Source organism: Cyprinus carpio, chromosome B13 (assembly GCF_018340385.1).
Source record: "Cyprinus carpio isolate SPL01 chromosome B13, ASM1834038v1, whole genome shotgun sequence".
NCBI classification, from domain to species: domain Eukaryota; kingdom Metazoa; phylum Chordata; class Actinopteri; order Cypriniformes; family Cyprinidae; genus Cyprinus; species Cyprinus carpio.
This window is the reverse complement of record NC_056609.1, coordinates 7,969,278-8,257,635: the sequence shown is the minus strand read 5'-3', so window position 1 is coordinate 8,257,635 and position 288,358 is coordinate 7,969,278. Positions and strand designations below refer to the sequence as shown.

General features: G+C 37.6%; 3 protein-coding genes across 5 annotated transcripts; 2 read left to right on the top strand and 1 right to left on the bottom strand.

Moving 5' to 3' along the window:
* Positions 1-73,810: 73,810 nt before the first annotated feature.
* Positions 73,811-191,914, top strand: prkn (parkin RBR E3 ubiquitin protein ligase). 3 transcript variants are annotated; one of them, XM_042736335.1, is made up of 12 exons: positions 73,817-74,080; positions 102,321-102,484; positions 112,853-113,072; positions 115,737-115,855; positions 130,231-130,314; positions 131,005-131,120; positions 137,808-137,944; positions 173,992-174,053; positions 177,402-177,551; positions 189,146-189,232; positions 189,528-189,645; positions 191,590-191,914. In XM_042736335.1, the coding sequence occupies exons 1-12, from the start codon at positions 74,074-74,076 to the stop codon at positions 191,697-191,699; spliced, it is 1,374 nt and encodes a 457-aa protein (XP_042592269.1). In that variant the 5' UTR covers positions 73,817-74,073; the 3' UTR covers positions 191,700-191,914. The 3 variants fall into 3 exon arrangements, with proteins under 3 accessions (XP_042592271.1, XP_042592270.1, XP_042592269.1); XM_042736336.1 differs by lacking the exon at positions 102,321-102,484 and having other exon boundaries at positions 73,816-74,080; XM_042736337.1 differs by lacking the exons at positions 112,853-113,072; positions 115,737-115,855; positions 130,231-130,314 and having other exon boundaries at positions 73,811-74,080.
* A 13,909-nt stretch (positions 191,915-205,823) lies between these two features.
* On the top strand, positions 205,824-239,178 carry LOC109101261 (E3 ubiquitin-protein ligase UBR2-like). Its single transcript, XM_042736334.1, has 46 exons — positions 205,824-206,023; positions 208,402-208,661; positions 211,044-211,122; positions 212,472-212,582; positions 212,839-212,969; positions 214,200-214,338; positions 215,036-215,098; positions 215,523-215,643; positions 217,944-218,051; positions 218,599-218,687; positions 220,654-220,752; positions 223,855-224,018; positions 224,121-224,220; positions 224,311-224,439; positions 224,526-224,709; positions 224,882-224,943; positions 225,024-225,134; positions 225,249-225,314; positions 226,179-226,301; positions 226,415-226,478; positions 226,600-226,724; positions 226,829-226,881; positions 226,962-227,064; positions 227,155-227,203; positions 227,380-227,534; positions 229,369-229,471; positions 229,548-229,657; positions 230,102-230,182; positions 230,270-230,451; positions 230,530-230,735; positions 230,821-230,914; positions 231,402-231,494; positions 233,740-233,910; positions 233,997-234,145; positions 235,135-235,190; positions 235,345-235,441; positions 235,534-235,601; positions 235,785-235,920; positions 236,009-236,105; positions 236,268-236,398; positions 236,482-236,590; positions 236,686-236,742; positions 236,823-236,900; positions 237,022-237,192; positions 237,574-237,675; positions 237,765-239,178. The coding sequence occupies exons 1-46, from the start codon at positions 205,940-205,942 to the stop codon at positions 237,904-237,906; spliced, it is 5,205 nt and encodes a 1,734-aa protein (XP_042592268.1). The 5' UTR covers positions 205,824-205,939; the 3' UTR covers positions 237,907-239,178.
* Positions 239,179-242,171: 2,993 nt separating this feature from the next.
* LOC109101366 (peripherin-2-like) lies at positions 242,172-246,221 on the bottom strand. The gene is made up of 3 exons (XM_042736333.1): positions 245,249-246,221; positions 244,121-244,367; positions 242,172-243,392 (listed from the first exon to the last, which is right to left on the bottom strand). Exons 1-3 carry the CDS (start codon positions 245,827-245,829, stop codon positions 243,192-243,194), a joined length of 1,029 nt encoding a protein of 342 aa, XP_042592267.1. The 5' UTR covers positions 245,830-246,221; the 3' UTR covers positions 242,172-243,191.
* Between the last annotated feature and the right edge of the window lie 42,137 nt (positions 246,222-288,358).

Below are 288,358 nucleotides of genomic sequence, written 5' to 3'. Positions count from 1 at the left end.
GCTGCTTTGCTGTGGCTTAAATGCCGTTTCCAATTTTGGGACGCAGAATTTGTGCGCACGCGATTGCACTGAACGTCTTCGCTGTCGCCTGTATAACGTTCGCGTTGGATGCGCTGTAAGACCGTGGCCTTTGATTCTGGCGCCACCTGGTGTTCGCTGGTAACCCCATCGTGTTTGTTTGTTTTTGTGTATTTTGTTTAAGTGTGTGTGCAATGGAGTTTGATTGAAATTGACTTTGTTTCAGTTCAAGTTGCTTCATTGTATTTTATTTATTAGGTTTTGTTTATTAACCAATTTATTTCGTTTATATTATTTGGGTTGGTTGAATTTCTTTGTCTTGTTTCACATTGATGCTGCTCCATTACGTAGTTGAGATTGTGGTTTATTTATTTTTGTTTTTTCTGGTTTTGGTTTATTTGGGTGATGTGGAGTGGGTTTAAACTTATTGTACCTTTGGTTTTGATTGGTTTGAAGTGTTTTTTTTTTTGTATTTTGTTTTATCATGGAGCAGTGAAATGTGTTATGTCAAGACATAATTCCAAAGAAAGAAACCTCCTTGTTAAGTCTATCTGTTTTTGTGAACTGTTCTTTGTGTATTAGATTTCCTTTCTTCGTGTGTGTTTGCCCAGTGCAAGGGTGGTTGACCTATGTGAACTGACTAACGATGCCCATTGGGCTGATTCATTCACATTGATTAACGTGTTTTTTTATTGATGTTGAGCTCAAGTTGTTTTAATTGAGAAATAAAATTGTAGCTTGTGCTTTGGTCTCTGCTTGTCCTTTTCATTTAGTTGGAAGCCTGTTATCGGGGAGGCTTCAAAATTGGGGTCTTGAGTACGGGCCTTACTAGTGTAAGTTGATCGAGTCGTACGGTCACAAGTGGCGTAGTCGGCAGGGTGAAGTGACAAGCAGAGACTGCCACACACAGAGAAAAAAAAATATATATTCTGTATTTGTTGTGTTTGTGGTGTTTCTTTACAGCAAAGCAGCAGCTGGTAAGATGCAGACAGGAGTGTGGTAGTGGAGGAAATTTGGGTTAAGTGGTAAGGTTTACTGTTTCCTTTTCTTCGTTTTCTCTCTCTCTCTGTCTGTCTGGCGGGGAGAGCTTGTAGACATGGAGGTTGAACTGGAGGAGTTGCGAAGACAGGTGCAGTCATTGAGGGGAGAAAATGAGCGGTTGCATCAACAACAAGCAAGCCAGGCTATGGGAGCTGCGGGCCCTTCAACTGTGAATGTTCTACCTGCTCCCAGCCCCATAGTTGAACGAGTGGTTTATGTCCCTAGGGAACGGAGGGGCCGTATGTTTAGCGGTAGAGGGGAAGACAATGTGTTTGAGTGGGTGGAGGAGATACAAGCTTGCTTGCGGGTCCGACATCTGCCTCTGACTGAACAGACCTTGTTTATTTTTGATCATCTAGAGGGTCCTGCTAAGAATGAGATTAAGTATAGGCCAAGGGAAGAGAGGGAAACGCCAGAACAGGTCTTTTCCATCTTAAAGGAACTTTATGGGTGTCCACAGTCCTATATTGCCTTGCAGCAAAACTTCTTTTCCCGTAAACAGCTTGAGGGAGAGTCTTTGCAAGAGTATTCCCATGCCCTGTTTGCACTAATGGATAAGGTGGTACAGCGGGCTCCAGGAGGTATGACTAATTCAGTGATTTTACTGCGAGACCAGTTTGTAGAGCATGTGCTGGATGGTGGTTTGCGGCGGGAGCTCAAACGTTTTGTTCGATTGAATCCTGACTCCACCCTCTTGGATGTTCGTAAAGAAGCCATTAGATGGGTGGATGAGGGGTTTCATTATGAGATGAGGGAGAGGAGTCATTCGGTCCCAGCTTCCTCTGCTCTTCAGTATAGAGTACAGGGACGGATAGATTCCTCTGGCCCATCGGAAGTTAATGTTTCGGAGCTCACGGAACTGAAGAGAATGATGAGGGCTCAGCAGGAACAACTTACTGAACTGACTCAAAGTTTACGGCAACTACAGTCTCAGTGTAGGAAGCCATCCAAGGCGGCTTGGCCCTATCATTTGTAGACGATGCAATCAGCCTGGGCATATTGCTCGGAATTGTACATTAGGACAGACTCAGTTTAGGGATCAGCAGGCTCGTTTATCACATGTTAATGTCTTGCCTCCTAATGGGCAGGCGGAAAACTGCAACCCTCTGAACTGATGAGCCACAGTTCAGAAGGGATAGGGCCTGGCTCAGTGGCTCATGCCCCCATTAATAATGGACCTTCCACTTTGCTGGGTAAGTGCCCCTCCGTCATAGTTAATATGGGTGGGGTTAAGGTTCCATGCTTATTGGATACAGGCTCCATGGTAACCACTGTTACAGAGAGCTTCTTCCTGGCACATTTTGAACCCTGGGGTAAGGAAAGGTTGAATGACTGTGGATGGTTGCAGCTTCGGGCTGCTAACGGTCTGTCTATCCCTTTCATAGGATACCTGGAGTTGGATTTTGTTATTTTGGGTAGGCACATTCACAATAAGGGTGTCCTTATTGTAAAGGACCCTCCTCAGGTCCTTTCAACATCAGGGTTGCCAGGTCTACTGGGGATGAATGTTATAGGTGAGTGTTTTCAGGAGCAGTTTGATCAACATGGCCCAGAGCTGTTTGATCTCCCTTTAGTCAAAGAAGCTCCAGCGTGGACATTGGCAATGCAGTATTGCCAGACTGGTTGTTCTCGTAGGTCGGAATTTAGAGGGGGGTCTGTACGTGTTAGGGGTAGACATGTGGTCCGCATTCCGGCCAATTCTTTGCAATTTGTCCCAGTTACTTGTGCTGCACAGTGTGGGTTCTTGTCTATGGCTCTTTATGAGCCTTTGGATAATGGGAATCCACTTCCGTCTGGTTTGTTGGCGTCTGTAACCTTGGTTCCAGTGAGAGGTGGTCTCGCAAAAGTTCCTATGGTTAACATAGGTGACCATGATGTCTTTCTGCAACCACGGCTAGTGGTGGGAACGTTGTGCCAGGTCCAGCTTATGAGCTGGCCAGGGGAGATTATTGCTACTCGTCCCAGTGCTGCCAGTGACCAACAGGCCGTAGTTTCCTCACAAGTTGGAAGTGTTGATGGGGTAGAAGAGGTGATCCAGCAAATGGATCTCTCGCACCTCTCTGTAGAGGAGCAGAGGCAGGTGAAGGGTCTGTTGGGTAAATATAGATCTGTATTTTCAACAGATGATTCTGATTTGGGGTGTACCAACCTGATAACACATGAGATCCCACTATTGGATCCGGCTCCTATACGGCAGAGGTATCGTCGTATCCCTCCTTCTGACTATGTGGCGGTTAAAGAACATGTGCTACAACTGCTTGCAAGTCAGGTGATTAGGGAAAGTAGTAGTCCCTTTGCTTCTCCCATAGTTGTTGTTAAGAAAAAAAGATGGCAGAAAACGGTTGTGTGTCGATTACCGACAGTTAAATCAGAGCACTAGGAAAGATGCCTTCCCATTGCCCCGCATCGAGGAGACCTTGGATGCCCTTTCTGGGGCTCAGTGGTTTTCAACTGTTGACCTAGTAAGTGGCTATAACCAGGTTCCGGTGGCAGAGCAAGACAAGGGTAAGACCGCTTTTTCACACCCTTTGGGTTATTCGAATTTAATCGGATGCCCTTTGGGTTGTGCAATGCCCCAAGTACATTCCAGCGGTTGATGGAACGCATGTTTGGGGATCAACGATTCCAAACCTTGTTGTTGTACTTGGATGACATCATTGTCTTCTCGACCAGTGTAGCCCAACATCTTGTGCGATTGGAGTTGGTTTTCAGCCGTTTGCAGCAGGAGGGCTTAAAGGCCAAACTGGACAAATGCTGTTTTTTCCGTCAGGAGGTCCACTACTTGGGGCGTGTTGTTTCAAAAAGAGGAGTTTCTACCGACCCGAGTAAAGTTAGCACGGTGGCAGAATGGAGGCGGCCTAGCAATGCTGCAGAGTTACGATCTTTTTTGGGCTTTGTGAGTTACTATCGGCGTTTCGTTGAGGGGTTTGCCAAGTTGGCTGCTCCTCTGCATCGCCTAGTAGCAGAGTTGGTAGGCACAAAGAAAAAGAGGGGCTCAGGCAGACCCATAGAGAGCTGCTGGACCCTAGAGTGTGAGCAAGGGTTCCAGTCTCTCAAGGAGAAATTGGTGGCCGCCCCTGTGTTGGCCTATGCTGATTTTTCTAAGCCCTTTGTTCTTGACATTGATGCTAGCCACTTGGGACTGGGGGCGGTCCTTAGTCAGGAGCAAGGTGGGACGTTACGGCCAGTGGCCTATGCCAGTCGAGGGCTTAGGCCTACAGAGAAGAATATGGAGAATTACAGTTCCATGAAGTTGGAGCTCCTCGCCCTTAAATGGGCGATGGCAGAAAAATTTAAGGATTATCTCCTGGGCCACCAGTGTACTGTCTATACAGATAACAACCCACTGAGCTACCTGAATTCAGCTAAGCTGGGTGCAACTGAGCAGCGTTGGGTGTCCCAGTTGGCGATTTTTGATTTTGAAATCAAGTATCGCCCTGGTCGGGTTAATGGTAATGCCGACTCATTGTCAAGGCAGTATTCCTCTTGTGTTCCGACACAATCCTTTGGTACCTCATTGCCGAAGACACTCCGCACAGTTGACACCCGCCAGGAGGTGGAAGGTGAGTTGGTAGGGGCAGAGCAGCATGCTATTGCTGCCTTCCCATCCCGTTCTAAGGAAGAGCTCCGGCAGATGCAGTTGGATGATCCAACCTTGAGGGGATTCCTTGCATTTTTTTTTCCAGAAATAAGTATCCATCTAAGGTGGAGCGACAGTTAATGTCTAAGTCTGGGCTTGAGCTCTTGCGACAATGGGGGGCGATTGTTTGTTAAGGAGGGGTTGCTGTACCGCCGCCTCCAACTTCCTGATGGTGGGGAGGAGGTAGATCAATTGGTATTACCAGAGGTTTTATGGAATGAGGTATTTAGGCAGTTCCACAATGGGCATGGCCATCAAGGCAGGGAACGGACCTATGAGTTAATTCGTAGGAGATGCTATTGGCCAAGTATGAGTGCCTACGTTCAAGAGCATTGTCAGAACTGCAGGCAGTGTACTATTTCAAAGTCCAGTTATCCAGTGGCTCGTGCTCCCATGGGCCACTTGTTGGCATCTAAGCCCAACCAAATATTGGCCGTTGACTTCACCTCCTTGGAACCATCTAGTGATGGACGGGAAAGTGTCCTAATTATGACAGATGTATTTTCCAAATACACACTGGCTGTGCCAACTAGGGACCAGAGGGCTACCACAGTAGCCAATGTTCTGGTCCAGGAGTGGTTCTATAAGTTGGGTGTGCCCAGCCAGACTTCATTCCGATCAGGGTCGGAATTTTGAGAGTGCAGTAATTGCCCAGTTGTGTCATCTTTATGGGATTCAGAAAACTCACACGACCCCGTACCATCCTCAGGGTAACGGACAGTGTGAAAGGTTCAATCGAACACTGCACGATCTTCTTCGTTCCCTTCCACCTGAACAGAAACGTTCCTGGACTCAGCACTTGGCACACGTGGTCTTTACGTATAACACCACTTGCCATCATACCACCGGTGAATCTCCTCATTTTCTGATGTTCGGACAAACTCCGCGGTTGCCGGTGGATTTTCTGCTGGCAGGAGTGGAGGATCCAGGCGGGGGTAGTGTGGAAGATTGGGTGGCTAGGCATCAGAAGGGGCTAAGAGTAACCTATGGAAGGGTAAAGGCCCGTCTTGAAGCCACTGCAGAACATAGAAAGAACTTGTATGATCAGACAGTAAGGGGTCAACCACTAATCGAGGGCCAGTTAGTACACTTGCGTGAGTGTGGAGTTCGAGGCCGGAATAAGATTCAGAATCATTGGTCTACTGCTTTGTATAAAATAGTAAGAGCTCCTCGGGAAAGTGGTCAGGTGTATAGTATATCTTCATTGGATGAGCCTTTGAGGGTAAAACATGTGCATAGGTCTCTGTTGAAGCTGGCTCCTGAAACGGTACAACAGGCTTATCATATTGATCTGGGCTTACAGGGACAAGATTTTCAGGAAGGTTTGTGTGATGGGGACTCTGTGATTGTGCTTATTGAGCCTTCACCACCTATCCCTGTAAATGACACCTCTGTAGAAATTGGTCCAAATGTGACATCTGAATGTACCCTCCCTTTGGTTTCAGTTTTAAATTCACCGTCTAGTGAGGCCTCTATCGTGGGAGCGCAGGGTGTGCGGAGATCAACTAGGATAACGGCTGGCAAACATTCAAATCTTTATCATTTGCCCAGGACCCTAATTGGTGATGTATCTGCTAGTGTATCACTACCAGCTGAGAACTCCCTCCTGGAACCAGGAGGGGATTGTCATTTCCGCCCTTGGCTGTAGAAGGTTAAATCATTGGGACAATGATTGAAAATCTCGGGGTAGATTGTAGTGGGATTGCCCCTTTAATAAGTCTGCATGGCCCCTTTAAAAATGGCGCACTGATTGCATAAGGCGGGTGGGTACGTCAGGTAATCACGTAGCTATATAGACACAGGTGAGATGTAGCTTCCTCATGACTTTGTATCGATGTGACCTGTTTGCGTAGGTCTTGTATCTCCTTCACTCCTCGGTAAAGGTAGGTTTTGTTCAGCTGGAGAATTATACATGGAAGGGAATTATAGACTTCGAATATGGGTGTTTGTGGGAATTTAACTTAATTCACATGCTTGCTTTAATGTGCTTGTTTGGTGTAATTTTAGGTTAGTCGGTTACGTTCGGGCATTGCTAGTGAGCATGTGAGTGTTATGCACGTCAAAGGTAATTTTATTTTTCCCTTCCCCTATTTGTGATTTTTAAAATGGGAGGGGAGTGGGGAGGAAGTAAATGAAAACATCTTTTTTGTTTTACAGAAGTTGCTAGCTGCTGCTTTGCTGTGGCTTAAATGCCGTTTCCAATTTTGGGACGCAGAATTTGTGCGCACGCGATTGCACTGAACGTCTTCGCTGTCGCCTGTATAACGTTCGCGTTGGATGCGCTGTAAGACCGTGGCCTTTGATTCTGGTGCCGCCTGGTGTTCGCTGGTAACTCCATCGTGTTTGTTTGTTTGTTTGTTTTTGTGTATTTTGTTTAAGTGTGTGTGTAATGGAGTTTGATTGAAATTGACTTTGTTTCAGTTCAAGTTGCTTCATTGTATTTTATTTATTAGGTTTTGTTTATTAACCAATTTATTTCGTTTATATTATTTGGGTTGGTTGTATTTCTTTGTCTTGTTTCACATTGATGCTGCTCCATTACGTAGTTGAGATTGTGGTTTATTTATTTTTGTTCTTTCTGGTTTTGGTTTATTTGGGTGATGTGGAGTGGGTTTAAATTTATTGTACTTTTGGTTTTGATTGGTTTGAAGTGTTTTTTTTTGTATTTTGTTTTATTATGGAGCAGTGAAATGTGTTATGTCAAGACATAATTCCAAAGAAAGAAACCTCCTTGTTAAGTCTATCTGTTTTTGTGAACTGTTCTTTGTGTATTAGATTTCCTTTCGTGTGTGTTTGCCCAGTGCAAGGGTGGTTGACCTATGTGAACTGACTAACGATGCCCATTGGGCTGATTCATTCACATTGATTAACGTGTTTTTTTTTATTGATGTTGAGCTCAAGTTGTTTTAATTGAGAAATAAAATTGTAGCTTGTGCTTTGGTCTCTGCTTGTCTTTTTCATTTAGTTGGAAGCCTGTTATCGGGGAGGCTTCAAAATTGGGGTCTTGAGTACGGGCCTTACTAGTGTAAGTTGATCGAGTCGTACGGTCACAGTTACTTCATTTTTTTTTTCAAGGCAACGGGTGTCCTCAATTTAAGTAGACAGAACTCAGATTAACTTTAAACTCAGATTAAGTTTTAAATTAAGTGGATTCACACTTTTAAGTAATTGCAATTTAATAAAATTAAGTTAGTCCAATTTAAAATAAAAAGTGAACACAACACATTTTCAAACTGTTATTTGTCCATGTAACTCAGAATTGTCAAGTGTACTTGACTTATTTCTTTCAATATTCATGAAGATTATTTACTTAATAATTTTAAGGCAACAGGTTTCCTCAATTTTTTTTTTTAAGTCAAGTCAACTAATCGCTTTTTACAGTGTAGCTACAATATTAGAGCTCCTATTTCTCAGACATTTAAAAAAGTTTTTTTAAAGAGATTTAAAAAAATAAAAAAATAAAAGTTTTGTGAGAGATTTCAGCAATCTCTCAGACTTGCTTAGATTTGCCAGCCTTTTGAATTAAAGGTCAGAGATTTCATACTCAAAGATAACTCATCAAATCATCCTTAAAAAAAAAAAAAAAAAAAAAAAAAAAAAACCTAATATCCGAGACTAAGCTGATACCTCTGTTGATGGTACCGTTGGATGGACAGAATGGTATCAGCTTTTTCAGAAAATCCTACCTTTAAACATCACATCTAAACAACAACAAAACACTGTTTTGTTTGATTGACCACTTTCTGTCAGTCAGCCAATCTGTCAGACCTTTACTTACTAAGTAGGCAGTTCTTTGCCACAACAGGCAGCAAATTGGACCAGACTACATGCTGATAGTCAAAATTCGCCTACCGCATTCTTTGATACAATTTGAGCAAGTGTCCTCCCAGCAGGCACTTTGAGGGGTCAACATACTGTAGTCCTATCTATGTGAGGGGGACATGGCACTAATGCAATGATTTCACCCACTGCAGCGAGCGCATGACTTTCAAGCTGTGGGTCTCCATGGGAGGGGTGGGCATTGTTCTCTCATTCATCGAACAATAGCGAATTTTCAGATGCCCATACGATCCCAAAGGAAGAGATCAGAACAGAGCTCGGACTGTGCTGCTGAATAAGCTGAGCAAGCTCACAAGGCTAAACAATGTCATAACAAAGAGCAGGGTGCTTCCTACCTTTTCCTCTTTTGTCTCTTGCTTTGTATTCCGCCCTTTTACTTCAGCATTCCAAAATCTGGATCAAAATGTGGATTTCCACAAGCCAGTTCCATAATGAGAATGTTCTGTTTAATTTAAAGTGATCCTATTGCATCTCATGTGTCTCCTTCTCTCTCTCTCTAACATGATAGAACCCCCCCTTCCTCAATTTCCCACTTTTAGGAGTCTAATCCCTCAGACACACAGCATGTGTAGCATCCTGATCGTTACACAAACCTGTAAAACGGTTACTCTGTGTTTTGCACAGCCGGGGCTTCAGGCCCATTTAAAGAAAACAGGGAAATCAATATTTCTTATTAGGATTCCCTGCTGATGTGCCTGAGGCGCTCTGTTCTTTCAACTTTTCCTTTCTATTTTCTATTCTCTTGCTTTTTTTTCCCCCAATGCTATCTTTCTCTTGTGTCAGTGATAGAAATATTTAGGTATCTTTGCATAATTTCTATTTTAATGCTTCCCAAATATTGACATGGAACTAGTTGTTCATGGATTCCAGTGTTATATTCCAAGCTATGGATATTCTTCAGTCTGTATTTGAAGCAATGTCGTGTGGTTGAATACAAATCTTTAATTTAAATAAAAATCCGACTTGCTTCAGGTCTTCCCATCATGTTAAGTGTGCATAATTAAGTCCTGAAAGCCGTAAGTTGGCCTAGAAGGAATCTACAGCCTTCTCTTCTCTTCTCTTCTCTTCTCTTCTCTTCTCTTCTCTTCTCTTCTCTTCTCTTCTCTTCTCTTCTCTTCTCTTCTCTTCTCTTCTCTTCTCTTCTCTTCTCTTCTCTTCTCTTCATCTTCTCTTCTCTTTCTCTTCTCTTTCTCTTCTCTTCTCTTCTCTTCTCTTCTCTTCTCTTCTCTTCTCTTCTCTTCTCTTCTCTTCAATTCAATTCAATTCAATAAAAGGTCAAGCTAAATAAATATTTTAGAGTTGAGCAAAGTCAGATTTACAAACATTTTCATTTTTGTTTTACAACATTTTTCTAGGCATGAAAATAACATCTTAAAAATCATGTTGTTTTGCTTGAACACAACTACTTTATGAAAACGGGTCTGTTCACACCAAAGAATTCAAATTTAACAGTAACTATAATTTTTTTTATTATAATTGTAATTACATGACAATTAAAAGTTCACACCATGGCTACTTTAAAAGAGCTTTTAAAGTGGTAAAAGACAAAACTATATACCACATACTTTTAATAAACAGAACACTGTTGTCTTTTGGTGTGACACTAATAAAGTCATCTTCACAGTTATACTTCTTGGTGCAAATAGGCCTTTACTAGGCTTTAAAGTTTTCATAATTTTTATAATTCAATGAGAATAGTCCATGATACAGCTATAACGATAATGACACAGCAATGATATTGTTACATTCACTTTTTTCCCCCAGTTGATAAAAAGATGAACACATTGACAGCCAATCAGAAAAAAAAGTCAAAGAGTTCAGTATGTTATCAATATTGTTTGTCCTTGTTTTTCCATAATTTTATTGTATCTGTATTGTATTGCAACTGTCGAATTTGACCTCAGTGAGAAGCAAAAATGACAATACCACAGTGGAGACACAGTGGGAAATCAAAGGCACAGGCACTCCAGCAGAAAGAACGGCTGTATTCACACTAAGTACTTTTAAAGGGGAAGCAGTGGTGAGTTGTGACAGAGGCAGTGTCCGTGCCAAGGATAATTGGCCTGTTTCTTTTGTTTCCCCACAGGTCTCTCTCAATCCCTCCCTCTCAGTAAAAGAAAACTGTTTACTGGACACACTACAGTGGACGGGCCGAATACAATACGATTTGGGTTTCTTTCATTGTGATTGATTGAGAGGGCCATGGGAAAGGGCCATTGGAATAATATGCAAGTTTCACAGCCATCCGTTTCAGTGCCTGCTTTTGAGGCCAAACTGATATAGAGGCTGGCCAGGCAAAGGCACTCAGGCCTATTACTTTGACAGAAGATGAAGCAATCACACATGATGAAAAAACATCCATTGATCAGCACTGTTATTGTATTATTTCTATTGCATATTATTGCCAAGGATGCAACTGAAACATGCAAAAGCTTCAGATGTACTTTGTCTTCATAGGAATGTTTAATTAAAAATAAAATGTTTGAAACTCATTCTCTCATCCCACACCATATTACTTTATTTACTTCTCCATAAAAAGATCTTGAGCAAGAATGTCCAAGCATTGTTCCCCAAACGATAAGACCTACAGCAAAAGAGGAAGATTTTTCAATGAATAACACATTTGATTTCAGTCTGTTTTACTTCAAAGGACTTAGAATATTGAGCAGGAGCCATGTGGACAGAATACTGAAGTCGTCAGTATAACTTTTCACCTGCTTTCACTGTGTGAAAAAAAGAGCAGTGTTGACATTCTGCCTCATAGCTCCTTTTGTGTTAAAGAGAGGGAGGAAAATAATAGAAGAGTATGTGCAATGAGACAGTAAGTCATTTGATCCTTTAGTCATTATAAAATCATTCAAATGTTTTCATATTTTTGAGTCTCTTATGCTCATCAAGGCTGCATTTAATTGATCGAAATTACAGCAAAAACAATAATATTGTGAAATATTATTACAATTTAAAATAACTTTTTACTAATTAAAAAAAATATTAAAATGTAGTTTACTCCTGTGATTTTAAGCTGGATTTTCAGCAGTCTTCAGTTTCACTCCAGTCCTTCAGAAATCATTCTAATATGCTGATTTGCTGCTCAAGAAATATTTATTATTGTTATCAGTGTTGACAACAGATGTGCTGCTTAGTATTTTTATGACATTTTTGTTTAGGTTTCTTTGATGAATATAAGGTTCAAAAGAACAGCATTTATTTGAAATGGAAATTTCAAATTTCACTTTTATTACATTATAAATGTTATAAACTGTCACTTTTGATCAATTTAACTTATCCATGCTAAATAAAATGTAAAATATTTTTTTTAATAAAAATGACCCCAACCTTTCGAACGGTAGTAAGAACATCTCAAAATATGGACATTCTATGTTAACAATTAAACATTACCATAAATTTGTCTGTAGTTTTTAAACATTAAAGAAATATCTGCTAAAATGTGAAAACTGTTGTAATAGATTGGCATTAAAATCCCTGCCGCCCCTCTGTCTGTAGTTCTACACTGAGGGGCCGTTTACACGACAATGTTTTTCAGCCAAAATGGGAAACTTTTTATGCGTTTTGACCGTTACAACGGCTTTTGGGGGACTGAAAATGAATATTTTTGAAAACCGGTTTCAAAGTGCAAGTTTTTGAAAACGCCACCGTTGTCCATGTAAACACCCAATACGGGAACCTTTGAAAATGGTGACATCATGCGCGTGTGTAGTACGTGTTAGGTATGTAGACATGCGCAGTACATGTTGATTTTAAAGGCAAGCGCGAACAAACATACACCACAATGGCAGAGTACATGGTACTGTTGTTGCTGCTCAAGAGTTTGCTAATGCTTCTTTGGCAAAGTGTGGATTTACTTCACCAATATTACAACCAACAGTGGAGACGCATCATATAATCACTTCCCTACAGGTACTGTTTACTAACAAAGTGACAGCACCAACTACTGGCCTGGCATACGTAATAAAGCATTTTTGTATGTTTTTGCAGATATGTGTAAACGCGAATCATTTTGAAAACATTTGTGTATACGTGAAACTTTTTAAAAACGCAAGGGAAAAACTTTTCCATTTTTAACTACATCATTGTCGTGTAAACGTAGCCTGAGTGTTTTACAAGATTGTAATTACTGATAGGCTCCCAGACCCCTGAGACAGAAGACACCTCAAGTCTCATTAGATCACTCACCAGCCCATCTTATCCTTCAGCTTCATTTCTCCACCTAATCCTTTCTTTCCTATCTCTACTCACCTCTGCTAAAGCAATTCTTTTCAATCCTCTCTTCATCTTTTAATCAATACGCTCATTCGCTGTTTCAGATTTAACATGTTCAGAAGACTGAAGCATAACACATGAGTCATGAGGATAGTTTTATGATACTTTTTCTATTGTCCAGGGAATTCAAAAAAGACAGTCACGTTCATGAGTTTATATTTTAAATGTATTATCCCTTTTGATCAAATATTAGGATCTTTAAATGAGACGTTGTTCCTTCAGAATCAACAATCAAGTCCTTCACCCTATTGATGGTACAGTTCCACAGCATAAGAGACTGACAGGTCAAGGTTGATTGATTATTGATCAGCGGTCAGGATGATAGGCAGATCGATGAACCTATTGCTCTGAAGACAAGGTCATCAGGGATGAACAGACGAGGGGGTTTACGTGTGAATCAAAAGAATCTGATCTCTGTTATCATTCCCGCCGTTTGCACCTCAAGAGTGGCGTCTGATTGTTGTGAATCCCCAGGATTTGAGAGGCTTTGAATGAGCTTCGCCCACATCAAGCTGTTCCTGCTGCAGGAAAAGACCTGGACCTTCCACTGAATTCACAGCTCTGCCACTCAAGCTGAGAGGAAAGCTTGGCATTATCTGTTTGGTTTAAAGTTCAGTAGTTTGTTCCTCATTAAAATTTTTTACACATACAGAAATTAACAGAAGTTTTAACAGACTCCAGTCATTCAGTAGCCTAAAATAAACAGTTTTATTCTGACTTTAAGAATTTTTTTTTAATTCTTCAAAGTTACTACTTGGAAAAAGTGCAACTGAACAAAACTTCAAGACATAGGACCCATGGGGAAAGCTATAGAACTATTGTTGTGTTGCTATGCTAGCATTGTATTTACAGTATACCATGCAGTTAGATTGCTAAAAGTTTTCTTTGTTGACAACTGAATAATTGCACAGATTTGTTTCCGTATTATGAGCCCCGCACATGGCATGCAGGAAAAAAAAAATAGTAAGCTAAATTTTGTGCACGATTTACTATTTCGTTCCGTCGATTTATAAATTGTACGCAGATTTACTAATTCATTCCCTCGATTGGCTAAATAGTGCACCCGATTTATAAATTGAGAGAACAAATTTGTAAATTGTGTGCACGGTTTAGTACATCGAAGGAACGAATAAGTAAATCGTGCATTTATTTTTTCTTGCATGTCATGTCAAAGCCCCGCGCTTTGTAACTTTTATATAAAGATCTGAATTTTGGGCACTGGAAACCATATTCTGGTTTTAGTTGCCATGCGTCTGTATTCATCAGAATTTTGGCTTATCGAAACACTTCACTGAGATCCATCCGTAACAAAACATTCATTTATATCAGCACATATTCATGCTGAGGTAATTGTGGGAGATTTTACATAAATAATACTGCAAGAGTTTCATGAATCGGCTGCATTTAAAGCAGCTTGGGAAATTTTTAGAGAGCACTTTGTTTCAAAGGACAAACTGACCTTCACATAATAAAGACATACTGTACTAAAAGCTTCAAAAGCTAAACCCATCTGCTAAGGAAGAAAGATCTTTTTTTTTTGTTTGTTTTTTTCACAAGTCTTTAATGTAGTCAAATGCACCGTGATTGAATTGTTGGGGCATTCTGCAGCATAAATACCAAGAATGAAATATTACTGTCAGAACATTTTTTTCCGCTCTCGATAAGCCACTCTGGTGCAGGCAGCCAGAGGCAATGTGATTGTTCAAAGGCAGAAAAGACGACTCAGAGGCCTCAGTCTGTCTCTAGAGAAAAGCATTACACAGTCTGTTTAACCGATAGATAGACAAATCATAATACGAATCCATTTCAATTGCAGGTCACAGAAGATCAAAGTCAGGCCTGCTTCATTCAGCGTCTCTTTGAAAAATACAACAACAACACATACACATAGGGGTCGCTGAGTTTCGGCCCAATCAGAACGATGCTGGGCATGTGTGTGTGCATGCCTATTTCTCAGAAAAAACTGCGTTGCTGATGGAAAGGGCTATTAACTAGCCCTGGGGAAACATGTTTACCTGCTGTCAGTGCTGCGGTATACATAGATCATTGTCATTTAAATGAGAAGCAACAACAATCAAACAGAAAAGGTAATTACATTTTACCTTTCCGAGAGATAGAATTGATTCGGTTAGCCAGGGAACATCAGACGGAATCAGAGCGCTTGCTCAAGATTTGATGATGAAGATCGCTTTTAATGCGCTGTGACAGCCGAATGAATTGGGAGCCGTGCAATATGGCTGCAGCCTAAACAGAGAGGGAAAAACAAAAGTAAAAGGCCAAAACTCTTTTTAATCACAGTCGAGCTGGTGACCTATACGCAATGACAAAAATGGCTCTTCACGCTGACAGCAGCACTGGGGAAGAATACCCAATATGAGCCCTGGAGACAGCATGTACTGAAACAAATAGAGCAGTGATGGTTGCCAGATATTCTGTAGGTATTCTGCGCTCCTGCTGAAACTGTTCCAGGAAAATAGAGCAGGTGTGTGTAAAATCGTAATCAAAGCTCTGTGTTTGATAAATGTTGTCTAGTAGATCATTGGTTCTCATCTGGTTTTGCATTAAGAACCTTATTTAACAATGGACGTAAAGTGGCAACACATTGCAATACCAAAATTGTTAAAAAAGCAAAAAAAGCCCAACACAAACAGCTCCTATTTAAATGACATATGTTGAAGAGGAAAACTGACAATTTTGGCTCCTACTTACTGTGAAGGGCACTTGTATATAGCTCTCAAAAGTGCACAGTATAACAATACACATATATAAAAACACAAAAACCGTAATATTATTAAAAAATATTACAACAAAAAAAAATGACTGGTTTCTGTTTTAATATATTTTAAAATGTAATTAATTGCTGGGATGAAAGCTGGATTTTCAGCATCATTACTCCAGTTTTCAGTGTCTCATGATTCCTTAAAATCATTATAATATGCTGATTGGCTGCTTTCAATTATTATCAATGTTGAAAGTATAGGAAGTATATGGGTAGCATTGTCTTTTACCTTGTGTTTTATTTATGGTTTTTGTGGATGAGGGCATGTTACACAACCTGTCCATGCCAGCATCTTCCATTTGGCTTCTGCCAAGAGACTTTTGTAGTTTGATTGGATGCATGACCTTTGACAGCAACAACAAAATATGGGAAGCATTTCTTCTTTTCTCTTAAAAGTTGACATAACTGTCCAAATGTACAATTATGTGGTTTGCAGCACTGGTCTCAAAACAACCAATGTTTCACCAATTGGGAACCACTAATTTTTAATTGTGACCAATCCAAAATATTGATAATGTGTAAATAAATAGTGCAATATGAAGTGACATAAAAGGGATTTTTCTCCAGGAGTGGCTGACCATTTTACATATATTTCCATAAAAAACAAAAGACTATTATTATATAATTCTGGGGCATTACAGTCTAGAGCATTCATATTCACAGGGTTCTTATGAGCAGCCAATTGTGCAGTGGACTTCTAAATGAAGCCAGTACTAAACTCAGCAAGCGAACCGCACATTGGCATCCACCTCACGTAGAATGAAGCAACATTCAGGCTGGGCCAAACGACAGCGGCTCTGAGTTTGGATGTTGGCCTTTCTTTCTTTCTTTGGTCTTTCTTTTCATGCATCCATCCATCCATCCGTCCCCTTTTTTCAGACTGCCTCACACCCAGATGTGCTTTATGTTCAGGCCAAAGTCTTCGGGTTCATCCTGCCTGGGATAAACACACAGAGAGCACTAGGGTGTGATGGGTTCTTTTACAAGGGCTTAGTTCCTTATAACAAAATCAAAAGAAAATAACAGGGGCGTGAGAGAAGCTTTGAATGATTACAAGTTAAGCCCCGTTTAACATAATCTTCTGCAATGGTAACGTTTTAAAGAGAAAATACATTGTCAACAGAATACTTGGCTTTACCACGCAGAGATATATGAAGCAGTGCTAAAGCAGAAAAGACTTTAAAAAGTTACTTACTCAGTAATTTTTTCCTCATTAAAAAGTTTTACCCCTAAAGAAATGAATATTACTTTTTAAAAAGACTTCATTCATATCAGTAGCCCAATGAAAGCTATTTTATTTCACAAGGATTCGATTGTCTCAGGCCTTACAGGTTGAGATCACATGACCAGTTGAATAATATTTTGGTAGCTCAATCACTGCTGACTGTGAATAGGGCATTTCTACAATGGCATCAGTAAGTGAAATTTACTCTTACATGATGCTGCATTTATATAATAACAATGAGCCAATATGATGTTATTGACGTGTAAACAGGGTTCTTGATTAATATCTGCCAAACTTGCCAATGATGAGTGAATTAAGGAAATTAAATATGCCCCAAGATATAAAATAAGATTATATATTACATAAGATTTAATTTTTTTTTTTTGAAAGAGTCTCTTATTCTCACCAAGGCTGCATTTATTCCAGTTATTACTACCCTCCACTCAGCACTCACACATCTAGAGGAAAAAGACTCATACGTCAGAATGCTGTTCATAGACTTCAGTTCAGCATTCAACACAATCATCCCTCAACAGCTCATTCACAAACTGGTCGAGCTAGGGCTCAACACTTCGCTGTGCAACTGGCTGTTGGACTTTCTGACTGGAAGACCTCAGGCAGTACGTGTCGGCAGCAACACATCCAGCACCATCACACTGAACACTGGGGCCCCCCAAGGATGTGTGCTGAGCCCCCTCCTCTTCACTCTGCTGACCCACGACTGCACACCGTCACACAACTCCAACCTCTTCATTAAGTTTGCGGATGACACAACTGTGGTGGGTCTCATTAGCAACAGAGATGAGACAAACTACAGGAGCGAGGTGAGCCGCCTGGCCGGGTGGTGCAGTGACAACAATCTCTCTCTGAACGTGGAGAAGACGAAGGAGATTGTTGTTGACTTCAGGAGAGCGCACACTCAGCATGTTCCTCTGACCATCAACGGTGCGACTGTGGAGAGAGTGAGCAGCACCAAGTTCCTGGGTGTGCACATCACAGAGGACCTCTCCAGGACCGACAACACCGCAGCACTGGCCAAGAAATCACAGCAGCGTCTCTACTTCCTCCGCAAACTGAGGAGAGCCAGAGCCCCACCCCCCATCATGTACACCTTCTACAGAGGCACCATCGAGAGCATTCTGACCAGCTGCATCACTGTGTGGTATGGCGCCTGCAAACGCGTCCTGCCGGAAGACTCTGCAAACGCATAGTGAGAGCAGCTGAGAAGATCATTGGTGTCTCTCTCCCCTCCCTCCAGGACATTTATGGAACCCGTCTCACTCGAAAAGCCCTCTGCATTGCAGGTGATCCCACTCACCCGTCACACAGCTTCTTCAGTCTGCTGCCATCAGGGAGGAGACTGCGGAGTCTCCAGGCCAGGACCAGCAGACTGAAGGACAGCTTCATCCATCAGGCTGTCAGGAAGCTGAACTCGCTCCCGAACTTACCCCCCCGTCCCTCTTCTGCCTCAGGCACCACCTATGAACTATGAAAACCCCCCCCCCCCCCCCCCCCCAGGTCCCACATCCCCAGGTCCTTCCACCCCCCCTCCCTCTAACATACGAATGTCATGCACCAGTCACTTTGTGCAGCAGTGGTCTGCTCACTACCTCATTCACCATGGATCTGACATCATTCTACCTCCTCATCAGTCAGTTTAATAAAATAACTGCTCTGAGCCCTTTTACACTTTGTCACTTTTAATCAGACTGAATAAGCTATTTTTTTTTTATGCACTAAAAATCTTTTTATCTGCACTGTTTGTTCACTGGTTTGCACTCTATCTGCCATGTGCCTTGCGCTGCTTTTATTTAACCTTATTTTTATTTTATTTTTTTTCTATTATGTCTTTTTTACATTCCCTTATTGTATAGTTTTATCTTATATTTTATATTTGACCTAGATTTTTAGGCTCTACTGTTAGTGTTATCTGTATGCACCGGGGGGTCTGAGAGTAACGCAATTTCGATTCTCTGCATAGATACTAAACATGGTAAGATTACATATAGTTAATACCACATAAACAAAAGCTTAAATTATATTAAATAACATTTTTCTATTTCAATATATGTTTTAAAATGTAATGTATTCCTGTGATGGAAAAGCTGAATTTTCAGCTTCATTACTCCAGTCTTCAATGTCACATGATCTTTCAGAAATCATTCTAAAATTAAGTTTCAATAGATGCTCGTTTTGGATCAGGGAGGATGTTTGGAGTTCTGAAAGTAACAGTATGTTTTCCTAATTCAATTAACTCTTTTATCTCAAAAGATCAATGAGATTTTTCATAATATGACCCTTGTAAACATCACTGTTTCACACAAGCTTCATTCTGTCCTCTGTTAGGCCAACACTGAGAAGCCACAAGCCCACATATGAAGCCCACAAAAATGTGAATTCATAGAAATCACACACAAGCAGCCGTCTCTTGTAGGCTGGTCACATCACTCAATATTTCACTCTCTCTTGCCCAACACCATCTCACTATCTCTCTCTCTAGCCTCTGGGCTCAGCTGATTCCATACAGTCTGAGCCGATAGCATCTCCCATGCGTGTTTTGACTGGCTGCATGTGTTGTCTCTGTCTATTCTCTCCTTATCTCTGATGGCTTTCCGCGTGGGGTGGCGAGGCCTGCGGAGAGACAGAGAGCTGTCGCAGTGCTGTCATTTACAGATGCAGCACCCGCATCTCAGACCTATTGCAATTTCCCCACGTGCTGACGGCCTCCCAGTAGCAAAATCTACATTAGCTAATGGAAAAAGAGAAAAGGGTATGAGAGCATTGAAGGGAGAGGTGAAATGAAAGAAGACAAAAATAGGCAGGGCTTTAGGAAAGACACCCAGTATTTCTGGTGTAAAGGAAAAGTGGCGCATTTGGACCCAGATGGAAAGCTTCTTTAGGCATGTCAAGCTTTCTCTCTGAGTTTATCAGGTCATTGAGGCCTTGGATGAAAAGGCTTTAATCCGCTCAGTATCTTATGTACATTTTTTAAAGATTTGCTTCAGTGATGCTGTTCTGTGGTCAGCCACTAACTTTTCTTATTTGTTAAAACCTCACATGTTCCCACCGGGCCCTCTGGACCCAGTTTTTGCCAGTACTTCATTAGAAACTGCCATTTGGAGAATGCTTGCAGTATAATAAATAAATAAATTAAAATTAGTGATGTCAAACAATTAATCTTGATTAATCGCATCCAAAATAAACATTTTGTTCACATGATAAAAACGTGTGTACTATATATATATACAAATACACACACATACAATATATATTTAGAAAAAAATGTACATATATTTACATGTGTATATATTTATATTATATTAAAATATATTTAATATATAAAAATAGCATTTTTTCGTAAATATATAATGTACGTGCATGTATGTGTATTTATATATACATAATAAATATACTCAGCACACACACATATATTATTGTTATTAGCATATATTATTAAACAAAAACTTTTATTTTGGATGTGATTAATCACGATTAATCATTTGACTGCAATTATAAAAATAAAAATGTAAATTGTGGGTAATGCAAAGATTATTGCAGTTTTACAATAAAATTATATTTCTAGTCTTTCTGCTTCAATTTTTTTTTAAATTCAATGTCTTACTTTGCTTTTACGTTGCTCTGAACGTAATTCTTTAAATTTTAAATTTACTAGCTATTTCTGAGTAAAAATTAAGTGAAAACAATATGATTAATTCACAAAGAAAAAATAATACATTTTGTCCCAAACCTTCTTTTCTTTTTCATTTTTCTAAAAAACACACAAAAGTAGATGTTATGCAAATCAAAATTATTCACTGATAATTTTACCCTCTGCTTGAGCTCACAAATCTTATTCACACTTGTGTTCAGGTACGGCACCTTTTCAGTACCTCTGCACCATTTTTTTTTTCTATTGATGTCAAGTGCCATTGGTTTTCAAAATGTCATGGGTAGTTTAAAAACAGTGCAAATGACTGCTATTTTGATCAAATGCCTTCATATGACTTATAATATAGAGGCTTGATGTTTTTTTACAAATTTTTTTTTGTACAAGTTTTGCCTAATTTTCATCCATTTTCATTATATGTATATGTATATATGTATATATATATATATATATATATATATATATAACAAAAGCTCAGGCATTTTCCCCAAGATCTTCATATGTTTCACAAAGAAGAAAGAGTAAATGATGACAGAATTATCATTTTCATGTTTACTATTACTTTAAAGTTTGCACACATCTCCCTCTTTTTTCTTGCTTTGAAGCAGGGAGTATTTGTCATACCTCATCATCTGTACACATCACCATCGCTGCTGAAATACGTCATCCGTCTGCAAAATTGTGATCCCATCACCACCATCTCTCACGCTGAGACAGCTGGGTTTGAGCTGAGAGGTTTTGTGTGGAGAGGAATGCAGAATGGCACGGTTCACAGGATGTGATAACGCAAAAAGGCACAGGATGGAGAATGCAAACACTGAGTCCTGGGGCGACTTTGACCTGCCTTCCTCAAAAACAGCACTGCAAAAATCAAGAGAGCAACACGAATTTATTTGAATGTGACCTTATTTTAAATGGTTTCTAGTCAAGGACTGTTCCATACAGTGTCATCAACATTTTTTCATCAACTGTTTTTTTAATGTACATTTTCGGTTGTACTGTGAACAGTTCATCGTAAACAGTACTCCATAGAAAAAAAAAAAAAAAAAAACTACAGTAGCATAATCTTAAATCAAATAGAATATAGTGGATTTTACCGATACCGATAGCTTGGTTGGACCACACTGACGATACCGATAAATCAACCGATAGTTTTTAAAATGGATACTGAAGGAAAACTAGAATAGTGCTTTACTACTTAATAAAAACAGTACTGAACCATACTTTGTAAATGAATACAAATATTAATATAAATTACATTGATAATTAAATTTAGTGTAACGACGAGGCTGAGGCAGTATGAGAATCCATTTGCAGGAGTTTATTAAGGGAAGATCTTACAATCAGAGTCGTGAAACCAGGCAAAGAGTCAGTACCGTAATGGCAGTCTGATCTTTCAACATGCACAGGGGTAATCCAATAGGCAGAGACGAGTAGGCAGGCAAACAGGTCAAACACAAACATTAGTCCAATCAGGCAGTAAATCCAATGGGGTAATCCAAGAGACGTGAATGAGGAAACAGGCAGAATCGTAAACAAACAGGCAGTCTGAATAATCACAAGGAAAACGCTCTGTAAGGCAGGTAAACTGGCAATACTTCGCACTGAAGTAACATGCTGACTCATGTTAAATAGTCCCAAACAGGAAATGACCGTAGAAGCAGAGGGAGCGGTGAACAGTCAATACTCAGGTGAGAGCTCCCTCTGCTGGCGTGGCGTTACAGAATCCCCCTCCCTAGGAGTGCCTCCTGGCACTCGGCGTGGATGTCCCCGTGGTCGTGGCACTGGTCGATCGGGTCTGGCTCGATGGAAGTCCTCCGTGAGAGACGGATCCAGAATGTCGCTGGCGGCTACCCATGACCTCTCCTCAGGTCCATAGCCCTCCCAGTCCACCAAATATTGGAGCTGACCCCCTCTCTTTTCTAGAGTCCAGTAACTCCTTGACCTTGTAGGCCGGCGCTCCATCAATATCCAGTGGCGGTGGTGGCTCTTGAGCCTCTTGATTGGGGTCAGCATCCGGGTGGACCGGTTTCAGCAGTGAGACATGGAAGGAGGGAGAGACACAGTAATTAGCAGGAAGCTCTAATTGGTATGTGACCTCATTAATTCTTCGTAGAATTTTGAAAGGACCAACATACCTTGGGCTGAGCTTCCTGCTTGGTAGCTGCAACTTGAGGTCCCGTGTAGAGAGCCAGACCCATTGTCCTGGTTGGTAGGGTGGGTGTGGCTGACGTCGCTTGTTAGCCTGGAGTTCCTGTACTCTTACAGCTCGTTGGAGGCGGACATGAGCACCGTCCCACACCCTCTCGCTACGACGAATCCAGCCATCCACAGCAGGGACTGATGATGGTTCGCCAGACCACGGGAACATAGGGGGTTGATATCTGAGGACGCACTGGAAAGGGGTCAGACCTGTTGACGAATGAGTCAGTGAGTTCTGTGCATACTCTGCCCATGGGAGGAATTCTGACCATCGATGCTGCTCTCTGCTGCAATTGGACCGTAAGTATCTGCCTAGTTCCTGATTTAATCTTTCCACCTGACCATTGGCTTGTGGATGATAACCAGAGGTGAGACTGACGTTGATATCCAGCTGTTTGCAGAATGCTCTCCATACTTGGGATGTGAACTGGGTGCCTCTGTCACTGACAATATCCTCCAGGATTCCATAGTTCCTGGACACGTGGTGGAACATAGCCTGTGCAGTCTCCATGGCTGTGGGGAGTCCTTTCAAGGGGACCAACCGGCAGGACTTGGAGAACCAGTCTATGATAGCGAGGATTGTCGTGTAACCATGGGACAGCGGTAAGTCTGTAACAAAGTCTATTGAGAGGTGAGACCAGGGGCGTTGTGGAATGGGCAGAGGTTGCAGGAGTCCGGATGGTAACTCCTTGGGGTCTTGGATTGAGCACAGACTTGACAGGCTTTGACGTAATTAGTGACATCTTTGGACATTGAAGGCCACCAGAACGAGTTACGTAACAGGTGTAGAGTGCGGGAGATACCTGGGTGGCCAGAACTGACTGAGGTGTGGACCCACTGAATTACCCTGGGACGCAGACTTTGTGGAACGTAATGGATGTTAGGGGGGCAGTTGGTAGGAGCTGGGTCTTGGATCTGTTCCCATTGGATCTCCTCCATAATATCCCAGGTAATTGGGGCAATAATTACCGATGGAGGAAGAATGTATTCTGGGGTATGATTGTCGATGAGAAGATCATACTGCCTGGAAAGAGCATCTGTCTTACTGTTTTTACTTCCTAGGCGATAAGTCACGGTGAATTGGAAGCACGTGAAGAAGAGGGACCAGCGAGCTTGGCGTGGATTGAGCTGTTTCGAACCTTTAATGTACTCCAGGTTTTTGTGATCTATAATCACCTGGAAAGGGTGGACTGCTCCCTCGAGGCTGTGCCTCCATTGCTCTATCGCTGCTTTCATTGACAGGAATTCCTTATTCCCCACATAATAGTTTTGCTCAGCTGCCGTTAACTTCCTGGAAAAGAATGCACAAGGGTACAGTTTACCCGGTTGACCATGGCGCTGGGAGAGCACGGCTCCAATTCCTGAGTCCGAGGCATCTACTTCCACGATGAAGGGTAAGTTGGGGTCAGGGTGATTGAGGATGGGAGCCGTGGTAAACTTAACTTTTAATGTGTTGAACGCTTGAGTGGCCTCCTCACTCCACCTGAGTTTGGAAGGTTTTCCCTTGAGGAGTGATGTCAGCAGTGATGCAACCATGCTGTAATTTCTAATGAACCATCTGTAAAAGTTAGCAAATCCCAGGAATATCTGTATTTCCTTGACGGTGGAAGGTTGGGGCCATTCCGTTACAGCCTTGACCTTGGCTTCGTCCATCTTGACACCCTGATGACTAATGTGATAACCCAGGAAGGATGTCTGCTTGACATGAAACTCACATTTCTCTGCCTTGACGTACAGGTGATTCTTCAGGAGCCGAGTGAGGATGGTCTTGACATGGTTAACCCTCTGGAGTCTAAGGGTATTTTTGGGGCCTGGAGAAGTTTTGTCATGCCCTGACATTTGTGCTTTTTTCAGTTTCTTATAAATATCTAAATGGCTAAAGTCTAATCTCACTGTAATCAGCACAAACTGGGCTATAATAATATGTGAGCAGCATGTATGTACATGATTGTGTTTTTGATAAAAAAAAATATTATGCGTGGTTAGTGAAAAACTAAAAATGTTAAATCACTTAAAAAAGGCAATAAAACACACACAGAACATTGGTTCCCGGGACTTTTGAGAACTGGAGCTTGTAGCCTAGAATTTTTTTTTTTCTAAATGACGTGAAAATCATCTTGTTTACTCACTTACAGAAAAACAAATATATTGATTTAAATTTTCTGAGACACTTTTTGTTGGTAAAAGTCATATGCGAGTAGGCGTCAACTATCATGAATTCACACCTGAGAAGACAAAGACCTGCATAATGAGCTGCATAATGAGCCATTCAGTCAGCTGTGTCACTGAGAGGGATGAGTTACAAGAAAGAATGTGAGGACTAAATAAATGTATATAATTTTATGTTTTTAGTTTATTTAGAATATATTTAATTATCCCACAACATAATTTAAATATTCACTTGTGAGTGCAGTTAAAACAGTTTATTAGGAAAAATCAAAGCTGACTTTCAAACTGAATTTTTTGCATCATTACTCCAGTCACCACAATCCTTCAGAAATCCTTTTTAACAATCTTATTTTCTACAAAAAAAAACATTTATTGTTATTATTATCATCATCATCATCATCATTATTATTATTATTATTATTATTAATGTTGAAAAGAGCTGAGAATATTTTTTTTTAGTTTTTTTAGGGGGGATAAATTGAAAAGAACAGCAATGATTGTTACATTTGTTTACAGTTACATTTATTGTTACATTTATATTATTTACATCAAGCTTTTGAATGGTATAGTAGTGTATATTGTTATTGAAACTTCATAATATTTCACTTGATTATACATTCAGTCAGGCATTATAGTTTGGAAAAAAGTCTTTGGAAAAAGTCTAACTAGTAAAATGTTTACACGTTATGTGAAAACTAGTACAAGTATATAAATAAATAAAAAGAGACTTACTCATGAACTCTGCTGAATAAAAGTGCTTCATTCTTTTTTTCTGAGGAAATCCAAATCTCAAAATCTCAACCACACATCACATCTTTTGGGGGTGAATTATGTCTTATTCCTCTCATCGCGAAGCAAACAGTAAAAATAATAAAAACTTGAAGAACAGTCTCGCTGCGTTGTCTTCTGTTGTGTGGGCGTATTCAAAAGCCGCGCGCTTCAGTGAAACATTTGAATCTCAAAAGCGCGCTCGGCGCGGGGGGCGTGGTCGCATTAGAAGATAATGAAGGACGACGTGAAAAACGGACATCGCGTTGTTTTCATATGGATTACTTTATCACAGAATATTTGTTTTTCGGCAGCACTTGTTTAGTTTTAAAAGTAGACATGTCAGGCTTTCTATAGATATCTCTCTCATGTCTCTTCGTTGAGTATTCACTGAGTTACAGTTCATTTTAATGACGCATTTGTATCTGAAGATCAGCGCAGACAAAGGCTGCAGACAGCACTCCTTGTTTGTTATCTTTATTTTATAAGTGCACAAAGTTTTGTTGTTATTATGTCTGTATACAAAAAAAAGTAGACCCTTTACAGATTCGATTGATGTATTGCACTTATCTGTACGATCAAAACTGAAAGTGTAATTTAAGTTCTTTTCGGGGTTATCAGGAGAAAATACCCCAAAACGCGTATACGCGTTAATCGACTCCAGAGGGTTAACGTGTTCTGCTTCAGACTTGGAGTAGATGAGAATGTCATCAATGTAGGCAATTATGTACTGGTTCAATAAGTCACAGAAGATTTCATTTATGAAGGACTGGAAAACAGCGGGTGCGTTGGCAAGTCCATACGGCATGACCTGATACTCATAGTGCCCTCTAGTGGTGAAGAAGGCAGTCTTCCATTCGTCGCCCTCTTTGATTTGAATGAGGTTGTATGCACTTTGTAGGTCGAGTTTGGTGAAGTGGAAGCTTGGATGAATCCAGAACTCAGGGGTTCCTCAACATAATCCTTCATGGCTTGGGATTCGGTTCGAGACAATGGGTAAACACGACTTTTGGGAGGCATGGCATTGGGGAGTAAATCAATACCACAGTCCCAGGGACGATGAGGTGGTAGTTGTGTTGCCTTAGTTTTGCTAAAGACCTCTGCTAGGTCATCATAACAGGGGGGATTATTGACAGTCTTGGTACTCATGGGACTTTCAATACTAGTGGTATAGCAAGGCTGGGGAACTGATGAGAAACAGTGACTTTCACAAAAGGCTGACCATTTGGTCAACTCACCCTGATGCCAGGACAGGACAGGGTCGTGAACGGACAGCCATGGGAATCCTAGGATCACTTCATGCTAAGGGGAGTTAACGACGTAGAGGGATATGGACTCCTGGTGAAATAATCCTACTAGTAATGTAAGGGTCTTGGTTTGCTGAATTATTCCAGTTCCTATTGCGGTGTCGTTGATGGCTTTGATCTTAATGGGTGGGTTGCATGGTTGGACGGTTAAGTTATACTTCCTCATTGCTGTCAATGATATGGACAGTTCTTCAGTTTTCAAGGTAAGGGGAAGTTTGAAGGATTGATTATTAGGTAATGATAAGTATTCCATATTTACCATAATGGGGTTCTGGGCCTTGTGTGGGCATCTCTGGCAACGATGGCCTGGTTCACCGCAGCAGAAACAGAGATGGAGATGGCGTCACCTTGCTCGTTCACTTTCTGAGAGTTTGGTAAAGTTTACTTGCATGGGTTCTCCCCTGAACTTGGCGGTATCGGTAGGTATAGCTTGAATCACCGTTGGGGTAACAGGCGGTATCTCCCTCACATACCTTCCTCGTGGAGTCTCTCATTAAATTATCCATCTTGATTGCAAGCGTGACGAAGTCAGTAAATGAGGAATTTTCTCCTTTACATACCAGTTCTGCCTGAAGATCAGTGTTGAGGCTTCTCTGGAACACGGCTTTTAGAGAAACATCATTCCATCCACTCTGAGCAGCGAGGGTGCGAAACAAGATGGCGTACTCTGCAGCTGTTCTGATTCCTTGTGACATTTGCAGAGGTTGAGTTGATATATCCTTGCCCCCTGCGGAAAATTCAAACACTTCTTGAAGTTGTTGCAGGAAATAGTCAAAGGATCGTCTGAATCGCAGGTCAGTATTCCAAACAGCTGCAGCCCAGTCAATCGCCTTTCCAGACAACAAGGACATCATGATGGCACATTTCTTTTCGTCAGAGTTAAACTTGTCTTCCTGGTTGTCAAAATAAATCTTCACTTGTCGAACAAAGCCCCTACATTGATCAGCAGAACCATCAAACTTATCGGGTAGTGCAAAACTCACCGCTCTAGGCATGGTTGATGGAAGAGACTGGATGTAGTTCGTCAAGTGCTCGTTGACTGCTTGAAGTTTACCCAACTGATCTTGGTACCCCTTTAATACTTCACTTTGATAAGCGAACGCCTCTTGCATGTTAGTAACTTCTGCTGGATTCAGTTGGGGCGAAGTATTCTGTAACGACGAGGCTGAGGCAGTATGAGAATCCATTTGCAGGAGTTTATTAAGGGAAGATCTTACAATCAGAGTTGTGAAACCAGGCAAAGAGTCAGTACCGTAATTGGCAGTCCGATCTTTCAACATGCACAGGGGTAATCCAATAGGCAGAGACGAGTAGGCAGGCAAACAGGTCAAACACAAACATCAGTCCAATCAGGCAGTAAATCCAATGGGGCAATCCAAGAGACGTGAACGAGGAAACAGGCAGAATCGTAAACAAACAGGCAGTCAGAATAATCACAAGGAAACTGCTCGGTAAGGCAGATAAACTGGCAATACTTCGCACTGAAGTAACATGCTGACTCATGTTAAATAGTCCCAAACAGGAAATGACCGTAGAAGCAGAGGGAGTGGTGAACAGTCAATACTCAGGTGAGAGCTCCCTCTGCTGGCGTGGCATTACATTTAGTTTATAGTTTATTAACTAAAATTAACAGAAGAAACTTTAAAATTTAAAAATGTATTAGCAATAGTAAATGCTGAAACTAACACACTAACAAGGAACAATACTCTTATTATAAAGTGTATATATACACAAGTCGGCAGCACAACTTTCGAGCAAAATGAGAAAGAAGCGTTTTTTTTTTTTAATTGGTGATTTTCGTTTTTTTGCAGAATCTGTTAGTTGAGATCATGAAGAAGCCTCTCCGTGTTTGAGATAGCAGTATTGGTATATTTAAAAGCATACATTTTGAGGTTGAAATCGGCTTGTTTTTCGGAGATTCTAGCACGCAGTAGGGGCGTGTCATTGCCTGTGTGTATTTCCATACTGGATAAGCCGGCTTTTGTTTCTTTTGTTATTGCCCCCCCACCCTCCAAGGGAAGCGTGGCTAATTATTATGCAGCGCTCTGGCCGGCGAAAATGTTTTGAAGTACTTCTTCGACAAGCCGGATGCTTATGAACAAGCACTCACTGATTCTGAAGACGATCTGAGCGACGATGAAAGCGGCATAATAAGACTGAATAATATCCCTAATCTACAACTGAGCGAAGATAAAGACGAGGAAGAATGTATCGGACTGGCGTCAGACAAGTTGGACCGTAAGATATCAGAGGCTATATCGATAGTAACATTTGATGGGGATAAAGACAGAGAAAGGGGGAAAATCCATAACTTTGACTGTAAATGCTACACGAGGAGGAAAAGAGAACTCTCTGCATGGGAGACAGTCCTGTAGCCAGAAGCTTTCTCCAGACATTATGTACAACATGCGGCTGGATTCTTTAGCTGCGGAAAAAGAGTGGCAGGACATGCGAATTATTGGACATTTAGAGGCAAACAGACGCACAGTGCAAACTTCGGAGATGATAACATCCACAAAGAAGACCCCGACAAAGAGAAAGTGTGCCCGAACGACTTATTTCATTGGAGGCAACGAGATCTGCAAGAATACTTTTCTGTTTCTTATGGGGTGAGTTTCCATAAACATCAAAGTTTGTCGTTTTGTGTTAAAAATTAAAAATGATGGCCAGATTTTAAAGGAGTGTCTTGCAACGTTATCTACAATGCACAAGTTCAAATAGAGTTTTGACAAAAAAGGTTTTATAAAAAGATAAAACTCACATATTTCAGCCTCTAAATCATTTTTATAAAAGTCAAAAAAGATAAATTACTGACATTTTACAATGCACATTATCCTTTATTATTAATAGTATGCGGTCCGATTTTTCCTGTTGCGTCTGTCGTTGTTACGCAACCATGCAGCTTTACAGGGGGTATGGCTTATCTAAATGAGATGTAAATGAGCCCTATTGTCACTCCCAGCAGGTGAGAACAGGTGAGTACTGCACAATCTTAGAGGCCATTTTCTCCCTTTTGAGCTTTTTTGAGTGCCTCCCTTCAAATGGCCATAACTTCTCCAAATATGATCAGATTCCCATGTGTTATACATCGTTGAAAAGCTTGGAGACTACACTTTCAGAATATGTGAATAACTCAAAATGCCCCAGACCCGACTTATGTCCCTACTTTCCGTGATTGGTCACATTTCATTTCAACAATCATGCTTAAAGATGGCCATCTTTAAATATCTACACATAGCATTGAAATTACATATAAATAAATATATATATATATATATATATATATATTTATATATATATATATATATATATATATATATATATATATAATATATATATATATGGATATATATGGATGTTGTATGTATACGCTTACACTTTATTTGCTTCTATTTTAGAACACTTAATGATTATCTAATCAAATTAACAAAATATGGTAGTCCCACACTGAGCAAAATGGCAGCAACGCGTCTAGGAGAACTCACAGGTCTCACATACACCAGACGTGTCACGTTCAATTCGAGCGACGTTCTTAAACAGCTGATTTAATCACCAAACAAGTAAAAGGTTACTTCAAGAATGAACAAAGTGAATGAAGTATACTTTATTAGAGCCACAGAAAGACAAACGTTTTGCTGAAAAATGCATAATACACTATTTTACAGCCTAAGGTGAAGTCAGTATGTGATTTGGGAAAATATAATGTAATTTAATGGAAAACCTTGTTAATGGCGCTCTGTTGCGCGGCAGGATTTCTGTCGGCTCTGTGATTTCTGTGATTTCCGCCTCTAGAGGCTGCTCTCACACTGTATAATGACAGCAGACCCTTTTCAGCCACTCCAGCAGTGGACACAACCCGGAAAAACTATCAGCATGGATTTTTGCAGATAGCGATAGTTCCAGCAATAAACTATCAGTGCCGATTAATCGGCAAAATCGATCAGCTGCTCGACCTCTAGCACAGATTGCTATAGAAATTATTAGGGGTGTCCCCGACTAATGATTTTCATAGTCAAATCGGAATTTTCTAATCTTACTAATATTCAAATGATAGTCAAATCATATGTTTTGGGGGCGGGGTAAAATACATTACCAAGAGTCAAGACATTACACAGTCATAATTACATTAACACACAGGGAAAATGTGTAACGGATGCTTCGCAGATACTAACATGGTAAATAATGTTTTATGTTTTGATTAAAAGATAGTTAACATTAAACGTCAGCGAAACCCTTAGAATTCACAATCTTTTTTACAATAGTGCTGTCATTATAATGTTATGTATATGACACAAGTTATTAATGTTCTGCATTTCTGTTTTGAACAACACATGCTGAAGATGACCAGTAGAATGAAGAAGCAGGTTTTTAATCAATGGGATTTAACTAATCACTTATCTCATATAGAACACGCTTCGTTATTTATACAACATAACATTAATATTACAACTTACAGGCTATCTGCACAAAATGGCCCTAAAGCAAGAACGTGTCTGCGTGGCTCTGAATGAACTCCTTTTGTGGATGCGTACTTCATGCAACAACGTGCAGAATCACAGCAACTAAACTCTAAAAATTCATAGCGTTTTATTTATTATAGTGTTCTCATTATAATGTTATGCATATGACAGTCCCAGTCATAGTTATTAATATTCTGCATTGTTGTTTGTCCTGCTCGCGCTGCACGCTGAAGAGATAATCACTGTAGTAGCCTACTACAATGAAGCGCTTTACTGCAGTGTAACTCAACCAAATGCATCTTATACGAGATAAATAATATATACACAATATATAAAAACCGGCTTAAATGTTTTGAAATCACTTGTACCCTACCTGATCGAAAAAATCCAGTCTGTCACTGTCTGTGTCAGTTTAAGTCTTTTTCAAGTTTTAAATTCCTGCTGCCAAGATGCTCCTCTGTCAGTCATGGATTATAGAAAGTGAAACTTAATCTATAGGGGTGGCTGGATTTATTCACGCACGTTAAAATATTTATTTGAAGTTTATTTCTTTTTAGACTCTTATTTACAGCATTATTTTAATAGTCTGTATATTAACTTGTTGGGAGAAAACCAGTAGTTCTATGTGAAATCAGACATTTGAGCACCCCCATACAGCCAAAATGGCATGATTATAACACCCCGCGAATATTAAACTGTGAGATTGGTATTCGAATCAGGCTCCTCGAATCTAAACATCGAATTGTTAACAATTCGGGGTCACCCCTAGAAATTATTGGATTTTGCCCGAGCAACAGTAAATGTGGCAGCATCCTAATGCAGGGTTCATATACTGCACGATTTTAGTCTCGGTTTTCACTCGCCAACAGTTATCTGGAAATTGCTGACAAATGAGGTAAATCGTTCACATATGTGTCAATCACGTACTGTGTGTTATCAAATACGCAATCTGAGAGAAACGCCGACGTGTCATCGATGCCCATGAGCTACCTGGCATGCTAAATATCTGTACCAAGCGGCAACCTTCCGTTCTCTTAACACGGAAGTGACTTAAACTGCAATTCATTGACTGGCCACTAGAGACATGGTGTGTCCCAGTTCGCATACTATACGTCCTAAATAGTATTCGAAAATAGAATTAGTATGTCCCAAATCATAGTATGTTTAAAAAACTATGCTAAAGATTCCTGGATGTTCTACTACAGTACTTCCGGTTAGAATTCGAAGTGCAGATCGATGCACACTCTAACGGTTAATATTGCTCACAACACATTGCACGGTGGACGAGGATTCAATTAGAACTACAAACACACATAAAAAGTGTTAAAAACTACAAACATGGTGGATATACACAACCGACGGACAGTTAGAGAAAGGGATTTGAGTGATAAATAATCAGTGTCTAACATGATGAAAAAATATTAATTTAATGTTATCCACGATATATTTAATCTGCAACAACACTGTGAGCTTTTATAATGATACGTTTGGTTATTAACTTTTAAATGCATCCAGTGGTGGACGAAGTACACAAATCAAGTACTCGAGTAAAAGTACAGATACGTATAATCAAATATAACTCCAGTAAAAGTACTCCTTTTTCAATTTTACTCGAGTGAAAAAGTAACCGAAGTACAAAAGTAATCGATTTTTTTTATGTACTTAAGTAAAAAGTACTGATAGATACTGTAAATTTAATTTTGCCGTTTTATAAAGGCTACTCAATTTAATGTTATACTGTATTAGCACATATTTTTTATAATCCTACTGCTCGAAATACCTTGGATTTTCCCAAAATAACCACTATGTAGTAGCCATGTACTCCCAGTTCCACGCTCTGACGTCACATAGCCCGCGAAACAACAATGGCACGGGTGGGAAGTCTATCATGCCGAGAACTCTGCTCAAGTGTTTGCATAATGATGCATTCAGTGGTGGACAGTAACGGAGTAGCTTTACCTCATTACCTTTGTAGTTTATTTGATAGGGACAGTGTACAAGTGCACCAAATCCATATCTGATAAGAACCAGAAGATGCATTTCATCATATTATAATCAGATATATCTTTCCACCTGTAGTCCCTAGTCCTGGCCTGTTCTACATTGCAGAATAGATACCATGCCAAGAATCTTGTGACAAAATTGTTCATTAGTTTCCATCACATTTATTTCTTCATTTTGATTCAATTTTTTATTTTAATTTTACTCAATAAACCCTCTGTTTAGTATGTTTTTGGGAAGTTTACAACTTTGGTGTTAAACATAATGTTTCAGAAATGCAAACAATTAAAGATTGAAATTTTCATTTGGTTGGTTTTATGTTGTTTACATTAGCTTTAAGAAAAGAAATAAGACTGTTTGAAAAAGGAGATTTGATTATTAAATTAGTTTTTAAAAGAGGTAAATTATATTTCAAATTTAACATGGGTTTAAACCAGATTCAGTCAGATGGTCAGTTTACAACCAGATGGTTCATCTTACTCATTGACTCGGGTCAACTTACCCACACCCTGGGGCAAACTGAGCCACAGGAACACTTTTTTTATAAGAAACCATATTTTTAGAACCCTTTGTCATAGATACATTCTGATAATTTAAAATGATAGGAAACATCCCGAAGTTACTTTAGATACTTTGAATGTACTTCTGCGTCATTTTCCCTTATCTTGAGGACTACATAAGTAAAAAGTGGCTCATCTTACCCCACTCTCCCCCTATAACTAATTTTTGCCCTTCATGACAACTGTGAGGGAGGTTATTATTATTATTTTTTTTTATAACTCATCTGTTTAAATTATATTAAAGCCTTAAAGTTCTGCTAAATTAAGGGCTTGGCCACCTGAGAGACAGGCAGATTGCCTGCTTGTCAAGCTAGGCAGGCATGGTTTCAGCAACTAGGCACCTCAGCTCCAACCACATCATGCCTCTTTGCCCATTTTTGATTATCCAGGAGTGACATATGGTGACTCACTGCCAAGATGGCATCGGCTGGTTCTTCCCACTTTGGGCTTCAAAAATGCTCTTCAGAAACCTACAGGTGATGTCACGGACACTATGCCCATGTTTTATACAGTCTATGATCTGGACCTGTCGGCGATTCACAGTCCTGCAATGTGAAATGTGTTTTGACTGGAAATGACATCGGCACTGACCTATAGAGCCAATGAGCATGATACAGGGCAGGGGAAAGTTCAGTGGGAGGAGTCATAATAGATCTGCAACAGAGCATCAACAAGCAACCATTCTCTCCTTCATATTCTTCTTTGTGGTTTTTTTTGTTTGTTTGTTTGTTTGTTTGTTTTTTACTGTAAATCAGTGTACAGACATCTTGGGTTGCAAGCTTTTTGCAGGCTACTGTTTTTGACAGGAATTCAAAATTTATTCAGACACCTTCAACATTTCACGTATCACAGTTTATTTACTACAGTTTAGAAAATGGTAATAAAATATGACAAGAACTCAGAGTTAAACTGTGTCAGAACAAATTTGTCTTGATGATGTCAGATAACTTTGATAGAAAGGTATGTAATGAATTAGGCTGAATAGCTGTCAGCTGTTAAATTTAAGTACACAATTAGAAAATACCAATTTAGGTCAACCAATTCTGTGGTGTAAAAAGGTTGCATTAGCAATTAAAGAAAAACACTTAAGCAAAACATGGTCAGGTCAAAGTGTCTGAATCATTTTTGGTCCCAAATTTTTATCAATTTTACTGGTAAACTTTTTTGGGTACGTCACAGTTTACATTATTTTGCTATCCTCACTTACATAAATGAACTGTAGTGTCCTGCAAAGTGATTTATTGGCGACTCTTCCTAATGAAAAGTAGTGTAATGTGTAAAATGATAAAAATGCTGACAGTGGCTGGCAAAATAAAGTCAGCAGGGAAAGAGTTAACACTTGCTATGTCATAAAAACAATCCGATCTTACTTTTTTTTTTTTTTTTTTTCTAGTGGAATATCCTGTCACATTACAAAAGTAAAATAGCAAATTTATCTGTTGAAGTCAAATCGACAATTTGTTTGCAGAGATACAACTATAGATTGAAAAAGTGTCCTGTCAGGTCCCAAAGTCAGCCATCAATCCATAAAATGACTTCATATAATAGAGACACTTTTGTATCATCGCTGTGTTCCACTTCAGAGGATAGACAGAAAAGAAAAGGGGAAAAAAGAAATTGCTAGAGCTTCACTCAGGGCCAGAATGACTCTATGCTGGAGGAGGGACCTACTGTCCCTATTCCTGACCTTCTAGTTGGCACATATACTGTATGTCTGTCCTCATGTCCCCTTTCATAGTTATTTAATAGACATTAGAGTAGAGAAGTGTAACCAGGGATTATTTTTAGTGGCTGGTAGCCACCGACGCAGCACTGCCTTTTATAGCTTCACTCCTCTATTTTTAATGTAACAAAACAAATGATGTCTGCCGAACTACTGCTGCTACAGCCACATAATATTCTTACATTATAACACTCATTTCCAATGTGTGATGGCTGAAAAACTATAATGCAAGACCCACAATACCTTAGAGAAAAAGAGAAATAATACAAACGTGGTGCAGATAAATATTTCCCCTGTGCTTCGTTCTGCACTCTAAAGTCTCTTTTGGTCTTTTTTGAGTGAGTTATTTCATATATTCGATCAGGCTTGGCTCTATAGGGGGCACAAGATGGGTCTTGCCCACCTGATCATGAACTCAGCAACCCTGGGCCTACCTAGAAGATGAGGAAATGCAAAGCAACTTTGTTTTGTTCTAAACTGATATTTTTGTTTTGTAAAAACCAGTATAATAAACTAAGGAACAATATGATACACCAGTCTCTTTGTTCATCTTTCAGTCATCATTATAATGCATTGCTTGATATGTTTTGCCTCACAATAAAAAACAACAAAAGAGATTTGATCATAAAACTAAGCATTTAAATATCATCTTTCTAAAACATATTATTTAGAGATACAGAGTGAAAAGGGATATTTATATGGATTTTATGTAAGTAGTCTGCTATACAGTTATAAAGAGCTCATTGAATTACAAGCTATCAGAATTTCATCTTACTTTTTGGCACTATAAATATCAGCAACAGCAAATTTCAGATTTTATGCTCAGTTAAGGCCTCTGAATAAAACTGAGGTGTTTTCCTCGAGTATGAGCTCCATATTCTCCTACATTATACTATATAAAGCCATAAAAGCCTAATGTATCATACAGTATATGATACTCATCATAACCGCACATGCAATTTTTTATATGTAAAATTTGAATAAAGGTGCAATAAGCTGTTTCCAAATAAATAAATAGCAGACAATTATTATATATGCCAGGGTACAAGGTTAATTATTCCCTTTTATACTTATTAAAAAGCATCAGGTTATGAAACAATCCCTAAATTTCATTACTCATTACAGAGCCTAGCAAAGTTTATTTCTGATAAGGCAACAAAGCATATAGCACATTGGATAAACTCATAAATGCATAAATAAACTAAACACATACTTCATACCTAACATACTGAAATATGTGCACTAGACACATACTGGCCCTGGATATTTAAACAGCCAAAGTATGAAAGACATTAAAGAAAAACAAAAACCCAATCTAAGTACTAACAAATCAGAGACAGAAAATATTTGTAGGAACACACATTTCCTCCTCTGTACAGCAATGCCTAATTCATTACACCTGTAAATGACTTATAATCTCATTTTAATTACTGTTAAAAATCACATTACTTACATTTTACATCCAATGCCAAATATTGTATTAATCAAAATGATTGTGCTCAATATTTCCGTCGTGCTGTGTTTGATTGACAAGCATGTGCACACTTCGAATGTGTGAAATTCATCAACAATTAAATCCAGGAACAAGCTGTTTTGCCAAACGATACTGATCACATTATAAAGACAGGGTAGACTGAGTAAAGGTTTTGCTGTACTGCACAAATACTGACCAGAATGGGATTTTTTCACATGAGATGACTTTATCTGTCTACCAACAAAATAATTGTCAAAACCTTCATATATAATTCCCATTTTCCACAATCAGTGGTTACAGGAACATTTTGAGCATGTGCTAAATTAGATTTTAGGCAAACATTTGAAATATAGCACACTCTATAATACTATATATTGTGACGTGTGTCCCGAGCGCTCGTCAGCGTCGCCCTGGCAACACAGTGGAATCACCGGCACTAGCTCGTCACGGGCTGAGCGGCCGCACCTGCAGCTCGTAAAAAAACGCTAACACTTAACCCCTCTTTTCCAGAGAGCAGCGTGTGACCGTCAGCCCCACCAAGGACAAACTCTTTCCACCTCCGTTGTAGAGAGCAGCGTGTGACCGTCAGCCCCAACCAGGAGAGCACAGCACGGGATCCACCACTCAAGGCACAGAGAGCACGAGGGAGTTGGAGCACTACGGAGAGCACCGTCTTCACTCAGAGCACAAAGTTTTCAATAAATCCACCCTTCGGGGATTTTCTCTGTCTATCGGTTGTCGTGTAGTTCCTCACCTCGCCACACTGGAGGAGAATGCGGGCAATAGTGTGAGGTGGACACCGACAACCGACCCCCGAAGAGATCGTTAAAGTCACCCATTTTTTGTTTTTATTTATTGGTTTTCTTTTCCCTCTGCTCTGTTTCCACAGGCGGCCGCTCCTCCCCCGGCATGGAAGAGCTGCTTAAACACCTCACCGAGGTGAGCATCCGCCAGCAGCAAATAATGGAGCACATGGCCTCACGTCAAGGAGACGCCGAACGCGAGCTCGCCGCCCTCCGCACCGCCACCCACCGCACGCCGCTGCCTGACCCCCGTGTCCAAGCCGTACAGCTGATGCCGCGAATGACGGCGCACGACGATGTGGAGATGTATATTCAAATGTTTTGAGGCCACCGCGATCCGGGAGGCGTGGCCGGAGGACGAGTGGGCCAGACTTCTCGCGCCGCTGCTGACCGGGGAAGCGCAGCGGGCGCGTATTTCACCATGACGGCTGAGAGAAGCCGGGACTATGGAGAGGTGAAAAAGGAAATCCTGATCCGAGTAGGCCTCTCCCCAATCTGTGCGGCGCAGCAGTTCCAGGACTGGGAATATCGAGCTCGACAGCCCGCTCGCGCCCAAGCGGCAGAACTAACCCGGTTGGCCCAACATTGGCTATTGACAGGGGGTCCCTCCGCACACAAGGTAGCTGAGCGTGTGGTGATCGACCGACTCCTCCGCGCCCTCCCCCGCGCGTTGAGGCAGGCGGCTGGCATGAGGAATCCCACCGATCTCGACGAGCTCGTGGAGGCCATTGAGCTGGCGGAGGCCGCCCAACACCGGGAGGTAGGGGAGCGAGCGCCGCCTTTTCCCCGAAGGGTGGTCCAGGAGCGACGCTCGCCGGAGGGCACCCAGCGACCCGTGAGCAGGCCTGCGGTTCCCGGCCCCCAGGACGAACCGATGCCCACCGAGCCGCCGCGCTCCCCAGGACGGACGTGGCTAGCAGGCTGTTCAGTTCACAATCCGCCGCCGGAGGCACCGCGAGCCGAGGTGCACATCAATGGCCGGCCGTTCATCGCCCTCCTCGACTCGGGCAGCGGGGTAAGCCTGATACAACCAACTGTCCTTCCGCCCCGAACAGGTTCCAGAGCCCGGCTGGCGATAACGTGCATGCACGGGGATACCAGACATGTACCGGCACGGCGAGTGACCATTACCGCGAGACACCCTGGTTCCTGGCCCGTCGAAGTGGGAATCTTAAAGGACCTACCGGTACCCGTTATCCTCGGCCGGGATTGGCCGGGGTTCGATCAGCTCCTCACCTCCAGCACACAGCCTGCTAGCCTGGCCGGGGACCGCCGACGCCGGAGATCAGCAAGGCGCCCTCGACGACGCCCCCGCGCTGCTGACGTCGGACAGCCCACAAGGAGGTGAGTCCCCCTCCCAAAACTCTAACCTGTTCTTTGATGTCTTCCAGCAGATAGCGGGAGGGGGAACGCTCGCCAAAGAGCAGCGGGGGGACGAACGCCTCAAGCATTGCTGGTCTCAAGTGCGGGTGGCGGAAGGAGAGGATCTACAACCGGCTCCCCACCCCACCCCCCATTTCGTCATCCAAAATGGCCTGCTTTACTGTGTCGCGCAGCGAAGGGGGGAGGAAAAGACGTTGCTTGTGGTACCGCGAAGCAAAATCCAGACGGTGTTGGAACTCGCCCATGCCCACCCGATGGCTGGCCACCTCTGCGCTCAAAACACCGCGCAACGGATCCGGGATCGCTTCCACTGGCCAGGACTGGAGGGGGATGTCAAGCGGTACTGCCAAGCTTGCCCGACGTGCCAACGGACATCGCCACATACTCCTCCCCCCAGCCCGCTGATCCCGCTGCCTATCATAGATGTGCCCTTCGAGCGCATCGGGATGGACCTGGTGGGGCCCGCTGCCGAAGTCCGCCCGGGGGCATGAACACATCCTAGTTATCGTGGATTATGCCACCCGCTACCCAGAGGCCATTCCCCTCCGCAAGGCCACCGCAAAGAACATCGCACAGGAGCTCTTCCTACTGAGTAGTCGGGTTGGCCTACCAGCGGAGATCTTGACCGACCAGGGCACCCCTTTCATGTCCCGGATCATGGCTGACCTCTGCAAGCTCCTCAAAGTCCGGCAGATCCGGACCAGCGTGTACCATCCACAAACTGATGGGCTCGTGGAACGTTTTAACAAGACCCTTAAGCAGATGCTGCGACGAGTCGTGGCCGAGGACCAACGCGACTGGGACCAAATTATCCCGTATGTGCTGTTCGGGATCCGGGAGGTGCCCCAGGCTTCCACCGGCTTCACGCCCTTCGAGCTACTCTTCGGCCACCAACCCCGAGGGCTTCTAGATGTCGCCCGGGAAGCCTGGGAACAACAGCCTGCGGTATGTCGGACCACCCTCGAGCACATCAAGGCCATGAGAGAGCGGATCGACAGGGTCATGCCATTGGTCCGGGAGCAACTTTCCAAGGCCCAGCAAGACCAGCAGCGCCTCTTCAATCGGGCCGCCCAACCACGGGAGTTCCAGCCAGAGACTACGTCATGGTTCTGGTCCCCACCTCCGCCTGTAAATTCCTGGCACGTTGGCAGGGCCCATACACGGTCACCGAACGGGTAGGACCCGTCACCTATAAAGTGCGCCAACCAGGTCGCCGAAAAGAGGAGCAGCTCTATCATATAAATCTGTTGAAGCACTGGGTGGGGACCGGACCCCAGCTCTCGGCCCTCGCCACCACCTCTCCCGTGGTTGTAGACATGGATCCCAATCTCTCCGCGGCCCAGAAGACGGAACTGCAGCACCTGGTCGGTCAGTTCTTGGATGTGTTCTCCCCCCCTGCCAGGGCGGACGACCGTCATCCAGCACGAAGTCCGAACACCACCAGGAGTTATCGTCCGGCAGCGGCCCTATCGTGTCCCGGAGGCTCGGCGACACACAATCGAGACAGAGGTACAGGAGATGTTGAAGTTGGGGGTAATTGAGCCCTCGCGGAGTCCCTGGTCCAGCCCCATCGTAATGGTCCCGAAGCCCGACGGCACCCTCCGGTTCTGCAACGACTTCCGCCGCCTAAATGAGGTCTCTGAATTGGATGGCTACCCCATGCCCCGGGTCGATGAGCTCCTGGATCGACTGGGAAGGGCCCGGTTCATATCGACTCTCGACCTCACCAAAGGTTATTGGCAAGTCCCTCTGTCTAAGGATGCCAAGCCCAAGACAGCCTTCTCAACCCCCAGTGGCCACTGGCAATACCGGGTCCTTCCCTTCGGCCTGCACGGGGCACCCGCCACCTTCCAGAGGCTCATGGATGTCCTGCTGAGGCCCCATATGGCATACGCCGCGGCCTACATCGACGATGTGGTCATCCATTCCGAGACCTGGGGGGAGCATTTAGAGCGGCTCCGGAGGGTGCTGCTGGAACTCCGCCGGGCGGGGCTCACCGCCAACCCCCGGAAATGTCACCTGGCTCTCTCCGAAGCCAAGTACCTGGGCTTCTGCGTGGGTCGCAGCCTCATCCGCCCCCAGGAAAAGAAGGTGACAGCTATCCTCTCGGCACCGCGGCCCACTACCAAGACCCAGGTACGAGCCCTTTTTGGGGTTGGCGGGATACTACCGTTGTTTTATCCCTAACTTCTCCTCCTTAGCCTCTTCCCTGACAGATCTGACCAGGAAGGGGCAACCCGAGAAGGTAGCCTGGAGTCCAGAAGCGGAAGAGGCATTCCAGCAGGTGAAGTCAGCCCTCACCACGGAGCCAGTCCTGCGAGCCCCCGATTTCAACTGCCCCTTCCTGGTGCAAACCGACGCCTCAGACACCGGGTTGGGAGCCGTTCTCTCCCAGGTCCAGGACGGCGAGGAACACCCGGTGATCTATATTAGCCGGAAGCTGACCCCGACCGAACAACGGTATGCCGCCGTGGAGAAGGAAGCGTTGGCTGTCAAGTGGGCAGTCCTGGAGCTTCGCTATTACCTCCTCGGCTGCCGGTTCACCCTGCTGACAGATCATGCGCCACTGCAGTGGATGGCCCGCGCAAAGGACACCAATCCCATGGTGACCCGGTGGTTCCTTGCGCTCCAGGACTTCCACTTCACCGTACAACACCGGGCGGGGACAGCCAACGCCAACGCGGGACGGCCTCTCCAGGATAGGGCAGCTTTCGCAGGTCTGTCAGGCTCCACTCCCCACCCTCCCCATATCTCCCCATTGTTCCGCAGGCGCAGGTCGACGCTTAGGGGGGGGGGGGGTGACGTGTGTCCCGAGCGCTCGTCAGCGTCGCCCTGGCAACACAGTGGAATCACCGGCACTAGCTCGTCACGGGCTGAGCGGGCGCACCTGCAGCTCGTTAAGCGGTGGCTACTTAAGCCGGGAAGGAAAGCAGTATGGTGAGCAATGTCTCCCGACGCAGACACTAACTCTTTCCACCTCTGTTGTAGAGAGCAGCGTGTGACCATCAGCCCCAACCAGGAGAGCACAGCACGGGATCCACCACTCAAGGCACAGAGAGCACGAGGGAGTTGGAGCACTACGGAGAGCACCGTCTTCACTCAGAGCACAAAGTTTTCAATAAATCCACCCTTCGGGATTTTTCTCTGTCTATCGGTTGTCGTGTAGTTCCTCACCTCGCCACAATATATATATATATATATATAATATATATATATATATATATATATAGATATATATATATATATATATATATATATCACTGATGTAACCATACCTTTTCAGAAGATGAAAAACATACACCCCACAAAAGTTCTTCCTCGGTTATGTTTATAGCAATGTGGAAAAATGCAGTTCAAACTTGCATGAGAAGAGAAATATTCACCATATATACAGTATATAAAATTTTTAGATAATATTTTGGTCTAATTTTCTCCTCTGTATGCATTATCTCATCATCAGTGCAGTCAGCATGGGACTAAATATTATAACACCGTGTTACAACTGTCTCTTGCTAAACCACCGTGGATGTTTGCCTGATTTTCTCAGTGACCCAAGCATTCTAGCATGTCCCAAAAATGTTCAAATCAATAATTACATCCGGTACAGTTTATTTTCAAATCAATAATTGCAACCAGCACAATTGATTTTCGTGATCAGAGAGGAATAACAATCTATAGCCACAATAAAAGAAGAGTAAAACTGCACATATTTATTGTTGTTCTGTGAAGATTAAAATTGTTTTGTTTTTCTGTGAAATTTGGTCATTTCAATGCGAATCCACACTATCCAGAACTTTGTGTTAGGGCAAAAAAAATTCCATATAGAGAAGGATTACTAATGTAATTAGAGGAAAAATGAGAGGAAAAATATTCACACTGTTACAACTATACTTGATCTACCCTACTTTTATAGTCTACTGCCTAAATATAAAATATGAGGGTAGGGGTGTGTCTCCTGATCAACAGCTTAATTAACTAGCTGCTTTACTAGCATAGATGCATCATTGGAGAAATTAATTTCTCTTTACTGTTTTCTGAAAAATGTAACATGGTCACACATTTGTCAACTGAACCAGGATTGCTGTTGAGTGGCATACAGGTGGTGATGTAAGAACTTATACTAATTAATCAGTTCATGTTTGCAATTAATGCTAGAGAATTAAAGTTCATTTACAAGAAACACTAGAAAGCCATTTATTTTTAAATCACGTTAACATGCGGTATGTAAATGGTGTACAATTTTATCCCATAGTCGGCTATACATGTGGTTCATTCAGTCAGCAGCTTTCTTCAAAGCCTAGTTTTTCTGAGATGCTGCTGTAACAAACATCTGAGGACTACTTTACCTCACCTCACTTTACCTCAATCCCCTTCGACTCCCTCTTATCGTTGACCCCTAGAAGAGTTTCCAAGTTGGGCACCAAGTAAAATGACTTGCCATAAAGGGACCTTGACATGCCTTGCTGGATTCAAGTCACGTAACAACAATGAAACATACAATGTTTGTACCATTTGATTTTTACATACTGTGCAGCAGTGCCCTATACACAAAGTACCCAAACTGCATAGGGCCACCGAAACACCAGAGGCCCCACCTGCTATCAGAAATGTTTTAATGATTGGCGCCAATAGCCTCACGGTTACATATCACACAACTGCACGTGACAACCTGAGTTTGAATCCAGTTTTGTGGTCCTTTGCCTATCCCACCCCCCTCTCTCCACCCAGTGCATTTCTGTCTGCTCTATACTGTTCTGTCTGAATAAATGGATAAAAAGCCTGTAAATAAATATTTTAAAAGAATATTTAATGACTAGTGCTGTGCAATCAACATAACTTTAGTTTCGTTCATTTCTTTGACTTTCAGTGATTATTATCTTTCTTTGTGCTGTCACCCTTAACATCCAAATCAGTCAAATCGCTTAACATGACTTTTTCTTTTTTATTGCATTAATGACTGTTTTAACTCACTGTTTTAACTCACTGTTATTTGTTGAAAGAGAAGCTGCTCTGAAAGAACAAATGAAGAGGTTTCGGGGTCATTTTGGGGGTTTTTATGAACGCATGGACAGGGGACCTCTAATAAAGTGTATATTTTAAGAACCTATTCTGACTATTAACTAGTTGCTTATAAGCATATTACTAGCTTATTGGCTGTTATTTAGTACTTATAAAGCACATATTACTGCCTTATTCTGTATGACCATATTTTAGATCCCCTAATCCAACTAACTAAATTAGCAGTTTAATGCAATTTAATTAATAATGAATACGTGTTCCCTATTCTAAAGTGTAACCTAAAGTATTGCATAGGGCCCCCAGAAGTCTAGGACCAACATTGCCATGCAGTACTGTATATAGTCAGCACTCAGCAGTATGCCAGTATTTAATTCCAAAAGTGTAACTTAGCTTAATCGAAACACATTTCCCAGATTACGTAAATAGACTTTGTCTCCTCCTGTCTGTCACTTGTCTCACAAAAGCGAATACAACATTTTCCAACTGAATTCAGAGTGATCTCCTATTGTATGAAAATTGTACACCTCTTGAAAACATGAAATTGGACAGGATCTCGTTTGATGTCCTGTCTGTTATTGAAACGCTGACCCTGTGGAAGTGAAGGTGCCAACTTCCGAGGAATGTAGCAGGCTGCCGTGTTTATTCAGATGAGGAGGCAGCTGTAATGAAAACTCTCCGTCGAGGATTGAAATAATTTGCGAGTGCTGAAAAGGTTTGACCTTCAAGCTTTCCCCTCCCAGGCCAGGCGTGATTTATGAAGCGGACGGCTGCCCACCGCACCACAGTAACATGTCTTCTGCCAGGGATTCCCCGGTGTATCAGCAGGAAAGCCTGGCTCGGAGGAGACTTCTGAAGGATTCCAGGTAATCTGATCTCTGTCAGTGGAGACGTGACCCTGGGGAAGGTTGGGTCACTCAGACAGGAGGAATCGTTCAGGTTCGACGCGGGTAGAGACACCCGTATGCGTGTGAACGTTGGTACATGCACACTGACTATGTGAAACATAGAAAATACACACACTCACATCCTTTTGATAACACACACACACACATATTCACCTCAGGTGCTTGAGTGTCATCATCTGAAAGAAGATGTATTGAAAAATCAAAGTACGGCCATAGTTTCAGCATCAGACCCTTGACCTGCCATCATCATTGTTCTTTTGAAGCTTGCATCCATGCACTTGACATGTCATTTTTTCCTGTCCTTGAAGCATCTTCATATTATATCTTGGCTGCAACATCAAGTGCCCAGAAGAAAATGAAGTGCATGCCTGTACATTCCTGCCTTTGACATTGCACATGAAAGGTGTGTTATATAGTATTGATGCAATCGTGATTCCCATTCCATTGAGAAGGTCCATCTTACCTACACAAGACTGTTTGGTGTGGAAAGTTGCTGTTTCGTTGTTGTGGAGACTTAACTGAGAAGCTTGGAAAATACATAAATGGAATTTATGTGTATAATGTCAGACTCTGTTCCATGTCTCGTGTTGTGTTTTCCTCCCCCAGGTGTTCCAGTTTGATGATTATGCCCATTTTTGGTTTTCCTCTTCCTATCTTTATGTTCATTTGTTCCATGTGTTCCCTGTTTAGTTATTCAGATCCCAGGTGTGTCCCATTAGTTTCTGTGTATTTAAAGTGTGTTCTGGCCCTCATTTCCCGTCCGATGTTATATGTCATAATAAAGCCTGTTTATTGAAGAATTCCTTGTCTCCTCGTTCCTTTGCTCCTGCGGTGTCCTGACACATAATCATAAGGATATGTAAAAACATTATGCATGTTTATACACATGCTTATGATTATTATAATCATATTTCAAGAAACAGAACATTTAACATTTGTCGCATAATTAAAAAGCATAGTTTTAAAATAAACAAATCACTTATATACATTGTGATGTCCATTATTATCTGATCAAAAAATACAGTAAAATACTTTTGCAATATATGGTAAAATAACTGTTTTCTATTGTAATATATTTTAAAATGTAATTTTTTTCTTGTGTTTTCTACTATAGTTTTCATAAATATTCTGAATTAGTTTTTATTTTTATATTTCTTATTTTATAATTATACAATAATACATTTTTGTATAGGGACCAACTCTCACTATTAACTATCTTATTAGCACACCTATTATTAACACATTGGCTGTTTATTAGTACTTATGCATGTCCATATTCTACATTCCTAATCCTACTCAATAACTAAACTTAACACCTACCTTACTAACTATTAATAATCAGAAAATTAGGAGAGTTTATTAAGGCAAAAGTCTTAGTTAATAGTTTGTTAGTGCTGAGAATTGGACATTAGAATAAACTGTGATCATATTTTTATATAAAGTTTTAATATCTCTATATAGTTTTATTAAGTTTTTATTTCAGTTTTAGTTATTTTAGTATAAGTTCAACTAAATAAAAATGAGAAATGTTGCTAAAATAAAATAAGTTTACTTTATTTCAGTTATATATTTTATTTCAAGTAATTTAGTTTTATTTATTTTTATGGTTTTACTTTAAAACTATAACCATTACTCCAATCTTCAGTGTCATATGATTCTTCAGGAATCATTATAATATGCTGATTTGTATGATGTCTTTACTGTCACCTTTGATCAATTTTATGCATCCTAGCTGAATAAAAGTATTACTTTCCTTAAAAAAAAAAAAAAAACAATGCAAACAACAAAATTTTCTTATTTTTAACACTAATTCATTTGAAAGGATTAAAGCACAAAACACACAATTACTGTTTACTGGTTTCTATGTAAGTTGTTACTGGTTACTATCGTCTGTCCTGAAAATTAGATATTGGTCTTTTCGTATGTAATTTGCATTTTTTCCTTTGCAAAAGGCCGTGCCATTCTAGCCTCTGTTCTTTTAGCACTTAGATCACAGCATGCCGGAGGCAGCAAAAGGAGACTTCTTGCATGGACAACTACCGGATTGAGACGCTTTCTCACAGGAGTGCATTCGTCATTGTAATTAGCCATAATCATGGGGGGTGTGCTGCTTTCTGAAAGGGAGGGGAAAGGGGGCGTGTGGGACTCCCAATGTGTCAACAGTCGATTCACTGCCCACTTCCATTTGAATATGAATCTCCACAGTCACCAACCGAAAAAACAAAGACTTCAGCGTTAAGATTCTGCTCGCTTGATCGCTCCCCACCATGCCACTGGGAAGCTTGGGGGCTCCGTGTGGTACTGCCAAAAAGAAGGAGGCCTCAAATCTCTGCCTTTCTGGCTTACACACATGCACAGTCCCCTACACACAGAGGGGAACCTCTCACATTGAACATCCGCTCACAAAGAGTTTTGTCTTCAAATGACAAGTTGATGACACGTTCGGAAGGAAAGCCTGTCACATGTGTGAGGATTCATCCATGCGTGCAACTTAAAATGCTGTTCTTCATTGTCTGGAGAGTATTCAACAGGTCCGCTGGGCCCGTACAGGAAATCGCTGGCGCTACACTGATCTCCACTCTCACTGAGCGATTTGCCGGCGCGCATTCCGAATGCTAATTATTTACTGTTGAAATGATTAGAGTGTCTTGACAGACTCCAGTTCAAGCCAACAGTGATTAATGGGAGAACCCTGGGAGCCCTTATTTTAATAATTAATAGGATAATGTGATGATTGCAGCAAACTCCTTAATGTTATTACACTTGCAAATGAGATTTTTGACGTGAAAGAAACCAAAGCCGTCATCGGTGTTTCTGACCAAGTAAATCATGTTTTAAACGATTATTGCATAATTCATAAAATCTGCGGAGAGAACACCTATGAATAATGGAAATTCTGCATATTAAAATTAGCATTTTTAAAGTGGAATTTTCCATCCCTTGGATTTTAGTGGCCCAAAATGACTTTAATCACAAAATATCAAATCTAATTTGAAGCTTTTGTGTAAAATGTTACACATTAGTTAGATTTTCAGTGATAAACAATAGATATGCTGTCCAAGCTGAAGGCAAAATTACTAGGACACTTTCTGGAGGTCATACACTGGATAATGTTAATCTGTTAAGGAGATCTGACTTCATATATCCAACTGAAATAATCACCAGCCGATTAAAAGTCATTGATAAAAATGTCTTAGAAAAGTGTAGTTAGTAGAAAAGCAAGTAGAAAATATGTCAGATTGATATTTTGCATCCAATGCAGTAACTTCTATCTAGTCTATCTTAAGTGTCTAAATACAGTTTGGAGCCACTTCACATGATCACACATTCAGTTTATTTAATAGCAAAGATATGCATTTAAAGTATTTGACTATTTAAATGACCACCACAATTTAGGCCACATGTTAGTGACCCCTTGGCAGCACCAGACTTAGGTCGCCATCTACTGGAGGGAGTGCTTTGTACCCCAGTGGCCTGATTACCATCCTTGAGGCAAACCTCCTAAATGCTATGATTCCAAAAGTGGATACAAGACCTTCAAGATAACCTTGTGACAGGGCTGCTGGTATATGTGAGATTTTCTCTGAAATAAGATGCTCGGTTCTCACAAAGAGCACTTTTTTTTCTTTGTGAGAATCACTGTTGTTAGGTGGTTAAAATTACATATTACATACCGCAAGACTATAGAAAGAAAAGCATCTGCTCTTTGAATGTTTATCATAATTGTTGCATTTGGGGCATCAGGAGGAAAAGAAAGACCGAAATGTAAAACCCTCATTTAAAAATAAATGCCTCTACAAAGAAGCAATGACGATGGCAGATATACAGTATGTACTGTTTCAGACTAACACTATCAAAAGCCTTTGAAGAAAAATGAGTTTGTCACCTGAAAATACATGTACTTTGATCATAATATGATAAGATTTAAACAGTAAAATGTGTTAAACAAAGCTAAGAATAACACATGCTCTTTGGTAGCAGAAGGAATAATTGAATTAAAATTATTGGACCCAATTTATATTAAGTGTCTTTAATTACAATGCACTAACATGTAAATTAATAATTTGATATGTTGCATTTACTGTGTAAAAACATGTTTTTATATTATTATACTTATATCTAAAAAAAAAATGGTTACACTTTATTTTAAGGTGTCCTTGTTACAGTGTAATTATATATTTAAGTTATAATTAGGGTTTGGCTTACTTATCTGTAATAAATTTCTTATTTAAAACTACAGTATAACCCACGCTTAAACCTAACTATAACCATGATATCTGTCTCTAACTTTACCCATATTCCTACTCAAAAGCGGCAAAAATATTTAGCAATACATTGTATTTATTACTTGTGTGGGTACATAGTAGTTACACATATCTAATATTAAATAGGACAAAATTTTTAATAAATATTTATAAATGTATATGAATACAAATCTGATTAATATCAATAAATCAAGTACATCTTGTGTTTTATATGTTAATTATAATAGCATGTGGGTGAAATCCGCTTGAGGCCAAAAGATTAGAGGAAGAGAAATACATAGTGTCACATTATAAAAGCTCATGCATTAATTTTATCAATAAACACCTCACGCCTGTAAAATAAAATCTATGTTATCTTCCTCCAGAATGTGGGAATTATACCATATCCCATAGTGCCTTGCATGCTCTATCTGCCTGTCTCTCTTTCCCTGAGATTATTCCACTTTGGTATTATGATTTCACCTTTGCACTGCCATTCAGCGAATATTGATGATGTCTCTGGCTATGCTGCGCATCCGGCCTTTAAACAGAGGACACATCTTGATTCATGCAGACAAATAAAGCATCAGAGGCAACATATCGATTTCGTAGAGAGCGAGCAGAATGGACATGTTGGTAAGACCTTTATGCTTGTTTCCTTATGCTTTTTCATGAAAGAAATAACAAATAGATGACAGCGAAACCAAGAAGCACCTTGTTTTCATAAGAAAGAAGGCATGGCAAAGAAATAACTTATTAAATTATTAATTGGGCTGATGAGAGATGTGCTGGCCTGCCGGGCTGAATGAATCAATGTCTGGCTTTATGGTGACGTACGTGTGGCATTTAGGTTTCGTGCAAGAGTCAGAATGATGATTCTGTGAGTGAATGCTGCATGTCCTCTCACACGGTTAAAGATTAGTTAACATCGCCATGATTTCACTCAGCTATTGAGGGTTCATATTAAAGGAACAGATCACCCAAAATGAAAATTTGCTTTGAATTTACTCATCCTCAGACCATCCAAGATGTGGATGAGTTTGTTTCTTCATGAGAACAGATTTGGAGAAATTTAGCATTACATCACTTGCTCATCCTCTGCAGTGAATGGGTGCCGTCAGAATGAGAGTACAAACAGCTAATAAAAACATCACAATAATCTCCAGTCCATCAAGTAATGTCAAGCTGCATGTTTGTAAGAAACAAATCTATCATTAAGGAGTTTTGACTTTAAAGGGATAGTTCACTCAAAATTAAAATTGTGTCATCATTTACTCACCCTCATGTTGTTTCAAACCTGTATGAGTTTCATTCTTACGTTGAACATAACAGAAGATATTTAGAAGAATGCTGGCAATCAAACAGTTGATGGTCCCCATTGACTTCCATAGTATTTATTTTCCTACTGTGGAAGTCATTTGGTTCTTCAAAATATCCTATTTTGTGTGCAACATAAGAAAGAAATGTATACAGGTTTGGAACGACATGAGGGTGAGTAAATGATGACACAGTTTTCATTTCTGAGTGAATTATCCCTTAATTAATGAATTAATGAATTATCCCATATTCAAACATGGGTTCTGGCCAATATAAGCCTCAATTCCTCCAGTAAAACAGTCCATCCCCTGTTGTCCTTTCACATCAACATATTTGTTTAGAACGGTTTTGGACAGTTTTTGCTTGTAACTGGTGCTAGATCTGTGCATATTTCTCTCCTGATTCAGACTCGTCTTTTCAGATGACTTTTTTATTTTTTTTTACTCCATTGAAGTTAAAATGCCTAAAATATGTATATATTTATTACAAACATGCAACTTATTAATTATTTGGTGCTTTTATAAACCATTTGGGCTCTCGTTCCGACGGCACCCATTTATTGCAGTGGATCTGTTGAGCAAGTGGTATCTCCAAAATTTCTCCAAATCTGTTCCAAAGAAGAAGCAAGCTCATCTACATCTTGGACGGCCTCAAGATAAGTAAACTCTCTGCGAGTTTTCATTTTTAGGTGAACATTTTCTTTAGGGCAGTGTCTACAAGACAGCAAAGTCACATGGCATGTTTAGGTAAAGGAGTCATTTGACCCAAAAGTGGAATTCAAACCTAAAAGCAGTTTCTTTTTCCATGGAACACAAAATAAGTTATTTAGCTACTCCTTTCCATACAGCAAAAGTAAATAGTAACAGGGGGCTATCAAACTCCAAATAAAGTACAAAAAACAGTGCCACAAATATTGTTCATATGACTCAGACACTCTCTTCCAAGTCACTGAGGAGTCCTTCTTAATAAAAAAAAGAATGCATACTGCAGAAAAATGCACTCTATTTCAAATACCCTCTAGCATTATATTATCAACATAATTAATTTGATCTGTTGCAATGGTTCACTGAAGATGATCAATACATATTGATAGAGACTTCAGTTCAGTCTCATAGTTACAGTCAGTGGTGTGTCATACTTTATATTGGGCTTTTGGTTTACTGTGATAGGAAACGATCCCATTACATTTATTCAACTTATTTTACTTGTACCATCAAAAGTTTGGGTTGTTATACTCACCAAGGCTATATTTATTTGACCAAACTTACAGTAAAAACTGTAATAGTGTGAAACATTATTACAATATGCTCAATAAAATATTTATAATTATTATCAGTTGAAAACAGTAACTTAATATTGTATTTAAACCATGATGCTTTTTTCAGGATTATTTTATGAAGAACAGTATTTATTTGAAAAAGAAATATTTTATATCATTAGTGTTTTTAATGTCACTTTTAATGTATCCTTGCTGAATAAAAGTATTCATTTCTTTCAAACCCCCCCCCCCCCAAAAAAACGTATTCATTCCAAATCTGAAAGTCATTTCTTTTATTTTGTTGCCATATATTTAGATTGAATGTACTGTGGCATTTGTGGCATTTAATCATTTAAATTTTTGGATGAAGTATTCCTTTGAGTCTGTTTCAGAGAACAAATGAGAGGATCATCAGGTGAGATTTTGATTACCAGCAGGAATGAAGTGGGATAAAATGGTGCTTGTCTTTTAATTAAAATAGATAATAAACAATGAAGGACCTTAAGAGAGGAAAGCTGAATCTGGATACATGAGGCTCATGTGCTTCTGTGGATTAAGGTTGTGCTGATGGAGGAAGAGGAGGTAAATAGCGAGTAAGGAACCCCTGCGGACAGAACTGCACTACAGCTAGAGTCAATCTGAGTCTGTTCACCAGGAATAATTTGAGCTTGAGCGTAAGATCAACTCCCTCCAATACACCCAATTTGCCTCAGAGAGATGGAAAAGCTATTACACGCTATAAAGAACCATGAAACTTTATATTTTGAAACTCCAAAAAATAAAGTTCAGTTCATATTTACAAGTGATGCTGTGTGCAACATACTTGCCCTCTGAATATTTAAACGTTTGAATTTTAAATAAAGAACACCAACAATTCTCATTTTACATTCCATAGCAAAATTAACAGCCTACAGGTTTGGAACAACATGAGAGTGAGGAAATGATGACAGAACTTCCATTAGATAAAAGAGCACTGTTGTTTTAAACTGGTCAGCACATCATCCATTTAAACAGACATCAGTTGATTGCATCCTGGAGTGATTCTGAATTGCCAAATTACATTTTGCCCTCTGCTGCTGAACAGAGGAATGTTTCTTAATGTCAGCTTTAATCATCTGACATGTTACGACTCCTTAAAGATGCAATTCAACATCAAATGTTTTATTGCTGACCTTCAAGATCTTTAATGCATTAATGAGAGTTAAAATGAAAAGATATGAAAATTAAATGTATAGAGTTTGCACTGGGATGACATTTACATTACAGCTGCTCGGCACTGAATGCCAGGCTGCACTTTTCTCTTCCGTTGTTTTGCCTTATTCCCTTGAGACCAGGTGAAAACATAATCATCAAAATGCATCAAAAAGGCAATTTGACTTTGTGAGGTCACAATCATCCCAGGCTCAGCTGACAGGACATTACATGACGAATGTGCAGTCAAGCAGAAAGAGGCTTTAAAAAATGTGAATGTAAATACTCCTCAACTCTCAGATGGTAGAGATGATGGTTGGAAATTAGTTTTTCAGTTTCTTGTTGTTTGATGAATCATTATGCTGTTGAAACAGTTGAAACTGTTTGTGTCCAGTGCTCCAATACATGGCAAGACTGCTCTTCGGATGACCTGAGTTCTCCTCTCCTTGTCCCACACTGCTTCTGGTCTCCTGTCTCTATAGATAGATAGATAGACAGACAGACAGACAGACAGATAGATAGACAGACAGACAGACAGACAGACAGACAGACAGACAGATAGATAGCTAGACAGACAGACAGACAGACATACAGATAGATAGATAGATGGACACAGACAGACAGACAGACACAGACAGACAGACAGACAGACAGACAGACAGACAGACATACAGATAGATAGATAGATAGATAGATAGATAGACAGACATACAGACAGACAGACAGATAGACAGATAGATAGACAGACAGACAAATAGATAGACAGACAGACAGATAGACAGATAGATAGACAGACAGACAAATAGATAGATAGATGATAGATAGATAGATAGATAGACAGACAGACAGACAGACAGACAGACAGATAGATAAATGGACAGACAGACAGACAGAAGAGATAGACAGACAGACAGACAGACAGACAGACAGAAGAGATAGATATAGACAGACAGACAGACAGACAGACAGACAGACAGACAGACAGACAGAGGAACAGACAGGCAGACAGATAGATAGATAGATAGATAGATAGATAGATAGATAGATAGATAGATAGATAGATAGACAGACAGACAGACAGACAGACAGACAGACAGACAGACAGATAGAGATGGACGGACTGACAGACAGATAAATAGATAGACAGACAGAAGAGACAGACAGACAGACAGACAGATACAGACAGACAGACAGACAGTAGATAGATGATAGATAGATAGATAGATAGATAGATAGATAGATAGATAGATAGATAGATAGATAGATAGATAGATAGATAGATAGATAGATAGATAGATATAGACAGACAGACAGACAGACAGACAGATAGAGATGGACAGACAGATAGAGATGGACGGACTGACAGACAGACAAATAGATAGACAGACAGATGGACAGACAGACAGACAGACAGACAGATAGAGATGGACGGACTGACTGGCAGACAGATAAATAGATAGACAGACAGAAGAGACAGACAGACAGGCAGACAGTAGGTAGATAGATAGATAGATAGATAGATAGATAGATAGATAGATAGATAGATAGATAGATAGATAGATAGATAGATAGATAGATAGATAGATAGATAGACAGACAGACGGACAGATGGACAGACAGACAGACAGACAGAAGAGATAGATAGATAGATAGATAGATAGATAGATAGATAGATAGATAGATAGATAGATAGATAGATAGATAGATAGATAGATAGATAGATAGATAGATAGATAGACAGACAGACAGATGGACAGACAGACAGATGGACAGACAGACAGACAGAAGAGATAGATAGATAGATAGATAGACAGACAGACAGACAGACAGACAGACAGACAGATAGCGATAGATAGATAGATAGATAGATAGATAGATAGATAGATAGATAGATAGATAGATAGATAGATAGATAGATAGATAGATAGTACATGAGAAATGGTTTGACAACAAGGGTAAAAACCTTAGAAAATAAGTAAAAACTTTATCAAATCAGAAACACAGAGATGCTGACAATGTAAACAAGCCAACACTACCACGAGAAACTTAAACAATATAAGAACATACTAAGAACGAAAAAGAAACAACATATACAAAATCAGCTAAAAGTAACAGAAAAATCTCTAGAATCAAACTGTTTCTGGGAACATTGGAACACACTAAACCAATCTTACCATGAAGAGTTACGCATTCAGAATGGAGATATGGATAAACCACTTCTCTAACCTTTTCAGCAATATAGACAAAAACCATGAACAAAACTCACTATACAATAGACTATGTGTCTAGAGTCAACCATTAAAGAGTACCAAAACACCCTAGATTATCCCGTTACACTAGCTGAACTGTGCGATAATATACAAACACTTAAATCCCAAAAAGCATGGTATTGATGGCATTCTGAATGAAATGATTAAATGCACAGATCAAAAATTCAAACTGGCCATTCTTAAACTATTCAATATCACTATTAGTGCAGGTGTATTTCCCAGCACCTGGAACCAAGGCCTCATCACCCCAATTTATAAAAGCGGAGACAAATTCGACCCTAATAACTATCGCGGGATATTTGTAAACAGCAACTTATGTAAATTCTTCTGTAACATCCTAAACAGCAGACTCCTTCATTACCTTACTGATAGAAATGTCCTGAGTAAATGTCAAATTGGCTTCAAACCAAAATACCGCATATCAGACCATACAGTATATACACTCTACATACCCTGATTGACAAAGAAAAATCTTTTCATGCTTTGTTGACTTCAGAAAAGCTTTTGACTCCAGCTGGCATGAGGGGCTTTTACTTCAATTAATCCAATGCGGCATCAGAGGAAAAACATATGACATCATCAAATCCATGTACACTAATAACAAATTTGCAGTTAAAATTTGCAACAAACACACAGATTTCCTCCCCCAGAGTCGTGGCGTGAGACAGGGCTGTAGCTTAAGCCCTACACTATTCAGTATCTACATCAATGAACTAGCAAGAGCCGTAGAACAGGCCCCAGCACACACTCTTACCCTAATAGACACTGAAGTTAAATGTCTTCTGTTTGCGGATGATCTAGTGCTGCTGTTACCCGCAAAATAGGGACATTTTCTAATTAAACAGCATGCCCTTAGAACACACTAAAAATTACACATACCTCGGAATAAACATCAGTAACACAGGAAACTTTAACAAGGCTGTGAACGACCTGAGAGACAATGCACAAAGAGTTTTTTATGCAATCAAAAAAAATCTAAAACTTGAGATCCCAATTGGAATATGACTAAAAATAATCCAATCAGTTATAGAACCAATCACACTCTATTGATGTGAGGTCTGGGGTCCACTCACAAACCAAGACTTCACCAAATGGGACAAACACCCAATAGAGACACTGCAGGCAGAATTCTGCAAAAATATTCTTTGTGTACAACGAAAAACTCCACACAATGCCTGCAGAGCAGAATTAGGGCTGTACACTACCCAATAATAATAATAATAATAAAAAAAAAACATTAAAATCCATGCACACCTAAAAAAGCAGTCATACTGAGACCCTCCACCATAAAGCCTTAAACTACCAAGAACTGAACCCAGAAAAAAGCCCCCTCAGCCAGCTGCTCTCAGAACTGACTTCACAATCCAAAACCCCAGCTAGACTAAATCAAATCATTAAAACACAGAAAGAGGAATATCTGAAACATTGGACAGAAGCAACAGCTCAGCAGAGTAAATTAGAATTTATATCTGTCTCTAAACAGAGAATATAAATTGGCAGAATACCTAAACACAGTAGCAGACCCTAAACTAAGTAAAGTCCAGACCATGTTGTTACGACCTGAGTTTCTTGTAGTGGTGTGTGTGTGTGTGCGCGCGTGTGTGTGTACATTCTCCTCCCTCTTATTCTCTCTGGTATCTGATAGGATGGCCGCTGATGGGATGTACAATCGCCATTGGTGGTGGAGACGAGGCGTGGTCTTTAAAAGGACGCTGCCGGCATTCAACGAGGAGCTCATTGTTGGTTCAGACGCGGATGGGTTGAGAGCTCCTGGATCCCTTCTCCGGCCGATGATCAAATTTGTCACTTTCAAGTATAGTGTAAAAGCTAGTGATCACGTTCTTTCCCTTTTCAACCTTGTGTACTAAGAACGTGGAGCAAAGGGGTGTCCTGCCGATTTGTTTTGAGCTATCTTGTTTGGTTCTGTTTTGTGTTAGGAAGTTAGGGAAGTAAAATGTATTTTACTTTTGTTATTTGATTAGGTTAGTTATTACTCTTTTTCTTTCTAGATTGGTTTTGTTTGTTATTTTGGCCTTTGGGACACCCTGGAGAGATGCTCTTTGTTTCACTTGTTGGCTTTTAATAAATCTAATTACTTATTCTGATTAACATCGTGTAGCTGTTTGATTATCGACCGGAGTGATTCGTACTTGGGATTCCATTACCACAACCCAGTCTTATTATGCCCTGTTAAGAGTCTTTTCTACTACCCCTAGGCGCGGGGCGTAATAATTGGGGGCTCGTCCAATTCTATTTTTCAAAAAAAAAATGTAATTCGTTCGATGCGAATTAAGAGGTTCGCGGCTCTGCTGGTGAGTACAATCTATATTCTATATTTTGACTGGCAGTTTTTTCATGGGTGGTGGGGAAGTGTAAGGTTGTTTTAGATGGAGTTTAGCATAGAAGCATTTAAGCAGGATCCTTCGCGTGAGCTCTTGGAGTCTTGTCGAAAGACTGATTTGTATTTGGTCGCTAACTTAGAACAACTTCGTGAGTTAATGTTGATTGAGGATTTTAAAAACTCGTTGCCGGACAAAATTGTTGTTTATTTGAACGAAAAGAAAGTTTGTACCCTTGCTGAGGCTGCCGTTTGTGCAGACGAGTTTACTTTGACTCACAAAAATCTGTTTGCCGCACGTCGTGAAACATATTCTGCTATGCCTTTGGAGAGGAGCGTTAAAGTTTCGAAATCACCTAAGCCAGTCATACCTGTCGAAGCTCGTGAATGCTTTTACTGCCATGAGCTTGGCCATTTGATTGTGACGTGTCCTTCATTAAAAAAAAAAAACAAGGGGAAGTCAACTAAAAGTGTCGGTTTTGTCCATAAGATTGGTGGTCAACTTAATCCGGATATTGACGCAGCGTATGATCTTTTGTGTGTGAGGGAGTGATTTCTCTTAGTGGATCTGAAGAAGATTTGGTTCCTGTAACCATGTTGCGTGATACAGGGGCTAATCAATAGTTTGTGTTAGCTAGGGCGCTGCCATTCTCTGAGAAAAGTTATTGCGGTTCCGATGTTCTTATTCAAGGGATTGAATTGGGTGTGTTGAAGGTACCGTTGCATAACGTGTACATTCGATCCGGGTTAGTAACAGGCTTTGTAAAGTTGGCAGTACGTCATGAGTTACCTGTAAGTGGTGTTGCATTAATTGTAGGTAACGATTTAGCCGGGGAAAAGGTGCTTCCAATCCCCGAAGTTATTGAAAATCCTGTGTTTGATTCTGTTATTTCCGGTGAGTTAGCATCAGAATTTCCTTCGGTTTTTACGGCGTGTGTAGTTACACGCGCTCAAGCGCGTAAGTTTGGTGATTCGATTGGTCTTTCGGATACCTTCATGGCCACCGAGGGTAGAGCGAAAATTGAGCGTTCTGTGGTAACATCTGAGTTGCCCGACCTTGAGGCGCTGTCTATAAGTAATGGTGCTGAAATGGACTCGGCTGAGTTGTCGCTGTCCGCTGACAAGGTTCTGATCTCTGCTGAACAGCAGAAAGACCCTTCTTTATTGGGCTGCAGGAAAAGGGCGGTAACTCTTACGGACATTGAAGGTAAATCAGTGGGATATTTTTGGGACAGTGACGTGTTGAAGAGAAAGTGGACTCCAGCAAGGTCGGATGGTTTAAGTTGGGATACGGTTTACCAGCTCGTAGTACCGAAATGTTTACGCAACCAGGTTTTGAGCGTAGCTCATGATAATGTTGCTGGCCATTTGGGAATTACTAAAACATATTATCGAATCTTACGTTATTTTTCTGGCCTGGTATTAAATCTGATGTGGTGTGCAGTATTGTCGTTCGTGTCACGTTTGCCAGGTTGTAGGAAAGCCTAATCAAATCATCCGTCCGGCACCTCTTCAACCTATTCCTGTTTTGGGAGAACCTTTTGCTCGGATAATCTTGGACTGTGTTGGGCCGTTACCACGAACTAGAGCGGGGCATATCTATTTGCTTACGCTCATGTGCATGACTACTCGCTATCCAGAGGCGGTACCGTTACGCTCCTTAAAAGCGAAAGCTGTTGTGAGAGCGCTGGTTACGATTTTCTCTACTTTTGGTTTTCCTAAAGTGATCCAAACGGACCAGGGGACTAATTTCATGTCTCGACTATTTAAACAGGTATTGTCTCAACTGAAGATTACGCATGTCATGTCTAGTCCGTACCGACCTGAGACGCAGGGAGCGCTCGAAAGGTTTCATCAAACCTTAAAGTCCATGTTGAGTAAATACTGTGTCGAGTCAGGAAAGGATTGGGATGAAGGGCTGCCTTTACTTATGTTTGCTGTCCGTGAGACCGTTCAGGAGTCGCTGGGGTTTAGCCTGGCGGAATTGGTTTTTGGGCACACGGTGAGGGGCCCACTCAAGATGCTGAAAGAGAACTGGCTATCTGAACAGCGATCCGAGTGTAATCTGCTGAATTATGTCGGTTCTTTTCGGGAGCGACTGCACGTTGCTTGTAAACTGGCTCAGACTGCTTTGGAGAGTACGCAGACTAAAATGAAAAGACGTTTTGACAAGACTGCTGTGGTTCGTTCATTCTCTGAGGGGGATAAAGTTCTAGTTTTATTGCCGGTTCAGGGTGCTGCGCTGCAAGCTAAATTCTCTGGTCCGTACGTCGTTGACAAGAAGCTAAGTGACACGAATTATGTTATTCGAACTCCCGAGCGACGGAGGAAATCCCGTGTGTGTCACGTAAATATGCTGAAGTTGTATGTTGGTCGTGAGGAAGGTGAGGAGTCAAAAAGCTCCGTTATCATTCCTGTAGCTTTGGCTGTGTCTGTTTCTGACAGCGATGTTGACGAAGATGGGTTGAGCTTGCATAATACCCTAGTCTCGGGTGACAAACTGAATAACTATATGGTCCTGGAGAATTTGAATTCTCATCTGGTACATTTATCTGACCCTCAACGAAATGATATCAGTAAGATAATTAATTCTTCTTTGGGGCTGTTTTCAGATATCCCTACTCGTACTCAAGTTTTGGAACACGATATTGATGTAGGTGACCATTCACCCATTAAGCAAAGTGCTTACAGAGTGAACCCCGTTAAACGTAAAATCATGGAAGCTGAGGTAAAAGTATCTTGTTGAGAACGGTCTAGCAGTTCCGAGTTCCAGCGCCTGGAGTTCACCGTGTTTATTGGTTCCTAAATCTGACGGCACACAACGATTTTGTACGGATTACCGGAAAGTAAATGCCGTGACAAAACCAGATTCGTTCCCCCTCCCGCTCATGGAGGATTGCATTGATAAGGTAGGCTCTGCGCGCTTCGTCACAAAATTAGATCTTTTACTGGCAAGTTCGACGGAGCGTGCGGCCGAAATATCGACTGTTACGCTACCTGGGGAAACGGGTGATGGCGTTTGGATTGCAACGTTCGACCTGTTGCCCTTAAAGTGCAAGCTATTGGATGGATCGTGATTGGAGTGCCCCTGTTTGACGAAACGTGATCGCTGGCTAAAGTCATCTCTTAGACTTAATTTAGTTAAGTTTCGGTAAAGGACTGTTACATGAAACGGTTATTAAGTCGGGGCCCTTTTTGTAAAAAACTTCTCAGATGGGCATGACTGGTGTTTTTGTAAAAAAACTTCTTTTGACCAATATTCTTCGTGCTTCGCAAAATTTTGAATGGACTGCTAAGTGTCAAACTGCATTTGATTCTGTTAAAACGCTCCTGTGTAGCGCTCCCGTCTTGGCTGCTCCAAGATATGAATGTTCCTTCAAAATGGATGTTGATGCAAGTGCTAACGGTGCTGGCGCTGTCCTGTTGCAGGATGATGAGAATGGAGTTGAGCATCCTGTTGGGTACTTCTCAAAAAAGTTCTTGAAACACCAACTAAATTATAGCACTATTGAGAAGGATGCATTAGCCTTATTAATGGCGTTGCATCACTTTGAGGTGTACATTGGTTCTAGTTCCCTTCCGGTGATTGTATTTACTGATCATAACCCATTAGTCTTCCTGTCTCGTATGAAGAACTCAAATCAACGGATCATGCGCTGGTCACTTTTTGTCCAGGATTTTTACCTGGAAATTCGTTACAAAAAAGGCAAAGATAATGTACTTGCTGATGCCCTTTCACGGTCGTTCAGTTCTGAGTAAATCTACTAGAAGTAGATTCTTTGTGTCCGGGGGTGTTACGACCTGAGTTTCTTGTAGTGGTGTGTGTGTGTGTGCGCGCGTGTGTGTGTACAGTCTCCTCCCTCTTATTCTCTCTGGTATCTGATAGGATGGCCGCTGATGGGATGTACGATCGCCATTGGTGGTGGAGACGAGGCGTGGTCTTTAAAAGGACGCTGCCGGCATTCAACGAGGAGCTCATTGTTGGTTCGGACGCGGATGGGTTGAGAGCTCCTGGATCCCTTCTCCGGCCGATGATCAAATTTGTCACTTTCAAGCATAGTGTAAAAGCTAGTGATCACGTTCTTTCCCTTTTCAACCTTGTGTACTAAGAACGTGGAGCAAAGGGGTGTCCTGCCGATTTGTTTTGAGCTATCTTGTTTGGGTTCTGTTTTGTGTTAGGAAGTTAGGGAAGTAAAATGTATTTTACTTTTGTTATTTGATTAGGTTAGTTATTACTCTTTTTCTTTCTAGATTGGTTTTGTTTGTTATTTTGGCCTTTGGGACACCCTGGAGAGATGCTCTTTGTTTCACTTGTTGGCTTTTAATAAATCTAATTACTTATTCTGATTAACATCGTGTACCTGTTTGATTATCGACCGGAGTGATTCGTACTTGGGATTCCATTACCACAACCCAGTCTTATTATGCCCTGTTAAGAGTCTTTTCTACTACCCCTAGGCGCGGGGCGTAATACATGTACAGACTCAGTAACCATAACCTCACTATAGAGACAGGCAGACACAGACAGACCTGGCTACCAAAAGAAGACAGATTGTGTCCACACTGCACACAACATGAAGTGGAAACAGAACTGCACTTTTTAACAACATGCCCTAATTATATACAAATTAGGGAAACATTCTTCCCCTAATTCACAAAACAGCAAAAAGACTTCAACAAGATACAACAAAAGGACATACTGCCATATATTCTGTGAGAAACGTCAACCAGCTCTAACCTGGCTGCAAGGTACGTCCAGTCCTGTCATGATAAAAAGACAAGCAGCAGAACAGAAGCACAAGTCACAGCCGGAAGAAAACACTGTACAACACACATAAACTAACATGACAGGATCCAGTCCTTCTCCTGTCTCTTTATTCGATTTTTTATTAGTTCTTTCGTTTCAGATATATAGACTCTATATGCTATATACTTTTATTCTTATGTATATTTGTGTTAAATGTCTTTGGCAATGTAAAGATACTTTCTTACCATGCCAACAAAGCTACTTGAATCTTGAATCTAGATAGACAGACAGACAGACAGACAGACAGACAGATAGATAGATAGGGATGGACGAACAGATAGATAGATAGATAGATAGATAGATAGAGACGGACAAACAGACGGACGGACGGTCGGATAGATAGATAGAAAGATAGATATATAGATAGATAGATACATAGATAGATACATAGATAGATAGATAGATAGATAGAGACAGACACAGAAGATAAATAGACAGACAGACAGACAGACAGATAGATAGATAGATAGATAGATAGATAGATAGATAGATAGACAGAGACAGATAGATAGACAGACATACAGACAGACAGAGATAAAGTTAGATAGACAGACAGACAGACAGACAGATGATAGATAGATAGATAGATAGATAGATAGATAGATAGATAGATAGACAGAGACAAACAGATAGACAGATAGACAAACAGATAGATAGATAGATAGTTAGATAGATAGATAGATAGGTCTTTTTCAGTTCTGCTGAAAGCTTAGACTCAATTGATTCTCCATTCCTCTGTCACCTTGATTCAGATTGAGAGAATGTAACAGTCAAGTTCTCTGGTCAACAGAAAACTGAACAGTCAAAGGCAACCCGCAAAACCAGCAAAAACTAGATTTCTGTATGCTAGTCTGTGAAAATCTTACTGCCGCAATGATGCTAGTGTATTCTGCATGGTTGCTGGTGGTTGTTTACTGAACAAAGTCAACAGAGCCCACCTCCAAGATATTGGCTTCATCATGGTCAGCAAACCACTTGGAAGTGGTTTTGACACTGTGGGTAGGTGCTAAAGTCCTGCTGCAAAATGAAATCAGCATTTCCATAAAGCTTGTCAGCAGATGGAAGCATAGGCCTCATTTACACTGCCAGTTAAATGTGACCCAATTCCGATTTTTTGCTTATATGTGAAAGATCTGATGTGTTCTATGACCACGTAAACGGAAAAAACAGATGCATACAGATATTTCGAGATCGGTTTCAGGCCTCATTCATATGTGGAAATAAATCGGAAATAAATCAGATACCTGCCAATGTGACTGTCATATAAACAGGCAGATCAGATTTTCTGAGGCATTGCGTTCTGTACATCATTAAACCTGAGACAATTTGGTACTTCTCCGCGGTTTAATGACGTCATATGTGACCTGTGCTGGCAAAATGAGTTTAAATTCGCACAGGCTATTTTGTGCTACAGGCAAAAAAGAAGAAGAAGAAGAAAAAAGAAAAATGTATTTGTACATTTTCTCCACTCGCTTCTCGTGCTGACTGTCATCCGAAGTGCGTGCATATAACGACGCTTCTGATGGCGCGCAATCCCAATAAATACACATACACAGGATTATAGTATTTCAGAATTCACATAAACATAATCTGCTCTGTTTTAAGTGAACGTGTAAACGGACAGCCAAAAACATCGGATATAGGCAACAAATCAGAATTGGCCATCAAGACCTCTTTTTCTCCTTACCCCAAGTGAGATGCTTTTTACGTTTTTTTCTGGTTCAGGAGTGGCTTGGTTCTAGGAATGTGACAGCTGTAGCCCTTTTCCTGAAGACGTCTGAGCGTGGTGACTCTTGATGCACTGACTCTGGCTTCAGTCCACTCTTTGTGAAGCTCTCCCAAGTTCTTGAATAAGCTTTTCATGACAATCTTCCCAAGGCTGTGGTCATCCCTGTTGCTTGTGCACCTTTTCCTACCACACTTTTTCCTTCCAGTCAACTTTCTATGAATATATTTCGATACAGCACTCTGTGAACAGCCAGCACTTTCAGCAATGACCTTCAAAACAAAAAACTCGTGAAATATTTCAATATATGTGCAATGAATCTAAGAATATACAATATAAGAATATAAGAAAGTTTGCTTTTTTTGAATGAAATTACAAAAAATAAATAACTTTACCATGATATTCTAATTTTTTGAGATGTACCTGTATTTCATCAGCTTATTTAGGCTAATAATAGCTAATAACAAATGAAGATGTTTTCTTAATTTTCATTATTTTTCTTTTTTTTTCTTTTCATTTGAGCTCTCTAGGCCACCGTAGATAAAGCAGCAGGCAAGTCTAAGTGAGGCAACAACACTCCCTATGCATTCAGACACCATTATCTCCAATCTGTCTGGAAGTATAAAATAAATCCTAAAAACTTTCATTAGCTGATTCAAATGTGTTCAACTAGAGTTGGACAAAAACTCTACAGGAAGGTTCTTGATTTCTTTCATAAGAGTCAAGTGAAGTTACCACATATCCTATTATGATTTTGCCACAGTGTCAATTTGTGTAATATATTACTTAAGGATAATTGCTTTCATAGATGAACTTCACCTCTCTTATGACAAAAGACAACCACAGGGACATATATGCTTCAGGGAGAAAGGAAACTGTCTTGCTTGATTTTGTCATGAAGTGGATGTAATTGAATGGAGTCTCATTTTCCACTTACAATGTATTCCAGAGGGTACATTACACAGGGGGGCTGTAAGACCCTCAGGGAGTAAGGATTAATGTTCCACTTTAGAGAAAAGAAAAGGGGTACGTGCTGGGTAATGGGACCCCTACTAGAGACTCCCTGCAATCTCAGAGAAATCAGTGGAGAAATATCACATTTTTCTCTTCAGGTGTGTATACAAGCAGCAACAAGCCTAAGCACAACTACTGTTAGTGGGTTTAGTGCAGATTATATTCAACAGTATATGTGCCTTCAATGATGCTGCCTCAACCATTACACTTGATGATAGCGATGATTGTACCTTGGTGTTAGGATTTAGCTTTTGCTGAAAAGAGCACTTTGCTTTCAGGTCACAGAATGCACATTTAGTCTCATGTTTTTCAGGTTTTTCTACAAGGCTTCCAGAAAACACCAAATATGACTTAATGTTGGCCTTTCTCAGAAATGCTGTCCTTTTCCAAAGAGGCAGAATTTGAAAGTGCTTGAAAGATTGTTGATGTACTCTGGACAGCTTCCATTTTAGCCAAAGAGCTCTGCAAGTGGCAACTGCATCATTGTTATATACAAGGCAATGTTAATGTGTTTGGTCTTGGTGGAATAACAGAAGAAGTACAGAGACCTGATACTGCCAATACTTCCACAGACATGCTGCTGTTATCATGTAGGACATACTACTGCTACACATATATATGAAACAACCCTCATATATAACACACATGAAATCACAATTTAGCAGATCTATACAGGTGGAGCTGGGGAAGGTGGAGGCATGCTACATCTGCTACAGTAAACACTAACTAAATATTTAAATGTTGAGCAGAAAGCTCATTGGCTGCTGCTGTGAAAATCATCAGCTGTGCTATGTGAGTAATGATATGATTACTATTATCAGCCTGCACAATCTGGAGTTTCATGACAAAACTTTGAATTTATGAATATAATGTCATGATATTTGGGGGTGTGTAGCATGAACACGTTTGAAAACCCCAGATCTATTGGCTAGTTGCTCAGAATATTACATACGTAGCAATAATGGTTTTATGGGTTTATGGCTCTTACTCCATCTCAAGATTCCACCCAAGAGGACAAAAGTTGCTCTTTCATAGCTCAGGAGTTTCATTTAATTATAATCTTGGAGTTATTTTTTTCTCTTAAACTTCCTTAAGTAAAAATCAAACTTTGACAGGCATTTTCAAACCTGAACACAGTTTGTTAGGTGAGGAAACCTCTTGAGGAAACACTTGTGAGTGTACCTGTGTCAGTCTGTAAAGGTAGGCATTTTGTGGAAAAGTTTCAATTATCTCTACATAATCACAATGCTATATAAAAATCTTATATATATATATTTTTTTGGATTATACACAAGTGGATTCACGTTGAACATAGATCTTGTTAACAGTGACTGGATTTCTAAAAATAACTAGAGGAAGACAGCTAGCATTCATCTGGGAACTGCTGATTTCTTTAGTGCAGGGGTAGGCAAGTTCGGTCCTGGAGAGCCGCAGTCCTGCAGAGTTCAGCTCCAACCCTAAAACCTCACCTGCCTGTAGCCTTCGTAATCCTGAAGACATTGATGAGCTTGTTCAGATGTGTTTGATTAAGGTTGAAGCTGAACTCTGCAGGACTGCGGCTCTCTAGGACCGAACTTGCCAACCCCTGCTTTAGTGCATTTAGGTAGGAATGTTGTTTTATTATTTAACGCCATTCTGTACATTACAAATCTCCCACATACCCTCAGTGAACATTTTTGCCCTGACAATCACCAAGCAAGCAAAAAAAAAAAAAAAAAAAAAAAAAGCTCCACAGCACACACACATATGCAACAAAATAACTTTCCAATAGAACAAGTTCCTCTTCTCTGACGTGCCGAGTATATTTGTCAGTTGCAACCGCCCTGCTACAGTTTCTGGATCTGAGGCGGATCTCTGACAGCTTGGAGTTGATCCCGGTACCAGTCTGGCCCCTCCGTGCCAACGGGAAACAAGCCAGCATGGCATCTGCAGAGGGGGAGAGCGACATTGCGACAACAGTTGGAGGTTCATGAGTGAGATAGAGGGATGGATAGAGCGACACAGCAGTTCCTCAGCGTTGCCAGAGCTGTCAGACCATTAAAAAGCCAAATGATGATGAATGAGAGAGATCAGCCTGTCGGAAAAAGCCCCCCTGGCTGTCATCATCCAGCTACCCCACTCTCAATTCTCATTTCACTTTTGAAGGGTTTTTCCTCTCAAATCATTCACATCCCGATGCATTCCGATTCCTGACACACCTCTGAGATACACGCAGATTGTGTTGATGATTTGGTGTCAGAAATTGAATTATTGCATATGGTGATAACAGTCACAGAAAAGAGAATTTCCGTGCCTCTATCTATAGGGACGTAAAATAGCAGAAAAGATATTGAATGAATAGAGTGGGCTTATGAAAGTGGATGGGAACTGTAAATCAAAGACAGTAAATGGATAAGAGCATCCACCTACGAGTGGAACTTCACAACGGCAGGAGTCTAAGAGCAAGCTGAGAGTAAGTCATGATGAAAAGCTAAGAGATTTTGTTTAGCTGTTTTGAACCAGAGTGGTGCCAAATCTAGTAGAGATATTTACTGTACATAACTCTGAGTTTGAAGGCATTCAGGGGAGCAAACTGGAAATGTTCCAAAACTTAGCAGCCTGCCTCGCTGATTACACAGGCAGCTGTCTTCAGCAGTTACGAAACCTCAGGAGTGATTAATTTGAAGGTCTTTACTCAGGCACCAACTCCACAAGAGAGACCTGACTTGCAATGTTTTTAAGAGTATGACATTAGCGTGTTGCTAAGCTAAAAATGTGAAAAAAAAGCATACAACTATGATTTTATCTCATTTAAATTCATTGGATTGTGGAAACTGGAAAATTGTTTTGAAGTACAGGAAAAAAAATCATGACTTCACAATACAATGAATGGTATGTAATCTCTTATGTAAAGTAATATAGATATATACATTAAATCCCTGTTGAAAAAAAAAAAAACAGCATATGCTGGTTAAGTATGTTTTGAAGCATGGCTAGATGCTGGTTTGAGCTGGTTTAAGCTGGTCCTCAAATGTTCATTAAACTGGTCATGTGCTGGTCCTGAGCAGGAAATAGTTCCTAAGGACCAGCTTAGGACCCGCATATTACTAGCTGAGGACCAGCACAAACCAACTCAAACCAGCACCTATGCTTCAAAACATACCTTACCAGCATAAGCTGTTTTTTTTTCAACAGGGATAAACTATAGACAAAACCAGTTTTAAAGTGTTTGAAAAAGTACAAATACCCAGCATTCATCTATAAGCCAATTAGGTTTTTTTATTTGAAAGGTGGGGCATCCTTTCATACAGCCACAATGTCAAGCATTTCGTTGCAATTTCAACCTGAGGCCTGTCTCTTATACATCTCTGCTTTGATGCTCTGGCCTCCAGGCAAGAGTGCTCTGCACAGTAAACACCTGAGCCTAGATGTACCCCCACTTGATGAATTTAATAAATAATACAACACTACAAAACAGAATTGTTGAGTGACAAAGCATGGGAAAAGTACCCACAGAAAGGGAACCAATAAAGGAGGAAAAGAAAGAAACACATTGAGAAAACAAGACATTTGGAAAGCACAGGATCAGATAAGTGCAGTATAGAAGATACCAGCGATGGAAAGGCCGAATATGAGACAGATGCTGGAAACACACAGGCAGTCATGGTGAGGCAGCCCCAACTGTGAGTGAGAGCTGCTTCGCCTGTGGAGACATCGATCCACGTATTGACCGAATCCCCTCGCACCTGCCTTTATCTTACTACAGCTCAGCGAGGCTCCCAGAGGAAGAGTGACCAGCAAGAGGACAAAGAGCATACGGCGGGAAGAACAGGTCTCTAGTTATTCATCACCTATCACAGGAGAACACAGCCAATTCTGTTGACATTTAGTCTTTGACTCTACAAATAGATGACACCCGCTGCAAAAGATATATTCCTTCGTCATTTTCAGATAGGTAGGTGAACAAATATGACTTTTGTGGTAAGATTTTGAATAGCATTATGTAAGATCTTTGTGCAGGTTTTCAGTAGATTGAGCCAAACAGAGACAGCAATTCTAAAGGCTCTTTCACATGACTCACATCGGGGCTTTTGCTTTGTCTTCCACATGAAAAGCATTGCAGGTAGTATCATGAATGGGCAATTTTATAGTAGGTAGTAAGCAGGGAATGCACACCGTAGAAACAGAGGGAGAGAGAGAAAATCAGGACTCATTGAACGCAAGTTGATAAAATGTTACTGTCTCTGGATGCTCTTGGTGAATTTCAATTAGAACTGAGAAAGTACTCTAAAACAGTGATTGTCAACTGGACCCAGGAAAACCCAGATTTTACATTGAACATTATTGTGAAATTAAATTGTTGAGAACTGAGAACCTATGAAGTTCAAAGCACTGGTTAACGTTTACATGGGTCATGTGAAAAGGACTTATATATGCACAGTTCAGTTTCTATTCTCATGTAAGCTCATGTCCTGTAGTAGTTCTAATTGTCCTCTTTGGAATGCACAAAGAGCGCACCTAGATCAAACACATTTCCATCTCTTTCTCTATAAACCTTGTGATACTGCTTTTCCACTGGGGCTAGTTCCAGAGCCAATGCCCATCTAGTGCCGAGCTTTTCCACACAAAAACCCTGGACCAGTGCCCAAATCTTGGTTCCAAACTATTCCCCCAAACTTTGGTCTGAGCTGGTCTTGAACAAAGGAACCTGTGACGTTGGTGGGAACTCACATTACTTCTGGACTGAGTCCAGGCTGCATCCAAAATCCTCATACTTCCCTATTACAGAGTAGGTGAAAAACAGAATGTGAAAAAGTACTATGTCCACTGAAAAACAACATTTGAAAAATAGTTCTGTATGCCCATTGTCACAGTATTCATTAAACAGTAGGCAAAAAGACTTCCAATGAGATTCATAAATCCACATCTGATGCAATGCAACTGACCCTGGTAGGTCACATGACAGTGACAACATGGTGAATATAGTACACATGGATTATATTTATACTACACACATTCAAACTGTATGTGACCCTGGACCAGTCTGGACCAGTCTTAAGTTGCTGGGGTATATTTTTAGCAATAGACAAAAAACACTGCATGGGTCAAAAATCATTAGGATATTAAGTAAAGATCATGTTCCATGAAGATATTTTGAAAATTTCCTACCGTAAATATATCAAAACTTAATTTTTGATTTGTAATATGCATGGCTAAGAACTTCATTTGGACAACTTTAAAGGTGATTTTTAATGGTCACAAAGTAATTACTTATTCAAAAGAAGGACCTACTTAGAGAGTATAGAATTTTGGATGCAGCGCATATTGTTACCTGCTGCTAAAGTATGCCAAAGTTGAGAAGAAGTTTAGTGTTTTTAGGTTTGCTAACAATGGAAAATAACTGATAGGGAAATTACTCTTTGGGTACTTCACCAACTTAGGAAAGGAAAGGACATGACATGTGGCATCCCATACTTGGAATTTGTGCTCTGCATTTCACCCATCCAAATGCACACACACACAGCAGTGAATAGTGAACAAACACATCATGAACACACACCTGGAGCAGTGGGCAGCCAATGCTGCGGCGCCCAGGGAACAGTTGGGGGTTCAGTGCTTTGCTCAAAGGTCTCCCCTCAGTCATGGTATTGGAGGTAGAGAGAGCACTGGACATTCACTCCCACCACCTACAATCACTGTCGGACCTGAGATTTGAACCCACAACCTTCGGGTTATAAGTCAGACTCTCTACCCATTATAAACCTCCTGGGCACAAAGCATTAATAACAGACTTCACTCAGCAGATTCCCACTTATGTTTTAGTTAAGGTCACTCACATTACAATTCCTTTCTATAATTCATTACATTACTTATATGACATTGAGACACTGATTTTCTGCATCCTTCTCTCTTGTCACTACCTGAACCTGTAATATAAGGAACTGAAGATGGTAGTTGGAGCTGGTAGTGAAAAACCTACAAATCCCACCATGAATGCTTGGCTGCCACCCATCGGTGAGATCCAGTGAATGGAGATCTTTAAAATCTTTGGTCAGCCATCTTATGTGTTCCTCGAGTCAGGTGAGCGTAGAAGCTTCTCCTAGATCATCTCATGTGGTCTCATTAAAGGAGGGGCCAATGTGAAATTGCCATTACATTGTAAGTGAATCTTGATTAAAGGTCTTCCAGCACATGTTAGTGTGTATGTGGTGTGTAGAAGTGGTTCAATCCCTGCAACGAGTGAGCCATCACCATTGTGCCCTTGAGAAAGCCACTTAACCCCAGGTTGCTCCAGGGGAATTGTCCCTGTAATAAGCTCATGTGCTGTTCTGTAGTGACATTGCGTGAAAGTGACGGAAACAAATTCTGCAGGCTCTAGCCGTGAGGCAATAAATAAAGATTCTAATCTGTTTTATATAGTAGTGTCACAGTGAGAACAGGAGCTAACAAGCTGCTGGCACTTGTGTGAGAAAGGTACAAAAGAGAGCAATAAAGCAATAAAGCAAATAAATAAATACAATTATATATATATATATCTATATATATATATATATATATATATATATATATATATATATATATATATATATATATATATTCTCATTGCCACCTTTTCACTTATCAGCAAAGTAAGTTTTTTTTTTTTAACCACTAATTAAAATATTTAGGTGGGTAACTGATGCTATATCAGTGTATTTTATAATTTTCTGTGCCAAACTTTATGAGAAACGTAGTTTTGTTGAGCAAACTTCACAAATCTCAAAAATTCTTTGTATTTCCTTATAAGCTTTATTGCAAATAAAATTTGTATGCTAACATTTTTAAATAAAATTAATCCAACATGACTTCACATAGGATAGGCTACACGCTGAAAAGATGCATGATTGGTTACATAGTACCTCTGAAATGCAACTGTTATCTCACATGGGACTTAAATGTTTAACTGAAGAACACAAGATCAAATTAACTTCTATTGTTCTTAAAGTTATCTGTTTTTTTTCTTTAAAGCAATCAGCTATTCCTAGAAAAAGAAAACATCTAGAACGGATTCTGTCCCTTGAGGGAAAAGGCAAAATATTATAATCTGTCATCTAGCTCATTAATATGCAAATTGAATCCTGTTTAGTCAGTCGTTTTACCATGTGAGTTAGGTTGTTATATGCCACATCATATTTGTAGAGATGTAGAAAACATAACATTGATGCCTTTTCAATTTGAATATTAATGAGGTTTAAATCATTTGCTGCTCTTCCAGATTTAACAGGTTCTTGCATTTATTAAAGTGTACACAACAAACATCTCCGTGAGATAGATCTTCAAACAGGGCAAGCTATTCTGGGACAGACCAAATCCTATTTGGAAGAGTTAAATGGCGGTGTCTTTGAACGGAATAATGCATTGACAGTGCAAATCAAAATATGTGCTGACCTTTAGAGTTACAAGTCAAGTAAATGAAAACTCACTCTTAGAAGTTCAACCAATACACAACAGTGTCACAATATGAGAAGCTCAAAAGGGCAATATAGAAATTCCAAGTTTTTCTCGCGAAACCCACTATCAGTTCATATTTTGGGGGGTTTTGGTCCAAATAGGAGCTGTGATTTTGAAGTTTGTAGCAATAAAATATTCTCAACAACTTGTGATGGTGCAACAATTTTCTTCATGATTCAGTTTGTAGTCATTAAAGCTGTTATGACCTACAAGTTTTTTTTTTTATTACTGACTTTTAAGATTTAATTTATTTAAAAATCGAGTACAGGACAGGTTAAAGGAGAAAAAAGCTGGGGGTAAAAAAACGGGATTATTTCCAGGTCAGTCTTGCCTAGTGATAGAAGACAGGTCAAAGAACACACAGAAAAAGAACAGGAAGAAAAGAAAAGAAAAGCCTAGACCAGGAAGATTAGTTTTGAACATGAACAATCCATTACCATCTCAGCTGTAGCCAACAATTAAAATCCTACAACAGAGTCATTAATCTGGTGAAAGGATATTCAATTCAATACAGTTGTAATAATAATAATAATAATAATAATAATAATAATAATAATAATAAATCCATGCTTCTTCATTATTAGCTTATTTTCTCTCTTTCTGACATTCTGCCTGCAACTCTTGCATGTTTTCCCCCATTATTAACACAAATAAATAAATAAATAATTTGTGTACCTTTTTCTATGGGAGTGGCAGCTGCTCAGTGACTGACATTCGTAATTTACTGAACAGCATCGTTTAACCTGATTTTATATGCACCTGATCTGATCATCAACATCAAACTGTGGCCTCAGGAATAACCGGAATATCACCACTGACACTTCTGCAATAATCCACGTGCAAATTCCCCTCACCACAACAACTTCCTCTGACGTTAACCCAAACAGGAAATGTAGTTTTTCATACTTCACGTCTTCAGCACTGTTACCCATAAGTCTCATTTCAATTCTAGCCATTCATGTTGTAGCTAAATGATTAAATTCAGATAAATTCAGTAAGCCTGTTATTTACCATCTCCTACGCTAATTATTTTCTTACGCTGATGTAGAGTAGTTGCTGCTGAACTCTATTTCCCATGATCCCGTGCGGTTTTGGCTCTGTCCGCGCACGCGACATGTCAACAAACACCAAAGTCACACTGGAGTGAATCCGGGCCGCAGCAGATATCACAGTATGATCGGTAAGCAGCTATTTATTAGCAACTACCTAAATGTGTCCGTAAGCTGTACTACCAATGTCTTTATTTCCCGCTGGGACTGATTGCATGCGGGTAATGTAGAGTCACTTGACATTGTGCCTTGTTACACCTTCACATCACAGCTGACCGCGGCCAGTCTTAAAATCATAGCGTTATTGTGAGGTATAACCATAAAACAATACTGTAAAATACATCTCAGTAAACAAAAACGGAGCTCCAGGTTAAGATAAATTACGCGAATTCAAAGAAATGTGAAAGTGTGGGAGTGAGAGTGTGTTGACAAATAGCCTAGCATTTGAAACTTTTTCTCTTAGGTTTAATAATAATAATAATAATAATAATAATAATAATAATAACGAGTATCGTTGTAAGACTCCAGTCAGGTGCGTTTATATTTAAACGTCATTTTATTTACAGAGACACATACCTTAAAATAGAGATATGAAACAAACAGCAATTTATGAAACTGCAAAATTAGAAGGTAGTAGTAGTAATAATAATAATAATAATAATAATAATAATGGGGACTTGTTCAGAAATACTGTGAATAATTAATTGTATAAATGTATTTAAACACATAAAACAAATGCCCCAGAAAAAGTGACAACTTACCTGATATTTTTAGTCTTCACTTTCTCACCTAACTGCTACTAAAAATGATGATATAACATTTTTTATTTACAAAAAATCCATATTCAATATAAAATTAATTTAGAATTTAGAAGTCACATATTGATGAATTAAGATATGATATAAAGACATGCGATTGCTTATATGGATACAATAATACAAATTTTTAGGAAACCATATTTTTGCTGCATCTTAAGATAAAAGACCATCATTTACTTCTTCCAGATTCATGTGATTGTTTTTCATTATATGATTTTATGTTTTTCAGCATGCTTTATTATTTCACTTCGTTAGCATCATATTTTAGCAATACTCTTCAATGCTATATTAATCAAAATATTTTTTTGTAAAAAGCTATAATAAATAATTATATGGAGGGTTGTACCATAGTTTCTGGCAAAACTTTCTCCCATCTTTCAGCAGATGTTTCCCCAGAGCAAAACACTCTCATCCATTTTTTTTTTTTTTTTTTAGTTGTCTGGCATAGTTTTCTGACCCGTCATATTCCACTTCCTCACGCCTGCCTAGATTATCTTTGAAAAATGATATCAATGTTGAATCTGAAATAAATCATTAGAGCTTCTCAGCCTGAGTGTGCCTTTGGACTGCTGGGCTCTGAAGAAGACGTATTGATTGTGTCTTGTTGAGTGTCTCCAGCGCGTCAGAACGGGGCTCGCTGATCCCCGCGAGACAGGGATTTGGTTTGAGTGAACTGACTGGTGCTTGTCTGGCAGAATGAGTATGAATCGAGCAGCATGCCTCCACCCTCAGGCACAGCATCTCCTGCTATTGGAACAATATCTGTGCCAATAGTCATGTCACGTAAGCTTGTTTTTATATTGACTGAGCTGTGAGGAGAACTGACTCTTGTCTCACCAGGCTAGAGCATGTTCTGTCTCGCTTCCATGAATGAATCTGGATAGGTTTTCTTTTATTTTGAAAAGATATAAAACGGCTTGAATTGGATGCAACAAGGTTACACTGAGCATTAAATATCATGCCGTGTGAGTAAGATGTAATTTTTAATGCTCAAATTCCATACCCATTTCTTCAATTGAGAAAACAGAAAAGAACATCTACCTGTAAATGTTCTTCTGATCATCTGCAACATTATTAATTGCTAATTTGATGTTTTATCTGGTGCTTTTTTGCTCGAGCAGTTCCTTAAGTGGTAGGGTGTCTGTCTCAAAAGCACAGTGTTTATAGTTCATGTCTCCTCTAGATCATAATGTAACTAAAGTTCAACCAAAAAATGAAAACATTGTAATTAACTTAACTTCCTTTTTTTTTTCTGGCTTCTGTGAAATGCAAAGGGAGACATCTGGCAGAATGTCTGAGCTTCTTCTGTCCATACAAGTCAATGTTGGTTTATACTGTCAAGCTTAAAAAAAATGACAAAAAGCACAATAAAACTTGTACAAGTCCTCTGGAATCATTATGTAAAAATAAAGTGGCTGTTTTACTCCTGAGCTGTCAGACAGCTTTGTGTAAGAATACTGCCTAGGATTCAGAAAGTGAAGCAGTGACTTGTGTCAGAGCAGAGTCTTCTGTCAGGTCCTCTTCTGCTGTCCCTGAGAACAGAACAAGTGTTACAAGAAGTTAAAGAAGTCACATCGTCTGTGGTCTTATTCAAAATTCACCCATATTTGAGACATTTCCCCACTAGCTATCATTTTTTAAAGCATGCACATGTATAACACTTCCTTCTACGGATATAAAGTCATTTTTGTCCTATCTTGTCTTTCTGCTGTCCGCGTGACTTCACTGTTGGAAGCTGAGAGACACTTTCTGGCCTGATTTGTCATAGCATCCTATGCTGCGGTAGAATGTTGTATTGCTATTTTTCTCCACATAGATGAAAGAACAGCTTTCGTGTCTGAAATCTTTCATGTTTGTTTGTCATTCTTGACAAAAAAATAATAAATAAATAATAATAATTAAAAAAATAGGTTTTAACATTTTCTGAAGAAATGTGAGTGGTGCTTGACCATTCAGAACTGTGCAGCTGATCAAGTGTTGGACTGTAGGTGGTTACTTGGGTGTTGTTAGGTGATTTTGGGTGCTTCCTGGCTGAAATCTAAAGTCTTTGGATTGCCAATAACGATGATACCTATCACTTGTGAAGGATAAACAAAATTTTGTAGTACTCGCATTTGTTTTGCAGGTTAAAAATTATCTACTGAAAGCTTTTTCATACCTGGTGTGAAATGTGTAATGTAGGAAGATATGCATTTATTTATGTTACTTGATTAACTGGTTGCTATGTGTTGTCATGCTGCATAATCTCAGTTTGCTTTGATTTCAGGTGTGTTCTGTTGTACTTTTTCTTGTAGGAATTTGAAAATTCTGATTTTCCGAGTTGAATGGAATATGGTGATGCCAAACTCTGTTTTTTTTTTTCATTGTAGTTTTTTTATACTCTGCTTTGAAGGTTTTAATTAAAATTGGTAATCAAAAAACCTGACTAATTAATCGAAATCGAAATTTACACAATTTAACAGGAATTTATTAAAAGTTTAACAATTAAAATCAGTGTTATTCTTCATGTGGTTTTGTTGTTTTCCTTCACAATAAAAGCTCTTCTGCCATTTCCGTCAAAATAAAAGCTTAAAAGTGCAGTATGAATTGCTGACAGCTAGAGGTTTAAATGGGTAATGTTAGTCCAAATTCAAAATATCTATTTTAAGTATAGAACTTAGGAAAGAAGTATTGTAACTTCCCTTCTGTAGTGTAAAGCAAAAATAATATACAAATGAAATTTTACAAAATATACAAAAATACATTTTCATGTATTTTACGGTGCATTTTTTTCTTTACAGTAAATGGCTATTACTGACTAGCAATAATATAAAATTGTTATTTATCACTATATTTATATTCTAATTTATTTGGCTTCCTAAAACACCAGTGTGGATGGAATTTAGACTGAGAAAGTATACTACAAATAAAAAGAGGGTTAAGTCCCCTTTAAAATTCAGGTACAAGTAGGGCTGGGCAAATAATCAAATGCAATTATCATGCGCATCTTGTCAATAAAGCCGGTTCTGTGATTAGTAGTAAATCTCCATCACATGCTTTTAGATGGAGCAGCATTTACTACACAGAGCCGTAGTTCGCGTTCCAGTCCCCCTCGGTCGGCCCTGGTTACATCCCTAGCAGTAGTAGTACTATCATTACATTAAGTATTATATTTCTGTCACAGTTTCCAATTCATATTCCATCATATTCATATTCCAATTTATTTTATTACATATTGAATTTCTCAAATAAAAAAGGTAAAATGCTCCTGAAGTGACTCTCAGTGCAGTCCCAGAGATTATGTTTACATGCTCACTAGGGGTGTAACGGTCCACAAAATTCACGGTTCGGTTCGATACGACACAGTGGTGTAGGGGTGTACAATTAATCGCTTTCGATTGTCATACATATCTTCTCAGTAAAGCCGGTCCTGTGATTAGTATTAAATCATAGAGATGTAACGATTCACTCGACTCGCGATTCGATTCGAGTCACGATTTTGATTTCGCGATTTGATTCATGTTTTTTTTTTTTTAATAAATGATATTTAAGACAAATTATGAATTAAATGTGTCCTTTTATTATTGCTAAATGACAAAATTTAAATAGAATGTAAATTGCATTTTAATCATGATCCAAAAAAAGATCCAACATGAGCAGTTTTTAATTTAAATTAGAAATTTTGAAGTGGTTTGACTTCAGTTTTGTAAACCACAAATAATTATATCTGCATGAAAGTTCAGCAGACGAGCTGAATGAGACGCAGATTCTGCCAGCAGGTGGCACTTAAAGCTTTTCGTTGGTTTTCTGCTGTAAACGAAGCAGCACTTTGCTGAATTTTAATATGCATTATACAGAGGCAAGATGAAAAGAAATAATACCATCTAAACTTTTCTAAAGACCATAAGTTCCCCTCAGACATCCATTCGTATAAACTCCTACCCCTAACTGAATCGCGATTTGTTTAGCATCTCAACCGATTTGAAACGTCATATATTTAAATCAAATTTCAACCGGCTCACAGTTAATCATTACATCCCTACTAAATCACCATCCTCTGCTTTCAGATTGAGCGGCTATCACTACACAGAGATGTAGTTCACTGACAAGCTAGGCGATATCGCATTCTAAAATCGAATGCAATTCATCTGCGAAAATGAGGCCTTTTTTGTCAGTGAACTACGGCTCTGTGTAGTGAAAGCCACTCAATCTGAAAGAAGGTGATGGTGATTTACTACTAATCACGTGACTGGCTTTACTGACGAGATGTGCATGACAATTGAATGCGGTTTATTGCACAGCTCTACAGTGGTGTCACGGTTTGGTAAGTTTTCGATACAGCAAAAAGAAAGAAATGCCAGATAAATTTCCTTGATTTTTACAGAATGTTTTATTTATTAAAACTAACATCGTAAATTATTATCTTTTTTTTTTTCACTTTGAACAATGCAGTGTGCCGAACAACAGTCACATCTCTGATCAGTGGCATGAGTTGTTTTATTATGTGAGTGAGTCAAGCTGATGAGTGAGGTGAGAAAGACAAGAAGTTGTTTCGAAACGGAATACAAAAGCACCTGCTTTAAAAAATATTTTAGACTTTGGAGGGCTTTTTATCACTTTTGCCGTTTATCTTAGATGATTTTGGAAGCTTTTTTGACATTTGTTTCTTTTTTATTTGTTTCCACCATGTTAGCTGATTTTCAGTATTTCCAAGGGAAAGTACATGTTACATTCAAAGGGCATTAAAGTATGCGAGAAGTGAATTTATATTGTATTCATTTACAGAGGTATATTATGTCACACTTCACACTTCTCTTGTAAGTTTTGTCTGTGTGTAAAAGACAGTAGCGCAAATCCGTGAATGACTGTTCCAAAGTGAAATAAACTTAAACGGAATATAGTTGAATGGAATTGAATTGAAATAAAGTTGAATAAACTTGAACTTTGCTGTTCAATGCACTGATGTCAGACTCATTTTGGATGATAAAGTTTATTGTTAGGTTGTTAAATGCTCTGCCTCCTTTTGGTTACATATCTTTGCAAAAAAATAAAAAAAATAAAACATATATATATTTCAGTGATATCTGTGTAATATTCAAAAACATATTGCTTGCTGCATTTTTAAGATAGGATAATAATGGGATAGTACTTCTCATAACAATCATATTTCATTGTATGGTAAAAGCCATTTCAGGTTTTGTAGTACCTTTCCCACAGCAGATTTTATCAGGGAAAAATCAACACGACCCTGAGCAGAAAAAAATAGGTAAAGTAAATGTCGGATCAGGGTGGTCCATCAGATCCAAAACAAGGGGCTTTTATATTGGGCTCTGTGCTAATGTTTTAACTGTGCTGTCCTCTGGTGGAGATGGATAGAGCCAGATTGACAGTGGATATCTGCCCAAAGTGGAAGTGATCAGGGGTCAGGAAGGTCTGCTTATAAACTCAGTCTAAGAGAGAGAGAAATTTAGTGTCAAAGGGGAGAGGATGGAGAAAAAGAGAGAGAGAGAGCGAAAGCGCCGTATTGGTCCTCTCTCTCGGGATGGCAGTGCAAGGGGACAGGATTATTTACTCGCTGTGTTTGGAGTCCAAGGAGAGAATAAATTGCTATTGATTTTTGCAGTTAAGTGTCTTTCCTGACTCCAGACTGACTGTGGGCAAAGAATAATTTGCTTTAATATGTATCCACATTCGTCTTACCTCTTTTTCTCCATGTCCAAAGCGGAAAGTGTCTTTGACGCAGCGTTTTTGACATATTCTCCCTGTCAGCACTTGAACCCACTGTGTGTGTGTGGAGGATGAAAAGTGGTTTGTAAAGGATCCTGAATGCAGAACATGGGAATGGAATCCAATGGACGAATGCTGCGGGCGTGAAATCATATACATTACATTACACTCAGATCTGTTGAGGCTGACGCTCATAACTGAATTTGAATTTTAAATGTTAAAGTAGGCTTATATTAGGAGTGCTATTTTAGGAAGTGAGGGCCACAGAACAGCAGTGGACTCCAGCTGCATGCGTCTCTATTTGCATGCTTTTATGTTATGCAAACTTTCAGTGGTGAGAATATGTAGGAAGACATTACTGTGCCAGTAATAGAGTGGTGATACAGTTTGTTTTATTATACAGCACATGCTGTATATACAATGAATAGTTTATTCAAATATCAGTTTATCATTGGCTATTCTGCCATGTTTATGAGTGACATTATGATAATAAACAAAAATATGGGTCCAAAGTAACATTTAGCCTATGTTCATTACTTTTTTGGGGGGGTTGATAAGAAATTAATACTTACACTACCGTTCAATAAAATATAAATAAATATTGTGAAATATTATTACAATGTAAAATAATGGTTTTCTATTTTAATGTACAATAAAATATAATTTATTCCTGTGATGCAAAACTGAGTTTTCAGCATCATTACTCCAGTCTTCAGTGTCACATGATCCTTCAGAAATCATTCTAATATTCTGATTTATTATTAGAATTATTAATGTTGGCAATAGTTGTGCTGGCAAATATTTTTTTTGGAAACTGTGGTACTTTTTTTCTGGATTTTTTGATGAAAAAAATAAAATAAATAACAGCATTTATTCAAAATATAAATCTTTTCTAACAATATTTATACATTTTTGCTATCACTTATCAATTTAACACATCCTTGCTGAATAAAAGTTTAAATTGGAGGAGAGATGGAGTGTGCTCACTTGCTCTTAAAATACTTCCGTGAAAAATCTTTAGTCGAGGGCAGCCTTGGTTATTTTAAATTCTGATAGTATTTTACAGTATTATTTATTTTACTGTATTTTGATCAAATAAATGCAGACTTGTTGAGCATTAGAGATTTCTTTCATAAAAAAAAGAAAATACAGAAATATATAATATTGACAAACAGACACTTTTGCTGATAAACCTTTTTTTCCTGATACATTTCCTTTATACTAAAATACAGTATATTAATAATAAAATATTTCATAATAATGTGCATTTGTTTGAGCATTCACATTCAAGAACATTCAAGTATATATAAAATATTTAATTTTTTTTTTGTAATTGAATGTATACTATTAAGCATTTAATAATGTATTTCTAACTATCTATCAATCTAACAAAAAATACATCTAAAAACACAAACAAAAAAAAAAAAACAATCTATCTATCTATCTATCTATCTATCTATCTATTTATATACATATACATATACATATACATATATATATATATATATATATATATATATATATATATATATATATATATATATATGAAGATATCTGTATGCTGGAATTTACAATTCCTGCTAAGGTGTCTGCTTTTCTCATGAATATTAATGACATTACTTGACATTAAGTAACTTACTGGATGACAGGGAGACATTGTGTGCTAATCAGTTGTTGAATTAAGAAATCTGGTGAAATTGTGGCTCATGAATTCTTAATTATGTTTTTGACTGGACCTGTTTTGACTGACCCAAGTTAAATGAATAGAAAGTTCCAGCTATAAGGTTAGCTGAATTATAGAGTTTTTATTTTAATGCCGTTATCTGAGGTAATTATGATGTTATTTTTAACACAGTCTGTTGCGTTTATAATCACTAGTCCCACTGCTTTAATTAGAAGCCTCAAGTAATCAGGCTGGACTTTACACAAAATGATCACTGCGCTAATTAGCAACAGTTGCTAATGCAGAATCTAAGCATTTATATTAATGCCACAGACCTCCTAGCCACATTCTGTTTCAATTTGCATTTAATGTTAGCATCTAGCTTAATCCATTACCATACACATTATTTACTATTCATTTTTAAAAACTACTGTGGCAGCAGCTGAAAAAAGTCACATGTTGACGGTCACAAGCTCCAGTATTAACCGTGATTAGCCAGCGTGTGTGCTTTGAAAACCCATTGATATCATGGACACACTAATTCTAATCTCACACACTGTGTAGGACTGATAGTATGTGCATCAGGAGAGAGTGTAATTGTCATGCAAGGTTTTGGGTTAAAGGTTAAAATCCAAGTGTGATAGACAATCTTCATTTTCAAACATGAGCTATCTGTCTCTGGAGCCGAACTCTTAATATTCCTTTCATAGAAAGTCGGTTCATTTCCCGCCAAACATGGAAATGACTAATTTTCCATTTACATCTTTCAACGTTTCAGAGCTTTTTATAACCCGGTGACCTTTAAAGAGAACAAATTTGAAATTTAAGGCCAGACTATTTACTGCTTTTCAGGCTGCCAAGAGAGAATTCAAATAGCGTATTTTAATCACATATTAACATTCAGTAGCTCTTTTAGTGCTTTATCTGAAGCCTGATATGTCTTTTCAGTCATATTTCCGCTTATTGGTTCCACCCGAGGCTCAGAAAAAGAAGAGACTTTGAGAAATCGTAGCTTTGGCGTGTGCTGGCAGAAAGGAAATTGGTTGTGTCAATCACAGGTTTTCATATCTCCAAGCGAGCTGTCATGAGAATCAGAGAAATGGATGGAGACGCTGAAAGCAAAGAGTGGCAATAAATAGCATAGGTTGGAGAAAGTGAGTAAAGGGGTAGATACCACAACAGCAGAGTGTAAGTGCTGCTATCTAATTACCCCCGCACGATCTAGAGCCTTTGGTGAAATTGAACAGGATAATGACTGTACTGCTGTCAATCAATACTAGCGCAGGGTCAGTGGATTTGCACAGAAATGTTTGTCGCCCTAGCTCAAAGTCTATCATTAGGCCACTTTTAAGGGTCTACAAGGTCGTTTATGTCCCGACTGCTGTCATTCTGTGCAGCGGTTTTCAGATAATGGAATAAGTGCGTAATGACTGAATGTCTGCGGTAAATAACACCATAATCCCGAGAGGTTACAGCTTAAACTCTTAAACTTGAGCAATATTGTTTTCCAGAAATTAATAAGTGATGAAGATTTTTTATAAGAGAGAATTTCATTCTTTTAACGAGTATTTTTTCTTCCTCGTAATATCAGAATAGTATTACCCTGACCTTCATGCACCCAAAACATTTTTAAATAATTTTATCTCAGAAATTAAAAACATGTTTATAGAAGCATAGAAGGGGTGTCTTCATTTATTGTGTCATTCATACATATATATATATATATATATATTATATATATATATATAAGTATATAATTATATATATATATATATATATATATATAGTACAGGGTCAAAAGTTTGGAAACATACTAATTTTTAATGTTTTTGAAAGAAGTTTCTTCTGCTCATCAAGCTGGCATTTATTGATAAAAATACAGAGATTTATTTTTTTAATATTGTGATATATTATTACAATTTAAAATCATTCTTTTAAATGTATTATACTTTAAATTATCATTTATTTATGTGATGCAAAGCTGAATTTTAGGATCATTATCACATGATTCTTTAGAAATCATTCTAATATGATGATCCATTATCAAACTTGGAAACAGTTTGCTGCTTAATATTTTTTCAGAACATGTGATACTTTTTTTAGGATACTTTGATGAAAAAAAAAAAAAAGAAAAAAAGAAGCTATGTTTTTAAAATATAAATATTTTGTAATAACAATATACAGACTGGTCAGTAATTGGGGTCAGTAATTTTTTTTCTTTCTTTTTTTTTAAATAAAATCAATACTTTTATTCAGCAAGGATGTGTTAAATTGATAAAAAAGTAGTAAAGAAAGATATTATTAGAATATATATTATTAGATTTTTTTTTTTATTTTGAATAAATGCAGTTCTTTTTAACCTTTTATTCATCAAATATATTAGACAGCAGAACTGTTTCCAACACTCATAATAAATCAGAATATTAGAATGATTTCTAAATGATCATGTGATAGACTGGATGTTACTGTGACACTGAAGGCTGGAGTAATGATGCTGAAAATTCAGCTTTGCATCACAGGAATAAATTATTTTTTTCCAGTATATTCAAAAGAAAACTATTATTTTAAGTTGTAATAATATTTCACAACCTGTTTTTTCTGTATTTTTGATCAAATAAATGCAGGCTTGATGAGCAGAAGAGACTTCAAAAACATTAAAAATAGTAATGTTTCCAAACTTTTGACCTGTACTATATATATATATAGTACACACACACATACACACACACACATACACACACACACACACACACACACAAACACACACACACATATATATACTTATTTTGATATATTTACAATAAATTCTATATTATAAATGAATAAATAAATAATTAGCATCATGTTGAACTTTTACATTTTTTTGAAACCCAAAATGAAAGGTTTTAAGGTTTAAAGAAAGATCCTAAAAATGTATGTGAATGAAGACAATTATTATATGGAAAGAAGTGAAAGAGTAAGTTTCCATTAATTTAAATCCGCAATTGCATGGAAAAGAGCAACCAGGGTGAGAGTGAGTAAATGATGATCAGGTGACTGTCCTAACATTGATTTGCCAAAAAATAATTTTTTCCACCATAACATTTGAAAAAGTAATTAATATTGCAAAATATACAATCTATATTTTTCCACCAAGCATAAAACCTTTATTCTTCGGCAATGTCTCTAAAATATGCGCCCATCCCATTCTTGCTCTTAGAACCCCAATCCCATTCTTGAACACCTCACTTTGATCCATTTTCTCTGAATTAATGTTTTATTGTTTAGTCAATGATTAGACCTACGAATAATTTCATGGTTCAGTTATGCCGGTGAGTGAATAGCCACCTGAAACATGCTGGGCTCCTTCTCCGAACGCCTCACTTTATAATTAAAACTTGAGGATGAGGTCTGGAAAACAAATTCTGCCTGAAATTGGAATTGGTTACACGGGCTCTCATGCAAATGTGAGATGGTGGTGGCAGCAGCAGCCCCAGGCCTAACGTGAAGGACGCAGGTGAAAAATTTCTCACGTGAAAAATCACAAAAATAGGACAAACTACAGTGCATCGAAAAGGTGAGGGGAGAAATACACACACACACATATCTATCTATCTATCTATCTATCTATCTATCTATCTATCTATCTATCTATCTATCTATCTATCTATATACAAGTGCATCTCAATAAATTAGAATATCATGTAAAAGTTCATTTCAGTAATTCAACTCAAATTGTGAAACTCGTGTATTAAATAAATTCGATGCACACAGACTGAAGTAGTTTAAGTCTTTGGTTCTTTTAATTGTGATGATTTTGGCTCACATTTAACAAAAACTCACCAGTTAAGTCAACAAAACAAGACCAATAAAATAAAACATTTTTTGTGAGTTGTTGGCCTTTTGGAAAGTATGTACATTTACTGTACATGTACTCAATACTTGGTAGGGGCTCCTTTTGCTTTAATTACTGCCTCAATTTTCGGCGTGGCATGGGAGGTGATCAGTTTGTGGCACTGCTGAGGTGGTATGAAGCCCAGGTTTCTTTGACAAGCGCTGGCCTTCAGCTCATCTGCATTTTTTGGTCTCTTGTTTCTCATTTTCCTCTTGACAATACCCCATAGATTCTCTCTGGGGTTCAGGTCTGGTGAGTTTGCTGGCCAGTCAAGCACACCAACACCATGGTCATTTAACCAACTTTTGGTGCTTTTGGCTGTGTGGGCAGGTGCCAAATCCTGCTGGAAAATGAAATCAGCATCTTCAAAAAGCTGGTCAGCAGAAGGAAGCATGAAGTGCTCCAAAGTTTCTTGGTAAACGGGTGCAGTGACTTTTGGTTTTCAAAAAAACACAATGGACCAACCCCAGCAGATGACATTGCACCCCAAATCATCACAGACTGTGGAATATAACACTGGACTTCAAGCTACTTGGGCTACGAGCTTCTCCACCCTTCCTCCAGACTCTAGGACCTTGGATTCCAAATGAAATACAAAACTCATCTGAAAAGAGGACTTTGGACCACTGGGCAACAGTGCAGTTCTTCTCCTCCTTAGCCCAGGTAAGATGCCCCTGATGTTGTCTGTGGTTTAGGAGTGGCTTAACAAGAGGAATACGACAACTGTAGCCACATTCCTTGACACGTCTGTGTGTGGTGGCTCTTGATGCCTTGACCCCAGCCTCAGTCCATTTCTTGTGAAGTTCACTCAGATTCTTGAATCGATTTTGCTTGACAATCCTCATAAGGCTGTGGATCTCTCGGATGGTTGTGCATCTTTTTCTTCCACACTTTTTCCTTCCACTCAACTTTCTGTTAACATGCTTGGATACAGCACTCTGTGAACAGCCAGCTTCTTTGGCAATCAATGTTTGTGGCTTACCCTCCTTATTGTCTTCTGGACAACTGTCAGATCAGCAGTCTTCCCCATGATTGTGTAGCCTAGTGAACCAAACTGAGAGACCATTTTGAAGGCTCAGGAAACCTTTGCAGATGTTTTGAGTTGATTAGCTGATTGGCATGTCACCATATTCTAATTTGTTGAGATGGTGAATTGGTGGGTTTTTGTTAAATGTGAGCCAAAATCATCACAATTAAAAGAACCAAAGACTTAAACTTCTTCAGTCTGTGTGCACTGAACTTATTTAATACACGAGTTTCACAATTTGAGTTGAATTACTGAAATAAATTAACTTTTCCACGACAATCTAATTTATTGAGATGCACCTGTATAGAGAGAGAGATAGACAGATAGATACTGTGCCTAGATAGATGGATGTAAGAAACTGCCTTAGATTTTATTTGCCTTTTTTGGGGTGTTTTTATTGATTGTTTTATTGGAAGAGGTAGTCTGGTGGTGTAGACGAGGACTTTGCTTTTACAGTGCTTTTACCTCTTGGACCTCTTGGATTCAGGCAAACAGAACACTTGCTGTAAAAGAGACTACAGCTTAATGCTAAATAAACAATAAATAACTAAATCTAGTATTTTCAAAATTTCATCCTAGCTATACCTTTTTTTTAACGTTGTCTCATTCTTTCTGTTTTAAGTGCTTTATCGTTTTGCATCTATCAGCTGGTTTCTAAGTGGCTGGTGGGCTGAAGTCGTTTTTGTGTGCAAATGTCTCTTGGTGGCCCCTCAGGTACACTGGTCGCGGTGCCACAGGCACAGGCCAAGTCTCACTACTTAATTACCATTGTTAATGACGTGCCTTTCTGCTCAACCTGTGCCTCTGTGATGGGCCGTGACAAACAGACAGTCACGCTCTCGCGTCCAAAATCATCAGCACCATTTGGTCCAGCTGTCAGTTTATTGCCTCCAAGAGCAGTATATGAATTTATCTTCACAGAGATGATGTCAGTGGATGTCAAGACGAATCAGTGATGTTCATAATCTGATTTGAGGGACCAGCCAGGGACACAGATCTCAACCGAATGGCCCGTGACATAATTTTGGACATTTTCACACTCGCTCCTATGGCTTGGTCTAAACCAAAGTTTGATTTAACCCTTGTTTCGTCACAAAAGTCTCTCTCTACTTCTAAGTTTAAACCAACTTGGATCTGCGGAACTGCAAAGGATGCTATAAGTGTGTTTGTGGAAAAACTAGTATAAAAATGTCAAAATAAATAAGTTAGGGCTTCATGATATATTAAAATAAAATCAACATCACAATGTGGCTTAGTGGGATCATCACATTGTGCAGGCTGTAGTTTAGCAAAATAAATATATGATTTATAGACTGAAGCAGGCATGTAGTTCATGAATGATACAGTGATTCTGCATCAGTGCATCTAAGAACCGGCTCGACTCATTTACTGCGAATCAAGCTGTTCCGAGACTGATATCATGGCAAGACGTTCAGGACAGCTGACTGATCTAGTGCTGCTGTGTCACAAATGTTTATCACTTGTACATTTTTTTTAAGTCCTGTCAATTTAAACATTTAATTGATTTTAATGGTTAATTGCACAGTGTTTTCTGTGAGCACCCAAAGCTCGCATATAGGTGGGTCTCTGACAGCATGCAAACACTGAATTCTCTTTCGCATCTGCTTGCACTTGAACACTCAAAATCATGTCAAAATACCTGTCTTGGTAAGTATTCTTGTTTGGTTGTGTCTTAAGAGAATGTGAACGATTAAGAAAGAAATCTGATACATTGGATCTGTGCATTAAAGATACCGCAGCCTATACTGTAACTGTAACTGGACTTGATTTTGTTCATTTGCTTATTGTGGTAGCAGGGCTAAAAGTTTTCGCATGTACCACAATTAAATTTTTATTTTTTATTAAATAATATTAAATTATTTATAATTTTCTATTTAGATGCACTTCTCAACAAAATCACCCCACTAACTCTAAAATGATTTATTCTTTCCAAAAAAAAAAAAAAAAACACTGTTTAAGTCTTGAAATATTTCATATTGCAATATATCTCAATTTCAGATTTATGCAGTCCTAAAATAAGTAAAAATTCACCAAATTTAAAATTGTTACTTATTACTACATTATTACTGTTTAATGGTGCTATCTAAAGGCTGGTTGTATAGGGCAAGATTTTCTAAACAGGGCAAATTAGAATGAGAGTGGAATCCCATTAAAGCACTGATGGATTTGGGTAGTTCTGCGGGTGATCTACTGACAATGTGCAAATTAAAAACACAGACACAGCCAGATTATTTCCGTAATGACAAATGCAATCTACCAAGAACAGCGCAAATCATCTTAGGGTGGCAAACAAGCAGAGTGATCATAATCACAGGCTGGTGATCTACTAACAACATAGGTGCAAAATGGGTGTGATAAGTGTAAAGGCCCATTTACACCAAGAACAATATCTGTTTTAACATCCACACCAATAGATGATAACATTGTAATATTATAAACTCATATCTGATGCTTTTAATGTTTGAGTTCTTTTATCATCAGTTAAGTGATTCCAATGCTATTGTTCTTCTGTGTCATTATTGCTATAGCTGTGGTAATATGTAAAATCAGTTTTACATTTTCTGTTCTGCTGCAGATTTCTGTGCGCCTTTCCGAGGTGATTTACTGCATGTTTCCATTAGCACTTTCCAGAGAAAAAAAGAAATCCTTCTCTATGGTGTTAATGGGAGAGGACGGATGGAGGAGGGAATATTTCCTAGTGTTAGTGGGTGCCTGATGAATGGTGCTGGACGGAATCAATTTTGCCATTGGTCTGCGGATAACTCTCCTCTAGACAGAGCCATGGGCCTCTCGTCTTTTGCTCCTGTACTCTCTCCTTTTCCTTATTCCCCCTCCACTCTCCTCCACCCCCTCCTCTCTTCTGTTTGGATGGATAGATAGCACTATAGGTAGTTCTGGATCATGACCACTGAGTTGTGGCCCAAACAACGCTGTCTATTTTTGTTCTTCCAGTCATATCACTAAAAGCGAGAGGCGGGGAATGAAAACCCTTACAGTATTTGTTCTCTTAATTGCTCAAACGGAGTTCTGGAATGGAAGAATCAATCTTCTTTATTGTTATGGTAGAGGAAATTAAAGGCAATGGAGTTGGCAGTATTTTATGGTGCTTTTGTCAGTGCTGTAGCGGTGCTTTATTGCGAATCAATGGCAAGTAGACTGACCCGAGCCCAGGGAAAGTGGCCTGCAATGTCAGCTGCTGTTCCAAAGGTGTTCTTGCAGTAATCACCTTCTTATTTCCATGAGCGTAATAGGGATGTGTAAAATGAACATTTTCAAAATAGACTAAGGCAGTGGGTTAGTCAATCAAGTAGTCAATTAGTTGGTTTTAAGGAAATCTTTTTAATTAGGGTCCATTAGACCCCAATCAGATGTGTTTCTTACTAGACACAGGAAACATTATTATATTAAAGAAAATCTAAATGGAGCACAAAAAGCTACAAGAATATGTTAGTAACTATTTTCAGAACAGTTTTAGATATAATTTTTAAGATGCATACGGTTAATGATATATACAGTATGTATGATATTTGCATGATATTTACAATTCTCATGAAATATTAATTCATAACAAATATTAGAGTTTTGGAAAGTCTGTATATGTGCTGCATTTGTAATTTATTTCAGAATAAATTAATAGATCTGAACAATAATGGCTGCAGTGTTGAATATAGGCTAAATACAGTATTCCATTTTTAATGCACAATAATACAAAAAAAAAATTCTGAAGACCTTCAAGTGATGCATAATAACAGGAACATTGCTAATAGAAGGCGTTTTAAAGTCTAACAGTTAATATCTTGACATTTATTGTTGAAGATAGTGGATCGGTCACAAAACTGATACTTTTAACTGTAGCAGCTGTGCTTTAAAGTGAATGAATTTAAAGATGCAACTTTTAAGAGAGTTTTTACAGTTATGACAGCACTGGGAGACTGTTCACAAACTGAATGTTCAGTATGCTGTCAGTGCGCTAAAACCATGTCCAAAATGTTGTGCTTCTTAATTTATCCTCTTTAGTACACTGCTGCTGAAGTATTAGAAGGTAAATTGCAAACAAACAAAAAATGCTGTTTTGGTGCCTTCAATCCAATAAGCTTCGTCATGACATGATTTTGTCATGATTTTTTGATTGGCTAAAACCTAATGTTTGCGTTCCTGCACCAGCCAAGTGTTGTTAAGATGGAAATGCTAACGGATAGCTGTCCTAAAGAGTTAGTTCACCCGAAAATGAAAATTTTCTCATAATTGACTCACCCTTATGTTGTTTCACAGATAAGACTTTCATTCATCTTCAAAACACAAATTATATTTGAGAGATTTACCTCCCATTGAAAGTCAATGAGCTTTGTTCTTGTGCATCACAAGAACATGTACGTTTACCATATTTAATGTGCTTTTACATTGTCTTTACAAACTTAATGAAGTGTTGGTGGAATGGACAGAAATTTCTCAAACTTTCATTTAAATATCTTCATTTGTGTTTCGAAGAGAAACAAAAGTATATGTGTGAGTGAGTAATTCATGTAGAATTGAGATTTTGGGGCAAACTATCACTTTAAGATTGTAGACCTCCTTTTGATAAACCAATCAGATGTTGGTTGACTAATCAACAATCCTTAGAACATTAGAAGCCAACTGTGTCCAAACTTTCAAGTCTTTTTCATCCTCTTTGGTTTCTTGTGTACATCTTTCCCTTTGTAAAACACTCTTCTGACCCTGCCTCCTTTCTGTCTCCTTCCTCCTTCTCCTCCTTCGTTCTGTCTGGCTCCAGCGCTAAAGAGTCCCCAGAGTCTATTTCTCTCAGAAGCTGCAGTACAGAATTAAGCCAATCTGTCTTCATATTACTGCCTGTGTGCGGCCTAGATTGATCTGGCTGCCTGCCACTCCAGGCGGACACAAATCATTGGCTGGTCATGAAACCCTGGTCACCCCTCTTTTGATTGACAGCGCTCTGCCTCGTCTATCTTGCACTCTTTTATACTCTCTGCTTTCTCGGAATTACAGTCTTGGCATGTTATCTGTAAATAACACATTTTATTATAAGATGGCTGGCAGGTACATTTTCTTCTTCCTGATCTGCTTAGTAGAGTCGTTTTCTTTAGTCATTCAGGGAATGCATTCGTTGTTGGTTGTAGATTTGCTCATATATGTTGTGACCACATACACAAATAATAAAGAAAAGATGCCGTTTCATGCAAATGTAAGTTTGGTCCCATCAAGTAATGAGATCTTTCTGCTTTCATAACAATATTAATAGGTTGGCATGACATGTTTGGACACCATGCCTACACTACACACAAGAAGTGCAGCACAACAAAATAATATAAAAGCCATTATAATTAGTGACGCTGTCTACACTGGATGCGGCACGACAAATAACAAACAGTAACAGATTGTGCACCTGGCCAGAGACATGATAATACTGAGCAGATCATATGCGCAGGTCGGTTCAGACCACAAAACCCATCCAAACCTGTCCGCGGGATTCTTTGAGTTAAAGGCTGGGATAGGGCTGGACAATATATCGAACGATATGATCATGCGCATCTCGTCAGTAAAGCCGGTTCCGTGATTAGCGGTAAAACCCCATCACCTGCTTTCAAATGGAGCAGCAGTTAATACACAGAGCTGTAGTTCACTGACAAGCTACGCTATATCGAGTTCATTATCGAAGGAGATAAAAAAAAAAAGACTTGAGTAATGAGGGCACGTAATATCCAATTTTGGGTGAACTATTCTTTCAGATGAATCCAATCAGAGTTATATTGAAAAAAAATTCCTTGCTCTTCCAAGCTTTATAATGACAGTGGGTGGGTGTTTTTGTTCAACAATCCAAAAGTAGTCAAATAAAGTGCATCCATCCACATTAAAACATGCCTCACACAGCTCTGGGGGGCGAATAAAGGCCTCCTCTAACATTACTCAAGTCTATTTTTTTTTGGCTCACAAAAAGTATTCTCGTAGCTTCATAAAATGAACCACTGATGTCACATGGACTATTTTAAGAATGTACTTGCTACGTTTTTGGACCTTGAATGTGGTAGTTCCGTTGCTGTCTATGCAGGGTCAGAAAGCTCTCGGATGACTTCAAGGGTATCTTAATTTGTGTTCTGAAGATGAATGAAGGTTGTATGGGTTTGGATTAATGACAGAATTTTCATTTTTGGGTGAACTATCCCTTTAAACACACCTGAAGCAGCTAATCAGACTTAATAGAACCTTCCTGGCAAGTGTGTTGGAGCTGGACGTTGGCCCTCCAGGAGCAGGATTGGCCGGGATTAGCTGGTTTAAGCTGGTCTCCCAGCTTGGTCAAGATGGTTTTAGCTGGTTGTTCCAGCTTGTCTCCAAGCCTGACCAGCTAAGGAAGTGGTCAAAAACCCTATAAAACCAGCCTTCTGACCAGCTTTGACCAGGAAAGTCCGGGCTGGATGATCAACTAAAATCAATCACCCAGCTTAGGCTGGTTTTAGGGTTTTTTTTTTTTTTTTTTCCAGCAGGGAAACAAAAAAAAAAATAAAAAACCCATTAACCAACCTACACTGACTATACACTGACTTCATTTAACCAACTATGATAATACAAAACTCATGGTTTTGGTTAGTGTTTTGTCATCTGTATTCACATTACATTTTTTAAGTGACAATTTGTTCGCAAATGGGAAAAAGCCACTCAGATCGCACAGTAAATTAACCCCGAAAACTAACATTGCCATGCCATTTTCAACATGAAAACTGGTAAAAACTTTAGAAACTCTTAATATAAATTCCAACATTTCCAATTTATGTACATTTTTCCCCATTGTATTGTTACAGGTAGGAAAAGCACATTTATTCCTCAAACACAGTAGATCCATTACTGAAACTCAGTGAAAGTTTGATCATGGCACATTTAGTAACACAAACAGTAAAGATTGCTTGTGAAAAAACACACATTGCCTATATGACACTTTCGTGTAAGCAGAATATCGCTGTGGAGAGATAGCTAAACTCGTATGTTTTCATATCATCATCAGCGCTTGTTCCGCCATCAGTGAGCGCACACAAGGTTGCCAGATTGCACAAATTAAATAAAACACAGGGCAGAAAGTGTATCCTTAAAGGAGAAAAGCTCTGTTTTGGGGCTTAAAGCTCTTCACATCTGGCAACCACAAGCATGAACGCTAGTGAAGACTTGTTAGCAATGAAAGATAACGCAAATGCCAAATAAAAAAACAAGTTTCAGGATAAATAACGAGCCTGCCAATATCGCGACGATTATTTTTAATTAATCGAGAAAGGTGGATATCATTATTGAGTAGTGTTGCTTTCGTCAACGAAAATTATGACTAAATAATATGGTTTACAAAATAAAAACTATGCTAAAATGTCTCTTCATTTTCGTTGACCAAAACGAGATGAAACAAAAAGTTTTAACGTTATTTCGTCTCGTTTAGTCGTTATTATTACTATTTTGCACTATTTCTGTTTCCTGTGTCTCACTGCGCAGACGCGACCGACGTCACTTCCTCAAGTCCCACTCGCGGCATTATTTAGAAGATGACAACAAACAAAGTTAAGCGGGATTTATACTTTCGCCTGGCTTACGAGGCTTTTATACTTGTCACGTTCAACGTTGTACTATTCTTTGAAACGACAGGGGAGCGACGAGGAGTAATTGTCCTCTAAAATCATCGGGAATCACCGATGAAAGGAAGTCATTTGCCAGTACAAGTTTTGTGATGAATGAGTAATAATTTCTTTATGTACAAACTTAAAACAATCTTAAACTATTGGCTTTATTACGCATCAAACACAAGACAACTTCAAGCAAATAGTGTATAATTAATATCTAAATGAATTCTAATTCTATTTTATACAATAAAAATAAAACACTTCAAATAAGAAGCCTTGGACAAACTATGTAAAAATTTTTTCCAAAAAAAGCTTTTTCCGTCATAAAGCACCTGATGGAGTTTGAACTTCACATTAAACTGCTTCTGTTTCACACAAACGCCGGCACAGACGTGCATGTTCGGCTAGAATCGCCCTGAACTCATGCATGTTCGGATGCGGAGCTATGCGGAAAGTTACAAAAAATGCTGTGCACTCCGCCACGCGAATAGTTCGCGCGCATTCAAAGCGAACTTCCGGTAACACCGCGATGACGTCATATTTCCCGCGCTCACCCAAGTGAAATTGCGGACGCGTCGAGTATAAATCAGCCTTGACACAGAGAAAGGGACCGATGGCTGGCCAGCCGGGGTTCGTCTTTGGGAGAAAAATTAGCAGATTATTATTATTATTATTATTTTTATTGTTTTAATTTATTTTATTTAAATTTATGTGTGTGTACTTCTAACATGTTTGGTTGGTAAAATAAATGTTGTAAATTCAAATCAGAGAGTCTTCCGTGTCTGGAATGGATGTATTCTTCAGTCTATAAGGTAACGATAATATAATAAGATGACCTTGATGACCAGTTTTCATCGACTAAAACTAGACTAAAATGTCATCAGTTTTCGTCGACTAAAACTAGACTAAAATGTCATCAGTTTTCGTCGACTAAACCTAGACTAGACTAAAAAGAGTATGAACATGACTAAAACTAATAAAAACTAAAATGACAGCTTCACACAAAGACTAGACTAAGACTAAAATTAAAACAGGCCGCCAAAAACAACACTTTTATTGAGATTAAAATACGATTAATTGTGCAGCCCTACTGCAAACATGATAATATGGTCTAGAATTCGTACTCAAGTCCTGTCTGTAGTACAACAACACTGCTTGTAACCCAGGGGTGGGCAGCTGCTGCACTAAAGGCCACTTCACACCAAGATGGAAAACTAGCATCCACTACTGTCACCTTTCACTTCATGCATCTACATATTTGAGTTGTTTGCCTTGTTTGAGCATGCCACATTGGTCCTTTTCTTAAATATGAAAGGATGACATTTCACAGTAAGCCAGAATTAATTGAGGGTTTATATTCAGTAAATAAGTGTTTGATCAGTGCACTCAAGGAACTGAAGCCAAACATCTCATAGATTCAATTTCCAGTGAGATCCTTTTAAAACCACAGGAACACATTCTGTAAGATTCAATAAGACTCTCCATCACCTGCACATTTCGTTCAAGTAGACACATTCTATATGCATCTCTCTCAATCTCTCCACTTATTTATTTATTTTTTTTTCTTTTCATTTCACCCTGTGCTCGGTTTACTCTTAACACAAAATTATTTTAGATGGTTCAGGCAATTTCCACTGTCATGGTCCAATGAAACCTAGACATGAGGTTTCAGATAGCGGACGTAACGGAGCTGCAGAACTGGGGATTAATGATCTTGTTAGTTGTATTTAGCTTGTTGGGACCAACAGCTCCAAGGTTATGGCATGGGTTTGATTTCCAGCCAGCTCCAACCAGTTTTTTTCATCTTACAGTGTGAATATTTGGACGCTGTGCTCAGTAGATGTGAGTTATTTGAGCAGATTTGACAGTATACCCATGCAAACATAGCTATAATTTGCGTGTTCAAGCAGGCTGCCTTTGTCTTTTTTGTGACTTAGTTTAGATCAGGTTTAGTTTTATGACCAAAACCCCACATTTCCAGACAATTGTACACAGGCATAAAAAATTGTGTCAGCTTTCCAAATGAACGCATCTGCCCTGGAGGATGAAATTTTATTGCTGCAGTCTGACATTCAGATGAAAGCAAAGCTTCAGCTGGACATTTTTGGAACTTCGATGAGATTAAAATATCCCAGCATCAGAAGATGTGCACTGAACCTTGACAGCCTTGTTTGGCTTAACATACTTCTGTGAGACAGCATTTTCCCATATGAAGATAACTGAATCCAAATACCGCTCAACCTGAACTGATGATCACCTGGATGCCTGTTTAAAACTCGCCTCAGCAGCTACTCTGCTGATTGCATTTGGCCTGGCTGATTCATTTGAGTGCACGTCGTCTGAATTTTGATGTTTCTTTGAATGAAAAGTCCTGGCATCATTTTATTTGAATAAAGAAATCTGAATTTCTTAACTTAAATTTACAATGTCTCATGGAGGCCAAAAATCAGGGTCCACATTAAAAATCTGTGATTTCAAAAATGGAACTTAATCCTGAAAACAAGCAGAATTTAGTATTTTGAAAAATGTAAAATAAAGAACTTTATGACCTAAAATGAAGATAATGATTACTTATGGCACTAATCCAAAAAGCATAGTTTTGACATTGATCATGTGACTCTTTGTACAGATGGTCAGTTGTTCTTGCGGAAGTTGCAACTGACTCTACTTTAGTATTGTGACATTTCCAACAGAAATGGAATATTGAATAGAGGGCGGGGTTTTATTTTAGTGCTTCTCCTCTCTATCGCTTGCTCGTAGCAAACTAGTGGTTGGAGGGGCGTGATTTTGTATAATGTGCCCAAGCCGTCATACTGACATCAAGGAATGATATTCCAGATCGGAAGTAAATGTTCAGATTTTGATTAAAGATTATCAAGACAAACAATTGTTTTCAGAGGATTAACTTGCACAGATTAATTGCTCACCTCAAGACTAGCAGTGTGTGCTAACAAAGTAATAGTGTATATTTTGATTTCATGAGGACTTTAAGACACTCTTTGGATCATCTCAAATCATGCTGGAGAAGACCACCACCAGGTTTTAGACAAACTTGTGGACTCTCTCTGTGCATTTTTTTTTTTTAACTTCATTTTTTGCTTTTGTTTAACTTGGGTGTATGACACAATGAAAAAGCTGTTGCCATTTCCGATTCATTTCAACTTGCAACTTTCAATGCAAAACACTGAGATATAATGGAATTCACTTCAACTATTTAATTCAAATTATCATTCTTGTTATTATTCTAATTTGTATCAGGGAACAAAAAAAAAAAAAAACATTCATTTTGATAAATGCAATGCAGAAGGATTTTCATGTGGTCTCACACTATTAGACCCTGCTGTGCATACTTTGTATAGTAGATCTGTAAAATGCTTTGTGACCTCAGGTCCAGGTTTATTTGTTTATTTGGATCCCCATTACCCACTACTAAGTTGGTGGCTATTCTTCCTGGGGTCCAACAAGTAAAAAAACAAAATTACATTAATCCATAACAATAAAAACCAATACAATAAAACATACAGTACAAACCCAAAATTCATTCAGAACATCAAAATCAACAATTTACTGTATACTGTGCCATTAAATATTTCTAACAGTAACCTCATTTTACTTATTAAAAAACATGTAATGTCCGATGGCAAATCATTCCATATTTTCATTCTTCTATACATTACAGTCCATTGCTTTGCATTAGTTTTTGAAACGGGAAGCAAAAAATATCTTTTTGATGCATGCCTGGAGTTAAAATTATGACTAGCACTATTATACAAAAGCTGGCAGTACAGTACACTTGGAACTCTAGACAGTGAAATATTTCTTATAAAACAAAGCAGAGAAACAATTGTCTTATCCCTCACAGGTACCCAACCTAGAATTTTGTGCATTCTCATAATATTAACCATTCTGTTACAGATTAAGTCTTGCAGCTCTTTTCTGGACTAACTGTAATTTTTTATGTACACGACCACACTACTGGACAGTAGTCTAAATAAGTAAGAACCATTGTTTGCACAATTTGAGAGATTCAGTACTGTGGTAGAAATTTTGCACACCTCTTAATAAGTGATAGACCTCTTCCCATAACTATTACCTATATTTTCTATCAGTTTTGACCACTTCAGCCTACTGTCTAGCATAACTCCAAGAAGTCTGATTTCCTCTACCTGTTCAATAGGCACACTCTTTACAGACAAATTTAATTGTGGTTTGAGTTTAAGTTTAGAATTTGATCCAAACACATTACTGTTGGTTTTTGTATTACATTTAAAATTAAATTAAATTTAGAACCATATTATTATTCCATACCCACTTTACCACTAATTGTAACTCCTCATCTAAATCAGCAGATAATTTTTCAGTTGATGTTGCTGGTAGATATAATGTTGTATCATCTGCATACATACCTGTCCTTGCACACTTTAAATTCAAAGGAAGATCATTTGTAAAAACAGAAAATAGCAATGGTCCTAAACAACTTCCTTGAGGCACATCATATTGCAGCTCTTTCACTTCCCAATAACTTCCATTATAAAATACACATTTTCTTCTATTAGTCAGATAACTTTTAAGCTAATGTAAAGTCTGAGAAGTAAATTTATAACATTTAAAAAAAAAAAATCAGCAATCATTTATGATCCAATACATCAAAACCGGAGCTAAAATCTAACAATACTTCTCCTATTAAAATTATTATCATCAATTTGTACTAAACAATCATCTGTCATCTGTGTTAATGGTGCAATGGCTATCATTTCAAAATCTTTACTAAGAACTGGCAGTAAACATATTGGTTGACTATTAGCACCATTAAAATAGGAAAGGAATAACCTTTGCTTCTTTCCAAGTTAAAGGAAAGATCCCTTTTTTAATACTGAAATTAAAGATGTGGCAAACTGGTTCCGCCAAACAGCTGGCTGCAAATTTTACAAGGCGACCATCTAAGTTATCCATTCCTGATGGTTTATCTACGTATATTTATTGTTGATATTTTTTGTTCCACTTGTTGTACATTTACTTTGTTCAATTCAAAGCAATTTGACTTTCCCTTTATGGAATATTAGCAGTTAACATTTCTTCTCTTAGTTTATGTACTTTATTTTCAAGTACTTTATTTTCTTTAGAGTTCAAGCTGGTTTCAGTTGAGTTTACTCTAAGGTTTTTTTTTTTAACTCAATGTGTACACTACAGTTTTCAGGTGCACAGCATCCCGGACATCAATATTTTAATGTTTTATAAAAAACGAATCACTAAAATGAATCATTTCGCTATGGAGATACAGGTTAGGATCATGATTTTTTTGGTAGTACTACAAAATATTGTGAGTGTATATTAGCACAGTTTGTTGTTTGCTTTTAGGATCTGAACTGAATGTTTGAACCTAGAAAAAGTGGTACATGACTTTATATAACACTCCTGCTTCATAACACTGTAACCACAGTCAATTTGTAGTTTAAAAAAATGTAACGGAGTAGTACAGTTGAACTTACTAGGGTTTGAATGCAGTATTCTATAGTTGGGCCTCATTGCTCTGCAATCGGACCCAGAGCGTGGTAATGATTGCTTTCTGTCACTCTTGCTGACTGACGGAAAACTCTGACAGTCCAGGCACGTCGAGATGCGCTCGCAAAACTGACTCCTGCTGTGATGAAACATGACAAAGGGGGAATTTACTCATTTGTTATCCTCCTGGAAGGCAGATAAAACAATGAGAGACATTATGGAAATCAGCACGACAGCACACGTCACCCTCGACCTGCCCTGACTGCAGCTCTGTACTCAGTATGGGCTTATCTTTGTCTCAACTGTCAGCGCAGTCATTGCTATTCTTAGCGTAATCAGTAGAAATAGTCGACCAGTTGCCCTGACATTAAAGCCTGCTTGGTGATATAGCGTTAAGAAATATAGCAGTGATGTGTGCAATAAAGAAAGAAGAGGCATATTTTACAAATCCAATGAAATGTATTGTGACATTAAAGGGATAGTTTACCCAAAAATGTAAATTCTGACCTCTTTTACTCACCTTTGTGTTGTTCCAAGCATGTATGACTACCTCTTTAGAAATGAAACAAGATAATGGGTCCTAAACAGCATTGGATTCCAGAAATATAGTTGCAATTTCTATGCTTTCCAAAACTATAATTTATAGAAACCATAACCACCAAGTAGTGCAGTTTTGTTAAAAATGGTTCCATATTGTTAAAATAGCATAGTTCAAATGATGGATGTCACTACTACGGTTTCAGGAAACAGTTGTGACTAAATACAGTAGCTGGATGGGACATGCATCCCATGTTTTTGGCATGACATGAGAGTAAATGACACTTTTTCTTTTTTTTCTTACCATAATGAATCCAAAACTGCTTGTATTTGATCCTCTAAACCATCCAAGTGCAGGTTTTTTTCTGTCCTTCTCCAGTCTCTCTGATATGATTTGTTGTATTTTTAGCGTGCTGTTGGCTCAAGTGTCATTTGTCTTCAAATGTGGTCAACAGAATCCCTTTATTAGAGAATGTCACGCTTTAAAAACAAGCAATCACTCAAACCCCTCTTAAAGAGTGTTGCAAGACCCTCAGCTTTTGTCGTTTAGTAGCAATCAGTGCAAGCGTTGCCCCCTCTGTGCTTAAGTCAACAATATCACCAGATGCAATTTCCAGGAAGAGCTATGGCTGAGTGTTATTGAGTCTGCATGACCGAAATCCATCTCTCTCATGCTTTCTTTTTTGAGTATGTTTGTGTTTTTGTGTGAAAAAACAAAACAAAATGGCTGTTTATACAGAAGCATAATATGGTTGTCGGTCCTGTTTTAAAGCTAAATATGTTTCTGTTCAGATATAAACAGGATTCTATAACCAAACTGACTTTTAATTTCTAACTGCTTGATTTGTGATGATGTGCATCAACATGTTCCAATATACTCAAATCCAATTAGAACAAATATTTAATTGGAGCTAATTACATATGAGTGTGGAGAACAAACACCTCCACACCCTTCCTCTCACCCTTTCCATTTTTTTCCGTAATGTGCAATTTTAGTGTGGATTTTTTCTTTAATATCAGTCATTTTTCCATTTCTGAGTTTATCTCTACGCCTCTGGGGACTCTGAAAAGGTTGACTCATTTCAATTAAAATAACAAGCCTACATGATAACAAGAAAAAGTCCTTCCGCGCCATGAATTAATGAAGGGGGTTGTGTTTTTAGGGGGGTGGGGGTGGACGGCACAGACTGAATGTTAACATGTCTCTTTTGTGTCTCTGTTGGTCACCTGTTTTGTCCTATCTTTGACTGCTGTCTTTAGTCTTTTCTGTTTGTCCGTTACTTTAACGCATTGCTTTTATGCTGTCTACTGCTTTTTTGTGTTGTTCCACTGTTTTATCTCAATCGTATCGCTTTCTGTCTGGTGTTGTATAGCCTGTTCTGTACCTGTTTTATATCTATATAGCCTATTTTTTGTTCTGTTTTATATAGTGTCTTTTCTCTACCTTGTATCCTATTGATACCTAATACAGTATTCAAAAACAAAACTTTTCTTTACTCTATATACTGTTTATATATAGCCTATTGACTGTAATGGGAATAAACCTGTTGTCGGTCTTTGAAAATGATCAGGATTTGACAAGATCTCTCCCATGGTCTCTCCTGTTCTCTTAGTATATGTGCGGTTTAACTCCAGCCACGGGTTCCCGGTGGAACTGGAACAGGGTGCGAGTGTAGCTGAGCTGAAAGAGACGGTGGGACGTTTACAGGGAGTACAGCCTGATCGACTGCGGGTCATCTTTGCTGGACGAGAGCTCTGCAATGAATCCACACTTCAGGTGAAAAGAGTACTTATGGAAATATTATACTTTAAAAGAATATAAGTTTGAAATAAATGTTTTCATTCACTTGCATGATAGTTGTAATTAAATTAAAAGTATTATTGTTAAAATTTATATTAAAGTCAAGTGACCTTTATGTATATAGCACTTTTAACAATACAGTGATGTCATCATCCAGCTCAGTTCAGTTTAAATAGTATCCGTGCAATCAAGTCGATGATATCGCTGGAAATGAAATGCAAACTCACTTAAAGAGTTATTAGTGTAATTTTACCAGAAAACGTTTTAGAATTTTTATCATTTGTTAATGTAAAAAATCTTGTGTAATATAACTTGTGTTTGCTGGTTTTTATTGTATTTGTTATACTTGTATTTTCTGAATTGTTTTTGCCATGAAAATAGTCTAAGATGCTGACATGGCATTAAATAAAAATATACTACTACTATATTGAATGCAATAACTTGAACATCAGAGTGCTTTTTTTACACACTTAAGTAGGTCTTAATACATCTTTATGTAAATTACTGCTATCGCATCTGAAACATGGTTAAAGTTTACTGCCGAATGTAATGTCAAGCATTTATGGTAAATTAAAATATATGTCAGTGTCATTTCTATTCTATTTTCTATTAACTTTAAATGTAATATTGAATAACACTAGACTACAGTTAAAAGTATCATGTGCGTTAGTCAACACAACAAAAGCTTTTTTAATAATGAATAAAATGTACTTAAATCTAATTTGACATTATTACAAGCTGCACTTTACTGTACTTAAGTGCTTCAAAAAATATAGTCACTTACATTTAAGTGACCTTGTATTTTATTGTTATATTATCTGAAAGTACAGATTTTAAGCACTGAGGTAAACTACAAGTGCGTATTCAATATGATTAAGCTTGCTTCTTTTTCACAAGGGCTTGGTTCGACTTTCTCACTCTTTGAAATTGTGTTTGGATAATTATTTTGCTCTTTGCTAGTAAGAGAACATCTTGTTAAGTATGCGGGTCAAACCCTGTATTAGACAGAGCAGGCAACTTGTTATTATAAAGCTTTCCATATCTCAGTTTCCTGTATTTCTCATGCTTTCGCTTAGTCTGTCTCTCTTTCTCCATCATTCTTTTTCAGCACTGTAAATGCGGAGGTCTCTGTGGGTGCTCTGTCAGAGTAAACAGAGCAAAAGGATCTCCTGAACTTTAGTCCGCAGTGCTTCATTAACCCTGACCTTCTTAATTATGCATTAAACCAAACACAAGCTGCAGCATTTAGAGGCACTTTTTGTTGTCCACACAAATTCATGCTAAAGAGGACTACAATACCTGAAGAAAGCAGTCTGTTAGCATTACCATGCATCTCAATGGCAGTTGCCTGGCTGACACATATTCCTCCAATCCTAAATGTTTGAATGAAAGGTTTTGTAATGTATGTGAATATAAGCAGCTCATACTTTGAAATGGTTAGCAGGGAAATATTTAAGTTTTGAATCTCCCTGCAATACATATGGAAGCGGATTTCTGAAAGTCAGCCTTGTGCTCTTCTGTGCATATGTCAAAGTCACGGTTTGTCTCGTTTTTGCCTCTAGAGTCTGAACAAAGCACAGTACATTCTTGTGATTCACGGTACCTCATTTTCACTGATGAAACTCCTGCTGTGTGTGAGAGCTGTAGCAGATGCTATGTGGAGCTCAGCTTCCCACCTCGTAACTCCAGTGAAAATCATCCGCACATCATTTGTGCTACTTACAGTAATATTTCAATCACGCTAGAGCTCATAAATCAGCGGAGAAACATGGAAAAGTACACACTTGGATAGTTTACACATTTTCCTGCCTGTTTCTAATCTTACTTGAGGTTTTGATTGACAGAACTGACATTTAGAGCTGTGGTTGTCTCAACCGATGTTATCCTGCTTTATATGATTGCCAGGAACTTCCTACTTACGAGTTCTGAAGTCTAATTACAGTTTGATGACCATTCAAGTCATTTAGAATAAAATTCACATTTTCATGTTTCTTTCTCCCTCTTTCACTTCCTATGTAGTATCCCTGGAACAAAACAAACAGCAGTCAATTCATAAGAGTGAATTTGATGCCTTATCTGTGCTTGTGCTGCCACTGAGAATGATGGGAAATGTTGTTTTGTTAAAACAAAATGTTGTTTTGCTTTATTCTCAAGTGGCTCTTAAGTGTTGACACCAGCAGCAGGTTGTCACCTTGCCCTGTGGAATCAATATGCTGTATATTTACTCAATTTGTTTAATAAGCTCTCATCTTCTCTCAAAATTAACTTACATGTCTCTCATCCATATTTCCCACTGCTTCATTGTGCAGTGAATTTACTGGAGCACAGATAAAACCTGCACTAATTAAAAAGAGTTGGCCTTGTGTCTGTGTGTGTGTGTGTGTCTGTGTGTGTATTGTACTGAGTGTTTCTGGAGAATGTAACCGGGTAATAGGTTATTTGCACAGCTCATAGCTACTGGGTCTCACGTTATATATGTGATGCTGTTATCAACTCATCTTTAATCTCACCTGCTCTGTGCCAGTCATATGTTTAACACATATAAACAGACTGCTCAGCACAATTAAATATTACTGTTTTATTTTACTCAAGTATTTGCTCTTTTTAAAGTGCTGATAGTGTTTTTAGTGAGAGAACATTTTTAGCCTTAACAGTTTGTTTTGACATCTACGTTTTAATACTGATTAAAATAACACTACTCACTGAGCTTTGCTTGAGTAAAATGACTGTTTGTATCTATCTGATTTCATCACATAAGAATGAATTTCAAACATGCACTACTTGCCAAGTCCAGTTTGTACTCTCATTTTCTTAGTGTTAATTTGGGAGCTTTTGGTCACCTCATGCTGTCTTGTGATGATCTGTGAAGCTGGTGGCCTCTGCTCTTTATCTGCCTGTGAGGCTCAAGACTCAGACACAGTACTGTGTTTCCTATTAAGATTCGACCTTCAATATTTTGACACGCAGGTTGACACGCAGGTTGGGTCGCATCGGTGTAGTTATGCTGTACAGTCCAGTGCTGTTATTGTCGCTATTAAAAAATAAATAAAATAGTTTTCATTAATTGAAATGAAATAAAAATTTGATGGAAAACATAGTAATAAAATAAATATTAGATGAAACTTAAACTTAATGAAAACTAGACTGCTAATTTAAATGAAATTTGTTTTAGTTGAAGTCCTAAAATTATTAAAACTAAAAATTAAAATTAATAAGTAACAAAAAAAAAAGAAAAAGAACATTACTAAAACTTCAACTAAAATTAAAATAAACTGTAAATATAAAAAAATAAAAGCATAGTCAAAATATTAATAAATAATATAACTGTATACTGTATAAATAACATTCACAGTACAGTTTGTCAGATTCCTAAAAAAAATAAATGTAAGATGTGAAATTAAGAGATTTTTTTTTTTTTTATAAAGTTTTAGTTAAAGAAAAAGTAGGCCTACTAAAATGACAAAAACTAAAAATAAATAAATAAAAGCCAAATATAAATATTTTAAATAAAACTAATAAAAAAGGCAAAAGTGCATAACAACATAACTGATACTTAAATTAAAAAGAAAATAAAAAAAGCTAATTCAAACTATTACTAAATTCTGTAAAAATAACACAGTAAAGTATGCCAGATTGTGGTAGTCTGCTGCATCTGCCACAATTTAGCACTCAGAACCTGCAAGATAGGAGCTGTCTGAACTATGTATATTGTATTTGGCACAGATTTTATTGGCTTGTTTGTGTTGTCACCTTATTTGCATAATTCTTTTTACGAATCAAACAATGTAAACAGCATGTGCAAATAAACAACACTACCAATGTCTGCAGTTCGTTCTTAGTGAATTCCCTCAAGAGAGTTCATGTTGCTGTCAGGGTTTTGTCTGCACTCTTTCCTTGTCTGTCTAGTTGATTGTTATTTCGTTCTTTTGCTTTATGTGTGCATCCATTGCTCTATTCTGTTGTTTTTGTATGTCTTTTTGTCACTCTTTTGTATTCCTCTCTGACCCATTGGCTTGCTCACTGTTATTACCTCTAAGTGTTCATCTCCCCCATTTCTCTCTCTGTCTCGTTCCCCTCCCTTCACACGCTCCACACTCTCTGAAGGAGCAATACAGATAAACGCCAGTGCTCTGAAGGTTACAACATGCATTCAGCTTCAAGGACTCTTGCTGTCTGAGAGTCATCCTCGCCCTTGCCTACTACCTCACCAAGGAGCCAATCACCATCTTATTTCAGCTTTGCGCCACGTGTTTGCTCGGGCCAAAAATACTCAACGCAAGTATGCAAACGTGAATGCTTGGTAAATGCATCGCAAGGACGGAGTCCCCTTGTAAATACTTAATGTGGTTCTGTGGTGGTTTCAAAGAGGATGTTGGTTTCCGGCATGTGATGTTGCTGTGCTGATGTTGTCCTAGACTTCTTAAGTAGCTTAACCAGCAGGACGCCCTTGATTTACAGGTTTCACCACTGAAAACCAGCAAAAACTAGCTTGGAAATTCAGTCTTTTGTCGATCCTCCCCACTTTTGCAAAATGAAGTGCTGAGGTGGTTGAAACTCCTGGCTCATTTTAGTCACAGTGTCCTCTCAGGCCCTGTGTCTACAAGCCCAGCTCTCCACACCATCTGTCTACATAGGGAAGTGTCTCAGCAGAGCCAGACTCACATCGTCGGTGTTCTCCAAAGATGCTTAGTCATCTCTGATAGAACTAACAGAGTGGATTTTAACTGCTCCCTAGTGGTGCTTTAATAGGGGATTTTATAAAATGCTAATTTGAAAGTGGGCTTTATTATATTATATTAAATTCTGTTATATGGTATTACAATGTACATTTTTCATGGTCATATCCAGATTTGACAGACATGCCAGCAAATTCATTGCTTGAAGGAGTAAAAATGAGAACGTATTAATGTTACTCTAAACCTTTATTCTTTTCTTCTGTGGAACACAACATTGATCTGGGTGATGTATTATAAAAGTAGTGGTGTGTGCTATTTTCTTATAAGCTGTAAGTCTTATGAGGCTATCTTATCTGAATTTTATTTACTGAAAAACTTCATTTGGACTTTCACATATTCAGACTCAAAGATGCCTAGCACCAAAATTTGTAATCAAACCCAGCTTATTTGAGTATAGGTTGAAACCTCAGTAGGTTGAATCTGAGTACAAACAGAGACCAAGTCCAAATGCTTCTGAGTCCACTACAAGACCAAGACCCAGACTCAAGACTGTCTCAAATACCTCAACACTGCCATAGGTTGTTGCGTGATGCACCAGGTTTGAATGTGTGGAAGTACAAATGGCATATGAGAGCTACAAGTAGGTTTTTCAGTAAATAATGTTTTAACTTAATGTATTTTTTCCTCACACAAATCTTTTAGAAAAATATAGTGCAACAAATGTATGGACACTTTTTTGTGCACTTCTGTCCTTTTTGGAGCTTGAGAGCTCATTACACATTTTCATTGTGATTAGAGCTGCACGATTAATCGCATGCGATTGTCAAGCGTCTCTCATCAGTAAAGCTGGTTCTGTGATTAGAAGCAAATATCCATCATCCGCTTTTAAATGGAGCAGGACTTACTAAACCGATCTGTAGTTCACTGACAAGCTACGCAATATCGCATCATAATCGCATTCGGTCAGTGAACTGCGGCTCTGTGTATTAAATGCAGCTCCATTTGGAAGCAGGTGATGGACATTTACTGCTAATCATGATATGAGCCTGTCATAGATATATCAGTATCTGCGAATATACCACCGATATGAACATTTTTTTTTACAGAACATAAAATGCAGGTAAAATGCTTTCAAATGTAAATGGTTTAATTAGGTTGTTTGTCCAGCAGAGCGTGCTCCATTGTTTGCTACTGGCGACCTGGATGAAACGCTTTAAAGTTTAAGTGTATGGAATACCATTAAAACTTTGAATGGCCATATCTCTGTTATGGCATGGTGGATGGTTGTTCGAGAGGGCTCCTCGGGCTGAAGGGATCCCCCCAATTTGGTGGAGATCTGCCACCGCGTTTCTGAGATAGTGACACCAGCCAACACGTTCACTTCAGTCTCTTGCTTAGGCAGCAGCATTCAAGCTTTGTCTTATTCGACCATAAGTGCCCAAAAATAAGTGACCAAAAATGTGTTTATGAATATACTATATATTCTGTTTATGTACTGTATTCTGTATATAGTACCAGTCAAAAATTTGGACACACGAATGGGAAAGTGTCCAAACTTTTAACTGTTACTGTTCTATAATATACACAAAGAATATCTGCCTTTTTTATTCCCTAATATCGGTATTGGTATTGCCCCCCAAAAAACCCATATCGGTCGGCTCTATTAAGGACTCAAATACAGGACCGACAACCGTAGATCCAGACCGCATCAGTAAGAACTTGGTCCTTTGTTCACTTCAATTTACTGCAGATTCGTTTACAAAAAAGCACAATTCAATGCAGGGTTTTCAAAAAGATTGAAAACTAAAAGACAATGATGTCCCGGCTATTTTGGATCCGACAGTAATGTCACAACACAAGTGTGAGTAACTGTTTTCATTATTTGGTCACTATTGCTTTGTCTCTTATTACAGATTGTTTGACCTTAATCACAGCAGTGTCCATCTATGAGGAATGTACACTGTCAAACATACACAACTATTAGCCAATTATAGCAGTTGGCGTTTACTCCTGAGTCTACAATCCGCCGTGCCTATTCAAACAGATCGTTCTGATGAGGGGGGTAAAAAACAGGATAGAAAATAGCCTATTACTTCTAAATTATGATGTTTTTTGATGTACAAATCTTGATAACATTATAAGTGTACCTCAGAGAACATAATGATAAACAAAATAATAAACAAAGGCAGTTCATGACCCCTTTAATGGGTTGAGTCAGAATCAACACGGAGACCTGAAGAATGTCAAGTCCACGTCTAGACTGAGTCAGAATGCTCCAGAGTCCATTACAAGACTCTGACTCCAGATGGACTCAAATGCTAGAAGAGTGCAAATGGGATTTGAGAGCAACAAAGATCAGGCTTTTCATTAAATAATGGTTTAACTTAGTGCATTTGCTTCAGACAAAGTGTTTTAAAAAACCCAAGTACAAATGCTCCAGAGTCCATGACAAGACCAAGACCATGAAGCCATGGTCTCAGACTCGAGATGGACTTAAGTACTACTGTTGGTTCTTAAGTGGCGCACCAAGTTGGGATATGCAGAGTACAAATGGGATTTGAAAGCTACAAGACCAGATTTTTCAGTAAATAATAGTTTGTATGTAAACAATGCCAAGTAAAACATAAACAATAAAAACAACACTTGACACACACACCCATACAAAACTACTTACAAGTAAAATAGAATTCTTGAAAATAACATTGACATTGTCACTTTTACAATATGACCAAGTTTTGTGGCACACATCCATTTTCCAACTTTCAGTTTTAATTCTTAGACAAACTGTCTGCTAATCATGCAGAATTGGTATTCAGCTCACAGTCACAGCTAATCCAGTGTCACTTTAAGATGAAATATAGATGAATATGTTGTGTCCTGATGCCAGCTATACTGTATGACCATAAATGACCTTGAGAAAGTGTCCAGACTGTCTGGGACTGCTTATGATTCTGGATGAAAGACAAATTGATTGTCTCCGTGCTTTCAGCATTGAAATTCAGCCACTGAATATCTTTAAAGAGCCAAGTCATTGCTAATGCACAGTGTCCCACTCTTTAAAAGACTGACTTGTTGATCAGGCTCCCCTAAGAGAATGTCTCAATTGAAAAAGGTCACGTGTATAAAATGAAGGCACTTTCTGCTCATCAGGAATACAGCCCTACTCTGTCCCCAAAGTAACTGGATTTGAAACTGTGTAAAAAAAAAAAAAAATAAATAAATAAATAAAATGTCGGCGTCAAGGCAGCTGACAACATCAAATGCACTTGCCGGGGAGACTTTATTCTTAGGTTATGGCCGATTTTCCCGTCTCTTAGTTTTGTGCTCTGTTTTCATATTGTGTGTGTGTGTGTGTGTTTTGTTTGGATCAATGCTTTTTCTAAATGTCACAAGTTCACATCCTGGAAATTGCTTTTTATCTCAGAGTGCATTTGCAGCGTTATTTTTGACCAAAGCTTTACCCTTTCCTCTGAGAACAGGAGTTATCAGGAAAACTGCCAGCTCCATTAATGTGAATTAGAGGTTATCGCGTGTATAGACTGTAGACATACCGTTCGAATCAGAAGGGTCATCTCACTGTTGCGCTGTCATTTAATATTTTTGTCATGCAATACAAATGCAAAGTCAAAAACAAAAACACACTGCCGTGCAACTAAATTGATATTGACCAGCATATTTTATGTCACAGCAGTCTTTAAAGCATCCATCATGTAACAGTGCTAATTTCCATCCCTGCATTTCTTGATAAGGATCTTGCATTGTGTTGCTATGGCCACTTCGTTTCCCAGCATGCGGCCCATCTTTGTTAAAGCCTGTATTAGAAGTCTCCTTTATGGCAGGAAAGTGTGATAAAGCTTAGCTGGTGGTTCGCTCACGTGGAGCGAGTGGGTCTTTCTTTAATTTATGCTGTGCCATTGAAAAATCAACCCTCAGTGACTGCTGGGGAAAATGGACAAGATGAGATTCACATCTTTCATTTTGTCTGTCTATGCTGTTTTTGCTAACACCAAGAAATAAATACTTGTTTGAGGATGGTTTCGGACAAAAGAACCATTTTCCCTGTCAAAGGGTTTTTTTCTTAAAGGAATGTTTTTGCATACTTTGCATCAAATGTTCTGTTGTTTTCCATCTAGAAATGGGTCTCTACTCAACAAATGGGGAAAAATCCAAATGGTGTGAGCATTACAGTTTAACACTTGGTGTGCGAATCAACATGATCTTAAGAAAATTGGATACAATTGTATGAATTAAACATTACTGCAAACTAAAGGGTAAAAAAAAAATGCAGAATATGTCTCTGGATGTTCTTAAAAAGAAATATTAGTTATTGCATCTTGGCAGATGTGGTCACTATGAACTGTCATTGTATAAAAAAGGGTATATTGCATAAGGTTTTTCATTTTGGATGAACTAGATTACTTTAAATTCTACTAAAAGAGGAAAAAGCACTGCGATTTTTAATAATTGGTATGTGAATTAGCATGAATTATGAATTAAAAAGAATTGTAAAAAGTATAATAATAAGAATAACCAGTGTATGTTTTTAGATATTTTAAAGAAGCATGGAATATAGCATACAAGTCATATGGGCTATTTTTTTTATTTTAAATTTAATTTTAATTAATCTTTTTTCTTTTTAACCTTGGAAGATGTGGTCACTGTCATTGTATTAAAAAGACACCAAGAAAAAAAATTGTGTATCGGCAGCATACGATTTTTCATTTAATTGTTTCTTTAAATATCCACTTAAAAATAGCAAAAATGTAGCAAAAATAATCAAGTTATGAACATTTCCTCATCCCTTGGTATAGAGACCAAATCTTTAGTCATATCCAGAAGGGAAATTAAGAGACTATGTTTTTGAAACGAAGCAAATACTTAAGGGAATTGTACAGTATTAAACAATGTCTCATACTGTTTGATATATTCCTTTTTTTCTGCCTTCTCCAAACATTGCTGTTTTTACCTTTATCTTTCTTTCTTCCTCGGAGATACAAGCTCTTTGTCAGTGTCTTACAGTGATTGGCATGTTTATTCTCTCTACCTGTTTTTTTTTTTTTTTTTTTTTTTCTGTGCTACAATCCTGCTGGTCTGCGGCGTATGTGCCAGCTTGATTACTTGAATTTGTGAAGGTACTTAGAACGGCAAAGTTTGATCCTTTCTTTCCTCATGCTTGAGACAGAAATGAAAGACAACAGGATGAAAAGATCCTCTCATAATGCACTTTTGAGACTACAGCACCATAGAATTACTATCCATATCATTGTCGCTGTGGCTGGTCTCAGAAAAACAGGTTTTGATCACTTCTTGTTCTGATAAGAGGTTCTACATTTAGTTCTTACATTAATAATCACCATAAATTATTAATTGGTTATTATATGTGAACCAGTGAGAATTATTACAAACTTGATCATCAGAAAATCTAATTTACATGAGGACATCAACCACCTCTACATCTAAATTATAATTAATCTACTCAGAATGGAACCCAAACCTCAAAGTGTAGATGTTTCTAAAGAACATGAGAAGTGTATAGCAGATATAGTGGTGAATAATGGGTCACAAACCAAAAACGTTTGGGAATCCCTAAGGTATAGTGGTATTAAACATGGATGAGGCTGTCGTGAAGAGTGTTGGAGTACTATCTGCTTGTCCTCATCTGTGACAGGGCTGTGATCTCCCCGAGCAGAGCACGGTTCATGTGGTTCTGCCACCATCCACCTCGAGCCAGCACTCTGAGTTGGTCCAGCAGCACAGGCCGGGCGGGGGGATGGAAAGCTTGACCCGACTTGACCTCAGTGGCTCCCGTCTGACCAGTGTGTCTGAAGGCCTGGCTGTCATTCTGGAGACAGATGCGTCCAGACAAGGGAACTTCATTGGACACACAGGTACAGGGCGTAGGTCTTTGTTTGTGTTGTTATTGTTTTTTTTGTTTTTTTGCCATTGTAGATAAAATGTATTTTAAATCCAGTGGTAGCTGATGCTTTATAATAGTGAAAAAGCACCAATGTCGATTCTAAATGTAACAATGTGTACCTTTTTTTTTTTATCATTTGGTGTCTAAATGCATGTATGTATGTATGTGGTACACACACATATGTGACACTGGACCACAAAACCAGTCATAAGGGTCAATTTATTGAAACTGAGATTTATACATCATCTGAGGACTGAATAAATAAGCTTGCCATTGATGTTTGGTTTGTTATGATAGGACAATACTTGGCTGAGATACAACTATTTGAAAAACTGGAATCTGAGGGTGCAAAAAAATCTAAATATTGAGAAAATCACCTTTAAAGTTGTCCAAATTAAAGTTTCGACATATTTGCAGTAGGAAATGTACATTTTTTTTTTTTTTTTTTTCATGGAACAAGATCTATGCTTAATATCCTAATGATTTTTGGCATAAAAGAAAAATTGATAATTTTGACCCATACAATGTATTATTGGCTACTGCTACAGATATACCCGTGCCACTTATGACTGGTTTTGTGCTCCAGGGTCACATACAGTATATTTCATAAACAAAAACTTTTATTCTTTGGATGCGATTAATAGTTTGACAGCACTAATATATATATATATAATATTATATTATATTATATTATATTATATTATATTATATTATATTATATTATATTATATTTGTTATCTAATAAATCTAACTAGCTTTCTAATCTTTTTGTATTCTATCTGTTTTCTTTTCATTTATTATACAATTAACAAAAGCAAAAAAAAAGAGCTCTAACACTAGCTTGCACTACACTTATTCAAATATATATATACATATATATTTTATTTATGTATATATATATATATATATATATGGTGTGTGTGTATATATGTATGACTCTTTGTGTGTGTGTGTGTGTGTGTGTGTGTGTGTGTGTGTGTGTATGTGTATATATATTATGGATGCTTCCTGTGCCGTCTTAAAGCAATTGCTACAGACTCTTTCTAAATGATGCTTTCAGTCCCACCAAACTAGAATTCTTTTGTAGTGTATATCCTTTCATTTACATTAGTGTGTGCACCACTAAGGCTTTGGTGACCTCCTTTTCAGCAGTAATACACCGCTCTCAGAGAGAGTGTTTGAATGTTTTTGTAAGCACACAGGTTGGTGAAGTGGATGCTGTCATTTGCCACAATGGCAGCGCTTTTACAAGCTGTCCTCTGCCCGCCCTTCCCTTTTCAACCTCGCTCTGGCTAGCAGCCCACTCGGCTACTTAGTCCAATCAAGCCACCTCTTTTATTCATCCCTTCTTCCTGTAAAAGCATTAGCATAATGGAGGAATCCTGCAGAAATCATAAATAATAGGGTGCCTGTCGTATAAAACCCACTCCGCTCGATTTATTGTCAGCTGTGTCAAGGTATCCTGTACTGTACCTCCTCGTTGCCCCATGCTTTTAGCTCTAATGAGAATGCTGCTCCCGGGGGTGTGCATGTGTGTGCATGAGTGATTTAAACTGGGATGGGACAGACTGATAGGACAAGTCCTCTCTAAACTAAATCATATGCCAGGAAGATGTCTGGATCGTCTTTTCTGGCTAATTGGACCGTGGGCTCTTTGTCCTGGGACCGTGGTCGCTTGCTGAAGCACTGCTGCACCTGTTCTTATCCTCTACTCAGCGCTCTAATCAACCCACTAGCGTTCCATTAAAAAAACTCCACAGCTGTAAACTAAAAGTGGACAAGAAGCAAGGGAAACGAAACAAAAGCAAACAAATGCCAGCTGAAGTTCAGTTGCTTTAGTTGGTCCCATTCATGCATTCTTAAATAAAGGAATGCACTGGATATATAGAAGTGTCATTTTTGGCTCCAAACAGAATATTATTATTATTATTATTTTTTCTGAACTGGTTTCCCAAAAGGTCATAATGTCTACCATTGTTAGGACAAACAGGTAATGTCACAATCTTTTTTCGCAATGAATTTTTCAATGGTGAGGCAGTTAAGAAAATTTACCAGCCATAAATACTTCTTAACAAGAAACTGTTTTATGCATTATTTATATTAAAATGTATATTTTTGTCCCTGTGCATATTTTCTAGCATATTAGTGACAAATAGTGCAGGTCGTGTGTCACTCACAGATGAGACAGTCTCCATTTCCCAGTAAAACACCACCTGTTACAAAATATGAAGGCACATAGAGATTTTGACCCCTTATATTTTCATTTTAGGAAGCTTAATGTGAGGAATATTTCATATATGTTACCACACTTACCACTGAAGTAAAAAATAGAACATTTAGACAGTTCACGTCAGTAGACAGTATTTGATTTAAATATCTCACATTGCTTACTCTATTTCAAGGGTAGGTGATGTAAACCATGTGTTATGTTGCAGATCTTAATAAAGTTGCTGACTAGTTGATAATAATGTGAGTTTTTATATGCTTGATGCCAACCAACAAATGGCTTACTGTGTACTGGGATAGGAGTAACTGTGAAGGGACAGTGTTTGAACACTGAGAAAAATAAATAAATACATAAACCACACTTAGTGTTATTGCATGCTTTTTATGATGTTTATGGTTGTTTTTACAGAAGTTAAAGCCCACAGCAGTTTCTATGTGTTCTGTAAGACGGTCTGCAAGGCCATTCAGCCTGGAAAACTACGTGTTCGCTGCAGAGACTGCAAACAAGGCACTCTTACTCTCAGCAGGGTACGTACTGTATATGCACACACAGTATATGCTTCTGTGATTTCTCTAACACCTAGTCCTAACTACCTACTTTGCATAGAAGCTTACTTCTTAATTCAAAGATGCCAATTTACTAGTGTCTTTTTTTTTGTTTGGCATACAGAACACATTTAGATACAGTTAGTATACAGAAGTTGATATCACTTTTATTCTCACCTTTATTTAAACTCTTTTTGGCTTATGTGGTTCCATGAAGAACCTTTAACATCCATCAAACCTTTTTTTACTACACAAAAAAAAATATTTAGAGGAAAATGGTTCTTTAGATTATTAAAACAATCCTTACAGTGGGAAAAATATTCTTTTGAGGTTCTTTGGGGAACTTTGCTGTGAAAAACTCCTTTGTGTGTATAAAATTGGCCTTAAAGGGATAGTTACCCAATTATTTACTCACCCTCAAGCCATCCTAGGAGCCCTGCTGTCTTGTGAACACATGTATGACAGTAAGCGGAAGCTAGAGATTAAAGTTTTAAATATGAATATTTTTCTTACAAAAATGCTTCACTTCACTTCAAATGGCCTTTATTAACCTCCCAGAACCATATGGAGTATTTTTTATGATGGATGGATGCACTTTTTGGGGGTTCAAAATCTTGATCCCCATTCACTGCCATTGTAAAGCTTGGAATAGTCAGGCAATTTTTAATATAACTCCAATTGTATTCGTCCGAAAGTAGAAAGTCATATATACCTAGGATGGCTTGAGGGTAAAGGTGTAAATCATGGGGCAATTTTCATTTTTGGGTGAACTATCCCTTGAAGGTTATCAACAGTAAAGTATTTTCATATTGAAGAATTTGGATTATATATATATATATATATATATATATATATATATATATATATATGTATATATAATATATATGTATTATATATAATATATATTTTGTATCTGTATTAATCACAAAATTATTCGTATCTGTAGGGGTGTGCAGCGAAGCCAGTATTTGTATCTGTATTTGTATCTGTATCAATCACAAAATTATTCGTATCTGTATTCGGATAATACCGGAAGTAGGCGGAGCGTGAACCAGAACTGAACAAATATGCAGTATTTAACTAAAATAATATATATATATTTTTTTATGATTATACCATTTAGCCTATTTAAACATCTTCTAACAGTCGGAGCCGATTTCCTTGTATAGGCGGTACTTCGAGATACAGTGTGGTTGTGCTTCGAGCAACGTGAGTTTGAGTCCGTGCTTGGGGACCTTTCGTGATCCAATAAATAGATATTTAAGTATCTAAATTAAAACAGTAAGGGTTCCTACGCAATTTAGAAATATGGAAAATGATTTAAGTCATTTCCAGGAAATGCATGGAAAAAGGCAACTGCAACACTGCTATTTTATTAGCGCTTATTTCATTTATAAACTCATTTAGCTACTTCACACACTTGTTACTGTGTTGTAATTTTAGAGGATTATGTAAAACAACATGAATTCCTTTGGCTCACTGGTTCCTGCGTTTAAAAAAGTATTTCACTTAATTTGCAGGTCTGGAAAACCTATGGGGAAAAAAGAGAACAGAGTATGGAAAAATATTTCCCTTTTTTTTTCTTTTCTTTCCTATTCATTTTTCTTAAATATAAAATTTATAAATTCAAAAATACATTTATCATACATGTTGGAAGATTTCATGACAAACATTTAGTGAATGAATTAAAACAACTATAAAAACAAATCATTCAGAACTATTTAAACGAGTCTTTTTTTTAACTTCACTAAACAAATGTGCATTTGCCACGCAAACCAGCAAAAGTTAAGGATGCAAACATGTAGACCTAGTAGAAGATGTTTCTGTATTTAAGGTTGATTATTAGCCTATACTCTAGACAGAGAGCTGCTTTGGTTTTTGAGAGATGGAGATGCGCAGAGACGGCAATCGCGCTGTGCTTATTCATTCGCGTATCATATCGTAGCCTATAAGGTTTAAATTATTGCCTTTTATATATACACAAATAGTAGAACATGTATGATGTAATATTAGGCCTGCTCTTGCCAAGCTCTGATTTCTGAGAGATGCACGCGTGGCAACAGCAATGCGGTGTATGATTTGCGCTCTTTTAATTCACTTTCATTCACTTCACACACTCACTGAGTGAATTTAGAGGTCTGTGTAAAATATTGCACTGATCCCCTGGCCCACCTGAGAATCTAGCAAACACCAGACTGTGCTGCAGCCTCAGCCGAATACTCGGGCAGAACTATTCGTTATCTGTTATTCGTTTTTGAAACCATTATCCGTGCCTTTCCGAATAAGGTATTCAGCTTCGGTCACACCCCTAATATATATATATATATATTATATATATATATATATATATATATATATATATATATATATATATATATATATATATATATATATATATATATATATATTATTTAGGGTCATTGATGTGACACTCAATCCTAACTTTTAATTTATTAAAATTAATGTAAACATGGAATTTCACACATACAACAATTTGAATGCACCTTTTGTATGATAAGCATGTTTTTAATTTTTAATCATTATTATTATATTTTTAGAAAATATTATTTTATTTTATATTACTATATTAAAAAAAATATATACAGTATATTGTTATTATTATTATTATTATTATTATTGTTGTTGTTATTATTATTATTATATAAATGTATTACTTTCCTGAATCCAGTATACAGTATTACATGAATCCAACATGGATACAATGAGTACATTTCTAAGAATTTCCCTTTTGTTTATTATGGATAATTGTACCATAATAGTTAGATCCTTGCAACTGTGGTTAAATCACTCATTTTAAACAAGCTGTGGTGGGTTATTCTAATGCAGCCTCATGCTCCAGCCACAGAAACTGCATCACTGAATGATGACTGTAGGGGAAAAGCCTGCTTATTATTGCTGTTCTTTAGTCCACATTCATAAGCGCTTTGAGACAAAAATAAATAAATAAATAAAATAAAACCCAGAAACATTTGCTCTGTTGCCCCAAGTCTCATAACTAACTAACAGTGACACTTCTTAGCCTGAAGTATGAATACAGAACAGCACAAACCCACGTCTCGCTGCCCCCACATGGCTGTCATAAGCCCCATCCCTCTGTAGTTCCGCCCGTGGCCTGTTTTATCTTTCGGTCCGTATGGACTTTCTGTCCCAACGCGTGGGCAGCATTCCCACCTCTCCGCATTCTGCCGCTGTTTGGGAAGGCTGACTGACACGTCGCTAAGCTGCACCTGCCTTTTCTTTCCGCTCGCGGTGGTCTTCGGCGCTGAGAATCTGTTTGTCCACTGTCTCGGTGCCAGTGTCGCCCCATTCCTTTGCCAATCTTGTGATGTGTCTGGCTCTTAGCATCCTCGGGCCTGAAATGGTTTCCAGCTCTTCGCATCTAACTCTCTCCAGAGAACTTTCTCCAAATATGCTGAGAAGAAGACGGCAAAGTTTATGCACTCGCTGTCAGAGCACTTCATTTGGACCTTTGGAGATATTGGACTTAGCAGCACTTTCAATCAAATACATTCATCTCCATCAGCAACTCCTAGCTCAAACATCCAGCTTTGGCTTTTAATAGATTTGTGTGCATGATGTAGACACTTTTACACCAGGATCTTCAAAACCTACATCACTGAATTAGGCCTTTAGGGGGAAAACCTGCTTATTATTGCTGTTACGAGTTTCTTTGCACTTTGAACATTAATAGAAAATAACCTTGGCTTACATCTCTCCAGAACACAATTATTAGAAATACAGTGTTGACTACATTGCTGGCATTATAAATATCTCAATGTGCCCTAAGGCTTTAATTAGAAGTTTTAATTATAATGTTCAGGTTGTTTCCATTGTAATGAAACCCCCAGCCCCATAGATATTACATTACAGGCTTAGCATTTCAGATTTAATATTTGTCGTACATTGTGTATCAAGTTGAGCTCTTTGGTTGTGTTTTCCATAAAATTCACCTAAAAATGGGAAAAAAAATAACCATTTACTCACCTCATATTGTTATACATTTTTATTGTTCTGTGCACACAAAAGAGGACTTTTTGAAAAAAGACCTTTTTTTTTAAATGACATCAGTTGCTTGTCAAGCTCCAAAAAAGGACTATCAACACCAGTAAGGTTGTAAAAATAGTCCACATGATTAGTGACACAAGTGTGTTGAGCAGGCTGAAATATAAAAATGTATTCTGTGTAGGTAAAAATATATTCAAAACAATTACAGGAAAGGGTATGTTATTCAAAGTCCAAAACAATAGTGAAGGCAAAAGAATATATGGAGCCAATGGTGGACAGTAATGAAGTATTTTTACTTCATTAACTGCACTTAAGTACTTTTTTCAAGTATCTGAACTTTATCATAATATATATATATATATATATATATATAGTTCAGTCATGAAACTCTAGATGGCGCAGGCTGAAGGGATTTTAGAACAGTAAAGTGAATTGGGGTTTACCTTATTTTCCCAAAATCTCCAATGCTTTTAATATCTTCTGTGGGCATTCATTTCTACATTAACCGCAAACGGATCACTTTCAGATGCACATGTCACTAGTTGGGTTGGTTTGCACAATTGTTCACAGTTTTCAGCCAGGGTGAACCCGTCTAATTGTCTTTCATAAATGGCATACTGTCAACAGCCTTACTTATTTAACCACAACAACTTAATGAGCAACAGAAAATAATATACCGGCTTATACTTGTACTCCTGCCACATTGCAATGCAATTCAGAAGAGGGAGCGCTCATTCTTAAAGGGGCCACATCTCTATTTCACTCATTACCTTGGTTCAGTGATAGTGAAGAGTTTATTATGGAAGTCATGTTTAGTGATAGTTTAAAGATAATTAATCATGTTAATTATCATAATAAATAATTTCCAATCAGTAGCCCACAACTTGGATTTCCTATATTAATACACTCTTAAAATGGAATTTACTATTTGTGTATTCAGTTGGGCTTACAGCAATTTTAGTACTTTCATGGAGTGTAGCAGCAGTATCATAAAATTCATATTGCGTTATTAGTGAATTGTTAATAGCAGTATGTATAGCAAATCAATTCAAATTATTACTGTTGTTTATAGCAGCGGCAGCAGAAAGTATCATAGGTTAAGTAACTCTTTAGAATTGAAATATGCTTTTATTACATTGTTTAATTAACAGGCCGTACAGAGATTTTGTGATCTCTTCAAAGCAAAATAGGCATTATTTGTTTGCATTTCCTTGTTTAATAAAGACGCTTATAGTAATTCTAAGTACTTCCGTGCAGCAGTATGCATAGCTATTCAGATCGCAATTTTTAGCTAATTTAAAAGCAGCAGAATGGCATAGCAAATTCAGATGCAATGTCAGAAATTATATTAGCAGCAGTCTGCATAGCAACCAGTTATTATTGCTAATACAGCAGGGGCAGCAGAAAGTACTTTAGTTGCATATAATTTCAGTGATAATGCATGGATGGGCTACAGCAAATCTAGTACTTTCATGGAATGTAGCAGCAGTATCCATAGAATTTCAGATTGCGTTATTAGCGAATAATTAATAGCAGTATGCATAGCAAATCAAATAATGCTTTTAGTTGCAGCAGCAGTAGGCAGACCGTAGTTGCTGAAGTGTCAGTGACTAAAAATGGATGTTATATGAACTCTTCAAGTGAATAGGCATCATTTGCATTTTGTTTATTTAAAAGGGGCTTATAGCAATTCTAAGTACCTTAATGCAGCTGTAGCAGAGGTAAGCATAGTTATTCAGATAACATGTAGTGAATTTAATAGCACCATCATGCAAATTCATATGCAATGTTAGAAATTATATTAGTAGCAGGAAGTCAAATTATTGTTGCTAATATAGCAGCTGCAGCAGAAAGTACTTTAGTTGCTTGAAATTTCAGTGATAACGCATGGTGTAAGTAACTCTTTAAAGTGAAATAAGCATTTTATTTCTTTGCTTATTTAAGAGGACTTACAGTAGATTTTGTGAACTCTTCAAAGTGAATGGGCATTATTTGATTGCATTTGCTATTTAATAAAGAGGCTAATAGCAATTGTAAGTACTTTCATGCAGCTGTAGCAGTAGTATGCATTACTATTTAGATTTCAAGTTTAGTGAATTTTAATAGCAGCAGCATGCATAGAAAATTCAGATGCAATGTTAGAAATATTAGCCGCAGTCTGCATGGTTAGGGTTAGTTTATATGCTATTTGTGCAGAAGCAATATGTCTTAGATAGTCAGGGCACTGTATCGCCATATGTGTTGGCAGTAGCAAGTTCATGTACTTGCTTGCAGCAGCAGGAACAATCTACAACTACAGCAGCAGCAATTCAGCAGCAGCAGCATAGCAGATCTATTCCTCCAAGTTCAAATACATTAACATTGTCATATCCATTACCATGCTAAAATCTTCAGAGTTGTCATGATTGAAATATATCGTTCAGTCATGAAACTTTAGATGGCGCAGGCTGATGGGTTGTTAATGTACAGTAACTGATGATATTCAGAGTTAAACGACTTGGCACAAGCTGATTGGTTCTTGCTGCATATGCAGCCAATGAGCTTACTGCCTTGCATTTATTATAAAACTGGCTAGCATTGACTTGAGATTCTTGCAGTGCACTTTCAGAGTTTTTCTGAAACCCTCCACCTTCCCCATCTCCACCTGTATAGATCTGCTACGGGTTATTTTATATGCTATTTGTGCAGCAGCAGTATGTCTTAAATACTCACAGCACCGTATTGTCATAAGTAGCAAGTTCCTGTACCTGCTTGTAGCAGCAGCAATATTCTACAACTACAGCAATAACCAACAGCAACAGCAATTCAGCAGCAGCATAGCAGATCTGTTCTGCCAAGACCAAACACATTAACGTTGTTATATCCATCACCATGCTAAAATCTTCTGAGAGTTGTCATGATTAAAATATATTTCATTTTAGAAGCTTTTACTTTTGCTTCACTACATTTGAAAGCTTAATATATACTCTTTATATTATCTATATTACACTTTACTTAACCTCATTTCTTAAAGGTGTCATATGACATTGCTAAAAAGAACATTATTTTGTGTATTTGGTGTAATGCAATGTGTTTATGCAGTTGAAGGTTCAAAAAACACACTATTTTCCACATAATTTACATTATTTTTGCTCCTCTATGCCCCACCTTTCTGAAACGCATCGATTTTTACAAAGCTTTTTGAAAAGCGAGGTGTGCTCTGATTGGCCAGCTATCCACTGCATTGTGATTGGCCAAATTCCTCAAGCGCGTGACGGAAATGTAATGCCACTTAACATACTGTGATGCAGAGTCCCAGCACGACAAGATAAAACCAACAAAACCCATTACAAACAAGGCATTTGTAGCATCCAGTGGGCTCATAGTTGCTGATTTTAATGACTTATACTGTCTTTTTATGTGTTGCATTGCGTATCCTGCTGCGTAAACATAAAACCATGTCTGCATTTGTGATCGGAGAAAAAACAAGCGCTATTCTACTCTCTCTGCTCAAAACTCGCGGTTGAATCAGTGGCAAATTCTTTAAATATGTAAATTTACTTACAGACTGTGAGTCAGAAGCGCCAGACTCACAGTCTGTAATTGGAATTGCCCCACTTAGAAACAGCCTTTGTGCACAGCCTTCCCTGGATTAAGAAACAGTCCTCCATAAAATGCGCTGCAAACATCTGAATATTTGGGTTGAACTGTTCTGGAACAGTGTTGTTAATACAACTTAACCACTGATTTCTAGTTGTGTCCTCTTTTGGAAGGCCAAGCAAAGTAGTTTTGCTTTCACAACAAAACTTTAAAAAAACAAAAAATTTAAATCACATCATATGTCCCCTTTAAAAACATGTCATTTCTCATTATTTTGAACTGGAGAAATCATCATCCAATCATCATCACTTTTTACAGTAAAGTGTTTGTCAACATACATTTAGGTTTTCCTAATACTTTTGTTTCATTGCTCAATGTATTGTAACCTGAATTGATATTTTAATATTTCTTGTTTTGATAATCTATGACAAGCACCCCTCCCTCAAGTATTTTGAGAAAGTAGGATTACAAAATATATTTATACTTTATTATATAATATAAAATGATTAAATATAAAAGTATATATTACAAAACAAATGTTAATTGATCAGTACGTTTTACTCATAATACTTGAGCACATTAAAAATCTAATAAGTAAGGGATAATCAATGGTTTGCCACGCATTAAAGGATTTTAAATGCACGACGCGGAGGCAAAGAACCAGCCTCCGCAAAGTGCATTTAAAATCCTTTATAAAACGGTTAATTCTATTCTCCGATTCTGATTGGTCAGCAGCTGTGTTTTATTCAGGATACAGCACGGCTATGACCGCTTAACCCGTTTAACCCAAGGGTTCTGTGTATCACTGAGCAACACTCTTAGCAACAGAAAACAATCAATAATATAGCATTAAAACTGTTCTGTGTATTATGTTAGTTATTTCGGCACAAATAACTGTTTGTTATTTATTTAATGAAGGGACAGGGGCAAAAACAGGGTCTTATGAGAGGATTCTGTTTGTGGACTTTAGTTCGGCTTTCAACACCATCATCCCAACAGCCCTCCAGACCAAACTGACCCAGCTCTCTGTTCCTAGCTCTAACTGTCAGTGGATCACCTGCTTTCTGACAGACAGGCAACAGCTATTGAGACTGGGGAAATTCATGTCAAACAGCCGCTCCACCAACACTGGTGCCCCTCAGGGATGTGTTCTCTCCTCACTGCTCTTCTCCCTCTACACCAACGACTGCACCTCTAAAGACCCCTCTGTCAAGCTCCTGAAGTTTGCAGACGACACTACAGTCGTCGGACTCATCCAGGATTGTGACAAGTCTGCTTACAGACAAGAGGTTGAGCAGCTGGCTGTCTGGTGCAGTCTTAACAACCTGGAGCTGAACACTCTCAAAACAGTGGAGATGATAGTGGACTTTTCACTCTGGATCCCTCACATCCAAGTTACCCCCTTTTTGAACTTTTGCCATCTGGCCAGCGCTTCAGAGCTGCAAATACCAGGACAGCCAGGCACAAGAACAGTTTCTTCCCCCAGGCAATCTACCTCATGAACAGTTAAATGTTCCCCACCTATGCAATAAAAATGTGCAATATCCTTATATTTATTTATTACCCCTCCATCCTAGTACATCCCTGCATCTCACTCTATTCTATTCCATTATCATCTATAGCACAACTGTTCATACAATTTATTTATTTTCTGATTTATTTTGCAATATTTGTCCTTTTTTATCTCTGTGTTGATGTTGTCTCTGTGTACTGGAAGCTTATGTCACTAAAACAAATTCCTTGTATGTGCAAGCATACTTGGCAATAAAGCTATTTCTGATTCTGAGAATATGAAACTCTGTCTCTTTTCCATTTTGTTTTTTTCAGTGGCACAGACCACATAATGATACCTTATGTGAATTATCTGGTAATCATTGGCTGCGCTTCGAAAGGTCAGAGGCAAACAGGGTCAGCTTTGAGCATCCCATTACAATGCTTCACCTGCTTGCAACACGGTGGCAGGGATAATGCTGTGTTTTTATGCTTCTCTCCACACAGTTCAATACACTGCAAAACATTGACACAAATCACATTAAAAGGCCTTAAGAGTTGTGATTAATGGCTATTTATTACTTGGATGTTAGTAGTATTTTGTACTTTGAGAAGTAAACATTCCTGGAAATATGTCCTCAAATAAAGTACCAAATAAATAAATACTGTGGGGTTTTGGATTTTCCATAGTTTGGGACGTCTAAATACAACAGCTGTTTTATGGCAGTGAGCATTCAATTCACATGGAAATTAAATAGATAAATTAATGTATAAAATAAACTAAATTAGTTATTGCTAAACTTAGACTGTCATTCAAAAGTTTGGGAATGTTTTTGTAAGAAATGTCTTAAAGGGATAGTTCACCCAAAGAAATTAATATTCTGTCATTAATTACTTACCCTCGTGTTGTTCCAAACCCGTAAGTCCTTCAATCATCTTCGGAACACAAATTAAGATATTTTTGATGAATTCCGAGAGCTCTCTGACCCTCCCATAGACAGCAAGGATCCTTACACGATCAAGGTCCAGAAACATTAAGGAGATTGGTAAAATAATCCATGTGACATCAGGGGTTCAACCATAATTTTACGAAGCTACGAGAAGCTACTGAACATGGATACTCTCCGAAATGGCACCAGGATAATGCGGAGGAGACGAGTTGTTGAATAAAGTCTTTTTTTTCCCTTTGCGTACAAAAAGTGTTCTCGTAGCTTCGTAAAATTCAGGTTGAACCCCTGATGTCACATGGACTCCTTTTCCTTGCTACGTTTCTGGGCCTTGATCGTGTAAGGACACTTGTTGACTAAGGGAGGGTCAGAGAGCTCACGGGATGCATCAAAAATATCTTAATTTGTGTTCTGAAGACGAACGGAAGTCTTACGGGTTTGGAACGACATGAGGGAAAGTAATTTTTGGGTGAACTACCCCTTTAAGGCCTGTTCACACCAAGGACGATAACTATAAAGAGAACCATATTAGCGTCCACTCCACACCAATGAACAATATCATGGATTCTGATTGGGTGTCAATGTTTTTATTCATTCATCAGCTAGAAAAAAAAAAAATCTGAAAGTGATTCCAATGATATTTCTCTGTGGATTTATTGTTATAGCTGTGGCGTGGACTCTGCTATTCTTTAATATTGAGAACGATTTTTAGAACTATATCTTTATTGTTATCTTTATAGTTATTGTCTTTAGTGTGAACGGGCCTTTATGGTCACCAAGGCTGCATTCATTTGAACAAAAATACTGTAAAAATGGTCAAATATTATTTAAATTCAAAATAACTATTTTATATGTTAATATATTTGTAAAAAAAATATTTTCTGTCATGGAAAAGCTAAATTTTCAACGTCATTACTCCAGTCTTCAGTGTCACATGGTCCATATTATTATTTTTAGTAGTAGTTGTACTAGTACTAGTATTACTAAAGTGTGGAAGTATTTTTGATTACTCTTTGATGAATAGAAATTTAGTTCAAACAGAATTTAGAAATATGAATCTTTTGTAAAATGATTTATGTATATTAGTTTTAAAGTTTATATACATTTTTCAGACATATCTAATGGGTCTTGCAACAAAAGCATGGGGTGATTTCCATAGGATAAAAATGCTCCGAAATGTTGTGCCTATAGTGCAACTGCAGTTGATATTTTCACCAAAGATGGTTTCTTATCTAAGCAGAGATTGATGTCACTGTGATTACTACTCTGTTCCCTCCATGTGTTCAAACACAGAGTATTTGCTGTGTGTGCTTCAACCCTGTTTTCTCTGGATGTGTGCCATGTTTGTGTTTTCATTGGCTTCAAACGTCTATAATTGAGTGTGGTGAACGCAAGTGCAGTCGACCAATCAGGGCTTTAAGTTGGGTCGGTGTGTATCAGATAGGTCTCTGCTGGATACAGGAAGTAGAATCCTCACAGCAGGCTCACAGACACAGCCCTGTTTGTTAAACAATAATGTAATTAAGGCTTTGTGGGACTGCGATGTTGATTCTCTTCCATGGTGAAAAAAAAAAAAGAGAAATGTCCTGAGAGGGTGGGGAAGTGAGACTGATGTGAACAATGCGGGAGGTGTGTTGTTGAATAATGCATTGCCGTTTTTCTCATTAATCATTTACACTCGCAGTGGCGCGTGTGTGCGTTTGTGAACGTGCGTTTGTTTTGAGCCGACACGCCAGGGGTCTGTGTGACCTTTCCTTGCTGTCTCTAAGCAGGTGTCTTCGTGTAATCTCCGGGCTCCTCCACCACGGCGCGGCGGTTTCATCCCTCCGCCCTCCCTTCCCTTCACCCCCTCCTGCTCCCCCTGTGGGCGAGTAATGATTTTCTTAACCTTTTCTCTTGCTTATTAAGGGCCCTGTCAAAATGTTTAAATGCTTATGCTAATCAGGCACGGTCAGAGTCTGGCAGAGTGAGGGGGGGTGGCGGGGATGTTGTCCCAAAACAATTATGGATGGAGAGAGTGCCTTAATCTGGCAGAAGGACAAGGAAGAGTGTTTGATGAAGGTGGCATGTAGAGAAAGAGGACGGTGTGATGCTGGTGATTTTCAAAGGGATAGTCCACTCTGAAAGGAAAAACTATCATTATTTGGTCTTCTTCCATGTCATTTTAAACTTGCATTGCAGTTTTTTTTGTAGATTTTTTTACAAAAAGAAAAGTCCTGTGAAAAGGTTAAGTGCAGATTTTCTCTCTTTATTCTGGTCCAAACTGATAGAAAACAGCACAAAAAATTAAGTTTTAACATATTAAGTTAATTAAGCATTTTATTTTTGGACTTATAGGCTATATATATATATAAATAAATAAAAACCTGGTACATTTCAAAACTTACCTGGAGTGTTTTCTCAACCTTTCCTCTCCTCTCATCATCCTCACATTACAGCCATTCACATTGCGTCTTATGCACGCTCAAGTTCGTTATTTCAAATGTAGACAAGCGTCAAGCACACACACTGCAGTACAAATCATTACTATTAAATGTAAACAAAACCAAGGTTACAAAAAAAAAAAAAAAAAACTGTGTTTATTGTTAAAATATAATCTTTTCTTGTTACCTCAAACACTGTATCCGACTTGTTGACTGTTGTTGCATCATCTTTCTACTCGGATGAATCTAGTCTGTTGAGCTTACTGGTCCATCGATAGAATAACTTACGAGATATTTGGGTGTCACGGGTTACATGTTGCAGTCAAACTTATAGCAAAATTTGGTAGTTTTGTATGTTGTCTGTGGGTTTGCATCATCTGAGGTCTTCTAAGGGGTTGGCATCAACTCTTCTCAGGTGTTTGGTCATCTCAGGTTTTTTTAAGGGCTGGATCCAGATTCAAGCTTGTGTAATTCCTAGTAAGCAGAACCTAGTAACTTCCAGAAACAGAGAAGGAAATAGAGAAAAAATAGGGTAGCTGCTGTTCCACCTAAGCAAAAAAATGATGTGTTCAACCCAAGCACAAGAATGTTGATGTGCATTTGATCAGATGTAACTGAAGTACAAGGTTATGAGATACATTACGTGTGAATGCTTGGCTAAAGAGATGGAACATTGTCAGGAAGGCTATTCCAGAGTTTGGGAGCCAAATGTGAAAAAGCTCTACCTCCTTTAGTGGACTTTGCTATCCTAGGAACTACCAAGAGTCCAGAGATTTGTGACCTTAGGGAGCGGGAAGGATTGCAGCTTGATAGAAGACTAGTTAGGTTCGCAGGAGCTAAACCATTTAGGGCCTTAAAAGTAAGTAGTAATAATTTGTAACTGATACGAAACTTAATAGGTAGCCAGTACAGAGAATGTAAAATTGGGGTGGTAAGGACTCTAGCTGCTGCATTTTGGACCACCTGTAGTTTGTTCATTGAAGATGCAGGACAACCACCTAGCAGTGCATTACAATAGTCCAGTCTAGAGGTCATGAATGCATGAACTAGATTTTCTGCATCAGAAACAGGTAACATGTTTCGTAACTTGGCAATGTTTCTAAGATGGAAGAATGCTGTTTTTGTAACATGGGAAATATGATTTTCAAAAGACAAGTTGCTGTCTAATGTTTTAAAAATTTCCACCCTGTAGAGGAAGTAACAGTACATCCGTCTAGATGCCAATTGTAATCTACGAGATTGTGTACTGTTTTTTGTTCCAATAAGTAATATCTCAGGTACTATATCTATATCATTCACATCAATTACATGCAATATAATTAAATCTGGTGTATCATAAAAGTGATTAATGGGTCTGGTTATGTTTTGCTTGACTCCAAAATAGTTATCTGTAAACGCAAGTCCTAACATATCATTTATATTATCAACATGAATGAAGTCTCCAACAATTAGTGCTTTATCAGCATTAACCAATAGATCTGAGAGGAAATCTGCAAATTCTTTTAGGAATTATATTTGTTTAACAAATTGTGCACTATGTAAAAAGTGTTTTGAGGTCATAACATAATATTGTGCAAGGAACCATGAAAAATAAGTAATAAAAAATGATGAATAAAAGTTGTTAGTGTTTAACCACTAATTTTCATTTCAGCTGGAAACAGCAGTGAATTGTATGTATAGGTACGTTTTTCATGTGGAGTTAAAGGCATTTTTACCAGTGTTGTGTGGTTTTGATCTATTTCGCTTTAAACTTTCGAGTTAAACTGTCCTTCTTTCTTTTGACCCTTCTCTCATCACATTCCTGCTCTTTACTTGTCATCCAATTACCATAGTTCTCTTTATCTTCCTGTGACTGATGTCATCTCTGTGATGTTCTGTGTGTTGTCTTTAGGGGCCAAGCTGCTGGGATGACGTCCTACTCCCTAACAGGATTCATGGAGTATGTCAGTCACAAGACTGTGATGGCACAGTTGCAGTGAGTCTGCAACAATTTTATTGAATTATTATGTTAATTGTTATTGTTCCACTTTCCTGAATGAAAAAGCACCTTAAACCAACAAAAGATGGTTTGTTAAGACTAGACAAGCTTGTTAGGCTGGACTGTTTTGGTGGTTTTAAAGGACATTTGGGCACTTATAAGTTGTTCAGGCTGGGAGACTAGCTGACTGAACAGCTAACCCAGCTGAACATCAGGTTGGCCCCATCTAAAAATCAGTTTTTCAACAATAAAGAAACAATAATATGAAAAAAAAATATAGCAGAAAAATACAAAAAACTCCTGTGAAACATTGGAAATATGCCTGCAACACAATACTGGGTTCAAACCTAAATTTCAAGGTCACACTTTTTATCATTACATAGTCACTAACATTTTACCAAAGAAGTCGACCTACTACATTCAACCCCAATTTATTCATTTTTACAAAGCCACATTTTTAGTCCAGACACCATTTTTATTGTGCCTTTTTGTCCATCTAGCGCTGTATTGCTGGGCAGACAAAAAGGACCGTCCACTGGTTGGACTAAATTGGTAGCTTTATCCCAGCTGGGTCCAATATTACCACCCTCAAACTGCAAATCCATAAAAACCACTGCAGTTGGGTTGTTTGAGACTGTTCGTGGGGGGTTGCAGTGCATGATTACATCTCATTTGTGCTTCTTGCAGGAGTTCTACCTGAAATGTGCTGCCCACCCCACCTGTGATAATGACACTTCAGCAGCACTGGACTTGATAATGCCCAACACACGCAGAGTGCCCTGCATCGCCTGCACTGACATCATGTGAGTAGCTCTTGGTTTTTCCCATGTGTCTGTAGCTAAACCCATTATAGAGGTCGAAATGTGTCTACACAACAATGAACCAATCAGACAGTTCATTACAACATTAATCTCACCACGTCCTAAACAAGCCTGATGCAATAAATCAACAAACGATAAAAACTTTTGTCCTAACCAGCCACGATTACAAACAATTCTATTGGTTGCTTGGTTTCTATTAGGGCTGTGAATTGATTAAAACCTATAAATCAAAACCCGCAGCTACAAATATATATACACATTGAATCTTCAAATTAATGTGTACTGGAAAAATTTTAACATTGGAGGAAAAAATAAATAAATCAAGGATTATTAGAATATGTTTTACAAGAAAATTTATTTCAGTCTTCCTACGTTTGTGAAATTTACCATCAGTTTTACCAATTTTATATCAATTTGAAAATTGTTTCTACTTTTTTTCAGTGTAAGGATTTACTTTGAAACGGTTTTCACAAACAATTCACATAACGACAAGTATATATACGTAATTTATATATATATATATATATATATATATATATATATATATATATATATATATATATATTATATATATATATATATATATATATATATATATATATATATATATTACATTTTAAAATTATTTAAATTTGTTTATTGGGATAAAAAAAATATATATACTTAATTGCAAGCGGAATGTGATGTTTTTGGACACTTCAATGTTAATTCCAGTTAAATGAAATATATTATATTTAAAATGTATATTAAATGCTATTAGCTGAATTGTAAAGCGTCTTTTTGATTGACTTAACCCTTGTGCATTGTTCAAATTCACTACCCTTTCGTTATGTTCGGGATGAAAACAGCCGTAACTGTTTTCAAAAAAATCTGCTGTAAACTGCTGTAAAAAATGTATCAGATAAATATTTTTTTTCAATTTTTTTTGCATAAATCTATTAATCAACCTCAGTCCTAATCAAATCCAAGATTTTAACTCTTTAATTACCAAGTTCATAAATGATGTCACTGATTTGGGGGAAAAAAAAAAAAAAAATTACTTATTTTCAATATAAAAGTAATTGTGGCTGGATTTTTTTTTTTACTTTTTATAACAGTCTTGGGCATGTCAAAGATTAGTAGCAACATTGGCTTTGATGCATTTTTAGTTTTTGTGCAGCATTAGATTCAAATTTTTCTCCCTCATTTATTGTTGGTGGCTGTTTTTGCCCCATTGACTTCCATTATAACGAAATTTTTTGATTGCAAAGCCATGACACCATATAATCATGCATTCTTGATTGTTTGTGGTTTTCCCTGTTGGAAAGAGGTAAAATTTGTTATTTCTACAGTTGATCACTAGGTGGGACCATTAACCCTTTAGATAGGCCTGTGCAAAAAAAGCTTAGTTTCTGACTTGTATGTGAAGCTATATGGAGTATAACAGCATATTATATTGTGTGTGTGTGTGTGTGAGTGTGAGTGTGAGAGAGAGAGAGAGAGAGAGAGAGAGAGAGACATGAGAGAGACCTTTGCGCTCTTACCTTGATGTATTTGAGAAAATCAAAATGTACACCTCTCTCTCTCAGAACTACATGGAGTAAACAAAAGTGTAATTATGCACCTGCTGCCTTTTAATGGTGGTGATAAGTATAGACTAAACAAAAGAAAAGTACGTGGATTTAAACACTTGCATGCCATCCTGCTGGTCATTTGATGGTGAGAAGAGCAGCAAGCAACACGAGAAAGGGCTTGACTTGTACCAAAGTTTTAGAAATGATTATTTAGCTTGACCCCTCCAGCGAGCTGCAGCTTATTTGAAGGTGGTATTGCATTTTGGTTCATAATACATTATATTCATAAATCTGATGCAAAGTAGATTTTTTTACAGGATTTTAAGGTTTTAAACTGGCTTTACCATTAAGAAAAATACAAGCATTTCACACATAGGCCATCCGTACTTTTCACCATCAAAAGGCAGCAGGTGCATAAACACACTTTTTTTTTATTGTTTACTCCATGTAGTTCTGAGAGCTGAGGTACATATTTGGATTTTTTCAGATACATCAAGGTAAGTGCACAAAGGTCTCTCTCACACTCTCTCTTTCTCTCTCTCTCTCTCTCTCTCTCTCTCTCTCTCTCTCTCTCTCTCTCTCTCTCTCTCTCTCTCACTCACACACACACTATAATTTGTTGTTATACTCCATATAACTCCATATACAAGCCAGAAACTAAGCCTTTTTTTGCACAGGCCTATCTAAAGGGTTAATGGTCCCACCTAGTGATCAACTGTAAAAAAGAACAAATGTTACCTCTTCCCAAAAGGGAAAACCACCAACAATCAAGAATCTCTCACACACACAAACACTATAATTTGTTGTTATACTCCATATAACTCCATACACAAGCCAGAAACTAAGCCTTTTTTTGCACAGGCCTATCTAAAGGGTTAATGGTCCCACCGAGTGATCAACTGTAAAAATAACAAATTTTACCTCTTACCAACAGGGAAAACCACAAACAATCAAGAATGCATGATTATATGGTGTCATGGCTTTGCAATCAAAAAATGTCGTTATAATGGAAGTCAATGGGGCAAAAACAGCCACAAACAACAAATGAGGAAGAAAAAATTAAAATCTAATGCTGCACAAAAACTAACAATGCATCAAAGCCAAAGTTGTTACTAATCTTTGACATGCCCAAGACTGTGATAAAAGGTAAAAAAATATCCAGTCCACAATCACTTTTTATATTGAAAATATGTAATTTTGTGTGTTTTTTTTTTCCCAAATCAGTGACATCATTTATGAACTTGGTAAAATCTTGGATTTTTTTTAAACATTTGGTAGTTTTGTTCAGGACTGAGGTTGATTAATAGATTTATGCAAAAAAATTTGAAAAAAATATTTATCTGATACATTTTTACAGCAGTGATCCAGTCCACAATCACTTTTTATATTGAAAATATGTAATTTTGTGTGTTTTTTTTTTCCCAAATCAGTGACATCATTTATAATCTTGGAAAAAATGGATTTTTTTTAAACATTTGGTAGTTTTGTTCAGGACTGAGGTTGATTAATAGATTTATGCAAAAAAAATTGAAAAAAATATTTATCTGATACATTTTTACAGCAGTTTAATTTAGTGGATGTTTTCATCCACGAACATAACGAAAGGGTAGTGAATTTGCCCACAATGTATTGTTAAGTTTTTGAAAATTTTCAAAGCATTTTCCCAAAATATGGGTCAAAATAAGATTTGTCACCAAAAATCATTCCATTAGCTGAAACACAAAGAAAGTTGTGGCCAAAATAAGACTCAACTTTACCCCCTAGTGGACGAAAACGTCCCCAACAACACACAAGGGTTAAGTAAATTTTTATATGGTATGTAATTTAAAGTATTTCTATTATTTTGAGCTATAGTTCAAGTGTATGGTAAACTAAAGTATACTTTAATTTCATGGATACAGAAATTTACATGTTGCTCCTCTATGCCCCGCCTTTCTGAAACGTGTCGATTTTTACAAAGCTCATCATTCTGAAAAGCGAGGTGTACGCTGATTGGCCAGCCCTCCAGTGCGTTGTGATTGGTCGAATGCCTCATGCATGTGATGGAAATGTTACGCCCCTTGCCATACTGTGATGCCGTGTCCCGGCATGACAAGACAAAACCAATAAAACCCATTACAAACGAAGCATTTGGTGCATCCAGTGGGGACATAATTACTGATTATAATGACTTATACTATATTTTTACACGTTGCGTTGCATACCGCGATGCGTAAACATAAAACCCCGTCTGCATTTGTGATCGGAGAAATGACAAACAACAAGTGCTGCTCTACACTGCTCAAAATTTGCGTTTGAATCATCAGTGGCAAATTCTTAAAATATGTAAACGTATTTACAGGCTGTAAGTCAGAATCGCCAGGCTGTCCTAGAGAAGTTGGAATTGCCCAACTTTATAGAAACAACCTTTGTGCACAGAAGCATTGTAGGCTGCTGGTTCAGGAAACAGTCCTCGTCCTCCGTAAAATGTGCTGGCCACATCTGAATATTTGGGTTGAACTGTTCTGGAACAGTGTTGTAAATACAACTTAACCACTGATTTCTAGTTGTGTCCTCTTTTGGAAGGACAATCAAAGTAGTTTTGCTTTCACAACAAAACACACAGTCTCTCTGCAACATGGCGGTGGCGGCAACAGCCAGAATAAAAGTTACGCCTTCTTTCTTTGCGTGAACATTAGGGCGCCGTTAAGCAGATCTTCCCACATCATGACAGAGACATGTGGGGGCGTGTTAGAATGAGCCGTTTTAGGAGGGAGTGGACGAGTCTTAAATTTTGTAAAGACTATCTCTTTGGATTTGAGACTTTGCAACTTTACAGAACTTCTATATGCACCAAGAGCTTGTTACACTCCAAAGAAAAAGGAAAAATTAAAATCGCATCATATGACCCATTTAAATATAATAACTTTAAAAGCAATAATTTTTATGCACATTTTGGAATATTACATAAAAAAAGCTGGATGGAAACACCTAGGTGTGCATAAATTCTAAAAACATGCATAAAAAACTTGAGGATAAACTTTTTGAGTAAGATAAATCTTTTATTCGATAAGAAAAAATGCACATAAACTATGATGGAAACACATTTACGGAATAAATTCCACTATGCGCATTAAAAAAATCATGTGACTTTGCACGATGGGACAGGATAACTTGACTAACCAGCAGAACAATATCATTGCACAGCATCTGAAATGTTGTTTTGATTGTTCTGAAATGCCTGAGCAAAGTCTGTCACCAAAGTATTTCTGTAAATTTTTCTTACACGACAACTCACCAAAAAACAAAACAACCACATCCAAAAGCAACAACAACATTTATTATTTATACATCTGCTTGCTCTGAGGCAAATAATTCATCATATATGAAAATTATTATATTCAGTGGCTTCAACTACTTTTCTTAGTGATATTTAGTGCCAGTTTATCAGGAAGTGATGATTTTGTTCTTTTTGACTAGTTGGATGGAAACAGTGCTTTATTCACAAATGTTTTATGCGATATTCCAGTTTTGCGCATAAGTTAAATTCGCATATTTGGATGGAAACATAGCAGACAACAACTCAATGGGAAAAGTAACTTTCAAAACAAGTTTGACAGAGCAGTTTAGAGACTTTCTGATTGATCCATCAGTAAGAAAAGATGAAATACCTGCAACACATTGTACAAGTAAACTAAAGATTGATACAAACATTCTGAAAGACAGGCTGCTCGTACTCCTGAACCTACATGTGCTTCCAGCTGTGCGGCCCTTCAATCAGCAGTGGCCATTTTTCAGGAAAGAGCGTATGCTAAGTGTTTCTTGCCAATGAAGGTTAGCTATTACCGGGGCAGTCCTGCAGAAATGTTCCTACCTGCTGCTCTCGCACGGAAGGGCGGGCGGGTGGGCGTCAAGCGCCTAGAGAAACCAGATAATGGAGCCCAATCACCAACAACCACCATTCAAATCAAGGACTGATTGAAGTAGCGCTGCAATTACCTTCCTGAGTAGAGCTTTGTTTTTCCCCTGTCCTGCTCTCCACTCTTCTTCCTCCTCAGAGATCTCCTCCATTTGTTTAAAAGGGCACTGACAAGGACACAGCCAGTCTCTTACAATAGAAGCGGGAGAGAGGGTCAGAGAGGTGGAACACTGTGTTATCAAGTTGACTTCCAGTCAAGTGAGTCTGTGTTTGAGAGTCAAGGGGGACTTCTGGAGAAATGGAAAGAAAATTGTCATGAGATTTCAGACGGCTGTTTCTTTGCTTACTACACTAAAGTATCAAGGGTCTTTGAGATCATTTTAAGTTTTCTGAAGGTTTTGAACAAGCAACATATCTAAACAAGCTCTCCATCCGCCCTCGTTTTCCCTGAAGCCCTCTCCTCATCAAAATCTCATGAAAACCCTCTAGATCATATTTTCCCCCAAAATCAAAATCTGAAAGACTATAAAACTCTTATTTTGAACCATTACATTTTATTATATTGTGCCATTATTTTCATGACTGTTAAGTATGTTCCCTTCAAAATATTCTCCTTGTCATAATGCAAAAAAGAGAAATAAATCTTTAAATTGCCTGCTGTCAGAGAGTGAATCTGCATTTTCATTCCGCCTGTCTGCTGTTTTTATTCAGACCAGTGTGAAACTCATCCAGTATTTTTTTTATGCTTCAATGCAACATACTACGTTAACCAGGTTTGATTGCTTATATGGTGTGATATAAAGCTCATACTCAAGGAGGAAAAGAAACCTCAGTTTTATTCAGAGGCCCAAACTGTGCAAAAATGTGCAATTTGGTAGAAATGCTGATATTTATATGGCCAAAAACGTAAGATGAAGTAGCTTGTAATCATTTTGATATTTATAACAATATAACAGACTTGAATAAAATGCATATAAATATTAGTTGTCAATCATTTCCATTATTATGTCTTAGTAAGATGATATTTAAGTGTATGCGCAACAGATATGTTCTAATTGGCTGTGATTGTATAACATCACAGCATTGTTGCTTTCAGTGTGGACATACATTATTGCTGGAAACTAGTAGTACTTTTCCTGTAAACACTTTTTATAATATGATGAGGAGTTGTGTAACTGTAGTCTGTAAGTGTGACTCAGGCCTCACCATGTCTTCCAGGACTCCAGTGCTGGTGTTTCAGTGTGCCGAGCGTCACGTGATCTGCCTGGAGTGCTTCCACATGTACTGTGTGACCAGACTCAATGAGCGACAGTTTATCCAGGAGCCGCTGGTGGGCTACTCTCTGCCCTGTGCAGGTAAACATGCCTTAAGTGTTCACCAGTGTGAATGGCTATTAGTGTGTGTGTGTGTGCACAGGCTGCTGTGTTTGGCAGTGATTGATGGTGGTGTGTTGGTGGCTGCAGTGAAGAGGAGATGCTATCAAATTGTTCTCCTTCACTCTCTCACACACACACAGTTGCACACACACATACTCTCTCCGGGCCCTCGCCGTGCCCCCGTTGGCCCACCACATCCGTTAATGCCACCCAGTAATGGGGCTCCGGGGAGAAGCATTGACCCCCTATCAGCCAGAACACTCCACCAATCTCTCAAGCGCTGTATCTCTCTGTATCTACTGCTGTCTTGCCCTTGCACTCCTCCATTTGTTTCGCTGCCAATCTCCTCCTTAGATTTTCTGTTTCACTGATATTTTTTGTCTCATTTTGCGCTCTCAGTACAGTCTTGCTTTGGCTGCAGCCGGTAAAGACAGTCAAACAAAACCGAATGTGCACAGCTCACTCTGGGTAGAAATGGGAGTCTTGGAGAATTTAGTAATTCAGGTTCTGATTCCAAATCCACCCAAAAAATCACAGGTACTTGTGATTTAATTTTTGATTTTGTAATTAGAATAATTGATTCTGGAGATTTTTTTTCTTCTTCTTCTAACATTATAATAATCAAAAATAATACACATAGTTTTTGGTAACATTTTAGTGATTTACATTTTACATTTTTGGAGATGGAGAAATGTGTTGCATTCATACAAAGATCTGCTGGAGCTCAAACATACTCTATGCACTCGATTACAAAGCATTTAAAGCCATTGGTGGTGGTTTAAAATATCTGATGGGTGAACTCATGCCTCATCTCAAATCTTATCAAAGTTGGCTTAAGTAACTAGATAGTAAAGTTTGTGTTCAAACTTTAAGTTGGCTTGAAAAAGCCTGACCAGAAAGTTTGAAAAATTTAGAAAGTTTGAAAAGTTTAAAAAGTTTAAAAAGATTTAAAATTTTGAAAAGTTCAGAAGTTTAAAAAAGAAAGTGATTAACATATTGCTAGCATTAAAAGCAAGTGACTAACATGTCATTAGCATGATTAGCAAAGTTGCTAGCATGTTTGCTAGCATAATTAGCAAGTGACTAGCATGTACTTAACATGATTAGCAAGGTATCTAGCATGTCACTAGCATGTTTGTAGCATGATTAGCAAGTGACTAGCATGTTTTTAGCATGATTATCGATTGACTAGCATGTCGCTAGCATGTTTCTAGCATGATTAGCAAGTGACTAGCATGTCGCTAGCATGTTTCTAGCATGATTAGCAAGTGACTAGCATGTCACTAGCATGTTTTTAGCATGATTAGTGAGTGACTAGCATGTCACTAGCATGATTTTTAGCATGATTAGCGAGTGACTAGCATGACGCTAGCATGATAAGCATGTTACTAGCATGTCGCTAGCATGTTTTTAGCATGATTAGCAAGTGACTAGCATGTCGCTAGCATGTTTCTAGCATGATTAACAAGTGACTAGCATGTCACTAGCATGTTTTTAGCATGATTAGCTAGTGACTAGCATGTCGCTAGCATGTTTCTAGCATGATTAACAAGTGACTAGCATGTCACTAGCATGTCTTTAGCATGATTAGCTAGTGACTAGCATGTCGCTAGCATGTTTCTAGCATGATTAGTAAGTGACTAGCATGTCGCTAGCATGTTTTTAGCATGATTAGCAAATGACTAGCATGTTTTTAGCATGATTAACAAGTGACTAGCATGTCGCTAGCATGTTTCTAGCATGATTAGCAAGTGACTAGCATGTCGCTAGCATGTTTCTCGCATGATTAGCAAGTGAATAGCATGTCACTAGCATGTTTTTTTAGCATGATTAGTGAGTGACTAGCATGTCGCTAGCATGTTTCTAGCATGATTAGCAAGTGACAAGCATGTTTTTTAGCATGATTAGCAAGTTACTAGCATGTCGCTAGCATGTTTCTAGCATGATTAGCAAGTGACTAGCATGTCACTAGCATGATTAGCAAGTTACTAGCATGTCGCTAGCATGTTTCTAGCATGATTAGCGAGTGACTAGCATGTCACTAGCAAGTTTTTAGCATGATTAGCGATTGACTAGCATGTCGCTAGCATGTTTCTAGCATGATTAGCAAGTGACTAGCATGTTTTTAACATGATTACCGATTGACTAGCATGTCGCTAGCATGTTTCTAGCATGATTAGCAAGTTACTAGCATGTCGCTAGCATGTTTCTAGCATGATTAGCAAGTGATTAGCATGTCGCTAGCATGTTTCTAGCATGATTAGCAAGTGACTAGCATGTGACTAGCATGTTTTTATCATGATTAGCGAGTGACTAGCATGTCGCTAGCATGTTTCTAGCATGATTAGCAAGTGATTAGCATGTCACTAGCATGTTTCTAAGCATGATTAGCAAGTGACTAGCATGTCGCTAGCATGTTTTTAGCATGATTAGCAAGTGACTCGCATGTTTTTTAGCATCATTAGTGATCATGTCGCTAGCATGTTTCTAGCATGATAAGCAATTGACTAGCATGTCACTAGCATGTTTTTAGCATCAATGATAATCTAGCTAAAACCAGTTGATTCAGTAAAGAAAACCAGCCCACTAAAACCAGCTAAGACCAGCTAAGACCAGCGTGACAGTGGCCAAAACTACTTTAAAAAACCATGTTAAAAGCATGTTAAAAAGCATGTTTCTAACCTGATTATCAAGTTACTAACATGTTGTTAACATGTTTCTATGATAATCTAGCTAAAACCAGTTGATTCAGTAAAGAAAACCAGCTAAAACCAGCTAAGACCAGCTAAGGCCAGCGTGACAGTGGCCAAAACCACTTTAAACCATGTTAGAAGTATGTTTCTAGTCTGATAAGCAAGTTACTAGCATTTTGTTAACATTTTTCTATTCTAATCCAGCTAAAACCAGTTGATTCAGTAAAGAAAACCAGCTAAAACCAGCTAAGACCACCTAAGGCCAGCGTGACAGTGGCCAAAACCACTTTAAAACCATGTTAAAAGCATGTTTCTAGTCTGATTAGTGAGTAACTAGCATGTTGTTTTCATTTTTCTATACTAAACCAGCTAAAACCAGTTGATTCAGTAAAGAAAACCAGCTAAGACCACCTAAGGCCAGCGTGACAGTGGCCAAAACCACTTTAAAACCATGTTAGAAGTATGTTTCTAGTCTGATTAGTGAGTAACTTGCATGTTGTTAGCATTTTTCTATGCTAATCCGGCCAAAAACCAGCTTAAACCAGTGGATTCAGTAAAAACCAGCTAAAACCCAGCTAAGACCAGCGTGACAGTGGCCAAAACCACTTAAAAACCCAGCTTGGGAGACTAGCCAAAGCAACTGATCAGCTTAGGCTGGTTTTAGCTGTATTCTCAGTAGAGAGTTTTTAAGGTTTGCTATGGTAGTAGACAACTTAAATACATTATAAGTCCTTATTTTGTAAAAGTTTGCACCACCTCAATGAAAGTCTATGGATTTAAGGTGGTTTTGGTAGTCTGGTTTACGAAAACCATAAGCCGGATCAGTTAGAAAAGATATAGCAACCCGAGTCAGACAAGTCTGAAGGTCTGACCCGAGTTTGGTGGTTCTAGCTTGAAAGCTCTAGGAGGAGATAGTGTTTAAAATTTGGCTCAGAAGAATAATAATAATAACTAGATAAAAAAGTTCGTCAAGACAAACTTTAAGTTGGCTTGAGAAAGCCTGAACAGAAAATTTGAAAAGTTTAGAAAGTTTGAAAAGTTTAAGAAGTTTAATAAAGCAAGTGAGTAGCATGTCATTAGCATGATTAGCAAAGTTACTAGCATGTTTCTAGCATGATAAGCTAGTTACTAGCATGATTAGCATAGCATTGATTAGCATGTCACTAGCATGTTTTTAGCATGATTAGCAAGTGACTAGCATGTCACTAGCATTGTTTTTAGCATGATTAGCAAGTTACTAGCATGTCGCTAGCATGTTTTTAGCATGATTAGCGAGTGACTAGCATATCGCTATCATGTTTCTAGCATGATTAGCCAGTGATTAGCATGTCACTCGCATGATTAGCAAGTTACTAGCATGTTCACTAGCATGTTTCTAGCATGATTAGCAAGTGACTAGCATGTCACTAGCATGATTAGCGAGTGACTAGCATGTCGCTAGCATGTTTCTAGCATGATTAGCAAGTGACTAGCATGTTTTTAGCATGATTAGCGAGTGACTAGCATGTCGCTAGAATGTTTTTAACATGATTAGCGAATGGACTAGCATGTCGCTAGCATGTTTCTAGCATGATTAGCAAGTGACTAGCATGTCACTAGCATGATTAGCATGATTTAGTGACTAGCATGTCCACTAGCATGTTTTTTAGCATGATTAGCGAGTGACTAGCATGTCGCTAGCATGTTTTCTAGCATGATTAGCAAGTGACTAGCATGTCAGTAGCAGCATGATTAGCAAGTTACTAGCATGTCGCTAGCATGTTTTTAGCATGATTAGCAAGTGACTAGCATGTCGCTAGCATGTTTCTAGCATGATTAGCAAGTGACTAGCATGTCACTAGCATGTTTTTAGCATGATTAGCAAGTGACTAGCATGTCGCTAGCATGTTTTTAGCATGATTAGCAAGTGACTAGCATGTCGCTAGCATGTTTTTAGCATGATTAGCAAGTGACTAGCATGTTTTAGCATGATTTAGCATGATTAGCATGACTAGCATGTCATTAGCAGCATAGCATGATTAGCATGTTACTAGCATGTCATAGCATGTTTCTAGCATGATTAACAAGTGACTAGCATGTCTCTAGCATGTTTTTTTTATGATAAGCGAGTGACTAGCATGTTTCTAGCATGTTTTAGCAAATGACTAGCATGTCTCTAACATGTTTTTTAGCATGATTAGCATGTTACTAGCAGGTCGCTAGCATGTTTCTAGCATGATTAGCAAATTACTAGGATGTCACTAGCATAATTAGCAAGTTACTAGCATGATTAGCAAGTTACTAGCATGTCACTAGCATGTTTTCTAGCATGATTAGCATGTGACTAGCATGTCGCTAGCATGATTAACAAGTTACTAGCATGTTTTTCTAGCATTATTAGCATGTTGCTAGGGATAGATAGATAGATAGATAGATAGATAGATAGATAGATAGATAGATAGATAGATAGATAGATAGATAGATAGATAGATAGATAGATAGATAGATAGAAATAGCCAGACGATCGATAGATAGATAGATAGATAGAAATAGTCAGACGATAGATAGATAGATAGATAGATAGAAAGATAGATAGATAGATAGATAGATAGATAGATAGATAGATAGAAACAGTCAAATGATAGATAGATAGATAGATAGATAGATAGATAGATAGATAGATAGATAGATAGATAGATAGATAGATAGAAGCAGTCAGATGATAGATAGATAGATAGATAGATAGAAGCAGTCAGATGATAGATAGATAGATAGATAGATAGATAGATAGATAGATAGATAGATAGATAGATAGATAAATAAAAACAAAAAAAAAAAGAAAAAGATAGATAGATAGATAGATAGATAGATAGATAGATAGATAGATTAATAAATAAAAAAAATATATATATATATAAAAAAAAAATCAAAAAATAAAAAGATAGATAGATAGATAGATAGATAGATAGATAGATAGATAGATAGATAGATAGATAGAAGTCAGATGATAGATAGATAGATAGATAGATAGATAGATAGATAGATAGATAGATAGAAACATCAAATGATAGATAGATAGATAGATAGATAGATACGTCTGAATAAGTTTGAAAGGGTTAGTAATAGTACAAAGAAGGCATGTCTGATTGAGTGTAATGGGCTTCAGTGTGTTTAGATTTGAATTTTTGACAGTTGGAGTTTACGGAATGTTCAGATGAGCAGAGGCTTTTCAATGTAAGTCTATGGGATTTTTATGATTTTTAATCTTCATTTTTATGAAAACCGTAAGTCCAATCAGTCTAAAAAGATATAGCAACTCGAGTCAGATCAGTCTGAAGAGCTGGGCTGAGTTTGGAGTCTGTAGAGTTAAAGCTCTAGGAGGAGTAGCAGTCAGAAATTTAGTCTCAGAAGAATAATAATAATAACTAGATAAAAAAGTTCGTCAAGACAAACTTTAAGTTGGCTTGAGAAAGACTGAACAGAAAGTTTGAAAAGTTTAGAAAGTTTGAAAAGTTTAAAAAGGTTTAAGAAGTTTAATAAAGCAAGTGACTAGCATGTCATTAGCATGATTAGCAAAAGTTACTAGCATGTTTCTAGCATGATAAACTAGTTACTAGCATGTTTGCTAGCATAATTAGCAAGTTACTAGCATGTCGCTAGCATGTTTCTAGTATGATTAGCAATTGACTAGCATGTCCACTAGCATGTTTCTAGCATGATTAGCAAGTGACTAGCATGTCGCTAGCATGTTTTTAGCATGATTAGCAAGTGACTAGCATGTTTTTAGCATGATTAGCAAGTTACTAGCATTTCGCTAGCATGTTTCTAGCATGATTAGCGAGTGACTAGCATGTCGCTAGCATGTTTTTAACATGATTAGCGAGTGACGTGCATGTCACTAGCATGTTTTAGCATGATCAGTGAGTGACTAGCATGTTTTTAGCATGATTAGCGATTGACTAGCATGTCGCTAGCATGTTTTTAGCATGATTAGCGAGTGACTAGCATGTCGCTAGCATGTTTTTAGCATGATTAGCGACTGACTAGCATGTCGCTAGCATGTTTTAGCATGATTAGCGATTGACTAGCATGTCGCTAGCATGTTTTTAGCATGATTAGCAAGTTACTAGCATGTCGCTAGCATGATTAGCGAGTGACTAGCATGTCGCTAGCATGTTTCTAGCATTATTAGCATGTGACTAGCATGTCGCTAGCATGATTAGCAAGTTACTAGCATGTCTAGCTAAACATTATTAGCATGTTGCTAGCATAGATAGATAGATATATAGATATGATAGATAGATATGATAGATAGATAGATAGATAGATAGATAGATAGATAGATAGATAGATAGATAGATAGATAGATAGATAGATAGATAGATAGCATAGTAGATAGCATAGATAGATAGATAGATAGATAGATAGATAGATAGATAGATAGATAGATAGATAGATAGATAGAAATAGTCAGACGATAGATAGATAGATCGATAGATAGATAGATAGATAGATAGATAGATAGATAGATAGATATGATAGAAGATAGTCATAGATAGATAGATAGATAGATAGATAGATAGATAGATAGATGATAGATAGATAGATAGATAGATAGATAGATAGATAGATAGATATTAGAGATAGATAGCAGTCAGATGATAGATAGATATATAGATAGATAGTAGATAGATAGCAGTTTAGATAGATAGATAGATAGATAGATAGATAGATAGATAGATAGATAGCATAGATAGATTAGATAGATAGATAGATAGATAGATAGATAGATAGATAGAAACCAGTCAGATGATAGATAGATAGATAGAATGTTAGATAGCAGATGATAGATAGATATTAGATAGATAGATAGATAGATAGATAGATAGTCAGATTAGATAGATAGATAGATAGATAGATAGATAGATATGATAGATAGATAGATAGATAGATACTAGATAGAAAAAAAAAGTCAAGATAGATAGATAGATAGATAGATAGATAGATAGATAGATAGATAGATAGATAGATAGATAGATAGATAGATGAGTCTGAATGAGTTTGAAAGGGTTAGTAATAGTACATAGAAGGCATGTCTGATTGAGTGTAATGGGCTTCAGTGTGTTTAGATTTGAATTTTTGACAGTTGGAGTTTACGGAATGTTCAGATGAGCAGAGGCTTTCCAATGTAAGTCTATGGGATTTTTATGATTTTTAATCTTCATTTTTATGAAAACCGTAAGTCCAATCAATCTAAAAAGATATAGCAAACTCGAGTCAGATCAGTCTGAAGATCTGGGCTGAGTTTGGAGTCTGTAGAGTTTAAAGCTCTAGGAGGAGTAGCAGTCAGAAATTTAGTCTCAGAAGAATAATAATAAATAGATAAAAAAGTTCGTCAAGACAAACTTTTAGTTGGCTTGAGAAAGTGACTGAACTGAAAGTTTTGAAAAAGCCTTAGAAAGTTTTGAAAGTTTAAAAAGTTTGAAAAGTTTTAAGAAGTTTAATAAAGCAAGTGACTAGCATGTCATTAGCATTGATGATTAGCAAAGTTACTAGCATGTTTTCTAGCATGATAAGCTAGTTACTAGCATGTTGCTAGCATGATTAGCAGTGCTAGCACTACTAGCATGTCGCTAGCATGTTTTTAATATGATTAGCGAGTGACTACCATGTCACTAGCATGTTTCTAGCATGAATAGCAAGTGACTAGCATGTCGCTAGCATGTTTCTAGCATGGTTAGCATGTTACTAGCATGATTAGCAAGTTACTAGCATGATTAGCATGTTGCTAGCATGTTGCTAGCTTGTTTCTAGAGTGACTAGCATGTTGGCATGTTAGCATGATTAGCAAGTTACTAGCATGTCGCTAGCATGTTTCTAGCACGATTAGCATGTTTCTAGCATGTTTTTAGCATGATTCTAGCATTATTAGCATGTCATAGCATGATTAGCATGATTAGTGACTAGCATGTCGCTAGCATGTGTTTTTAGCATGATTAGCAAATGACTAGCATGTCACTAGCATGATTAGCAAGATCAGCAAGTGACTAGCATGTCACTAGCATGTTTAAGCAGCAAGTGACTAGCATGTTCCTTCTAGCATGATTAGCAAGTGACTAGCATGTCACTAGCATGTTTTTAGCATGGTACTAGCATGTTGTTACCATGATTAGCAAGTTAAAACTAGCATGTTGCTAGCAGCATGATTAGCAAGTTACCTAGCATGTTTCTAGCATGATTAGCATGTGACTAACATGTGACTAGCATGGTAGATAGATAGATAGATAGATAGATAGATAGATAGATAGATAGATAGATAGATATGATAGATAGAATAGATAGAGTGATAATAGATAGTTTTAGATAGATAGATAGATTGAGAAAGCATTAGATAGCATTTTTAGAAGATTAGATAGATGACTAGCATGATAGATAGCAGAGATAGATAGCATAGATAGATAGATATTAGATAGATAGATAGATAGATAGATAGATAGATAGATAGATAGATAGATAGATAGATAGAACAGATTGAGAAGCATCCCCTAGATAGAGTTAGCTAGCAGTTCTAGTAGATAGATTAGCAAGATAGATAGCCATTCTATAGATAGATAGATAGATAGATTTCGATAGATAGATAGATAGATAGATAGATAGATAGTCATAGAAATAGTCAGATGATTAGATAGATAGATAGATAGATAGCATAGATAGATAGCATGATTAATAGATATAGCATAGATAGATAGATAGATTGAGCATAGATAGAAAGCAGTCAGATGAGTTAGATAGCATGAGATAGATAGATGGATAGATAGTCGATAGATAGATAGATAGATAGAAATAGTCAATGATAGATAGATAGAAATAGTCTAGCATGATAGATAGATAGATAGATAGATAGATAGATAGATAGATAGATAGATAGATAGATAGATAGAAACAGTCAGATGATAGATAGATAGAGTTAGATGATAGATAGATAGATAGATAGATAGATAGATAGATAGATAGAGATAGATAGATAGATAGAGCAAGTAGTATAGATGATAGATAGATAGATAGATAGCATAGATTATAGATAGATAGCATAGATAGAATAGATAGTCAGATGATAGCGAGTGATAGATATATAGCATGATAGATAGATATGATATAGTCAGATAGATAGATAGATAGCATAGAGTTAGATGCATAGATAGCAAGATAGATAGATAGAAACAGTCAGATGATAGATAGCTAGATTAGATGACTAGCATAGAGCAGATTAGATAGATGATAGCATGTCACTAGATAGATAGATAGATACTAGATGTAGACTAGATAGATAGATAGATTAGATAGATAGATAGATAGATAGATAAGATAGTAGCATAGATAGAAACAGTCAGATGATAGATAGATAGATAGATAGATAGATAGATAGATAGATAGATAGATAGATAGATAGATTAGCATAAAACTAGCAGATCGATAGATAATAGATAGATAGATAGATAGATAGATAGATAGATAGATATGATAGATAGATAGATAGATAGATACATAGATAGATAGATAGATAGTAGATAGATAGATAGATAGATAGATAGATAGATAGATAGATAGATAGATAGATAGATAGATAGATAGATAGATAGATAGATAGATAGACAGAAGATGGCACATAGATAGATAGATAGATAGATAGATAGATAGATAGATAGATAGATAAAAAAAAAAAAAAATAGATAGATAGATAGATAGATAGATAGATAGAGATAGATAGATAGATAGATAGATAGATAGATAGATAGATAGATAGATAGATAGATAGATAGATAGAACAGTCAGAGATAGATAGATAGATAGATAGATAGATAGATAGATAGATAGATAGATAGATAGATAGATAGATAGATAGATAGATAGATAGATAGATAGATAGATAGATGAGTCTGAATGAGTTTGGATGGGTTAGTAATAGTACATAGAGGGTAAGTCTGACTGAGTCTAATGGGCTTCAGTGTGTTTAGATTTGAATTTTTGACAGTTGGAGTTTACGGAATGTTCAGGCGAGCAGAGGCTTTTCAATGTAAGTCTATGGGATTTTTATGATTTTTAATCTTCATTTTTATGAAAACCATAAGTCTGATCAGTTAGAAAAGATATAGCAACTCGAGTCAGATCAGTCTGAAGAGCTGGGCTGAGTTTGGAGTCTGTAGAGTTAAAGCTGTAGGAGGAGTAGCAGTCAGAAATTTAGTCTCAGAAAGATAATAATAAAAAACAATATAAATTAAAATACAATTAAATTAACTCTCCCAACCCAACCCAACAAAAAAATAAGATAGTAAAACAATAACATTAATTTTGCTTTCTCAAGCCAACTTAATAATAAGATTAAATAGTAGATCAGTAAGTTGGCTTTTTCAAGCCAACTTAACAAGCAATATTTGATACCACTGAGGAACATTTCGTCTTATACCAGATTTGGGACTATCACTTTGTATCAATTTAGCACATCCTTGCTGAATAAAAGTATTAATTTCTTTAAAAAAAAAAAAAAAATTACTGACCCCAAACTTTTGAACAGTAGTCTATATTGTTACAAAAGATTTATATTTTAAATTAATGCTGTTCTTTTTAACTTTTTATTCATCAAAAAATCCTGACAAAAGTGTCACAGGTTCCAAGACACTGAAGACAGACAGAGCTAGATAGATGGATAGATAGATAGATAGATAGATAGATAGATAGATAGATAGATAGATAGATAGATAGATAGATAGATAGATAGATAGAGACAAACAGATAGATAGATAGATAGATAGATAGATAGATAGATAGATAGATAGACTCAGACATATGTATGTGTGTGTTTGTCTGAGTTTGTGTGTGTGTGTGTGTGTGTGTGTGTGTGTGTGTGTGTGTGTGTATTTGTGTTATTGTTGTGACGGCGTGTTTTTGTGGCCATCTATCACTGCATGTGGCTGCAGACTGGAGATTGTGTAGAAAGGTCAGACATCAGCCTCAAATGCCATTTCCACTTTTAAACAACTTTCAACAGTCCAGCCAAAACACGCTTGTCCAGAAGGCGCAGATGAAAGAGGCCAGTCACATCCATGAAATGTGAAGGAATGATCGTCTGCCTCCGATAAACAGAACTTTGTGAGCTCAAGAAGCTTTTTCTCTGAAAATCCAGCAGAAGCCAGTGCACCCTTAACCTTCTTTTGAAATGAGCTTTAGCATAACACCATATTACAAGTTGACCTCAAAGGCACAAAATCTCCACTTAACATTTAGTCACACACCTTCGTTGGAGGAGAGCGCACGGCATCCTGTGCAGGGCGCGAGATCTCCTCCTCTTCTGTTGGTCTGTGTGAATCATTAGCATTAGGAAAAAGTTGAATTTTACTGATGCAAATGTACTGAAAATTACAGCAGTAATTTGGACCTTAATTTACCTGCACTTGATGCTATACTGGATCATGCCATTATTTAGAATGGGTCACACTGTAGCATGACAAATCAAATTTTCTGTGATCTTTTGAAACAGGAGTTAGTTGTATTATGTAAGCATGCTCTACTGAAATATACAGAACTTGAAAGTTGCTTATTTGGCTAATTGTACTCATTGACTTAAAATAAAGAATTGTCAGTGTCATTCTAGCTACCATTTCAAGAATCACTTGACTCTCAACAGGATGACATTGGAGAAGGTATGCTTTTTCCTGGCCATTACAAGTTGATTGAAAGTATATAAACAAGGCTTCCACCTCACTCTGCTGTCCGTTCTCCATTCCAGTGAAAACACTAAATAAAGTGCAACCAAACGCCCCCATTTCTATATACATCCACTGCTATCTTGCTCTGTTTATTGAAAGTTATATATGCCGGTAGGTTTTGAACCTGTTTACATCAAAAGCATGAATCACCATATATCTTTCTGTGATGTAACTCTTGAAATTAGTTTTGTTTGTACAGATTTATGTGTTTATGTTTTACACTTGGCTCTCAATCTCAAAAATGATAAAAACATCTATATAAAATGACAAAATAGTATCATAAATGTAGTCTACAAGTTGGCTTTCAAACTCAAACATGACAAAAATTGCTATAAAATGATATATATATTATAAAAGTAGTTCACAAATTGGCTCTCAAGCTCAAAAAATGACAAAAAGAAAACATCTGTATAAAATGACAAAATCTCAAGACTGAGATATAAGTTCCAATAAGTTCCTATTTGTGAACAATTCATTTACGTGAGTTGGTTGTTCTTTATGATTTGTTCACAAATCAGATGGATCTAGTTTTCAAGTTCACTTCATTTGTATGGCACATTTAAAATGTATCTATTTTCTAAATGCGATTCATCTGTGTATACTTACATGTTGCTAATTCCGTCTAACTTTAAACTGAAGATATGTGCCCGCTACACTGTATGAAAGTTTCTGTCATTTTAGATGAAATTACAGTTGTTATATCTTTTACATCTACATACATTATTATTCCTGTCATTATTTCAGGTATGGGTAGATGGCCGCCTCCCACGAAAAAATTTACAGGGATGCCCTCTACTACCTGCGGGTCCAGATTTGAGAGTTAAACAAAAATCTGATCATCCTACTTCTAAAGAAACTCTCTCTCTTTCTCTCTCACACACACACACACACACACACACACACACACACACACACACACACACACGCACACGCACACGCACACTTACCAATTCCCAATTTGAGTAAATGTGACTCAGTGAAGGGTTGGCTGCATGTCTCTGTGTGGGCACACTTATCAGACAGTGATATGAGCAGAGTTGCATGTTAACTGGGCTCAGCCACCGATGGCTGGTGCGACGCTAGATAAGGTGGAATTGCTGCAACACCTGTTGGAGGCAACCTTGACATTTTATCAGCTCAGAAAAATATCCTTAAATACCACAGACTGCCTGCAGCCACCCCTAACACCAGTTAGAGAGTCAACTCCAATGTGAAAAAATCCAACTGAAAAAACTTCTTTGCCACTCTGCTTGGATCTGGGGACGATTGATGGTCCTTTAGGGATATATATATATATATATATATATATATATATTATACACATAATATATATATACACACATATATACACATATATGTATATGTGTGTGTGTGTGTGTGTGTATTGTATAACTGATTAATGCTTTAGCAGTGCCATGCATTGAGTTCGGAGATTATCATGGAAATCCTGCTTCTGGCCTTTATTAGTATTCGTATAAGAATCAATGTCTTTGGCGTATAACTAATCCATGCTACACTGCTATCCGGTTTAGATGAATAATCCTAGAACTTTGTGCACGGTACATCAGTATTCCTGTACGGATGGCGTGATCTGGTGTAAATTTATAGGCCTGTTGAGATTTTTATCAGCTCTTTGCTGATCTGTAAGTCTGTATGTCTCTGTAAAGGCCTGTGCTGCTCCAGGTGTTCTGGAAGATTTTCTGCGAAGATTCATTTCCCTTCTTACAAAGGGAACAGTGTCGTGAAAATAAAATAAACAATAAAAGTGTCACTTCTTGGATGAAGGAGGGTGGCATTAGAAGGGAATCAGGAAGATAAGGCAAGGGAGAAACACAAGGGGGTCAAGGTTTAGCTGGTTAGCGTGGGCTACTTGGCTCCTTTCAGCATCATTCACAAGAATCTGTGTATTCTTTATACCGAGGAAATTTAATATTTCACAAATATTTCATTATAGTATGTTTATTATCATTGTACTCCTCATTATAAATATATATTCTTTTTTTAACATAAACATAAATAAATGAAAATCAATAATAATGAATAGAAACCTTCAGCTTGATTAGATGAATAGGAATACTAATGAATAGTTATCAACATAATCTAAACTCTGTAGGACAGTGGCATTCTAGGAGCAGGTTTGGACACCCCTGTTGTAGAGAGAAGTGCATTTTATTCTGGCCAAGGACTGTGTACAGTATGTAGACAAAAATAGAAGTGAAGATGTTGTTGGTTGTTGGTTATTTGTCTCAGTTTTATATGGAATGCTACTTCTGAAAGCTCATGTGGGTGCACCACATGCTGTCTTGCAAAGGAATTTGCATAGAACCACTGTAACACTGCCAAAGTGGATCCTCATTTTCACCCCACTATAATATTTACTTTATTGTGTTATGTTAGTACTGTAGTATTCAACTGCACAGACATTCTAAAAAAAACTAAAACATATATATATATATATATATATATATATATATATATATATATATATATATATATATATATATATATAATGATATATATATATATATGGTTAACATTTTCTGTGGATATGCAAAAATAACAAAATATTAAAATAATTATGTAAAAAATCAATGAAAAAATCAATTTCACAAGGATTGCATAATTTCAGCATCTTTCAACACTTTTGTTTCAGTTTTGTGTACAGTTTAGTATCCGGAAAGCTGAGTCGCACAAAACAGGAAAGAACCAATTTCATACTTGAAATATCATGAGAGGAGATTGAGTGGAAAATTGCTGACAAATTAGTCATATCTTTCTTCTACAAGGATTCTCTTTCTCAGTAAGGCTAGCTGTCAAAAGACTGATGTTCTTGATTCAAATATTCACATTTCCACAGTGCATGGTATGGGCTTTGATACAAACAAACCCTAGAATTGCAGCAGTGCTCAGGTACGCCCCTGTTGGCTGAAGGCAAAAGGTTACAGTTTGGCATTGAATAATAAACTTTCTCCCTTCAGACAAATGAGTTACAGTGCTCCGGCGAGGCTTTCAGCCGTCTTTCTCTCAGTTATACACACACCCACATGGCTCTGTAGGTCGACTGGCTTTGAACTTTTGAAACTCAAAGCCTGGCCTCTGTGGCAGTGGGTGCTTGTTCTTTGTGTTTTATGTATAATGTGATAAAGCGAGCAGGGTTTTGAGGGGCAAACCCAACCACTGAATAATAGAATACAAAAAATTCTTAGACTTCCCCAAAATCCATGCCAGTGAAAGATGAATGAAAGAAAAGCAGCACTTTTATATGATACCTTGGCTCACTGACTAGCAGCCAGTCATCCAGCTCATGCTGGGTTCACACAGATATCGAGGTGACAATGTGGCACACTAATGTAAGTGAAACACATGCTCATACAGGGCTGTGATATTATCATGATATTCTCAAATATGGCCTATTTGAAGAAATAAAAATGGTTGCAGATTTTTGAAGAGAATGTAGTGTTGTGCAAATTTGAGTGACAGTGAAAATATCCAACATAGGCTTCTATCGCCCCTGTGAATAAGAAAATACCCCTTATACCTGGTTGGACAACATTTACTGTAGCAGCAATAACTGAAACTAACAGTTTGATTTGATCGGCATATCACTTCTCATATCACTATTCACACTTGCTTTAAAAACAAGTCAATCAGGTCAGTGGCAGCAGGGCATCCTCATATACTCACCGACCACCTGTTTAACTGCTTGTTAATGCAAATATTTAAGCAGCCAATCATTTAGGTATGTAGACATGGTCAAGACAATATATCAAACCAAGTGGCTTTTATTCAAAATAAATGAAATTTATAACTTTTAAATTACAAAATAACTTATTTTTTCTGGTTGTTAAATAGACCAAAGATGAATCCAGGCTATTCCTGCTTAATCTTTTCGATTTCCAGGTATAACAATATTCCATTGACTGCCGCATAGTAGGTGTCTTATAATTAGAGTAAATCACTGTTAGCTTACCAGGTGTCAACAAACTCCAAACAAATTGCGTAAGATAGATGATGCTATGCGAAGCTAGCATTTAGTCTGCAGGTGTACGATTAGCAACAGAGATGATAATTTATCTTTTTACACACACCTGCTGCTTTAAATGTCTTTTAAATAGATGTATTATCAATCTAAAGTTGAAACTTTGAGTGATTTGATGGTTTTTATTTGCTTCTTAATTATCGTTATCTATCTACGTCTCCCTGGGTGCAAACATGTTTACTTCACGTCATACATCCACAATCTGACTTATTTACTTTTTACTATAACAGACATTATAAATTTCAACATTCCAGCATTAGCAGAACATATTTATAAAAACAACACCACCTTAACAGCTTGAAATGAGTTTTGAGACAAACTAGCTTCATTTGTTTGCAGATGCCCTTAGTTTGATATTTTGTTTAGAGCTCTGCACGGTCCTCAGATTTAGGCCCTAGCCCGGCCCTGGCTCGAAACACTCAGGCCCAGCCCATGTCCGACAGCTTATCAGAATTACCGACCCCAGCTCGTCTTTTTCCCCCCTTCTCCCAAAACAGCTTATACTACTGTTTCAGCTATTAAAATAGTTCAGTTTTGCCAAAGTGATTATATTTAGTTTCGTTTTATATATATATATATATCAAAAAAATTTATTAGGTTGATTTAGAAAAAAGTTTGGAGCATTTTCCATTCGTTAAATATAAGTTTTTGTTTTTTAAAGTAACGACCAAGCGGCCAGCGGCAGACAGTGAGCTGATCATAGACTATGTTTGATCAATTTAGCCTTCTCAAATCATCAGAACACTGACTGTTTCTATAGCAACCGGGACGCTTCTAACAGCAGCTGCAGTGACGCGATTGGCTACTTCATTCAGAAGGCGGGGCTTCCTGCGATTGAGTGGCCATATTCTTATAGTCATATATTCTATAGTCTTATGTAAAACAAATAGAAAACAAAAACTCTTTCATTATAATCATAATCCGTAAAGATGCATTTCTCTCTAAAGGGTCGTCCAATGAAGAGATCGCGAGTCAGGATCGGCAACTTCATCCTTGTAACATGGACTCAGAAAACACTAGTTTATTAGTAAATAATTTAAATATCCCCTTACTATTTCCCCCTGACACATTCATTGTAATCACTTTTGGCAGTACTTTGCGGGAAACTTTAGCCTATTGTGTGCATTTGAATTCAGAACTCTTCAGCTGTGCTGATGGCACGCATGCTTCTGCTGTGGGACACTAGACACCATCCCAGCCAATCTTGACAGTCAAGGCAGCACGGTCTTGTGTCGTTTCCACCAGCGCAGCAATTTTTTAAAAAATTTTTTAAATCAATAGTTGATGGATGCCTAATATATAAAAATAAAGGAGAAGCCTAAAACAGGCCCGAGGCCTGGCCCGGCCCGTGTCTGAACTATGAATTGGCCCGAAGCCCAGCCCTAGGGGCGTAAAAAAGAGTCGGGGCCCGTCGGACCCGGGCTGAAATGCAGGGCTTTAATTTTGTTTTCTATAATGCAATGACAATAGGACATTTGAAAGTGTTTCTTAAAGAAATAGTTCACACAAATATGAAAATTTGCTTAAAATGCATTCACCCTCAGGCCATTCAAGATGTAGATGAGCTTGTTTCTTTTGTCATGTCAGAACAGATTTGGAGAAATTTTGCATCGCATCACTTGTTCACTGATGAATCCTCTGCAGTGAATGGGTGCTGTCAGAATGAGAGTCCAAACAGCTGATAAAAACATCAAAATAATGCACAAGTAATCCACACCACTCCAGTCCACCAATTAAATCCTTATAAATCAAAAAGCTTGTAAGAAACTATTAAGATGTTTTAACTTTAAACCATTGTTTCCTGCCAAGTCCATAATAACACTTCCTCCAGTGTCAAAATCCACCAGCTCATTTGTTTAGAAATGTTTTGGACTGTTTTCGCTTGTAAATGGTGCTTGATATGTGAATATTTCTCACCTGACTAAGGAGAGAAAACTTTTTCACTGGAGAAGGCAATATAGATGACTTAGCCAGAAGCAACTGTTTGAAGTTAAAAACATCTTAATCATGAATTTGTTTCTTACAAACATGCAGCTTTTCACTTCACAAAACATTAATTGATGGAGTGGAGTCATGTGGATTATTATGATGTTTTTATCAGCTGTTTGGACCCATTCACTGCAGAGGATCCATTGGTGAGCAAGTGATGTATTTCAAATTAAACAAAAAACATCCAAATAAAGAACAAACTGATCTATATATTGAATAAACCTAAAGCAAATAAATATTAATCAAAATTAAATATTTCTATGAACTAAAACACAAACATATCAGGGAAGGAACCCATCCAGAACCCTTCCACCAGCATCCTGACAGCAGGGGAATATGAGATTAATGTTAAAGTGTACGCCGGGCTCCCAACAGTACAGTATGACATTTCAGTTATGCAAGGTTAAAAAAGAGACATCAGAAATATGATTTGTTTGGAAATAGTTTCATCCCAATCAGTTCTGTTGCTCTTTCTCTATAGAGGAGATGTTGCAATTGCTGAACTTCGAAGCACCTTATTAGGACACAATGGAAACTGTTTCAACATTAATATGAGCGAAGTGACAATAGGGTTTTCAGTACAGTCTCTTAAACACCAACTCAGGGCCCAATTACTGACAAAAATGAAGCTGACTCACTGACAGCAGGGCATTATGGGCCAGCTAATACTAGAGCTGTTGACGTGGAGCTTGCGGCTGACACTGAAAACCTGAAACTCTAATGTGTAGCACTTGCTGAAACCCACCACATTATACAGAAACGCTGCTGCTAATGTGCTTCTTTTGACACGAGGGATTTTGAAAGCCTAATTTCAAGAATAATGTTGAATAGTTTTGTTAAAAGACAGGACTGAACTGAAACAAAGCCTTTTTTTTTTTTATAAACCCTGATACCTTTGGAATATGTCCAGGAGCTTTGATTATTTGTATCCTGGGCAATAATCGGTTTTCAGCCTTTTGGTAATAGTCAGTGTATATCTTATGTATTGGGTCTGAAATGGTTTATTTATTATCACTTTTTAATTATGTATTTTTTCAGTCAGAGGAACATCTTTTCAACCAAGCAACCATTATTTATTCAAAATGTTTTTTTGCAGGAAGCAATATACAGCACAAATCTATTTTACATACTTGTTTTCATGCTGTTTTTCACTAAATGAAGACAAAAAATATGATTGATGTTTGCTTATATGCACCAATATAACAATCTAAGATACAAAAATGCCATATTTAGTTAAACATGGACTACAATTAAAAAGATTAGGATTTTTTATATTTTAAGTCTTATATGCTCACCAAAGCTGCATTTATTTGATCATAAATACAGTAAAAAAAAAAAAAAAAAATACAGTTTTGTGATATATTACTACAATTTAAAAATATCATTTATTTCTGTGATGGTAAAGCTGAATTCAGCATCATTACTCCATACGCCAGTGGCACATGATCCTTCAGAAATCATTCTAATATGCTGATTTGCTGCTCAAGAAGCATTTTACAATGTATATTTTAAAATGTAATTTATTCCTTTTTGGGCAGTCATTATTCCAGTCTTCAGTGTCACTCATGATCAATAACAAGCAGTTGTTATTGAAGTTTAAATCACAAATTATATTACAACAGTCACAATATTAAAATTAATCTTACTTGGCCAAATAAATTATTCAAAATATTGCTATATATTGCAATATAATTAATTTTGTAGTAAGATACAAGCAAAAATATACAAGCAAGATTATATGTTTCCCATATTAGCAAAGATAAATTTGTTTGATTCTGTAATTTTATGCTTTTAATCATCTTAAATCTGAATGTGTACAAACGTTATTCATAGTGGCATCATTGTTACATCAGTCAGTGGAACAACAGCTCCATTAATCCTCATCTCTCTCCTTAATCAAAGAGATAATTAGGAGATAATTAGTGGGTTGGAAATTTGGGCAAGGAATAGAAAAAAGACAAAACAGTTTTACTTCCTTCATCAGCGGCCAGATTGAGGCACAATCTGTCTGGGAGTCAGTCTCCACCCGTCAGGGGAATTGGGTAGGTGTGGAGGTATATGTGTGCGTTCACCTCCACAGGACTGGGAAAACAACCGGTCTTTTATCACAATGAAGGGATGAGAAAAAAAGAAAAGATCATAAACAATGTGTTAAAGTAGTGTCAGCTATTTAAAAACTAAACAAACTGTGATTGGTTGCTTTACATGCCAGTCAAACATGTTGCTCCTGTCTAAGCAGGTAGTTCTCGACTAGAAAAAGCAAGTTGATCAAAATCTGGGTATACTAAACTTCATGCTAACTATCACAAGTGAAGTAACAGCGAGATATAATTGTCAGTTACAGTGGAGGAGGATTCATAAACGCAGTCTATTGAATCATAATTTAGTCCATTAGAGCAAAATCTAGTATATTAAATCATAATTTAGTCCATTTGAAGCAGGAGTAGCTTACATTAGATTGTTGTTATCTCTAATGGAGGGTGTAAGGCTTGAATTTTAATTCAGACTCTTATGTTCTTTACATCCACACACTCTCTTGTATCGGACGACATTTCAGTTTCTCATTATTCTCATGCTGAATACAAACACTCGGCCCTTTTGTCTGGTCAGTTGCCCTTCATGCTGGAGAAGGACATTAAAAATGAGATTTGGAGGCCCCTTTATCACTGCTGGATGGCACGCCGGAGGCACGGCCAGCGAGGAGGCCTGGTGAAATATAGTGCGTCTATCTGCTGAGGAGACACTAACTATGCTTTTATATGGGTATTGATTCACTGGCCCCTCTCTTTATGAAAAAGTCAGTTTTTTGTTATCTGTTTCAGCAAGTTATTAAAGAGGAAATTGAGTTATAATTCTGATGGATTTTTGTAGCATGTTTGGGCCCATTTAGCACTTTTTTCTCATTTCTGTCTCTCTTTCTCTCTGTCTCACCTCATCCATTCCTTTGTATGTTTTTATTCACAGTTATTCTGCATGTGTCATGTGGTTAAAGGGATAGTACACCCAAAAATGAAAATTTTATGTTTATCTGCTTATCCCCAGGGCATCCAAGATGTAGGTGACTTAGTTTCTTCAGTAGAACACAAAAGATTTTTAACTCAAACCGTTGCAGTCTGTCAGTCGTATAATGTAAGTGGATGGGAATCATAGCTTTGAGAGTCATAAAATATACACAAACAAAACCAAATTAAACACTGCAGCTGTCAACACTACCAAAGGAATCTCATACTTGCATCCTATCTGCACTTTGTTGTTCATGCTGAGAGAATTTCAGATTGAGTGTGGAATTCAGTCAGTTCAGACTCGCAGTGGACAAAAGTCCGCTGTTTTCAGCTGTGAGCAAAACCCCCTTATCTTAAATTTGGGGGGTATTTTTGTTCATTTTGGTGGCATTTTTGCCCCATCCTCCACAGGTGAACAAGTATGTTCACCAGGACTGTGCATTTACAGTGTGTTGAGAAGTATTATTCTGGCCTTATGTTACCTCAAGCCATTTACCAGAGTTTTCATAAGACACAGTTCTTGTTACAGTTGTGGATAGTATCACGATGAGCAGAGTTTAACTCACCAACAAAGGTATCAGGGAGAGAGAGTGTATCCTGTCAGCACAAGGTAAAGTCTGCGCTGGCTTTGTGTTTGGCCTGATGAGCTGGGCGTTTTCTGCACAGGAAGCGGCCGTGAAAGTAATGCTTGGTAAAGGGTTTTGCCATCAGCAGAGGAGATAAGGTGCCATGGAAACGATTCGACTCCTCTCTCTCTCTCTCTCTCTCTCTCTCTCTCTCTCTCGGGCTGCAGCGCTTTTAAGTGGTTCAGCCTTTGAAGTGGAGGCAATTGGTTCTTGCTGCATGTATTGCCATGGAAACGATTTGACTCCGCCATCCACAAAGAGCCCCCTGTAATATGAGAGCATCTTTGGAAACCAGTCGGGGTCTGTCCTGTAGGTTTAAGTGGTGTGCGAGTCTCTTTACCTGTTATACAAGTCTTTGTGTTTTGTGAAAGACTGAAAGCCATCCGTCTCTATTTCTTTGCTGTCTGGTTTTTTGTCATAAACATATCCCTCAGAAATCTGAGAATGTTTTCCAACAAGCTCAAATCAACTCATAACGTCATATTCCCTCTCAAAGGTTTTGCTTTTGACGTTTGTTTCTGTGTATCTCTGGTCTTGAAAGCCGACAAGTAGATTTTCCACTCAGCCAGGCACGTGCGCCAAAGTGCTCGGGTTTGTTCTGCACCTATTTCCTCCAGAAATAATCTCATTTTGGAGCTGGCTGGTGTTTGGCAGTTTCTACTCTCTCATCCCAGGAGCCTCTCACTCTTTGCTGTCTTTCGGCAGCAGAAGGGTTTGATTTGATAAAACCACCGCAGAAACATCCTCTGTGCTCGCTTGTTTACCTCCACTGACTCGGTCGGCGTTTCAAATCCGGTGTAGACAACATTGGGAACTGGGGAACTAGTGCAAGCATGTGTGATCTCGTCCTGTCAGTGTTTCTGTTCGCCGCTGTTTGTGTGTGTTCGAGATTAACTGATGGGCTTTCTGAAGCTTCGCTAGTTTTAGTTTGAGACAGAAGGGAGATGTGGGTGTAATTGAGGTTGTTTGTCAAAGTCTTGACCTTGTCTAGACTGGCCGCTGTCTGTTGAACAAAACATAATATTGGTTTTTATATATAGAAAAGGTGGAATTGATGTTTACCAGGCCAGAATGTTTTTATTTAAACCTCTCACATAGAGTTCCTATAATGCAACTTTTGGAACATACAAACCCCCTTCTGAATTGTAATTATTGAAGTTAGACGCTTCACATAAAGGCTCTGATATACTCAAGGCAAGTTTATTTTTTCTTTCCTCACTTTCAATAGCAAAACAACCAGTGAGAAAACAGCAGTTAAGAAAGCATCTGATCATAGCAATATGGTTATGTTTGCACTAGCTTTGCAATTTCTTCTATTGTCCTCATTTGTAAGTCGCTTTGGATAAAAGTGTGTGCTAAATGACTACATGTAAATCAAATGTAAAGCAAGCAGCTTTACTGTAATAAACATGAAAAACAGTTGGAATTACAACTTCAGATTCTTCTATGAAGCATCTCGACAATTCATGTTTTTACTCTCATTTGTCTTTAATGGACTGAACAACAGAAATTAACCAGAGCACCTACCCTTTACATAATTGCATGGACCAATGGTAGTTTTACTGTGTTTACCAGCCAGAGAAAATATGTTTCAGAAAGTTTGCTTTGGCTAGGCATTTCGAACTCATGGAAAAAAAATAAAAAATTAAATAAATATTTTGTTTGTAATGACGTCACAACAGAAAATGCTCAAGACCACCTGAAATAGTTTTACAAGGAGTTTTATTTCCAATAAAAGTGCATTTCCTATTGAAACAGGAAGTTGGATCGGATATATTGAAGGGTTTTCAATTTTTAAGTGCCATATTTTAGTTGCCAGAAAAGAGGCACATCACACCCATGATTTACTATGATAGTCAATCTTATAATTAGAGGGTGAGGACATTTTCGTTTTTAGGTAGCATTTTATTGGTCAAAAAATCATGCTTGTGAACAAGATGAGTGGTTATGGTCAACTTATAGTAGTAATACACTAGAATAGATGGATCAAAGATAGTAAACATGGACTGAAAGCCACAAAGCTTACTGATTTTATGGGGTCCATAAAGGTAAAACCCCACATGGCACAATCTTTCAATTGATAGTGATCACAGTTGTGCCCTTGAGCAAGACACTTAAACTCAGGTTCCTCCAGGGGGAATGTCCTTGAGACTAAACATCCTCCAGTCTCTAGAGTCTTTTTTTTTTTTGACTTAATGTACAGGTATATAGATTTCAGTCCATTGTCTTCTTATATACAGTACATACAATATACACTGCACTTGTCATAAAAGTTCTAAGGTGCTGGATAAAACATGAAATATACACAACCATTCAAAAGGATGTCATCAGGATTTTCATATTCCCCATTTCTCCATTTATTTGCTTAAAAATACAGTAAATAAAATAAACCATAATATTGAGAAATATTATTGCAATTTAAATAACTGCTTTCTATTTGAATATATATGAACATTTCATTTATTTATTATTATTTACATTTCACTTTACATCATTTCATACTTTCTGACAATATCAAAAGTAAATAGTTAGGATTGTTATTTTTTATTCACATCTTGTCCATTTGCTTATCGTTGTGTAAATAATTAATAAAGTTGTTAAAATTACCAAAGCTTGACCAGAGCATATTTCTGAAAGTCTGCTGTAGCCTTTTTATAGAAAACCTACCTTAAGTACACACAGAATTATAAAAAATTTAAAAAAGTAACCCATCTCAAAAACATCAACAAAACAATTAATAAACCATGTAACATATCTCATAACTTTCTCATTGTTTCCGCTCATGCAGTCTGGTTTACACGAATCTTGTCTGCCTGAAAGCCTATTAACGGGTCTATTGGGTCATTACTGATCCACTGGAACATCGCTCTCTTCCTGTAATCTCATGCTTTCTCTTTATCTTACTCATATTCCCTTTTCATAATTCTGTCTCTTTAAGCCACTGGCAGAGCTCTGCAGTAGTGCAGCTGTATCATCAGGTTTACCTGAGTGTGAGTGTGAGAGACACTGTTAGCTTGAGGCGATTAAACCCATCCTCTTAAAGTTCTCTGTGCTGTCTTTCTTTGCTATCACAAAAGAACAGCATGCAGGGCAGCGTCCCAGTGATCAGATACACATCAAGTTTCGTTGTCGACCGGTAAACACCCGTCATGCTAATCAGACGTCTTATGCCTAAAGAAACCTTCAAGAGTCATTTGAAGGGTAACATCACCTCAGAGAAGCTTTATATCGCCGATATCTCTGAAAAAGAGAGATTTGTGACTTGACTAAAAACGTTAAGACATTCTCACTGGCAATAGTGATACTGACAGTTTATTTATTTATAAGTAACAGATTTATTTATTTTTGTTATATGAAATACACTTAATTGGAAACATTTAGAATCCTTCATCGTTTCTATTTGTTGCTTTTCAGATGCCTATTTTGGATAGAATGGATTATTTCACCCTGGTCCCATGGAGGCCCAAACTTTCAATCTAATCTTACAAATATGATAAATCAACCAAAGAGTATTAAGAAAAACTTATTTTGGTATTTGTCTCTGATACGCTATGCACTATATACACTATAACATAAATGCTTTTATTTGGGAAGGATGCATTTAATTGATCAAAAAAGTGACAGTAAAGACTGTTGTTACAAAAGATTTCTATTTCAAATAAGTGCCTTTTTTTTTGTCTTTTTTTTTTTACTTTCTATTCTTCAAAGAATCCTGCAGAAAAATATCACAGCTCCCACAAAAATATGAACTGTTTTCAACATTGATAATAAACAAATGTTTCTAGAGCAGCAAATCAGCATACTAGAATGATTTCTGAAGGATCATGTGACACTGAAGACTGAAAAATTAGCTTTGCATCACAGGAATAAATTATATTTGAAAATATATTCAAACAGAAAAGCGTGTAATAATATTTCACAATATTATTATTTTGCTGCATTTTTGATCAAATAAATGCAGCCTTTGTGAGCATTAAAAACATCTTTCAAAAACATGAAAATATCTATCAAACATATCTAAAAGATTAAAAGATCTTTATTTTAATATTATTTATTTATTTAATATTTAATATTTATATATGTATGTATGTATTTATTTATTTATTTATTTATTTATTTGTTTGTTTATTACTTATTTTTAATTTTATTTTATTTTATTTATTTATTTTTATTTATTACAGTCTCTGCCTTTTTGGAGTGACATTATATTTAGCTGCAGTGCTTACATGGACTGAGCGTTTTCAAATGAGCCAATAGCCCTGGGTACTAAAACCCGTCTCACTGAATTTGTTTACAGTCTGTGCCTAATTTATTTATTTATTTTTTTGGCCATCAATAAGCGGTGATTGTGCGGTAGTTTGATTGGAGAGCAGGAGAAGCTGGCAGCATGTCTGTCATTTCTTATGCATGCTCTTTATTGTAAATGTCATGGGTTCACAGGGTGGTGGGGGAGGTTTGGGGAGTATTGATTATCTACATAATTAAGCATTCTTTAAGTACTTGGCTTTTGATTGGTCTTTCAAATGCTAATTCTGACCGCTTGTCTCAGAGCACGGCACAATCGGAGCCTGATTTGTTGGGATAAGGTTGATGTTAAAGGAGTATGGCAGAATTGCAGGGGTGACCTCTTGCATTTTAGCCAGTTTCCAAAAATTAGAGAGAAAGGAGGGTAATGCAACAAAGGCCTGTCAGATGTGAGGTGTCAGACACGGACCCCGCTACATCAGTGACCTTGGCCCCTGTGCCAGGCTATCAAAGGTTATGAGGCTGTAGGCCAGAGATGATAGAGACTAGTTTATTAGCCTTTGTCAGGGGTCCCAGATTTCTCTCCTGAGTTAAAAATCTGAGAAAGAGCTCAACGGCCCACATTTTGATAGGTGAAGAAAAGGGTTGCAAATACCTGGGGAGGTATTCAAATATAGTTTATTGTCATTAAAAGTACATTCCTACTATAATTTGCTATAGTCGCTAATCTTTTTTTCTAATAAATTGATAATTAAAGCTGTTATAATTTTTGAAATGCAATTTTATTTGTGGAATTATTAAACAGCAAAGAAACCTTCCTTTGATAATAATTTGTGCTACCAAAATATAATTATTCCCTTAACAATAATTAAAAACTTCCCTAATCACTCATGCCAGTATAAGGAAATTAAGAATATATTTGTGCATAAAAATTATCCAGATAATGCCTTAATGTTCTAGTGTTAAATTGTAAATAATTTGCATAATTTCTAATCAAATTGATATTAATCTGTTTATGTAAAATTTTGACATTTCGAAGAAGAGAAAAGGCTTCAGATTAGTAGCAATGCACATTAAAGTTTGCTTACACATAATCATCCAACACAGTCTCATGGCAGTTCATAACTATTTTACATTTTGACAAATTATTCATATACATTTGTGCAATCTCATTCATATCATGCATCTTTGTATGATCTACATACAAAAATAGCTCAATTTTCCTGTGAGATTGTTATAATCATCATTATAGTAAAAAAGGTTGTATAAATAATAAAAATAAAATAGTGGTATAGCCACAACTTAAATTCCTTTACATTTGGAACAATGAATATAACATTATTTCTGAAAAAAAAAATCAAGAGTTCATAAATTTTCTAATTTTGATCTCCACTCTATGTCCACATCTGTTTGCTAGCATATCTGTAAATGTGTTTTTGCAAATCAGACATGAAAAACACTTCTAATAGCTCTGTTAAAAAACAAACAAACAAACAAAAAAACAGCTTTTGCCATTATTTGAACAATCAATACAAATAGAACAAAGCCAGTTTCAACATCTAAGGTAATATTATTTTTGACTGAATAATTCCCCAAGGCAAGCACAACCAAGAAAATCTTCTTACAGCTCAAAGAGAAACAGTAGATTGCATTTAAGATTGAGATCACACGGGGAATAATGCAACCCAGAATGTGTCCGTGTCTCTCTGCATCCCTGAAATGAAAATGTCTGTGTGCCTGTGAGCTCTGGTCATTTCTGCTCAGCTCTAGCAAATTTCACTCCTCGACAGACTCAAGGGGTCACGACCAAGAGATGGATCATTGCGTATCCAGACATGTGGGTCAAGACTTCTTCAGGGTCTTCAGTCCGTCTCACACATGACACATTAAGATGTCACCAACCTCTTTAGGGTTGAGTCAGATTATCATGCATTCTTAAAATCTCACATGATAAGGATTCATACAAGTGAATTCACTATTTATTTGACATATATACTGTATTACCTATATGTTTTTTCCATCCCAAATGACTTTCTCTCTTTTAACACAAAAGGAGACGTTTTGAATAATATTCATGCTGCTCTTTTACATACAGTAAAGGCATACAGTGACCAAGGGCTCCAAAAAAAGCTACTTGTGTGTTATATTACAACTCTTCTGAATCCATATGATAGCTTTTTGTGGTAGACTTGTTCCATCTGTCATTTGATTTTTAAGGAATGTTAAAAAATCAGATAATGTGTACTGTTATTTTAAATTACTAAATGAAGCATTCATATGAATTATTACAGTGTTCCCTAATCTCTCATACCAGTGTAAGGAAATTGAGCATATATTTATGTAAAAAGCTGTCGTATAATGTCGTAATGACAGTGTTGTAAATAATTTTCCAGAATTTCTAATCGTTTATTGATTAAAGAGTTAGACATACTCACAAGAATTTTGAATTCAATGTGAAATGTCATTCGCAACCCATTGACTTTTTTAATCTGATAAATTTCTGAGCGAAGCAGAATGTTCAGCAAGGAAAAGGTGAGACGAGACTTTATTTTTATCCATTATGAATAGAACGAATTATGAAAAGTGGGCTTTATATACCAGAATAGTACTAATAGTATAGTTCACCCAAAGAGTGAAACTAATGTCATAATTTATTCATCCTCGTGCCATTTCAAACCTGCAAGAATTTTTTTCTTCTGCAAAACACAAAGACATTTTGAGAGAAAAGTTAAATTTTTATTTATTCATTAAAAAAGTAGAAGTCAATGTTCAAAATAATTCAAAATATCTGTTCAAAATATTTTTTTTGCAAAAGAAAGGTCAGCCATATAGATTTGGAATCACAAGAAGGTGACTAAATAATTTTATTTTTGGTTGGACTTTCCCTTAAACTATCCCAGAGCATGTTTTTGATTTTAAACATTTTTACAGAAGACAAAATATTGTTTTTCAGATCAGAAAAATGCCTTAAAACCCATAAAATAAGCCCATAAATTACTCACCCTCAAGTCTTCCTAGGTGTATATGACTTTCTTCTTTCAGACGAATCCAGTTGGAGTCATATTAAAAATTTTCTTTAATCTTTCAAGCTGTTTAATGGTCCTGGTGTTGCATGCATCAGTCCAAAAGAAGTGAAATAAAAAGCGCCCATCCATAACAAAAGTGTCTCACACGGCTCCGGTGGGTGAACAAAGTCCTCCTGTAGCGAATCGATGCGTTTTTGTAAGAAAAATATCCATATTCAAAACATAATAATTTAATGTAGCTGGATGGGCACTTTTTATTTAACATCTTTTGGACTGTTGCACTGCAACACCCCAAGAGTGCCATTAAACTGCTTGAAAGATCAAAAAAAAAATTTAATATAACTCCTACTGGATTCGTCTGAAAGAAGAAGGTCATATACACCTTACTGGTGGCAAGTTTGACGTCAAAAACACAAAGCCAAATATGACGCAATTAGCAATTTGAAGATGCGGCCTGACCATTCTTCACAAATTCTTTTTGTGTGTGTGTGTTTCACAGAAGAAAAAAAGTCATACATGTTTAAAATGAGGGGATGAGTAAATAATAGTACTTATTTTTTATTCAAATGTTGCCGGAACTAACCTTTTAATATGAAAAGGCAAAAGAAGGTAAACCCATGGTCAAGTTTGAAACATTCATTAGCTCATTATCTCCTGTGGAGGGAACTGCTATTGTATTTGTAACACAAGCTTTTTATCTGGATTGCAGTGTGCTGGAACCATAAGATCCACATTAAGTAGCTAACTAACCCCTGCGGTTGGATTGAATTTAGAGTTGCAGTGGACCCGCTGGTTTCATTTCCTAAAACATTTCTCGAGCGTGACTCAAACAGCTGTGTCAGTCAGCGGGAGGCACTATATATTAAGCCGTCTCCCTGCCAGCAAACTGCGAATAGTAATTAAGCTATGGAAGTAGCTAAATGGGGCTTTAACAATCGTGCCAGGCTTATGATGAGGTCTTTGTAACTCTGTGTGAGCGAGTGTTTGGTACGCAGAGGTCTTTTGGTACAGATCAAAAAGAAAGGTGGGAGTTAAACTTTGATCGTCCTCTTTTTCTTTGCGTCTTTTGATCCCTCCCAAACGGCCCGTACACAGGAGAAACCGTTTGAGCTCTGAGGATTTGAAGTGCTCCATACTTTGACTTTGTCAATTGTCATGACACCACTTGTTTACACACCGAACAAAAGATGTCTGTTTTGAGGCAAAGGCAGTCATTAGCGGTTGTCTGTATTGATTTCATTATGTTGTAATACATTTTCTTTTGTAAGTAAAATTGAATTGTACAACACAGCACAACTGATCAATTTAATTGCACAGGAGGCTAAACAGATATTGACCAGCCAAGCATAAGATGTACAGGCTTTTTTGCTGTTTCTTTGACAGACGTTTTATCATAGTAGTGCCTGGCAGATGGTGGATCCTCTAGCATGACAAAATAAAATCAGTTTCTTTGTCTCCCTGTGTGACTTTTCTCCTCATTGCGATGTATCACTTCAACTTTCATTTGCCGTTCAGGTCTTACTGTGCTGCATGATTCTGAGCTGACCATGTCAAATGAATGATGCTGTATACCATTAACATAACTACTTTTGCCAGGTGCCTGCAGCATTAGATCAGTACTTCACTACATCCCAGAGCATCTCTTTTTGCTATACGCTAACCTTTCTTGCAGGACTATCAGAGCCCTTTTTTATGCAGTGGCAGTTCTGGCTCACTGGCAGACTTTTTGATGCCGTGTATCCTCAGATATAATAAGCCTCTTGCAAGGAACGCTCCCATTAAAATTTCAATCCAGCTAATTTTAATTTATAAAGATGAAAAAAAAAAAAAACTGGAAAGTATTGACTTGCTATTAAGTTGAGGCTGTATGTTTTTTGGTATCTTATCTGTCGATAACACTAAATATTTGTTGATGTTTTGCAAACAATGCTAGAAAAATATGATAATGATTTTTAACCTCAAAGGGTAGTGATTAATTTCTTGGTTTCCAACTAGTGATTATTTATGCATGCATGCATGTATTTATTAACTTACTTTACTCAGTGTTGCTGTTGTTATTTATATATTTTTTTTAATAAACCAAGCAAAATTGCTATTAAAAAAAAAAAAAAAAACAAACAAAAAAAACTTAACATCTGGTGATTATCATGCTTTTTCATTACCAAAAAGTTTAAAAGTTTGGGGTCATCAAGGTTTGGTTTGTTTGCTTTAGAAAGGAGTCTTTTATGCTCACCAAGGAAGCATTTATTTGATAAAAAATATGTATAAAATACAGTAAAAACAGTAATATTATGAAATGTTACTATTTAAAATAACTGTTCTTTTAGTATATAGTGTGTGTGTGTGTGTGTGTGTGTGTGTGTGTGTGTGTGTGTGTGTGTGTGTGTGTGTCTGCGTGTGTCTGCGTGTGTCTGCGTGTGTGTGTTTATTCATTCTTTCATTTGTTTATTTATTTTATTTATTTATTCATCCATCCAAAAATCATTTTAATGTGATGATAATTTCTATTTTGCTGGTCGAGAAATATTTCTTATTATCAGTGTTGAAAACGGTTGTGCTGCTTAGTATTTTTTGTGAAAACCATGATCCTTTTTTAAGGAATCTAGGCAAAATAGAAAATGAAAAATAAAAATGTATGTGAAATTTATTGTAACGTTATAAATGTATTGTCTGTCACTTTTGATATTTTTACTGCATCCTTATTATTAAAAAAAAAAAGTTCACAGATAAAAAAACAACAAAAAAAGAAAAACATCTCACCTCTTTATTGTATAGATAGTGGGAATGGGATGGATGTAGTTCACATTGTAGGCTGGATTCAAACTTGTATCACCGGTGTGATCAGCGTATCTCCAGCATGCTAACAGCTATGCCACAGCTCTGACCATAGGTTACTCCACCGGAGCTATAACTAGTCTCTTTCCATATGTCTCTGTGTGTGTGTCCTGAAAAGTTCACCTCTCAGTATGCTACACTCCTTCATTACCATGGTAACAATGTCATCCCTCTAGTCTTTATCTTTAATTATTTTTAGACAAATGTGAGCCTTTTTCCCCTCTATAATTCTAATATTTGCTGGCAGCCATCGAGTCCCCAGGCAGGTCCAGTGCGATTAGTGTGCTCGCCTCATTTGCATAAGAAAAGTGAGCCGGCGTTTGCGCTAGCAGCCCTGGAGGAGGATTAGCAACATTAGCATTCTGCAGTCTGCAGGACAGTGTGCACGCTGGAGAATTCAGCTGCTACAGGTTGCTGCTGTGTGACCTTTACAACTTTCTGTGCAGTTTTTCAATGCTGAAATATTTTCAGTCTAACACATTATGAATGAAGGTATAAATGCAATATGGCTGTAAATATCCAGATACTATCCAGATAGGAAACGTGTATTGTAAACGAAGTTGGAAATCTGCGAATGTCTTACTTTCAGTTTTAGTTTAGAATGTTCTTACTTTTAGTTTGCAGGTTAAGCAGGGAAAGATGAAACACGCAAAATCACCTTGGCATAGTTCACCCAATAATAACATTTTTGTCATCAATTACTCACTGTCATATCCTTCCAAACCTATAAGACAATCTAAGAATAAGTCTGCTCCAAAAAAGGCTGACACACCAAACCGGCATCAAAGAACTGGTGGCGCCGAAAGCTGAGGAAATAACTCCACACCAGCAGGTGGCAGTAGTCTATATTCATCATTCAAAAATTAAAAACAAATCAAGGTCTGCGGATATACTAACTGTAAACAAGACAGCACTTACTATTTGGAAAATTAAGCTTGTTGATCCGTTAGTATTCACTTCACTTCGTCATTATGAGAATATTTAGAATAGTTTGAATGCTTAGGTAAGATGAAGATGTAAAATTGACATTGGCCAGTGGTGTGTCATGGCCTTCATGATGCTTCAAAAAAGTTCATAAAGTAATTGAAACAATATGAATTGAGTGGTTTAATCCAAGTCTGCTGAAGAAACACAATTGTTTTTGACAAACAGATTTAAAGGCATATTTCACCCTCAGGCCATCCAAAATATAGATGAGTTTGTTTCTTCACTGTAACAGATTTGGAGAAATTTAGCATTGCATCACTTGCTCACCAATGGATCCTTCTCAGTGAATAGGTGCTGTCAGAATAACAGCTAATAAAAACAATAAACAAATCCAGTGTCCATAATTCATAAAATTGCTTCCTCTGAAGAAAAAGTCTATCTCCTGTTGTCCTCTCACATCAATATCCACCAACTTATTAAATTTAATTGTCTTGATGGATTTGTTTCATACAAACATTCTGTTTTTCACTTCACAATGTGTTAATTGATGAATTTAATATTAACTATTAATTGGAATGACTTAAGGGGAGAACTTAGGGTGAACTTACCCTTCAGGGTTTAAAATATTACATTCAGATTAAAATGGATGTTCAGGGTTAAATTTACTCTTTTGTTGCTGTAAAGATGTTACTTAATAGTCTCAAATGAACCCAGACAGTTGGGATATTTCCTCTATCTATTCACACAAAAGCGAATCGGCAGGGAGCAGAACGTCCGTGATGTGAAATTTCTTCTCTCGGATTTGATAAGCTTGTTTTGTACTACATGCACTCAGCTGCTATCGGCCTTTTTATCTACATTCATCTTTAGAGATCACTCCATTTTACTTTTTGTACTTTAAAGTTCCACTCCACTTAGGTGTACGAAGACGTCCAAGGATGTGTGTGTGTGTGAGTGCCATCACATCAAGATTTAAGTAGTCATTACTCTCCTAAGGGATAATTGGTGTGTTGCAGGAATCTTTGGTCCAAAGCGAAACGTTTCCCCACAAAAGGGACCACATCATTACACCACGCTTGTTAGAGGAGAGGATTGGACTGCCACTTCGGGGTCGGGCCCCTGCCTAAGCTCACACACATTCATCTTCACTCATTTGCCGTCCATAATTATCCTGTGTGGATTTAACAGCGAGTTGTTTCTACAGAGCAGGAATACGAGGGACCTCTTTGGCTCTGTTCCCCATTAGGGTGCTTCTCCTCTCCTCCTGGAGATTAGGCGGCTCAAATGAAAGGCCTTTCCTCTCAGAGCGTGACCCTGAGGTGGCTGTTGGGTGCTTATCGGCATCGTAAGTGGTGGGCCTCCCCGTAAGAGCAGTGCTCATTAGCGCTTGTGTACGCCCGAGTACGGGACATGGGGCGTAATGTATGATAATATATTCGCTTGTCGTTTCCTGTTGCATTTTGATGAGGAACGCCCAGCTGAAATGATCAGCGTATGTTGTGTTGGATGCTGGCGCAGGGTTGCCAGGTCTGCAAAACAAAACCAGCCCAATTGCGATTCAAAACTAGCCCAATCACAACTTTTCTATGTTTTTTTCCCCTCCATCGAAATAAGATGACCAATACTTGCTTGGTCAACGAACGAAAATAGAAAGGTCAGGTCAACCAGTTTCACCAGCTGTGTTTTGCTGTGGTTACTCTGGGTTAGCAAAACGGAACAATTTTGATTTAATGATTATAACATGTGGTTTGACCAACAAATAAAATTTAATAACAGATTTATACCTGGAATGCATGTGAGTTTACACATCTAAATGATTTTTTTTAGTGTGTGTGTATGTATGTATATATATATATATATATATATATATATATATTATACACACTAATCGACCTAGATACATAGTCATGTGGGTCTGTAGTAGTCAATATAATTTCCTGTTGTGTGTCTTTAATTTCCTCCCTGAATGTTTCTGACTTTGGTTGCACATTTGACTTTAACAAAACTGCTACATTGCTTTTTTTCTAATTAATAATAATAAAAGATTATACCAAACTACCTAATATGATTTTTTTTTGGGAATGTTAATGGCTTAAGAGGCTTTATTCTTCATTATGATATAAGGACAGTTACATAACCCTGACATTTTTGACTTAATGCCCACACCAATTAATAAATGAAAATGGATTTTAAATTCAGAAATTATAAATGTCAAAATGGCGTATTTATGTCGTTGGCAATTACCTTTTTGATGTATTTTTGAAGAAAATACATTAAAAAAAAAAGATGAGTGTGATGTCATTGACCTGAATAATAAAGCTGTATTCATTGGATTTCAGCAGTTAGAAAAATCCAACACTAATTTGCAGTTTAACATTGAGGAGGATGAGATTTCACACTGGCTTCACACCAAAAGTAAATATTCCTTGCAAATATGATTCTATATGCGAACATTGAATTGCTAGAGATCTATTCAAACCGGGAACAGAAATTAATCTAGTTTTTCTGGGTTTTACATCATCAGGGGAAAAAATAACCTTACAAACCATGTGATTTGAGATTGTTTATGAGAGCTTCTGACAAGCATTCTGTTTCATGTTGATTTTAATGAGATATGTTGCATTGGGATTTTCTTTGAACACCAAAGTGATTTGAATGCTGTTCCTTACCTGCATGACTAATATTCTATCTCATCTCCCATGTAAAAAAAAAAAAATTAAAAGATTTCAAAAACTATATAAACACCAAAATACCCCAAAAAATTTTAAATTACGTTACATTGAATAAATAAAGTATTAGGTTTGGAATAAGTTCAGGGTGAACTATCTGCTTTTGATAGCTGTTTCAGCCCATGCTAACTTTATGCTTCTGATTGTAGTACTTTTTTTCTCTCTCTCCCAGCCGGCTGTCCTGATTCGCTCATTAAAGAGGTTCATCATTTCCGAGTCCTGGGAGATGAGCAGGTAGGTTTGGACTCTGAGATCGGCAGGTCTCACTTATACACTCGTACACACACCCTCGAAGCAACCTTCCCTGTCCTGATCACGGCTCAAGAGAAATCCAAGTTCATACTGATTGTCAGATCGTCACATGTGAGAGGCTCTTAATTGGCCCATCTGCTGTTCCCCCATGCCATTCACTAAACCCTTCGCTCGCAACAAAGCCACAGCTCCGTACCATCACACCAGACATCCTTGCAGTGGTTCTACTTCCTTCCTACCGTCTTCACCAAGTTTTTGTCTTTGAACTTTTCACACCAATTGGAGCTGTTATGCGACACCTTTGCAAAGCACCATTAGGGATGTTTCTGCGTTATGCTTACGACCATGTTGTTATGTCAAGTGGCCTCTCCTGACATCTGTGTGCATGTTGTTCATCTCACTCTCTCTTGTCCTGTTGGGACAGTGGGCTTGTGGGCCAGATGTCAAAACCAAATTTATGCTGGATGTACACTGGGTTATACTTTGACAAATATTTTTTGTGTGTGGAATCTTTAGTAATTTTAATAAAGTAAACTTAATAATACCTTTTATATCGTTAGTAATATTTCACGATGAACACTTAGGATCTAAAGTTACACCCACATTAAAACAAATAATTCAATCATCATTGTATTGCATTGCATTTAATGTTTGCCCCACAGTACAACTACTGTACATAGATTTGATTATAAAAATTGATTATAAAAGCATTTAAATATCATTTTACAAAGACATATTATTGGGAGATATAGAGGGACAGCTGATATTTACTGTATATGCAGTTTATGTAAATAGTCTGTTATACAGTTATAAAGATTTAATTGGTTTACATTACAAGCAGAATTTCATCTTACTTTTTGGCCATGTACTGTAAATATCAGCAACCACACCGAATTGCATATTTTGTGCCTCTGGATAAAACTGTTTTTTTTTCAACGTATGAACTCTAATAAATGAGTCATAAAAGACTGATGTATCAAATATAATACTCAACAAAAAAACACACTGGTAAACTATTTTTTTACTCTAAGCTGTTACATTTATATTTTTTCTCAATTGCTTTGGCAAATTTTTCGAAACAGTCTAAACATTCTCTAAACTAAAGTTTTTTACACACTGTTGTCGTCATCTAACACCACCACCACACATTCTTACGTATCTTACTATTGCTCTTTCACATATTTATGCTCCCAAACTTGATTGATTGGCAAAATTGTGATTCCTGTCTCATAACAATGTCAGGTAGGGTTACAAATGGTCGGAAATTTTCTGGAAACTTTCCAAAAGTAATACATTGCATTTAATTGTTGTGCAAATTGTAGACAATTGTACTAAATCATTTGCAAATGTGCCAAAACCATAGACTGTATAAAAACATGGACGTAGTGTCTGTGACATCACCTGTAGTTTTCTGAAGAGTGTTTTTGAAGCTCAAAGTGGGCGGAGGTGGCCGTCGCCATCTTGGCAGCGCATCACCATGCATCACTCCCAAATAATCGGAAGTGGGCAAAAATGCAGCAGCTGGTTGCTCAAGCCATGCCCACCTAGCGTGACGGCAGTGTCAGCAGCGGCAATCTACCTGTCACTCAAGTGGCCACGCCCTTAATTATGCATATAGCCAGCCTCTAGCAGCCAGTTGACGAATTACAGTTTAAAGGGATACTCTTTGTCATTATTTGTCAGTTTAAAGGGAAAATTTTGTCATTATTCACTTACTCCCATGTCGTTCTAAACCCGTAAAAGCTTTGTTCGTCTTCGGATCACTATTTAAGATATTTTGGATGAAAACCGGTAGGCTTGAGACTGTCCCTATCGGTATCAGCAGATATTTTCTCAATTGCTTTGGCTCAATTCTCGAATTAGGGTTTTTTTTTTTTTTTTTTTCATTTTTAAACTAATATTATATTTTACACATAAAATTTTAATTATTAATAATTTAATTTTTATATGAAGAAGTGAATTAGGCATATCGCATGTGTTTTGGCCAAGCGGCAACCAAGATCCAGGAAAGTATGAAAAGCATCGTCAGAATACTCCATCTGCCATCAGATATTGTATAAACATCATATTGAGAAAATATCTGCTGATACCGATAGTAACTAATACTAACACTAATTCGAAAATTGAGCCAAAGCAATTGAGAAAATATCTGCTGATACCGATAGTTTGGTTTTCTTAAGGAAACAAAAATTCTCTCCCAACTAATACTGTAGACTGTTCAAGAAACCCTCTCAATTGGTACATCACGATTAAAATCAATGCTTTTTATTTTCAGATATAATAATCACACTCAGAAAACATTTGTATACAAGTGAATGTGAAAAAAAAAGTGAAAGTCGTGACATTTGCCATGTATCGTAACCCATACTCGGAATTGGTGCTCTGCATTTAACCCATCCAAGTGCACACACACAGCAGTGAACACACACCGTGAACACACACCCGGAGCAGTGGGGAGCTATTGGCTCCAGCGCCCGAGAAGCAATTGGGGGTTCAGTGCCTTTCTCAAGGTCACCTCAGCCATGGGTATTGAGGGTGGAAGAGAGCGCTGTTCATTCACTCCCTCCCACCTACAACTCCTGCAGGCCTGAGACTCGAACCTGAGACCTTCGAGATACAAGTCCGACTCTCTAACCATTAGGCCACAGCTGCGCCTTCATGACAGATTTATTAACATAGATATATAATTAACAGTAATTAAGCTCCCTGTAGTGTTTTTATAGCTAACTAATTAACTGTGAACAGTGGATAACTTTCCTGAGGTGAATTCAAAGTGAAGTGACATTGTTCAAAAGCTGTTTTATTTGACGTCTTCCTTTTGGTTAAAAGATTACATGAGACATGATACATTTCAGTAAGCTGTACTGTATCTGTCAACATACTTTATGAACCTGCGTTAACAGTGGTAAGTTTATGCGATATTATTGTTTTAAATTCATTGGCCGATTCATTGGTGCATCCCTACTGACTTTATTTGAAAAGTCTATCATTATCCAGTGTTTGAACTTGGGTTTGTATTTAACACACTTAAAGGGATAGTTAGACCAAAAATAAAAATTATTTGCTCACCCTCATGCCATTCCAAAATGGTATGACATTCTTTCTTCTGTGGATCATTAAAGAAGACATTTTGAGAAATGTCTCAGTAATTTATTTATTTATTTATTTATTTTAGTTTACAACATTCTTCAAAATATATTTCTACATTTCCACAGTAAAAAGAAAGTCATACAGGTTTGGAACAACATGAAGGTGAGCAGTTGTTGGGTCAGCTACCCTGTTTTAACATTACCAGGCTGTTTTTAGACTCAGTCCATCTCTGTTTTCCAGTATGAGCGCTACCAGCGATACGCAGCGGAGGAGTGTGTTCTTCAGATGGGAGGAGTTCTGTGTCCCGCTCCAGGATGTGGTGCCGGGCTGCTTCCTGTGGATGATGGCAGGAGAGTCTGCTGTGAGTTGGGGAATGGACTTGGCTGTGGGGTAATACCTTCTCCACTCACCTCACAACAGCTTTCACTATAATATGCAGAGACTGCTATCAGTAAGCCATAACAGCATAAACACTGTTGCTCTGTGACTATTAAAACACTGACACTGAGAACTCTGTTTATTTGTGTATCCCCACCAGCCCCAAAAGTCATTATTTCTGCTATTATTCTATTCTGTGACACTAGTGGTGCAGAAATTACACACTTCAGCTTTAATATGTGTTGGGTTTAGTTTTGTATAGAGAGTTTTGTAACAGTTTACAAACCTTTGACCGAGTATATCCCAGTTTAGGATGGCATTCATGTGTGAGAGGACTGTTTTTTTTTTCTTCCCTGCCCTCTATCGCTTGCATACTCCACTTGTCCAATCATGGCACAATAAAGATGTAATTAGCACACAATTTGCATGATGTTTTCTAATTAGCCAGTCGATTAAAGATTAGGGTGCAGTTCAGCTGCCATTAGCGCTGACTGATTGCATGTTTGCAAACACAAATATCATCATTCCAGTGGGACGAAACCTCATATCTGTGCTTCTGTCTGTCTCTGTCAAAGGTGCAGCCTGCATCACAGAGTGCTGCCTGAGAGCCTTTTGTTGTCATGGACAGTGGTTTTGAGCTGTAGACGGGCATTACACCTAGATTTGTTTTATTAATTACATTGGTTTTTGTATATTTCACACAAAGCAGGGTTTTGGGACACAGGGACACGATTTTGGAAATTGGATTTCAAACAAAAAAACAGCACCTTCACACTCAAAAAATTTAACTGCATTTTGCAGACTTTTAAGACTTATAAAACACATAACCTGCATGACCATATTCTACATAACTAATACTACCTAATACCTAAACTTAACAAATACCTTATTAACTATTAATAAGCATCAAATTAGGAGTTTATTGAGGCAAAAGTCATAATTAATGGTTTGTAATAGCGAGAATTGGACCTTAAAATAAAGTGTAACCTTTTGAGCTGTAGATGGGCATTAGACAAAGGTGTATTTGCCTGAGCATTAATTCAGTTAATTATGTTGATATTGTATAAGTATTGATTTAAAGAAATAAAAATGAAAAACAGTTTTCTTAACAGGATTGTTTTGTATTTTGAAACATACTGTAGTGGGCAAACTGTATTGTGTTGTAGTTGCTGCTGTTTTTTTATTTTTTTTCCTAACATGGAGTATGTGTGTATATATATATATATATATATATATATATATATATATATATATATATATATATATATATATATATATATTTTTTTATTTATTTATTTCAAAATAAAATACATTTGGTAACAACATTTTTATTTATTTTTTTATTTTTATATTTTTAAAACAGGTGAACAAACAGAATTTTGTTATTTTGTTTGATACATTTTTCTAAATAAAATAAAGGTAACAGGATTTTAAAAAAAAAAAAAACATGGTGGCCAAACTGTATTTTATTTATTTATTTATTTATTCTGATACATTTTGCTAACTACTTTTTGAGACTTAAAAAATAAAAATAAAAAAAATAAAAAAATTAAATTTGAAAAAAAAAACATCAAAAAAAATTATTCCAAAACAAATTTTTTCTCACAAATACTTTTTACTTTAAGCTTTTTTTTTTTTTTTTTCACACACTTTTGCAAAATACTTTAAGCTTTTCAAAATAAGCTACATTTCATAACAGGATCTCAGCACAAAACATGTGGTGTGATTCATAGATGTATATACATAGATGCCTCATTAGTGGCTGTTTCTATGTGCTGCTATATGTAGCCATAGACCATAGTGGATCGGTCAAATCCAGTCTGTGAATGTGGGATCTACCTGTACATATCTGTGGAGGACAAGCTGCACTACTGTGCAAAAGTCCTAGGCCATTAGTATTTTTCACCAACAAAAGCCAGCCAGTTTTAAGTCAGTTATTTTTATCTTTTGCTGTAGTGTCAGTAGAAAATATCAATTTACATTTCCAAACATTTGTTTTGCCATTAATTGTAATAATCCAGTAAGGCAGACTGAATCCAGAAGAACTGTGGCAGAGTCTCCAAGACATCTGAAGAAATCTACCTGCAAAGCTGTGAAAAGTTTTAAGCACTTGTGTAAACATGCTGTAAAGTAAGGATGCTTTCAAAAATAATGTCATAAATAGTTTTTATTTATCCATTAACTTCTATTAACTAAATAAAGTCAATATTGGGTGTGAAAAACCTTTGCGTTAAAAACAGCTTTTGTCTAGTACGCTTGCACATAGTTTTTCAGGTAGCTTTGCAGGTAGGTTTCTTGAAGCATCTTGGAGACCTTGACACAGTTCTTCTGGATTGAGACTGTCTCAGTTTGTCATTCCAGACAGACTGGATGATGATCAGATATGATCTCTGAGTGCACTGGCTGTTTTCAGACTCCTTGTGTATACAAACATCTCACTGCATTATTACAATTAATGGCAAAATGAATGTTTGGAAATGTAAACTGATATTTCCTACTGACACACTGTAGCAAAAGACAGAAATAACTGACTTAAATTTTTTTTTTTTTTTTTTTTTTTTTTTTTTTCTAAGACTTTTGCACAATAGTGTATATATTATAATTTCTTCTGATGCATTTTTCATAATAAGGCTAATGGTTATGCCCTGGTGTACTCTTAGCTTTGATTGTATAATCCTTTACTCTTGTTGTTTGATTGGAGTGTATTTTTGTGTTTGTTCATAAGTTGGGAATTTGGAGAGCTCGTCCCTTATCTTCTAACCATACCTGCTTTTACAGTATCAGTTTGAGAGCAGTGTGAGAGGGAGAGTGTGTGTCCGGTTTCTGACAGTGACAGCGTGGTCAGCACCGCGTCTGTGAGCCGCAGATAAAGGCTTTATTGGAGTTGGCGTTAATGAACCGTTGGCACCAGCACACACACATATACCAAAGATGGCACATAAAAACACAGACACAAAAAGCGGGCAGTTTTTACACGCTCTGGACCTGAGGGACAACTCACAACCTACCTGTCCTACTTCGCTTACAGAAAAATCAATATATCCCCTCTCTATATCTCCTCTGCTGTTTTATGCAGCCTTCCTCTCTTTTGTTTGGGGGTTTAGGGGCCCTGTATCAGCACTGTGTGTTGAATACTAGAGTTGATCTCACTGTTAGCCGCTGGCAATAGAGCAATTTCTGTTTTTTTTTTTAGTGTGTATGACTTTGGGAGGGTTTGTTGCTGTGGTTTGTGTGTGTACAATAAGTATGAACTATCAGCTTTCAGCATCACAAGAAGCAACATTAGCTCACCGGTCTCTAGTGATAGAGAAAAATCTGGCAACCTTGGCGATGGAAGTGCCATGCTGTACTAATTGAGCTACTGAAACAAGTAAAAAAAGGGGAAATAAAACACATTATGGGAGTATGTTTTACAATAAAATACGATTTCAGTTTTTCTACTTTAAAATTTCCAATTTAATTCAACATGTTACTTGCTTTTTATTTGTATTGTGTTTGTGTTTTCTTAGTAAAAACTATTTCAAAGTAAATTCTACAATAGATTTGCTTCAAATTAGCATATTGTGATAAAAGTTCATTATTTTCCATAATGTAATGATAAAAATTAAACTTTCATATATTTTAGATTCATTGCACACCAACTGAAATATTTCAGGTCTTTTATTGTTTTAATACTGATGATTTTGGCATACAGCTCATGAAAACCCAAAATTCCTATCTCAAAAAATTAGCATATTTCATCCGACCAAAAAAAGAAAAGTGTTTTTAATACAAAAAAAAGTCAACCTTCAAATAATTATGTTCAGTTATGCACTCAATACTTGGTCGGGAATCCTTTTGCAGAAATGACTGCTTCAATGCGGCGTGGCATGGAGGCAATCAGCCTGTGGCACTGCTGAGGTGTTATGGAGGCCCAGGAGGCTTCGATAGCGGCCTTAAGCTCATCCAGAGTGTTGGGTCTTGCGTCTCTCAACTTTCTCTTCACAATATCCCACAGATTCTCTATGGGGTTCAGGTCAGGAGAGTTGGGCAGGCCAATTGAGCACAGTAATACCATGGTCAGTAAACCCATTTACCAGTGGTTTTGGCACTGTGAGCAGGTGCCAGGTCGTGCTGAAAAACGAAAATCTTCATCTCCATAAAGCTTTTCAGCAGATGGAAGCATGAAGTGCTCCAAAATCTCCTGATAGCTAGCTGCATTGACCCTGCCCTTGATAAAACACAGTGGACCAACACCAGCAGCTGACATGGCACCCCAGACCATCACTGACTGTGGGTACTTGACACTGGACTTCAGGCATTTTGGCATTTCCTTCTCCCCAGTCTTCCTCCAGACTCTGGCACCTTGATTTTCCGAATGACATGCAAAATTTGCTTTCATCCGAAAAAAGTACTTTGGACCACTGAGCAACAGTCCAGTGCTGCTTCTCTGTAGCCCAGGTCAGGTGCTCCTGCCGCTGTTTCTGGTTCAAAAGCACACGCCTGTGCACGGTGGCTCTGGATGTTTCTACTCCAGACTCAGTCCACTGCTTCCGCAGGTCCCCCAAGGTCTGGAATCGGTCCTTCTCCACAATCTTCCTCAGGGTCCGGTCACCTCTTCTCGTTGTGCAGCGTTTTTTGCCACACTTTTTCCTTCCCACAGACTTCCCACTGAGGCGCTAGGAATTTAGGAATTTTGGGTTTTCATGAGCTGTATGCCAAAATCATCAGTATTAAAACAATAAAAGACCTGAAATATTTCAGTTGGTGTGCAATGAATCTAAAATATATGAAAGTTTAATTTTTATCATTACATTATGGAAAATAATGAACTTTTATCCCAATACACTAAAAAATACTAGAAGTACCCGTCTATATATGTTGTACAAATGAAAACAAATAAAATGTCTCTTTATATTGTGTCTTTATACCTTAATTCAGGCTAAATTGACCCTGTTATTTGTACGGAAGGGGAGTAGGGCCAAAAAAAAATTAATTAAATAAAACCATCTCGAGATTAAAGTTGGTAAATTTCGAGAAAAATGTCTAAATAAAATGTTGAGAATAAACTTGTTAAATTACGAGAAAAAAAGTTACATTTTGTGAAAAAGTTTTTAAATTTTGAGAAAAAAGTTACATTTTCAGAATAATGTTGAAATAAAATGTGAGAATAAACATGTTAAATTATGAGAAAAAGTCGTTAAATTTGAGAAAAAAAGTCTAAATAAAATGTTGAAAATAAACTTAAATTTAGAGAAAAAAATACTTCAATAAATGCGGAAACTAAACACACTAGTGTCAGGTTCATTTCATCTCATTGCAGAGTGTCAAACAGCGTCTGCAGTGGCATAGGTTGGAGAGTAATGCACATGGATGTAGCATATGATGCGATCGACCATGGATCAAAAGCATATTTTGCCAGTCTCGCATTTCTTCCTTTTGTCATCACATATCACACTGGAAAAGTGGATCAAGCACATCGTTGTTTCATCTGCCTTTAATCTAGTTTAAATCACCACAGAATTAGTGGTTTGTATCGGAGAGCTCTGCTCCTTCTCACAGCGCTGATAAGTGGTCGCCTGATCAAGACCTGTGAGTAAACGCATTTGTTCTGAGCTGGTCTTTAGGCAGATGTTGTGCAGCACGCTTCACACTAGTATCGCTGTTTTTCTGTTTTGGTGCGTTTAGTAATTCTTGTGCACTAAAGTAATGATAGTGGCAGTGCATATAAATCAAATTCAATAGACAAGCTGCGAGCTGTTTGAAATTCATCCACTGGCCATATTTGGCCCGCGGGGCGGACTTTGGACACCCCTGCCATAGATGCTATTTACAGTGAAAATAATGATTTTAACAGTTAGAATACTTTTAATCCACAAATTAATATTTACAATGGATTTACTGTAGTAAGACAAAACCTACCCAATTAATACATTATTATTAAACACTCGTTAGGCAGTTGATTTCCACTTTTCCGATGTGAGATGTGATGAGTAGAGACAAGTAAGAAAAGGGAGTTCGGCAAAAGACGGACCCAAACCCTTGTCGACCGCATCATATGCTACAGTACATCCAAGTGCATTACTCTCCGACCTACGCCACTGCAGCCACTGTTTAACACTCTAACGAGATTAAGTGAACCTGACATGAGTGTGTTTATTCTCATTTTATTTCGACTTTGTTCTCAATTTTTTTTTTCTCAAAATGTAACAAGTTTTTCTTGTAATTTAAAGAGTTTTTTTCTCAACATCTTACTTTGGGTTAATTCACCCAAAAATGAAAATTCTGTAATTAATTACCCTCATGTCGTTTCAAACCCGTAAGACCTTCGTTCATCTTTGTAACACAAATTAAGATATTTTTGATGAAATCCGAGAGCTTTCTGAGCCTCCACAGACAGCAAGGATACCACCACGATCAAGGTTCAGACACAGGGCCGGCTCTAGCCCTTTGGTTGCCCTAGGCGAGATTGAGTTTTGCCCCCCCCCCCCACCAAGTCACTGAACTTTTAAATTGTGTTTGAATAAACGGTATTGGGGGGGGTTGAACGTTGTATGCTGTCTGTTATTTTTTTTCAATTTTTTATTTAAATTTTTTTGTGTATTGTTATTGGATAATTTATTTCTTCCTATCTATCTATCTATCTATCTCTCTATCTATCTATCTATCTATCTATCTATCTATCTATCTATCTATCTATCTATCTATCTATCTATCTATCTACATGCTTTAACTGATTACAAATTCAACATATACAAATATGAAAGAGACAACATTTAGACATTTATTTTAAGATTTTTACATTCCACCTTAATGCATTTTAATTTTTTTTAAAGGGAAACACATCGGCTCTTGAACAACTGTCTATACTGTTTCCTGTTTTATTTTATTGATTGAATGGCATCTTCTTTACCTGATCACCTGCTCCTCCTCTCCCTCTGCTGACTTTTCTACCCTGCTGCTTTATTTACCTCAAATCTGTTATAAAAACATGTTAAGAGATTATACACCTCATAACGTTATGAAATTTGTGTATAATCATCATTCATAAAATTCTAACAGTAGAGATTATCTAAAGAAATTAAGTAATGAAACCGCCAGTAGGCGGAAGCGTTTCACTGTTTTAATGAGTTAGCCACTCAAATCGTTCATTCATCCAATTCGTTCAAAAGTCAGATTAATTTAGGAAGGAAACAAACACCGATGTGAATACTTTTGTCATTGATAATTACAGACACTATTGAAAAATAAACTAGCAAAACAGACAGCTGCTTTGGTAACTTGTTATACTGATAGTTATAGCAAAATACATCGCAATGGATTAGCTATCTAAAATATATGTGGTGTGTACTTAGCTATTACACAATATTCTCATACCTCATTTTCAGTACATGCTATATTTATTTATTTTTTTTGCATCGCTCTCTGACCAGCAGTTAAATATAGTCCGCTGTGCAGCGCTTCTCTTCATGTTTGGCGCTAACATTACCCGTGTGCTCTCCCATAAACACCACTCGCGTTGTTTTGGTGAAAGTGCGACTCATTGGTTGGGCGTTACCAATCGGTTCAATGGAGGGGGAGTATTTTTTGTCTGATTTATTATGACAAACTCATATTTGATTAGGAACAAAATTATTGTTACAAAATAAATGAATTCTATATATTTTTCATTTGATCTACTGTGATTTTCATGTTGAAATATTGGGGGGGTTGTAACTGATGGATTTGAATATTGGGGGGGTTACCTCCCCCCTCATCCCCCCCATAAACTACGCCCCTGCTTCAGGCTGAGTATCCCTGGTCTCAGTGGTCTGTGTTTCACTGGTGCCCTGCTTCATTTTCTTCATCAACTGCGCACTTGCCTAACGTAACGTAACGGCGACCCTAGAGGGCGCCCGCGCCCCCAACATATTTGTCGCCCTAGGCAACCGCCTAGTTCGCCTATAGCAATCGCCGGCCCTGTTCAGACACGTAGCAAGGAGATTGGTAAAATAGTCCATGTTGCATCAGTGGATCAACCATAATTTTACAATGCTACGAGAATACATTTAGTGCACAAAGAAAACAATAGCATAATTTATTCAACAGTTCTTCTCCCCCAGTTGCCATCTTCTGCCATTTTGGTAGTATCCACTGAACGTAAACAACATAATCATCATTGTTTACGTTCAGTGAAAGCGTGCGCATACTGAACATAAACAACGCTGGTTACGTTGATTATGTTCTGGGGTTCTCTACAAAATGGCGGAAGATGGTAACTTACGAGTTTGGAATGACATGAGTAATTAATGACAGAATTTTCATTTTTGGTTGGACTAACATTTTAACAATTATTTTTTTCTTAATTTAACGAGTTTATTCTCAACATTTTATTTCGACTTTTTTTTTTCTCGAAATTTTATGACTTTAATCTTGAGATTTTATTTCTGTATATTTGCAACCCCATTTTCCTTAAATACACTGAAAAAAAATTGTGTAGAAATTGCTAGTGCATTCCACAAGTTATTACAAGGAAACAGCAAGTAACAGTTTTGTTGATATTTTGTTTGCCAAAAAAAAAAAAAAAAAACATTTTCTTTTATTATTTTCAAGTTTTGTAGTAGACTAGAAATTTAAATTAAAAAGAAAACAAAATAAAACAAAATAAAAATTACTAAATTAAATTAAATTTGACCTAAATCTAAGATAGACAATATTCGCTGGAGGTTAAGCATCTTCTTTTCACTCTTCTTTTAAACTTTTTTATTTATTTATTTATTTTTATTTTTTGGAAAAATAAGAAAACCTTGACTTCATGTTTCAAAGTTCCAAGCCCTATTTTGTGCCCTAATTGTGGGAAATGTCAGGTACCTAGATTTTTAGAAATGGCATGTTATTGGGTGGTTGTGGAGTGAGAAGCTGTTCTGTACAATCTGTCTGTTCTCTCATTGTGTCTCTTGCTCTGTTCTTTCTCTTGCACTGTGTTTAGAGTTGCTCTGAGCGCTGGGGACAGTGAGTCAGGTGTCAGAAAGATGCTATTATTGCCTTGAAGCCGTACATTTGGGTCAGGGCTGTGAGCGTGTGTTTGTGAGAGAGAGATCAGTCTGGCAGATGATCAGAGAAGTCTCTTTCTCTAAGAGCTCTTTCAGCGTTTCACTCTGACGTTCTTATTTAACACACATCAGACTGCCACTGTCTAAGTCTAGACACACACACGCAAACAGAGTTGACTGCATTTATAAATGCTGGAGCATAGATCAAAGCATCCTATAGCACAGTGCCCACAAAGCTCTGTTTGTGTGCGGAGTGTAAAAGTGACAACATCAATGAGAAAATGGTGTAATGAAAAGTTTTGCATTAGGTATTTCTGTACTGTAATCAACTGCAATTCAGTATATAAATAAATCAAATATGTCAGATAGCAATAGTCAGCTGCATGCTCCACATTCTTTCTGCTGATTTTAAGGACAATTAAATCAAGTAAAAAAAATAAAATGCTTATATCAGAAATTGATTTAACAATTTCAGTTAATTTAAAATCAGATGAAATATAAAATAAAATAATGTGTAAGAAATCATGGGGAAAAAACACTAAAAGTTTGCACCATTGTTTCCCCCATCCATCCATCAATCAATCAAATCAAATCATGCACTACCAATACTGGAATAGATATTTTATTATTATTATTATTGTTATTGTATTTTTGAGAGAATGTTCACCAAGGCTGCATTTAAAAAAATACAGTAAAATTGTAAATTATTATTACAGTTTACAATTTAAAAATTTATTAAAATTAGTATTTTAATTTATTCCACAAAAAAAAAAAAATCTGCATTAATAAAAAAATATGTCTTTAATGCAACAAATCAGCATATTTTTCTGCTTTCTCAGAATGATTTCTGAAGGATCATTTGACACTGAAGACTGGAGTAATGATGCAGAAAATTCAGCTTTGCATCACAGGAATAAATTACATTTTAAAACATCAAATAAGAAAACAGTTATTTTTTTTTATTTATTTATTTTATGTAGCATTCTGCTGATTTAAAAAATTTAATTAAATTAAATTATTAAATACAAATGTGCAATTGTCAGTGTTTTCCCTTGGGAATCTAGCATTATTTTCTGATTTCAAGGTGAATCAATCAATCAATCCTAAGAAGATATATAAAATTCTTCAAAATATCTCAAATTAAATAGTGAGTTTACCTAGTTGAAGAAATATTTATTTATTTATTTACTTTTTTTATTATTATTATTTTGTAATCCCTATATCCAGTTAATGACGAATGGTTGAAAAAATTATGAAAATTGATAAGAAAAGGTTAAGGGTCCCACATTTAGCTCATATATTTAACAAACACATACTGGAGGAGTGATTGACGCTGAGCTTTGTGAATGGCGAATCTGATTCTGATTGCATTCACATATGCCCATGTTGAAATGCATATTAGAGATGAGACCTGACTTAATTCAAATATCACAAAAAAAAAGTAAAGACAGCGCAACACTTTGTTCTGGACTGCAAAGTGGCATTAATTTCACACTAAGAAGGGTTTCACACTGTTCCACGCTCCGCATCAAATATAGCCTTCACACCACAGAAAATGAATGTGCTGGAAAAGGACACCAACCATGTGCGTAATAAACATGAATGGTGGCACATCTGAGAGAGGACAAATGAGAACAGTGCTGGAGAAAGTAGAAAGAAGTGGCTGTCAAAAGAACTCTGTTTTCTCATCATTACTGAGGAAGGGGAAAACAAAGAAGCATCTGTCTCTAGACCTTGAGAGGAGGATCTGTCATGAGCAGCAGAAATAATAAAGCAAAAAGATGATGTGATGCTTCCCTACTTCACAGTCTGGATCTCTGAAGAAATACTAAATCAGTGGAGCTTCAAAAGAGCTGTAGAGGAAGAGTATGCTAAACCCATGAGTAATACTTCCTCACTTAAAACGCTCGCTGACAGGAAGAGCATGGAGAAAGGCTGCCCCCTTGTGTGTGCTTGGGGTGCTGCATGAATATGCATCTATGCTATTTGCATCATAAACTGTAATTGTAAAATGTATGATAATTCAAATAGATCAAGCAGTGTCAGGCCACTCATTTAGAAAACACCACAGAGCCAGAGTGTGAACAGTTTTATAGAGAATTCAATCTGTGAGAAATCTTTATAGCATCAATCTTTTAATATTTGACCAGACTGCTGAAGGTAAAAATGCACAGAATTAATGAAAAGTAGCCATTAAGATAACACTTGACTTTAAGCCTTTATATATAAAGCAGTATGAAAGAATTTGAATGCATTAATTATATATTGTATTAGCATGAGCTTAGTTATAATGCATTATAATACTTATATATTCAGAATTACACCTTTAGAAAGTGTAATGCATGAAAACACACTGCTAACATCCAGTTTCAGATGTAACATGGACTTTGCAAATGTGCTTCATTTAACAACTATTTATGAAAAGATGTAATGGCTTTCAACATGCATTATTGATATCTATATAGGGAATTATGCATAAAGGCTTCACGTTTAAGTGTAACCATAATTATAAAATGCTAAATAGCATACACTTTACACTTTTAAGCTGTGGCTTGTAGCGGTCAGTACTAGTAAGTTGTTTGCTGTTTGTGTCAGTTTGTGTTTTGCAGGGACTGTAAGGCAGAGTATCACGAGGGCCCCTGCAGACAGAGGACACACACGGCAACAGGAAGTGCCCTACAGGTGAGGACTGCACAATTTTAATATTAGTTCATCACATATGCATGGACACAGTTCAATTTATGTTGGCTAGATATCATCAGTCATCCCACAAGGTGAAAATCTGCTTAAATATTCTCGAGCAGCCCAGAGATTCTAGTCGTAATGGTGTCAGTGCAGGACAATGCCTACAAGCCATTCACAAATCACCTGATTCATAAAAGAATCATATAAGAGAAGAATTTAAAGCTCTTTAATATCACATCTGTCTTTCTCACTGTACTGTGTTTGATCCCTGCTGTGTGTGTGTGTGTTTCAGGGTTATATTGTAGATGAAGAGGCAGCTCTTCGTGCTCGCTGGGAACAGGCCTCACAGGAGACTATAGCAGAAACCACTCGCCCCTGCCCCAAATGCCAAGTTCCTGTGGAAAAAAATGGTATGAATAATTTTTACCTTTATCTAGCTTGTCAAGGACTATTAGTAACTGATTACATGTAATCTGGATTACATAATCAGATTCCAAAATGCTTGTAATCAGATTAGATTATATTTTTAATAGTCATTTTTTTATTATTATTATTACATGATTGCATAATATTGACACAATGGCAGTAAATTATTCATAAATTATTCATGAAAATCTAGATGGCGCAGTCCGATAGGTCTAACTCAATTTGAAATAATGACATCATTATTACATGTCACAGCTGATTGGTTCTCTCCTGTAATGGTAGCCAATGAGCTCGCTGCTCAACATTCAAATATATGACTAGTGCTTGCCATAGCAGTTGCAGCGTGCTTCAGAAACCCTCCACCCTCCACCTTCCCCAGCTCCACCTGTATAGATCTGCTACAGGGTGATCATGTGCTGTGGGGGTTATTCTTGTTATATGTGCAGCAGCAGTATTTCTTACATGCTCACAGCAGCATATTGTGGATGTATTGACAGTAGCAAAGTCACAGTCAGTTAATGATCACAAGACATGCAGGTAAATATTTCATTGTTCTATTTCTTTTTTTTTTTTTTATCTTACATTTTTGTGATCTAAAGTGACAGTTCCCCCACTCACCCACCAAAAAAAAAAAATGTCATCATTTACTCCCCTCATGTTGATCCAAACCTGTATGTGTGTTGAAAACAAAAGAAGATATCAACCAAAAAGTTGACGGTAGCCATTGACTTCAATAGTATTTATTTATTTATTGTCCCCCAAACTATAGAAGTCAATGGCTACTGTTAACTGGTTACCAACATTCTTCTAAATATCTTCTTTTGTGTTCAGCAGAAACTCATACAGGTTTGGATCAACGTGTGGATGAGTAAATGATGATAATCTTTGGGTGAACTGTCCCTTTAAATGATTGTTAGTGTTTTTTCAATGTACAAACCCCCTGCAGTTCCTTCATGAACTTGGGAAACCCTGACAAAATGTCTTGTTTAATGCAATTCATGTTGTTGGTAACAATAATACCTAATCTAACCCCTAATCTAAGTCATTATCCACAATATGCAGTACACAGAACTCACCATGTGAAATACTGTATCCCACAATGCAGTTTGCTTATATTAATCTTGCATTTCTATTTCAGTGTGACGAATAAACCTGGAAAAATATCAGTGATTTTTAACATTATATTCTGGAATATTTTATTCTTCTAAGAGTCAAATATGAATATTATTTTACTTTAATATTTTGTCATATAATTCACATTTTAATAATATTAAATATTTTATTATAATTATATATTAAATGTTTACATTTTTATTTAAAATTAACCTATGTGAATATATTTATAATGTGTTTTATATGTAATAATTTACATTTCTGACAATAACGAAACACAATTTGCTTAATCAGGCATAATGAGAAAAAGGTTATTTGGTCTTTAAAATAAAGATTCCAAAAGTTGTTTTTCTCAACAATAGAAGAATTTTGTTTCCCCAAAGACCCTTTCAGTGAACAGTTCTTTAAAAAAGTTCTTAATGAGTAGAAAATATTAATAGTCTAATTAAAAAAAAAAAAAAAAAAGATTCTTTGCCACAATAAAGAACCTTTTGTGTGATAAAAATGTCTGTGCATAGATGTTAAATGGAACCATCTATTCCAATTAAGAGCTTTTATTTTTAAGAGAGTTTTGGGAACCCAAAAAGGTTTTCAGGGCATCAGTGTGAAAACCTCTTTTGTATCTTTTATTTTTAAGAGTGCACTAATTTAAAAATGTTGATATAATACTGTGTGTGTACACTGAATACTTTTATTTTTATAATATCTCACTGATTGCTCAGTCATTGATAAGTTCTCTTTGTTTTTATCCTTTACCTTGAAAAGTGCACTGTAAAGATCCCGTCTCTTGTCTTGTCCTCTCTTATGTTGCTCAGGTGGCTGTATGCACATGGTGTGTCCGCGTCCCCAGTGTAAGTATGAATGGTGCTGGCTCTGTCGTGTGGAGTGGAACAGAGAATGCATGGGCAACCACTGGTTCGGATGAGCCAGATACGCTCTCACCATGAGCTCAACTCAGGAAATGAAGCCAAATGGAAACCTCGCAGGACTCTAGCCAATCACTAGCAAGTTGAAACATTAGCACTGTTGTGAGGTACATATCATGAAATGCTGCTGCCATTCACAAGTATCTGTGGTAACCACACATATTGAGGGTGTGATGGAATAAAATTCTAGAGTTATTAAAATATTTTAATGAAATACTGAGTCATGTTTTCCTTTAAGTCATCGAATTCCAACGTATTTGATTTGCTAATGGGACTGCACACTGACTGCACTTAATCACAATGAAAGTGTTTCAATTTTTTTCACCCTATTCTAGGTTTTTTATTTTATTTTATTTTTGTTTTATGTCTGTTTTGAAAATTTTATTTATTTCTGTTCACACACACACACACACACACACACACACACACTTTATAACTCTAAACTTTTACATAATAAGTTTTTCATAAACAGTTACATAATGATTTATGATCAAAATGGAAAAAAAAAACCTTAAGACTTCAGGCTTAAGAACTGTATGTAGAAAAAACATAAGGCATCCACCTGTTCTAGATGTATGTTTGTTAGGATTTAATTTTCTATGAATGTCAGCTTGTCTGCTTGTGTTGTTTTCCATTGCTGATGTAATTTGACATCTGTCAGTGCATGATGTCACTGCATTCCTGTCATGTCAATCATTTACTGCTGCAGTCTCTCACTGTTGTCTGTTCATCAGTATCACCAGGGCAGGATCAAGAACCGGACCAGCAGGGCCAGTGTCCAGAGAAAATGAACACCAAGGCCCTCAAATCCAGTCTAAGTCTGAGAAAATCGAGAAAATCAACTAGTTTAAGCTACTTAAAGGTGACATATCATGAAAATGTGACTCTTCCAGGTTTTAAGTGCTATAATCAAGTCCCCGGTGCATCTACCAACCCAGGAAACATGAAAAAGATTAACCCAGTAACTTTGTTTTGGTAAGCCTTTTTCTGCAAGCGTCTGAAAAAACGAGCGTGTCTGATTTTGCTTCCCTTGTAACGTTGCAAAGGGATCTCATTATAATATTACCGACCCTTAATCTGTAAGTTTCCACGGCGACTTCATTTTGATTTCGCAAGCGACAGCGGTGTACCAGTTCTAATGCCATGGTGAAAGTTTGAGCAAAACATGCTAACTGTTCTGTCTTTGGCTGAAGAGTCCCAGCCTCAGAGGAGACGACAGAGCAGTGGATTTATTGATTTATTTACTGTATATTGCTGCTACCACACAGATCTAAAATAAACATGCTATTTATTTCCCAGCTGGTTACCTCCGACTGTTTTTGTAACTTGTGTGTTTTTAAAGTAAACTTGTGTGTGACAGCTGCTTTCTGTCCATGTGCTTCAGACGTGTGCACTCAGAAAACCATATATCAGAAGTTTAAACTAATATGGATTTAAAACGCATGATTTCAGTGGGTTAAACATGATAATCAGAACCAAAACAGATGTTTTTAGCAGGTCCAAGCTGTGCTCTATTCTGGAAAAGGGGGCAGGGAACAGCAGTTCTTTTGCATTTAAAGAGACAGGTATGAAAAACTGTGTTTCTGCTTCTACTTAAAATAGGCATTTTCAAAATGAAGAGCAGGCATTTCCAACCCTGCTCCTGGAGAGCTACCGTCCTGCAGACAACCCTGCTCCAACACACCTGTCTGTAATTATAAAGTAGCCCTGAACACCTTGATTAGCTGGTTCAGGTGTGTTTGATTGGGGTTGGAGCTGAAATCTGTAGGACGGTAGCTCTCCAGGAGCAGGGTTGGAGACCACTGATGTACTGTAGAGGGACCATTAAAAAAGTTTATTTAGTACTGACCTGAATAAGGTATTTCACATAAATGTTTACATAATTATCCACAAGAGAAAATAGTTGAATTTATTACACACACACACACACACACACACACAAAAAAAAAGGGCCCCGTTCAAAAGTTTATATTGATTCTTAATACGGTGTTGTTACCTGAATGATCCATAGCGGTTTCGATTTTCCTTCTAGAGCAGGGTTGCCCAACCCTGTTCCTGGAGATCTACCGTCCTGCAGAGTTCAGCTCCAGCCCTGATCAAACACAACTGAACCAACTAATTAGGATCTGAAGGAGTGCTTGATAATTACAGACAGGTGTGTTTGATCAGGGTTGGAACTGAACTCTGCAGGACGGTAGATCTCCAGGAACAGGGTTGGTCACCCCTGTTCTAGAGCTTCAGTGAGCATTTGAACCTTCTGTAATAGTTGCATATGAGTGCCTCAGTTGTCTTCTGTGTGAAAAGATGGATCTCAAATTCATAGCTATTGTTAGGAAGGGTTCAAATACACAAAAATGTTGGAAAAAACAATGAATTTGTGGGACCTGAAAGAATTTTTCTGAAGAACAGCAGGCAGTTTAACTGTTCAGGACAAACAAGGGACTCATGAACAAATATCACTAAATAAACAGCTGTGGATCATTCAGGTAACAATACAGTATTAAGAATCAAGTGTATGTAAACTTTTGTTCTGGATAATTTTTATGAATTCAACTTATTTTCTCTTATGGACTAGATGTACGTAAACATCTTATGTGAAATCTCTTATTCAGGTCAGTACTAAAACAATTACATGCATTTTGTATGAGCCCTGTGTCACGGAATGCTCCAAAACTTGATGTAGCATTTACAGTATATACGAGTCCAAAAAACAAACAAACAGAGTAATCCACATAAGGGCAAAACAAAGCAACAGAAGACACGTAACAGTAAACAATAAACCAGCAACCAAAGGACAAAAAAAAAAAAAAAAACTAGCTTATATGGATGAGTTAACAAGGTCATTGGGACACAGCTGTGTGATGAGGCTTGATAGTCAAGGCAAGGGTAGTCTTGCGTAGCCAGACCATCAGACTGCGGCTGAATGTCTGGAATTCAGGGCAGCTTTCTTTGGCCAAGGCCGTTTGACTCACATGTCAAACAACCAATCACTGTTCGTTTCATTCAGCTTCACATTTCTGGTCGTGGAAATGTTGCCACAATAACACACCGGTGTGTAAAACTCAGACATATTTGATAGATTCTATCCCACAAACTTTAAATATTTCACATACTTTTGAAATTCCAGTGTTTAGTTGATCCTGATAACAACTGAAAAATCCTGAAAAAAAACTACAGTTTTGTTCTTTCGTGAGGGGGTTTGGCATCACGGCATCTTTGTTTCCAGACAGAACATTAATGAATGCGACATACATGTCTCCCGGAAATCCTGTAGAATTCAACCAATCTGATGAGGACTTCGACACTCCTGAAGTGTTTCCACTATTGTGTCCCATATGCATCAGACATTTAGTCAACGGTCCGTAGGCGTGACGTCTGAGGCTGAGACTAAGGCAAGGGGTGATGGGAACTGAAGTTCAGAGAAATAAATAAAACTAAGTGTGGCCTCTAGTGGCTATACATGGGCACACCAACTAGACACTATGACATTAACCCTCCTCGGATAACAGATGCTCCCAAAAAGTCAATTAAATCCCAGAGGGATATGAACAAAGATAAGTAATAGAGGTCAAAATCCAATAAAAAAAAGACGGTAAGACAAAACCCTAAAATCATAGGGCCAGGGTGGGGCCAGCAGGACAGGAGGCCAGGGTGGTTAGTAACAGCCTTGATGGCTGCAGCATGACAGGCAAACAGTCCAGCAATGGTCTCCCCGACTAAAATAGGGCAGGCAGATAGTTCAGCAGTCTCCTTGGCCATGACTAGGCAGACTGAGAGTTCAGGAGTGGACACCCAGCCCAGAGGGGAGTTGAAATGGACGCCACTGCCATGAGAGGCTCCACAGTAGAAACCACCATCTCGGGAGGAACTAGAGCAGACTCAGTAATGGACTCTCAGACTCGAACAAGACCAGGAGTGAACTCATAAACTTGAGTAAGCTCTGGGGGTGGATTCGTAGACAAACGATCTCTGGAATTAATTTGTAGACTTGAATGGGCTCCAGAGTAAACTCATAGACTTGAAAGGGTTCTGTAGTGAACTCAGACTTGAGTGGGCTCTGGAGTTAACCCATAGAATTGAGTGGGTTCCGGAGTGGACTCTGAGGGCTTCTGGATAGGAGCGGGTTCATGAGTGGACTCTGAATGCTCCTGGATAGGAGCGGGTTCATGAGTGGACTCTGAATGCTCCTGGATAGGAGCTGGTTCATGAGTGGACTCTGAATGCTCCTGGTCTGGAGCAGGTTCATGAGTGGACTCTGAATGCTCCTGGCCTGGAGCGGGTTCATGAGTGGACTCTGAATGCTCCTGGGCTGGAGCGGGTTCATGAGTGGACTCTGAATGCTCCTGGCCTGGAGCGGGTTCATGAGTGGACTCTGAATGCTCCTGGCCTGGAGCGGGTTCATGAGTGGACTCTGAATACTCCTGGGCTCGAGTGGACTCTGAAGGCTCCCGTGCACACAGAACAGCCCAGAGGCCAAAGGCAAAGATGCCCTTCTTGATTATGGCGGGAGTAGTGAAATTGAGTGGTTCTGTGGGAACCTCTGAGACCACCAGAGTCAGGTCCTCCAGGACCACCAGACTCAGGACCAGAGTTGGGTCCTCCAGGACAACCAGACCAGGAAACACCGGAATCGGGTCCTTCAGGACCACCAGACTCGAGGCCATCGGAGTCGGGTCACACTCTGGAGTGGGTTCTGGTGCAGATTCAAGGACTGGAGTGGGTTCCAGGAGAACTGGAGTTTGGGAGAACTGGACTTTGCTGCCCTCCTTCTTCTTGACCTTGGGTTGCGAGACTGAGACAGTGAAGATTCGCTATCCAGTGGTCCGGGTTCGGGCATCTCTGGGAACACTGCAATGGACTCAGACCGACATGCACACCCACTTTCATCCTCTGTTAACGAAGATACACCAACATCTGGAGCCGAGCCTTCCGCTACTTTTTTCGAAACAGGAGGAAGACTACAAATGCCCATGGTCCACAATGCGAAAAGCCCAGTCTAGCTGCTGGATCTGTTAATGGCTGGTTTATTCTGTAACAGAATGCTCTAAAACAAGAAGATCCAAATGCAGCATTTATTGAAGAATCCAAAAAACAGTGTTATCCACATAACAAAGGGCAAAACAAAACAACGACAACAGTAATAATAAACCTGCAACCAAAGACAAAGAAAACCAGGCTTATATGGATGAGTTAACAAGGTAAATGGGACACAGCTGAATGTAATGAGACTTGATAGTCAAGGCAAAGGTTGATGGGAACTGAAGTCCAGAGAAACAAACAAAACTAAGAAGTGTGCCCTCTAGTGGCTATACATGGACACACCAACTAGATGCTGTGACACCCTCTTATTTGGGTAAAATAATTAACATTTTGCAGATTCTGCAAGGTGTACTGTATGTAAACTTTTGACTTCAACTGTGTATTTCATTAATTGCTATAATATATACCAATGTATACCAATATTGGTATTCATAAACCAATAATTATTGTAATAAAATAAATAGCTATTAAAAAAAAAACTGGTGGTAAGAAGAGAGCCATGTGAAATCAAAGTTGATGTAAATAGTGATATATGGCAGCTGACTCTAAAATAATCCAGTAAACATTAATTTAACAATTTAAGATGTAATATAAAACCCCAATGTACATCTGAAGAAACAGAAGAAAATTGCCATCGAAACTTTTCGAGACTCAGGTGTGATGTATTTTTCTTTATCACTGCCCCAGTAGATCCCGAAAATAACAGAAAAATTGGTACAAAGAATGGAGAAATCCAATGCATTTTTTGTACTTATTTTACTGTTATTTTCGGGATCTACTGGGACTATGATAAAGATCTACCAGTTGATCACACTGCTGTAGTGTATTAAAGGGGTCATTATCTGGATTTTTTAATCATTTTAATATGTTCCTTGAGGTTTACTTACATATAATGTTAATGAAGTATTTGGCGCACACACACACACGCACACACAAAAATAATATGTGTGTGTGTGTGTGTGTGTGTGTGTGTGTGTGTGTGTGTGTGTGTGTGTGTGTGTGTGTGTAAAAATTATTCTTTTCAACCTTCATTCCGGCCCTTTGTTTATAATGAGGAGGATTTCAGTTTTTGTACCATCTATCTCGATATAATCTTGTGGTAATGTATAATCAGTGATTAAAAAGTTGATGGAGCAGGCTGATAGGTCATCTACATGCAATCTGCTAGCAATTACATCATTTTCTACATGGCACAAGCTGATTGTCCTCTGCTAATTCTACAGCCCCTGAGACTGCTTGTTCCTATTTAAATGGTCTGGTGGAGTAAATAGTATCCACCTTTTTTTTACGTAAGAACATGTACAACCATTTGTAATTAGAATGTGGTTCTTGTGTCATTCCCTTCAGATATAAAATATTTTATGTTTATGTTGCAAAATAAGGTAGATAAGCTGGTCTTAAGTAATCATTCTAATATGCTGACTTGCTGCTCAAGAAATATTCATTGCTATTATCAGTGATGAAAAAAGTTGTGCTGCTTAATATTTTTGTGAAAATGTTTTAGGTTTCTTTGATGAATAGAAAGTTAAAAAGCACAGAATTTATTTGAGTCATTTGAATGTAAAAGTTTACTGTCACGTTTGATCAGTTTAATGCAGCCTTGCTGAATAAAGATATTCACTTCTTTCTTAAAAAAAAAAAAAAAAAAAAACTAAACCCCAGACTTTTGAATGGTATATTGCTTATCTTTTTTCTGTGATATTGTTTGAATTACAACTCATTAAGTTACATTTCCTTTCAACATTCTGTGTGTTATGGCCATTTAAATTCAAAATCACAATCATGAATGTACAGTACATACACTCTCAGAGTGTGCACACAAAAGCTGTCACTGGGGTGGCACCTTTTCAAAAGGTATATTTTAGTACTTTATTTAGCCTTAAAAGATGCATATTAGTACCTTAAAGGTTTCATATTAATACCTAAATAGTAGATTTTGAAAAGGTATTGCCTCAGTGACAGCTTTTGTACTTTTTATTTCTGAGATTGTATAGCCAGTTCTGAATTGTTCTGAACCCTGATAAACAAATAAACGCACCTCCTCTTTCTAACAGGAACTGCAGCATCTCCTTATAATCCAGAGCTGCATCTACATGAAGAGGTGTCACTCCAAAATCATCGGCCCTCTGAAAATCTGCCCCTCTTTTGAGGAAAAAAACACATCCCGTCCACGTTACATGCCAGAGATATATACCAATAAACACAAAAATCTGTGAATGATTTACAATGTCACCTATATTCTCAATATTTGAACGTAAGCATCAGCTGAACATTTAAATCCCAGAATGACATTTTATGGCATATATGTCTTACATAAGCAGTCAAACATTAACCTCATGCAGGGCCGTTTGCCCATATTTATCTGCTGAGTTTGAGTCAGCTCCATTCGTGAGGACATCATTCAGAAACTGAAAAAATCAATATCATTGTGTGACACTGACAAATACAACATCATGTTCTCCCGAAGTTCACCATAGTGGAGCCACATCATTTGTTTCATGTTACCTCATCTGTGTCTTTATTGCTTGATGCCAGGACTCAAAAGTGATCCAGAAGCCTTTTATTCAGCTGGATCTTCTTCTTCTTTTGTCCATCTACAGTGTCTTCATCCGTTGCCAGACCCTTATATTTTCTGCCTACGTATTCTTCTAAAAAGACAACGATTTAGAGTTAGGATTGATATTAAACTCACAACACGTGTATCATAACTTCAGGATCATGTGACTGGAGTAATGATGCTGACAATTCAGCTTTGAAATCACAGGAATTAATGATTTCAAAATGTATTAAAATACAAAAGAGTTATTTTAAATTGTAATAATATTTCACAATAATTTCAAAATAAATCTGACTTCTAAGAGTCTTTAAAAAAGAAATAATTTTAAAACATTAAAAGAAATATATTAATGATTCCAAACTTTTGATTGGTGTAGTTTAACTATTTTATTTTCCCTGAAATCAGCCGTCTGTATATTTTGTCTCTGATATTTTATTATAATAGCAGATGACATTGAAGCTCGCATGTATAAAGGCAAGCTGACCCTGCTGCACTTTGCTGCTAAGAATGACGCTGTCGGGGCAGTGAGGAAGTTACTGCAGAATGGGGCGGACATCGATCAATGAGAGCCTCTACAGCTGGCTGCTAGCTTTTGCTGCTTTTATAACTCTATAAAGTCAGGCCTGATCTGTGCATGTCCTCCAGCTCTAACAGTGGACAAACCTTGACTGCTGTGTAAGACATGTTTTGACTTCTGTGTGTTATGTACAGATCGAAGTTTGGAGCAGATGCTGGGGTGCAGGACTCTGATGGACAGCTCTGCATTACTGCCATGATTGCTAAAATGAGCCCTGCGGTGAGGAATCAAGGATTGTAATTTATTTCAGAACAAGTTAATCAGCAGCATTTATGGCATTACATGTATTTACTTAACAGATGCTTCCAACATGACTTTAAAATACTAGCAAAACCCATTAATCCAAGACAGACACAATACAAGTATTACTACTTTATTAAAAAAAGTGTATATATATATATATCTATATATTATATATATATATATATATATATATATATATATATATATATACACTCACCTAAAGGATTATTAGGAACACCTGTTCAATTTCTCATTAATGCAATTATCTAATCAACCAATGACATGGCAGTGGCTTCAATGCATTTAGGGGTGTGGTCCTGGTCAAGACTATCTCCTGAACTCCAAACTGAATGTCAGAATGGGAAAGAAAGGTGATTTAAGCAATTCTGAGCGTGGCATGGTTGTTGGTGCCAGACGGGCCGGTCTGAGTATTTCACAATCTGCTCAGTTACTGGGATTTTCACGCACAACCATTTCTAGGGTTTACAAAGAATGGTGTGAAAAGGGAAAGACATCCAGTATGCGGCAGTCTTGTGGGCAAAAATGCCTTGTTGATGCTAGAGGTCAGAGGATAATGGGCCGACTGATTCAAGCTGATAGAAGAGCAACTTTGACTGAAATAACCACTCGCTACAACCGAGGTATGCAGCAAAGCATTTGTGAAGCCACAACACACACAACCTTGAGGCGGATGGGCTACAACAGCAGAAGACTGGGTACCACTCATCTCCACTACAAATAGGAAAAAGAGGCTACAATTTGCACAAGCTCACCAAAATTGGACAGTTGAAGACTGGAAAAATGTTGCCTGGTCTGATGAGTCTCGATTTCTGTTGAGACATTCAGATGGTAGAGTCAGAATTTGGCGTAAACAGAATGAGAACATGTATCCATCATGCCTTGTTACCACTGTGCAGGCTGGTGGTGGTGGTGTAATGGTGTGGGGGGTGTTTTCTTGGCACACTTTAGGCCCCTTAGTGCCAACTGGGCATTGTTTAAATGCCACTGCCTACCTGAGCATTGTTTCTGACCATGTCCATCCCTTTATGACCACCATGTACCCATCCTCTGATGGCTACTTCCAGCAGGATAATGCACAATGTCACAAATCTCAAATCATTTCAAATTGGTTTCTTGAACATGACAATGAGTTCACTGTACTAAAATGGCCCCCACAGTCACCAGATCTCAACCCAATAGAGCATCTTTGGGATGTAGTGGAACGGGAGCTTCGTGCCCTGGGTGTGCATCCCACAAATCTCCATCAACTGCAAGATGCTATCCTATCAATATGGGCCAACATTTCTAAAGAATGCTTTCAGCACCTTGTTGAATCAATGCCACGTAGAATTAGTTCTGAAGGCGAAAGGGGGTCAAACACAGTATCAGTATGGTTCCTAATAATCCTTTAGGTGAGTGTATATGCTAATATTGTATATACACACATAAAATACAAATATATATATATATGCAAAAAACAAATGAAAAAAATAAAATATAATATATATGTATATATGTATATATATATATATATATATATATATATATATATATATATATATATGTATATATGTATATATATATATATATATTATATAGATATATATATATATGTTATATATATATGTATGTGTATGTATGTATGTGTGTGTGTGTGTGTATGTGTGTGTGTGTGTGTGTGTGTGTGTGTGTGTGTGTGAAAGAAATGCTAGATGTGCAAGTGCAAAAAAAGATTTATCTATACTTTGCAGTTCTGTTGCATAATTATTTGATAATGATAATGACAAAAATAATTTGTAAGTAAATTAATAAATATTTTATTTTAATAATTATTTAAAATGCATTTACATAAATGAATTATTTTATTTTATTCATGATAGTGAATCTGCTTTTAAACTGTTATTTTGGCAGTTAATCTGTGTTAGTTTTCATCAGGCCACAGATATTGTTAAGATTGTTGTAATAAAGAATCTCACAATTGAAATCTATTGATTTTTAAATGGATCCTGTGTTTCTGACTTTTGTATTTTAAAGGGTTAGTTGACCGAAAAAAGAAAATTCTGTCATCATTTATTCACCTTTGCATCAGCCAAGGACATTTGAGCTTTTGTTTGAGGTTTGAACATATTTGATGTGTTCAATGTATGTTCATCAAACAATGTTTATATTTATGAGTTCAATTAAATCTGCTCATCATATATAAAGCTGTCGGATCTCTTCAAATGAAATCGGAATAAACATTATACTTTTATGAAATATTTGAAGCGTTACATTTTTTTGTAGAATTGACTTCTACCGGAGGTACAGAAATCAGGTTTCAATCTTCAGTTTTGTTTTGATGATTAAAACTCTTGGGAACAATATGAGGATGCATAACTGATGACTGAATTTTAATGTTTGGGTGAACAATCCCTTTAAATTTTTTATTTTTTTATTTATTTATTTTTTAAATACTGAAGATTACATTACATTTAAAGGAAATCTATGATGTCATGATCTGTGGCTTTCTCCCTTTGATCCTTTATACTGATTCACTTAGTATGGGGAAAGTGTTCAAATACAAACATTTAAAATCTAAAAATAAAATCTAAACATTATATTTGTCCACATTTTTTTTTTTTTTTTTTTTTTTTATATATAAAATTGTACAGCCTTGTCTGTAAAATGTAAATAAATAAATAAATCCTCCACCCACGAGAATTACATTGGGGACACATTGGATTACATTGATTTACTGAGGTGAACACGGAACGCAATTCAGCTTTGCATCACAGGAATAAATTACATTTTAAAATATATTTAAATAGAAAATTTTAAACTACAATAATATTCGAAACCTGAAAGGAAGCTACTCTCAAGACTCCTGGTAATGCACTCATTATAAGCTAATATACAGTAGAATGTGAAAGAGCATGCAAAATAAATTTGTATCTGTATGACTAAACATGCTGATATGTCTGATGCAGGAATATCTTTGATTGGCTGGTCTATTCGCTGCTGCTGGCAGTTCTGGGCATCCACTTGGCAGATACATTCCTAATGTCAGACACTTCGACAGAACAGTCTTCGTCTCTTCGCAGTGTCCATTATTTTCCTGTGGTTAAGGCTGATGAAGCATGTCTGAGCCTTCAGGTAATTAATCTTTTTGAAAGTAACCTTACAATAGGAAACACTGAAAATTAAGATGAATGCATGTAATTTGAAATGTCAATAATAACGTCCACGAATGCAGAATAAAGCTAGTGTATTTGTATGTGTATGCTTGAGATCTAGAGGAACACCTGGTCAGCGGCAGTTACCATAGATACTCAGATATAATGTCAACACCTTTTGGGTGTCCTGACTGCTGTGACACACAGAGCGCCTGCAGCCGAATGTTGCCACCTGGTCAGTGGCCCAAATAACACTGCTTCCATATCTCAAGTTTCACTGAGACTCCATGGTGGCCTCTTCTTTGTGGGCTAGGTAACCATGGAAACACATGGTCAGTGTTACGGTAATCATAGAAACATAAGGACGCGGGGGTTTGAACACCCTGTGCTCAGTCACTTCTGAACGCTACTACAGTATTTCAACATATCCAGGGATATCATTTTGCTCATCAATTAGGCTGCTTTTTCCAGCTCCAACATGAATCACAATATTGCAAACTTTGATTAAAAAAAAAAAGACACTACAATAGTATGTACTAATAAACATTACCATTAGAATGTTTGATTTATTATTTCTTAGTTCAAAGAAATTAATGCCTTTATTCAGCAAGGATGTGTTAAAATGATTAAAAGTTAAAGACAAAGTAGTTTTATTTAAAATAAATGCGTCTATCCATCAAACAAAACATAAAGAAACAAAAAAAAAGTATTAGTTTCAACAAAAATATTAAGCAGCACAATGATTTCAGCTTTGGCATTGCAGAAAAAAATTACATTAAACAAGTTAAATGGCAACAATGGTAATAATTATTACTGTTTTTACTGTATTTATGAAAAATAATGGCAGTCTTGGTGGGCATAAAATACCTAATACTAAATAAATAAATAAATAAACAAACATACAAACAAACTCCAGACTCCAAATGGTAGTGTACTTTAATAAACAGAATAAACTATTGCAAATTATGTAAATGTGCCATAAACTACAGTACAAGTACTCTTACAAACTACAAATTACAGTGCAGTTTGTCTGTGGTGAAAATTAAAAGGATTGTTCACAGAAAAGTGCAAATTGTGTTGTTCCAAACCTGTATACATTACTTTGTTCTGCAGAACACACACAAAAAAGTCATACTGGTTTGGAACAACATTTAGGGTTAGCAAATCATGACAGACAGTTTGTCTCTTTAATGGCTTTGACTTCTGAAAACTGATCTTTGCACTCTGTTGGACTACAATGCAACACATGATTGTACTCCAGGTAATCTGATCTGATTTTATTCTGTAGGGCGATGGGACTCTTCATTGTCATGCTGGTGAAGATTGCAGGAGACGTGCTGCGTTTCCTTTTTCTCTATATAGAGATCTTCGTTCCATATGCCTGTGCTTTCTGGATCATATTTTGAGGTGCAACACAAAGACTCATAGTACAGTATATAACTATGTATGTAAAAATGCACGAGATATGAACATTGAGGTTACTTGGCTGAGGTGCCAAGTATGGAGACGGTTCCTGAGCTGCTGTACGGCCTGTACCGTATCACGCTGGTGGACGAGTATGAGCTTGATGCCATGCTGGATGTGGACGCAGTGATGGGCTACCTGCTCTGTGGAACACTTCTGGCCCTGTCTGCTATTCTCTGTGTCAGTTTACTGATTGCTCTGCTTTCTGACCTCTGCACTTATAATGAACGTCTGTGAAAACATGTGCAAACAAGCATGGGCTCATTGTAAATTCTTTTCAGTTCAATTCTTGTTCGTTTTTATTGACGCTGCCACTGATATCAAACGACTGTCAATGGTGTTTCTGCAGCTACTGATGATGACAAGAAACCCTCAGTGACACAGCAACCTACAGCGGACAGCACAAACTCTGAAACTAACGAATGAACTACAGAAATAAACAGTTCATCCACAAGGAGCAAGACTTGGAAAGGATGTCATAATTTTGCAATAATGTGATATATATATATATACATATATATATATATATATATATATATATATATATATATATATATATATATATATATATATATATATATATATATATATCACATTATTACTGTTTTGCTGTAGTTGTGATCAGTTAAAAGCAGACTTGGTGAGCAGAAAAGACTTCATCCGAAAGCTTCAGTGATTAAAAATTTTTGACCTATATTTATTGAAACAAATAAGTAGTCATTACTTGTGAGTCATCGGTAGCCCATGATAACTTTGTGTGAGGAACAGAAAGATTAGGCTATTAATTATCTATCAGAAATTATTATTTACTGATGATCTTCCCCTTCTGTAAATCTCATGTGTGTTCAGATTCACAAATGTGACGTCATGTGAAGATTAACAGATCACTAAGCACCCATGTAGAGTGAAAAAATAGCTGCATTAACGATTCTTCAAAAAATCCGCCATGCTTCGAAGCCTTCACACCTTAAAATACTGCCTATGTAGGGCGCTTACTAGAGAAATAACAAGATACAGGGTTGTGAGGGACAATTTCTTTTAAAATACATGTGAGAGGGAGTGGCTATTATTGTGGCTTGTCACAGGCAGGGACAGAGGAGGGACACTTCTCCATTAGTCAGCTGAAAAGTTTTCCAGCTCTTTGACGGAAGCAGAGCGCGCGGCTGATTTCCGCTTCCCTCGCTGCTGCTGGTCACTGAAGGAAAGATGGCGGCGGTCGAGACCGATCGTGATGCACCGTCCGCTCTGTGTAGCGAATTCCTCAATTTCTCCGCAAAGGACACCGCTGCGGTAGGCGACAGTTTCACAGAGACTTTCCAAAATGTCTCTCCTGATGAATCATATGCATTTGTTTGCCGTAATCGACGCGTTGGCGATGAATGGTGTGTTTTTCTCGCTCCTCGTCTCGGGTTGTTTTGCTCAGTGTGGTTCTGCTAACGCGCTAACAGCTAGCCTGTGAGATTTCACACCTCGAGCTCCAAAACACACACTTGACACTCCGTTTACGCAAATATTTATTTAATATGGCTGCAAGTAAAACATTCTTTCGTTTCTCGCGTCTCGGGTTTAACTTAACAAGCTGACAAAGATGTTGACGTTCAGAGAGATGTGTCAAGAGTTGGATAAAAACAACTGACTGCTTTGTTCTTCTTCTTTACGTCACGTAGTTTATGGTGTAATTAACATTGCCTCACAAACAGCTCTTTTAACAGCGTTAAAATTAAGGCAAGCAAACCGTAAAACAGGGCTTGGAAATGCGTGTAGTTTATCTGCATTCCTGTAAGCTGTATTTCTGGTTTCTTTCTTTGTACAGCAGGTGTTGTGGTTTACAAACTAAACATTAATTTTATAGCCCAGTTACATGTTTTTCATTTTGCAAATTGGCTAAGCCACTATATTTACATGCCACATCTATCTCAAAAACATTAGTAGTGTGTTTTTACACATGCTGGGTTGTTTGGCTGTGTGCTCTAGCACTAAATCCAGGTTAGCAGGTCGATGTAGACAGTCACAAAGACGGCCAGGTTCCGCTGGCTGTGTTTCTTTACAGCATCCGGGTGTTGTGGCACATACGTGCTGTTGGACATCAGCTCGTTTGTTACAGTATTTCCTTTAGAAATAATGCTGTCAAAATTGCACACCATAAGACCTACTGAGCTTCCTGTGACTGTCTTCTAAAGCAGTGTCTTAACTAATGTTAACACTCTCTGCATACATAAGGAGAACAGAAAAAAAAGTTGCTGGCTATGTATCATTATTTCTGGAATGGTTTTCTTTTGTTGTTGTTTTTTTGTTTTTCTCGAGTGCATTCTGGGATTGCATTCTCAATTAAAAATATTTAATGCTGTTATAAAATGTCTAATGCAGTTTATTGTTTATTTTTTATTTATTTGTTTATTTTTCTAATGCAACCTTGTTTCCTTTTGTCATCATGGCCATGATGGTTACAAGCCGAGTTTATTAAATAATTAAGCTCCTTTACAACAAAAGCTATTTTCTTCCCCTAAAACTAGGCTATACTATTGAAGTTTGTGGTAAGATTATTTTAATGTTTTTGGAAGGAGACTATGATGCTCACCAAAGCTGCATTTGGTCAAAAATACATTAAAAACAGTAATATAATGAAATGCTATCGCAATTATAATTATTTTATTATTTATTATTATTTTATTATTATTAATTATTTTAAAGCTGTTGATCCAGTCTTTAGTGTCACATGATCCTTCAGAAATCATTTTAAGAAACAGAATGTTTTAAGAAACATTCAATCTGTTTTTATTATCAATGATGAAGACAGTTGTGCTGCTTAACATTTTTGTGTAAAACATTGTACAGTTATTATTAAGATTTCTTTGATGAATAGAAGGCCCAAAAGAACAATTTATTTGAAATAGACTTTTTTTTTTTCTTTTTTTGTAACATTTTAGGTCCTTACTCTTAATTTTGACTGATTTAATACATTATTGCTGAATAAATGTATTAATTTCTTTTAAAAAAGCCCGAACTTTTAAATAGTAGTTTATATACACATACATATGAGATTAACATCAGATGCATTCTTTATTAATGCATAAAGTTGTGAGGTCTTGGCAGCTATAAACAAGTAAACTCCCCTTGCCTTGATTTATTTATTTATTTAAAATACTTTTGTGTCTAATTTAAGAAATTATCAATGTGAAGGTCGATGCCTGAACTTCAGTCGACATGTACATTTTGAAAAGGAAAAAAAAAAAATAACGTGGTGAATTTGTTTCCCATTCACATTTAATCTCTGGAAATAAGCAGTAACACATGGTTATGTAACTAATGTGTATATTTAATATTATTTGCAACTTTTTTTGTTTACCCACATTAAATACTGTTATTGTGAAATAAGGTTTTGGTCATACCACACACCTCTAGAATGATCTTTGTGTCATTGTTCCCACTTGTGTGGGAAATGTTTTAGAAAGTGACCATGTTCCAGGCCATGCAAATATAAAACAGCAGCCACCTGACCACTAGTGTTCTTTTTCAAGCCTGACCTTTGTCCGCCTGACCTGTTTACTTTGCCAATTATGGTTTTAGTTTAGGCTCTCTGTGTCTGCTTTTGCTCTATAGCACTGATTAGCAGATAATTAATTAACGTTTTTGTGTGTGTGTCTAATATTTTGTCCGTCTGTCCATAGAAATGGCTGCAGGTGAGCAACCTGCCCAAAGAAGTGTACCAGCACTTAGCCTGCTACGTCCCCAAGATCTACTGCCTGGGCCCTAACCTGAACCCTCAGAATGAGGACCTGCTGGCTCCGCTGCTGCTTCAGAGCCCGCTGGAGTGGTACCTGTGCGGGGAAGAGCCGTCCGTGGGATTGGCCAAGCTGGAACAGAACAACCAGCCCTCACAGCTCTGTGGCCACGTGTTTAAAGTGGGAGAGCCAACGTACTCCTGCAGGTACAGTGTCAATACTCTTTCTGATCCACCCAGAGAAGGGTTGATTCTCATCTAGACTGAATTCACAATGATTCTTAGATTGTTTGATTTCAAGAAGCAACAGAGACGAGCCGTTGTTCCAAAACGTAGTGAGCTGCACGTTCGTGATTGAATAGCTTTTGGAACTAGTTGAAAGTTTGGCATATTTGTTTTGAGTCATTAGTCACTTATGCTTACTAAGGCTGCATTTATTTGATCAAAAATACAGGAATTGTATTACCATTTGAAATAATTGTTTTCCATTTTAAACTTACACCTGATTTTTCAGCATCATTGCTCCAGTCTTCAGTGCCACATGATCCTTTAGAAATCATTATTTTCAAATAAATTATGTTCTGTTGAACTTTCTATTCATCAAAGAATCCTGAGAAATGTCATGTTTTCAACAAAATATTAAACAGTAAAAGCTAATATTAAGAACCATTATTAAAAATTAGCATCAACATTAATTGATGATAATTGAGCAGCAAATCATCATATCAGAATGATTTCTGAAGGATCGTGTGACACTGAAGAATGGAGTAATGATGCTGAAAATTCAGCTTTGCATCACAGGAATAAATTATATTTTAATTGTTTTCTGAATATTTGAATATGTTCCCTTTTAAATTGTAATACTGTTTCATAATAGTACTGTTTTTATGAAATAAATGCAGCTTTAGTGAGCATAAGAGACATTTAAAAAGTATACATTTTTCCAAACTTTTCACTGGTAGTGTATGTGTCACAGTTGAATTTATTAAATTTTTTACACTTATTATTTTTTTTCTCTATGCAACTCTTCAGCTATGTGTGTATGCTGTTGAAGTTGTTGTAGCAGTCTGACCTGGGATACTGTGGGTCAGTGTGTTCCCACAGACATGGAAGTCTTGGCTGAATTAGGTCAGCTTGCTGTGAGGTTAAGTCCTTTAGGCAAGATCACTGTAAGCCGGCTAAGAGGCCGGGGGTGACTGGAGTATGTACTGTTCTGCTCTGTTTCTTCGAGAAACAATTAAAAGGGCTCACATATATCCCAAATGCTTCATCACGCTGGTATTATCAGATTTGAATCTGATCTGGCTGATGTGAATGGTGTGAAATATTGATCTTGCATCCTAAGAATTTGTGCAGGTGTTCATTTTCATCCTGTCATGTAATGTGACTCTAGCTCTGATCCAAACCAAAGTTCTTTTTTTGGTATTTGCTCTGAGATGGCTTTTTTTATGTGTGTGTGTGTGTGTATATATATATATATATGTATATGTATATGTATATGTATATGTATATGTATATATATATAATATGTATATATATGTATTGGGGTATATATGTATATATATATAGTATATGTGTATATATATATATATATAATATATATAATATATATATTTCTATATATATATATAGATATATATATTTTTATATTATTTTCTTTTCTTTTTTTTAATAATTTTAAGGCTCTCATTCACTAAACTTGTACGCCTGAGTGAAATCTGTCTACTAATTTTAAGCAACAGTTATTGATGAAACAAATCATGATTCATGTGTAGCTTTTCTTTTTTCTAAATTTGCAAACAACTGAAACCACACAAAATTATGAAAGGCTGTGTAGAAAGCCCTTGTATGGAAATAAATAAAACTTGTAAAAAGTGAACACAAATAACTTCTACCAGTAACAAACCATAATATGAAGAAATCTTTTTTTTATTTTTACCAAAACTTTTAAACAGTTTTTTAAAGCCTGTAAAATGGCATGCTAAGATTTCTGTGACCGTTTTCACAAATAAATGGTGTATACATGGAGAATTTCTTATGTTTTAGCATAGTGCATTTAAAAGTTAATGGACAAATGTATCTTTATAAAATTTCACAATGTTATTGCAGTTTAAATAAAAGTTTTCCATCAGGTTAGATATTGATTATTAATCATTCAAACCCTTTTCTATAAATGACTGCCGATTATGTATTCAAAGCATAGTGGGCTATGGCCAGTACTAGCCCTTAAAGTGTTCACGGATCTGCACTTTGAATTTCCAGCGGAAATAGTAAACCGTCCGGGTACCTTTAAGATACTAATTTCAACATACTACAATTTGGGACACACTAATTTTATTTCGAATACTATTTAAGACTGATAGCATGTGAATTGGGACACTGCAACAGAGTTATTCATTTGAAGTGAATACTTCGATTGCTTTATATGTGAATGCATGCCATGCTGCCTTAGAGTTGGGCCAAAATGAGCAGCATTCATCTGTGAGTGTCTCTGTGCTACCTAAAAATGGTTTAATTGTAGGCAGCTCACTGTTTACAGCTTCAGTTCTACTCTTTTAGTAATTCACTTTGATTTTTTTTCCTTTTCAGGGAGTGTGCAGCTGATCCGACCTGCGTGCTGTGTATGCAGTGCTTCTTAGGCAGCGTTCACAAAGAGCATCGCTACAGGGTAAGAGGAAACCGAGACATACACAGTAGTCACTTTACCGCTCTTAAACTTCTCAGTCAGGTATGTAACAGTATGTTGTGTTGGTGTGACAGCTGCAGAGAAAGTGTCAAATACCAAGTGTTGGTCAGTCTCATTTGGAGCAGTAGAAGCTGGCTGCACTAGTGCCACGTGGACCCTGACTACTTCCTAACAAAAAATTCTTTTTTACATTTGTCCAACCAAACTAAGTCCGAGAAGTCATTATGGCTCAACCTAAATGATAGTTTTTAAAACTGAGGTCTATGACTCATGGTGCACATCTTTGTAAAGGTTACAGGACAGACGAAGCTGTTGCATTTGAGAAGATCAAACAGTCAGTCTAACAAAATGAACAGCCTGCTTTCTAATTTAAGTGCTGTTTCAGTTTTACATCTGACTCAGATTTTTGTAACAACTTTTTTTTGAGATGTTGTTGACTTCATACAAAAAAAACAAAAAAATGTTAAAGGAAATCATGAAGGTAGTGGAATGGAAAAGGTTAGTGCTGAGTTTTTTGTGAAGTATCATATTTGATGCATCAGGTTTTCTTTTGGCTCATATAGAGTGATCTAGAGTGAAAAAACCCACTTCATTTCTACCAAACTGAGGAAAAATGCAATTTGGTGCAGTTGCTAATATTTAAATAGCCAAAAAGTAAGATGACACTTTGATAGGTTGTAATGTAGGTCAGTGAGCTTTTTAACAGTATAACAGACTACTGTCAAAAAATACAGAGTAATATTATTTGTTTTCATTCTGTATCTCTCAATAATGTCTTACTTAGATTATATATTATTTAATTTTATGATCAAGGCCCTGTAGTTTTTATTGTGGTGGCAAAACACATAATGCATTGCAATAAAATAATAAGAGATGAACAAATAAACATTCATCAAAAGCCTGATCATATTTGATGCTCACAATTTAACATGATTTTTTTTTACATTTTTAAATATGTATGGATAATCAAGTTGCTTCAGTGTCCATATATTAGTAACAATATAAACATTATTCTTACCTTTACAAAACTCAGATCATTTAGAGTCCCTAGAAATTTGTGTTTAAAATATTATTTGGCTTTATAGGGTTAAGTGTATAATGTGTCCCAAAATTTGTGTTGTTTCTGTGATTTAACCCTCTTAGCGTGTGCAAGAAAGTGTGTTTGTTTTAAGGAACACTAGATCAGTCAGTCATGAGTCTCTTGACTAATGCCTTCATGACAATGACAGGTCTATTGTTTCTAAGATACAGATGTAAGAGGCTTGAGATCAGATCTAAGCTGTCGTGTGCTGCTGTCTTTGTGAGTAAGTGGCTCTTTGTGCTCTCTGTAGATGACCACCTCAGGAGGAGGAGGCTTCTGCGACTGCGGCGACACAGAGGCCTGGAAGAAGGGCCCTTACTGTCAGAAACACGAGCCCAATATCAGTGACTCTTCCCAGAAGGTGACACACCTCTTCCTTTGTGACACAGCATCAACAAGAGGAATGCGAATTAATAAGGAATTTAATGATTCTGGTTTAAATGCAGCTGATTCTAAATACTTCTTAATTCTCAGTCCCAATATCTCAATACTTCAGCATGATGTAATATTCATAGGCACAGCAATTACATACTATTAACTAAATCTTGAGGATTATTCAGAGCAGTATATGGGTTAAATTGGAAACAAACCCTTGTGTTCCCTGTTTTGTTTGGCAGGATCCGTTAGCTAATCTGTCTGATGAGATGATTGCTCGCACATATAATGTTTTCTCCATCATCCTCAAATATGCTGTGGACATGCTCACCTGGGAAAAAGAGGACGAGCTACCTGAAGGCCTTGAGCCACCGTAAGACACATTAGCACTCATACCAGGTCTATATTGGCTGTTCGTGGTCATTTTTGACCACGAACAGTGAGAGTGTACCTTTTTTTTTTTTTTTTTTTTTTTTTTTTAATGAAATGACGTAAAACTGATTCCTCTGAAGTACTCACATAAAATTACTTCTGTTGGGATTTTAGGTCATGTAGCTGTTTAGATTTTATTTGTGTGTACACTTCTTTAGAAAATTTATGAATTTATCGTTTATTTTGGCCAGATTACTGCCATCTGGCAAAAAAAAAAAAAAAAAAAAAAAAAAAAATTACACTAATTGCCAGTAGATGGCTGATGTTTTCTATGCATCCAAATGCTGCACAAGAATTCTAAATCTTATGCTTTGAAAATGTCTATTATCTAACTATCACTTGTCAAAGTTAATTTTGAAGTGTAATTTTTGCATTAATGCTTACAGTCATAAACATACATTCATTTCGCTCTCTCTCTGTGTATGCATGGTTGGGTGTGAGTCTCACCGCTTTGTTTTTTTTTTTTTCAACATTGTAGCTGATTTTAATCTATAAAAATTGCTCTTTTCTATTTGCTTCCTATGGTCAGTCAGTTTTTTTTCAGCCAATGTGTCACTTTTTTTGTTGCCATTTAGAATCAATTGAAGTCCTTTATTTGTTCAGATTGCATATCTAATAAAGTCACTAACGGCATTTTTCCACTGCATGGTACGGCTCGGTACAGTTCACTTTTGGGGGGGTTTCCACTGAGTACAGTACCCGGTACTTTTTTTTTAGTACCACCTCGGTTGAGGTTCCAAGTGAACTGTACCGTTACCAAAATGTGACGTGTAAGCTCTGCTGATCACAGATTGGCCAGAGAGAATTGGCCAGACACTACCTGCGTCACTGAACTTGCGGCACAAACACAAAAAAAAGGTAGATTTAAATCAGCACAGCCAGCCAATGATCGAACGCAACCGTTTTGAATGAACGCACCTTTTTTAATGACCAGACATTTTTGTTGTCTGTTGCAGAAAGCGCCATAAGTTTTGCAACATTGAGATTAAGCAAACAATTTTTTTTAAACAAAACATTCAGTCAAAAAATACTGAGGAGCTTATTAGTGTTAAATCCTGAATATCCCTAATCACAAGAACAAGTATTTTTTGGACAATACTTTTTTTTCGTAATTGTTTTATACTGCATTTTAGTATATTGGGAGAAATGTAACTTGCTTATTTTGTTCTCAGGCACGTGGAGACACATACTACTGCATGCTGTTCAATGATGAGGTCCACACGTACGAGCAGGTCATCTATACACTACAGAAAGCTGTGAACTGCACTCAGAAAGAGGCCGTCAGTTTCGCCACCACCGTGGACAGAGATGTAAGTTCACCTGCTGTTAGTTCCACAGTAGTCTTAGACGTCACGCCCACGGACCGCTGGCTAAACGTCTGATGCGTATGGCACACAAAAGTGGAAACACTTCAGGAGTTTTGAAGTCGTCATCGGATTGGTTGAATTATACAGGATCTCAGTGAGATTTATTATGTATATATAAATACACACACATACAGTATATATTTTGAAAATGTTTACATTTATACATTTGTATATTCATATTCTTATATTTTATATATAAATTTAATATATAAACATAAAATATTTTTCATTTTACATACATAAGTATACACACATACAAAAAGTTATATTACAGATGTGATTAATCGCGATTTATTGTTTGACAGCACTAATGTGAAATACTCAAAGTTTGTGGCATAGAATCTTTAAAATATGTCCCAGAGTTTTACACATCGGTCTGTTATTGTGGCGACATTTCCACGCTGATCTCTAAAGTCTCTAAACGTGATGATGAACGAAACGAACTGTGATTGGTTGTTTGACATGTCAGTCAAACGGCCTTAAGGGGCGGGCCTTGGCCAGTGAAAGCTGCCATAGATTCCAGACCTTCAGTCGTCAGTCCACAGTGCCACGATTCAGGCTTAAGTTTAAGCACAGCTTGTTCTTGCTTTTGTTCATTGATTGCTTTTGTTCATTGATTACTTCTGTTCACTGTATTCAGGGGAGGAAGTCTGTTCGCTTTGGGGACTTCCAGTTTTGTGAGCAGGCCAAATCTGTTATTGTGGTGAGTCCTAAACAATCACAAATCCCATCCGTTTGCCTCAGATGTGTAAAGCGATTGGGTTTTTTGCTCTCTCTACTGAAAGGTCTAGTTAACTAGGACACTCATTTAAGTTTTGCAGAAATGCTCCCCAATTTGCATACAGCAGTTTCAGCACCAGGCAATGATACATAGTTCACAAACAAGATTGTTAGATGAGTTTGGTTAAACAAACATCACTATTACCTATTATCATTATTGCCATAAATATCAAACTTTGGTTTCTTGCATGTCCTTGCATTGTTTTGCTACCTACATGTGACTTAAAGTCTCTAAGAAGGACATTATAACACCCCTTTGCAACCATCCAGAACACTTTTCAGAGAGGAAAGAATCATTAAATCGTTTGTGTGAATGTAGTTTGTTTGTTTGGACACATGTTTTGCAGAGGAACACGAGTCGGCAGACGAAGCCCCTGCGGGTTCAAGTCATGCACTCTTCTGTAGTGGCTCATCAGTGCTTTGCACTCAAAGCTCTCACCTGGCTCGGCCAAATCATCAGATACTCAGGTCAGTTTCACTCTCTTTTAGAAAAGGCTTATTTTTCAGATTCTGATTTATCTTCTGCAATCCCAAAATGAACTCTTTTTAATGGCCAGTTCCTTTAAGGCTTGTCAGTATGGCCACTGATGTGATTAACATCATTTCACGTGGCTCGAAATGTACTTCTTTACTTGGTAGCACTGCTGCTCCCAAATTCAAAAAGTTAGGAGCACCAGCAAAAATTTAGGAGCGCTCACCAAAAATTTATGAGCATCGCAACTACAAATTAAATTAAATTAAATTTTACATTCAACTCTGCCAATTGCACGGGACGGCTGGCAGCTAGGGGTGTGCGATATTGACAAAATTATATCTGTTTTCTGGGATTTTATCGATAACAATAATTTGACTGATTGTTACTGTGCTGATATCTTGAGGACTACAGTGGACAGCTGACTCCTAAAACTTTTTATATTCCTTATATTCTGTGTGGTGGTCCGTTCACAGCAGTGACAGAAATTAATCTTTTCCAATAAGTTAAAATTTATTTTTACCTTTTATGGTCATTTTTACCTTAAAGCCATTTTTTCTAAAAGTGTGCATTATCATTTGAGTCAAATTCTTATATTTAATCGGTCAATTATAATAAGAAATTTGGGCTGTTATCAAGCAAATGGAAGTATCAATCAACAAAATTCATGTTTGCAATGCAGAGGAAACACAGAAGCTGCATCTGAAATGGCATTTACACACTGATTAATGCAGGACATGAATTAATTTAACCTGCAGTTACACATGCATAAATAATATTTTAATATTGTAAGCATAAAACGTTGAATACTGATATTTGAAATATTTGAAACTTTAAATGTGAAATTAAAACCCCCAGTAGGTGGCAGCATGTCACTGTTAATAAGTGAGTCATTGTGAATGAACCGAATCATTTAACGAATGATTCATTCAGAAACGAAACACTGTCATGTTGCTCAGAGATGCAAAACAGCGCTGTCACTGTGTTTGGAATTATTTTTATTGGCGAAATACAGCAAAAACAGGCAATATAGTGTCTATTTTTTCTCTCTCTTTTTTTGTCTCACCGTCCCACCTGTGGGACGCTTGGCGCTCTTTTTTTTGTTGTCCTTTTTCTCTATAAAATCTTTTAGTAATCATCATAAATTATATATCATTTGAAAGCTTAGAAGCCCAAGATTCATACGGTGAAAACCATTTTGAAATCGGACATTGCGTTACCATGGAAATGGTACTTTAAAATCTAATGGCGGTCTCCTCCCCCTTAGTGGGCAGTGTCAAGTGTCATATTACAAAATGCATTACAGTCTTTTAGAATCAAAACTTTTTATAATATTGGCAACAAACATATCATTGGAAAGGTCTGAGTCTCAGGATTCCATATTTGGTGGTTATTTTGAGTATTGAAGTAAAATTGACAGAGAAATCTAGGGAAAAAATCATTAAACAAAATTCAAAGTAGTTTTGATGGCTCCCAGTGGCTGTTTGTGGTATGATGCCCTAAATAAAATCTCACAGGAACCTCAATTTTTTTTTCATATCAACTTCAAATTTGGAACATAACTTATTTATACACAAGGCTTTAATTTTATACCAATTTTAAAGTAAAACCTGTTATGTAAAATATTTATAATAAATAAAATAAAATAAAATTAATATAGCACATATTATTTACAGTACATTTAAACTTCTATAACTTTTTGATACTTCAATTTTTTGAAAAAAATCCACTTTTGTCAAAATCTGCTAATTTTCTTCTTTAAAAAGAGACCAACCTTAGGTCTATATTCCAAAGTGTTCATAAAATACAACAATTTAAGTTTGGATAGTGCACTTTAATGCCTATTTTAAAAAATGGGGGTGACAGTTAAGGGGTTAATATTAACTTCTTGTTTATTGAACAGTTGTATAAAATCAATATCACATTTGTAATCATGCTGATTTTTGGAGGAAAAAACAGCACTCTTGTGATATTGATTAACTATATGAAATTATATAAAGGCCCCATATCTTGAATTTTGTGATGCGTTTTAATAGACTGAATCATGCAATTAAAGAACGCACTCTAAATGCGCACGCGCACTAATCTAACCTAATAGACACTCTGATAATGATGTCAATACTGTGTTGATAATGTCAAACCGCACATCAACAACAACAATTACGAAATGTGTAGATTCGGTGGCGAATGGAGGCAAATTAGATTTCTTTTGTCATGACCTCTTTAATGTAGCAGTGTGCCTTGTGTCAGTGTTTGTGAAGAATAGGGTGACTGAGTTTATTGCTGTTTCTATCAGATGCTTTGAGAAGGATCCTGTGTCAGGTGGGTCTTCAGCGAGGACCAGAGGGAGAGAACTCTTCTCTAGTGGACACGCTCATGCTCTGTGACTCCAAGATGTGGAAAGGTGAATGAATGATTGTGCTGACATCAGCTCTACTGAGATTCTGCAGCACTGGACAAACCCACAGCCCAGTGAATCCCATGGAAGCATGTTCATATCACACTTTACCCCAAAATCACAAGAAAAGTAGATTAAGATGTTTAGTATTCTAAGAAAATTAAGTATATTTTAGGACAAGTGAAATTTATTTGGAGTATTTGTCCAACTAATATTGCATTTCATGACTGACAAGACTCATTACTGTCATGTCTGTACATTTTAAAGTTTCATTCCCATTATTTTTAGTTCAGTGTCTTCCATTCACAGTGTTCTTGTTACACATTATAGTAAACTATATGTAATTAAAAGCAACTAACCCTATAGAAAGTACATGTTGTTCATTAATATTGCTCAATACTTAATTATATACTTTAAAATGAAGTGTAACCATAATTTCTTGTTTGATTCTTTTGTTTTCGGGGTGAATTATGACTGGAACATCCTTGATGGGTTTTGTGATATTCTCCAAGTTAAGTTCTAATCCAAGTATCTAATCTTGTGTTTCCTGCAGGAGCGAGAAATGTTTACCACCAGCTCTTTATGAGCAGCCTACTCATGGATACAAAGTACAAGAAACTTTTCGCAATTCAGTTTGCAAAGGTAAGACTTCAGTTTGCTATGGTACAGTCTTTATGTTGATCGTAAACCACACAAAGGACCAAAATGTGGAGAAAATTTTGCACATTCACATTTGGTAATGGGATCAAAAAAATGTAATTGTGACTTTTTATCTCAGAATTCTGAGAAAAGAAGTCAGAATTGTGAAATATAAACTCAGAATTCTGCCTATTCCATGTTTGCATCTCACAATTGCAAGTTTATATCTCACAATTCTGACCTTTTTCCCCTCAGAATTCTGAGTTTATATAAACTAACAGTTGTGAGCTATAATTTCAGAACTGCGAGATGACTCTGACCTTTTCTCGGAATTGCTGTTGCGAGTTATAAAATCCAATTCTGAAGAAAAAAAAAAATCTTTTCTTCAGTCTTTTCTCACAATTCTGACTTTATAGCTCACAATTACAAGTTTATCTCTCTCAACTGATCTCTCCATATTGTATGTAAAGTCATGTGTCTAGGAAAAAAAGTCTTTTAAATCACCTTTTCCTTGTTTTTTAAATATTTTGTTATTAGATGGCAGAAATAAGCTTTCATAATAGTGCAAGGCATCACTTAAGAACAATTTCGAAAGCATTGCCACAAAACATGATACTTGTTAACATTAGCCTAGCATGAAAACAATTGCCTTCTAACTAAAGTTACTATGTTATGTCATGACGATAATTTCCACACAGTATTCACATGGATATAGTTGTTAAAACATATTTTAAATGGAGCAAATTCCACACGCATTCTAATGTAAGCGTGATATTGAAAATACAGTTTTTGTTTGTTTTCGCAAACTGGTGAAATTATTTTCTGTGGTAATCAACAAAATGTTGTAGAACTTGCTGCACTATCATATGAAACTGAATTGACAACTGAATTAGAATGTGCCAAGGTTGACACTTGAATATGCAGTTCACTTTCACTTCACACTCAGTTTGATTCAGCTGATCTGGGAGGATAAGAGAGTTTGAGCAGCCATTCTCTGTTCAGTGAGGGGTATCGTCTCAGAGAGAGAGCATGTGTAATAGAGAGAGATACTATGATAATACTATGACTTAGCCCAGCTGCTATTGCTGTCTTTGATTCGACTGACCGAGTCATGTTGTGACAGCACGAAATCTTTCTCTTAGAGTGCACTCTGATGTAGGGCCCTGTGAAATGTGTTATTATTTATTTATTTATTTATTTATTTTTTATCAAATTTGTCCATTTTATATGACTGGATTACATTTTTTTTCTACTTGACAACTTAATAATTTATTACAAATAATTAATATTTTTATTTAATAATAATTAAATACATTTATATTTATATATAAATAAAAAATAATAATTTGGCCCTGAAACATGTTTTATTTTATTTTTTGATTTTTTTTAAGTTGTTCTGTGGTGTTGGTGCTATTTATTTTTATTTTAAATTATGATTTAAACTTGTAATGTAGTTTTATCAAATGAAATGGCGAAATGCTGGTGAAGTGACTAAAATTTTGCATAATTCAGTGATGCTCCACGTTATATGTTATTTTTTATGACTCTGTTCCACAATTCTGTTTACATTTTTCACATTGCAGAAACCATAGGGCCCTAACTCAGTTAGCTTAAAGAAAGTCAGTGTGTGAAGTTTAGCTTTAGCTCGAGTCCCCTGGCTCCACTTGTGCCCCAGTGCCATGGTGTAACTTCAAGCCGTATGCGCCAGACACCGAACCGAGTCGGGGGACGTAACTGCAGATGCCCCTGACCTCTGACCCGGAAGGTGAATCTGCCCCTTCCCTTAGAATTACCGGCGCCTCCAGACAGATTTTATGGAGGACGATCACGAGCGTGTAGTGTCAGTGACCTCTCTGTCAGTGCAGCTCTTCACCGCCCCTACTGTGGTGAGTACCGCCAATCCCACACACCTCTCCTCTCTCTTCTGCTTCTTTCTCCTCTCCTCTGCCTCCTTCACCACTGCCTGCAGAACTATGAGCGCTTGCAGAGCGACTACGTGAAGGACGACCATGACAGGGAGTTCTCAGTCACTGATCTTTCTGTGCAAATGTTCACCGTGCCTTCTCTGGTGAGTATGTGCAGGGAGAGACGGCCTGCTGTGAGGAAGAGGCTTGTCATTTCGGGATTCTTTTAATGCTTTCTCTTCCCTTTCCATTTTTCCTGTTTCTTTTTACAATAGTTCATTCCTATTTCCTCTTTACTGTGAAGCACTGAAATTAGGGGCCAAGCACCGAAGGTCCGATGGGACCCATTGTATCCGTTGGCATTCTTATTCTTCCGCTCTGGAAGTCTATGGCAGCCCATAGAACCACTTGCAGGAAAGTTGTGAAATTTGGCACACAGATACAGGACTGCAGACCTGCCAACCTGTACGCATTTTGCGTAGCGGCTATTCATTTTGACCTCAAAGTACGCTGGTATCATTTGTCACTCTAAAATACGCAAAAATCTAGTGATGCCTCCGTCCATGCGCAATATTCAAAACAAGCAACAGACAAAGATGAAGGCTGCGTGTGAGGCTGACAGAGACATGCTGGTTAATGTGTCTGAGATGTGCTGTTTTCCTTAAAGGGATAGTTCACCCAAAAATCAAAATTATGTCATTAATGACTCACCCTCATGTCGTTCCAAACCCGTGAGACCTCCGTTCATCTTCGGAACACTGTATAAGATATTTTAGATTTAGTCCGAGAGCTTTCTGTCCCTCCATTGAGAATGTATGTACGGTATACTGTCCACGTCCAGAAAGGTAATAAAAACATCATCAGAGTAGTCCATGTGACATCAGAGGGTCCGTTAGATTTTTTTTGAAGCATCGAAAATACATTTTGGTCCAAAAATAACAAAAATGACGACTTTATTCAGCATTGACTTCTCTCCCCGGGTCTGTTATGAGCGCGTTCACAGCACATCCGGTTCGCGAACGAATCACTCGATGTAACCGGATCTTCTTGAACCAGTTCACCAAATCGAACTGAATCGTTTGAAACGGTTCGCGTCAACAATAAGCATGTTAACTTGTTAAGCTGTTAACTTTTGTTAAGCTGTTAAGCTGTTAACTTTTTTAACATGGCTGACACTCCCTCTGAGTTCAAATAAACCAATATCCCGGAGTAATTCATTTACTCAAACAGTACACTGACTGAGCCGAGCCAGATAACGAACGAAACATTGACTCGTTCTCGAGTCAAGAACCGTTTCTGTCGGACGCGTCCGATTCGAGAACCGAGGAGCTGATGATACTGCGCATGCATGAAGCAGACTGACACACAGCGCGTCTGAACTGAACTGGTTCTTTTGGTGATTGATTCTGAACTGATTCTGTGCTAATGTTATGAGCGCGGGTAAACCGAAGGCTTGAATCAAGGGCAATCATCGCCAATGAAGTCATTACGTCGAGCGCAAAAGAACTGGTGAACCGTTTTCGGCAACCGGTTTATTGAATCAAACTGTCCGAAAGAACCGGTTCGCGGAGAAGAACAGACCTTCCCATCACTACCGGTGATCCGAAAACCGATGCAACCGGTTCTTGACTCGAGAACGAGTCAATGTTTCGTTCGTTATCTGGCTCGGTCAGCACAGTTCAGTCAGTGTACTGTTTGAGTAAATGAATTACTCCGGGATATTGATTTATTTGAACTCAGAGGGAGTGTCAGCCATGTTAAAAAAGTTAACAGCTTAAGTCATTTGTGGATTAATGCTTATTGTTGACGCGAACCGTTCAAACGATTCAGTTCGATTTGGTGAACTGGTTCAAGAAGATCCGGTTACATCTAGTGATTCGTTCGCGAACCGGATGTGCTGTGAACGCACTCATAACAGACCCGGGAGAGAAGTCAATGCTGAATAAAGTCGTAGTTTTTGATATTTTTGGACCAAAATGTATTTTCGATGCTTCAAAAAATTCTAACGGACCCTCTGATGTCACATGGACTACTTTGAATATGTTTTAATTACCTTTCTGGACGTGGACAGTATACCGTACATACATTCTCAATGGAGGGACAGAAAGCTCTCGGACTAAACATAAAATATCTTATACTGTGTTCCGAAGATGAACGGAGGTCTCACGGGTTTGGAACGACATGAGGGTGAGTCATTAATGACATAATTTTGATTTTTGGGTGAACTATCCCTTTAATGCATAACTTACATTTCACAGGTATATTCTCCGTCTGTAAATATTAAAAAAGCCATGGAAATATTTCCATTTTGCTGTCAGAAGTGCATGAGCTTCTGCCTTAGTGATTCTCCGCTAAAAAACACATACTTCATTTAGAACAAGCGCCGCTGCGCACATGCCGCCAAACAGACAGAGCTCAATGAAATAGGAGCGCAATAATTCTCAACTAAAATATACATTTTGCTGAAATATTTGTAGTTGGACAATAAATGTGACGTAGTATTTTAAACCTACAAGTAAGTGTATTTGTATGATAACTGTCATACCCCCCCCCCTCCCCCTCCCCCCCCCCCAATCGAACCACCTACCCGCCACGCTAATGGTACTCCAAAAAAAAAAAAATCCATTGTTGGCAGGTCTGGGACTGTCTCAACATTAACCAAAGCAAAGTGGAGTCTCTAACTCAAACTCTTCCAAAATTTCACTCATGTTTATGGAAATAATACTTGACATAGTTTACAAGTTCTTTTATTTATTTTTGTATTATTATTTAAGTTATTATAGAATTTGAGATTATTGGATGGTATGCACGCATCAAATAATGTTTTAGAGAAGTTTTGTTCATACGTCAAACCCAAATTGTAGATCAAATAAAATCAAGATATCAGTATTGTCCTAACAGCTGGCAGATTTCTGTTGTAGCTTGACATCGTCATAATTCATCACTGGAGAAGTACTAATAAAAACATCAGTAAATAATTTAGTTTTGCCAAAACCAAAAATGTATTTTCGGTTGCTTCACTACTCTTCTTGTTTTTATCCTCTTCGCTTTTCCACTTCGGTCGCCCTCTTTCATTTTTCTCTGCACTTCCACATCTGTTTTCTCCTCTCTTTCCTCCTTCCTTTCCCTTGCCTTTGTTTTTGCGTTCTCTTCTGTCTCATCTTCTCCTCTTAATAAATATGAATTTTGCATATAGAAAAACAGCTTACCACCCAAACCTCCAGCAGTCTGTCAGATGTGGCAGTGGTGTATGTGCTATTTTCCAGGCGCGGATGTTGATCACAGAAGAGAACCTGATGACCACCATCATCCGCACCTTCATGGACCACCTCAGACACCGAGACCTGCACGGCCACTTTCAGTTTGAACGCTATACCGCACAACAGGCCTTCAAATTCCGCCGAGTCCAGAGCCTTATAGGAGACCTCAAGTAAGATACTGAGCATCTATCTGACTTCATACACATTTATCTTTTTGTCTAAAGTTCCCATTCATCGAGATGCGCATCATGATGTATTTCTCTTGGATGCAGGTATGTCCTGATAAGCCGCCCAACAGAGTGGACCGACCAACTCAGGGAAAAGTATCTGGAAGGTTTCAGTGCTTTCTTGGAGTTGCTAAAATGCATGCAGGTGACTATACCAATCTGATTTTAAGATTGTGTGACAGTGATATTTGAAATTGGCCACTGAAACAGCGGTGTGTGTGTGTCCTCTTTGCAGGGAATGGACCCAGTAGTGCGTCAGGTGGGGCAGCACATAGAGATGGAGCCAGAATGGGAGGCAGCGTTCACCTTACAGATGAAGCTCACACATATCATCTCTATGATGCAGGAATGGTGTTCCAGTGATGTAAGTGCATGTTAGACACAGTCACTTTAGTACCCATAATGCACCATGGGGCCTTGATATAAGTCTGTTATCTGTGGCATGTACAGGAGCGAGTGCTGATCGAAGCCTATAAGAAGTGCCTGAGTGCGCTGACTCACTGCCACAGTGGTTTCACAGATGGGGAGCAGCCCATAACCCTCAGCATGTGCGGCCACTCCGTCGACACCATCCGCTACTGTGTCTCTCAGGAGAAAGTCAGCATACACCTGCCTCTGTCCCGACTTTTAGCAGGTCAGTCGAACATGGTTTCACACAGTGCAGTAAGGCCATATACATGCTGCACAGTTCTTTGAATTATCGTTGTGTATGTATGGAATGTAAGAGTTCACTTTTGAAATTGAAGTGGTTGATGGAAGTAACCACATCACATATTAACTGAGCTGCAACTCTCTCTTCCTGTTAGGTTTACATGCTCTGCTGAGCAAAACTGAGGTTGCTTATCGATTCCCTGAGCTGCTGCCACTGGTAAGTTTGGCGGTTTTGGTTCATGAGAATTGTTGCAAAACAGTCTTGGTGATTTCTGAGGCCTCTTTTCTCTTTCACAGAGTGAACTGAGTCCACCCATGTTGATCGAGCATCCGCTTCGCTGCCTTGTACTCTGTGCCCAGGTGCATGCTGGGATGTGGAGAAGAAATGGCTTCTCTTTGGTCAATCAGGTAAGAAGCTTATAAATGTGTTTTGTTTTAATAGTCGACATTTAGCAGTGTGATTGCTAGTGTTAATGGCTTTTCATGAAATACATTGTTCTTTTTCTTGGATTGTTTTTGCAGATCTATTATTATCACAATGTGAAGTGTAGAGTGGAGATGTTCGATAAAGACCTCAGCATGCTTCAGGTCAGTAGCATGAAGAATTCCAAAATCATAAACTAAAAAGTATTTAATTCCAATGAATTAAAAAAAAAACATTTATTTATAATTTTACTTGAAGAAATCTATTTTAGTGTAAAAAAAAAAAAATGCATTCATTTTAACGAATGAAAATAGAGTTGTGCTTCAATGTAATCGGTTAAAAGTGCTGCAATACAAAAAATATATTTTTGAAAATGTCCTAAATTTGTAATCCATTTATCACAATTTTCTGTACCAATATTCTCATTACTGTTATGTGGAAGATAGTCCACAGTGATGGAAAACTTCTTTCTTCTGCCTTAAGTTATAGAAATGTCTGTAGTCAGTATGCTTTTTACCTAGTTAATGACAGTCAAATACAAAAAGAGCCTTCAGGACATGTTCAGTCCTGTGTTATATTTGAAAATATTGCACAAATATCATTGTTTGTGTATATGTAAGTTGCTAATTCAGCACAGAGATAAAGCTTTGCTTAATATAGACCATGATTAGAAATGGGAGTAAGCCAATTTTATAAGAAATGAATTGCTACATACAATTTTTTTAAAGTAAGAATGTTAATGCTTATACACACGATGATAATTTGACTGAGATATCTCTCCAAAATATGCCATCAGTTAACTATGGAAATGTCATTGAAATTCATTGGATAAAGTGCTGAAACACTGATATTGTTAAAAGTGTAGCAATTGTAGAGAATCAAGAATCTATGGAGAATATCACATCTGGATGCATTGCAGTAATGACAGTTTTGCAGGAAAACGTGCTTGTTTATTATGAAAGCAAAGTACAAGAATTTGATTCATTTTCTCTATGGCAAGTTCTTATTCATGCTGTTTTTGGATCTAGGCTGGAGCTTCCATGATGGATCCAAACCACTTCCTGATGATCATGTTGAGCCGTTTTGAGCTCTATCATATCTTCAGCTCAGCAGACTGCAGAAAGAGATACAACAGAGAGAACGCTAACAAGGTCTGCTTGCCTCCAAACCACTTTTTGTCCCCATTTCTTTTCTCTTTACTTGATTTCTCTCTGCTTGCACTCATTTCTTTTGCCAGTGACGTGTTTTTCTCTCTCTCTCTCAGGATGTGGTTCAGCAGAATAACACGCTAATTGAAGAGATGCTGCATTTGGTCATTATGATCGTGGGTGAGGGAACATTTCTCAACACACGTCCTTTAAATGTTGTCATACAGGTGTATTAAGCTTAGTTGACACCACAGAAAGTTTCAAAAATGTCTTTCATGCTTTGTTTGTTTCTTTCCTGCAGGGGAGCGATACACAGCAGGTGTTGGTCAGGTGGAGTGCTTTGATGAGATAAGGCGAGAGATCGTTCACCAGCTATGCATTCGACCCATGGCCCACAGCGAGCTGGTCAAAGCCCTGCCTGAGAATGTAAGTCAACCATCATTAAATTCTGTGCAAATCCCAAATTTGTATTTGACTGCCACCTAGTGGTTGTTTGTGCTAATGACTTTTACACACCCTTCTGCACACAGGAGAATAAGGAAACCGGCATGGAGAGGGTCATCGACAGTGTGGCTTTGTTTAAGTGAGTGTCTTGTCTAAAAGAGTGTTATCCAAAGAGTTGAATTTGTCTGTGTGTAATCCTGTGTGAATTGTGTCATACAGGAAGCCTGGTGTGACTGGTAAAGGACTTTATAAACTCAGGCCAGAGTCTGCCAAGATGTTCAACCTTTACTTCCACCATTACTCCAGAGCTGACCAGTCTAAGGTAACGCTGCATTATCGAAATTGAAACTCACAAAGAACAATATTTTTTTTAAAAAATCAATTTTATTTAATTATTTATTTTGTCCTTCAGGCTGAAGAGGCCCAGAGAAAAATAAAGAGGCAAAATGGGGAAGATTCAGGTACTAAATGACATTCCTACTTTAAAGCTTCTCTTTTGCTGATAATCTCTTTAGCTGCATACACATGTATTTAATTAAATAATGTGTTTTGGTTTATTCTGATTAATTGTGCAGCGCCGCTGTTATGTGATGGCAGTGCCAGTGTTAAAACTGATTTTCATGTGTGTTTGTTATAGTTCTGCCTCCACCTGTTCTGCCTCGGTTCTGTCCGCTGTTTGCCAGCCTGGTGAACATACTGCAGTGTGACGTGCTGCTGGGGATTCTGGGAGCTGTGCTGCAGTGGGCGATGGAGCCCAGCGGGGGACACTGGTCTGAGTCCATGCTTCAGCGGGTACGGCTGTGTTTGAGGGACAGCGAGAACCTCCACAAACTGGACCTCTCTTTAATATACGGTGGTGTGAAAAAGTGTTGGTCTCCTTCCTGATTTCTTATTTTTTTTGCATGTTTGTCACACTTTAATGTTTCAGATCATCAGACAAATTGAAATATTAGTAAAAGATAACACAAGTGAACACAACATGCAGTTTTTAAATGAAGGTTTTTATTATTAAGGGAAAACAAAATCCAAAACTACATGGCCCTGTGTGAAGAAGTGTTTGCCCCCTAAACCTAATAACTGTTTGGGCCACCCTTAGCAGCAACAACCGCAATCAAGTGTTTTCGATAACTTGCAATGAGTCTGTTACAGCGCTGTGGAGGAATTTTGGTCCACTCATCTGTGCAGGATTGTTGTAATTCAACCACATTGGAGGGTTTTCGAGCATGAACCGCCTTTTTAACTCAGCATCTCAGAAGGATTCAGGTCAGGACTTTGACTAGGCCACTCCAAAGTCTTCATTTTGTTTTTCTTCAGCCATTCAGAGGTGGACTTGCTGGTGTGTTTTGGATCATCGTCCTGCTGCAGAACCCAAGTTTGCTTCAGCTTGAGGTCATGAACAGATGGCCGGACATTCTCCTTCAGGATTTTTTGATAAACAGCAGAATTCATGGTTCCATTTTATCACAGCAAGTCTTCCAGGTCCTGAAGCAGCAAAACAGCCCCAGACCATCACACTACCATCACCATATTTTACTGTTGATATGATGTTCTTTTTCTGAAATGCGGTGTTACTTTTACCCCAGACGTAATGGGACACACACCTTCCAAAAAGTTCAACTTTTGTTTCATCAGTCCACAAAATATTTTCCCAAAAGTCTTGGGGATCATCAAGATGTTTTTTGGCAAAACTGAGATGAGCCTTTATGTTCTTTTTGCTCAGCAGCGGTTTTCGTCTTGGAACTCTGCCATGCAGACCATTTTTGCCCGTTCTCTTTCTTATGCTGGAGTCATGAACACTGAACTTAACTGAGGCAAGTGAGGCCTGCAGTTCTTTGGATGTTGTTGTGGGGTCTTTTGTGACCTCTTGGATGAGTCGTCGCTGTGCTCATGGGGTAATTTTAGTCAGCAGGCCACTCCTGGGAAGGTTCTCCACTGTTCCAAGTTTTCTCCATTTGTGAATAATGGCTCTCACTGTGGTTCGCTGGAGTCCCAAAGCTTTAGAAATGGCTTTATAACCTTTTCCAGGCTGATAGATCTCAATTACTTTCTTTCTCATTTGTTTCTGAATATCTCTGGATCTCGGCATGATGTCTAGCTTTTAAGGATCTTTTGATCTGCTTCACTTTGTCAGGCAGGTCATATTTAAGAGATTTCTTGATTGTGAACAGGTGCGGCAGTAATCAGGCCTGGGTGTGGCTAGAGAAATTGAACTCAGGTGTGATAAACCACAGTTTTAACGGGGGGGCAAACACTTCTTCACACAGGGTCATGCAGTTTTGGATTTTGTTTTCCCTTAATAATTAAAACTTTCATTTAAAAACTGCATGTTGTGTTTACTTGTGTTATCTTTTACTAATATTTAAATTTGTTTGATGATCTGAAACATTAAAGTGTGACAAACATGCAAAAAAATTAAAAACCAGGAAGGGGGCCAACACTTTTTCACACCACTGTAAGTGCATAATAGGTTTTATTTTTTTTTATAATAAGCATTAACACTTGCCCAATGTATGCTTTTCGAGTACTGTTCACTTGGAAAGTGTTTAAAGCACTGGATTTACCAAGATGTTAGACAAAGTTCTTGCCTCGCACCCAAGTTAGAGCTCAGTATGAACATGTCCTGCAGGTGCTGCATCTCATAGGCATGGGCCTGGTGGAAGAACAGCAGCATCTCCTCAGCAGTGCAGAAGATAATGATACCAACTTCAACTTCACTCTCAAAATCTCAAGTATGTCTTTTTTCTGTCTCACACACACACACACACACCTCTCTTGAGTTGAGCTGATCGAAACTCTTCATTGTAGGACCAGGTGAGGCTCCTGCTAACACTCCCAGTATCTTGGCTTTATTGGAAACCCTGCAGAACGCTCCTCATCTGGAGGTGCACAAGGACATGATCCGCTGGATCCTCAAGGTAAAGCTGATCCAAATCTCATTACAAAGCCACCTGTTACTAGAATGAATGTGTAAATGTCTCAGCTATCCAAGAGGGGGCAGCAAAAAGTACTTTTTATTTGTTTATTTGTTTTGTTTGTTTATTTTGTTGGTTAACATTACTTTTTTAATTATTTGTTTGATTTCTTACGTTTTATTTATTTAATTTTTATTTGAACTTGTTTGGTATTTTAAAATGTTCCTTTTTTATAAGATTTTATTTTGGTTTGATATAATATTTAATTTTGTAATAAAATATATTTATATATTTAATACTAATGTATTTATTTATGTCTAAGATTATTATGTTATTAACTTTGTTCATTTAGTGTTTTTTTTATGGAATTTCTTGCTATATTTTTCTTTATTTTAAATCTAAACACGAAAAAGGTGTTCATATTTCATATTACTCGTGTATCTGCAGACTGTTGCCAACATCAAAACCACGCGGGAGTGCACGGCCAGTGCGCCCCCCAGTGACAGCTCAGGGCACAGTCAAGAGGAGGTGAGCATAGGAAGCGTTACACGCTTGCATCATGATCTGTTGATGCAAGTGGCATTGTTGTCTGACTGGATGTATGTGTATGTGCAGACGGTGCGGGATAAAGATAAGGCGGAGCGGAAGAGGAAAGCAGAGATGGCGCGGCTCCGGAGGGAGAAGATCATGGCTCAGATGTCAGAGATGCAAAGACACTTCATCAATGAGAACAAAGAGTTGTTCCAGCAGAGCCTGGAGGAGCTTGACCCCTCCACCTCCTCCACACTGGAGCACAGGTACACCGGCATACCGCCGGAAAAGATCAAACAGATCAAACATGAGTTTCCTCTAATTTCTCTCTTTTTACTTCATAGCCCCAGTTCATGTGATAGTACACTGTTCTGTGTGGGGCCACGGCGGTGGCGTGCAGGCGGCAGTGACAGGAGACAGATGGTGACATGTATCCTGTGTCAGGAGGAGCAGGAAATCAGGATTGACGGCAAAGCCATGGTGCTCGCTGCTTTTGTCCAGCGCTCCACAGTCATGTCCAAAAACCGCAAGAGACCTCCACACAACCCAGGCATGTCTTTATATGTGTGTCTTTGGGTCATCATAGCATATAAGTGCACGTTTGCTTTAATGAATGGATTGTGTTTGTGTTGCAGATAAGTATGACCCTCTCTTCATGCACCCTGACCTGTCGTTCGGCACGCACACAGGCAGCTGCGGACACATCATGCACTCGCACTGCTGGCAGAGGTAAGTATCATCATGAAAAATGAGAAACACATGCTTCCATATGCCGAAAAATGTGCTCTTCCTATCAGAGGAGCAAAAGAATGTAACTATAATTGCCTGCTTTTCAGCAGCCTTGGTTTCAGAATTATTTTTCTCATTTATTATTAAATTGTTTCCACCTGTTGTAAGATTTAGATCATGTGGTGCTTAAAAGAATGATGACAAAGATTTAACCCTTTAAGAGCACTATCGTTTGAAGAGTGCTGTAGCATTCTAGAGTATTGTATAAAAGTATACTTAAATAGTAAATAATACATCCAAGTTATAACTCCAAGATTGTTCAAATTCCCATATTTTAATATTTTAATTTTTTAATTTACATTTTTCAAACCTTAAAGGATGGTTTGCCCAAAAAGTATTTTTTCCCAGCTTATAGAGCTCTTTTTTTTCTTCTCAGATGCATACGTTTACGTTTGTTTGGTAACTGTATCTAATGGCTCCCCTGCAGGTATTTTGAAGCAGTGCAGGCTAAAGAGCAGCGCAGGCAGCAGAGGCTACGTGTGCACATTCCTCTGCTGCCTCTTACAAAGACCAGCTGCAGGTACTGCAACAAACACACACTTGACTTTGACCTTCAGCTGCTACTTTTTTCTTTTATAAATTTTGATTAGCAATGATGACACACATTTGTAGGCCAACCCTGAATTGGGCATCATCATGATTCCCTTGAAAAAAACCCAATAGGATTTTTCTATTGGCTTTTGGATTATTGCAGTGACCAACAAAAGTTTATGATTCCTACACATTAAAACGGAAGTGCTGAAATGCGAACTCTTTTTCATGTTATAGCCTATAAAAATGTCATGCCTGCAGCACTCTATTGGTATGATAAATGTTGTGACCAAACTGTAACATGTTTAGCTCTCACGGTGTAAGTAATAGATAGTGTGACCTCTCAGATTAACCCTCTGGAGTCGATTAACGCGTATACGCGTTTTGGGGTATTTTCTCCTGATAACCCCGAAAAGAACTTAAATTACACTTTCAGTTTTGATCGTACAGATAAGAGCAATACATCAATCGAATCTGTAAAGGGTGTACTTTTTTTTTTGTATACAGACATAATAACAACAAAACTTTGTGCACTTATAAAATAAAGATAACAAACAAGGAGTGCTGTCTGCAGCCTTTGTCTGCGCTGATCTTCAGATACAAATGCGTCATTAAAATGAACTGTAACTCCGTGAATACTCAACGAAGAGACATGAGAGAGATATCTATAGAAAGCCTGACATGTCTACTTTTAAACTAAACAGGTGCTGCTGAAAACAAATATTCTGTGATAAAGTAATCCATATGAAAACAACGCGATGTCCGTTTTTCACGTCTCACTTCATTATCTTCTAATGCGACCACGCCCCCGCGCGGAGCGCGCTTTTGAGATTCAAATGTTTCACTGAAGCGCGCGGCTTTTGAATACGCCCACACAACAGAAGACAACGCAGCGAGATTGTTCTTCAAGTTTTTTTTTATTTTACTGTTTGCTTCGCGATGAGAGGAGTAAGACATAATTCACCCCAAAAAGATGTGATGTGGTTGAGGATTTGAGATTTGGATTTCCTCAGAAAAAAGAATGAAGTAAGTCTCTATTTGATTTATATACTTGCACTTTATTTTACAGCAGAGATCATAAACATGAGTAAGTCTCTTATTGATTTATATAACTGTAACTGTACTAGTTTTTTCACATAAAAAAATATTCGTGTAAACATTTAATACTAGTTGGACTTTTTTTTTTTGTAAAGATAAGATTTTCCAAGGATTGGTGTGACTGGTGTAGAAAAAAAAAATTCTAGGCTACAAGCTCCAGTTCTCAAAATTCCTGGGAACCAATTTTCTATATGTGTTTTATTGCCTTATTCAAGTGATTTAACATTTTTAGTTTTTCACTAACCACGCATAACATTTTTTTTCTCAAAAACACAATCATGTACATACATGCTGCTCACATATTATTATAGCCCAGTTTGTGCTGATTACAGTGAGATTAGACTTTAGCCATTTAGATATTTATAAGAAAACTGAAAAAAGCACAAATGTCAGGGCATGACAAAACTTCTCCAGGCCCCAAAAATACCCTTAGACTCCAGAGGGTTAACACTCCACATACAGGTGAATGAGTAAATGAATGGAGCGGATTGGCTGATTGTGGACAGTGTTAGTGTAATACTCTCATCTGTAATAAATCGGGCAACCCCTTTGATCCTTTTGTGTGATAAGGAGACTGAAAGCCCCACTCATATGAGCTCAGCACTGCTATTAATACACACCCCCACTGCACTTTATACGACAGTGTAGATGGAAAGAGAAACGCACTTGAACACTCTATGCACTTAACCCTAATTTGTCATTGCACCGCAAGTCATTTGGATAAAAGCATCTGCTAAATGACTGCTTCGTAAATCCATAATAATTAGTAATCAATAAGTTAGGCATGCTCACATATGCAGCATGCTTTAAAATGCGGTCCCATTTATTGATGTTCTTTGAATTTCCACGATCGAAATCCAGTCATTTCAATAGGAATCCACACGATCTTGAATTTCATATGAGGTCTAAAGATCTCCCCATAGATTTTTGCAACGGGTTCGACTTGAATTCGTTACGTTGATCAGCAGAAAGCTTCTTTGTATTCAAGTGACTTTTTCTGAGATGTGCTTCAAACATCGCTTTATTTATGACAATGGACCTTTTTGGCCAATGTGACCTGTTGCATGATTTTTGTCTCTTTCTATTAAAATATGGGTCATTGGATGGATTTAATAGAGTGTTTGTGTCTGTTGCAGCTCTGAACAGCCTGATCTGAGCCAGTGGTTGAACATCACCTCTCTGCAGATGAAAGCCCTGCTCTCTGCTCACAGGAAGGCCAAGGCTGCAGATGCTGATGGTGTTGATGATATGGATGGTGTTAATGACTGTCCTCCACCTGATGGCTTCAAACTGGACTACACTCCAAAGTAAAACCACATACAGAACTACCAGTGATTTATAGTTCCACTACACCAAAGCTTCCTTGCTAATAAAACGCTTTTCTTTCTGTCAGGAACCCGTACTCAAGCACCATAAAGGAGATGTTAACCACATTTGGGACAGCCACATATAAAGTGGGTCTTAAAGTGCACCCAAATGAGCAGGACCCCCGGGTGCCAATCATGTGCTGGGGCAGCTGTGCCTACACCATTCAGTCCATAGGTCAGTCCATAGTGATAACACTCGTTGCCTTCTCTAGTGCAGCTCAGCCAGGTCTCGTCCCATTCGTCAGTATTTGTGATGTCACAAATCCCAGAAAATATGCGTTGTAGTTTTTGAAAAGTGATTTCTGTTAAATAAAATATTTCCTTTTGAAGTGGACTTTGAGCTTTGTAACTTTGCAGATCTTTTTTATGCTCAAATATTAACATTACAGACTAACTAAAGTTGAAAAAGTAAAAAAGCATAATAGCACCCCTTTAAGACTTTAAGGGTCACATATTTGAAAAAAAAAAAAAAAAAAAAAGTATAATTTTTAATACAGGAACCAAACTTTGCAAATGAGAAACTTAAAAGGGTCACCTAATGCATTATTCAGATTTTTTAAAACATATATAGGTTAGATTTATCTAAAAAATATATTTAGCCTCTGTTTCATGTCTCTCATACTTATTACACTGAATTGTTTATAAACATGAATATGCATAAACCATTACAGCTTAAAAATTCATCAGCTTTTTCATCTAAAAGTGAAAATTCATACAACATCAAAAAAATCAAAAGTAGTATTTGTTTTGAAAAAGGAATATTTAATAATTTCAGGGGAATGTAATTAGGTCCATTTATTCCAGTCCTAAAAATTGTAACTTTCAAATGTTATCTTCTTATGTACATATTTCATGTAATGATATATTCAAATTATGGATAAATAATTGAAAATATTTGTTTGCTATACATTAGTGATTTTTTTTTCTCTGTAATTCATGCAAAATTAGAATTTTTTTGAATAGTATAATTAGTGAAATGTAGTAATGACATGGTAATAACTTGGTAACTTTAAAAACTTTTAAATTGTTCAGTTTTAGTTAAAATTAACTTTAAAGTTAAATTTATATTCCGTTGAGTCCAAATGGACCCACGGATGTGCAAAAATCATATGTACATTTTAAATGCTTAATTAATGGGAAATAATGAATTGTCATCTCAAACAGAGAGATTGCTGGTGGATGAAGAGAAGCCTTTGTTTGGAAGTTTACCATGCAGACAGGTAATCAAACTCATCATGCACGCTATCGAATATTTCTTTGAATTTCTAATGGAAATCAGTGAATAGCTGGTCCTAGTCGAGTAGCCTCTGAATTCTTTAAATCTTTAATCTTGAGTTTGATTTGTTTGATAACCCAAATGTTTTGTGCATGCAGGATGACTGTTTGAGTTCTCTGACTCGGTTTGGCTCGGCCTGCTGGACCGTCTCCTCTCATGCCACTGTACAGAATCACTTTATTAGGCTGTTAGCAGGTAACGATAAGCGCTACAGTCTCTGAATCAGTTATTATGAGAAATGAATGACAACTCCCACCTCATTCATATGAACATCTGTGTTGATTCAGCCCTTGTTCCTGATCCTCGGGTGGAGAATACACCGTGCATTCTAGACATAGACATGTTTCACTTGCTGGTAGGTAAAAATGTAACAACTCAGTTAAAGTTGACAAATTGGGAGCATTTCTTCAACAAATCTAGTTCACCACTTTAAACAATAAAAGTTTTTCACAGCAAAAACTGCATGTGTAAAAGAGCCTGCTCAGACTCAGCCCATTGTTTGGGAATGACCTCTGACCTCAGTTAACGTGTGTGACAGGTGAGCTTGGTGCTGTCCCATCCAGCGGTTTTCTCTCTGGATTCCTCAGGGCTGAGTGCAGACACTGCACAACTGCACTTCCTGCATCTCGTCACAGTTGCTCACATAGTTCAGATCCTCCTAAGCTCCGTACCAGGTGAGAGCCTCATCCTTCCCCTTCATAAAGCAGCCACATGTTCATAGAGACTTCATACATGATTTCGTTGACTCCTGTGTGCCATCAGAGGAGGTGCAAATGGAGCAGGAGAGTGGAGGAGCAGAGAGGGAAGAGGAGGAGAAAGTGTGTATGTTCTACAACACACTCAGGACGCATCTGGGAAGGTGAAAGCACACACACATCTGCCAGCCACAGTGCAACTGACTATTGTCACTGTCAGAGAGCTTTGATTTCAAAATGAAGAATGGAATTAGTTTTTTAGGGGAACTGTTTCTCCTCTGCTAGTTTTGTATGACCCTCATCTGAAAGCTGCATGTGTGTTTCAGCGGTCTGCGTGAGGTGGACTCAGGCTGGCATCTGTGGTGCTGTGTGAAAGCTGGAATCCTGCCTTATCTGAGGGCAGCCGCTCTGTTCTTCCACTATCTCAACGGAGCTCCAGCACCACCCGAGTTACATAGTAAATGACTCAAACTTTACACGCATTTTACTGGCTCAGTCTCCCATTTGCGGGATCATTTCTAATGCTGACTGTGTGTTCAGCTCTAGGTGTGGGTGAATGGGAGGCTCTGTGTGGATACCTGTGTCTGCCCTCCAACCTGCTCCAGCTCTTCTACAACAACCGGGAGCTCATGGAACCTCTGCTGCATGGGTAACCGCCACTATCTAGCAAAGCATCTCTGAAAACTGTGACATAATGATCAGATGTTAGTTTAATGAATTGTGGTGTGATGTGGCGCTCTGCAGGTGGTGCTCTCATCCAGGTGTGCTGCAGGGTCTTCAGAGCAGCGTGGCTCTCATCAGGTCTGTCCTGCTCCTCAACACTCAAGAGTTCACTGCAGCAGAAGCTCAAGTGTTCACTATTCTACCATTTCCTATTTTAGGTTTCCTAGAGAGTCTAATCATCTCATAGAGCTGCCGGGCGACTACAGCGCCCTAATTAACCAGGCCTCCAGCTTCACGTGAGTCACCTCTGTCTTATGAATCAGATGAGATTAATAGCTAAGACCTGCTGGCTCTCTACTGAGTCATACGCTCCTAGTTCTGTGAAGACAATGATCTGTTGATCCTGGTGGCATCTAGGTGTCCTAAATCTGGAGGGGATAAGTCTCGCGCTCCTACTCTGTGTCTGGTGTGCGGTGCTATGCTGTGCTCTCAGAGCTACTGCTGTCAGAGCGAGCTGGAAGGAGTGGATGTGGGCGCATGCACCGCACACACTTTCGCCTGCGGAGCCGGAGTCGGCATCTTCCTCAGGTTTGTGCATGTGTTGATTAAAATCCAATTAATATAATAAGCACCTTGTGTAAAGGATAAGGTAAAATTATCATTGGGTTACCCTTTTGTGTCTGGGTCCTGATGTATTTTGTGTTGGTAAAGTGTTACCAAATTTACTAGCAATTTTTAATCAAAAATTGTTTCATTGTAAATCCTACACCAGTTCTTTTCAAAGCAGGCTTTATTTATTGAACATTGGTCATATTGTTGTTGCTGCTGTTTCATAAATGCACTACAGTTACAGTGGTGTTAGCATTGATTATTTTAGACAATCACTTTGTCATGCTCTTCAACTGTGGTCAAATCACTGCATCTCAACCTTGTGGATTTTTGCATTACATTTGTATATGTTTCTGTCAGGGTGCGGGAAAGTCAGGTCCTGTTCCTGGCTGGCAAAACTAAGGGCTGTTTTTATGCTCCCCCATACCTGGACGACTATGGGGAAACAGATCAAGGGCTAAGGTACGCCTCTATCTCTGACATTTCACCCACGTGATTATTTCTGACAGCCGTGTGAGATCAAGTGTTATGTTTTGTCATTTTTTTTTTAGACGGGGAAACCCATTACACTTGTGCCAAGAGCGCTACAGGAAGATCCAGAAGCTGTGGCGCCAGCACAGCATCACGGAGGAGATCGGCCATGCTCAGGAGGCCAATCAGACTTTGGTGGGCATCGACTGGCAGCACCTGTGAAGTCACGTGATGCTTTCTCACACCTTCGCCCACCCTTAACACATAAGGGGACCCGCAATGCAGAGCTAGAGGTTGCCACGGTGTCACCAAGGCCTCTTGCTCTTCCTCCACCCCTTTCTCCATCAGTGGATGAATGCATGACGTTTCTTTGCAAATTTTTTTTTTTTTTTTGGTGGGAGATTTCTCTTCCCATTTTCTTTTAAATATGATATAAATACATATTTAAAAATACATATAGCCAAGGTATTGAACCCCAAAAATATGGGTTCCTTCGCAACACAGATATTCTTCTTAGGAATGCTATTTAATTTCTTCTCCAAGTAATATTAAATTATTTTCAAGGTATTTTGCTTAAATATAAAGGTTTCTCTTATCGCTTGGGAATTGAGTGGTGATGCTGCCCTTCAAGGAAGCACAAATGTCCCTCAACGCCCATGCAGGGATAGCGCCACCTGTAGGATACACATCATCCTCTCTGCCCCCGTCATCTCGAATGCTGCAATACATTTGTTAAGGCCACCTAATTAACGTGCTCATGTTCATACAATACAAGCCAACGCGGGGACGATCCGGGAGCACATGAATATGTCCTTGAATGTCTGGTTTCTGTTTGTCTGGGTTGTGTATGTGTTTGTGCGAGTGAGTTTTTACGTACAGGTGTTTAGTTTGTATGTTTCTAATATGATGGATTTCTAACGTGGTCCATTTTTATGACCGTTTATTTCTTGTTTTTTTGTGACGCATATTATTTCTGTGTTTCTCGCAGCTGTGTGTTGTATGTGACCTTGATCTATTGAATCATGCGTTCCACGAACTGAACATGAGTTCCACTCTTAAACATGATTTTGACGTGTGTGCCGTGTGTTGTGATTTTGGACATTTTGTTTCTTTATACTGCTGCACATTTTCTCAGTAATGGATGCAGAATTGCATATCCTTAATTCAGTTTCAACTTTGGTCTGCTTTATACTGTTGATTTTTCTTTATAGTGGCCTTGGCTTGGGGCTTTAGTCCAAATCAAAAGTTTTATTTGTCAGAGATGCAGAAACGCATTAAAACACACCATTGCTTCTTTCAGAAACAAGTTTTCATGTCTGGTGCGGTTCAGATGAAAAGCCGGTTTCTAATGCGGTGAGAATATTTCCTGAGACACTTCCAGTGGCTGCAGCAGTGTATTACAACACAAACTGACTTGTTAATATGTGAATTCTTGTATAAATGGGCACATTGTACTATATTGTAAAACATTAATGAAATAAAAAAAGAAAAAGACTTTGTTGTGTTTTGCACAAAATGTACTGATGAATGAGCGGATTACCCATCAGTGTTTTTATGCTGTAAAGTAACTGTTCTGTGTGTTCCAGAACAGGTAGGCTTAGTGGCCTCATGCAAGCTAATGTGTGACCCATTTTGCTGGCTACAGTTCTTCTTAACTGTGCTCCAGTTCTCTCCAAATCTCTTGTTCATCCAGGAACACTGCAATAAAGAGGATTAGATCTGTCCAGCTCACTGACTACTTGGAGCTGCGGAGTCTTAGACCAGGTTTTGACTAAGTCAGTTCCTCAAAAGTAATTGTGTTCGAACTGAAACTATAAATTGTGAACTATTGAATTATTATTTATTTGGTGGTATAATTGTTTATTCTGGTTATTACAATTGTCTCTGCATACGTTTTACCAACACACAATGATCTATTTGAGTGAGAAAAGGACTCGTTCACATCAGGAACGATCGCTATATTATTCTGGTTTGCCAGACCTGATTTAAAAAACTAGGCCAAATACAAAACTCAAAATATGCCACTTTCATAACTTAAATTCATTTTACAGTAACTGTTATGGATAAACACAATTTAACTTAAAAACCAATAGACTAGTAATAATCTTACATCCAGTACCCCTTCCTCACAAAACGTAACATCTTGGTAAACTGGTTAACGTTGCAATACAAGCATTTCAGTCAAATATTATAATGCATGCTGTAGGCTATGCCAAACCTGTGGCAACAGTTTAAATATTGCCAATTACGTGGAAAAAACCCCATTGGACTTGGATACTATTCGATTCGCTTCCACACTTTCAGTTGTATAACGTTTGTCAGATTTTGCATGACCGTCAGTGTAGTAGCCTACGGTTAATCAGCCTGGGGGGAAATCGTTCTAATATCTTTCCTCTGTGTTGTTATCATTAGTTGTGTTGTGAACTTCCCTATTCTCATACAATTAGAACATTAAGTTTACATCTTTAATCTCGTTTAAATCATGTTTAAATAAATTAGGCCTAAGTAATGCTCACAATTCAAAATCTACCGATGACAATGACGCCGCTGCTCCTGTATTGGACCCGTTTGCCACATTATGTGTTTTGACTTCCTTGGTTGAATAGCGAGATGCAGCTGACAAATGTAATTTCATGCAGATTATAACTTTAGATTCTGAAGCTGAAGGTTTAAATTTACCTAAAACTGATATGGTTCCTTTGCTACCCGTCAAACATTGTCGTTTAGTTCAGAAAACTGATGGTTGCATTTGTGTCAAAAACCTTTTGGCTCTCCTTTGGTGTTAATCTTGGGAAGTTCAAGAAAGAACAACTTCCTGTACAAGAGACTGGGGTTACATGTATGCTCCAGAAGTGCTTGTTTTCTGCTCCTGTGTGAGACGCACCTGTCCCAGAGCTTCACCTGGGGACACAACCTGCTCAACAAACACTACCAACACCCCAAATCAAAAAAGTCACCATTTATGGACTTCAGGGCTGGAGAAAATACCAGATGACACATGTACTGTTAGCACTCACTACCTGTAGGCCAACCCAAAGTAAGACGTTTTCACCCTATTTAATTTTCATTTGACTTAACTTTAATATTAAGTTAGTATTAAGTGCTAAGTAGTGTTGTATTAATTAATATCAAATTAAGTCAATTTCTCCTGGATTGATGGATTGATTTTACTGTATTGAGTATTTGTGTGGAATTATGATGAAAACAAAGTCTCAATGCAATAAGTAAATAGTCCTTAAAAGAAAAGAAAATTAGGCATCTTGATTGGGTTTTTAATTATGTTGAATTCTAGACAGGTTTCGTGAAATTTACCCATGCACATGGAGTGCAGCCATCTCCATTCATTTTCTCCAAACGGGAAAATAATGTTTTAAGAATTTTAATGAGAGGAATATTAGTTTACCCAAAAATGAAAATGTTGTCATCATTTACTCACCCTCCTCTTGTTCCAAACCAGTATAAAGTTTCTTTCTTTTATTATTCTTATATTATATTTCTACACAAAAGAAGATATTTTGAACAATTCTGAAGAACCAAACAGTTGTTGGTCCCCACTGACTTCCATAGTAGGGAAATAAATACTTTGGAGGTCAGTGGGAAACTGTTTGATTGCCAGCATTCTTTAAAATAACTTTTATGTTCAACATAAGAAAGAAACTCATACAGGTTTGGAACAACATGAGGGTAAGTAAATGACTACAAAATTTCCATTTTGGGGTGAACTATCCCTTTAAAGATGCTGACATATGCATTTGTTGAAGACATCTGTCACTTTTTAAGAGTTGTTTAACGGTGGAATTGGTTATGTTAAATAATACAATATATAAATGTTGCTTTACAGAAATTTCCACCAATCTGAGTGTCATGGTAAAAAAAAAATTGTGCCAAAAGAGCTCTGCAGGGAACGCCCTTTCCCATGAAGAACTGCGAATGATGTAATCGTGTCAGTCTCCCTACGCTCTCAAAATATAGAAATGTGAAGAGGTCATTGAAAAGCAGTGACTGTAGTGTATCATTCTGCACTTCATCAAACAGAATGTTTCCAAATAATACATTTTCCCTTATACATATTTATACTTATTAACTGAAATATTAATGTTGAAAAACATTTGTGTTAATGTTTTTTTTTTTTTTTTATCCAAAGGTGTTCTAAGGATGGATATTCAGCTGTTCTGAGCAGGACAAAAGCCTCATTTAGAGAAATCCATTTCCTTCTCTTCATCCAATCAGGTAAAGCTGTGTCCCGCTGGGCCTCTGCTGTCCAAACATCTTTCACCTGTGACCAGCTCTACAGCCACTTATTACCTTACCCCACATCCACCCCTCATATTTAAATCTTTTAAATAGTCTTTTAAGTCTTTTAAACACCAAAGTAAATGCCAGTAAAACAGAAACCAAGAGTCTGTTCAGGGCAAGGTATGTGTTAGGAACCGTGAGTACATATTTATATATATACATATAGAGAGAGAGAAATAACTAACACTGAATCTAATTAAACATCTTTATCTCACAAATGGAGTTTCCTACATGATCCACTCAATCCACAAAAACTGACATTACTGCAAAGTTAAGGTCAAACATACAGAAAGAGTTGCCTGTGAAAATTAAAAATTCACACAAATGATATGAAAAAAAAGAAGAAAGAAAGAATACAACTGATTGGGTTGTCTGACTTAGATTAACAAATCACACACAACTGACTAAAATCTTTTACAAGTTAATTGTCCCACAACTGTATGCCCAACAGAGCACAGAAGTTGAAGCACAAAGCCTGTTTATGAGGCAGATATTTAACCCGAGAACTACACACATTAATGGTGAACATGTTGAATACAATATTCTGTTGTTACAGAGTTCTGCTCTCCAGTAGATTACCATCAACATGCTTTTGAAAATCGTCAGACAACCTAAGGCCTGTTAAAGGCAGTGTTGTGTTAAAAGCAAGATGTGCCACTGTTTCCATCCCTTTAAGGTCTGGGAGGTGACTGAACGTTTACAAAAACACATTTTCCTCAGCTGCCGGTTAAAAAGCTGCCGTGTGACCCCTTCAAGAAAAGTGATTTCTTACTGAAAAGTGATTTAATAGCGCCTGATGGCTTTATGGTGAAATGCGTTATTGCATGTGTGAGGCTGTCGGGTTAAACATCCGCTTAACCAATAACCTGGAAATATAAGGATCTAACTTTATACTGCTACAGATGGACGTGGAGGCTTATTTGGTCGGAATATCAGATATGGTTAGATTATAATATCAGAACATTTACAGATATATTTCATTCTTAAAATATTAAAAAATAAACTTAAATTTTATTTGTATTTACATTGTAGTGTGTACATTCACATCAATTGGAATCTCGTTCAAATGTAGGTGTACTGATCCCATATGTATGCATATACACCTATATTATTAAGAGAGAACATTTTAATCAACCTTTCATGCATTCCTTCTTCCAAAGGTGGGAGTGGCCACAGATATGATGGGGAGGGAGGGGCCATGACTCTCAGCTTTATGTGGGAGCCGCTTCTGCATCTCCCTCCTGTACCTGGTTGCCTTTAAACAGCGACGTGATCTTCGTCATGATGTCAGAAAGTGTCTCCTTCACACTCTTTTCCAGCAGCCATCCTTCACTTTCGCTTTCAGGATTCTCTGGGTCTGCCAGGGTTTCCAGTGAGGTGCTCAGGTACTGCAAGCCAACAGTCACGACAGCCTGTAGCAAAAAAATCAGATGAACTTAATTTCACAGTTGAACTAAACATGCTTCACAAATATATGTTTCCGTTTGGAAGTGATTACATCTTTGGAATATATATGCCCACATGAGGGTTTTCTTTGGTTAATGAATGTTTGGAAATTCCACACATGCTTAATACAGCATCATTGTTGTGTGCTTCTGATGTTTTGACCCACATGAGTTCCAGGAAATATCCAGTTTGGCAACAAGATCTTAGGACTTAGGCCTTCGGTTCAAGCTAAGGTTAACCCTCTTGAACTACTTTTTTTGCACATTAGGTGTTGTGTCCCATTATGCGATCAATAACTGTTTGCTGTGCCCATCTACTAAACTGTGTATGCATGAATATATAGTTTCAGTATATTTGGAGGTAGTAGTAATGTAGACAAGTTCTGTAAAAGGAAAATGTGAATATGCCAAGTGCATGTTATTTGTCAACTTCACACTTGCTTGTCACCTATATCTCATCATGCCATCAACGCAAAGTGTTAATCAAATCAATTAAGCAGATAATTAATCTGATTCTTTCAGACCTATTTATATTACTCTTTACGAACCAACTGACCTTATAATCTAGTGGCTCACTTTATAATCTAGCAGCACACTCATTACCCACCAAGAGTATAATCTAATGACAAAGTCAAATGCCATGAGGTACTGTGGCTGTGTTCAACTTTGGATTCCATTCCCTCTCCCGCACCCACCTTCATAATAATGAACAGCAGCACAAAAGCACCAATACTGTTCATCATGCCCCCATAGTAGGACACCAGGGCCTCACGGCAGCCTCTGGTCCAGATATTTAGGTCCTCAGTGTGGTGGTCGTAGCTGTAGTGAGCGGAGTTGTTGGTCAGGTGATGTTGGATACAAGGACGAGGAGAGCCAGGGTTGCAACAGCTGAAGGGAACGCTTTCCATCAAGTATTTGCCTTCCACGTTGCTCTGGACACGGCTAAGAAATTGCAAAGATTGAACTGTCAGGCAGATATTTTAATTATATTGACTGGGACATATTCTTAGTTGTGGCAATTAAGATATCAGAAGTGGCAGGCTTAGAAACATAACTCAACAAATTTGTATATACATATTAACTTCAGGACTCCATTTTGATAATAAGAACAACACCTCTTTTTAATTAGATAGGAGGTAAACATTGAGGCCAACTCTATGGGAGGTAATAGATGCACAATGCTATGACTGGTGCAGAAGGTAAGGTTTAAAGGACTTGGGAATAGGATCCTGACAGGTTATCTAATCCATGGACCCATGTGCCCCCTTTAACCCATTCCCTCTTTATAAAACCCACCAGCCAGTAATCTACTTAGGAATCTCTCAAAACAAAGTCTGAAATTTGATTCCACTTGCATTCAACATAACAGTTTTCAGGGGGTCTGCTTTAAGGCATTGAAAACATTGTTTCATTAGAACATTTGTGTTATTTTTTTTTTTCTTGGTTATCATAAATTATTGCATAATAAAGTGTCTTTTGGGCTACACTTCCTGAATAGCAGAGTAAAATATGCATCAACTGATCTCTAGTCGTTTAGGTGCCTTACTTTCTTAATTAAGCTTAAACTTCCTTAAACCCCATTGAATATCAGGCTTCATTACTTCGCCCTAATGATGTTTGATGACTGATAACTTTAGAATTTGACTACATGTATGGTAACAGTTAATATTTTACACATTTTGCTGTAATGAATCGCTGAAATTCATGTCACAAGCCAACAGATGAAAGAGAAAATGTATTTAAATTAGCCAGAATCTCTTCCACTTAGATCCCACTTCTTATACACATTTCCACTTGTACTCAGTACTAAAGTCAGTACTCACGCTTTAACCTCATCATTGCTAAAGTCCAGGTAGCGGTTGCTAATCCACTGGATCTCAAACCAGTCCTTGTAGTTGTTGTTGCCACAGCAGCGGAACTCAATCTGGGTCATATCTAGGGTTCTCTTCATGAAGCATCGTCCTGGCGTGTCTGTATCTTTGTAGTACTTCATTCCATTCTTCAGGCCTTCAGTCAGGGTGAAATGAAGAGAGATCTGCATCAAGAAACACAGCAGAGCTGTGACAAAAAGGGCGATGCAGAAAACCACACATCCACTCATGTAGGTCTTCAACATTGGTTTCCACTTGGTGAACTTGATTGTGTCAAGGGCGTCATGGCACACTTTGCCCCCAAAAGCGTTGATAACACAGGCCACAAGTCCCACAAGAATGAGCAGGTTGGGCACAAAATGGCTCTCGTTGTTATCCATCATTTCGCTTCTTTTGCGCAGCTCGATCTTGAAGAAAATCCCCATGCTGAAGATGAGGATCCCAGCCATGACACAGAGCCAGTACAGGAGCCACAGTCCTTGGGCCAGCTTGACCCGCTTGGCCAAATCAAATTTTATAGGCATCAAAGCCATTTTTTGTTCTCTGTGATTAATGAGTCAAAACAATATATTCAGAGTTATTCTTCTTTAGTATGATTACCTTTGTTTCAGAGGTACGATTCAAGTTGTCCTATGATTCAGCTTGTCTTTCCCTTGTTGAAATTCTTGAAGACCTTGAACAGAAACGTCGTAGTCCAGAAGCTTAGTTTAATAATCCGTCATCAAGCGTGGAACGTGCAGTAGCAAGAATTCCCCTTTCCATATCCATTCTGACCACCCACAATTCAAGAAAGTCCATGCTGTTGGCAGTTTCCTCTGAGATTTCACATAAATCCACCCGAATGGACCTGCTGGGGAGCTACGTGACTTTTCCTGATGGTTCCCTTCCCTGCAAAAGGGGGTGGCCAGCTAAGGAGCTGTGTGATTGTAGAATCAAGTTCCTCTACGTCATCCTAAAACCCACTAATCAGTGCTGATCCCATTTGCAGATGAGCTGAGGACTCTAATCCTTTATATTACTTTGTAATTGGTTAGTCACTTTAGCATCAGTTTCCTCTTTTACTTGCTGGTATTGCCTGGCTCTGGGGTATCTCTGGGTAGTCTTCAGACCGAACCATTGTCGTCTTATTTCACAAGAATTTACATCATGGGTTGGTGGTCTGCGTATATTATATTAGTTTGCTCATTTCACAAATAATACATTTAGACATGTCTACACTTCTTATACATATTTCCTCTTGTACTCAGTACTAAAGTAAGTACTCACGCTTTAACCTCATCATTGCTAAAGTCCCATTGCACATGTCTACACTAGGTAATTTCTTCCACTATTTTAGAAGAACTTTTAAAACTTAATAATAATCATACATTTAATCATCAAATGCATATTTTATTTTTTAAATCCACTTTGCTGAAATACTAAAGGGGGCACATTTAATGGGCATGTAAGCTAACCAAATCTATTGCAAGGGTAGTAGAGATCAGGGTAGAAGATTGTATCAAAGAATTTACCTGGCCCTCAAGACAGGCCAGGTAAACCTGACTGATGCATTTATCCGAATGTTTATCCTAACTCCACACAAAGTTGTATAGGTCTCCTAAGATTTTTAGCACCCAGAATTGTAATTGAACAATCCTTATCCTTGGTCAAGCCTCTCGTAGAAACTTTAAAGCTATGGACACAAGCATTCCTTCTACCTTTAGAGGTGATTTTTACATGATGAACGATGATCAAGCCACATTATTGATGTCAGTAGTTTGCTGATTTTTATTCCTCACCAATTCATGGGAAGACAGAAGCTTCCGGTTGTAAAACCCATCCAGACAGATTTTGCCCCCAAGTCAATCTGATGTACTTCATCAAAGAGCAATCGGCTCATTTGACAGTTGCCGTGAAGAGGAAATCAATGTTCTGTGCTTGTAACTAACCCTATTTGAAGCAATCACAAGCTCTTATAATTAGTAGTGAACTTTAAGTTCTTTGCCACTTTGCGTAAGCCTAATCAAATACCTAAACATTCTGGCTCAGTGGCAGTAACTGACGATTAAGACTTTTGGTGGATTGACCCCAAGTCTCTTGTAGGGTCTCTTGTAAGAGCAGTTGACCTGACTTTAGGCTAAGAGCTAATTTGTTGAGTTGCAGAGTTGCCTTGCAGCTGTGTCTATAAGAGAACCTAAAGGATGGGCATCACCACTGTAATTAGCGTGCATTGGTCACATGTGACAAGATTAGAAGTACAGATAGTATTTGAGTGACTTACTGTCCAATCCATTTAGAGGGACACGTAGGCACTGGATGAATAGCACGCAATGTTTCTACCTCAGCAACTGAAATGTAGGCGTAGCTTGTTACATTGAGGCTAAAGTGTGCATGTGTATTCCTGTCTGTAGGTGAGCCGGGGAGACTCTTTTGGTTGGCTGTTGTTAATCTGAGGCATTCTGAACTCAACATATATGCCAACGAACAGCATAAAATGTTTTCCTTTATGTGATAACCTCTTGTATAGTGGGCAAATTCCAGTCGGAATTGAGCATCCTTATGCCCTACTCACTCTGAAAGGCAGAACCCATGAAGTGGGCACCTTGGAGGTAGCAGGACACTTGCGTGTCAGTGTAGCCATTTGGATCGCACTTGGCAAAGGCAGCAATGAAAGACAACATAATTAACTCATTATCTTCACCTGAAATGTTAGCATGACAATGCAGTGTGGCATCCATCACCACATGAGCTGTTCTAACAATGAGAGTTCCTTATTATTACTGTTAAAGGGATAATTATGCGTACAAATAGTGCCCCCTTCAAATGTGTAAAACACACTTTCTTTTAAATTGTACATTGCTGTAACTTCTTCTCAATTCCTTGCATAGTGCATAGTGAACTTTACTGACACCTTGTGGCAAGCTGTGAAATAGTTTCTCTCACAATAGATCACAGCAGTGTCTGCAACTACTTTTTCAGTGCAGCAGGTTCTAGTAACGTTTCTCCAGTCATTGTTTTCACAGAGATTATAACAAAACCGCATTTTGATTGAGCATTGTAATGATTGTAATTAGGCCATCAATTTTCCAAAATGTGTGTCATTAAATGCTTAGTTTCATGACAGTTATAAATAATGCTTTAATAACATCTCCGATTTCAGTAGCAAAAATGCTTGTAGAGTTGGTTAATTACTTACAGAATGGGAATCAGTTCAAACTGTCAAATTCTGTATACTGTTTCAAAACTCTGTTATACAATTTGTCATCATAAATTGAACACAGAAGTTTCTGCATGATGTTATTCATAAAAAAAATGTTTTAGAAATTATGAAACTTAAAATATGGAGAAATACCATTTTGGGCATTTGTATTGGTCTGATTGTTCAATTCCTTAGGCTACTCGATTAATACAAAATTTAATATTATTAAAAAAAAAAAAAAAAAAAAAAAAGTTTGTATCTGAGTAGTTTTGAGCTGTGCTACATGGCCTTTCCCTAAAGGGAAGAGCACATGCCTCTTCCTCGCAGGACACCGTTCTTTCTCGGATAAATAAACAGGGCCTTTCAGTTTGTCTGTGGATAATTAGCTGCAGAGTTCAGATTCACGCTCACTTCAAAGAGCAGCAGCTTCATTTTTTCCCGCTGTTGTGTTTCATTTAGATATATATTTTTTAACAAGGGCCACATGTTGCTCTGGCTTGCTGTCCAGAAGATAATTCTGAGAGCTAAGAACAGACTGCAGAATCTGTTTACTCATTATCTCACTGCATTGAAAGCCCTTTTTTATGTATGAAGGCAACACAGCTTGCTTTCATGAGCTTTTAAATATTTTTCTGCCAGCCCACACTGCCTATTATTCTTACACATACTAGATAGATAGATAGATAGATAGATAGATAGATAGATAGATAGATAGATAGATCGATCGATAGATAGATGTATAGATAAAATAGAGACATAAAAGTTCTGTATCAGTAACTTGATGACAGAGAGCGAAAAAGAGGGAGATAATGATGAACAGACAGAGTTAGCTGAAGAGAAGGATTGGTGACACATGCACATTGTGCCCTGGACCTGGAGGGGAGGGGTGGGGGGAGTGGGGACATTACAAGAATTTCATAAAAAGCACAAGGGCATTAATATGTCAGGGGTTCATTGGAAGCAGATGTGTGATTTATTTTTACAGGCTGGTAGTTTGGTTCGTTGCAACAGGCATTGAAGCTATTCTTGCAGCCCCTTTCCTCCCTCACCACCTCTTCCTCTGCTATAAACCCACAGCCTACCACTGTATCATGATTGTTTTTCTCTCATGCTGAAATCTGCTACTGTGTTTGCATGGCTATACTTACGTGTGAGAATGAGCTTTCCTGTTTTGTAAGGATTAAAAAAAAAAAAAAAAGAATATTTATGTAATATATTTAATACGCTCTAACCAAATGTGTTGTTACACAATAACTTTTATGATGTTTCACATTTTAGAATAATAGCAAATTCATTAAAACTATGAAAACAATTGATTATGGTAATAATTGACTATCTATAACTTTATTAACTTTATATTTGTTTATACAACTAAAATATCTTGAGAAAAAAGTATCTGCATTTTTTCTTTTATCTTTTTGTTTTGTTTTAGTGTATATAGTGTATAACATTTTTCATGTCCACTAGATGGCGACTGTGACATTGAATTTATGTGCATTTTGACATTTTAACCTTCCAGACTCTTTAAAGGTTATTTTTTTATGATCCTAAAAAGAAAAAAAACAACTTTTTACTACTACTTTAATGTTTACAATAGATTCTTTGATAGATATTACACTGAAAGAGAAATACATAAGGAGTTAAAAAGGCATCTGTGTTCTAGATTGACATCCAGCCCTCAGTCCTTCCCCCAGACTGGCTGACACATGTGAAAGACTGGAGCATTTAGAGTGACAGTCTGATGGGAGGAAACGGCCCATTATTTAATCAATAGAATTGCATCAATTTGGGGAAAATTTGTGTCCAGTGAAAACAAACGAACAGCCAGTCCAGCAAAGAGGTAGATTTTTCTTTTGCGTGACTCAGAGCGTACATGTGAGAAGGGCTTCTCAGGGTGTGTATCTGAGCATGTGAATATCTTTGCAGTGATGCCCATGTGTCCAAACATGGCTGCCGCTCGGGTACAAATTGAATCGTCACTCTGGCCTGTCAATCTGTTTCAAGGTCTGCCTGCTCATTCCTCTCGTGACCCCTGCTTGTAAATATCCACCGGGTCGACGAGTTGATGTCAGCGTGAGTGACATTAAGTTAACCCTAGAAGGTTAAGAGGTTGTGTGGGGGGATGGACATCACCAGTTGAGACTAAGAAAGTGACTTCTGTAGAAAACATCTCATAGGCAGAAAACTTCAAAACGTTTTTCTTTCTTTTTTCTTCTTTTTTTTGCTGTAGGATGGATATGTTAAAGTGGCCCAGTAGTGCACAACATAACAAAATCTCCACAACACATTGAAATTTACGGAAACAAGCCGCAACACAACAAAATCTCCACAACACAATGGAAACAAGTCACAAAACAATGAAATTAGCACAACAACAAAATTAGTCCTATTTGTTGTGTTGTGGTGATTTTGTTGTGTTGTGTACTATTGGGCCACCATAATATGTCCATGGTTTGGGTAACATTCGATACCTAGACCTTTATTTTTACATTTGCTTTTAAAGCAATTTTAAACAATTGTAGAACATTGAAAAAGAAAAAACTCTGAAATGCCATAAGTTGTAATGCACATAGATTTGAAAAATGCCTCTGAGAGCCAGTGAACAAAGATGAGCCAAGAATAAGTTGATTCAAGGAAAGGGAGAAGACATGTTATGGAGAACACCTCTCGCCTTGTTTCTGACAATGAACTGCTCAAATAGGCGGCCAAAAGTGCTGTGTGAAGCTGGGCACTGTCAGGCAGTTTTATATCAGGCTAAAAGTTGGTGGAATAAAGCTGTTAATGGGGCCTGCACTTTACTGTCTATCACTCTCGAGACAGCTATTGGGGGCCTGCCACAGTAAACATTCTCCACATATATACACATCTCATATATACTAGGATATGGTCACATAAATCTAGTGAAACTTGTGAAAACTCTCTTCTATAAATTCACATTCCAAGAATTAAGGATGCACAGATACAAAAGAATCAGTTTATATGATGAAACATCTCCTTGTAAGATGGATTAAATGTTTCTACACAGGGTCAGAGCACATTCCTCCTTGCCTTCCTGATCAGAGACAGAGTGACTCACTGCAGCCTGCTGCTGTTCCCATACAGCTGCAACAACATATATAACAGATTTTAATACCATCCATGACACTCACAAACCCGTCTTTGTAGGATCACTCAATGAATTGTTGGCTGTCTATAAGGAGTGCAGAAACCATGAATGAAGAGCAGGAAACAGAAACACTTGTATGGAATCTTGAGAAACCTACAGGTAATTTCTTTTGCATAAAGAAAATTATGCCCATTTTAGGACCATTAAGATTTTTTTTTTTCTTTTTGTTGTGAGTTTGAGTTTGTTTGTGACTCTCATTATTCTCAGTATTAATTCTAAATTTTTTTTTTTTTAGCAAAACTTTAAAAAGGCAGTATAAAATATTATCATGATACTTATACATAAAGGGATAGTAATTACTCACCCTCATGTCGTTCCAAACCTATAAGACCTGAATTCATCTTTGAAACCCAAATTAAGGTATTTTTGATGAAATCCGAGAGCTTTCTGACCCTCCATAGACAGCAATGGTATCGTCGTGGTACTCAATAATGGCGGAGGACTGTCCCGGAAGAGAAGAAATTGTCATTATTTTTGTTTTTTGTTTGTGCACAAAAAGTATTCTTGTAGCTTTATAAAATTACAGTTGAATTACTGATGTCACGTGGACTATTTAAATATTGTCCTTACTACATTTCTGTGCCTTGACCATGGTAGTTACCTTGCTGTCTATGGAGGGTCAGAAAGCTCTCGGATTTCAAAAATGTCTTAATTTGTGTTCCGAAGATGAACAAAGGTCTTATTTGTTTGGAACGACATGAGGGTGAGTAATTAATGACAGAATTTTCAGTTTTGAGTGAACTTACCCTTAAATTGTCATGAAAATAATATTACAGTGCCAAAACTAATAATGCTTGTCTGCTTTTTCTTTTGATGTTGATGGGAAATGTGACCTGGACAACTTCACTGATTTCCTGAGACTAACAGTATCAAAGCAAGTAACATTTATTGCAAAGAAAGAAATAAAACCTTTAGTTTTAAACAAAACATTTTAACAAAAAAGTTGGTTAGGTTTTAACTTATAAATCATCCATCCATCCGTCTATCCAGTCTCCAAATGCTTGTACTCTATAGTCACAGGAAAGCTGTAGTCTATACCAAAACATAAATTTTTCAAAATATATATATTTATATATATATATATATTATATATATAACTTATTTGGTGTTGCCATAAATATATATATATATATATATATATATATATTATATATATATATATATATATATGTTTCTAGTTATTGTGATAAACTACACACAATGTAAACTTAAGGAGAACTGACTTCATACATTCACTGATAATCACCTTGAAAGCTTTTGCTTAAAAGTCATGTCAAAGTGTCTGAGAAAGTTCATTCTAACAAAAGATCTAGCATTAGATCTCATCACTTAGCTTGGTATTTTGTTATCCATATGATATGGATGCTAGCAATGCAGTCTATGGTAGAAGGTCCAACACGTTCTGCAACACTGGCTGGGAAAAGGCTTGAACGAAAATGGAGAATAACAGAAGAAGACATCAGTCCTAAAATATTAGAGAAAAAAAAATGGAAAGCAGTCTGTTTTAGCTTCCAGACTCCTTATCTTGAGCTGAAAGGAGACCTGACTGTTGCACTTGAGTGCCTTCCAAGAGATTTGTTACATTCTGAGTTACACTCCTGCTTCGAGAATATAACATCTCAATTGCCAGAAGGGGCCTTGGAAGGGGAGCCACCTTTGGGCCTCAGATTATATTCTTTGTCTCCATTCCAAGATTCCGTGTGCAGTCAAACGAGACTTGAAGGAGATGCAGAGGAGCAGAGATGAGACAAGCAATAGATTGTGGACTGAAATGATGAGAGCAGGCACTGAAAACTTCCCTCAAGAGAAACCAAATGAGAGATAGCACTCTACAGCTGAAGGTTTGGCCTCGAGCGAAGGTGAAAATGAGCAGCAATAAATCTGACAGACTTTATCTGAGAAGAGACCTAAACCTGTTGTGCGAGCTTTGGCCTGGTTTTACTTGGGCAGGAAACAGCATGGCCACTCTTGATCTTTGGCTTTGCACCTTTGACCCCAATGAATCACAAAGCTAAAAATGGAGTCTCTACTACAAGCAGGGTGTTGAATTGCGTGGAATAACAGAGTATGATAGATCCATAAAATTGTGCTCAGAGTATGTTTTTTCTCCTGTTTTAATCAAATAAAGATGTATAGTGTATGAAGCCAAGATTTGCTCTGCATATTAAATCATTAATATGGGTATGGGTAAATCATTCCCACCAAAGCATCCTTCCGTATTGTCTCCCCTGGCTGATCCTAACATTTCACGCACACACACACACATTTGGATTGCACAGACTTGCTCAGCCAACTCAACAAAATTGTGTGTGCGAGGATTCAGCACAGTGGTTAATAAAGAGAAAAAAGGCTTCATTGTGACAGCAGGAGCACAGGGGCATTTCTGATGATGCGTTCACTCCCCTGGGCTGACCTCTGCTCTTTAATAAGCTCTAATGAGCAGCAGGGCTGAGCGGTCTTATCTCAGACCTGTCACGCTTGCACAAGGCAGGGTTAGGGAATAACTAACTGAAAGTAGCGATGCAAACCTAACTGTTTTTCAATTGTGTAGGCAGTAGCTCAGGTCCGCTGTTGCACAACAGATTTAGTCTGGGGTTGAGATATGCATATTTACATATGCACTAGCATATTAGGTTGTAGTAGGTTATCCAGGTGTTCCATGTACTATGTTGCATAGTACACATACTACATACTTCAGCAATACAGCCCTGGGTAAATATGGTAAAAACTGTACCCCAGTTACACAATTTATTATTATTATTGTATGCTTACTTAAAATTGGTTTAAATATGCAAATTGGTAACTATCTTATTAAATATGCACTAATTTGCATGCATTTCCAGAACAGAAATCTCATCACTGGACAAAATAATTTTATTTTTTAATTTGTTGACATTTTTGATTTAAAGGTTATATGGGAATAAAACTGTATAGTGCTACTGATGTGGAGTTTTCTGGCTCAGTGCAGGAGAAAAATCTAATTTTAAGAAAATAACTTTTAAAGATATGCATTGTAGCTATAATCTATAGACACAAATAATTAAGATAAATGTGTTGTATGTCTTTAAAAATTTGGCCAGATCAAGTTGACAAGTTAAAAGAAAACTCAGAGATTCATATGTTTGATCTTCTTTTGGAAAGACACAGAATGGTCATTTAAGACTAATCCAATCACATTTTGATAATAGTTTTAAGTACAGGTAGGCCTTCGTCCAAGACAGCTTTTTGTTTCTATTCTTGAAATACATCTTAATTGAAAAATCTGTCAAACTGGGGTCAGAAGATATTACCCAGAAAGAAGTATTACAAGCATTCCAAGTATAATGTCTTATCAGAAGAGGCATTATTAGGCTGTCAATCAAGCACTCAGCTGATACAGTGTCCTGCTGTAGAGCCGATCTTTATCTCAGTGCATGTCAGTCATAAATCTCCTTTCTATAAGGATTTAATTAGACAGATTTTGTGGACCATATCAACTGATTCATTGCAAAGATTCAAGTGTAATTTTTTCACAAATCAGAAAAGCTGCTTCTCTTTTAAATATGGCAATTAGTGAAAATATAGATTTTCATGACTGCTTACATTTTAGTCTGTGCTTCTCTAAGCTATTAGATGGGTTTGAAATAGGTACTGTAGTCCAAATTCAAAATATTGGAGAGAGTTGTTTCTCCCACCCTGCCTTAGATTCATCACTCACGTGGGTTGCCAGATTGAGGACAAGCAACAGGAACAAGCACAGCTGACAATGAAAGGCGATGAGTCTTAACCCTTTCCTTGCCATTGACAAGTTATCTCGTCATTTAGAAGACAACGCTTCCCCGCCATTGACTAGTTTTTACAGCTTTCTGTGTTTTCACTGTTATTCATTCGGGGTTGCTATTACACATCTTCTGAATGAGTACAAAACCTCCTGAACAAAAACACAGGATTTGAACAGGACGGAAAAACTAGTGATCTCTTATGTAAACAGATGCATACTGCATAATGTTATGGAGTAAAATGTTGATCCAGGAAGTGATATATGGCTGTGCAAGCTTTGGAGGTGTTGATGGAAGTGATTTACTCGATTTATGCTTTGATAATCGTACTGAATATTATCCAGATGTAGTTTTTGATAAAAAATTATTTTCTCACCTTTTTGCTCAAAATTATACATTTTTATGAAACCTACCTATATTCAAGTGTTAATAAAAAGCTTTAAGCTAGAATAAAACTGATTTTTTATTTATTTATTTTTTTTTGTAAGTAAAAGCTTTGATTTTTATTTTGGTGTATTGCATATTCAAATATTCATACAGCAAAATATACTGTAGGCCATCAAAGTTTAGTGAAAATCATCAAAATTGCTGGCGGTGGCTGGCAACTTTTTTCAAAAATGCTGGCGGGGAAAGAGTTAAAGGGGACATCAGATGCCCATTTTCCACAAGTTGGTATGATTATTTAGGGTCTTCATGAAAAGTTACATACTTTGGTTCAAATTTCTTAATGGTAGTGTAAAACAACTCTCTTTTTACGTTGTTAAAAACAGCTTTGTTCGCAGCGACCAGTTACGGTGCGTGTCCCTGTAAATGCTAATGAGCTCTGCTCACCTTGCCCCTCTCTTCAGTGGGGTAACTAGCAGTTCTCTGAGAGACTGTAAACTTTAACCCCATTTGTCACAGAACTTGTTAACTAGCACATTATTAGGAAAGGTGGTTTGCAAAGATTTATAAAAAAAATACAAAACAAACAACAACAACAAAAAAACCTTACACAGTTCTTCTGTAGGTGAAGCACTGTGTTTAAAAAAAAAATAAAAAAAATCATTATAGGGTGGTTGTGTATGTGTCCACACACTGCCAACACACATTTATGTTAAGATACTATGTAAAAGTTAATTTTTTAAACTTTAAACTTTAAACTTTAAACTTAAGCTGATGAGTTTATTTAGCTATCCACTTTTTAATATGCCTGAGGTCTAAAGATTATTAGATGGATACTGAGGCTTTTTAAGTCGGGTAGAATCTGTAATTTCTGACCCAGATAATTTTCTGGCTTCTATGGCTGCAATACGCTGTGTTTTCCACCAATTGGCAACCCAGGGTGGTAAAATACTATTGGCTAAATTGGCAGTAGGCAGAATCACATGGACAAAAACAGACATTCCGACACGGAAAGCACATTTCAAAGTAGAATAAATGGCTGTAGCATTGTCTTTCGGAACTAGTATGAACTTAACATGTTCCCTATCCTAAATATCAGCAAACATGGTATTTGTATGCTTTAATACAGTCAAACAGTCACATACAGCACCTTTCCAGTTCTAAATGATGCACATCCCTAGACCTCAGTAGTAACTTGCTCTCCCGGGAAGGTTTTTTTTTTAATTTTTATATTTCACATTTTTCACATCTTTTTTTAAATCGTAGATGGACAGAAATAGATAATAGATATCAGTCAGACTGAACAGAGATCAGCAGGGCAGTAAGCCCCTTCATCTGTGGGCAGCTGTGTCCTCCTGTCTCTCCTCCAACTCTGGGCTCTGTTTTTAATAAGGGATAATGGTTCATCAGGCACCGTTTCCTACAGGCAGGCTTAAAAGCCATTTTCTCCTTATTACATGCATGATTTTAACTGATCCCAGAAAAGTAAACAAGTGTGGTCCCAGTGGAGCGCTCCCAATTGAACTGCACTGAGACCAGCCAGAGGGGGTGGGGTAAGGGGACTACAGGATACACAATGCTGCCCTTTGTTGTGAAAGGTGAGCTAGAACAAGTCTTGCGGGTACACACACACCATTTAGCAATGCATCCAATTTTCTCTTTAACACAGTTGATAAATGAACATATAAACTGAGATGCTTCATTTGTGCTGGGTAATACTGCATCGAAGGCAGTGTACCGCACATAAACGTGTTTCTTTGCACCAGATCTCTTGACTCAGTGGAAAATTCATCTCTGGATCCCACATCCAACTCACATCATCAGCAATTTTTAGAGAGCAATGAAAATGACTGAAGTGAGGTTTTAAAGGCCAGGCAGGCTGTCTGTCTTGAAACGAATGAGGAGAAAAGACATTCGGCGTGAGCACTTCTGCTTTTATTCTGTTGAATTTGGACCTGAGCGGCTGCATTAGATCATCAGCAGATGTCATCTGCCAAGAAAAATGGGAACAGAAAAATGAAGTGAGGGGGAGAGAGAGAAAAATAGAAAGAGAGAGAGCTGGAAGGTCACTGTCTGGAGAGGAAGTGGAGATAATGGCGAGACTCGGAGGAAAGATGAACGCGAGAATATGCTGGAGTAATATGCGTGGTTATTTCCGTGATAGTCTCACAAATTTTGAATCATAGCATGAAGTCAAGAAAGTCTATTTAGGAAGGTGGAGACCATCTCACCATCATCCCACTAACCTTTGTTGCCTTGACTGTTTTTTTTTTATTTTTTATTATTATTATTATTATCATTATTATTATTATTATTATTATTATTTGAGAAGTTGTTACATAACCAGTAAATTACTGTAATGATACTACGTGTGAACAAAAGGTAAGATTAACGGAATGAACACGCACAAGGTCAGGGCATGCTGATGTAATGAACGCTGCCCAATCATAAAGATGGAAAACTCATAATTGCATAATTCGCTGCATAAAGCTGCATAATTTTTTCTATATATAGGAATGTTATCCAGTCAGCGTGTACTGGTCCAGTGGTAGTTGAGGACGCATTGTGACCGGATCTCAGTGTAATGTAAATGCAATCCAGCCACTGTGTCAGCATTCGCAGGTTGACATCACGCAAATTGTAAAATGTCCCGCGACTGAAAATGCTTTTCAAAAGAAAACCCACCTCTTCAGGTTGACTTTACACTGGGCCATTCTCTGCAGACTTATTTAAATATTGAGCGGGAAAGACAGATCCGATCGGTTATCCAGATAGAAAAATCAGTTGATGTTGCCAAGTGTAAACGCGCCGTGTTGTGATTGACTGATGATCCAATCTGCTTGATCTTATCACAGTGATTGCATGTAAATGCAGCCATTGCTTGTGTGAACAGCATATTGTCAGCAGTGGGTTGCAAAAACAAATAACATTTCTAGATTTATTTGTGAGGAGTATATATAGTACTACAGTGGTTCCCACCCTCATTCCTGGAGGCCCCCCAACACTGCACATTTTGCATCTCTAGTTTGTTTGACACACCCATTTCAGGTCTTGGAGTCTCTACTAATGAGCTGATGATCTGAATCAGGTGTGTTTGGTTAAGGAGACATGGAAAACCTGCAGTGTTGGGGGGCCTCCAGGAACGTGGTTGGGAACCACTGTAGAAGTCAACATTTGAAGTGGATCAAAAAAGTTCATCAAAGTTGTCCGAATTTTCCAAATTACACTTCTTTAGGAGTTCAACTAGGAAGAAGAAAAAATATATAAATCAATACTGCAACAAAAAACAATTCACAGACAAACACTAGGGACAAAATGAGACAATAAACTATTTACAGGTGAAACATGAAATCAAATCAAGCACTATGGCATCCAGAGGTGTAAATTATTGGAGTAAATATAATTAATTACTGTACTTGAGTATCTTTTCGCATACTTTGTAGTTTTACTGAGAATCAAAGATATTAGCAACTTTTACTCTCTACTTCACTACATTTTTGAATGAGTATTTGTACTCTTTACTCCATTACACATAAGTGTTGCAGTTATACATTACATACATTTTGCATGGCACCTATCTTTTTCTGCAGCAGTTTATTTCTGCTAAAAAATATGTTTTACTGACTACTACTGGGCACTGGAAGTACTGTATCTATACTGTATACTGTATATATGTGAGCTCCTTATCAAGTAGTTGTGAATCACAGGTGCTTTATACATGAGATGAGGACATGACTGCACCCAACAATGAGGCCAAAACCAGCACATCCAGTGCAAGAAGGCTTTTTTAATTTTTTTATTTTTACTTCACATTATTTTATCTATCCATTATACTGAAGAGACCTTTTTGAATTATGTTGTTGTTTTGCAATTTTGAGGTGCTCAGTTTTATTTTGGTTTTAGAAAATAAATGTGATTGCTCTCCACACAAATTGACTCGTTTTTGTTATATGTTCTCTGTGCCTTGTCTTGGACTTTTATGTCACTTCCTGTCTCCTGTGGTGTTCGCAATCCTTTTGTTCATTGGTTCCCCTTGATAAGTCTCCCCAGGTGTGTCTTGTTATCTTGTTCAGATTGTTAGCCCCTGTGTGTCAAGTCAAGTCAAGTCATCTTTATTTATATAGCGCTTTAAACAAAAAAGATTGCGTCAAAGCAACTGAACAACATCAATTAGGAAAGCAGTGTGTCAATAATGCAAAATGACAGTTAAAGGCAGTTCATCATTGAATTCAGTGATGTCATCATGGAGCTCAGTTCAGTTTAAATAGTATCTGTGCAATAATTTGCAATCAAGTCAACGATATCGCTGTAAATGAAGTGTCCCCAAACTAAGCAAGCCAGAGGCGACAGCGGCAAGGAACCAAAACTCCATCAGTGACAGAATGGAGAAAAAAACCTTGGGAGAAACCAGGCTCAGTCTGGGGGGGCCAGTTCTCCTCTGGCCAGACGAAACCAGCAGTTCAATTCCAGGCTGCAGCAAAGTCAGATTGTACAGATTGTGTGTGTGTGTATATATATATATATATATATATATATATATATATATATATATATAGCCCTAGTGTTTCATTAGCTCCTTGTGAGTTGTTGAATGCAATTGTTGTCTCTTTGCCCATCATTCTGTACTTTGTCCCCTGTGGTTTTTGGTTTATTGATTGCTGTAGTTTTTCCATTAAATACCTGCACATAGATCCTGGCCTCTGCCTGTTTTCCCTAGCTTTTCCACACTGTTAAAATTTTTACTGGCATGTCTCTTTGACTAGTGCATCTTTGAGCCTATATTTATTATAAGCAAAATACTTAAGTACTGTTAGTGGAATAGTGGCTATTGGAATTGGTGACTTGTAACGTGTAGTGGAGTAATTTTCACTCTTCGGTATACTTTTTTAGTATGGTTTTCAGTTATTCTTTACACCTGATGGCATCAGATGAATTAACACATGAAACTGAACTGGGAACAGAGCAAAATTAAACAAAGTCTAAATCAAGCAAAACATAAATACAAAACAAACATGACATATACTGTTTGTATTTGCTGGAATAGTCTAGTCATTTTTACGGTAATTTACCATAATGTGCAAATGTATTGTTTAATGTGCGAATCATTTTCATATAAAAGTTAAAAAGAAGCTTAATTCATACGGTTTTGAAATAATTTTTATAGCTTATGTTTTTGACTTTTTATGTTCTCTGAAGAAAATGCGCTTGATACATTACAGAACTCATTGCCTTGCACAATGGTGTGCTGTGGGTTTCAAGTTTAGTTTATTTCTAGAGCACATTTAAAAACAAAAGTAGTTGACCAAAGTGCTAATGGTTTATAAAACAAATAACAATAATGTTAATTTAAGTATTTATAAGCAAGCACTACAACCTTAAAATCAATTCTAAAACGGACCAGAAGCCAATGTAGGGAAGCCAACATGGGGGAAATATGTCCCCTTTTTATCGTGAGAGAGAGGCCTGGTTGAGACCAACATAGAGGGCATTACAATAGTCTAAACGAGATGAAATAAAAACATATATAAGCCTTTAATTATCATTAAATGACAAAAAGGTATTAACTTTAGTTAAAAGCATTAACTGATAAGAACTTGACTTTACTACAGAGTTTATAAGTTTGTCAAGTTTAAAATCCATATGCAATATTACGCCCAGGTTTTTAAAAGTGGGTGGTTAATAAGTTGTAGCTAGGTCATTGCTATCATGTTCTAGGTGCTTGGTAAGTCAAAAGATCCTATTCTTAAATCCATCCATCAATTTTCCAAACTGCCTGTTCTGTGTAGGATCAGGGGGATGCAGGAGCTCACTTCAGCTTCTTGGGGCATAGGCAGAAAAAACACCCTGGGCAGACGGCTAATCCATCACAGAACCATCCTTAAAGGCATAATTTGCCCAAAAATGAAAAACGCTTTGGCAGGCACTAGTAAAATATGCATATTGATGAAGCAAAAAAAAAATGTTCTCCTTTATTTACCATACTAGCATCCCGAGACTGAAGCTCAAGGATATTAGAATAAGTGCCGGCCAAGTTCAACAGGCCATTATTCAGCAGCGGAGAGAAAGACATGAGTGTGCCACACAGGGATGCCAGGGAAACCCGTGCCAGCCTGATGAAATCTAATCCCAAAACCTCAAGCACCTTTCTCGTGCCAACCTCTGGGTGGGCACTCCTGGGTGGGTCTCGAGCACATATGTGTGTGTGGGAGGAAAACACACTTCAGTCACAAGATGATACCTACAGGAGCGTTTAACACAAACCTCAGGCCCTTTTCCCCTCTCTGTTTATAGACATTACAACACTAACTACAGCGATGAAGTCATTTCGGTCCAACTACACAGCTGATCATGGATCAGATCCAAACTGACAAGAACTTTATTAGTCTCACACTTAGTTATTCATCTAGATATGGGTTAAAATTAAGACTGTGACTTCCAGACTGTGATTATCAGCACACACAGTCAATGAAAACGCATGTCAATTTGTCTATCTATATGTCATCTTAAGTGATTTATTTCAGTCAGGACCACTTTCATTAAAGTATATTTATTACAATTGTATTGCATACTGTTAGTGTTGGTGGTATGGTTCTGTGATTCTGGGCAAAACTCCACACGCTTGTCCATGCAGCCATGCTCACAGGCAATTCATTGGTCAAATAAAGCACACAATCACTTGTCAAGAAAAGTTCAGACTGCAATAAAATCATGTATCTAATCGTGACAAACAGTAGTGATATGTATCAGGATGTGTTACCAACACTATATTATGATATTGGGAGTATTTTGTACACACATCAGGCCTTCTGCTTCATTTTGTGCTTAAGAACAGCCCTTATTCATGCTAAAATAAACTGTATGGCTGATTTATTTAAACGCTGAAAATCTCTTATTTCCTTGTGAATGTTGCTGGATTGTGCATAAAATCGAAATTACACTGTAGATGTGAAAAAGTGATAGTTAATTTAAAAACTTAAATGCTAAACAAACAGAATCATTGCAAGAAATATCAGACTTACAGTCTAGCATAATAACTTGATCTCACCTGCTCCATGAATGAGGTTACAGTGAACATGAGTGTCTCTCTGAGCAGCAGCTCTTTAGAGGAGAGTGTTTAAAATAAAAGACAGATCTCATTCTGAATGGTGAAAACATGACATCACAGTCACATGTGTCACATATGCATGCTGGCTTCGAGAGCACACTCCATAAAATCACACACACACACACACACACACACACACACACACACACACGCACACGCACACGCACACACACAAACACAAACTGCAGACATACAAACGCCAACAAAATCAACATCTACACACTGCATTCTTTCTCTGGCAGTTAAAGTTGCAGATGTTATTTTACATCAGCATTACAATTACATATTCAGCAGATAAAGCCATGTTCAAGAACAGTTACAGTATGATACACCTTTGTGTGTCAGTGTTCAGTGCACTCATGTTAATGTCTCAATCCATTTTGTGTTTAGGTTGCTGAAGTTTAGGCTGTTTGTGTTGTGTTTATATGTACATGTGTTTGTGTCAGGCCCAGACAACCTGAAATGAATGTTTGCAGACTGTACTGCTCTGTGTTGGGTGCGTGTGAGTGTGTGTGTATTGAGATGTGGATAGTGTGGTGAGTCTTGGCCACACTGGAATCTTAATTCTTCCCAAAAAACATAAATAGTACATAAATCCGCAGCCAGCACTGGCTGTTCAGGACATAATGAGCACTGTGTTTTCATATGGAGTGCTGGATAATGGTTTTCCTTTCACAATTTTCTCTCCTTCCCTCCGTTCCACACTCAGTAGCACAATTCCACTATACAGCTTATAGTGGCATGAGTTTCAAAAGCAGTTGAAGGGATACAGGTTTGGAATGACATGACGTAGATAAAATTATGACAAAATTTTCCTTTTTGGATGAAAATAGCAAAGGACTCATTTCATTGTGTTGTGACTTGTTTCTGTTGTGTTGCGACTTGTTTCCATTGTGTTGTGACTTGTTTCTGTTTTCATGCGACTTGTTTCCGTTGTGTTGTGACTTGTTTCTGTTGTGATGCGACTTGTTTCCATTGTGACTTGTTTCCATTGTGTTGTGACTTGTTTCTGTTGTGCTGTGGCTTGTTTCCATTGTGATGCGACTTGTTTTTGTTGTGTTGTGCTAATATCGTTGTGTTGCGACTCGTTTCTGTTGTGTTGCAGCTTGTTTCCGTTGTGTTGCAGCTCATTTCTGTTGTGTTGTTACTTGTTTCTGTGGTGTTGTAACTTGTTTCCGTTGTGTTTTGGCTTGGTTCCGTTGTGTTGCGGCATGTTTCTGTTGTGCTGCGGCTCATTTCCGTGGTATTGTGACTTGTTCCCGTTGTGTTGTAACTTGTTTCCGTCGTGTTGTGGCTTGTTTCCGTTGTGTTGCGGCTCATTTCCGTTTTGTTGTGACTTGAAATTGAAGAATTTGTGTCAATACTGTTAATTAAACAATATTTTGCTGAATGTGTTTTTGTGCTGGCACGTTGGCTGGTTTAGGACTGTCATTGATAAATAAAAATGACAATAAAACCGCCCGCAGGTGGCAGCAAATCCCTGTTTTAATAAATTATTTATTGAATCATTCAGATCAAATGATTAGTTTAAAATGACTGATTCAATTAGAAATGAAACAAGTTGAAATGTATGAAATTATAAACATATTTATGTGCTGATAATTAGCAAAGTAAATTGCTTGTGCAATGAATATAAAAACATAAAAACTCATACATGGGTATTTTTTCTTTCATTGCTTGAGTTATAAGGGCATTCTAACTATATCTATATTCTAAGGCTTCATTGCACAGTGAATGCAATTGGACTCTCAAGACATGGTTTTGTTTGTTTTTGCAAAGTCGGTGACTCGATAATGTCAGCTCTACTATCATCTCTCAGTCCCTCACAGTCACACATAAAGCACAGTGATGTTATGTCAGTGGAATGTCTTTAAATTCTAATAAAAGAAAAATCATACCTTCTCTTGTCTTCTTTTAAAGAACTTCCAAATTTGCGCTTGAACCATTTTGCACCAAAAATGATGGAAACTTGCTTCAGCTTGTGGCAGCTTGTTGCAGTACAAAGTTCTGATTGGCCAATCGCCGTTATTTAGTTAGTGAATTATCATGAGTAGAGAATTGTAATATTTTATTTGCATGATAAATTTTACATAAACCACAACATTATTAATCTAAAGTGAATGGTTAGGAGGGATGGTGGTTTCACAGGGGGGTGCTTTTTGTCAAATTTTTCCACCAAGGGGATGCGATCCCCCCGCATCCCCTCTCAATTTGAGCCCTGGTTGTAACTTGTTTCCGTTGTGTTGCGGCTTGTTTCTGTGGTGTTGCAGCTCATCTCCGTGGTGTTGTGACTTGTTTCCATTGTGTTGTAACTTGTTTCTGTTGTGTTGTTGCTTGTTTCTGTTGTGTTGCGGCTCATTTCCGTGGTTTTGTGACTTGTTTCCATTGTGCTGTGCTAATTTTGTTGTGTTATGGCTTGGTTCTGCTGTGTTGGGGCTCATTTCTGTGGTGTTGTGACTTGTTTCTGTTGTGTTGTAACTTGTTTCTGTTGTGTTGTGGCTTGTTTCTGTTGTGTTGTGGCTCATTTCCATGGGGTTGTGACTTGTTTCTGTTGTGTTGTGTTAATTTCGTTGTGTTGCACTTGTTTTCATTGTGTTGTGGCTTGTTTACGTTGTGTTTTACTAATTTTGTTGTGTTGTATCTTGTTTTCATTGTGTTGTGGCAATGTTCCCTCTAAGCTGCGCGCGCGCGCGGCGCGCGCACTTCTTCCACCGCAGCCGCGCAGAAGAAATAAGGTGCCGCGCACACGCATAAATGAGTTGGAAAAGCCATTTGAGAAAGGCGAATGAATTTGCAATGCTCGGATAAACCGCATACAGAGTTGATATCACGATAGAGTTAGAACCGGTGAATTGTTAGTTTCATGAAAAGATTGCAATGATAATAAAGCTACAGAGTTGATATCACGATAGAGTTAGAACCGGTGAATGTGGTTAGTTTCATAGAAAGGAATGTGCGGCAAATGAGTCGCTGTAGAAACCGAATATATTTTAATGGTTGCGTACGAAATAGCTCAAATCGTGCGCCGACGCAAACGCAATGACGTGAAATAAAAACGTCATCATGTATTAAAGAAGAGCGGCTTGATTAAGTGCTGGAAATAGCAGATGATGGGCACAGAACGGGGCAAAACTCAGAGACATTTACAGTCACACACAGGTGTAGTTTACATAGCTATAGAAGAATTGACGTTCACGTTTTTTTTTTTTTTAATATTTAACTTACAGATCTCAGTTTAAATGCTTCAGTTTCTATTCTATTCTATCAGTTTAAATGCTTCAGTTTCTATTCTATTGTATTCTATTCTATCAGTTTAAATGCTTCAGTTTCTATTCTATTCTATCAGTTTAAATGCTTCAGTTTCTATTCTATTGTATTCTATTCTATGAGTTTAAATGCTTGCTTCAGTTTCTATTCTATTCTATTCTATTCTATTCTATTCTATTCTATTCTATTCTATCAGTTTAAATGCTTCAGTTTGTTTTGATATTATATTATGTTAGGCCTATATTATAAACCTAATAAATAATTGACCTTGTTTTTTAATGGAGTCTCTGCTCATCAAGGATGTATTTATTTTATAGAAAATTATAGAGAAGATTTTATATAAATAAGTTAGTTTTCAGTGAATGATAAAAAAAAAATTTAACAATTTTAATATACTCTAAAATACAACCCTTTTGTTCCAACCTTTTTGTTTCCTAAAGACTTAGAGTCTTTGCCTTCAGTGTCATATTATCCTTCAGAAATCATTCAAATATGCTGATTTACTATCAGTGTTGAATCTGTTGTAATGCTTAATATTTTTACTTATTTTATATTTTTATTTTTATTTTTGGAACATGTGATACTTTTTTCTTTGATTCTTAGATTAATAAAAAGTTAAAAAGAACAGCATTTATTCAAAATAGAAATCTTTTGTTTCTTTATTATCACTTTTTATCCATTTAACACATTCTTGCTGAATAAAAGTATTAATTTCTTTAAAAAAAGAAAAAAATTACTGACCACAAACTTTTTAGTAGTGTATATCGTTACACAAAATTTCTATTTTGAATAAACACTGTCCTTTTTAACTTTTTATTTATCAAAGAATCCCAGAAAAAATCACAAGTCCCCAAAAAATATTAAGCAGCACAACAGTTTCCAGCACTGATAATAAATCAGCATATTAGAATGATTTCTGAAGGATCATGTGACACTGAAGACTGGAGTAATGATGCTGAAAATTGCTTTGCTTCATAGGAATAAAAATATATTTTAAAGTATATTAAAATAGAAAATTTTATTTTAAATTGCAATAATATTTCACAGTATTATTTTGTGAAATAATAATCAGTAAGTTTTATCAGGTAATCTAAAATGTACATCATTTAGTCATGGGTCAAATCAAATACAAATAGCACATTAAAGTTAAAAGTTACACACTTTTTTTGTGTGCGCGCTGTACAGGTCTGGTATAAACAATGTTTTGCACAGGTGGCCGAAATGTCCGCCCAAATAGAGAAAAGTTTTGCTCAGCAAGAAAAAAAAATTAGAGGGCTGTTTCTTTGTGTTTTACTAATTTTGTTGTGTTGTATCTTGTTTTCATTGTGTTGTGGGCTGTTTCTGTTGTATTGTGCTAATTTCATTGTGTTTTGCTAATTTTATTGTGTTGCTCTTGTTTCTGTAATGTTGTGGAGATTTCATTGTGATGTGGAGATTTTGTTGTGTTGTGCACTACTGGGCCACCCTAGTTAAGTGCCAAAATTGTATTTATTTTTATTATTATTCTTTCAATTTTGAGCAGGCACAGAACAGCCTAATATCTGCCATGTAAACATGCCTTTCGTAATGCATGACTAAGAACCATGTTTTTGGCATTTTATGCATACATCGTTGTACCATTAGTTGTTTTAAGGCTTTTGTTAGTGGAATAAAATGAATCTTTCTCTGTAGAATCCATTTTCAATGGTTTTTGAGGGGATTTTGCATATTGCACTAGGTTTGGAAAACATACTCACACAATCGCATGGGTCATTTACAGCCACATCAATTTTTGTTGTGTGCGGGCAGTGTGTAGCACCTCTGGATGCTTTGTTTATATGCGGGTTTGACTTTTGTTATTCTTGGCTTAGCCATGTGCGAGTGTATATCAGCATTCGTGTGCGTACACTTCATCTACATGGTGTAGACTCAAAATTCTATCATCACTCAGAGTTTATGTGAACAGCCGGCGCTGGCTCGGTCCACATCCTGGGAAAGTGACTAGGATCGGAAGCGACTCAGACTAGGAACATAAACACACACAAACACACACATTAGAAAACGCACTGCCAAGCTTCACAGAGTCCTCACACTTAAATAAATACATGTTGTATGCAATACAATGCACACTCTAGCAGGCTGTCACATTTATTAAAAAGCAGCTTTTAGACTTGAGCTTTATTGCTTGACAGTGCAGAGTGAAAGCAGCATTCACTTATGACATGTGCATATGGCCTGCACATGTAAGCAAAAAACAATCACACATTCTCAGCCGCAAGCTATCAGAGCCATATTCAGTGCTACTGTTTTTTTACTGCTGCTTGCTTAAGGTATATATTAATATTTCTCATACTTTAGATTAAAGGTTTTGACTAGAGATTAGAGGTTTAGATTACCATTCACATTTTCTTCACGTTTCAGTCTACCTGTTTCATCTTTTCTTTTTGTGGAGATAGCTACTCTCTCAGAAAAAAAGGTACAATAGCTTTCAGGGGGGTGGTATACTTAAAAAAAAAAAAACACACACCTCTGTACTATTTACCCCTAAATGGTACATTTTAGCACCTTAAAGGGGTCATGAACTGCCTTTGTTTTTTTATTTTATTTTGAACTGTTCTCTGAGGTCCACTCAGTGTTGTAGGCAGAATTTTATTTTCAGGTGGGCCTGGGCAAAAGTGAGCATGCAGTAGTAACTAACGGACCGAGTTGGACTCAATATTCAGGTCATTTCAATCTTCTTCCCCTTGATCCTATTGAAGAATAAAACCATAGAACACAGTGGAAGACATGCATAGTAAAACTACCACATCTCTGCCACTGTCACGAACATTGTCAACATAACCTCAAATAATTCACAATAGCCCTAATGCCTAAATACTGTTGCAGATTACAGTAGGTTAAAAAAAAAAACCTGCAAAACTGTGTAGAAAGTATCTCTCAAATACAAAATATAGGCAAATTGTATAATACGAATACAAAACACACACACAAACTTGTAGTTGTCACTTAGTCATAGTCTACAACATCGACATACTGTAGCTACAACCTATCGACATAAAAAACCCGAGTAGCAATTAGAACAAAATTTTTTTTGCATTTTTCCCATTGTTGTTTATAAAAGTGTATTTTTGATTCTTTTAAAAAAAGAAGTTCAAAAAAATATTTATTTTATATTTTCTTTGTAAATTGTGAAACGTATCCCGCATTTTTCATGTCATTACCGAAACAGTGTATGTTTTAATCTATTGGCTGAGACTGATTTGAACTAAACCCATAAATTTATGATCAGTAAATATTCCTGTGTCTCCTTCTCTCATAGCTACAAGGTGCGAGTAGATAGGTCTCATCATTTTGAGGTAAATGTGTTCAAAAGTATAGAATCTGTGTGTAACTTTAGGAACGTCACTAACGAACACCTTTTTTTTCCGCAATTAAGCACACTTTTTTGGGAGTTATTCCATAACATTTAGTTTTTAAATGTATACCACTGTTTAGAACTGTGCTAGCTAACCATGTGCTGATTAGCATCTTTGAGCTAGGTTCAAAAGTATCTAAAATTGTCACTACCGGAAAATTTAGTGAAGTTTCGGTAGTGACAACTTTTTTGGGGGGGGGGGGGGGGGGGGGTTGTCCTGTAGAATTGTCACTACCGAAATATGTCATCATTGTTTCAGCAGTGACATGGGAACACATAATTCTCATATTTGGAGGAAATAAACTAAACTTTTGTACAGTTATGCAATTGTTTTGTATTTTAGTATGTTTTAGTATAGTGTTTTAGTATGTGAGTTAAAATTATGCAATGTGATGTGATTGGTACCAAAGCATTACTGTCACTACTAAAAATGTGGTGTCATTACCGAAACATGGGATGTTTTGTCAAAAATAAAGTATACTGAATTATCAACTAAGATGTTATGATAGTTTTTGGTTCAATGTATATTAAAACTAATGAATCCTTAACTTTGAAATCAGTATGATCAACCTTTTGCCTTTTACACAGGAAATTTGGATTCAAAATACAACAAATCTCATAAATTACACTTGAAATATTGTTAAAAATGTAATTGATATTGATTTACCTTAAAATAGCAAAAATATATATTTGCAGTGTAGATGTAAGCAAAATCTTAATAGGTCAATATAACCCATCTAATTAAATTATTATTACTGTATTTTGGTAGTGACAAATTTGCAGTAGCCCCTCACTGCAGAAGATCCAGGGGGTGTGGTTGGATCCAAATCTAGGGGGTGGAGATGGGTGGGTTTAGGGATTGTTTAGGGATCAGGGGGTGGAGATGGGTAGGTTTTGTGAGATTGGGGGGTGGGTTTATTAGGGGTGGAGATGGGTGGGATTAGGGATTGGGCGTGGAGGTGGGTGGGTTTAGGGATCAGGGTGTGGAGATGGGTAGGTTTAGGGATCAGGGGGTGGAGATGGGTAGGTTTAGTGGTGGAGATGGGTGGGTTTAGGGATTAGGGGGTGGAGATGGGTGGGTTTAGGGATTAGGGGGTGGAGATGGGTAGGTTTAGGGATCGGTAGGTTTAGGGTAGTTGGGGTAGGTGGGTGGGTTTAGGGATTAGCGGGTGGAGATGAGGGGTGGGATGGGTTGGATTAGGGATTAGCGGGAGGTGGAGGGATTGGGGTGTGGAGATGGGTAGGGGTGGGGGGTGGAGATGGGTCGGTTTAGGGATTAGGGGATGGAGATGGGTGGGTTTAGGGATTAGATGGGTAGGTGTGGTGGAGATCGGTGGATATTAGGGGGTCGAGATGTGGGTTTAGGGATCAGGGGGTGGAGATGGGTAGGTTTAGGGGTGGAGATGGGTGAGTTTAGGTATTAGGGGGTGGAGATGGGTAGGTTTAGGGTTGGAGATGGGTAGGTTTAGTGGTGGAGATGGGTGGGGAAGGTGAGATGGGTTAATTGGAGGGTATAGAGGAGAGGGGGGTGGAGATGGGTGGGTTTAGGGTTTAGGGGGTGGAGATGGGTGGGTTTAGGGATCAGAAGGTGAGATGGGTTAATTTAGGGGTAGAGATGGGTGGGTTTGGGGATTAGGTGGTGGAGATTGGTAGGTTAAGGTATATGTCAGGTATGAGGAGTTGGATCTGGATCCAACCATGCCCCCATTATCTTGTGTTCTTCAGCGAGGACCATCTCCAAATTTGGGGAGAGGACAAATATTCCAAAACTTTCTGAAAATTCAATATGAGAATTAACTGCACAATTATTAGAAATGTGTACCTTGGATATTATACAGTTTGCATACATACAAACTTTTTGGAAAAAGGCTAATTTTTTTCAAGACATTTCCAACTCTAACTTGGACCAATCCTGTAGAATGGCCCATAAAACTAAAGTGTATAAAATTATGTTATTCAGAAATGTCACGTTTGTCATTTTTTTTTAAAATTATTTGTTATCAAATAAATAGACCTACATATTAGGAAACTGGTGCAGTTAGTCACCAGCATCAGTCACAAAATATATAAAAATAACGAAGATAATAATGAAGACAAAGCTGGCAAAAGCTGGTCTTGAATTCTTTAGAAACCCCACACTACATGACTGTAAACACTGACTGAAAACACTGCCTGAGCCCAAATGACATTCATAATCGGCCTGACAGTAGTTTGTTCCCGGTTTTACAGAATGAACCTGATCGCACTTGGAACTGAAAAGTCTAACCGTTACTTGCGGACTGGTGGACAGGTTCTTTCCCATGTCATTGCGAGTTTTTAAAAGTCCTTTTTACAGAGTTATGCATTGCCTCTGTTTTTTTTTTTTTTTTTTGTGTGTGTGTGTGTGTGTGTGTGTGTGTGTGTGTACAAACATCTGCAAATTACAGGCTAACTGAATGGGCAAACACACAAATTTACAGGTGCATCATGGCCAGAACACCCTGGATAACACCTAATTGCTTTACACAGCTGTCAATCAAACTCAACAAGAATTATATAAAAACACATTTTATTTATTTAAGTTATTTGAGATGTCATAGTTTTGTAATTGTGTTAAAATAGATTTAACAATAATTATTTAACAAACATTACATTTTTATAATAAACTGGGGTGGGGGGTGGGTTCATCAGAGTTTGAATAGGCGTGATGGATTGTAGACTCTGAAGTAAACATCCACTGCTAGGATTGGCTAATAGTTGTGTATGTTTGTGTACATTCCTCATAGATGGATGCTGCTGTGATTAGGTCAAAAATGCATAAGTAACTCGATACATATTAAGCGCTCTGTAAGAAAAGACAAAGCTAGTGATCACATAATGAAAACGGTTACTCACACTTGTGTTGCAACATTACTGTCGGATCCATTATAATCAGCACAGCAATGTCTTTTAGTTTCAATCTTTTTGAAAAAGCTGTTTTTAGACTAACAACAAAGTTTCGAGTTCTCAAACATACAGGATGTTTTTATAGTACAATGTCCTTTTAATTGTCAAAAGAACAAGGGAATTTTGGCTTCTCAGTTCATGACCCCTTTAAAGGTACATAGTAGTACCTAAGAAGATCTATAGCCTCAGTGAGAGCTTTTGTACCTTTTTTTTTCTGAGAGTTTATTAAAACTTACTTTATCATATTAGCGTGCAAGACTGACCACTTATCTGTATGAAATATGTGTACCATACAAGTATAAAAATCACCACAAAGAGCCATTATAACCTGACACAAGAGGGCTGTAGAAATGTTTTCATTCCAGCGCTCTCCACTGCCATGTCCAGATTTTCAGCTACTGTTTTATAATCTGGCCTATTCATGTAGAACACAATGATTTATTTTATGGATTTGCTTGCAGATACAGAAAATTATATGTGCAGACGTGAGTTTTATCACATTACAGAGAACTATAACTTACTGTTTACCTTTAAAATCCCTTGATAGACTAAATCCCCCATTGTGGTTTTGTGAATGCTGACTTAACCTTCAAAATGTTCCATTCCTAAATGTCTTTACAACATTTCTCATAAATTACCTTTAATTTCATATTATTAGTGTGAATAAATCATATCTATTATGGCATAATTAAATAAGTTTTACATCATGTGTCAACATTCTGCTTTCCATTATTATTTTACTGTAGATGTCTGAGTGGTAAAATTCACAGTGAGATATAAGGTAGCCACTTACTGTATGTAGGTATGTCAGAACAAAGAGAAGGCAGACCACCCAAAACACACTGATATACAGTAAAAGGCATTATAATAAATAGTTAAACTGAATGAGAAACTTTGGCAATCGTAAGCATCAGTTAGACTAATTAACTTCTTTATGTGTGAACAGTTGTTTATTGTATATAGAAGTGTATCGATTTATTAACATTGATGTTTTTTATCATATTGTAGTTGCAGCCATCGTATAAAAACAATATGCCAAACCAAACTGTGTGTTAAAGTGATTTTACTCTGGTTAAGGGGGTTTTAGTGCCTCCACTTCTCATTATACCTACAAACACCCTCTACCTGTGGAAAAATCATTGTAGCATGTGACCTGTTGTGGTTTATTGTTTCAAAAGACCTAAACTGGTTTGAATTGATATTAACAAAGGCAACTGAGTGGCTTTAGCTCTGTGTATTCGCTTTTGCACATTTGATGGTGTGTCTATGATTGTTTTAGAGAAAGTTTTGGCAAAAAGTCTGAGGTTATGAATCTAATTATACCATAAATTAGGTCTTTTGTGCCTGTGTAGTGAGTTTTCTGCTGGGTAATAAGATTTTGTTTTTATAGTTTAGCAGAGAATAAATCATACAGCTATGGCTGACTACTAGAACATGGAAGTGTAGCCACTGGGGAAATTACAAAACTTACACACATTCACAGAAATACCCTTAACTAACAGGCTCCCTAACTTGCCAGAGATGGACTGCACATAAAGGCAGTTCACAAGACACAAAAATAGATCTGTTAACTAATCTGTGTTGTCCTTATTTTTTGGAGGACACAGAAAATCACTTAAATGTTTTTTTAGAGGGTGTTTTTATGCAGCAGTTTTAACGTTTTGCCATGTTTGTGATGCCAAGGAATACTGAGTCACTCAATACAGAGTCCTCAATTTACACGCTTTTTTAAAAGGGAAGCTGAAGCATTTTTCCTTAGTATTGGGATCTTAAGGAGCATTTGGTAATGTGTGACTTCTAGGACCCTATGAAATCTGTTTTAATGGTTAAATGTAACTTTAGTAATCAAAAAGCATGTCTTATTAATCAAAATCATGACCCTGATACAATTGATAATTTTTATTTATTTATTTATTATTATTATTATTTTTTAAACTAACTTTTATAGGGCCCTGTGAAATCTGTCACTTTTCCAAATTATGTTTAATTTTTAAAATAAACATTTTTTTTTTTCTGGGTTCTGTTTTAATGGTTTAAATTAATTTAAATGATCAAAAGGCATAAATGAAGAGTTCAGATGCAAAAGCCTCTAAGTGCTATCTGAAATTTTCTAAAATTAGCATTTTTATCAGGGTCCTATATTTAAGTTCCGTTATTTCACTTTAATGGCATAGAAAACCTATACATTGCCATTAAAATAAAATGACTGAACCTAAACATAGGAGCCTGATAAAAATGCTAATTTTAGAAGAAAATTTCAGATGGTACTTAGAGGCTTTTGCATCTGAACTCTTCATATAATCAATTGATTTTACAGTATAACTCAGTATGTCACTGAATTTGGCATATTTTGGATGAATAAATCAAATGTAGGGCTGTGAATGTGTTCTGTGATTCAACCTACCAGTGGTTTACTTATAGTTGTCCCCACATATTAAGCTAAGATTGAATAAAGCATTTTAATGTGGAAAAAAATTACACACTTAACCTTTAACAGATAAAAGAGAATTCCACTTTGGCACAATGAATGACTGGAGGCCTACGGCTGGGCATTAAAACATCTGAATGAATTCTTCTGGGTATTCAACAATAGAGTTTTAATAGTCCTGGACATCTATGCCCCAAGCCAGCAGAGTCTTTTAGGTTCCTGAATCATAAGTCTAATGAATGCGTCTGTGGAGAAACCATTACCAGGGACCGTCGTGATTTGTTACTTCTAAATCCTTCCCATAAATCTTGAGCCCCCGGTCCCCTTATTCCAGACTACTGCACATTTCGCTAACACACACACCCCGTGTAACCTTACTCCACATCCTCTGCGTAGTCTTCCACTAAATTAGACAGCTACTAAAGGTTTAGGTGAAATAATTCGGCCCAGTCCAGTAGCACCAGCGAAAGATTCGGTGGCTGTGGGAACAGGATGAATTCCAGGGGATAACGTTTTAACCTGTGCGTGAAATCTAATATTGGATGGAATTTTAAACATGCTGTCGGCTTCTATAAGGATGCAAAGAGAGCGTTTCTCGCTTTAAACAGACAGTCTGTGGAGGTGAATCACGTGCGTTTAAGCTGTGTTTATAGCTGATTGGAGGTATTCCCCCTTCTGTGTTTGTAGGCTGAAATAAAAAGCTAATAGGGAGCCACAAAATTCTCATTTGGCTTTAATTATAGGGCCGTGAATGAGGTTGGTGGATTTACTGCTTTGCTGTGTGGTGGTTCATTCTTCTCTCGTTACTTCCTTCTCTCACCCCATGGATTGCCCTGTTCCTCATTACTATATTTTTTAGTTTTTCCGTGCAAATTAAGGGGAGTTCTGTGATTTATTTTTAGCTTTTGTTTCTGTTTTGTATTCTGTGGAAAACTCCAGCACTTTGCGTACAGTTTCTTCGGCGTGGGCCTTCTCGCCTCTTTCCTCCTTAAAAGTTTTGATATAACCTACTGCAAGAGAGATATTTGATTCATATCCTGCAGGAAAGCTAATTCTGTGCACACAGGATCTATAATCCGGGTTAATAGATGACAATTATGAGCTGTGTTCATGGGTTCAGCCCTCATAGGGTGAGCAGTTGAGGCAGAGGCGAGGCCAAAACACATCTGGATAGGGGTGTGTGCAGATGTTGGCGGGTGTTGATGGAGCCGGTGTCTCCGGTCTGCTTGTGCTGTGCTTCAATGTGTGTGCGCTCCCCATCCTCCCTCTCCCACAGGAGTAATCAGCTTCACTGATCCCCGTGGAGTTTTACTAGGGAGCCACAACCTCAGCGTACAGAGTTTAACACTGATTACTGAGCGCTGCTAATATACTCCATAGCAGACGACTGAAGCTGTTCATATACATCCATACATGTACAAATAAACCATTACACACTGTTTTCTTTCAGACTAAACCCACCAATTCATTATTATGGCAAAGCAGTCAAACATTGCATTACTGTGTGTACTGTAGTGACTGAATGTTTTACATGGATTCTCATATGAATGTGCTTCATTCCAGGAGAGAGTAGTTTAATGGATGCTTTTGATGGGAATTTATGCATTTTAATGAAGGATTTAGTAATATAGAGGACTAAAAGTCAAGGAATAATTATCAGTTTAATATTTAAAAAATAAAATGTGAAACACTTTATACATTAACTGATAAATTGCCTTTTAGATTTCTTAAGTCACGCCTAAAATTTAAGGAAATATAACACAAAATATATTGATATAATCAAATCAATAAAATATAAAAATTAAGTTAATAATTAAAAAATAAAATGTAAAATTTCATATTAAAAAGCATTTATCAATTGCTATTTTCAGTCAGTTTGACAACGGAGTTTGGTAATAATAATAATTAATAATAATAATAATAATAACTGGACAAATGATCACATGAAATCAACAAACTGAACTGTAGAAATTGTACACACAAACTTCACTATTAGTACATTTTATAAATTAATGAATTAAATGTCTATCATTTTAAATGTGATTTATATATATTTTTGTTTTAAAATATTTAGCAATAATTAATTACTTCTTTTTTGGAACAGCCCTTCTGGTCCTAATAGAAATAATTCTGTGAGTAACTTACTCAAGGTTTGTCAGGAGAGAGGGGAAAAGGTCTTATTACACAAGTGTACCTCGATGAGGCCAAGACTCAAAATAAAACTGTCACATATTCCTCTTCTGCAGTCTGTAAAAATCTCCACTTGGCCGTCAGAGCTGCTGAACTGGACAGAAACACTCCATCTGCTAGAAACACACAGACAATCATGCATTTACACACAATCTCTGGATTGCTCTTTATTTGTCATCATTGGCTTCTCAAATACCTATCTATTGTGTGGAAAAACTATAATGAAACAGTTTGTTTACAGTCTGTGAATTCAAAGCAAATTTGAATTTCTTTCTTTTGTGTACAACAGAGAATATTTAATAATGTCAAAAACACAGTGTATTGCAGCCATTGAGTCAGGAAATTAACTGGGTCTGAGATCGCAAATTCCTAAACATAGGATCTAAACCCGATCTAAAAAGCCTAGGCATCTATCTAAAAGGCTCTATGACCAGAGGCATATTAAAATGCAGATAAATCAACTCCACTATAAACTTATAGTGTAAGGCTCGTTGCCTTCCATTGCCATTTGTACTCATGACTGTTGAGTGTCTTGAAATTGGCAACCCGTGTGAGCATAGAGTCTGAGGAGGAGGGGTGGGAGAATAATTTGCTAGCGGTCAATATATAAAGCACATTTTAAATACATTTACAGTCATCTATTTTCTTCTGAGGACCATCAGATAATCCCACCCTGAATTTACACCATTGGTTGAGCCCTCTGCTGGTATAAGATTGATCGTAATGTTCACACACATTACACACACACACACACACACAAAATAAGCAATGTTTTGAAAGCACCACAGAAACAATGTTTACACTGGGATAGGAGAAAGTATTTTAACATGAACAAATTACACACTTCACCTTCAACCTTGGAAAAAATTTTAAGCACTTTCTAAAAAAGATTGCAACACAGTCTAAAAGGCCAGGCCTTGAGGTTTAACTGCTAATCTCCATTCAGATGTTTAATACTATGACCAAAAACTGCAAACTAGTAATTATACATTGCTTTGGTCCATGGTGGGAACACACACACAGTCTCCTTGAATGACACACATAGTTTGTCCTCTGGACGGGGAGGCAGCATCTGTAAAATCCATCTTGACTTAGTGGCTTGTCTTTTGTGGTTTGAGTGAGTCCTGGGATGCAGCCAGACCTGATGGGGTCAGCAGAGGTTCCCCTTCTGTATACTGACTCAGAAGCCTGTAGCCTTGGAGTCCTGCACACTGATGGAGACTTATATCAGAAATCAGGATGTGGCCTTAGGTGGGTTGTTACATGTCAACTCCGTCTGTCTCTCTGGACGATACGGGACACATAATGATGAGTCACAGAAGGAGAGAGTTGTTAAGCACAGCTGAGAGCATGTTAACTGAACGTGTTCCAGTTCCATTTAATGTTTCCATTTGGCATCTATCATCTGAATTAGTATGTAATCAAGTAATAAATAAACATTTTGATTTGTCAAATTGTTTCAAAGAAATAAGCTTGCAAAATTATAGATATATTGCCCATTTTGAGACAAAACCCAATGCAAATTACTGAATGCAAATTCTAAGCTTAATAAAACCTGATATACAAGGAAGCAAAACATTATGTGAATGCACGTCAAATTATGCCTAGGAGGCACTACAAGTAAAAAATAAAATAATTTTAGTAGAGAAGCTGATATATCCTATCACGTAGATTCAGCAGCTTTTTTAATAATAAAATTTGAATAAGTATTGGTCATTTTTACCAGTTTTCTCAACATGTACTTATAATTACAGTACCATATGTTGCTACATCATTAACACTCTATTTTTTTAAAACAAGCTTCAAAGTTGTAGGTTTACGGATTTTATCTTGTTACTTTAAACTACATCAAGCTAAACTAATAGAGTAACAAATATGTTGTTTACCTCTTATTTGTCATGACTAGCTGTATTTTTGCATCATTAGTCGATAAAGCCTTGGTAAACAACAGGTGTTTTGAGAAAAACACACTTATGAAAGGCAGACTTACAGCAGTCTCTGCATTTTAACTGGGATTGTGAAAGTATTTTAACATTGACACACTACTGCTTTAGGTTTACTTTGTAATGCAAGTTTGTATGTGAAAACATCTTGTCCCTTTAGGCAGGTGTTCCAGCTCATCGCTTCACCTCTTAACATTTGGAAGAGTGATTTTTCTTTTTTTCCAACTTGTTTAATTTGTTCTTCCTGTGTTCCCAGCAAAAGAGCTCTTCCATCATCTTACTGCAATGAAAGATAACTGTCTTACCCTAAATCATGTGGAGAAAATGGACTCATTTACATTCAGTGGGCTGTTGTCAAACTGAAGCAACTGTTTTGTTCTGACTTATTGTTTCTTGAGATCCAGTTGGAAATTTTCCTGGACAGCTGGCTTCGGCCAAGAACATAATCACAATAATTATCAAGAAGAAATCGTGTCTTTTTGTTGGCTTAGACTTCTGTAAAAGCTAGAGTAATGACAGGAGGACAAATCACTCTCCTCCCTCAAACTCAATTTCCACTGGTCCCTCCGGTCAACAAATCACAAGACTGTGGTGCTTTCCAGGAGGCAACTTTTTATTCAATTGATGTGAAATAGCGATTGCAGTTTAAGTAGCGGCAAACAAATCAATGGTCCATTCTAGTGTGTTAGGAATAAACACACTGATTGTCTGATTAAAATCAGTAACAGTAGCTTCTAAAAACATTTATTACAAAATGGATAGTTCAGACAATAGATTCTTGGATTAAATAGTTTACTTGAATTAGAATTGTAACTATTTACTGAACATTAGTGTCTTTTAACAGACTTCTGTCTCTGATTCATATTGTGCCAATGACGAACATCCATTGCATATGGTCAAATCTAAGTAACTGTTTTTTTTTGTTTTTTGTTTTTTTGGCCATTGATACTACACTCTTAAAAATAATTGTACTTTATTGCCATTTATACAACAGTTCTTGGTCCTGGAATCTGATAATTGTGTGATATACTACTGATAACAGAACTCTGCTTGCAGTATTTCTCATTGCAAGTGTCATGGCGGATGCCCAAATCCACTATAATCTTAGAAATAGGACTGTTTTTGTGTCACAGAATGTAGTTTTAAGAGTTTTTTTTTAGGCGTGACTGTAGTTATTCAGTGTTTTCAGAGATGTGAGCTCCAGGGCGTCAGTAGCAGTTTAGCGCTCATGAACCCACTGAGATCAGCATTACCTGGGCCAGATCTTCTGGAATTTGCCACTGGCTCTAATGTCTCTACAGTAATGTGAGTTATAATTTTAATTAGTTTTGAGTAAATCTGATGGGTAGTCTTTGTCTCTTTAATCTATTATTTGTTCCAGAGAATATAAATAGTTTTGGCTGAGGGAAAATCTAATCAAATTATATTTTATATAGCTTTGTATATCAGAGCACTACCTTTGTACCTTTAACTGAATTGCTTAGCAACCTTTACACTTTTATGCTGATATAGAGCAATATCACATGGTTATGTGATGTTGTTCATTTATGGTTTCATGAAGAACCTGTAACATCCATGGAACCTCTCCATTGCATGAAAGGTTTTTTTTATAGTGGAAAGTTCTTAAGGTTAATAAAATGTTCTTCACACTTAAATGTTTCTTCTATGGACTTACTGTGAAAGCCCCCTTTTTAAAAAGTTTTAAGAATGTACAATAAAAAAAAATGTTTTGTACAGAAAAAAAGCCTATTTTAACTACATTTTCTAATGTTTTATTATTATTATTGTTATTTCTTAATCAGTTCAGATTTACTTGTTTAGATGTATGTTTGGTCAACATGATTGTTCCTCTGTCCTTCATAAGCCCTTTCAGAGCAAATATTGAATATCAATATATATCAATATATATCAATATATATATATATATATATATATATATATACTGGTAAATATAGGAGCCCTAGAAAAGAATGTGTGCCTATCCTGACCTTAGATCAGTATTCTATAGCAAAGCAATTTTGGGGGACTAATAAGTTTCTAGATAAAATCTCTGATGTCTTTGATGTTTTCTGCGTCAAGATTTTTCCAGCGACTCTCAGCACCAGTGAATGCCAGAACACCGTCCTAACCTCAAATTAGATTTCCAGCTTATTAGCTTCCATTTTAGAGGTCAAACTGCTCTTAATTTGGAACCTAAAAATAAAAAAAAGGCAGAACCCAAACCAGAAACTGACATTTGTGAAGTGTTATGTCATGTTTGCAGCTCTGACTGCATGTTTGTAATATAGAGTCAGGCTGTCAGGACTTTGACAGTAGAGGTGAGGCCATGTTGTTGACCCAAGGTCAAGAGTTCAGAGGTCATGAGACAGACTGGTGGGAAAAAAACTCCTGTTTTCATTCAAACATGGCACTGCCATAGCAACTGGCTGATCTCTGATCCCTGTCTGTAGTTGGATGATATCAGCAGAGATTTGTGTGTGAAGCCACGTAAGCGCTGTGGCCTTTTTTGTCCTTTACAACAGATGTAAAGTGTCCGAATATTAAAAGCAAGTATTCTCATAATTGTAAAAAGAAATAATGAAATATTAGAAATATATATGTTGCTATCATCTGCAAAACTGGAGACAAACAGAAACAGAGAGACAATGTTTTAGATCAAGACTGGCAAATAGAGAGAGCTGAGAGAAAAAATAAATATGAGATTCAGATGGACAGAAATTATGTGGAAAAATAAAAAACACCAGAGAAAGATAGATAATTATGCACTTGAAAGAGAAAAAGAGTGAAATCAAAAGCAGACAGACAGCAGCAGCAGACTATGAATTAAAGAAAACTTACTGTTTCTATATATTCTTTTAATTTACATAGTAAAATCAGCAGTGACACTTAAAAAATAAATAAATAAAAATAAGCTACTGACACTATTTGTTTTATAATTTTCATGCCCCCCATAATATTTTATTGCATGAATATCTCAACACATGCAATATGATGAAAGAAAGAACAGAACGTTTTACTGTAGCTTTATGCATTCTTTTTAAATCAACAACTGAATGTGGGTAAATTTTGTTAAAAAAGCCACATTTTGAGCAAAAAACTGAGAAAGTCTATGTCTGGATCGGATTCAGATTAATGATCAAAACATAGGCTGCATTTACACTGCATGTTTTATGCACAGATCCGATCTTTTGAGCATATCCGATTTTTTGACCCGTCTGTTTACATTCAATTTAGACATGACTGGTATCCGATATCTGTTTACATAATTCCCACCCAAAATGATTGTGAGTGATCACACATGGTAGATCCTTGGATTAAGAATAGCCGTGCTATTAATTTTTTTTTTTATAATTCATGTCGAGTGGCTATTTGGCTATTATTTGCCAGCATGGACAATGGCTGTCAGGGATGTTTTGCAGCTCAAAATCTCACTGAACGAATAAATGATGGAAAATGACTGTAATTTTCAATTGGTATGCTATTTTATACAGCTTGTTGGCAGAATTCTTTAGTGAAATAAAGTAGCGCCAAGATGATATTTATTAAATGAATTCTTATGAATTAAAGAGAGAGTCCACGCGAGTGTGAAGCTTGAACACAAGTGAAAGTTATCACCTCATTGCTAAGAAATATAATGTAGCTTTTAGTAGCGAAGCTGTTGTATTTATAAAATTCACGGGGCAGAGGTTAAAAACCAGCTCCTGAATTTGCAATTTTTTTAAGTTTCCATCTCAATTAAATGCACACCAGCATTAAAACGCTATCTTTATGGGCAAACGTGTCGCCCTCACATTTGGAGTTCTGTGGGGAATCGGATATGTGTGTTTAGATGTAGGTCGGATGTCCAGATATCGGATATGCATCTGATTGAAAACCACATTTGGAAACGGCTCAGATCGGATGCGAAAAAATCGGATCTCGTGTGGATTTTTGTTTACACGTGTGCATCAAATTCCGACCTGTGTCAGATGTAGGCAAAAAATCGGATTTTTCTGCCAGTGTAAACACACCCATAGATAGAGTAGATCGCTTTGATCGACATTTCATTCAGTAACGTTAGCGGTTTTGATTTATATGCTGTTTAATATTTGATGATCTCGTTATTTTACATATGCATCTACTTACATATGTGATCACTTGTTTTTGCTTCTTCTTCATTGTTTTGATCCAGACATTCAGTACTCTTTCAGAGGGTGCATGATAGCGCCTCCTACCGTGTATCAGTGAAAACGCTTTAACCCTCACTACACATACAGAACACCAAGGTTTCATTGTTTGTCCAGCTTGTGATGTGGAGATAGCAGGCAGGGTGTCAGCATAAAGCCAGACACTTTCTAATCTAATAATGTTTTAATAACAGAGGGATTTAAAACAGGAAGACTTGACTTTAGATGGAAGAAAGAATGCGTGGGTCAAAAAAGTGAGTCAACAAAGCCTTTTTTTGTACGATACATTAGCATACACATGGTGACCCATTTTACTTGACTAATGTATGTAGAAAGGCTGATGCCAGGTTGTCTGGTGTAGCTCATCTTCTGGCTGCCTCTAAATAAGCCTCATGGTTGGACCCAGCTGGATCCAATGAGCCCCAAATTGAATGTGGATGAGGTAAAAACAGAGCATCGGCTCATGATGAAAAATTCTCCATTCTTGGGCTTCACAGCTGAGGGAACATTTCTCTTCAGAGCTGTTGATCCCAAATGGCACCAGTGAAGCATCCATTTTGTTTCAAGGAAAAATGTGAAAAATGGCTGATGACTATAACAGAGAGACGATGGATTTGTGGGTAAAGCTCACTGAATTACTGCCACATTGTTGCAGAATTCCAGCTCTGAAATGGAAATCATCACCGTAATCTCTTCCACCACAACATAATAAATAAGAAAAAAAAAAAAAATCATTAAAAAATAATTTAAACAAAAAAAAAAAAACAAAGTTTACACCATGTACGTTTGTGATATGAAAAGTTTGCCGTAACAAGCAATTTGTTTGTTCTGAAAACAAAATTTAAACGTCACAAACGTCATAAAAATAAAAACTTCACTTTAAAATGTAAAATGTCAACATTGGACAGTAAGGCTGCATTTACATTGCAGTTCTTGATGCCCAATTCCGATTTGTTAACTATATCGGATTTTTCTGATGACCAGTTTACATCTTCTTTTAAAAATGACCAACATCTGTTATATGCATTTACACTGTACACTTGGCAAAACAGGCCATGGTCGATGTTCTGACAGATTGCCAGGTCTGCAAAACAATACCAGCCAAATTGCCATTCAAAACTAGCCCATTTGCATTTTTTCCATGGTTTTCCCCTCCGGTGGGGGTCCCCCTCCATCGAAAAAGCAGGAGAGAGAGATCGCTTTAACCTGCTGACTAAAAACAACCCGCAGCAACAGTGTAAAAGGAAAACCGCAGACTTGGCAACCCTGCTTACTGACCCGGAAAAGCGTCCACATGAGTTGATGTAATTTGCCACCTTGCTTGTTTCAATGATGTACAGTACACCTCGCATTGACAGAGAATATCCAATCTGCCCTCTTACATGACAGAATTAAATGGATGTATATGATTCAAATTTTGTGGTTCATATCTGATCTGTGCCATATGGGAGGAATAAATCAGAATAAGGTCACCATGTAATGTAAATGTGGCTTTAATTACATAACTCGATTTCTAAGGATTTTAATGCTGTTATAAGAAGTGGGATTTTGGACCAATGAGATTTTACAGTGGGCGGGGCTACTGTCTGCAACACTGCAGAAATAAAATGCACTTAATTAATTATATGTCTTGTTGCTTGTCATGGTCACGACTACTCAGGACAGAGATGGGTAGAGGGCAGTGGTGTTTTGTTGTTTAGCATTCTGCCTCTCAGGGAGGTAGAAGAGGGTGGGGACAGACCCCCCTCATGAGAGATTAAGTTTCCACACAGAAGTTAAGCAGGAGAAAAGCGCTCTGTCTCTGAGCATTCACATGCCTGTGAGCTTTGAAGTGGAAAACAGGGGCAGCAGGGCCACATGCTCAGTGCATTGACACTGGACTATGCAGCGCAGACATCATGATCAGGTGCAGGGTAGAGGACGAGTGCATTAGTGTGGCACTGCAATTCAAGACTCAAAATCAAAGCTTTGTAGTCCATATCTGTTAACTTTGCGGCTGTATGAGCATTCAGGAAATGGATGTTTCAACTGAGCCATAAACACCATGTGACTAATTAGTTTGAAAACACATGAAAAATTACATCATGACAAGAATGTGCATAGTTCCCTTTGCTGGTAACCTGTGATGACAAAGGCAAAAGACAGCAAAAATATATGCCTATTTCAGGCTTTTAAGAGCATCCAGAAAATAATTGGTCAGTAACAAAAGTTACTTTTTGACCCATGAAACCCATGTATTTTAATAAATAATTTTGTTAAATGTCTACATTTTAGATACTAGTGGAAATGTTAATCTAATCTGATTGGAGTTTTGATACCACATGCTGCCTAAAACAAGGTTTAGACATTATTAAAGAACTAAACAAATTACAAGCAATGGCACAAATAAAAACAACAGAACTGTGATGTAAATTAAATAGCGCTTGAAGATTTGAAGCGGGTAGGTCTAACAACAGTTCAGTTTCTTCACTGTATGAATTAAATATAAGATTAATCCATATTAAAGTGCAATGACTGATTTTCTCTTTTTATTTTGAGTAAAGAAAAAAAAAACAGGCACGGCTGTGTTTACATGAATACTTGCCAAGGATATTATGATGTAACTTTGTTTGTATTTGTCCATTCAAGCAAAAGAAGATGTGAAACAGCACACTGTCTGTGAGATTGCCTTCTGTGTGCTTGCTTTGGTTGTGTGTGTATGTTTATCAGACAGTGTGTGCAAAAAGTAAATTGAGTTCTTGACCCTCCTCTTGGTTTAAAATCACTTGAATGTTTAAATTGGCAAGACTCAAAAACCTGCAAATGCTAAACTGTCAAGATGCTGTATTGGCCTAATGGGGCCAGTGACAATTGCGCCAACTGTCCCAAGCATCTTTCACACTGACCCTAGGCCATCATGCAGTCCTTATTCCTGAGTCCTGCACTTTTGAAATGCTGTATAATAGTAAAGTCAAAGATTTTCATGGTGACGCGTTTCGCTGTATACGCATAAATTTTGTATCATATAGGCATTTCGTCCACATGGATCTGGCATTTTGGAAGAGTGAAACCGATAATTTTTGAAACTGGGTCCCAGAGTGGATAAATTTGAAAACGCCACTTTTGTGTTTTTGTGTGGGCAGCGAATCCATATATTTTCTGAAACGATGACGTCATCAGCCCACGTTTCGCCCCTAGTCAGATACCGCTACGTCACGTAACAGTAACAAAAACATGAACAAACACTGAACGATTTTCTTTTTATTAACTAAAATTAACACAGATTAATAAATGTATTGTTCCATGTTCATTTGTATACCGCGTGCAAGGTTTCTGCTCATAGTCCAAGTCTTCTTCTCTGTTTTTAGTGTATCTCTGTGGCAGAATTACAGCGCCACATGTTGGTCTGGCATTTATACTACGTTTTGTGGTTTTGTGTGGACACAGATATTTCTTGAGACAAGGAAAAAAAGATTGGATAGGGAAAGCTCTGGCTTCGTGTGGACGTAGCCTTAGATTCGCCTGGATGAATGATCCGTGCAGCTCACTTCCATCGAAGCAGTCATGGCAAGTTGCATGCAAGTTGGCAGCTATTGTGAGAATGAAAATAACCAACAAGAATCATGAACATATTTTCTATATTGTTTTTTATACTGAGATGACAAGCATCACAAGACATTTGATATTATTGTGACATGATACATTGCACAGATATTTGAAGGTAACCCTACCGCTCCCTTTGAGACCTGAGGTTTGCAACTGCTAGAAGAACACATACGCATGTTAACAGAAATGCACACTTGAAATTTTGTCATCTAAGCATTTGCGTATTTGTGTAAAGTATGCTTGTGGCCTAACAGTTTAACATTCAGAACCATACAGTATTAACCATTCAATGCCTACAGTAATATATATCTAATAAGCAAATTTTTAAGGCCTTTAAAGGATCAACATGATGAAAAACTAATTTTACACAATCTCCTACTTACCTTCTTTTGTCTGATTGATAGTTTACAGATTTCAGTCACTTGTAATCAGGGTAAACCAGGACATCTGGTCATCCTATGCTGGAGCCAGGATAGTGTATTTAGGGATATCTAAGCTAGAGTTTGGTTTTCTTATGTTGCCTTCATATTTACACTTATCTGCTTAGTATGCCCAGACTGTATCAGTAATCACACTGATAGCTTTAGCAGAGGCTATACGTTAAAGCTTCCCGCCAGCCAATCCCATTAAAGAGCTGGACCTCTGCTGAGCAGTGCGCACAGAACTTGAACACAATGCTGGTGAAATGTTTAGGAAAGTGTTTGGGGATTAGAGAGGGAATGTTTCTTTTCGAGCTCCCTCTGTTCTGGATGAGGAGACCAAACATGGTTAGCTGGGTCAGAGGCTCTGAAGCCCTTTGCCACCTCTGAATACAGAAACAAACTAACAAAAGAGATGATGAAAACCTGACTCTGACTTTGAACATTACTGGAAGCAGCTATGCCGAGTTAGCTTTGTCACCTCAAAAGGAGGATAGGTTTCTTCAAACAGGTGAAGTCCACTGAGCTTTGCTTGCTACTATGTTGACGTTTGAGAAATTGTGAGTGAAGTGTTGATGGATGGAGGACCTGTCTTTCTGTCTGAGCTATGAGAGGCTCTTTGTTGCTTTGATTTGGGACTGAGTGCTCTCCTGTTGTGTCTTCTGCGACCTTTGACCCCCTCAGCCCATACAGACAGCAGGAGCTCAGCAGCCCTGCTGGGTCCCTCCACACCCTATTTCCTGAAGCTGGACCGACCCTGTCATGACCTTCAGTGCAGGAAAACAGGGAGAAATGTCATCTGTGACAGCATGTGGTATAAGTTCCTGAAAGTGTGTGTGTGTGTGTGTGTGTGTGTGTGTGTGTGTGTGTGTGTGTGTGTGTCTAAGGGCAGACAATGAAGCAGCAGATAATCAAAGCTAGCAATCAGTAATAAATCCATACTGATGACATCATGCAACCACTTAATGTGAAATATTCACATATTATTCCTTTAAGGGGTCAAGACTTAACCCCTCCTTTTTTGTTAATTTGTGCATACAGTATGTGCGTCTGTTCACCATCCACTATATTTAAGTTTAATTTATGTTTATATATTTTATTGGGTATTTTATTCCAGAAAATAACTCTTATGATTGAAATAAACCATGGTTTTA

Coding starts and splice junctions, on each gene's coding strand:
- LOC109101261 (XM_042736334.1), top strand. CDS start 205,940: ATGGCGGCGGTCGAGACCGATCGTGATGCACCGTCCGCTCTGTGTAGC. Junction 212,970..214,199: donor CCTGAAGGCCTTGAGCCACC/GTAAGACACATT, acceptor ATTTTGTTCTCA/GGCACGTGGAGACACATACT. Junction 236,901..237,021: donor AACCAGGCCTCCAGCTTCAC/GTGAGTCACCTC, acceptor GGTGGCATCTAG/GTGTCCTAAATCTGGAGGGG.
- LOC109101366 (XM_042736333.1), bottom strand. CDS start 245,829: ATGGCTTTGATGCCTATAAAATTTGATTTGGCCAAGCGGGTCAAGCTG. Junction 244,368..245,248: donor AGCAATGATGAGGTTAAAGC/GTGAGTACTGAC, acceptor GCAATTTCTTAG/CCGTGTCCAGAGCAACGTGG. Junction 243,393..244,120: donor TGCTGTTCATTATTATGAAG/GTGGGTGCGGGA, acceptor TTTTTGCTACAG/GCTGTCGTGACTGTTGGCTT.
- prkn (XM_042736335.1), top strand. Junction 113,073..115,736: donor GAACTTCATTGGACACACAG/GTACAGGGCGTA, acceptor TTGTTTTTACAG/AAGTTAAAGCCCACAGCAGT. Junction 115,856..130,230: donor GCACTCTTACTCTCAGCAGG/GTACGTACTGTA, acceptor TGTTGTCTTTAG/GGGCCAAGCTGCTGGGATGA.